Raw genomic sequence first — 243,793 nt, forward strand, 5'->3', positions numbered from 1 at the left:
ACCTACATTAAAATTGTAACGCCATCAAATAATCATCAAAACAGCAGCAGCATTCTCTTCTATATGTATTTTGTTCCTGGAGATGATGGTAGTGAGCTAGCACATTTATAGTTCATGAGACACGAGTTCCATACAATGAATGGGTGTACGGAGGCAGGGAGGAGAGGCATACATTTCTCCAGTTCCCTGCTCAGTAGACTAGATGGATTGAAAACAAATAGAAATGAATGGAGGTCGAGTTTGTCCCTGCCATACAAGTGTACATGTGCAGGTATTTTACAAACTTGCATTTGAATGTGTGGATGGCAGAGGTAGCTTAGAAAAGAGCTTTCGAAAAGAGCTTTTGATACCTTCTTTCCAGAACTGAAAAGAAGTTGAAGCCTTTAGCCTTAAACAGGATGCATACAATTCCTCTTTGTTGTTTTATTTTATTCTGTGGAAGGAAAGGACAAATAAAGGCAAATCTTCAGAGGTTGGCTCAGAGCCACTGTTTATGATGAAATTAGAAACCCATGCAAATCAGCATATAAAATAGAAAGTCTGGTGGGCTTCCTCCTGAGAGAGAGAGAGAGAGAGAGAGAGAGATGAATATGGAACTGCCCCCTATTCATTTCAGCCACAGCAACCTCCTCTGTGCCAGCTTGTGTAATTATGAGCAAAGAGCTGCTCTCCACAAGTAGCTGGGAGCAACTTCACTCTTGCTGGCTTCTGCTGCAGAGGAAAGTAATAAGTCAACAATGTTCCCGTCTCCCAGGATGAGACATTTCGCCCCCAAAACCTCAGCCCACTAAGTATTGCCGCAGGGCAGCACACAGCCACCAGGAGACAATTGGCCGCTTTCTGCCGCGTGAGCTCTGTTCCTTGATAGTGGCTATCTCTGTGTACACAAGTCAGGCACACCAAGTACTTATGATACCAAAGTCTTGCAACAAAGTCACCACGACCCAAAAGAAGAACAAAGCACTCTGTGCACCATTTCACCACGTCTGTTGCAGCTGTTCTGTTAAGATCCACAAGACTGTTCTGTGAAGATCACGAGTGAGAGGAGATTAAGACTTCATGCCTGGAAGCATCGCCAAAGAAAAACAGGCCACAGATTCGCATAGAATTTTGCCTATGCTGGTTTATTTAGATGCCATGATTTAAATGGAAACACGATGCCTCTCAAATAGTAGAGCCAAGTGTGGTGCAATGGGTCAGTGCGTCTGGCTGTTAATCAGAAGGTTGGTGGTTCAAGCCCACCCAGGGATGGCTGTGGACAGGATTCCTGCATTGCAGAGAGTTGGACTAGATGACCCTCAGGGTCTCTTCCAATTCTACAATTCTATGTCCAGACAAGATGCTCAGCTTGCTGTTGAGGGCCAACTTCAGCACTCTAGTTCTCTCTTGTTATGGGTCTTTATATTGAAACCAGGCTTGGACCAAGGACTTCTTCAACTAGAGGAAAGTAGGGCATATGGCTACCCAACTTGCCCATCTACTAAATGTCCACACTGCGTTCCTCATAACATGAGACAACCACACCCTGTGTAATGCTGTGATCCTCACAGTCAAAAGCATCTTCTAAAGTGAGATGGCCCTCGAGACATTCTTTTTTTTGGGGGGGGACACTGTGGGTTGACATGAATGTCCAATTTCTGCAATGTGAGCATGGTCCCTATCAACTGGGTCATTCTGCGTAATGCAAGATGGAACATGATGGCACAAGGGAACAAATAAGAAACTGTCTTGGTTTTAAGGAAAATCTGGTATGAAGAGGTTGTGTTGTACTTGTCCTATTGACTGAAAAAGTCCAGATGCTCAGAGGGAGCCTTCATTGTGTTTTCACACACCCACAACCCACACCCCATACACAGGGTGTAGTTGGGTGCTCCCACGAAAAAGGAGGGTGCACAGTCCCCAGAGAACTGAAAGCAGCGCAATCTGATGCATGCCTCCTCTGAAGTAATTCCCTTTGAGTTCAACAGGGCTTATTCTCAGGTAGGTTTCTATAAATAGAAAGAGCCATTGCTACTTTTGTGAGTGGAAGTCATACAGCTCAAACAAAGCAGTAAATAAAATTAAGAATGAAGATCTCCAAAATAGGTAGATATTGTATGTGTGTGCGCGCGTGTGCGTGAGAGATCAGTGCTTTATAGACACAACAGCTGCAAAGCTGTGAGTTAAAGAAATTTAATCAAAATCAAAACTCCTATAAAGCTGGATAGGACTAATTTAAAGCACAGATCAGTAGACCAGAGGAAGACATTTTGTCTTCATGAAATCACAACACCCATCTTTTTTCTCCTGGCATTTACTTCTGGTCTGGGAGCCCCACTTTAGAAAAATCAGTCAGCAGGTGGTCATCCCTCACCCGCACCATGTTTATAGCAATTGAGCAGCAACCTTCAGTCTTCCTTACAGGTCTGCATCCAATGCATCTACTTAGTAGCCCATAGTCTCTCAGTGCCATCTATACAGTCATGTCATATTACACACAGGAACTAATGTGATGGGGACTGGACTTCAATGAGAGAGGGCTGCGTTCAGATACTTGTTGAGCCTTGAGCCAAGTCCCTATATACCCAGTGAGTTCAGCTCATAGGATTGATGAAAGGAGAAAAGGGTATGGACAACTTCATGTACACCCCCTAAAAACTGTGGGATGGGTTTAATGGGTAGGAAAGGATATGTTAATTGCAAATTATACTTCTAGGCACCCATGTGTGTGGGTGGAACAGAGTTTCAAAATTCCGTCTTTGGCAGAAAAAATAAAAGCATGGGAATTAGGCTGTAAAACCTTGTTTTGAGCAAGTACAGCTAGAAAGTAAACTGGCTCTCACTTTCGTGCTCCACTTAACAAATAATCAAGCAGCAACTTGGGAAGTAATCTTGCATTGGTTCACAGCAATGGCAGCAGTAAAAACTATGTAGGCAAAATACTTGTATTTACATTATAACCAGCTTCACACATGTGTCTAAAGCTGGAACAAGTGGAGGCATGTTTGCATCCATCGCTGGTCAAAGGAAGGGGGGGTGACAGGAAGTGCTATGTGTTCCTTCCTCTCCAGGAGAGGAGGGGAAATGACATCACACAGAACCCTCTCTACCAATTCTATTTCTATGGTCTGGGTATCTGCCCATCTGTAATACGGCTCTGTGGACTTAGCCCCTTCTCATGCTAACTAGCAAGAATATGGTTCCAGTTACAGATAGGTAGCCATGTTGGTCTGCCATAGTCAAAATAAAAAAATTCCTTCCAGTAGCACCTTAAAGACCAACTAAGTTAGTTCTTGGTATGAGCTTTCATGTGCATGCACACTTCTTCAGTGTATGTGTATCTGAAGAAGTGTGCATGCACACGAAAGCTCATACCAAGAACTAACTTAGTTGGTCTTTAAGGTGCTACTGGAAGGAATTTTTTTATTTTAGCAAGAATATGAATTTGTTAGGTTTGGCTGCTAATATCCCACAAAAACACCTTAGAGGGTGGATGGATTGGCTACAGCTGTGATCAAGATAAAGCAAGCAACAGGAATGAGCCTGTTGTTAGAGTCAGAAGGAGAAGTAGCACACTTTCTCAAATTCAAAATGGATCTCTCTTAAATGCTGGGTGAATGGCAGCATCTGAGCAACAGGGCTTCCTAGAAATGGAGGATATACAGAGACACATTTTTCTGTATGCAAAAGAACTGGTTGCGTTTAAAGGCCCAGTGGCCTGGTCCTCTGCACAGTTACTTAGAGATAAGTCTCACCATATGCAGTGAGCATTTGTCCAAAGTAATCGTGCATCATGATGCAGCATAAATGTTGAGTCCTAACCACATTTCAGATTTTATTCAGAGGGATCTATTATATAGCCAGGTGGCTATTTTCAGATTGTCATAAAAGAAGGCAAAAGGTGGCAAACATCTGCGTGCATTTTTCATATGCTAATTGACAGCTATAGACTCAGATTTAGAAATTATGGCTATAATGTAAACAGAAATATAATGCTTCTCCCCATAGAGGGGAACAATGCAGTGACCGAGTGACCTGTGTCTACCTGTGGCCAACTGTTGATGGGTAACTTCAAGGCCCCTGCTCAGGCTCCCTTCTGATGGTTGTCTGTCTTTCAACCAGACTTGGAACAGACACCGCTTCAAAGAGGGGCCTCTTTCCAACAGAGGGCTGCGCTCTGAAAAGCCTGAGACATGTGACCACCCTACTTCCAAGTAAGGAAGAATTATTGCAGCTTAAGTTTTGCTTCCCTGCAGAAAGCAGATCACCAGGAGTTCTCATGAATCTATCATTCTTGCTTAACTCACCATGCTAGCTGGCAACGTTCTCTCATCCTCTCAACAGAGGAATGCCGTCTCACTGATCAGAACGACAGATATGTCCGTGGGATTCAGATAGTTAGTGGTTTCAGAAACAGATGGCAATTTATTCCCACCAGCGCAACCCCTCTCCAGGAGTCCCCTTACAGCACAGCCACCACAATGCCTGCCAGCCAAGATGTCTGTGCTAAAGCCCCTCCAAATCTTTAAAATCAGCATTAAGGTACATGGAGGAACCAGAGGTCTCGTGTGGTCAACCAGCGCCATCTTCTGGATTCTGCCTTGAAAACCCTGAGAAAAGAAAAAGAATGAATGTTTGTTCTGAAGCACTACAATGAACGCCAGATACTTTCACTTTATCTGCTCTATCAAGAGATATTCAAAAAAATTCCTTTCAGCACAACAGATTCATTTGCTATGAATTCGCATGTCAACTTAGCTTTTGTTCACACAAGCAGTCCTGACTATCCTTGAGTGCCTGCTCATTTGGTAAAGTACAATTTATTTTTTAAAATCATATCCTGCCACATAACAGTCAAGGCTCGCATAAAAAATATGCAATACTGTTAAAATAATGGAACCACAACAAAATTATATAGGCATGTACAGTAAATATAATATAAATGTATAAGAAACAGAAGAAATGTTACAAACAAAATGGGCAGCAGGGTAATTTTAAGAAATCCTAAAATAAACTATAAATCAATCCAAATTTATATATTCAACTATTGCACACTTCAAACCTGTATTTTCATCCCAAGTACACAACAAACTGAAATATAGCTGTCCTTTGAAATTTGCATTTCTCCGAATTTTGCAATGCAGTTTCTCCAGCCAAGTAATGTCACCCCAGGACTTGAAGTTGCCCCCCAGAAGCTGTCCTCTCTGACCCACCAATGAGGGACCCCAAACTTGTGGAACTTCCTCCCTGTGTGGTCTGCCATATGTCACATATTTCCCCGTTTTAAAGGGGTCTTTCGCAAGGCCTTTCATCAATACTTTCTGCTGTGTTACTATGTCTGACAATTTGACATTGTTTAACTTTTTGTGAGGGGGGGTTGCTGTCAGCTGCCTTAGAAAGATCTGTACATACCCTCCACTTTGAAGCCAAAATTTGGGATGTCATCTTCCTGTTTTTTAATGTAAGAGCACAGAGGCCATTTTGGTTGCTGTGATCTCGCGTGACTTCAGGCCATAGTTCATGAACAAGGGCGCTTTTTCAGTAACGGCACCCAAAAACATGTGTTTTGAGGTGCCACATGAGATCGTAGCCTTAAAAAAAGTGCTGGGGGGGGGCAATTGCACCACAAAATCCTGTGAGATCACAGCAACCCAAATGGCCACTGTTTTCTCATGATAAAAAAATGAGATGTCCCAGTTTACCACCTGCGGGGTATTCTGTATCCTTGCAAGGGCGGAATACATATTAGGAGATATATATATATATATATATATATATATATATATATATATATATATATATATATATATATATATGTGTGTGTGTGTAGGTTTTGGTGTCTTCGGGTGTCTTCCCGTGTAAGATTTGGGGTGTCTAGGCGACGTTTCGACGAGGTCTCACTCGTCATCTTCAGGCTGGTGCTTTCGGCTTCTTGTTACTAGAACAGAGCAGGATCTCAGTGTTTGAGTTCCTATAAATACTGTTGAGGGGGTGTGGTGTATAGCCTCCAACGTTCTGGGCAGAGAGGAAGTTCCTAGGTTAATGTGCCTTTTCTTCTTTTGTTCATTAATTACTTGAGGGATATCTTGAGTGATTACTTGAGTGATATTCTGAGTACCACTTAGGAGGGTCATTAGGTGTGGATTAGTTGCTAAAGCTTTCGTGTCTTGACCTCTTGACCTTGTAAAGAGTTTTTCTGAGAAGATGGCTGTACTGCACTTAGTTGTGCTCTGGCTTGGCTTCGTGTATAGGGGCGAGCTGTGGTTTTGTGCCCTGTGCCAGCCAGATCTGTGTAGGGATTGCAGGGGGGTGCAGCATCCGGAGGTGCCACTATGGTTTGGCTACTGGATGGTGTCTGTAATTTATCTGTGGAGAGGGTCTGGGTTTGGGTCTGGTGTGGTTGATTGGAGATGGCGTTCTGTGTGCCTCTGGTTCTGGTGTCGGTTTTTGTGGGGAGGGCTAATTTCCAGATGTCTGGCAGGCGGGACGTGTCGTCACGCTTGTTCATGTTGTGAGGGTGTTTCTCTATCTCGATGGCTTCCATGATTATTCTCTTGTGGTGATGTTCCATGTTAAAGAGCAATTTGGAATCTGCAAAATTAATTTCGTGTCCTGTTTCTTTCATGTGTTGGTAAAGAGAGGAAGTTTTTTCTTCTTTTTTGACGGCATTCTTGTGTTCTGCGATACGTGCATTTATTCGTCTGTTTGTTTGTCCAATGTACGTGGCTGGGCAGACTTTGCAGGGTATTTCATAGACCCCTTGGTTTTCTAACTGGATTTTATCTTTTGGGTTTCTGAGGATATTGGCTATTTTTTGGTTGGTGCAAAAGGCTGTTTTGATATTGTGTTTATGGAGGATTTTGCTAATTTTATCTGTAGTGCCCTTGATATAAGGAAGGAGGGCCATGCCATTGTTTTCTTCTGTGTCTTGGTTTTTGGGGGGTGTTTCTTTTTGGATTAGCTTCGTAACCCTGTTTTGCTGGTATCCGTTGGCGATTAACACATTTGAGAGATTCTGTAACTCAGTTGTCAAGTGGTCTTTGTCAGCCAGGCGTTTGGTTCTGGAGATGAGAGTCTTGGCTACGGAGTTTATTTGTGCAGGGTGGTGGTGTGATTGTGCATGTAAGTAGCGGTTGGTGTGTGTTTTTTTCCGGTAGATAGTGTGTCCTAGGGAGCCATCAGGTTTTTTGTAGATTAGGACGTCAAGGAAGGGAAGTTGGTTGTTGGCTTCTATTTCCATAGTGAATTGTATTTTGGGGTGTAGGCTGTTGAGATGTGTGAGGAAGCTATCTAGTTTTTCCTTCCCGTGTGGCCAAATTACAAAGGTGTCGTCAACATATCTGAGCCAAAGTTTGGGTTTGTGTTCTGACTTGTCTAAAGCATTGGTTTCAAAGTGTTCCATGTACAGATTTGCGATGACCGGTGAGAGGGGTGATCCCATAGGTGCTCCTTCTATCTGTTTGTATCTTTGTCCATTGTGGATGAAGTACGTGTTGGTTAGGCAGTGGTTGGTCAGGTCCAGGATGTATTCGGGGGGATTGTATTTGTTTTGAATGGCTGTCAAGGCTTCATTAATGGGCACTTGTGTGAAGAGAGATACAACATCGAAGCTCACAAGTAGGTCATCGGGATGTAGGTTTTGCTTCTTTATTGTTTCTATGAACTGGAAGGAGTTTGTAACGTGTGAAGCGATAGATTCTGCATAGGGCTGAAGTTGCTTAGCGAGAAATTTAGCGAGATTTTGTAGAGGTGAGCCTATGGAGCTGACTATTGGTCTGAGTGGTGTTCCTTCTTTGTGTATCTTGGGGAGACCGTAGAGTCTTTGTGTATCTTGGGGAGACCGTAGAAACACCCTCACAACATGAACAAGCGTGACGACACGTCCCGCCTGCCAGACATCTGGAAATTAGCCCTCCCCACAAAAACCGACACCAGAACCAGAGGCACACAGAACGCCATCTCCAATCAACCACACCAGACCCAAACCCAGACCCTCTCCACAGATAAATTACAGACACCATCCAGTAGCCAAACCATAGTGGCACCTCCGGATGCTGCACCCCCCTGCAATCCCTACACAGATCTGGCTGGCACAGGGCACAAAACCACAGCTCGCCCCTATACACGAAGCCAAGCCAGAGCACAACTAAGTGCAGTACAGCCATCTTCTCAGAAAAACTCTTTACAAGGTCAAGAGGTCAAGACACGAAAGCTTTAGCAACTAATCCACACCTAATGACCCTCCTAAGTGGTACTCAGAATATCACTCAAGTAATCACTCAAGATATCCCTCAAGTAATTAATGAACAAAAGAAGAAAAGGCACATTAACCTAGGAACTTCCTCTCTGCCCAGAACGTTGGAGGCTATACACCACACCCCCTCAACAGTATTTATAGGAACTCAAACACTGAGATCCTGCTCTGTTCTAGTAACAAGAAGCCGAAAGCACCAGCCTGAAGATGACGAGTGAGACCTCGTCGAAACGTCGCCTAGACACCCCAAATCTTACACGGGAAGACACCCGAAGACACCAAAACCTACATTCCTGTACCCGTGAAAATCTACGAAAGCATATATATATATATATAGATATATATAGATGATTTGCAATATAAGGGTGAAATGCATATACTTTACTTACAGAAAAATTCAGGTTCAGTCACTGGTATCTCTGGGTAGGGCTGGGAATATTCCTGCTTGAAACCTTGAAAAGCTATGGTCAGTCAGAAGGCAGCGAAATAAGGTGCTCCACTGACCAATGGTCTGATATGGTATGAGGCAGCTTTCTAAGTTCTTAATATTCATGTGCAGGAGGCTGTTTAAACACCAAGCAGTGTGCCGCATGAAACATTTTGCTTGATGGTTTTTTCCCTTCAGTTTCTAGAATCTTCCTTATTACAGCATTACTGCATCTGCCATTAAAAACTTGCTTTTAAAATGATTATTTTTTAAGGGAAAAGAAAGGGAAACAACAAGAAGCCAGGCTAACCTGTGCCTCCTTCATAATGATGACTGCTGTGGAAAACCTCCTTGCAATGGGGCTGTCAGTCACACCAGTCCTGCTCTTCCTTAAATTACAATATGGCATGTTTAGTCAGAGCTGCCGAGGCCAGGCATAATGTGCCCTCTGTACTACAAGAGGGCATTCAGGCTCACGTCAGCAACAGGCTGATGCAGGTGTTCAAGTTTAAGCATGTAGATTTTCAAAACCATCAGCCAAGAGAATGTTGAATTAGCTGCCACTTACAAATGGTCCCTGGAAGTGTTTTTCGCAGTAATGCTGCAGAGTTTACACATAATCCAGAGCAAAAGTGACTATAATTATGTGCACAGCTGAAAGTGAACAGCCTGGTCTTCTTGCCAATCTTTAGACCTGATATATTTTGTAATTTATTTTTTACTCTCATCATTCATGTTTTTTTACCAGAAGCTTGGTTTTATCTTTATTAATTTTAAAGACCTACTATTTCTTCTTTTTTAAAAATCTCTTCTAATGCTTTCGGAATTGACTCTATTGGTTCTTCTACAGATATTACGTCATCTGCAAATGCTTTTAATTTGTGTTGTGTCTGTCCCACCTTTATTCCTTTAATTTCTTGATTACATCTCATTCTTTGTGCCAGAACTTCTAAGACTGATATAAACAATAAAGGTGACAGCAGACAACCTTGTCTAGTACCTTTAGTTATCTTACAATTCTCAGTCAATACGGTTTTTACTATCAATATTGCTGATTGTTCTGTATATATTGCCTTAACTCCTTTTATAAAAGTGTCTCAGCAGCTCATATATTCCAAAACTTTAAACATAAAGTCCCAGGAGACATTATCAAATGCTTTCTCTGCATCTAAAAACATTAAAGCTGCTTGTTTTTCATTTCTCACTGCTTGTTTTTCATTTCTCCAGAACACGAATTAAAAACCTTCAGGCTTTTTAGAGAAGATGTGTTGCCCTTGCTGCTTCCCTGTCTCCTCACGGCAAGCAGGTTGCTCAACGTGAGCGATCACCGCCATCCACCATTGCCCATGGCAGACCAACAAAGTATTTGCTGGCGAATGTAAATATGCCATCGAATCTAATGCACACCTTAATTTTCACAACATAATTTGGCCAAAAAAGGTGAGCATTAGGTTTGAGTAAATATGGTATATCAATTGATATTCCACAACATCAGAAAACTAAAGAACCTGCCATCAACCACACCTTAATGGCTTGTGGGCATTAAAAATGGGCTGGATTATTTAACTGACTTTTTTGTCAGTATGAAAAGTCTCTCTCTTTCATGGTATGAAAGTGTCTCTCAAAGATTTTAATAATCTCCAGAGCTTGTTGAATTCTTTTGTTCTGTTGGGGAGGTTTACCATTATCTAAGATGAGGAAGCTATGAGCATTCTTCTTTCTTTCTTTCTTTCTTTCTTTCTTTCTTTCTTTCTCCCTCTCAAGAAAAAAAATATTTTCACAGCTTTGAAACAGGAAGAGCTAAGGACACAGCAGAATTCAATTCACATTTAAAGGTGAACCTACCTAATTTGTACTGTCTGCAACTGCCTGTGCCCTGGGACACAGCCATCCTTTCAAATTTGCCCTATTGCAAATTCTGCAATGCAGTTCTCCCACCAAGCGATGGGGTTAAAAATACAGTAGGGTAAAGCATGCATTAAAAATACATGGATTGGTGAAAATAACATTAAAGGGCATTCTACTGGGGAAAATTACTTTGCAAAAATGTGTATGTGAAGCAAAACTGCACTCAAAAATGTATACATGAGGAGAATTTCTCAGTAAAATGCTGGTGAATGTTCATAGGGTCTTTTTAAAAAATCACGAACTGGTGTGGAAATGTTGAGAACTGAATTTAAGATTGGGGAAAATGAGACACTGAGAGAAACTGAAACTGATGGATTCCGCCATCCCTCACAGCAGTAGGAAAAGTGCAGCCAAAGCAGTCTGGTGGCTTCTTCACATTTGCCTCAGTGAGAAGGGCACTGCGCCCACACTACCATTTCCTCTTTTTTCTGCTTGTACAGGAAAGAAAACCAATTGCCACTTCCTCTTAAATCATTGCACTCACACACATATGAAAAGAATTCAACTACAACTACCCTAGCTCTCTAAGTGACCCCAAATATCCCTCTTCCTGCATTGCAGGGGTCTAGACTAGCAAATCCTCAGGTTCCCTTCCAACTCTAGAATTCTATGATTCTATGATTCTTTAAAAATGAGTTATATAACCTGCTGCTATAAATGGTCCTTTTACTGTATCTTAAGGCTGTTTTATAATTTTGTTCTCATTTGGATTTAAGTATAATTGAAATTAGGTAGTACTTATTTTGTCCTTAAGCCACTTAGAATGTTTCTATAGAATGGCAGGATAAGCAGGTGAGTGATCAGCTTTCTTGGGCTCAGGCATGGAACTCCCTGCTGCTGGAAAAGCCTTCTTCTGATTGGCCTTTGACTGGCTGTTCTCTTCTTCCCAAGGTAAGTTTTAAACAGATGTACAGTGGTACCTTGGTTGTCAAAAGGCTTGGTTCCCAAACAAATTGGCTCCCGAACGCCGCAAACCTGGAAGCTGCGAACATTTTTTGGAAACCAAACATTTGACACAGCTTCTACAGCTTCCAATTGAGTGCAAGAAGCTCTTGCAGCCAACTGGAAGCTGATTCAATGGAGGCATCCATAAGTGGAAAGGAGGGGAGGAGACTTGGGAAATTCCCCTTTTCCTGTAGCTCCCCCACCACCCGCAAACACACACACACACACACACCACTGTTCTGAAGGATCAAATGGTCCCCAAACATTTGGTGTTGTGATGCAAGAAGGGACTACATAAGGAAAGGGGGAAATGAGCTAAAAATAATATTGCTCCCCCTTCCATTCATAGAGGTCATCACTGGATGAGAGAGCCATCCATCAGTGGAGACACATGACAGGGTACAACCTAATATGTATTAATTAAAAAAACCCCCATCATTAGCCACTTTGATTTCTTTCTGAAGGCATTATGCCTTCTATAGATTTCTTTAAATAAAGAATATCTATACATAACAATGAATTAATAACAATTAAATTGGGAGTTACCTAAGGAAGGCAATTCTTAGACTTCAGCTATAGAGTGGTAAGGGGCATTGTTTAGGTGCAGATAGCCTGCTTTTAATATGGCGTTTCTGTGCGCTGCTCTGGTTCTCCAGAAGTGGCTTAGTCATGCTGGCCACATGACCCGGAAGCTATACGCCGGCTCCCTCGGCCAATAAAGCGAGATGAGCGTCACAACCCCAGAGTCGGCCAGGACTGGACCTAATGGTCAGGGGTCCCTTTACCTAGCTTACCTAGCCTGCTTTTAAACATATAAGGCCCCAAGTTCCATTGAAAGCAGTGCTGGGAAAGATCCTCTCTCAGATTCAGGGCAACTGCAACCAGCTGTAATGGGGAGGACTGGCTGAAGCAGACTAACAGTGTGTCTCAGGATAAGGTGACTTCATTTCATCCCTAGGTATGGAGAATAAATCAGATCTTGGACCAACAGGATGAGAGGGAAGAACAATCGCATTTGTATTGCTAATGCAGCTTAGAAACTAGAGAGGAATTAACAGCAGCAGGTGATAAATGCCGGAGGAATAATTTATAAGGCAAGCTATGGAGATGTTATCATCAATGGAAGCAATTATTTCTGTTCTTTATTTCTCTCGTCTGATCATTTATCACTATAAACTTCTACCTGCGACGAAAGCATCGCCCCCCAAAGTGCTATTCTGCCTCTTTTCATTTAGTCATGGTAAGCAAATCCAGAGGAGGAAATGCTAAACAGCCAAACAATGGCTTATTAACAGACATTGATATTCCTTTCACATTGGCGCACAAAAGCACACAGGTAGTTTGGGAGCAAGTGGTTTGTTTATTAAATGCGGCACAGATCTCCTGCCGCCTCTTCTCGTTCCTTAAGAACCACTTTTCATGCGAGCCAATTCCCAGTGCCAGGAAGCCATTCAGAGAGGGGTTTTTCAGATTGACAGACACTTGTGTCTCTTGCACACTTCCTCGCCTCTGGCTGGCCTCCAAGGGCTCTGGGAACGAGGATAAGGAACGGCTTATATTTTCTGCTGGGAACAACTTGTTCCTTATCGTGTGCGTTCACAGCTATTAGTGCACCACCCCAGAAGACAAGTAAAGCACCTGTTAAGAGAGAAGGAAGGAACTATTCATTGTGTTTTTTAACACTTCCATATACTGAGGACAGAGGCAGAAAGTACACTCACAGACCATCATCATCTCCCAAATCTTATCATCCAACTTTGGAAAGTGTGAGGTTTAGAGCACTTACATCTTGATGCAATCTGTGGTTTGGCTGCAAACAATTAATAAATACTAACCCCCTCTTTAAAAGTGGGGACATATTATCTGCCAACCGCCTCTCTTCCCTCCCTCCCAAATAATATGACAACTGGATCTAGCAATGTAGCTTTTTCCAAGTTTATTTCATTGTCTTTGTATGTGCTGGTCTGCTGAAACTATGTAATTGTTTTGTTTAGTTAAGCATGAAAAAAGTGGAGGGAAATGTTTTATTTGCATATTTGTATAATTGTTTTCTTCTTTCCTCGAGTTGTTTGTGAGAACCTGGCATGGGGATTAATACACAAAAAAGTCACACTAGTCCAATGGTTCCCAAATAGCTAAGTACTGCAGACCCCCTGTTTTTCAAAAGCCAAGCCATGGGTGCCCTTCTTAGTGGGTAGAGAAATGAATGGGGAACCAGATGTAAAGCGAGGGAAAGAAACAATGAAAAAGAATGTTGTGGGCAGAGGAGTACAGGCAACAACCATGCAAATCAAGGGTTGTGGGTTACTGTGTGCAAGAGTTCATCCCGTTACGCCCCCTTTTTCTGCCACTTCTGGGTTCATGGCAATGCATGTCCATGGTCGTGCATGCTTTTAACATGCACAAAATGGTCGTTGCCTGCATACTGCCAGAGAAAAGCTGGCCTTCCCATTTAATCTATACACTTGAGTCTCGGGAGCCATATTCCCCCAGGGGTGACCTTCTGAAAGTCACATGCTACAGATGGGCAGGGTGGGAGGCAAAAAGTGGGCGGGGCAACAGAAACAACTCTTACTTCTGCACAATTGGCTACATTCCAGCCACACACATGTCTTAAGACAGTGATGTCATTCATTCATTTATTCCAGGCATTTACTTACTACATATTATTCAGAATTTCTAAGTGGTGTACTTAAAAGGTTAAAGACCATTGCTTTACTCAGAGTAGACCTACTGCAAGTCAGGAACCTAACTTAGTCATGTCTGTTGATTTAAATAGGTCTACTGTGATTAAAACATCACTAAACATTGAGGGACGCGGGTGGCGCTGTGGGTTAAACCACAGAGCCTCTTGGGCTTGCTGATCAGAAGGTTGGCAGTTCGAATCCCCGCGACGGGGTGAGCTCCGGTTGCTCAGTCCCAGCTCCTGCCCACCTAGCAGTACGAAAGCACCTCAAAGTGCAAGTAGATAAATAGGTACCGCTCCGGCAGGAAGGTAAACTGCATTTTCGTGCGCTGTTCTGGTTAGCCAGAAGCGGCTTAGTCATGCTGGCCACATGACCCGGAAGCTGTACGCCGGCTCCCTCGGCCAATAAAGCGAGATGAGTGCCGCAACCCCAGAGTTGGTCATGACTGGACCTAATGGTCAGGGGTCTCTTTACCTTTAAGCAGCACCCCATACAAAGAATAAGGCAAGTAAAGCTCATCACATCTACAATACTCCCATAATATAATTGAAGTAATCACACTGCTGTTATTGGTTTTAAAAGGAATCATCAACACTTTAAGAAATAATAATTCCAGACAGAATTCTTCAGAAATACCTATGGCAGAAGGCTTCTCTTTTTTAAACAAGCAAACACCTGCCTTGGATGATGTATGCGGCCTCATTAGCAGCAAGCACTGCCAGCCTCTCTATGCTTGAAATGATATGCTGAGTTCTAAAGGAAGACGACTTGTTCTTTCATCATTGTGACTGATCAAACCAAGTGTAAGGGATAATTCCGCTTCTCATTCAAAGGTGAAATCACTGTGGAAATGTAATACAGGAGCGTTCTCCATGAGATGTGCTATGGAATGTCGGGAGGGGCGGGAATCAAGGTGGGGCTGGCTGAGAATACAAGCGGAGAAACAGCTGATGTCTGGAAGAATATTACCAGTAATTTCCCAAAGATTCTCACACAAAGATGGAAACCAAGGAGCAGCTGCTTCCAAGCACCACAGACCTCACAAAAGTATACTGAGAAGCTGAAAGAGGTTGCATGGATACCAAGAACACCATAAAACCCATAACACCTGTGAAAATCCCTCTTGTGTCTGCCATACACTATGGTTACCAGACATCCCTGTTTCCCGGGGACAGTCCCCGGATTCACTAATCTGTCCCCGGACAAAATCTGTTCCCGGAATGTCCCCGGATTTCATTTAGTGTCCCCGGATTTATATTTTAAGTGTTGTAGATTTATTAGTAGGGAATGAATGTTGCGTGATTGGTTCAACAGCACAAGACACATGATATGGGGACTTCTGGTGAGGCAAAATGGTGGATGCCACAGCAGTGAGCAGCTCCTGAAGGCAGCCAGAGCCAACTGTGCTACTAGGCTGGCTCTGGGCTGCTGAGACTGCTGCTGCCACCGCCACTGCCAAGGGGTCACCGGGGACACCCGCCACATCAACTGGGGGAACTTCTCCCCCCGCCCCCTGACCCAAATCAAGCCGGGAGCGAGAGCACCTAGCCATCCAGCCGACTGCCCAGCAGAGCTCTGGGGGCAGGAAAACCCTGGAGCCGACAAAGTGAGAAGGAGAAGGAAGAGAGAGGAAGAGGAAGGAGAAAAAAGAGGGGAGCCCTGACCTTGCTGCACCGCTGAGGATGAGAGTTAGGAGAGCACTGGGAGGGCAAGACACACTTGAGGAAACAGCTACCTACCCTTTCCCTCACTCAAAAGAAGAAACTCACCTCAGAGTAGGCAGAGGTGGCATGGCTGCTCACAGCCAGTGGGTTGGAAGCGTCTTTCCTTTCTGGGGATCCATCACTGCCCCAAGGGGCTTTCTCTTTCGTGAGGAAAGTCCCCCACACTGGCCAGCTCCCTACCAGGATTATGGGACAGACAGGCTCAGAGCCCAGGGAGGAAAGCACCACCACGAGGTTGCCCTTTTATGCCTTGCCAAAAGAGGAAGCATTTGCATAAAGTTTTCCCGGATGCAAATGCAGAAATAATTGCTATAATTTAAGTAGAGATATAGAGTACAGTTCAGCATATCCAGGAAGACTGTGCCTGCTCCGTTTGCAGTCCAGATTCCGATTGCTGCTGGGCTTCTTCAAGCTCCCAACTCTCCCTTCAAGAGGCTTGGCTGTAATTAGAGGCTCTGAGCTTCAGTCGCGCCATATTGAAACAAACAGTTGAGCTCCATTAGTCAAAAGCAGTGTCTGCTCTTACAGGAAGCCAGAGAATACCTTTGGCTCTCCATTGTGACAGGGGCGAGGGGAGGATGAGGAAGAGCTGGCATGGGCTTGGGCTGCTCTCAGTGGGCTGTGCTCACCCTGGTCCTGCTCACAGGCATCTGAGGAAATTTTGCTTTCCTGAAATACTCATGGCAGCATCCTTAATCTCCAGAGGGTATGGGGAGCTCATCACTTGCAGCCCAAGGTAGGAGTACCTGTATTTCCTGACCTCCTCAGCCAATAGCAGCTTTAGAAGGCTGAGGGGAGGGGTGAACCAACAGAACAAAGGAGGGAAGAGTTAAGTTCACAAATACATGAAGTCCAAGTTATCCCACATTTGTCTCCATTTGACTGAACTGTTAGCCTTCATAGAATTGTGATACAGTGAGTCTGTAACCTGAAGCGTATGTAACCTGAAGCGTATGTAATCCGAGGTACCACTGTATATTACAACACTTCATCATCTGCCTATTTTTTTAAAAAATTAAAAGTAATAATTATGAATGGTGCAGGCAATTCAATCCACCCCTGTGAGCTTATATGTTTAGGCAGAGCAGTGTTACAGCTTCTAAACTGACATCCCTCTCCATTATTTGAAGAAGAGTCTCTCCAAAGCAGTTTGGATCAAATGGCTCTTTTTGCTGTTGGTGAGGCTCATACAGGTTATATCCCTTCTGCTTCTGTGGATCTGTTCTGCCTGCTCTTGGAAGAGGACACTGAAATTGCTATGAAGTATCTATGAAAATATTATGAGGAAGCACTTGTCCCACTCAGAAAGTCCAGTCTTGCTCCAAGAACCAAATCACATGGTTTTATACCCCAAAGCAGCATAAAGGCTTTTCCAACCAGACTATCTGCCTTCATATGAGGAGGACGCATCACAGGCCATCCTAGTGACAAAGACAGTGCCTTTCTCCAGACTATTTTATGGTTGTCCACTAGATGGCAATACCGCATGAACTTCAACACTAACTGAACACGGTTTATTTAAACAGCCTGACATTTCAATTATAAAGAATCATAAGCAACCTTTCCATTTTAATATCCAATTCCAGTTGTATGCATGGGTCAGTTCACTATAAGATACAGCAAGATTTAAGTTTCTAGTTATTTCAAAGACCGGAGCTTTGGAACTTCTGCTATTAATGGGAAGTGTTATTGAAATTCAGCTTTCTTCAGTAGGGAAACGTAAGTGTATGCCATGATTTGGTCTTTGCACAATAGAAAGAACTATAGTGCCTTATTCCATCTCTTGTAAAACACATTGCAACACTCTGTGGTGGGGTTTTGTTTTTGTTTTTGATGAGGTTTTTTTAACCAATCAGTCTGGGGGGAAGGCAAAACACAACATTTATTAGTGTCTCACATTTGCACTTCTGTGCCCTCTTAATCCTTCCTTATAATTACTCAGTGGATTTTCTGCTCCTGCCGGTGGCTAACTTGGATTGGTTAGGGACTTGCAGTTGAGACTCAATCTGATGTGTCCGGAAGCTGCTATAAAAGAGAGGCTCCCCCTAGCTCAGACAGTGGGTGCTGCTGAGGACAGCTCTCCAGATCTGTACAAGCGGCAGAAAAAAGGTGTCTAAGAGTGACTTAAGCAGGACCCGAAGACCCATGAGATAAGGTGAGACAACTGCCTCAGACAACAGGATCCCCCAGGCAGTGTATCCTGATGTTAATCTTTCTCTGTCCCCCACCCTGCTTGTTCTTGTATAGATCTTCCCTCACCCCTTCTTCCTGGGCATCAATCTGGGGTCCTCCTCAGGCGCCAAAATGTCTCGGTCCAGTCCTGTGCCTTGCGCACCTTCCACAGCTGTTTTTCAAGGGTCCTGGTTCCAATTCTAGATGCGATCTCACCAGCTCCTTGTGAGGCTGGCAGAGAAGCTGCCTTTCTCAGCGACAGAGGCAGTCACACTTACGCATGATCACCTGTGCAATTTCTGCCACTGCTGCTCTCACTGTTGTCTGGCCTGCTTCGTGACACATGAACCAACCTCGCTCAGCTCCAGACGCTTGGAATTGCCCGTGTTCTCGCTTGCCCTGTTCTGCACAAAATTGATTTGGCTCGTGCTCCTGTCTGAGCATGTTGGGAATATGTGTTACTAGCACCGGAGTGCCAAAGTAGAAAATGGTACCACAGCCATTTCATTGCTGATTTCATCCCAGATTTCAATGGAAAATTGAATATACGGTTCTGACTGGATTTATAGACCTACCTCACCTTGTCCTTTGATTTGCCCTTTCTTACAAAGGTTGGTTGGGGCTCCCTCCAATCACAACGGGAGATGGCTCCTCCTCAAGCTCTGCTTTGTGAAACATGATCCTTCTAACCTTTTGAAGCGAGGAGTGCCTGGCACTTGCAGGGTGAGATTATTTCAGCATAATTAAGAAAACTTGTCAGCGTGAGCCTGGCTGCTGGCTGCAGCCTGCAGCCTATGGGACTAAGCAAGCATGTCCTTGGCATCTAGGAAGTCCAGATGTCTTTATCTTCTTGGGCAATGAGTTAGATTCTGTCCAGATGGTGTCTTGATTGCTTGAAACTCAATTGATTGAATTAGTGGAGCTGCTATCTGTTCGGTAGCTTCGACGCTCAGGACTCCTATCCATTGTCATCGCATTAGACTTTGCTTGCCAAGTGCCTGGTGGGAGGGCCGATCACTAACTAACAACTCTGCAGCATTTCTAAGTGTGCGTATTTAACAACCGAGCCCTCGCCCGGAGAACGCCTTCATATGGTTCCTGCTGACCTTGATGTGGATGGGCAGATACATCTGGTGCTCGTGAAACAGGAGGCTCTCGCTGCCTGCTTTGCATTTCAGCCTCATTTAACCACATCCTCTGCACAAAACCCACAGCGCCGTGGCAGCACCTGCTATCAGGCCGCCACGCCAGGGATCCAATCGACAGCCACCAGAATATAAGGCATTTACAGCAACACTGCAGGAAGCATCTTTCAAGGATCGCAGACCAGAACTTGCCTTTTGGCCTTACAGTCAGGTTCTGTTTCTCTCAAGAGTTACAGAGCACAGAATTAAATGTCCCAGCAGTCAGATTACATTTCTTGTCGGAACAGGAGTAGTAAAGAACCGGTGGGCACAGACAAAAAGTCATTAATGCCCTCATTTCCCTTCTTACTGAAGCAGGAGGAGTTAGTGGAAAGAGCTCTCAGTCATAGACAAAGCATTAGCCACGGTCACATTGAACTGTGGCAGGCGGGGGGGGCAATACTGAGAAGAGGGGGAGGTTAAAGAAGAATTTGCACCTTGCAAGATCACACTATGAATACTTACTCCACAGATTGCTGAGAGAGATTGGGGGGAAAATAAAGAACCAGGGAGGAGAGACTATTTCTTGACCAAGCATATTGATTTTTAACAAAAGCATTCGATATAAGCCTCGGAGAAAGCTGGTGCAGCATTGGGAGAAGCAGACAAATTACCGTATTTTTCGCTCTATAACACGCACCTGACCATAACACGCACGTAGTTTTTAGAGGAGGAAAACAAGAAAAAAATATTCTAAACAAAACAGTGGATGTATGATTTTTGTGGTTCATGCTGTGGCCACAGACATGTGATCTGATGGTGAGTTTGGGGTAGCCCAATGCAAAAATCCTGAGGATCCATGTGGGTCCATGCTTTGTAACCACGTTTTTGCGCCATTGCGGCCCCATGAAACAGTGGGTGCGTGTGTGTTTTTGGTGCAGGCTGTAGCCATGGACATGCTATGTGATCTGATGGTGAATTTGGGGTGACCGAGTGCAAAAATCCTGAGGATCCATGTGGATCCGTGCTTTGTAACCACGTTTTAAGTGGGGAGGGAAGGAAAAGCACTCAAGGGACAAGGAGCACGCGTGGGGTGGGTGGAGAAGGTGCTGCTAATAATGCAGGAGAGGCTCCTCTCCAGCTTTGCTCCTTTAGAACAAGCAGGCTCTGCGTCTCTCCCTCCTCCCCAGCAAGGAAACCACGATAGTAACCACTCTGAGACAAATCAAGAAAAAGTGCGACCAACACTCTCCCCCAACAAGCGCAGTGAGGTCAAAACACACACACACAGAGAGAGAGAGAGAGAACTGGCCCTAAAGTTGCAGGGCGCTGGAAGTCGCAGGGGCGCTGGGGGAGTGAATGGGAAGCAAGAGATGGAGAACGATCCCTCACACACACAGAGAGACACAGAGTGTGGATTCCAAAGTCCGCAGGGAGAGTGAAAGGGAAGCAGAGAAGGAGAACGATCTCTCTCACACACAGAGAGACACAGAGTGTCGATTCTAAAGTCCGCAGGGAGAGTGAAAGGGAAGCAGAGAAGGAGAACGATCTCTCTCACACACACAGAGACACAGAGTGTGGATTCCAAAGTCCGCAGGGAGAGTGAAGGGGAAGCAGAGAAGGAGAACGATCTCTCTCACACACAGAGAGACACAGAGTGTGGATTCCAAAGTCCGCAGGGAGAGTGAAGGGGAAGCAGAGAAGGAGAACGATCTCTCTCACACACACAGAGACACAGAGTGTCGATTCTAAAGTCCGCAGGGAGAGTGAAAGGGAAGCAGAGAAGGAGAACGATCTCTCTCACACACACACATAGCTCAAGCACACACACACACAGCCCCTACAGTGGCTAATCCAAAATCGGACAGCAAAAAACTGCAGGCAGGGACAGAGAGCACGGGGTTGTTTTAAAGCAGCCAACTCCCGCTCTGCTTCTCTCCCTCCTTCCCGGCTCCGCTAGCTGACAGGAGCCGCTTACACCCGCTTTGCTGTTTCAAAGCGAGCCATGGACTGCTCACGACTGCAGCAGATTCCCCCGCCATCTGTAGGCATTCGCTCCATAACACGCACAGACATTTCCCCTTACTTTCTAGGAGGAAAAATCTGCGTGTTATGGAGCGAAATTTACGGTAATCTATGCAATAAGGTATTTTTTTATGATGTAAGAATATGCCCACTAGGATTAGACAGGCGCTTCGGCAAATGGTCTGATTTAGTGACTGCATCAAGGCAAGGCTATTGGCAATCCCATTCCTCGGAGTAATTGAATGGGATATGAAGTGGGCAACACAAAGCACCAAGGAGAGTGTAAAATGGGATAATGGGGGGGGGGGACTAAGAGACCTTGAACTTACTGATAAAATCACTTTGTTTTAAGTGCATCACGGGCTGAAATGAGAATATGCCCTTGCCACAAGGGGACGAACAAAAGTTGGATTGAGAACGGAAACTGCTAAAACAAAATAGGTAATCTGTAGAAGACACAGAAGGGCACCTGAGATGGGGAGGAGGGAAAAGGCATTGCAATGTACTATTTGTGTGCACGTTGAGAAAAGGAGCCCTGGTAGCTTTTGGAACAGGGGGAAATCTATGTAGGTGGCTGCACATCTTCTCACCCCTGCATATTTACAGTTCCCCATGCTATCTACATACTAAAGCTACAGCATCCTGGTTCTCCTTCACACATCAGCCCTATTCACAATATCAAAACAGTCCCAAAGGAAACAGACTTTGTGTGCAGCAGGAGCCGATTTTCTGTCTTGAGATTCACCCTGTGGAACGCCCTCCCATCAGATGTCAAGGAAATAAACTATCCGACTTTTAGAAGACACCTGAAGGCAGCCTTGTTTAGGGAAGTTTTTAATGTTTGAAGTTTTATTCTGTTTTTAACGCTCTGTTGAAAGTTGCCCAGAGTGGCTGGGGAAACCCAGCCATATGGGCAGGGTAGAAATAATAAATTTATTCTTATTCTTATTCCCTTTTCCATAAACTGCTTTGAGCTAGTCCTGTGGAAGAACATATACATCCTTGAGGTGCCCCAATACAGTTATTAGCCCAAAATCAAGTAAAAAAAGCTTGCTGTACTTAGGAAGTGGAACAAAGATGTCCTGCTCTGCTCCATGTGCCCCTCCCCCATTCCCTCTCATGAACATGAGCTTGCCCATCCATTTAGATCATTGGAAGGGTCCCTCATCCACTACCACAAGGGGCTCCATGGGCACAGCCATTTTATTTCAGTCGTACTGCCCTAATTGTGGGATACCCTGCACTGAGTGACTATTTTGGCTTCCATCTTGGCAACTTTTTGATCCCACCTGAAAACTGCTTTTAAAAAAAAATTATCAATAAGCCTATTGCCTGGATGGTGTTTGATATCATGGCTTGTTTTTGAAATTGTTGCATTCAATTGTTTTTCATAATTGAATTGTAAATCACTTTATTAGGCTGTTCATGTGAGCTGCAAAAACAGGTATAAAAGATTCAAAAGAAACACACACAAAATAAATAAATAAATAAATACAAAATAAAACCATATGCCGCAACAGTAATGGACCATGCATAGCAAGGCTTTGGCTGGGGAGGGTGGGATATAAATAAAAAAAAATATTATTATTATTATTATTATTATTATTATTATTATTATTATTATTATTATTATTGAACTGGTTGGGCAGCATTTGGTCTGGGGTTGGTTCCCAGCAGTGGGATGAGATGACAAGTCTCCTTACATTGGTACTGGAATACTCTGAGTCACTGTTTCAGCACATCATCCCCCACAGAATCAATGCTGGGCTGTTTTGGGGGTCCCTCACATAGCTGCACCCAACTTCAGATTTTTAAAAAATGGTTCTTGTGTTTAAGAAAATGTTCAGAGCCTGTGGATGCCTCCCTCCTGTGTAAGGAAGGTGCCATTTTGGCAGTGTAATCGACAGCAGTTAACCCCTAAATACTGGGGAAAGAAGAATGTTCCCAGCAAACGACACACATTTGATTTGGAAGGCTTCTGTGGCACCTAATTTGCTTCACTTGGAACGTTCCTCTGATGAAACAAGCAGGGCTGTTTTTTCAGCCAGAACTCAGTTTTGGCACCTCTCAGGTGGGCACCATTATAAGAAAACAAGGGAAGCGCTCATGGTGAGTTCTGGCGACTCTTTTTAAAAAAAGAAAATAAAAGAAAAATAGCACTGACACCAAGTTAACCTCAAAGACCAAACCCTCTTTTCACGTGCCTATTTCCTGACATTTGATGCAGAAGTGGGCAGACTGATGTTGCAAGGATTTAAGTGTGGGGCAGAAAAAAGGGAACCGAAAGGTTGGCTGCAGGGCCCATAAATGACTAGGCTTCAAGAGGAAACTTCTTTTTAGCTGTGACGGCCGTTTTGTCTCTCACATCTCCAGTTTAACAAAGCTTTCTAAACCTCCATTCTGGAAAATTATTTTTCATCTGACTTCCATTACCGCAGCTCGTCTGTGTGGAGAATCTAATAAACCCTCCTAATGGCCTGGTGCACGTTCTGCTGGGTTCTGATGGGCCTTTTAGATGTTAGCTGTGAAGTAACCAAGCCAGCAGATATGATGTGCACTGAGGTGAGTGATAACTTGTTTGTCTCTCTATTCGGGGAAAAGCGTCTTCAAGAGAGAATCAATAATTAATCTGTGGCAGTGAATACTTGCATGCTAACATCAGGCTACTTCAAAGGGCTATGAAATTTGCAGCTGGTGGGGCAAAAGTATCAGGGACAATGCTGTGCTTTCGGAGCACATTCGCTAAAACCGGCATCAGGCGGGGAAAATTTCTAGACCTCGAGGATCCTTTCTCGCTGAAAAGGGAAACAAATTAGCAGCGATAACCCTGTGCCATTTTAGTGTGGGACTTAATAAGGACAGTCCTATGCGTATCTACTTGGAAATATGTTTCTCGTTGTTTTAATGGCATTTATTCTCTTGTACTTGCAATTTTGGCCTTATAGCTATGCATTTTCACTGTGTTCAGTAGCACAGTGCTCCCTGGTGCATGGCAAGTTTATTTAGGATTCCAACCTATGAATGCAATCCTATATACAGTTCATAGAGCCAACTCCAGGGGGCCACGGGTGCTTGGGCACCCACAATAATATAATTGGGGAAGGGGGCTGGGCACCCACAAGTCAATGAGAAAAGCCGGCGTGAGGTAGCGGCACGGCCTGTGAAAGAGAAGCAGTTCGGTTCCTCCCTCAGCATCCAACAAGCGAGGCACCCTTTACGGGGGGGGGGCTGGGATGCAGAGACAGAGTAGCTCTGCCTGCAAGTCTGAGCCCCTCCCCATGGAAAAGGGTGGCTTGCTGCAGCGGCAGAGCTTCATGCTCCAGCACCGGGGATGGAGAGCAAGTGAGGGCGTGGCGCACCACCCATGGGGGTGTGGCGTGTGTCCTGGGAGCATGGCGCACTGCCTGTGGGGGCATGGTGTCCAGTGCGGGGGGGCAGCAGCAATGGCACCCCACCAGGATCGTGGTGCTGGGGGCAGTGCGCTCCCTCGCCCCTCCTCTTCCTCCGCCAGTGCCTTGCTGGCTGCAGAGAGGAGGAGGAGGAGGAAGAGAAGCTGCTGTGCCACCGCCCACCACAACTATGTGCAGGCATGTAATACCGCGTATCCACGTTGTGGGGGTGGGCACCCACAATACTGCAGGCGAGATGGCGCCCCTGACACAGTCACTGGGAGTAAGCCTCTTGCTGCCTATCGCACCAAAGATTCAGGCACATCTCCTGCAGGGAGGTCATACAGCGCAGCATATCAATAAGCGAAAGGACAAGTCTGAAAAATCTTGTCCTGAATTGTGTCTAAGAAGTTTTAAACGGACATGTAGACATGAGAGGCAATGACGGAGAACCCATTTTCGAGGTAGTGCACATATTTTGCAGACTGCACTCATATGGACATTTTACTAGGAGTTTTTTGGAACCAGAGGGGGTTGTAATGAAACAGACCACTGGTGCCTTTAATCTGTTTGCAGCAGGGCTTCTGAACAGGTGCTTTGTTTTATAAGCAGTTTAAATGTACCTAATTTCGGTAGAACTAGACCCTTTTTTTTTTTTGGCACACTTTATGCTGCAAGCAGTAACATCCTTGATAGATGTAGCAGAGGAGACAAGTCACAGTTGCACAGTAGGTAGGTTAATATTTCTTTCAGCTTTTCACCTTATCAAAGAACTACCTTTGCAAAAGCAATACTTCATTAGTGTATTTGAATGTGCTTTCAGAATTTGTTAAAAGAGGTGGCATTTTCTATACAGTAGCAGAAAAAAATGTCAGCGTCCCACTAGATAAAATAGCTACAGACTAAAAGGAGCACTAAAATTTGCATTTAACTTCCCCTTTTAATTATTCTAATGATTTTTCTCACTTTAATGTTTTAACCTGTTGCAATAGTTGTCATCTGGCACAGATCCCACTCCAGTTTCAAAGATAATAAGGAGTAACAGAACTAAGAATGGCCTCTGTATAGGGCCAAACTAGAATTTATCTTAATCACAATATTAGCATCCGCATAGGCTTTAAAAAAGAGAGAAAGAATATCAAACACTGGGAGCCTATCTGGACTAGGACTGTGGTGTTGTGGGGAGGGCTTCAAATGCTTATTCACACCATGGTCTCACTCTGAATAAGTATGTAGGTCCTTTATAGACCTAACAACAATGACAGCAGCTTTTAGCACACCAAGTTCAATACTAGAATTTGCACTTGAAGACGGCATTGTTTAGAAAAACATCCTTTCCAGGTCTGATTTGGGGAGTTTCCATTATGAGTATCATTGAGACCAGGGCAGTCCAACACATGGCCCAAGAGCCACATGTGGCCCTCAAGGCCTTTTTTGGTGCCCCTCAGAAACATTTGATGCTCCCACTTGTTGTAATCTCATTGCTAAGCAACAACATGCAGGGCTCAGTGGAGGCCAGCCAACCAGAAGGGTCTCTGAGGTGTACTTGCCTGGAGGCAGAATCAGCATCCGAAGTCAGGTTCAGTCCTAGGGTTGGGTGAACAGCAACCCATGTGGTCAGATGGTCTGGGGTCAGAAAATCCAAAGATCATGGGGTCAAGGGTCAAGACGAGCAGAAAGCAGCAATATAGGACCAGGAACTACAAGTGTTGTTAGCAGCCTCTGACTGCTGCTGGAAGCTCTGCTTAAGGTGACTGAAGCCAGCTGGTTCTCATCAGTGCCTTCTCCTCTGAGTCCTTGAAGGCTGATCAGCTGCAGGTGGAGTCACTCCACCTTCTCTCCCCTTCAGGCTGCTGTTCAATAGGTGAAGCTGGCTCCTGGCCCATGACACCATCCAGCCCTGGCACTGTGTTCCCAAAGCTGCGTAAGTGAGGTGCTGGGCTTTGGGAAGGAGGTGTGAGGGCTCTGACAGGGTCCTAACAGGGTCCTCCAGCCTCCTTCGCAAATTCTAGTTAGCACTTTTTCAGCTTTGGGAAGGTGGGAGGGCCCACCAGAGGCTCACACCTGCTTCCCAAAGCCGGGTGCCTTGCTTATCCAGCTTTGGGAAGGCAACTCAAGGGCTGGCAAATGGGTGGGGGTCAAATTTTGGCCTCACTCCTGCAATGCAACAAGGCAGTGTGTGGCCACGGGTTCTGTATCCAACTACTTTTTGTGACCAGCCTGGTTTGCCCTGATTTTGACAGTGCCAGTCACATAGCATTATATTGACTCTAATATCTTATGTCGTCTGCTGGTGTAGTCGCTTTCCCTCCCCCATATACAGAGTTTCAGAAAGAAGAGTCCAGATCAAATTAAAAGTGACACTCAAAGCACAACCCTATGCCTTTCTATTCAGGAATCCCATTGTAGCCTCAGACATTTGAAAGACCCCCTCTAACACTTTTTAAAGCCAACACAGCTGTGAAAAGATGCAGCCTGGACTGGACATTTTGGGAGAGGGTCCCTCTCATCACTTATCTGCAGGGCAGTTTTCTTACAGATATGAATAAAACCTGTATCACCTTAGATAAAATATGAGCTGGTGTGGAGGTGCCAAAAGCAGGGTCCAGAATGTGAGAAATCCCCCCAGGTTTGCCTTCCTTTTATAGTTCTCAAAATTTGTAAGTTGTCTGACCATTAAAGAAGTCACCAGCATCACCCGGACTATTGCCTTTGATTTGAGATACACACACCAGAGTTTCTGAAAACTACAAAAGGCCCTTGCTGATACTGTTACTACAATAACAAAATAATTTGTGGCACAATATTTATACACAGAAGACAGAAGTGCCTGGCGTGCTGTGCTCCATGGGGTCACGAAGAGTCGGACACGACTAAACGACTAAACAACAACAACTTATACACTTCGCCTTCCATGCAAAAATAAAAAGGAGATAGCATGTCAGATTCCCAGGCAGAGTCCATTTTTGGCATTGGTACAGATTCAGACCAATACAGAGATGGGACAATATTAGAAGTTTCAAATGAATTTTATTTATTTATTTACAAACCCCAATTACAAGAGATTGCATTCTGCCAACAGAGATGCACACATCTCTGTTGCATTAATGCATCTCTGTGCATCAATATGTGCGGATCCATAAAACTGTGTGTAATTTTTACAGCTTATTGCTAACAGAAGCTACAGTTGTGAAGATCTGGGACTGAAAGAGATTCCTGAGCAACTACCTAACATAACCCAAGTCCTTGATTTCAGCTTCAACTTCCTGTATTCCCTTCAGCAATCAACACTCAGCAAGCTGAAAGATCTGGTGTATTTAGACTTGACAAGGTATGCTAGATCTTTGTCCTCACCTCTTTTTGTGCAAATTGGGACTTTCACTTCAACTTTTCAAGCAAGTGGTACTTGTGGTTATAGCCTCAAAGCTAGAACTCTCATCTACCCAAACCTGCTCCCACAAGCCATTGCACTGTGAATCGATACTTGTTAGAAAATGTTGTAGTTGTGGTAAACTGACGCCAGCCTTTAGACAGTCACAACCTGTGCAGTGCTATTACCTAATGTTATGCCATGTGCAGCCTAGAACTGACACCTAAAACTGCTGCCTGAAGTCCTATAATGCTATGTAAAATCACATGAAAGGCAAAACCAAACCCTACCCTACCAAAGAAGACATATTACAAGACCAGAAATTCATACAACTTGCTTCATTACCCTGCAGTAGAGTATTGAAAGAAGTCCTAGATGACAAACTCTGGGTGCATATTTTGTTTCTTGAGTATATAAACTGACTGACCTATCTTGCAAGGAAAGAGGAAACAGGATAAACCGCAATAAGGCCAGTGTCGGGAAATGGCACTGGTTTCTTCTAGGGAAATAGCAGTATTACTCACTGTATATCTCCTAAATCAGGCTGAACCCTTCTCTTACATATCTGCTTGGTTTGCTTGCTGGGGTGAGAATTAAGCCCCCCCCAGCCCCCCCCGCTACACAGGCACTAATGGTTCATGCTTGAACAAACAGCAAACATACAAAACTTACTGCCCTGTACCTGCACTCAGAATTCTGTTTTTCATACAAATTGTGCTGCCAAAACCAAATGAAGAGGCAAGGAGAACAAACGCCTCAATTTCAGAGAATAGCTGAGGAGTGTGAAAAGCTGCTCTTCCAACAAAATTGCAAAAGCAAATGCTTTGGCACACTGGTATACCCTCCCCTGTATTATATGACTTACAAGGATTTATGCAAGTGGGTGCATTGGAATGTTCCTGGAACACAGTGCATGGCTACAAAAAGGTACAGCGGTTCATGCTCAGCCTGAAATTAGCAGAGACCCTCATTGATTAAAAACAGGCACACAACTTGGGTACCCATCCATGCACATCTGTTCATTGGAATTTCTCCCTCCCCAGATCTGCTCCAGAGGGTTTGGGAACCCCTAGAACAGATTTAGGACACACGGGGGGAGGAGAGGAGGAGAAAAGGTTTCATTGTGCAAAGATAAATTATTGTGCTGACTGAATGAGAGACAATGAATTGCAGTGTTAATGTTCACTGCCTATTTAGGTTGGTGCAAAATATGATCCCATTTACAGCTGTGCCAGTTGTATTGTTCTCCTCTCATTAAAAATGTAAACAAAAGCAGGAAATCCATTTTTATTGTTTCCGTAGGTGTATATTAATAAGATAAGCATATACAGTTGCAGTGTTTGAATGCTAGACTTTTGTGTGTGTGTTTTGTTTTTTAAGGTGTCAAATTAACTGGGTATATGAGGATGCCTTCGGAAACAACGCTCACCTGGAGACAATCATCTTGACTGGAAACAATCTTCTGTTTCTGGCAGACAGAGCATTCTCTGGACCTCACTCTCTGAAACACCTTGACCTGACCCAAACAGGACTCAGTAGTTTATCATCCATCCCAATGCAGGGCCTGGGTAACTTGGAGACACTGATACTAAAAGACAACTACATCCAATCACTAGAGCTCCCATCACATTTTCCAACGAGGAACCTCAAATATTTGGATTTTCAGATGAACATAATACAAAGAATATCAGCTGAAGACATAAGGGTATTAAAGCGAGTCAGCAATCTGACTCTCATTCTTGCAGACAACGATATTATGCACATTGAAACCAATGCTTTCAGTTCCATTTTTTTCTATACTTTGGATTTTGGTCATTGTGTTAATGTTTCGGTGATTCTGGAAGGGCTGCAGGATGCCAGTACTTTTGCTCTTCGACTTGGGAATTCTTTGGATAGAGATGCCCTTCCCATAACTCCCACCATGTTGCAGGGTATCTGCAACATCTCTGTTGACTACCTCTATCTGCCATATCGCCATTTCCTATACTTCTCAGCTGACACATTCCAGTGTTTGGCCAAACTCCAAAAGTTGGACATGGCCCACACAGACATCGGCGAACTACCCACTGGCCTGGTTCAGTTGAATTTCCTGAGGGAACTCAATCTCGACAAGAATAAATTTGAGCACCTTTGCAATATCAGGGCTTCTGCTTTCCCCAACCTCACCCATATTTCTCTCAGAGGGAATCTGAAAAGCTTGGATTTGGGATCTGGGTGCCTAGGGTCTTTGTCGAAACTGCAACACCTTGACTTGAGCAGATCTCAAATAGAAAGCGCCGACTGCTGCAGCAAGCCGCTCCGTGGCCTGAGCAGCTTGCAACACCTCAACATGAGCTACAATAGCAAGCTCAGGTTCCACAATGCAGCGTTCAATGAAAGCATTAACCTTAAGGTTCTGGACCTCACTTCCACACAGATTCTCATCAACGCTTCTCAAGGACCCTTCTGCAACCTGCATTTTTTGCAGATTCTGAACCTTTCTTACTCTAAAATTGATCTCAATATCCCACACATTTTACAAGGTCTGGAGAATCTTATTGTCTTGAAGCTGAATGGAAATAACTTTGAATCCAAGACCATCCTGGAAGACAACCTCTTTCAGCAGGCACCCAATTTGGAAGTGTTAACGTTATCTTCCTGCAAATTGTCGGCTATACAAACCAAGGCATTTTCTAGCCTCAAGAAGTTAAAACACATGGACTTGAGCCACAACAATCTTATTGCATTCAATTCAGATGCATTTTCCAGCCTCAGAAACATATATCTCAATTTTGCCAACAATAGGATCCATATTATCCCACGTGATATGTTGACTAACCTATCTGGCCAGAGTATAATCAATTTAAGTTACAATCCACTGGAATGCACCTGTTCCAATATTGGATTATTAACTTGGTACAAGCAAAACATAGATAAAATTGAAGACTCTGAAGAGACAGTGTGCTCAGAGCCCAAATCACTAGCAGGCTCTAAGCTCCTCTCTATAAATCTGTCCTGTGGGTTTAGCACTGCTCAAGTAGTATTGATTGCCTTTGTTACGACAGCAGTAATTGTAGTGACCTTCATTTTGATCATACGTTTTTTAAGGAGAAACTACCAACAGCTTTGAGTTCCTGGAGAAAGAAAAGATACAGAAGAGTAACAAAAGCCAACAAATTAGTAGGAAGACGCTTATAAGGGAATTTCACTTTCTAATACTAATTTTTGTTCCAGTTGTTGACTGTACAGGCAGTCATCGTTTTGCATGGGGGTTCCATTCTGAACCCATGCAATCAAAAGACCACTCTGCTCCACCCCAACCCCTTTTCATGACATCTTTATGACGTTTTGGGGCTGTTTTCAGGTTTGGTGCAGTGTGCATGTGTGTGATCGCGCATCATTCAGGTGCGCCTAAATCATAAGTTGCCTGTACTGCACTTGGTCAACTTGTTTTTGACATGAGATAACATGGCAAAGGAAATCACTGCAAAGTATGGAAATAAGAGAAAGCCAGAATTTACTGTTTGGTCTTGTATTTTCCAGGTAGAATTCATTCTCAGTGCCATATAGGAGGCTAAAATTGACCACCTCACAGTGCACCAGGTCAGGGTAAGGTTGACAGTATCTTAACCTGAAAAATGTAAGGCAGTTGTTCTTTCCTAGGTGATCATTTTACACGTGGCAAGGAAGACTCCTGCTAACTCCTGGACAAGAAAAAGCTTGAAAGTACTCAGTAGTACTTAGCCAAGGCTTCCATATTTGGAATAAAAATGCCACAATAATAAACAGCAAGGCAGTTCTCTTTTTCATTACTGTTTGTTCAATGTTTTCTCACAGGGGTTAAAGAGGGTAAATATTACACACACAAATAAGGGCTAAACTGGATGTGGTGTGGCAGCCATATGTATTTTATTCCAGGACCTACCTAGATCCATCTATTTCTTTGCTGCACAAAGGGAGTTAAACCCTCCCCATTTTACCCTGCCGAGTAGGGCCAGTACAAGAGATGGTTGTACTTGAGTTGCCACTCCATCACTCTTCCTCCCCTCCCCTGCTGGCGGTAGGGCCCCTCATGGACCTCTTTTGCTCTCTTCCTCCATTCTCTCCACCCGCCGCCCCTGCTTTGTTGCTGCTTTAGTAGAGGCCATGTTGAGTCTCTGTCTCCTCCTGCCCTGCCCTCCACCTCTCATGTCCACAGCCCTTTGTCCGATAGAGGAATTTAGTCTGCAGTCCTGCATTATCCCAGTTTGCTGTGGTTGCTATTTCATTCTTCTATATTTAGGCATACTGTGGGGGCACCACAGCAAACCGCAGCAGTTCACCCCCCCACCCCCTTGAGGGTTCAAGAATGGTTCATGAGGGCAGAGCAAAACAAGTGTCCTGATATTAAGCATTCTAGCCGATTATACACATACCGCTTTGTGTTTCAACTAAACGTTACTTCAAGCACGTACTAGGAAAGGAAACTCAGAAATGTCAAAACAATAGTGGCAATTTTTATATAGCCAAAACCATCACCTGGCATCCAAACAGGAAAAAACACCACTTTTTGTGGCCCATTGTCACTAGGTTATTTGGTCATTTATACCCTTTTCACACAAAGAAGGGGACTGTGGGGTTTCACTGCTAGCCTTGCCCCGAGGTTGTGCAGTTAGGTGTGGCTGTCTACAGGGAAAAGTCTCTGTGAGACCACTTCTACATGCACCAGTTTCCCCAAGTGTTCTGGAACCCAGAAAGTGTGGAAAGCCCAGGCATGTATGCTTTCCCCTGCTTAATGTGTGAACATGGTGGGGGGCCTGGGACTCAGGGCGCTGTTGCCCAACAGCAGCCTCTGGCTATCTGCAATGTGTTTTTATGGAGCAGTCAAGTAATTTCGTTGTCCCCGAAGGGGGCAATGACAATAAAGATATTATTATTATTATTATTATTATTATTATTATTATTATTATTATTATTATTATTATTATGTCCTCTTATGCAATTCACATGAGAAGGGAATATGTTTTATCAGTGGGACAAAAGGCTATGCTGTATGGACTCCTCCTTCCTTTTCTGCTTGTGCATTTATAGACCTATATTTGGTGAAAATTCAAGGAAGCCAGTTCAAGAAACAGACTCAATTCCCTTTCATGCTCAGTTTTATTTTAATGTTCTTCATAAGTATAAATAATTTTATTCAATACCCAAAGGTTAGGTCATCCATGTGGATTTCTTAAAGAAAATAAGACTGCAAACACTTTATTGCACAGATCCTAACTTTTTTTTTTTAATAATTTGATAATCTACAGTAGGAAGAACTACAAAGGGTCATTCTAATATACAACCAACACATAGACTGACAAAAGAGTACACACTAAAGAGGATCTCTAACAGTTCACTGTAAGGTAAACATCAAGAACAAGGAAACTACATGAATGCAAGCTTAGGTGCCACTACATTTCTAAAATAGGCGGGAAGTATTTGGCAGAAGTGATAAAGCACTATACAAAATATACATAAAAAGATACATTTGTAAACAAGAGAGCTAGGTGTGCTTTAAGGGAAACAAGTGGAAGGTTTTTTAACTTGCAAGCAAATGTAAACTATGGGATAACTCCCAGATAGAAATGTCATGATTTTGGAGTGCATTAGTGTTTAATTATTTCAACCCCCAAAGCACAGATATAGGCTATAAATGCTAGAACCACTCACTTCAAAATGTTTCCCCCCAGTTGATTTTAATAATTCATGAGCACATGGAAAGAAAAAGAATATTCCATCACTGTATGGAAAATTACAGGGACTTGCTGGTAATTTTATTTTCTTAACAAGGATTTAAAAAATGAACAAAATCCCAATTGGTTTACTCATTTTTCTCAGGAAAATGCATTTAGCATACTTGTAAATACCTTACAAGCAGCCAATTCATAATTGGGTTATGCTTGGGTAAATATAGCTAGGGAAATGGTGTGCGGGGAGCGGGGGAAATGCCCTGAAGGAGGGTCAGCATTAAATGAGCTTTTGCAAGGAAATATAGAAGAAAAAAAGCACAATTGTTTTGTGGATCCCAGTCGTTTTAGCATACTTATCTGTGATAATCTTTCTGGAGTGTTGCTGTACATGTTTCCAAAAAACCAAATACTTTCCCTCCAAATTTAATCAGACAAATTCGACATATTCCACTATACACAAAATTCAAATAAGGCTTAGCAAAAAGTAAAAAGAACACCAACATTCTAGCACCAAAAAGCTCCAACAGCCCCCCGTTTTTCTACAAAAGAATGCCTTTTTCATTAAAAAAAATACATTTACTTCTTTTGCATACAAATAAAGATCACAATATGAAATGTATAGAGCTACTTAATGTACTTCAAGAAGAATGTTAAACCTAGGATGACTTGCTAAAAACAGCAAGATTAATCTACAACATAAGGCCCCAGCTAGGTATTAAAATGTTATCAGGTGTTTGATATATCATCTAGATACAATGCTGAAAAACGCCTCCACCACTTTTGTCATAAAATAGAAAAGAAAGCTGAACTGCTAAATGCTCAAATCTTCCTATCACGACAAAGATGATTCATTTGTGTACATGAAAATTGTTTCAACACTTTATGCCATGCACATCTGTATGTTCTTCATACCAGAAAGGCCTGGACAGAAATAAATGTGAGCTGAATCAAGACAGCAGGAACTAAGCTCACAAAGGTATTTTAGTCTAAAGCCCAGGATGAGATGAAAGAACACAGGGCAATTTCATATTACCAGAAAACTATATTGTGAATGGGATGGTGTACCCATGATAATGGTGACTTCTCTTTCCCAATCATGCACATAGTCTACACAAGAGGCAGAAATTGTGTACTGAAGAGCTCCAGTTTTAACTGGCAAAGTTAGCTCACTACAATAATACCAACCTTGCTGCTCTTAAATACAATTCTAAATTCACTGAAAGTCATTAGATTTATCACTTCTTCTATTTTAGAGTTGTGCACAGCTTTTTGAACAAGGAAAGAATGGAGCATCTTTCTTCTCCCTTCAGACCAATATATATTTGTGGGTTCTGTCTAGGCCCAAGTTTTAGTAATTCTGCTTCTTCTTAAATTATGGCAAACTAGTGGCAAAGCAACTATCATTAAAAAGATACAGTAAACAATGCAATCAGCAGCAAAGTAGAGACACTACATTCTAAACGATACACACTAGTAAGTATTTACAGATAATTTGTCATCCCACCCCGCCCACAACCTGTCTCTCAAATTGTAAAAGTATTTTTGTACAAATACAATATGGTAACAGTTTAACCGGTTACATTTGGGAAGGAATTTTGAGGGGGGAAGGAAATGAGTCATTTCTTTACACACCCTGCTTAAGTGGCGCTGAATATTTTTTTCTGCAAGAAAATACTACACAGTGCTAAAGGTAAGACAAGACACTAGGTTTTCAACGAAGCAGTCCTATTTGCACATCTTGCTATTGGGAGGGTTTTTTGTGAGGGCTGCTTCGGGAGGTGTCTTTTCCTCGCCTCGGCCGGGCAGAGTCTTTGTCGGCTGAAAGTGCATTGGGAGAGTCAGCTGGAGTCCCTGACTTTGGTAAATCTTTACCTACATTCGGTTTTCTCGCGGCAGAAGACTGAGGCAGACCGGGGTCTTTCCCCTTCATGTCCACAGCAGAGTGAGACCTCTCTTGGCTTTTGTGCTTGCCCGCCAAGTCTGAAGTGGGAATGTTCTCTTCCCCAGGGGACGGAGTATAGTGCAAGCCCAACAGGGAAACACTTTTAGTCATTTCTGCCCTGCCGTCTGCTGAGGAAGAGCTGGCTTGCTTTTTCACTTCCCTGCTGCTCAGTGCAAGTGGCTCGGGGGACCCCAGGATAGCCTTTGCTGAAGGCAGAACAGGGGCTTCCGGCCTAGATTCAGGGAAGCTGGGTGGGCACTCAAGCTGCTTTGAAGCTGCGCGACATGAACTCTGCAAAGCAGGGGTGGAGGAATGTTTTGCAGCATGCTGCTTGCTCCCCTCGGATAGCTGCTTTGGATTCATGTGCCCTTTTCCTTTTGTGTCTTGAAAGTTCTTCGCACCCGTGAATGCCTTTTCCACTGCTTTTCCTCTGGCATCACAGCTAAGAAGGGAAAGGTTAGGATCTGGCTTCCCATGGTCAGTTTGAAAATAAAGTGCATCGGTGCATTTCCCCCCTTCAGGGTGCATTTCCGCAGAGGTGGCCTGAATGTTCAGGCTCTTGTCGGCCGGTTTGCTCAACGAGGAGCCCTCTTTTACAGCGGACGATGTCTTGGGAGGCGTGTTCTGCTTGGTACGCATACTGAATGGCTTTTGATCAACAAGATCGTTTAAACTTGCCATCTCTTGCCTCTGAAAATGCTTAGCGCCCTCTGGGGCTGCTGCCGCCGCCTGCTTTTTATTGGAGGATTTGAGCTGTTTTTCAGGCAAGGTGCTATTGATGTGGATTGAGGGTTCTGACCCACATTCTATGACCAGATGCCTTTCTGCCTGCATTTGCTCATTATTTAGCTTTCTCCGAGAGCTTGGAGGGTGTGAAAAAGAATCCAGTGCAGACTTACTGATGTTTTTCCCCTCCTTCACAGAGCTGGCCAAAGCATGAGGGCCAGTTTCTTTTTCTTTTACATTTGTAGCTATTTGCTTTTGTGTCTGTTTTTCAGAATGTTTCAATTTCGAGAAACAAGTGTCAAGAACTGGTCTAGATTTAACAGTGCTATTTTCCATGTATGTTGCAGGTCTCATATTATCTTTAATGCTGCAGCAACCAGGAGCATCCACTACACAGGGCCTGTTTAATAATTCTTTTGCAGCGGGAAGATCAGAATTGCTACCTTGTTGCCTAGAAGCAATGCTGGCCTCTTTGTTACCAGCTGGAGGCTCCGCATTTTTGGGCTGCTTCTGTTCTTTTCCCCCCTGGTCCGTTTGCATGGTTACACCAGCCAGAAGTGATGCTTCAGGCTTGGAACATCCACTTGCTTTCTGCAGGCCCAACTCATTTGCTGAATAGTCTCTAGTGGTGCTATCATCCTCTTTTACCGATGGCTTGAGCACATCTTTGAACTTTGTTTTCGAGCTTGCTATTTGTACTTTTGCTATTCCACGTATTTGCTGCTGAGCAGCTGAATCAAAGGAATACCTCTGAATGCGTTTTGCATCCTGATTCGGTGACACGTCTGTAACAGATTTCTTTGATGGAGAAACCTCAACTGCCTTAGGCTTCTCTGGAAGGATGCTCTCACTTGGTTGAGGCCTTGTGTGGTTGTCTGGTCCTTCTTTGTAGGTTTTCTTCTCCTTCCGTTTGGCTTTCTCGGGATTTCCCTGTGCATGGGCAGATTTGCAACTCGTCAAGGTGGAACTCTGGTTTTGGGAACTGTTGGATTTAGCCTCATGTGCTGAAAGCTGAATAACCTCTTTCTTTTGATTAATCACCTTTACAGAGGGGTCACATTTAGCACTGAAATTGGAAACTGTCTTTTCTGACTGCTGTTCAGTGGTCACAGGCATTGCTGGTGAGCTCTGAGTACTTTTATTTGGCTTTGGAGACTGGAACTTTAGCAGATTAGATTCATAAGGAGTGGACTGTTGAAAGGCTGGTGGCTGCACTTTCTGACAAGACGGCTCAACCTTTACACTGATGACTCCTTGGCAGATGAGTGGTTGGCCATCGTTTTTGGCATTTTGGCCCCCTGCAACTGCACATGAAGACACTTCTGTCTTTGAAGATTGTGGCCCAGAAATTAAAGCAATATCTAAGGTTCCTTCAATTGGCTTCAAGCAAGACACAGACCTCCCTTCTAACTTATATTCTGAAGGACTCTTTCGGACAGGTGACTCTGTGGAAATCAAGGCTGATTTCTCCACACCAGCTTCTGTTCGGCCAGTCAATCCTTTGAGAGGAATGAAAGGAACGGAGTTAATCTGAGTGGCATGAGGACTGCTAATAAATGATCGGCTTTCAGTCACCGAGGTGGAATCTTGCAGCATGTTTATAGGTCTGACTGCACTCAGCTGATGGCATTCATGTACACTTGGTGTCAGTTTGGACTTTAGCACTGGACAGGAGTTGTCATCTTTTTCTTCAAAGGACATTTTCTTCCGGAGATAATCAATATTTGCAAGCTTACTATCTAATCTTTCAAATTTGACAGGTTCTTTTGTCGGTGCAGTTTTATCTACATTTTCTCCTTTCCCATTCGGCATCTTGTCAGATGAGTGAGGCAGAACATTTTGCAATGTACATGGAGGGGGGATTCTTTTGAAGTCATAAGACAAATGACTGAGCTCATTAAGCGGAGGCCCATGACATGGTGTGTGCGCATCCAAAGCAGTACAATCATTTGATCTCATGCTTGCATTCTTCTGAAGGGTGTCTTTTAGCATGCCACCTACTGACTCTGTCTCCAGAGCTGCAATTTTAGCTTCAGAGTGGTTTGATCTTTCCAAAGCTTTCTGAAATGCTTTTTTGCCATCTCTCTCCTCTAAGCATGAGGCAACTGGGTTTTCTGATTCACCACAAATTTCATGTACGGTGCTTGCTTTCTGAAAATATTCCTGTTTCTCTGCCAGATCTTGCTTCTTCACAACTATCTTAACCTTTAATTTTTCTTTATCCAGCTCATCAACAGATTCTTGCCTGCCCAACTTCCTGGAAATGGGACGTTTCAAGCAGCCTTGTTCAGCAGGTCTCACTCGTGTGAGTGATGGCACATCAGAAACATTCTCCTCCAGGCTCTGGAGGGTTGTATCCCGTTGAGATACCTCTCTATTAACTTCTTCCTGAGTTACTTCCAGGCTGTACTTGCGAGAGCACAAGTGTTTCTTGTCAGTGCCATAAGAAGGGGCAAGTTTCTCTTCTGACTGAACCCTCTTGAGCAAAGGAGACCTTGGTGGTTCTGCACTCTTAGGCCTCACTATGTGTCTGACAATAGTGGGAGGAGAGTGCATTTTTGTAGGGAAAGCCTGAGCTATTTTTGCGTTTCCAATTGAATGCCCCAGTAAAGGTGATGGAGACCGCTGAGGAGATGTTGGTTGAGGTGTTGGAGAAGGCGTCCGTGCCAAAGGAGAGAGAGGAATGCTGCCAGCTGATTTGCGTCTTCCTGACCTGTATCTTTGCCCACCGAGCTTGGGCCCCAAACCATGAAGTGTGCTGGGCCTAATATGCCCAGAACCAGCTGGAGAATTGGGTGCACTTGAACTTGGAGAGCTACTCTGAGAAGAATTTGTACCTGGAAGAGAAACAAATAGAACTGCACTAGAACCTTCAATCAATGCTTGTCAATAAGCTATAAAAGATGTTGTTTCTATACAGGCAAGAAGAAAATAATAATCAAACCCAATATGGCTTGAAAATTACTGGCTTTCAAAGGTCAAATCTCTATAGCTTTTTCATACTCCTTGCCTGCATTTCCCCTTGAAGTTTAAATTAACTGAACTTGGCCTACTTTCTGAATTTTCTAAGAGGACTCTGCTATATGGTCTAATACTAGCCGCCTGAGCTGCTATGAATATAGAGTGAACACAAGCCACTCTCTATATATGGCTGAATAATATAAGCAGCTCTTTCAGAAACTTTTAATAGTGTGATTAGCTGGGGTTTTGGACTACTGAGGGAGAGCATCAACCCAGAGGCCATCTGAAACATGCTCTGGGAAGTGAAGCAAAAAAAGAAATACAGAATAGATGACATAATGAAAACTGCACTGCAGCAATATTTGCTGGCTTAAGAATTTTTTTAATATTTTTCCTCTAGTTCAAGATTTCACAGGAATTCTCAAAGTTGGTTGTTTTGTTTCGGCCTTTTTCTTTTGGAAGAAAAGAAGTGGCTGTGAAAGCCTGCTCGTGTGTGAGCATCTGAGTGCAGCCACAGTTGGCTCTTGGGTTTCATTAGATAATCCCGCTTTCCTTTCATTGGGTATCTATTGTCAGGCATCAGAGGAACCAACCTTAACGGCAGCTTGCCAGGAACAGATAAGACAAGGAAAAGTCCTTACCATCTGCTTTTTATTCAATATTTACAGAGAGAGGCTTGGGAATGCAGCCTCTTGGAATAATGGCGTTGTCCTGAGTGAGTCTCCACCCCTTCCCTCTCTCTCGTGCGCCATCGCTACAGGTGCTGAAAAGTGCCCTCTGCCTTTGAGCTCTTTGCTCTCCTACTTTCAATGCTCGCCGGGTTCTGGTAAGGGGGGGTTCTGAAATGCTTTCTAAAGACACTGTCTCTGTCAGCTGTCGTCCCCCCTAGTGCTTCTTCTTCTTCCTCCCTCTCCTCACCCATTATTTCCCAGCTTTTCCCCTCATCTGTCTCTGAGCTGTATTTTCCCTCAAACCCCTGTTGTTATTCTGAGCTGTCTTCTTCTTCTCTGGAAGGGTCAGGCTGGGGAGGCAGTCTCCACCATTCCTCCTCTGCCAAGTCCCTGACATCCATACTCACCTGAGGGGAAATCGGGGGTGGAGCGGAGGCTGGGTGTTGGTGAGCGGGGAGACAAGCTGTGAGTTGGAGAACCAGGTAAGCTCTCCCCTGATGAGAGAGATCGGTTCAGGCAGGAGAAGCTCCGACTAGTATGAAGGAGGGGCGAAGGCTGCTTAGCCAGCTTTTTGAAGAGAGATCTTCTCCTAATGTGAAGACAAGAGCTCTTCTGTAAAACACGCTCCCAACAACAAGGCAAAAGCAGGCTGTCATAGTACCATCTCAGTGATAACAACATTTCATTTACCCACAAGGAGTGAAAAAACATGATATGACTACCAAGGTTTTAGGCAACACTGCAGCCAAAGTTTTAGAACCGCAGTTGCGTAAACTCTACAAACTCAGATCTTGTGGTATTAGAAATGTGGAATAGAGCTCTGATTTGTACCATGTGGCTTTTAATGCAAAAATTATTTATTTAAATAATAAATTAAAAGAAAAGAAAAAAAAGTTGTCACTGTTGCAGGTGACAACAGGATTTAAAAATAAACCTAACCCCCAAATTTTAAGTTCTGAAAAACTCATCACAGTTTAATTTCATTTATGAATCACTTCCTATGAAATATCTCAGTGCAGTTTCACAATACAAACAGAACAATGTACAATTGTAAGGTTCTAATTAGAGGCGGTGTCATGTTCTCTGGCCACAACCCCACCTTCATGCCACAGGAGCCACTGGTTACGGAACAGGACTTTACATCGGGGTTGAGAACCCTTTTGACTCTGTGGGCCGGGTCCTTATCTGGCTCCACCCTATGGGTCAACTTTGAGGTGGTGGACAGGACAACCCATGTGACATGTCATTCACATGACATAATTATAATGTCTGAAAAATTATGCATCTTTCTTCTTGTTTTGACTGATCTATCCATATAATTTAAGGAAATGTATGGTTAGTTTGTTTTGTAATTTATTGATCTCTTAAATTAAAAAAGCATCCCTTGTGCAGTGATTCCCACCTGACAACTAGCTAGCTGTTGGGTGCTTGGGAACCACTGTGCAAAGTGGTAAAAAGGGTTTTCAGCCAAAGGGCTGTCAGGTAGGGAGTGCTGCACAGAAGAGATGCTTTCTGTTGGCATTGGCTACCTGAACAAGTTCCCTGCAGGCATTGGCTATACTGCCTATCAGCTGGTGGGTGGGAGACCCAAAGGCTGTTTTCTCTTGCCAGTACACAGTTGAGAAGCATACTTTAAGGCTCCCAGTTGTGCACTGACATCAGGTTTGGGACAGGTAGAGAGGAGTGCTATAGGGAAAGTGCCACATGAGATGAATCTGAATATCTGGCAGGCCAAGCTTGGCCCACTGGCTGGAGGATGCCCACCCTGCTTTGAATGAACAGACAGCTTCTCAAGGGGAAAGGCACTAACAGGAGGCATCTTGCTAATAAGACTTCAGGATGCTGCTGAGACAACAGGAGTTCTAGTCAACACTTGGAACAGGTAACTCTTCAGAATCCTGAGCAGTTTTGCCTTCCCCTCTCTTGGAACTGGCAGCACCAACCTGAACTGAACTACTGGGTTTGACTTACTACTAAACTTGATTGGACCACTGGACTTGCCTTCATATTTGAGATGAAATGACCGCTTACCCTATTCTGTGTGAGTGGGGACTGCAGTCCCTTGTGGGTCTGCCACTATCGTTGGGCAGTCAGGCGTCAGGTAGCTGTTAAAATCCACCCTGGATGGCTGCATGGCAAGGCAAGGCAGGACTGCCTGCCAAAACCCCAGTTTTGAATCAGCCAATCAGGGATCCCTAAGCAGGCAGATCCTTGCCGGTGGACCCTGAGCCAGAAGTTTCCATGCCGGTCCACCAGCGATGCATAAAAGGCAACTGCACCGGGCACATCCAGCACAGTTGGCAAACCCTCCCTCCCTCTTATGCTACTGTAATTTTCTTGTTTTGCATTCTAGGCCACTTGGTGTTACCATCAATCTAACAATATTTTGCTTTCTTGGTTGCTTGTTTTAACCACGTTTTGCCTTTTGTATTACCTGACCTTGCTATGGTTACCAATGGTTGCCATATTCAGAGCCAGGAAGGAATTTGCCTGCAAACAGATTAGCCTCATTTGCAAGTTTTGCCTCACCCACAGCAAAAACTTTCAGCAGTTAAGGCATTGGGTGGAATACTACTCATCAAGATTTAGGGTGAATTGATGCACCACCTGGATCCGAACCAGTGGCATATTCCAGGAACCCCGTTAGAGGGGTCTTGCTGGGAATCTCTGTCCAGAAGCCAAGTGTGGGGCAGACAGGCCATAGAGCTTCCAGAGGCAGCCTTAGGATGGCCTTCACGGTAGACTGGCGTCTTGCGGAGGCCATAATCCTTGGTGCAACCCTGAAAAGTTTCAGTCCTCTGGCAGGATGCTGAAGTGGATATACACACAATGCCTGAGCCAAAATCCACCTACATCCGGAATCAATAAAATTGCAGAATGTTGTCTGCCTGAGTTTGTTCATTATACACTAGCTGTAGCCATGCAAGGGGAGGGGTGGTGGTGCGACTGGTACCACAACACCTTCCTCTTAATAGCAAAGAAAACAAACTTCAATTTATTCTGTATTAAGCAACCACAACTTACCTTTCCAAACTCTCCTTCTTTTTTGTTTTCTTACTCCGTCTAACCATTCGGCCCCTATAGCTATTTCTTCTAGCTGGTCCTGTTTTTATTGAAGTATTCTCAAAGGCTGTTGTAGTAATTGACACTTTATTGCCACTCTGTCAAGTAAGAATTTTCAAGGCGTAAGTTGTTACTGAACCATATTCTTCCAAACAGAACAGCAGATCAGGAGATGTGCACCATTACATAGTTAGGAAGAAAGTTTCCTCTTACATCAATATCACCAGCAATCATTGATCTTTACTGGTCCCACCTACCCGAGTCATCCTCTTATTATACCAGTCCTTGCTTACGGGGCTTTTGGAGGGAACATTTTCATCACCCTCCACTTTGACAGCACCATGTTATAATCTGGATGATGTGGTAATATATAGTGGAGTTCATAGGTGGAAGAGTACGTCATAGGTCAACAAGCTAACTACTACTGCTTATTAATATAGCACTGAGCCCGTGATTTCACTGAGCTAGGCAATTCCAAGTCCAGATCTGTAGAGTGAGCAATTCTTCTTTCTGCTGTTATCTTCCACTAAAGTTTTACATTACAAGTGAAGTCAGCTGTAGAACTCTAAGAGATCAAGAGGGGAACTGAAAAATGGTGGCCAAGATCCAAACAACTGCACAACCAGTAACAGACAACAAAGGGAGCTTTGAACTTGTACAGCAGTCCCACTTGCTGCGTGACAAATCTCTTTTGAAACTGAGGGGGCTGGTGGTGGTGGTGAGGATCTGCTCTTCAAAGATAAAAAGTCAAATTCCACTGGGCATGGCCAAGATCTTTGTATTTTTCAAACATGCTCAACTGTTTATAATTTAGCATTTTGTTTTAGGAGGAAAGCAGTGCATGTCTTCTTCATGGACCAATCAAGCTCAAAAGGACTGAATCCTGCGATTGTGTCATTGAATGGCTACTGGCTGAAAACATTTGGCTTCAGCAGAACTCTGGCTCCAATGTCAGATGCACCACTGTGGACATGCATTGAGCTTTGTACAATTTTGCTTTCAGAGTGCTACCAGAACTGCTCAATTACATCCATGAGGTGGCAGGGTTGTATAGTTCATTTGATAATGAAAGGCCAAAATTGCTTGCATTCACCCCTGAGCTATATGCCACTTTTTAAATGAGTCAAATCAGGGTCCATTGAACAGTATAGTCTGGTTTTGTGGCTTGAGTTTCAATTGTTACAATTTAAAGATGTGGATTCACTTGTGAGCTTGATTTTTCAGGGAGGCACTGTTCAAGCTGAGTTTAAAGGTAAAGGGCATAAGTCCACTTGCGGACAACTCTAGGCTTGCGCACTCATCTCATTTTACCGGCTGAGGGAGCCGGCGTTTGTTCGCAGACAGCTTCCGGGTCATGTGGACAGCATGACTAAGCCACTTCTGGCGAACCAGAGCAGTGCACGGAAATGCCATTTACCTTCCCACTCCAGTGGTACCTATTTATCTACTTGCACTTTGACATGCTTTTGAACTGCTAGGTGGGCAGGAGCAGGGACCGAGCAACGGGAGCTCACCCTGTTGCGGGGATTTGAATCGCCAACCTTCTGATCAGCAAGCCCTAGGCTCAGTGGTTTAGACCACAGTGCAACCCACGTCCCTTCAAGCTGAGTTTAGGAGGTTATAAATGCTTTGTTAGCAAAGAATGTAGTTCTAGCCGCCTTGAAGGAAGTGGTTGTAAGACCACTTCTGAAATAAGTCTCCTTGGACCGCAAAGGATTTTATCAACACCTGGCTGGTTTCTAATGTTAAGCAAAGTGCTGGAATATAATAATAATAATAATTTATTATTTATACCCCGCCCATCTGGCTGAGTTTCCCCAGCCACTCTGGGCGGCTCCCAATCAATGTTAAAAACACTGTGGTTCTGGGTCACCTCCAAGCACAGTCAAATCAAACTGATTAACTAGATCCATGTCAATCTGGATTCTAGCCCAAATCTGGAAGTGAAACTACTTTGCTTGCCTTGATGGATGACCAGTACAAAGAAACTGACAGAAGTAAAGCAAGTGTATATTATATATGAAGAACCCTGCCTATAAGCTTAGAATCCAAGCAGTGGCAGACCCAAATATGCTGTTGTGCTTTCTGGGTAATATAGACTATACACTAGTAAGACAGCAGGACATATTCACTTATTTGGAGAACAGAGAGTTAAAATTAAAATCTCACTCCCATGTGGGTAGGGGGGAGAGAGAGAATTAGTCGCATGCTCAAGTATGTATGTAGGCCCGTTCTCTTTCACCACCTGCTGGATTGATGCTGCATCTGAGTAAACTATTTGCTGCAAGCAACTAAGACAATTACTGAAAAGAATGGCTATCAAAGTTGTACATGGTGACAAAACTGGAGAGGCCAGGTCCTCATACTACCCTTTAAAATAAAAAAATTAAAAACCCTCAGTGAATTTGTTGCAGCATGTCTAGAATCACCTAGCCTTTCTAAATGACAAAAACAGAGTGGTGCACTTGACAGAAACATGGAAAGGACTAGAGTGCAATTGAAAGGGCCAGCTGCTGAACACCCGCTTTAATACAGTAGTGACATTTGTTAGCCGTTATCAGAAAGACTGAATGAGGATGAAATAGGATTACACAGTTCAGAGAATTGATAATTGCAAGAAGTGCTTCATTTTATATCATTACACTTGTGCTATTTTTCTATTCATTGACTTGGGAATGCATCTTCACCTACACTGCATGTCCCGTCTCTGTGTGGGGAGCATTCAGGCTTCAGCTTTATTATGTTTAAGTGGTTCTATTAATCCGTAGGCTTTTAGCAATTTTCCACTTGACTAGCCAAATATATGTGGTTCAAAACCACCACTAAAGGAGGGTTGTGATAACTGAGTTATTTATAGGTTCTGAGAGCTCCTCTAGCTTCAAATAAGAGATGAATATGAAAGACATACCAAATATTGCAGTGGAATTCTTTGATGCCTTTATGCTCCATTTAAAATTACAGCCAGCTAACACAAAAATATGTTTATAAATTACTTAAATGCTAGGTTGCCTTAAATTTAGATTCATGATTTTAAGTGCTGCTGGGATATAGGATATGATAAGGTTGTGTTCAAAATATTCCAATGGGGATCTGGTCTGCACCGAACCTGTGGCTGCATCTTATTGCTCTCACTGTAGTCAACTTGGTGAGCCCTGGATAAATCAGCTTTAAGGCTGGATAAGCACGAGTTGCTAATAGCTACTAAGTTTCAGCCTCCAGAAGGAAAGACATCTATTGAATGAATGGTATGCACCAGGTTTCTTGTACAAAACTTTAAAAAATATAAATAAATAAATACTGTACCTTTAATAACAGTTCTATGACTTCAGTATGAACAAGGCCATGCACTGGTTCTCCGTTGATATGTGTGATGAGGTCACCAGCTTTCAATCCAGCATGATAAGCCGAACTTCCTTCTTCAACATTCTAGAAAGCAAAGAGAGGTATTTCTGAACCAGAAATCTTATTGGAATTATATGATTTTGTCTAAGTTAAGGATAATGTAAATTGAGTGTGTAATGGGCAGGTGTAAAAAATAAAAAAAAAATCAGAATTTCGTTTTGGTGTCCAGGTAAGATGGAAAATGGAACTTGAAAATGGATTAGAGAAGCCAATGGATGTTGGGGTAAGCAAATCAAGTGGCTCAGCTCCAAGCAGCAGACTGTGATGCAATTAACTTTTTTGGATATGGACATATATCTGAGTTAAGAGAGCACTTAACAGATGCACAGAAAATTCTAAAATTGGTCTAGGTCTAGAATGGCATATAATGAACATACTGCCCTCTACAAGGCGACCCAGATAGCTTGTTAGAATGCCAGCATGTTGGGCCATTTTCATCGGATGCAGGCTTGAAACAACAAACATAAGCCTTACCCAGACAATATGCTGTACTGTGTAGATGTCGCTGTCACCCACATACACTCTGATTGCACGGATAGTAAATCCATACTTCTTGCCTGAAGTGTGAATTATGACAGGCTGATGAGGACTTGCAGAAGCAGCTGAAGAATCACGGCTAGGCGAAGAATCTCTAGAAGACGAAGGATCTGAAGACACGGAATGGGGGGACATTGGACTTCCCAAAGGGGACACACCAAATATATCTGGAACAAATGGTCCTCTATATGAGTTTACATTCTGAATTTATGTTCATACATCCTACATATGTAGACTAGAAAACTAAGCAGATGCTTAAAAAAATAATTCTCTCCCCCGCAAATCTAGATAAATTTCCAAAACATTTACAATACAGTGGTGCCTTTGTTTACGAACTTAATCTGTTCTGGAAGTCCATTCTTAAACCAATGCGTTCTTAAACCAAGGTGTGCTTTCCCATAGCAGTGGGGGACTCAATTTACAATAGAACACACTCAATAGGAAGTGAAACATGTTCTTATTCCAAGGTAAAGTTCACAAACCAAAACACCTACTTCCAGGTTTGCAGCGTTCTTAATCCAAGTTGTTCATAAACTAAGCTGTTCTTAAACCAAGGTACCACTGTATGTATATTTTGCTGGGTTGGAATTTTTATAAACTGAATGAATGATCTAAAGGTGCATTTACATTAAAATTTCCTGTTCTTTTTCCATGGAGATCTTCCATGTATTCCTACATATACAAATTATTATTCTCCTATTTACACACAAAAAAAATTAATTATTTTAAAAATAAGACTTCAAATTAAATAGCAAAGCTGCACTAATATCACATTGCATGAAGAGGAAAGGGGTATATACAAGTATATACAAGCATCAATTTAATAGTTATAATCATAATCTCTACCTCCTGGAATCATAAGGGATAGAGCACTGGCCGAGAGGGACTTTGTGACTTTTCCAGAGATTTTCTTTTTCTCTGTTGTTTCTAATCGCTGACGAGCCATATGAGATGCTTGTTCATTGGAAGGCTTTGAGGAATTATCAGTGCTGTCCACACACTCACTTCTTCCATTTATCTGATCCAAGTGCTCTGAAAAACTTCCAACTGCACAAAAGAAAAGAACCATCAAACTGAAGGAAGGAACAAACCAAGAGGTTGGGGCAGAATCAAACAACACTGTAAAACAATCTCATTTCTAGAAGCATATGCATACACTAAAATGTTATGCCCCCTATTGACTTAATTGTTAGCCATGTCTAGGGATCAGGAGTGAGCCAAAACAATGGTCTCCTTCCCCTTCCTTGCACTAAACTCCCCATATTTGTGGAAATCTACAACTTTAGACTTTGAATAAATATACTTGATAAGGAAAGGAGTGAACAGCTAAGATGTCCTGCACAATTTATACTGTCATGTATGTGTTTATGCAACACTTATACAGTGGTGCCCCGCAAGACGAACGCCTCGCAAGACGGAAAACCCGCTAGACGAAAGGGTTTTCCGTTTTGGAGGCGCTTCGCAAAACGAATTTCCCTATGGGCTTCCTTCGCAAGACGAAAGCCCATAGGGAAATCTCCGGGACAGCGGGGAAGCGCAGCGCTTCTTCCCCACTGTCCTCGGACCTCCTCCGAAGGCTGGCGGTGGGGAGAAAAGCCCTTCTCCCCGCGCCAGCCTTCGGAAGGCTCCTCCGAAGGCTGGCGGTGGGGCGGAAAGCCCTTCTCCCCGCGCCAGCCTTCGGAAGGCTCCTCCGAAGGCTGGCGGTGGGGCGGAAAGCCCTTCTCCCCGCGCCAGCCTTCGGAAGGCTCCTCCGAAGGCTGGCGGTGGGGCGGAAAGCCCTTCTCCCCGCGCCAGCCTTCGGAAGGCTCCTCCGAAGGCTGGCGGTGGGGCGGAAAGCCCTTCTCCCTGCGCCAGCCTTCGGAAGGCTCCTCCAAAGGCTGGCGGTGGGGAGAAAAGCCCTTCTCCCCGCGCCAGCCTTCGGAAGGCTGCTCCGAAGGCTGGCGGTGGGGCGGAAAGCCCTTCTCCCCACGCCAGCCTTCGGATGGCTGTCCTGAAGACTTGCGGTGGGAGGAGGGTTTTCCTTCCCACCGCCAACATTCAGAATGCTGTTCTGAATGTTGGCGGTGGGGAGGAAAAACCCTCCTCCCACCGCAAGCCCCGGGAACAGAGGAGAAGCGCTGCGCCCCTTCCCCTCTGTTCCCGTACCTGTCCTGAAGGCTTGCGGTGGGGAGAAAAGCCCTTCTCCGCACCGCCAGCCTGGCAAGCGGTTTCCATAGGAACGCATTAATTGATTTTCAATGCATTCCTATGGGAAACCGTGCTTCACAAGACGAAAAACTCGCAAGAAGAAAAAACTTGCGGAACGAATTAATTTCGTCTTGCGAGGCACCACTGTACAACTAAAATTATAATAATTTAACAATGAACAAAATGTATCATACTCTTTTATGTGAAGTGTCTATTCCTAGGTTAGGTGATTTACGCTGTCATCGGTGACAATTGTAGCTGATGAATCAATGATCCATATATATTTTTTATAAGCAAAAAATTGATCACTAGGCAAATGAGATAGCCTGCACTGACAATGGCCATGTTCGCACATCATACTTACCAAATCATGCCTTAACATAAACATGCTAGCTCCTGAAGAGGAGATTGCATCCAATGTGCTCCTTTCAAGAGGTTTTGGCTCAATGTGGCACTTAACCCAAGGTTTGGCTTAGCATGCTTAAGGTCTATCTTTCTTGCCAACAAGCTGGAGCCAAGGTTTGTTCTATAGGCTGAAGTTTCTGAAATATCATTACTGCAGTGTGCTATAGATGGGGATGCCTTTGAAGATGGTTCAGAAACTGCAGCTGGTGCAGAATTCAGCAGCCAGGTTGCTTCCTGGAGCAAGATGTTCTGAGAACATAACACCAACCTTAGCCCAACAGCACTGGCTTCCAATTAATTTCCAGGCTTAATTAAAATGCTAGATTTGAGCTATAAAGCCTTATGTGGCTCAGGAACCCAATACAGTGGTACCTCTGGTTAAGAACTTAATTCGTTCTGGAGGTCCACTCTTAACCAGAAACTGTTCTTAACCTGAGGTACCACTTTAGCTAATGGGGCCTCCCGCTGCCGCCGCCACGCGATTTCTGTTCTCATCCTGAAGCAAAGTTCTTAACCTGAGGTACTATTTCTCGGTTAGCGGAGTCTGTAACCTGAAGCGTCTGTAACCTGAAACAACTGTAACCCGAGGTACCACTGTACTTCAAGAACTGCCACTCCTGACATAAACTGGTCCAGTCTCTGCGATTGTCATCTGAAGCTCTTTTCTGAGTGCCCCCTCCACTGAAGGTCCCGAGGGTGGCAACATGAAAACGGGCCTCTTCAGTGGTGGTTCCCTACTTGGGGAATGGTCTCCCAAAGGAAACTTCCCTGACACCATCTTTGTCTAGTTGTAAGTGTGATGCAAAAACTTTCATTTTTACCTGTGCTATTGACACTTAATTTGAAAAGTTTTTAAGTATTTGTGGCCTCTTTTGATGCGGCAGGAGTCTAGACCTTTATTTTATTTGTTTGTCTTTTAATGTTTTATTGTGTTTATTGTAAATAGTCTTAGTATTTCAATTATGTCTGTAAGACACTGAGTCATTTCTATGAGTGAAGCAATTAATTAATGATACAGTGCCCATGAAAGTCACTGCCATCCATGTATGTTGTTCATTAAAAGAAAAATCCCCAATGTTCCATTACCCATATAGATTATGCATTTTGTGTGGCATGTAGTTTGGCCCTAAAACTGAAGACATAATTTTGATCTTGGAATGTAGGAAGGAGAAGGTCAGATGAAATGTCTAACTTTATACAAAACAGATGAACAAAACATACATGCTGTAGAAAATACTTCCATCTTACCTGACAGAGTGGAGCTACTGATTGTGCTTGCTGGAGTTGTTACCTCCACTTCATCTAAAACAATTTCCTCACTAACAAATGCAACCTTTTCTTGGTCTTTGCAGGATCCAACAGAACGTGGTGATTCTTCTTCATCTCCTTCAGCTGATACTGACAATTTTGGAAGTAACCCTGAACTGTGACGTTGCCTAGAACTTTCAGTACCAGAAGACAAAGATGTAGATAGTTGCTGCCTACATTTAAAATGATATTTACACAATATAATTAAATAGGTGAACACAAATCAAAACCAGAAAAACACAAAATTTTGCAATGTTGCATTAACAGTAAAATTAATCAAACACAATGGTGTTAAGAGAGAACCAATGCCTCACTGCACACATCTCATGTTATGTTTGGTCTCTGGCATATCATTATGGTTTGGCCTAATCTGCTTCATAGGATTATTGTGAAGTTACTTTATGATAACTCTACATACTCTATTGGCAGGGGACAAATATGAAATAAATACTTACATTTCAGAATATTCTGAGCTCCAGCTTAAAGATTCTGCAGATGTTAGTACTACGTTCTTTGTTCTTTCTGTTGTATCTTCCTTCTCTGCAGTTTGATTTCGAGTTCCTCGATCTATACTGCTAAAAACCTGTGCATGGGGGAAAAAGAAATGATAGCTAACAGTTGTTTGTATCTAAAAGAACTTCAGAAAAATACATATCATGCAGAGCTCTGCATGCTCTAAATACTTATAGGCAGTATCCTGGAGTTTTAAAGGACTTCAGTAGATGAAGTTCTTAAAATGATTTTCAATTCTACTCTCCTTGGTATCTTTGCTAAGCAACAGGGTAGCTAATGGCATCTTTTCTGTCATGAATTCATCTCATTTCTTCTTCACCTTTGACTTTATGTACTATGGACATGCATGCTAAACCTATAGATGCTTCAGGATTTTTATATCATAGGATCAGTGCACATCACAAATACTTCTTAACCATAAAGTCACTGAAAAAACGAAAACAAAAATATCAGCAAGTCATATAATGGCCATCACTCAGGAATGCAAAGTGGTAGGGAGAGTGAGTTGAAATTGACTGTGAAGATGAGAATAAATTACTTGACTAAATGATTTAGAGATTTGGCGGGGGGGGGGGTGGCCATAAAAAAGCCAGTTGTTTATCTGACAACCTGCATATTGAGCTTGTTTGCGATGAAAAAAGTTGAGCTTTTAAGATATCAGTATCATACTATTCTTGTAGTATCCTATCTTACAAATGCACAGAAGCCATCCACAAAGAGAAGATTTAAATGCTTCTTGCTGTTTGAGAATTGGATTCCTGCTGCCAAGTCATGACAAAGGTTTAACATCACTAGACGGAAAGCAAGACCTTCTCTTGCTTTTCCCGCTTGCCCATTCTTAAATTGCCTCTAGAGATGAATAGGGATTATGGATTTCTACAGATAGGGAAGCATATAACTATGCACAAGAGGAACAGAAACTTTAAAATCCCTTGCATTTAATCATATTCTGCAAAATGCATTTGGAAATGGTATACAGTCACCCACCGAGTTTATTTATTTACACATATAGCCCATCACATCACAGGGGTTTAGAGAAGGTACTGCAACAGCAGACGAACTATAAAAAGCATACATATTTTAAGATGTTAAAACTGCTCCTGCCCCTCCCGTAAAAACAACAACAACAGTGTACTCAGGGTGGACAAAATTACAGTGAGGGGGGAAAGTATTTGATCCCCTGCTAAATTTGCTCTTTTGCCCTCTGACGAAGAAATGACCAGTCCATAATTTTAATGGTAGGTTTATTGTAGCTGTGAGAGACAGAATAACAACAGGAAAACCCCCAGAAACCCAGAAGACGAAAGTCAGAGATTGATGTGCATTATAATGAGTGAAATCAGTATTTGATTCCCTATCAACCAGCCAGATGTCAGGCTACCTGGTATCTTCACTGTATGTAACGAGCTGAGATTAAAAGCGCCTGCTGTAAGGGAGAGGTCTTACCTGTAATCCCAGCTCGTTACAGTACCTGTACAAAAGACACCTGTCGACAGAAGCAATCAATCCAGCAGATTCCAAAGTAGCCACCATGACCAAGACCAAAGAGCTGTCCAAGGATGTCAGGGACAAGATTGTAGATCTGTACAAGGCTGGACTGGGCTACAGAACTATTGCCAAGCAGCTTGGTGAGAAGGTGACAACAGTTGGTGCAATAATTCGCAGATGGAAGAAACACAAAATAACTGTCAACCTCCCTCGGTCTGGGGCTCCATGCAAGATCTCATCTCGTGGAGTTGCAATGATCAGGAGAATGGTGATGAAGCAGCCCAGAACTACATGGTGGGAACTTGTCAATGATCTCAGGGCAGCTGGGAACATTTGTTGTTGTTTAGTCGTTTAGTCGTGTCCGACTCTTCGTGACCCCATGGACCAGAGCACGCCAGGCACTCCTGTCTTCCACTGCCTCCCGCAGTTTGGTCAGACTCATGTTTGTAGCTTCGAGAACACTGTCCAACCATCTCGTCCTCTGTTGTCCCCTTCTCCTTGTGCCCTCCATCTTTCCCAGCTTCAGGGTCTTTTCCAGGGAGTCTTCTCTTCTCATGAGGTGGCCAAAGTATGGGAGCCTCAGCTTCAGGATCTGTCCTTCCAGTGAGCACTCAGGGCTGATTTCCTTAAGAATGGAGAGGTTTGATCTTCTTGCAGTCCATGGGACTCTCAAGAGTCTCCTCCAGCACCACAACTCAAAAGCATCAATTCTTCGGTGATCAGCCTTCTTTATGGTCCAGCTCTCACTTCCATACATCACTACTGGGAAGACCATGGCTTTAACTATACGGACCTTTGTTGGCAAGGTGATGTCTCTGCTTTTTAAGATGCTCTCTAGTTTGCCATTGCCTTTCTCCCAAGGAGCAGGCGTCTTTTAATTTCGTGACTGCTGTCACCATCTGCAGTGATCATGGAGCCCAAGAAAGTAAAATCTCTCACTGCCTCCATTTCTTCCCCTTCTATTTGCCAGGAGGTGATGGGACCAGTGGCCATGATTTTCGTTTTTTTGATGTTGAGCTTCAGACCATATTTTGCGCTCTCCTCTTTCACCCTCATTAAAAGGTTCTTTAATTCCTCCTCACTTTCTGCCATCAAGGTTGTGTCATCTGCATATCTGAGGTTGTTGATATTTCTTCTGGCGATCTTAATTCCGGCTTGGGATTCATCCAGCCCAGCCTTTCGCATGATGAATTCTGCATATAAGTTAAATAAGCAGGGAGACAGTATACAGCCTTGCCGTACTCCTTTCCCAATTTTGAACCAATCAACCTCCCTCGGCCTGGGGCTCCATGCAAGATCTCATCTCGTTCTAACTGTAGCTTCTTGTCCCACATAGAGATTTCTCAGGAGACAGATGAGGTGATCAGGCACTCCCATTTCTTTAAGAAATTGCCATAGTTTGCTGTGGTCGACACAGTCAAAGGCTTTTGCATAGTCAATGAAGCAGAAGTAGATGTCTTTCTGAAACTCTCTACCTTTCTCCATAATCCAGCGCATGTTTGCAATTTGGTCCCTGGTTCCTCTGCCTCTTCTAAATCCAGCTTGCGCTTCTGGGAGTTCTCGGTCCACATACTGCTTAAGCCTGCCTTGTAGAATTTTAAGCATAACCTTGCTAGCGTGTAAAATGAGTGCAATTGTGCGGTAGTTGGAGCATTCTTTGGCACTTCCCTTCTTTGGGATTGGGATGTAGACTGATCTTCTCCAATCCTCTGGCCACTGCTGAGTTTTCCAAATTTGCTGGCATATTGAGTGTAGCACCTTAACAGCATCATCTTTTAAAATTTTAAATAGTTCAGCTGGAATATCATCACTTCCACTGGCCTTGTTATTAGCAATGCTTTCTAAGGCCCATTTGACTTCACTCTCCAGGATGTCTGGCTCAAGGTCAGCAACCACACTACCTGGGGTATACGAGACATCCTTTTCTTTCTGGTATAGTTCCTCTGTGTATTCTTGCCACCTCTTCTTGATGTCTTCTGCTTCTGTTAGGTCCTTTCCACATTTGTGTCTTATTATGGAAATCTTTGTACGAAATGTTCCTTTCATATCTCCAATTTTCTTGAACAGATCTCTGGTTTTTCCCATTCTATTGTTTTCCTCTATTTCTTTGCATTGCTCGTTTAAGAAGGCCTTCTTGTCTCTCCTTGCTATTCTTTGGAAATCTGCATTCAGTTTCCTGTATCTTTCACTATCTCCCTTGTATTTTGCTTGCCTTCTCTCCCCTGCTATTTGTAAGGCCTCATTGGATAGCCACTTTGCTTTCTTGCATTTCCTTTTCATTGGGATGGTTTTAGTTGCTGCCTCTTGTATAATGTTACGAGCCTCCATCCATAGTTCTTCAGGCACTCTGTCCACCAAATCTAAATCCTTAAACCTGTTCCTCACTTCCACTGTGTATTCATAAGGGATTTGACTTAGATTGTATCTTACCGGCCCAGTGGTTTTTCCTACTTTCTTCAGTTTAAGCTTGAATTTTGCTATAAGAAGCTGATGATCTGAGCCACAGTCAGCTCCAGGTCTTGTTTTTGCTGACTGTATAGAGCTTCTCCATCTTTGGCTGCAGAGAATATAATCAATCTGATTTCGATGTTGCCCATCTGGTGATGTCTATGTATCGAGTCGTCTCTTGTGTTGTTGGAAAAGAGTGTTTGTGATGACCAGCTTGTTCTCTTGGCAGAACTTCTTTGCCCTGCTTCATTTTGAACTCCAAGGCCAAACTTGCCAGTTGTTCCTTTTATCTCTTGACTCCCTGCTTTAGCATTCCAATCCCCTATAATGAGAAGAACATCCTTCTTTGGTGTCATTTCTATAAGGTGTTGTAAGTCTTCATAGAATTGGTCAATTTCAGTTTCTTCAGCACCAGTGGTTGGTTCATAAACTTGGATTACTGTGATGTTAAAAGGTCTGCCTTGGATTCGTATCGAGATCATTCTATCATTTTTGAGATTGCATCCCAGTACAGCTTTCGCCACTCTTTTGTTGACTATGAGGGCCACTCCATTTCTTTTACGGGATTCTTGCCCACAGGTGTGATGGTCATCCGAACTGAATTCGCCCATTCCCATCCATTTTAGTTCACTGATGCCCAGGATGTCAATATTTATTCTTGCCATCTCATTTTTGACCACATCCAGCTTACCAAGGTTCATGGTTCTTACATTCCAGGTTCCTATGCAATATTTTTCTTTACAGCACTGGACTTTCCTTTCGCTTCCAGGCATATCCGCAACTGAGCGTCCTTTCGGCTTTGGCCCAGCCGCTTCATCAGCTCTGAATCTACTTGTACTTGTCCTCCGCTCTTCCTCAGTAGCATGTTGGACGCCTTCCGACCTGAGGGGCTCATCTTCCAGCGTCATAACTTTTATATGCCTGTTGTCTTTGTCCATGGAGTTTTCTTGGCAGGGATACTGGAGTGGTTTGCCGGTTACTGCTCCAGGTGGATCACATTTGGTCAAAACTCTCCACTATGACCTGTCCATCTTGGGTGGCCCTGCACGGCATAGCTCATAGCTTCTCTGAGTTATTCAAGCCCCTTCGCCACGGCAAGGCAGTGATCCATGAAGGGGACCATAGTCACCATGAAAACAGTTGGTAACACACTACACCGTGAAGGATTGAGATTTTGCAGAGCCTGCAAGGTCCCCTTGCTCAAGACAGCACATTTACAGGCCCATCTGCAGTTTGCCAATGCACATCTAAATGACCCAGAGGAGAACTGGGTGAAACTGTTGTGGTGAGATGAGACCAAAATTGAGCTCTTTGGCATCAACTTAACTCACAAACTCAATGGGCAAATTTAGCAGGGGATCAAATACTTATCCCCCTCACTGTATGCTTACGTACTCATTCATTCACTTTATTTGTATACCATTTTTCTATGCACAGAAATATGCTTCAAGAGGCTTGCAACCAAGAAACAGGGATACATTTCAAACACACACTACAAAACAATTTCATTATAACACAGCAAAACAATAGCATACCCACATTTACATAACAACATAACAAAACAATAGCAAACATAGTAACATAGAGAAAAACACATTCCAATACTATAAATAGAACAGCATGCAACATCCAATAGCAAAAATAACAAGGGAGCTTCACAGTTTCACCTTAGCCCTTAGTGCTATACTATGGAATAACTTAAGTTAAACCACCCAGAATATTCATCTTTATATATTCAATACTGCAATAATTATGCTCAAAACTGCTGAAACTTATTTTATAAAAGTTAAAACTGAACTAAGACCTAAATATTAGCTTTTACTAATTTTGTACGGGGTCTTTTCTTCATTACTTTCTCACTTTAAAAATCCACGAGCAATGCTTTTAGTTACTTTCCTCTTTTGATCTCACATACTCATCATATGGAAAGATGATAAACTCACAAAGGAGCAAGATACAGGTGCAGAATGGGGGGACGCTTATTATCTTTTGGCAAATCACCTGGCTGGGTACAATGGAAGAAAGCTTAGGGTTTGCTATGGAGTGTGGCCATTTTTGTATTTGTTAAAAGGAACTGAAATGCACAATGCTAATATATTTACTTATATATTTACTTAATATCCAATAATTTGGATATTTTCTCAAACAGCCCTAGTAAAGTAAACCATAATAAATTAACAGTAGTAGTATTTACAGGAAGATCATTTTTTAAAAACCCTTCAATGGACGTGCCAAAAATGCCTCTCAATAATTCACCACTATACTTTTCTTCTGTTTTCTCATGCATTACACTCACCACAAATTTGGTATATCTTATGGTACATGCAAATGCTTACTTTTGAAAATCGATGCGAACATGAGGAAAACTGCCTAATCTCCAAATTAAAATCTTCATCATTTGTATCATCCTCTTCTTCAGTTTCCATGTGGTGGTATTTCTCAGAACGAGCTATAAAATATAGGACAATCTGTCAGAATTACTGTAGTTTGAAAACTAACTGAAGGGCAGTTTTATTTTTGTTAATACAGTCAACTTCTAGGACAGTAAAACATAGAATTAAAATTATCGCTTCTGTAGAAAATGAAACATACTGTCAAAGTAGCTTGTGTCATCTTCAGATTCCAGCTGAGGAATGAATTCTGCCTTCTGTCTCAGCAAACTATTCCAGTCTAGGTTTTGGAAGAACGGGTGCTGTTTCACCTCATAAGCACCACCTGGGGGAGCAAGAGAAGCCTGCCTGGATTAATTCTACAAATAAATTATTCAGTCATATTTATTTTAACATAATAATACCATTTATTTCTAAAACGGTTGCCATGTTGTCATTTTTAAATGATTATCTTGGATTAATCTGTCTTTAGAAAACAAACTACAAAAACTTGAGACTGCTTCCCAGTCCATCTTAAGTAGGTAAAATGTACACCAGAACCGGTATTTACTTTGACACAGAAGCAAAGCATTAAACAAACCAGTAAGAATACATTAGAAACTTGAGCCATTTGTTTTAATATTGAAAAAATAGTCTGTGAATATTACCAACTGTTTAATTACTTTTGTGAACTACATTTTCATATTCTTCTTCAGGGGATAGCCTGAGCTCAGGTAAGTTAGAAGCAACACAATGTCTGTGATATCGAAAAAAATAAAAACACCCACTATGTCATATGAAATAATATTAACAACATACTGGAAGATAAACATTGGGGATCTTGCATTTTTATTTGATGTTCATTTTGTTGTCTATATTTTAAACTTTATTCCCTGTTAAAAAGGCTATCCTTTTCCTTAAAAACAATTTATTTATTTATTGGTAGTTGTACACTGATGGGACAATTTGGGCCAATATGCAATGGAGAGGGGAAAGGGAACTGAATTATATATAATGGATTGAACTGGTTAGCCAATTCTTTGGTGTTTCTGCACTCAACAGGTACAGTATTTTGCATAGTATCTAGAACAGTAGTTTGCAAACTTTTTTTCTTACAGACATGAAAATTGCTGGTGGGTAATTAATGATAAACACAATGGTTCGCCCCCCCCCCTGTTTTATCAATTTTAATGTGCTGTGCTAGATGCTGTATGTTTTTCAAATTGTACTTTATTGCTTCTTTCGTTTCTTTTTATTTTAAAAGAAGCAATAAAAATACAATTAAAAGTTATATGAATATTTTATATGGTGAAGGTGCCGACTCTTTTCTTCAATCACAAATCCAGACACTACATAACAGTTGTAGATTGACTTTCTAAGAAGACCTTGCGGGGGGGGTTATTGGTTTTTTATTCTTTTTATGCCTTTTGTGTTTTTCATCCTCTGTTTTTATATTGTGAACCTGGTCCTGATTGGCTACCTGAGTGTTTAGGGGGAGGGAAGGGGACGGTTAATGGGTTCTTGTTATTGTTTTACTTGTCAAAAATGTAATTTACAAGTACTTTGGAAACCAATGTATGCTTGTAATTTTTTTTTGGGGGGGGGCATAAATAATAACAATAAAAAGAACCAAATCCACAGATACGCTGCAGACCACCAGAAGGAATCTCATGGACTACTAGTGGGCCATGGACCAGAGTTTGAGAACCTCTCATCTAGAATAACAGTGAAGGTCAGAAGTTTACCAAAATCTGACAACTGGTTTTAGGCAAATGCCAAATGCATTAATTTCCAAAGCAATATTATTTCCCAATTTTTTAAAGTCACTTTTGCACAGCATTCCAAATGTCAAAAAATCTAGACTCACCAAAAATTGTGACTGTCAAATTTTCACCTCCAACTCAAATGCACATTCTCTAAATGCATAATACTGTCATTCAAAGAAACACTTTTCAGTCTCTCTTTATACGCACAACTTTATCACAAACCAAGGCAACCAGCACTGCTATTACCAGCACATTATCAATCTCTCTATGAAAAACTGGAGCACAAATTACAGCCAGACCACAGTACAAAAGACATAGCTGTATTCATCACCCCTTTCCTTTTATCTCCTTCAATTTCTCCTGTTTTTTGCTTCTGCAAAAGAATTGCACTGAATGAAGAGGATAAGAAAGCATTATGTGACTCAAACTCAAGCCTTTTCTTTGTATTAGTCAAAAGAAAAGTTCAGTCACTCACACTAGCATCTACTGAGATAATTGTTTTGACAGCGTTAACTGTGGCACATGAAAATGGCATTCTATATTCATTAACCATGATGTAAACTTTGATATGCTATAGAAGAGGACCCAGCCAGTCTGGGCTCTCTGCTGAAGTGCAATTACTAGACACTGCCTCTGTATAGTAGTGGGAGGTGTATGGGTTTCCTTAAAGTTTGGTACAGCTCAGTCAATGTGCTATGGGTGCCAAGATGCATTATACAGCCAGGAGAGTAATACTATGGTCCCCCTTGTGAAGAAATGGTCCCACCTGTGCCTTTTGGTTTGTATATCACTACAGAGTTCAGGCATGGGGTTATGTATGGCTTCTTCTGTATGTATGAGAGAGGTGGACGGAGTGCGTAGCCAAACGAGATACATTTTCAGTGACAGAAAAGACTTCCAGAATCCCACTGCTGATTGGCACTTCAGTTGTTTCCGCAGATCATTTATTTCAGACCCAGTAGCATGTCTTCCAATGCCTGAAGCAGAAACTTTAGTGAAATACCCACAGGGTGTATATGTGTCCACTCCATCATCACAAGCACCAGGATATTTAATAGGAGTAGTTGCTTTCATCACAAACATACAGTTTTGGGTCCGTACCCCCTTTGTTTTTCCTTCTGCATGGGTTCAGTTTCTTTTTTGTTTGCGCCTCACCATGTTTGGTGCACGTATGGTTATGAATTTTTTGAACTTTCAATTAAAATTAATAATAATTAAAAAAAACAAATATACACTTTCAGAACTGGAAGAACTGGGGATCTATTAATAGATTGTGATGAGATTGTGAAACAGCATTGTCTATACAAACCCACATTTGACTCTTTGCAGGCATTATGATCTCAGGTTGCAGAAGTGCTGTCACTGGCATTTTCCTTAAGAAAATATGTTTAGTGTGTGAAAAGCAGTCTCAGTATTCATCAAAATATGCTGAAAAAGCACAACAGGAACAGTACACTGTGGAGTCTGGTCAAATGACTGCTTCCTTAAAATATTACCAGTGAAACAAAACTAGATGTTGCCTTTGTAATAAATGTTCATAATGCATTCACTTAGTCAAAAAGAGCAAGATAAAAGGCCCAAAGCAAGCCAAGAAGATACTATTTCTATCATCTTGGTAAACATGAGTGTAAAAACCATGCTTTCTAACCTGTTCCCAATCTCTCCAAGGGGTTTTGTCTCAGAAGTAAAGTAATCAGTTCCTGGGCATCCGGAGGTGGTGCTTCATCTTTTTCTGGCCAGTTGATCTCATCTAGCAGAGAGAGATACAAATTGTCAATCTTTTTTAACATTCTATCATTCAACATTGACTTGTGACATCTATTCAGCATAACTTGGTGCAGCATAAGCGCAGCCTCAGGGATCAAGGTGGGGGTGTTGCTGTGGTTCACTGGTCTTCGGCCATGCTTACCAGGAGACATCTTCATTCGAGGGCTGGCCTTTGGTTTGACACTTGGTCTCAAACCAGAGAGAGAGAGACTGGCGATGCTGTTGCCCAGTAGTCTCCCTAACAGAGCTAATGCAAGCAGCCTCTGGTGACACATTGGAGAACACTAGGAGTATTGTCCCGGGGGATTTAAACTTACTTACTTACTTAATTTTATTTACGGCTATTAGCCCATAAAGGGGATTTAAACATCCATACGGAGGCTGCTTTTGCTGGTCTGGCTCTGGCCCTCATGGCCTCCATGACAACCATGGGGCTGTCTCAAGTGGTCACCAACCCTGACCCATAGCGCAGGACAACTTGTTTTTTTTGCCCCTGGTGACAAAGCTGATGGTCTGGAAATAGGAAGGGTTTCTGTGACGCCCTAGTCATGATCAGGCCACTTCCTGGTGGGGTTGGGATAATGGTACCAACATCCCTCTGTAGAGATGGAAGACCCACTATTATGGTTCACCCCTGGAGACTTATGGATTTCAATGGATTCCTGAATGCTCTGGGGGATTTTTTGGTGGATAGAACTGGCAATCCTGTTGAGGCCAATGAAATTGTGAGACTCAGAAGGCTGTAGATATAATCATGCCTGAGCCCCTGTGGAGCATGTTTGGCACCCTGGTATACTGGGAAGCTGTAAGTAATGAAACAGTTTAGGCGATGGCTAATGTGCAGGTGCCAGAAGTCTCACTGCAAAGATGACCAAACAGGAGCTAGAGCACATAATCCTGCCTACTATGTGGAAGCGAACGCAGCAAAGAAGACTCACTTTGCTGCTTCCATCACATCCTTGATAAATCGGTTAGCAGAGCTCTTCAGAGCGGTCCATAGCCTACTGACACCTATATTGGTAGACGGAGCCTGAGACACCTGAGGGTCCCTCTGTGCATTGCTTTGAGGACAAAGTTGGTTACCTTCACAGCAAGCTAGATGCCAGGATTGATGGTGTTCCAAGTGAGGTTTCCAATGTCCCATCAAGCCATGTTTTGTAGGCTCATCTACAGGTGATGGGTATTGGGGCCACTGTTCTGCAGTGGTTCTGGTGTCATCTCCAGGGATAGTTTCAGAACACAGCATACTTCTCAATCCCATGGCTTTTAAGCAATAGGGCACTACAGGGTATTTAACATCTACATTAAGCCACTGGGAGTTGCCATTAGGTATTTTGGAGCAAGGTGTCATCAGTATGCTGTTGATACCCAACTCTCAGTAACATCTGAATCTGGCTGAGAAGACCCTTAGCCAGTGTTTGGATGCAGTGGTGGACTGGATGAGAACTAATAAACTGAGTCTGAATCTTTGCAAAATGGAGGGTGGGTGGGACCAGGAAGTTGGTAAGTTGCCTGCCCTGGATAGAGTTGTGCTCTCTTTGAAGGGACAGAAGTGGATTTTGGGGGTGCTTCTAGATCTAGCTCTGCCACTAGACGGGTGTCCACAGTGACTAGGAGTGTCGTATGCTAACTTTGGTTGTTAAGACAACTATGGACATTCCTGTATCAGAATAGTTTGATCACAGTGGTCCATGCATTGGCAATCTCATGGCTGGATTACTGCAGTGGGGTTGATCCAGAAGCTTCAGCTGATGTAGAACTTAATTCACCTTGGACAAAGGCAGGAAATGGACTGGATGAGGACAGGAAATAGCTACATACTCCTTGGCTCTGAACATTTCCTGCCTTGGACAGTAGGTGGTGATGTTTACTTATGTAACAGCCTGACACCCAGGGGAAATAGTCATGCAACTTGCAAACTATAGTCAAGATGCAAGACTAGGTCCTATGGCAAAGGTCATAACTTAATTGCGGTATTCTCCAGAAGGGCTAGATTAAACATCACAACTATGATGGACCAGAGTGAAAAGCAAAAGAGATATTTTTCAACTTGGTTGAAGGAGATTTAAACACAAACCCAAGCCTTCTGAGGAAGCCCATATTTGGAAGACCTGATATTTGAATCCTGTCAAATATGGTTGCCTATACTGTAGATCTAAACACATGCTGAAGACATCTATCATGCAAAAAGCGATTTTGTGGTGGAATAAACCTTTGTTTTTAACTAACTTTTTTGCATTTATGTTTTGTAATGAGGTAAATCACTCCAATGCACAGGCACAGAATGTGGTATGAAAAGCAGCAGAAAAAGGAGGGAGGGGTGTTAAATAAGAAGCTATGGCAAAGACACATTCTCTGAACTCAAGAGAATCTGACAGATATAGTCTTCCTTTCCCTTAGGGAGAAACTTGTAAAGAATCTCATTGCACAGAAGAAATGCACCAGGGGGAAAAATTACTTCCTAAGCAATGCCAATTCTTTGAATTGAAACTTGTAACCAGGTATTAATTATACTTTACTACAAGTTTAAAAAAATATTTAATATTTATTTAGTATTAAAATACACAGTATGGAAAGTGTAGTATCCCTTAACCATGGTAAAACAACTGACCATTTTTTCTTCTCAGCTTCGTCTCCTCATACATTTATTTCCCCTACTGGTACAATTGTTAACTAGAGTTTGATTTCAACAAGAATTTTAACCTAGAATAAGATGCACATTTTCAGTCTCTGCAACGTCTGCTAAAATACTGAAGCGTCCAATTTCTTTTTAGTTAACTGAAGCTATTGGAATGTCCTTCTCCAGCTTATTACTTTATTACATAATATCATTTGCATGCACCCAAATGTATGAATATGAAAATATGAAAATATGAAAATTGTTGCTGCCTCGGGGATCAAAAACAACTTCTGCTTGTTTTAATTAAACATTTGATTTCCTCTTGTAACTTAGGTCCAAAAAAAACAGTATGTTTTTAAATCTATAAACAGCTAATGTATTGTATAAATACTGTATTTTTTGCCCCATAGGACGCACCGCCCCATAGGACGCACCTAGTTTTTTTGGGGGGGGGATAAAAGGGGGAAATGTATTTTTTTCCCAGGCGTGGGGGCTCGCGCGGGGGAAGCCTGAGCTTCCCCCGACCCCAGCCCCCAGAACAGGCTGCCGCCCCAAGCCCTGCTCGCCCGGCGGGACCTCCCGCCGGGCACGTGAGGCTTGCGGATAGCTTCCTGAAGCCTGGAGAGCAAGAGGGGTCGGTGCGCACCGACGCCTCTCGCTCTCCAGGCTTCAGCGAAAGCCTGCATTCGCCCCATAGGACGCACACACATTTCCCCTTCATTTTTGGAGGGGGAAAAGTGCATCCTATAGGGCGAAAAATACAGTAGGTTATTTACTGTAGGCAACCAACAAATCTATTTCATTAGATTACAAGCATGCCTAGCTGGAAGATCTAATAGAACATAGACATAATTGCAGCCTCCCCTCCCCTGTTCACTTCACTAGTGTACCTTTTCATTGTATTTTATAGAATGGATCGGGAAACAACTAGTAACAGAAATGTCATTCTAGTAAGCATTTGGCATAAACTGTGGCCATCTACATGTTTTGCATCTGGAAAATATAAGGGAACAGCAGGTAGGATAGAGATAGATACTGTTTAATTATCATTTAGTTTTGCCACAAGCTGCATAACAATACTTAGGGCCGGCCTGCAGGTTAAGATCTAAAAGGTTATTGAATTTTAAATGAAAGAAGAACAGCTGTTACAGAAATAACATTATACTGTAACGGCCACTAGTGAAATCATTAACAATCTGTGAACTGCATTTGAATCCTTCTTTTCCCCATTATTTATTATTTGGGAGACATTTGTTTTAGGGTTTTATTACATTTCTGTTAATTTATTGCATTGTGCCCTTAGGCATTTTCCCATTTATGCAAATTAAGTACATATCAAGCTTTTTTTTGCTGATTTTTAAAATTAATGGCTGAAAAGACAGTACTAGCTCCAGAAGTATTAACTATCCAGATAATAGTTCCTTTCTGATTAAAGTATTTATCCTCTTCTTTGTGACTCTCTTTTCCTTTTAAAAAACATTTCCCTCTTCCTTTTCTAGTATGATTCTTCTAATTTTTTTCCTGATCATATTCTTGCTCACCAGCACTGATACTCTTCTTTTTGTTCCTTCCTCTTTCTATTTCTTTGATCATTTTGTGCCTTAGACTGACAGACTGCTGAAGAAAATTGCTCTGAATTTTTATATACTGTAAAGTGCTTCCTACATATTAAGCATTATAGAAATATTAAATGTAAGCACTGTAGTAATATCGAATTATAATGATATTCGCTGAATTCAGTCCTGCTCTGTTTCACAAGTTCACATACCAGTATTGTAATTCTGGGGCATTATATAGACAATTACATTTTTAATTGTGGCAAATATGTTAGTAAGCAATATGGATTTAAGTGGTTCTTACACTGAAATATATGTCATTTTTCCTGAAAGCTCCCCTGTCCCACAAAGGCCTGACTGAACATTGACCCAAGTGGCAATTCTTAGAGAGGATGGTTTTAAGGATAATAATTCAACTTTTCTGATATTTACCGCTGATTACTTGTCCAAATAGCTCCTCCGGGGTATCACCAAAAAAAGGAACACACCCAACAAGAAACTCATAAAGAATAATTCCCATAGACCACCAGTCCACTGGCTTGCCATAGCCCTGTCTTAGAATTACTTCTGGAGCAATATATTCTGGTGTGCCACAGACCTAAACGTGAGAGAAGAAAAGCAAACCTGAATTATATTTCTGTGCATAAAACTGTAAGTTGATTGCAATCAATGTGTTAAAAGAAACATATGGAGAATTACAAATTTTGTCATGACTTTCTTTTTGGCTGCATATATTTCAACTTTTCTGATGAAAGTACTCAAGCAACTAAATGCAAAATTCAACTGCAATTCAGATCTCAACTGAAAGCATGAAAAAATACTTCATATATGTTGTTTGCTAATGTGAAGTCACAGTAAATTACATATATTTATACTAAGCACAATTGGCTCCTTATTATAACATGAAAACTGCAATGGATTTACCTTAAGTAACTCTTACAGTGAACAGATTGTGGGCAAATGGTAATGAGGCATGCTTAAAGGGAAATGGGCCATAGCTAGGATTTTTAGCACCCTTGATTGTGCAATGCATCATGAGTTCCACAAGTACTCTGCTGAGACTCCTGAATTCTTTATAAAAACAACTTTCCATTTGTCTCTCTTACAATCTCACTTGCTCACAGTTAGATCATTCATCTTATTAATAGACCATAATTGAAGGAGGGAAAGTCTAGAACAGTACAGGTAACTCTTACATATGGAACACTATAGAAATAAAAAAGCACCTACACAATTTGCACAACTCATCTAGTTTCTAAAGTGTTCTGCAAATACAAAAGGAATGACACATCTCTTACCTGTTTATCCAGAAATTCTCTAGCATCCTTCTCAATGTGACCCTCATAAAGATTAGTGGTCATACTCATGAGGCCAACCTTAGATAGTCCAAAATCTGTTAACTTTATATGCCCCATGGAAGTTACCAGTAAACTGCAAATGAGAATGATAGCAGATTACTATTACTTTCTACTTCACTGCTGTAACAGCATAATGTTTTCGCTGTAACACATAAATTTAAACTCACATTACAGTCACAGTATATCATGAAATTTGTTGGAATAAAGCCAGCAAATGGATATGACAACTGGCAAGGGATACAGTGTTATGTGGTGTCTTAGACTCTCTTTCCGGAGTACTGCTAGTGAGAATGTCACAGTCCCATAATAGCACAGCCAATTAGTAGGTATAAAGAATAATTCAATGGAAGTAGCAGTGTGATTGATCTCTCCAATGGGTATAATTTCAAAATCTCATTTCCTTTTCAGACAACACATCAAGATCAGGATGGCCTTGTGGCACCAACCTTAGGGCCAGAAGTACAACTTCACTCATGCTGCCACATTGAGTGCCCTATGCATGAATAAATGTGCAAATAGAGCTGGTAATTAGGCTTTATTAAATCTAATAATAAAGTTATAGGCCTCGAATCATCATAGAAGAAATTGAAGATGTCTACAAAGAGGTGAATAAATATGCATATAAACTGGGGAAGAGAGAAAGCATTTATAAAGTTATGGTAACTATAACAAAAATTAATAGGATTTGTATTTTTCCTTCATTTAGTAGTAGGAAGCAAAAAGAAATCCAAAACTATGGAAACTAAATAAAGATGTTTCTCCATAGATGGTGGCCATCATACTTCAAGAATGTGACAAAACACATTTGTGCAGGTTTTTAGACAGCTCTAAAAATGCTAACTTTGAAAATTCTGCAGTGTGTCTTCATTCAGCTCTTAACTGGACCATTATTGTCCAAAGGTGAGTCTGCAAACATTTGCATGATCTGACACATGAAGAAACTGCAATACTTAACAAGTGTCAAATGGTGGATAAAGAATATAAACCACTGTTGCCCTCAGCTACGGACTATGACTGGAATACCTCCTTGAAACGCACTGCTGCAATGAGTTAAAAATAAAAAAGGAACCAGTCAACAAATTCGCAGTTCTTTTAAAAAGAAACAAAGCAGTTAAATGATTATATTCTGAATTTATCTATCAATAAAATTTTATTACATGGACACAAGCCCATTAAAATAAAATTAAAACCCTGGAAGTCATTCAATATGTAATATGAAATGAGTAGTACACATATAAACCACGGAAAAGGAAAACCATGCAAACTACACTACACTTCATTTCACTTTGCCCAGAGGCTTCATACACGATATCATTAGTGTTTCAAGCAACTGTTAGTTACATGCTATATACTTACTTATCTGGTTTCAAATCCCTGTGTACTATTCCATAGTTGTGGAGATACTCCAATGCCAGAACAGTCTCTGCAAAATACATTCTGGCCATGTCTACGGGCAGAGGTCCCATATTTTTCATTAAAGTAGCACAATCTCCACCTGAAATATAGCGTGTATTATTAAACTTATTCCACGCTGAAGAGATGTTTCAGGATTCGGTTTGACACACAATTATAATTAAGAACAGTGTATCCATAAGACTATTCTATTACAGTCAACATGTGAGCAGACATGTTGACTATAATAGAAACTATTATAGTAATAGGACTTTTTTGCCGCTTTACATCACAAAAAGAAACTATATTTTTTTAATTGTGTTACATACATTCAAATTAGTTAAAGAAACTAATGTTGAACATTTTAGGTATGTGTATCTCTTTTTAATATTTGTCCTTTACCAAAGGATTTATGCAAATCCACTCATAGAAACACGGACAAGAAGGAAGAAAAGTTCTATTTCAGTATGAACATCTGGCACTGGCACAAGCATGAGAACACGTGGAGGGGGGGTGAGTAAGCAAGCTACCTTATCTACTTACAGTACTGATGGGTGAATGCTCCTGAGGAGCTCGATTCATAACCGAGCCCAACTAACCCAAACCAAAAAACAAGCTCAGTTATTTCTGAAGATAGTTACAAATCAATCAGACCACATAGCTTTCCAGGTAATTAGGTACAACATGGTCCAATTCCTTCACCAACCCCATAAGCCTCCCCACTCAACTACCTAAGCTGGTGGTTGCTGGTTTTCTTCTACATCTTAAAAAAAAAAGGAAAGGGGGGAAAGAACACAGAACCATCATCATAGTAAGCCAAGTGTCTCATCACCCCTAACTACCCCTAACCATTTTGCACACTCCCCGAATGACCTCTCTAGTTTGCCACAAGGAAAATATGGGAGTGATTTCAGCTCAGTCCTTATAATGCTCCCCGCCTTTTAAGAAGGTGAACATTATGAATTAGTGGGATTTATCTTCTATCACTCTTGTGATCCCTAATTTCTAGTGTGCATTGCAGACACTGAAGAATGGGAATCTGAAAGTTAAAAATATTATCATCTTCCAGTATTACACTGCGCATGCCACTGGATGTAGAACAATACAGTACCTTCTACATATTCCATGACCATGCATAAATGGCGTCTAGCTTCAAAGGAACAGTACATGCTGACTACAAATGGATTTTCTGCAAATGTCAGGATATCACGCTCAACAAAAGCCTGCTGAATCTGGTTTCGAAGAATGAGATTCTGTTTGTTAATCTTCTTCATCGCAAACCTCTGTCTGGTTTCTTTATACCGCACCAAATAAACAGCACTGACAAGAAAAGAGAGAGAAAGAATCAGGATGAGATTGTTTTTAAATCTACTACTTTTAATGCACACGATGCTAGAATTCCAGAATTCAATTTCTGACCTAAGTTGCCACTTCATGTTTTTGTCAGTACTCACTAAAAGGCTTTATGATGGGGGGAACTATTATGCGCAATATAATAATTAAACCTGAGACTGCTTACTCTGCGGGTGTGCATCATATTTATGACTCCACCTTTGACTCTTAAGGATGAAATCTTGAACACAAAGGAGGGAGGATGAGAGCTTCATGATGAGACAGCTTTTCTTTCCAAATTGTGAAAGTGGTACACCCACTATCCTAGACATTACCAATGAATAAAATTTATCACTACTAAGGCAGCTGTGCTGTGACTGAGTCAATCTAGAGTTCGCTGACATCATAGCTGCTACATAGAAGCCTTCCAACCTCTGATCAAACTCCACTCAAGTTCCAGACCCCTATATATTTCTGAATATGGGCTGAATTATGTCTATTTTTATTTGTATCCCCACAATCTTTTAAAAATAACATCAGCATTATCTTTTTCACGTAGTCAAAGTTCTGTCCCTTATTACCACTACAGGAACATTTCTTAAGATACACTTTCTCTTAATTTCTCTCACTCTGACAGCACCATTCCCCTTTCAGTGCTGGAGCAGACAAAAGAGATTGCCCCACACTGAAATCAGGACGACATAGCACCTTAGGCAAAATATGAATCATGTTACATCCTTTGTACTTCCTTTAATGAAGCCATGTGACTCAGCCCAATAACGTTTTGAAACTGGCTTCTGCTTCTCGCAAACCCCTCAGAATGTGTGTGTGTGTGTGTGTGTGTGTGTGTGTGTGTGTCCGTCCACACACTCAATCAATAAAATTCATTTCCTTGCTGCTGGCCACAGAAATTATGGCATAAACATATTTAATCCTTCCCTATAGTTTAGGTTCTTTATCCCATTTGTTTCTCTGCACTACAAACCCTCTTCTTTGAATATGACTGATTTGCCCTGTTCAGCCTTGAACTCTTCTCTTTGATTTTAATGTGGTAAGCTCTTGTTTATCATATGTACAGGAAAGTGGCCCTCATAATTTGCATAAAGTTTGTCAGCAGGCAAGAGCAATCCACCCTGATCCGCTTTGTCTGGGGGTGGGGTGGATGGGATAGAGATGTCCCTCCAGCAGCCCTGCTGGCATCACTCTGCTGGCAAGGAGCTTCCACTTCTGCCTGCCAAACATGCAGGCAAACAGGATCCTCGCTAGCAACAGCCACCAGAACACCCTCAAATGGGACTGTCCAGGGGCAGGGCTGGGTCTATCTGTGACCTGCAAGCCTGGCCCTACTGTAGTGATGTGGTGGCATCAGGTCTGAACTTGGCCCTAATACTGTGCCACTTCCAGGCTGTCAGAGCAATCTGCCTGCCAACCACCTACTGCCAACAACCATGTGTAGGAGGGCTACAAATGCTACAGTGGCCTGCTGCTCTGTAAAGTTTCCATAAACACGAAAGTTTAGGGATGGGGGGAGTTTGGACTCATCCCCAATACCCTGAAAACTAAACGGTTATTTAATCAACTGTGCATAAGAATATAAGGCTTCATACATGCTACACTTTTAAAGTACATTTTCCTCCTCAAAGAATTCTGGGCAATGGAGTTAACAGCTCATGGAATTACAATTCCCAGCACCCTTGATAATCCACAGTGCCCAGAATTCTTCGAGGGAAAGAATGAGCTTCGAATTTGCTTTAAAGATACAGGCAGCCCCCTGCTTATGCGCATTCAATATGTGTGCAATCGTGTATGTGCACATCATGCCGAACCCAGAAGTGACCCAGAAATGTCATAAAGACATAACTGAAAAGTCATTAAGAGGGCAGAACAGAGGCGGGGTGGGGGAGCAGGGCGGGGTGTTTGCAGGCTTTTTCAGTGGGTTTCAATCATACTTTATTTCACAGACACACGTGGTGCCTCAGAATGTAACCCCCACATAAACAGGGAGCTGCCTGTATAGTGTATACACACTCTAAAATGAGCCCTGCTGTATAAGACGAAAGGCCTTCCTTGTCCAAAATTCTGCTCCTATGGTGGCCAACTAGAGGTCTATGGGAACCACACAAGCAGGGCAACAGTGCAACAGCCCTCTCCTGCCCATGTACCCCAGCAACTGGTCTCAGGGGGAAGGTAGCTGCAACACTGGAGGCAATACACAATCATCATGATTCATAGCTACTTATAATTTTATACAATATTTAGTCTAAACCCGTTTTAAAGATGTTCAAGTTGTATAGAGTCTAAGCAATAACTGAAATTAGTTGTGTGAAAGAATGAATAGGCTATACACCATACACAGTATGGACCACTCTAACAAAATTTAAACATAAATGCTATATGGCATATAACCACATACTCAAGACCACAAGTACCATTAATATGGCATGAGAGAAACTGCACAGCAGATGACACTGTGGAACAAATGCATCCTGTTTAAAACCCGGTCTGCTAGAACATTCAATAACATTCAATTGAAATCTTCCTTGGCACATTGTCTATATGAAAACATAACAATGCGAATGTTATTACTTCTTTGCAGTCCTTAATATTTAATTATTGCACAGACCAACTACAGTGGTACCTCGGGTTAAGAACTTAATTTGTTCCAGAGGTCCGTTCTTAACCTGAAACTGTTCTTAACCTGAAGCACCAATTTACCTAATGGGGGCCTCCCGCTGCGCAGTCACTGCACGATTTCTGTTCTCATCCTGAAGCAAAGTTCTTAACCCGAGGTACTATTTCTGGGTTAGCGAAGTCTGTAACCTGAAGCATGTGTAAACTGAAGTGTATGTAACCCGAGGTACCACTGTACATTTGAAATCAAGTGATTCTCTTGTGAGGGTTCCACATTACAGTTAACATTACTGATTTTCCTAATCTAATTTGCTTTTTTCCATTTTTTTCCTCACCTCATTTTCATTATTACATCTTCTATTTAATTCTATAGGCTGGATCCAAATGTACTTAAGAATAGACCCATTGGACTCAATGGGACGTATTTATAGGTCTACTCTAAAGTATGCGTATGTCTGAATCCAGCCACATATTTGTTTATCCATACTGTTTTCGATAAAGTTTTGTTGTTGTTTTTAAAGTGGAATGCTATGAAAAGCTCATGCATATAGGTCAAGATTCAGCCAATGGGCATGTACACACAGCAGAAAATCACACACATCCAGAGACTGACGTCTGGTTTCCTTTGTAGTCATTCCTAGTGCTAAATAGAGACAAGCAGTTTTGCAGTAGCAGTCCAAAGTACCTCAGGTTCACTCCTTTGTTCACAAATCTGTTCTTTGGAATCTAGTCAAACTACATTGGAACGCTAATGGCCAAACATAAGGTAAGTATCTTTTAAATCTGTGCATCAGAAAGAAGAGCTGTTTATCAGCCAACTATGCCTGCACAACATATTGATAAACATAAACAAAAACACAGTGATGCTTTCCTTCTTTCACTTGACTGATTTAACCTTAGAAAAACGTATTTTTACATATAAAAGAATTATTTTCCTGCTTTCAGTCAGTTTACAGGCCAAAAAACTTCATTAAGAGCACCATATTTAGGGCAGTTCATTTATTTATTTGCATTAAAGATTTCTGTGCTCCCTTTTTAATCAAATTGTCCTCCACTGGCATTTAAATAAATTAATAATGTTAATTCATTTATTAAAAAGCACATGCCTTACACCCAAATGGAGCTCCTGTTGAGAATATATTTTCCAAAATATGCCTCAGAAAACACAGGATGAAGGGTAGTGGCCAGCTGGAGGCCCTGGGGAAGAGGAGGCAATTTTCTCAGATTCCTACTTCTGCCTGCCATCCCCTATTCCTCCCCAAAATCTATGCCACTGCTTAAGAGATTGGGATACCCTCTGGAACATGGGTAGATAAACTAAGGCCTGGGGGCCGGATCCGGCCCAATCGCCTTTTAAATCCGTCCCAGCGTGTTTTCACATGAGTAGAATGTGCCCTTTTATTTAAAATGCATCTCTGGGTTATTTGTGGGGCATAGGAATTCATTCATTATTTTTTCCCAAAATATAGTCCGGCCTCCCACAAGGTCTGAGGGACAGTGGACTGGCCCCCTGCTGAAAAAGTTTGTTGACCCCTGCTCTGGAACAATGTAAAGGGTGGGGGCTGCAGAGGAAAGGGGCAAAAATAATCCCCGCCTCCTTGTCTAGATCTAACCCATTATGGATGGCTCATTAGGATGAGAATAGGGCAGAAGTGTCCCTACACTGGCAAAGACAAGATCTGAAATATTTTCCCCACAGTGCTAATAGTAATCTCTACAAATTAGATAGTTTATTTAGAAATGCTTTCTATTCTACTAGAAAAAATGAGAATAAGCACTCTTCCTTTAATCCCAAAAGCGAAAGAGCATCACCCCTCTCAAACTTAAAGCAGCACAACTAACAATAGGTTTTGCTAATTATTTTCCGTATGTATCAGCCACATATGTTTATTTCCCTGCTGCTCACTAGCAAAGTCTTGAGAAGACCTAATTGTATTGCACAGCAACTGTATTTATGTAACCTTCAACAAAACTAGAAATAGCTATTGAACTGTTTCACCAAAGCATACCGATGAGGGATTGAACAAGTGCAACAATTGTGAATGAAACTTCTGTTCTGAGGTTAAGATAATTGGGAAGGGGGGGAGAACACATTGCATTTGCAACAATAAACAATTTATGTGCAAGAAACACAAGATTTGGCTTACGGAGGAAAGTCTAAGACAAGACAGCTTGTGAAGATATTAATGACTTGGCCTGCATCCTACATGTTTACTGATTCACAGCTTGTTTAACTTCTTGTATATTCTCAACCATTCATTCCCAATAGCCTAGTGTATCTCATGTGATATAAAGTATTTTAATTCACATGAATGAATTTATTCCCCCATACAAATGAATCTATTCCTCCAATTCTCAGCCAGCTTTTAAAAAACATACTTACTGAAACTTAGGCAAAAGGTTCACATATTTATTTGATCAAACTTAATAAATCTGATAAATTTATGCCAAATTATGCCAAAATCAAGAATTACTATTTTGAAACACATCATGTAAGCTCTCTAATGAAGGCACCTAATTCCATAACAGAACCAAACAAATAAAGAATGGCGGTTCGAATCCCCATGACAGGGTGAGCTCCCGTTGCTCGGTCCCTGCTCCTGCCAACCTAACAGTTCAAAAGCACGTCAAAGTGCAAGTAGATAAATAGGTACCGCTCCAGTGGAAAGGTAAATGGTGTTTCCGTGTGCTGCTCTGGTTTCGCCAGAAGCGGCTTAGTCATGCTGGCCACATGACCCGGAAAAACTGTCTGCGGACAAACGCTGGCTCCCTCAGCCAGTAAAGCAAGATGAGCGCCGCAACCCCAGAGTCGTCCACAACTGGACCTAATGGTCAGGGGTCCCTTTACTTTTTTATATACATACATATTTGGTTCAATCAAAATGCTTCCATTTGGAAGAAACAGCATGTTATACTATCATAATAAAAACATTAATGAACTACATCAGAAAAATATACCCGGTGACATTTCTGAAAATAAATCAATGAACCATAAGCTAGACCTCACTTATTTATGGGACTGCAGAAAATTAATGGCCTGGAAAACACCAAAAGGAAAAATGTTGTCTGACAACATTAACTTTATTTTCAGTTTATACTAGTAATAAACAGCATTAAGTGCCTGTGAAATAGTTTATTGCTTTGCATCCACAAAAGAAATAGTATACTTATTGTTTAATGGTACTAAAATGCTTAACAGCTAAGTTATTAGTAAGTGCTACCTTTTTACTTGGAAATAGTGGTCCAATTTGACTGAACACAGGGGATCAGAATTCTAACCTTTTGAACTTAGCATTAATAACCCAAACAAATAAAGAAAACCAATGAATGTGTTTTGTTAACACTAAACAATGAAAAAACAATGAAAAAGACAAATGATTTCAACATAGGCTTTATGCATGCGCTGCATATTATGAAAGGTAAAGAGACTCTATTTTAAGCAGAAGTTTTACCAAAGATAAAATAATAATAATAATAAATGGGAACCCCTTTCCCCATTTAAGAGCTATTCATTACCAAGAGAAGAATTATTTAATTACATTTTTCTATACAAACTTGTTTACCAGCCAAGAAGTAAGCAGTTTCATTTTGAATAGTATACAAACTTGCATGCAAAGCTATGAGCCTTATTTATTATAAGAGTACTCACCCATATGCTCCATTACTAATCAGCTTAATTGTCTCAAAATCACTTTCACGAGGCTTCCTTTTAAGTTTAAGGGATGCATTGGAACTCTTTAAAAGAAATAAAAAAAAGAAATAAATCCAGTTACACTAGGCATAAAAAGTTGCAATATACACTGGTATACGAAGTATATACCACAGTATATACCACTGTATACGAAGTGGGTCTATTTAGAACCAGTGTTAGAAACTGAGATGTGAAAGCTAGGAGCTAAATGGCACCTTAAACCTAGGTTATGGGCACAACAGAAGGTCTAGGTGCTGAGTCCTAGAAGTGCTCTCTTACTGGACAAATTGCTTGATTAATGAATAGAATGGCAGTGCAGATAACCATTCTCTTCTATTTTGCAAAATGCACAAATTACTTATTTTTATTTTTTATATTACTATAAAGCAAAAATAATATTGTCAAAAAAGAGTGGTCTTTGATTACAACTAAATACATGAATAAGAGAATAAAGAAAGTAACCCTCCAAACTAATTTCTCATATAATTGCTACATTTATATTGATTACTAAAGACAAATAGGATGTAGGCTGCACATTGTAAGATAATGAAATGAAACAATACAGCCAACTGTTTATTTTGAACTCACTATAAGAAAACATAGGCCAATGTAGCAAAAGACTTACACTAACTGATTCATCAGTTTCTGGAGTTGCTGCAGTTCCACTGTCATAGTTTGCTAGCTGGGCTATTTCTACAATATAAAAACAAAGTACACTATATTTTAAGAGTACAGTTTGAATATTTATTAAAATAATGGGCTAAAAGACAGAGGGTGCAATGTTTTAACTAATACAGGGAAATACAATTTACTTAAGGCATAACACTTTTGAAGTTCAACTACATCTTCATTTAAATTGGGGTAAGAACTAATAATACAAAGTCACGCTAATGAAAGTAATAGTTAAAAAATGTATTTGTAGTGCCACCTCCCTGATAAAATTTTAAGGTGGTTGGAAAAGAGGAAATGGCAAAAATCTCCACCTTGCCCCATTTGTCCAGCACTAGTGTACCTCCACTGAGCACATATCAGGATCCAATCCATAGTATATACATGTCAATATTGGGCTATTGGCCTGACCCAGCAGGCTCTTCTTCTGTTCTTAAAGAGCCCGGTGGATCAGGCCAACAGTCCATCTAGTTCAGCATCCTGTTCTCACAGTGACTAAACAGTTGCCTATGGGAAACCAACAAGCAGGATTTGAGCACAAAAGCACTCTCCCCTCCTGTGGTTTTCAGCTGCCTCCAACGGTGGAGGCTAAGTATAGCCATCCTCACATCAGCTTTAAAAAATAAAACACAAAGGAAACCATCCCATAACAGCAAAAACCAATTCATAAACTAAACACACACACACGGAAGAAATCATTAATACAATCCAAGTCAAGAATGCATGTAGGTGTTTCTTTTAAATCAAAGCCAACATGGCCACCTACAACAACAACAAAAAACTTTGTATTAGCTTTACTAGTAGGTTAGAAAATATGGGATTTTATCATGGAAGTGCTGAGAGTGAGTTTTCCCATCCGCTTTTTTTTGGCTTGCCAAGACCAAAGCCATTAATGTACTTTGACAACCTTCTCAATCCAAAAATTATATTCATAAATAAGAAAATTAAAATGGTTCCGTTTTAAACATTACTTTTGCAAAATAACCATTATCTGAGAAACACACATTATTTGTAAACAGTAGGTAGTAATGGAATGAAACCACGAGTCAGCTTTTGAAGCAGGAAGTTAAGGAACCATTTTGCAATGCCTGAAGACATTTTTTAAAACTCATCTAAATACCATTAAACATCTGCTTTTTATTCCATTGATTTAAACCATTTCTAAAGACTCATGATTCAAAAAGGTAAAGATGGTAATTTAAAAGCCATGGGGAAACATTTCTCCCCAGGGAACATTTCTGAAATACAACAACCAGGCTCCAATAAATGATGAATCTGTTGTGCTATTGCTTTCAGTACAGTATAGGTTATCTGGCATTATCTTGAAGTACTGCATGCATCATTTCACTTGAAGAAAAGATACTTTAGAAGCTATAACAAAAAGGAGGAAAAACATAAAGGCTGAAATCCTAAGCACAATTACTGAAAAACAAATTTTATTGTCGTATTAAGAGGCTCACTCGCTTACAACTGAAAATATATCCTTGTTATAAACTTGTTTTTATAAACTTAGTCATCTAGAGCTGACCTGATACTAACAATGAAGGTAAAAGGTAAAGGTAAAGGACCCCTGGATGGTTAAGTCCAGTCAAAGGCGACTATGGGGTGTGGCGCTCATCTTGCTTTCAGGAGCCAGCGTTTGTCCACAGACAGCTTTCTGGATCATATGGCCAGCATGACTAAACCACTTCTGGTGCAACAGAGCACCGTGACGGAAACCAGAGCGCACAGAAACGCTGTTTATCTTCCCGCCACAGCGGTACCTATTTATCTATTTGCACTGGCATGCTTTCTAACTGCTAGGTTGTCAGAAGCTGGGACAGAGCAACGGGAGTCTCCCCTATAGTTTCATAGGGGAACTATACTTATTGAACTTTTATTTCAATGTGTCTGAATTTACATACCACTGAAATTATTAACAAGCTTCAAAATCTGCAGATGGGATCGCATGTTTCTTTAGATAAGTTTCAGAACTATGCAACAGAAAGCACCACTGCATGCTAACGTTGTTGTAACATGCATACCGTATTTTTCGCCCTATAGGACGCACCTTTTCCCCTCCAGAAATGAAGGGGAAATGTGTGTGCATCCTATGGGGAGAATGCAGGCTTCAGGATGCTATCCACAAGCCTTGGGAGCCCGCAGGAGTTCCTGCCGGGCTCCCAAGGCTTGCGGACAGCAGCCTGCAGCCCGAAACCTGGGGAGCACGCCGGGCTCCCATAGCTTGCGGAGAGCTGCCTGTTCTGGGGGCTGGGGAAGCTTTTTTCTTTATTTTTTTTTCTTTATTTCCGCCCCCCAAAACTAGGTTCGCCCTATGGGCCGGTGCGCCCTATGGGGCGAAAAATACAGTAATTACAGTACAATCCTATTCAAAGTCCAATTTTGTTTATATGGTTTTAACATTAAAAAGGCAAGTGGGCTTAAATCACTGTTTGATTAGCTTGAAGAAATGAAACCTTGCAATAAATTAACTATGTGGCTAAATTATTTAATTAAGCAAACAGGTACTGCATGTTTTTGCGGGGAAGTCAAGCTGTCCTCAAGGGACGTGGGTGGCGCTGTGGGTAAAACCTCAGTGCCTAGGACTTGCCGATGGTATGGTCGGCGGTTCGAATCCCCGCGGTGGGGTGAGCTCCCGTCTTTCGGTCCCAGCTCCTGCCCACCTAGCAGTTCGAAAGCACCCCCAAGCGCAAGTAGATAAATAGGTACCGCTTTATAGCGGGAAGGTAAACGGCGTTTCTGTGTGTTGTGCTGGTGCTGGTGTTCCGGACAGCACTGGCTCCCGGCCTCTTAAGTGAGATGAGCGCACAACCCTAGAGTCGGACACGACTGGCCCGTAGGGCAGGGGTACCTTTACCTTTACCTTTACAAGCTGTCCTCATCCTTCAAAAATACTAAAGAATACTAAAAAAGGTCAATAAGTGGTGTATTTCCATGTTCTATCCCCATGTGCCAACCAAAGGATTGTTTTAAACCAGGGCAATTTGCTATACTGATTTAAATAGGCAAGAAGACTAACCTAACTGTTTCCCATGGGAGGTTAATACATTTCCTAGAGAGGAATGCATGCCATATTTAACGTTTTGGTATAAAACTAAGTAGTCAATAGCAACCTAGGACCATAATCCTAGGTTGGCCATGTAGTCTATATGTCTTTTGTTCTGAAGAATTGTATCTGCTTAGAGACAGATTTCTGTGTGGCTCGTTCTATATAAATACAAGGATAGAGAGTGTGATCACTTACTTAAATATAAGGCTGAAATTCTATGCACACTTACTTTATACCTCTGGACTGCCCTGAATTTTTCTTTTAAATCAGATTAACATACAAAAACCCATCTCAAAAGCGTTACTTTTATCTATGCTGCTACCCTCTTTACTACTGAGATTTGCCCAATGACTTCTTTCTGGTTCTCTGAGTGAATCATATTAAAATTATCCAGACTATCCAAGAATGTTTTGATATGCTCTAATATAACTTATATTCACATCATCCTTCGTTTATCCTGCCCTATGACTTGACCTCACCTGCAGCTGTCCCTGCTTTTCTCAAAACCACTAAACGTCGCACCACAAATTTCCACCATGAAAACATTTAATGAGGGGAGGCATTGAGAAGCTCAGTCGTATCTTCCTTTATCAGCAGTGCACCTCCTGAGATGAAAAATGAACTGGCTTTATCCTTTATCTTCCTTTTTCTTGCTAACAACTTGCTATTTTCTAACACTTGATAGATAAAATATTATATATTTTATTCCATGCTGTTTGTACATCATTATAAAGGTTGAAGTAAACTAGATAAAGAAAGTAGAACCAGCTAACATAATAAACTTGATTTAAGAGCTGTTTATTATTAGTCCATGGCATTCTCATACCTTCCAATGGATCCTTATTCAATCCCAGTTGACTGATAATATATCTAGGAATGTCAGTTTTAATGCCCTGTCCCTCTTTTGCATGTCCTTCAGCAGCTTCAAGAAGATAGTAAAATTCCTCAGGATCAAATTCCTAAAAAGAAAAGAAAAATCACTGCAGAGATCTTCTGTGTTTACTTAATTTGTTTGCAAGTCATTAAGATGCCTTTCTTATGATAACAATTTTGATGCATGGCATCCCCACACGCTACAAACACCACCACTGCCACAACCATTATGGAATGGCTTATCATTGCAATCAAAGGGAAAGAACAACAAAATCTAAACTTTAGAGAGTGTACAAATTCCTCTTATTTCAGTTTTATTCTAGCAGATTTCACATTATTTCCCTTTTGCAATTCAAATGTTTCCGTTCATATATATTTGTGTACCATGCACAGCTAGTTCTATTGTTTGGGGCAATGACTAAATGTAGACTGACTGAAGGCAGCTTTATTGATTACAGCTTGCCAGAGTTTTGCAACGATCCAAATACTGAGCAACCTGTTTGTTGGCCGACGTTGCTGCCCCTGTCACCATCCTGAGTGTAAATCTTCAGGGAGTTTTCTGACTCCTAAGCCTACTATGGCCCCTTCTGAGGGTTCTGTGAGCAACCTGGGTATGTTGTGGCCAAAAGCAGCTCTCCAACCTGGGGCCATCGTGTGACTCCCGCAAGACTTCTTATGGTGATCCTCCTCAGTCCTGCCTCTCCTCAATGCTCACAACAAACATGGTGACAAGTTAAAGTTCTATTAGCACCTATGACTGATTACTGATATGGGGAAGGCAAAATCCTTTCAGTGCCAAAGCCAGCTGTAGACACACACTCTCTCTCTCCCCCACAAACCCCCACCTAATCATTTTGTGATGGCACTGATGTATTGAAGGTGATTTATTGTTCCCCATTTTTATCAGTCTGTTTCATCAAAACCACCTCTCCCTCTCTCTTTCAAAACAGAAGACAGTCCTAAAATGGAAGTGCATACAAGACTCCTTAAAGGGATATCTGTGACAGCAGTCGGCGCTGATGTGCCCTGGGTAAGAGCCACCTAACAGCTGATGCAAAATTTCTTTGCTCCTTATACACCCCCATCATGCTCCTACTTACTTGCCTTTTTCTAAAACGTTGTAACCTTTCCTCATATGATTTAAGTCTCTTCCAGCTATACTGAACTGCTTTTTCGTTTTGTTTATTTGTATTTGTACTTCCATTATTTTTATTGCATTGCTTTGTTTGAATTACTTTGATAACAATTGTAAAATAACAACTACTAGTACTACCACTACTATTACTACTACTAGAGGCCATAATGGTTATGCAACACCTTTTTTTCTACTGCCCCCACCCCACATAAATGGGTGTGGCAGGGAAATCTCTAGGCCCCATTTCATCCCCAATTACATTGTGAGGAAAATACTCGTGCCTAATAAACTTGGAACAAATCTGATTTTATATAGTATTTGTTTGGGACATTTAGCAAACATCCATTAAAATAATCTGATTTAAATGGACCCATTCCAAACCAGACCACTAGACAATTCACCTATCACTACTAATAAGCTTTCCTCACCATGACCCTCATCCCAAACACCTATAAATACATGAAGTGATAAGCCACTTGGAGCTTAGTAAAATATGAGGCTGGCTGCAATCTTTTTCCATGGTAAGCAACTGATTTCACGGAGACCTGCAGAGTGTCTCCCAAACAGGTATATATATAATCATTACTCTAAAATGTAAGAGCATGGACTTCTGGCATACAGGTAATAATACACAGAAACCTATGCTTGTGAAGAAATAAAAACTTAACTTTGAAAATGACAAAAGATAAACAAAGGGCGTAAAAACACTACACACCTACCAGCCAAAACACTCTTTCAATAAACCAATAGAGTACGGTAGATAAAGCAGAACATATGCATTCAATCCACAGACCACATGGTTCAAACATTTGCATTCTATTTTCCTAGCTTTCACTCACTTGCTCCCAGAGATCAAGAAAGGCAAATAAAAAACAATTTCACCACTATTGAATGCTTACACAGTATCCCAATCTATGACTGCAATTCGTTGTTGGGGGGGGGGCATACTAAAAATGTTCTAAAAGCAACAATATTGAATGAAAAGCGCTCATTCATTGGAGCCCTTCCACTGACCTTCAACAGCAACCCAACTGATTAAAATAAGCATAATCTTACCAAACATTCCAGTAAGCGAGCAGGACGTGCTATGACAATAAGAATCTTTCGAACGAGCTGCTTAATAAATGCCAGTTCTCCGCTTTCTGATCGTTCTTGGGCCTAATAAAGAAAAAGAGACTTGATGTTATATACAGACATAGAGAAAGAATTAATGACAAACCAAACGTAATACAGTGAAATGAACTGTATATTCTTCCAACACAATCATTTCTTCAGTCACATGGGTTACCATCTCAACATAGCCACCATGTTGACACAAGTAATACCAATGCCTCTGTTGTTAAATGCATGACCTGGGTCTCTCTGTGTGTGTGTCCATCCATCTCCTATGTAAGCGGAGCATCTTAGTGCAAGGGCGAGAGAAAGCTTAGTAAAATAGTCATGCTGTAGAAGGAAACCCATAGTTGGTACACATATTTGGCAGATTAGTTTTAAGAGGGCTTGTAAGGAAATGGTTTTGTGAGGAGTTCTTCTTTAATTTTGTTTTGAATGTTATCATAAATTGCTCTGGATTTACTGAAAAAACAAGGATAACATTTATAGGTAAGTCATATAAATGACTTGCTAACTGTTTGGTAGCTCAGCTAACTCCAAACCATATTAATGCAGCCACCGGTGCACCCTACCACCCCAAACAATGAACTGTAATGTCAGGATTGACAGTACAAACTAGTTAGTTCTTACATTTGAATCTTGCCTTTGCTATGTGCATCTCAGGGTGAACATCTGTCCAACTGTATACATGTGGTAGAAATATGAACTCAGTTCATTAAGAATCACTGATGGAATAGCATAGGTGCTGGATTAAAGATTTTTTTTATTAAAAAAAACAAACCCCAAACACTGTATGTTTATGTGCTCACAGATTATGTTTAGCAAAGCAATCTATGGATGGAATCTTGCTTCTGCACATGGACTGCCACTGCAGGATGAGAGCAAATTTCCTTAGATATGAGCTGTGCAATCATCTGCCTTAGGAGTAAACATTTTACCTCTATCTGTGGAAGCAGCAGCAAATAAAATGTACATGGGGGAAAATAGCAGGTGAGTAATCTAAGCAGAATTACTGGGATGGCAAATTCAGTAGATGATCAGAAAAGAAATTGAAAGTATAATGTGAAAGAATGGGAACAAAAAGAGCACTTTTTTGAAGAAAAAGCTTGGGAAAGAAATTGCAAGAGGTTTTGTACTGCATTCCAAATTTCTTTCAAACTTTTTTTTGTCTAGTAACAAAGAATAGACTTTCAGAGACCTAATGAATGCAAAGAAGCCATATGTTGCTTCTCCTGTCTGAAGGATATTGACGCTCCTTTGTTCATATCGCAAAAAAGCCACTTCTTTGTCTGAATAATAGAAGCTGCAGGATAAAGTTCAAATTACATTCACAACTTATTCTCCAGTGTACTGGTAGATGTCCACGAGTGTGAATCTGAATCAATCCAAGTTAGATGGTTGATTGCATTACTAGAGACTTACTTTTCAAAATATTTTTTTACTTGTGAGTTAAAATCCCATACATGTTAACTCTTAATTAAAACAATATGAAAAATTAAGTTCAGGATAGTTTTTTTAAATACCTAGTAGTTTAAAGGCGGTATGTATAGCTTATTGCATTTTATTGTATGGCAAATTTGAGAGAAGAAACAAAACGGGAGAAATGATTTTCACTATTCCAGTCTAGCAAACATTAGTATGTTGAATGCATTACTATTTGTATCAGATGCTTAAACCTGCAATACTAGGTGAGCTTGTGAACAAAAAGATCCCAGGAAAGTAAAAGGAGGTTGCTCCAAGAAAACATTAAACTCAAATTGACCTTGACCTTAATACAAATATGTCAGCTAAATCAAGCTGCTCAGATGCCTTGTGACTTCCCTTAGCCATGCAAAGCAATAACAATGTGCCAAGCAGCAGGAGACACAGCCATCCACTGAATGTCACAGCTGGGAACTGACAACAATTGCATCATCAGAAACCCAAAGTGTGTTCCCACAATTTAGTTCCAGCAAACAGCAGGCATTCCTGCAAGGATTTATGTTGAAATGAACACTATAAAGGTAGCAAAAATTGGAGTTTTCATACTTGGGAATAAAGGACACCTATATAAAAACCATAAAAGCTCAGTTTGAGCTCAAAGATACTGTTTAAAAGTGTACTTAGGAATCAATTTTCTTATCAATAATTTATGTTACCAAACATCGTGCAAACCCAAGCCTTTTTTTAAAATTCCAAAATGTTCTTAAAAACTCCAGCATTATTCAAAAACCTTATTATTTTTGCTAACATTTTAATAGCACTTGACCATGGACAATTCAGAAATATTATTTCACGTTGTACTTGGACAGAAGGCATACCCAGGTCTGTGATACACTTAAACTACATGTAATAATTTTGCCTGTACTCATCTTCATCAAAATGTTCAATGATTTGTTAATACAGTAAACAAATTCACAGATAAGGACCAATGGTCTCTTCCCTCAAGCATGTAAACTACATCAGGTGTGATATACCTAAGCTGATTCATCTAAAATGGAGGTCTGCCTTCTGAAGTAGGAGAACATGCTATAAGACAGGGGTCAGCAACCTAAGGCCCATGGGCCACAAGCAGCCCATGGGGGTTGTTTAACCAGCCCATGGACCCCTGCCGCCCGCTCGGTTGGCTCCCGTGCACCACACTAAACGAGCGCGGAGCAGAGCGGGGACCGCCTTCCGTGACGCTAGCCGGCTTCCCATTGGCTGCAGCCAATGGGAAGCTGCGCACACCTCCTCCGCACCAGAAGGAGTGCCGGAAATAGTGTTTGCGAGTGCGTGCATGCAGCACACACACTCCAGCCCACTGCGGCATCTGCGGGACTGTGAACCAGCCCCAGCCACAAAAACTTCGCTGACCCCTTCTATAAAACATGTATCATGCATGCTGCCTTGGCCAAAGCATAAAAATCCACCTTATAAGGCTTAAAAAGATACTGGGACTAACCCATGTAGCCAACTGATTGACTTTCTGCAGAAGCACATTTAAGGAAAATGCTGCTGGAGCAGCTGCTGCTCTTGCTGAATGAGCAAAAATCTTGATGGGTGGAGGCAAATGATGCAATTATACACTTGGAGCCACCTTGCCAACATGGTGGATGGAGGAGGCTTTCTTACCCAAGGAGCAAAATATACTAAGAGGAAATCTGGCTGGTGGAAGGGCTTGGTACATGTAATGCAGATTTTCAAGTCTAATGAATTTCACATTCACATTCTTTTGTATAGCTTTTCCTTAACCACACAATTATTACTAGATTGGATAAAATTAGCCAAAATTATTAGACTGGACAAAATTAAACTTGACTATAATATTCCTTTTGTCTACGACAGAGGAGAGTATAAGACTATTTCATCTGAGGCAGAGAGGGACTGCCTAAGTTACATTCTAGGATAAAATAAAATAGCTTTCAGATACTTCATAAACCAATTATATAGAGTCATATGCTTTAAGGTCCCTTACCGCGAAGGTCACTGAACTGACCAGACCCACTTAAAGAGCTGTACGTGTCTTATGTATTTATTTTTATAGGTCAGTTGCCATAACTATCTCCAGAGCTGCATTTTCTTCAACTAACATATCTCAGCAATTTCTAAACCATATTTATGTGGTTCATACCTCTTGTAGGAGCTTATCCAATTTGTGCTGTAACTCGAAGAAGTATCGTGAGGTGATGAGGCCCTGATGAGATTTATCCAAGCAATCACGAGCCAGCTCAATGATCTGGTGGTGGGTGAAACTGAGAACTCCGTCTGCCAAGGGAAGGACGTTATCAGGAGAGTAGTTGGTGATAATCTCCTGAAGCCGCTCTTCCATCTGAGCAGTAGCCTATCAAAATAAGTTTTATGGGTTTAATCAAGAAGCTATTAAACATACTTCAGATTTAAATTAAAATCTTTGCAAGACAAAATAGAAGTTTACTGAACCTGTAAACTTGATTGATTGATTGATTGATTGATTGGATAGTTGCTTTATCTTGCCCAGGGCAACTCAAAAGCAACTTACAACCAACCAACCAACCAACCAGGCAACAACCCCCACATAGGAGAATAAAGAAATGCATCAAAAAGAGACAATGCATGTACTTTTGTAACCAAAGGAAATCTTTAATAAATTTATTTAAATATATATCCTGCCCATTTCTAAAAAGGCCACAGATGGTGATCATATAGGCCATACATACTAGCCTGGCTTTCACATTACATGAAAACATAGTTTAAAACCAACTATGGTTTAATGTGAACAAGCAATGTGCTTGTGCACGTTACTCAAAAGTTCTTGTGGCACTCCTCTCCTGTTTGTGCTGCTACCACACAGAGGGCAAAACCAGCCAGAGTCTGACTTGTCATGTAGTCCAAAGAAGGGGCTTGTGGTTTGTTTCCTCCAAACAAACCACCAGAAGTAATCACTTTAGCTTGTTTTAGCTACAGTGCAGAAGGAGTGGGGAAAGAGTATCCTGCAAACGTTTGACCAGCATACAACAGCACACTGCTCATTCACATCAAATCAGCTTCTTTTAAACTATGGTTTAATGTGGTGTGCAAACTGGGCTGCAGAAAGAGGTAAAATTTTATCCCTCTTTCAAACGACCTGGCATTTTTAAAAGAGATTTATACTCTCTTTAGAGGAAATCCTCCACAAAATGAGCTGTAGTGCATTATAAAACCTTTTAAAGCACATAGTCAAGTCAGCGAAACAAACAACATTAAAACCACTAGCATAAAGCAGTAACAACCATACTCCAGTTAAATGCAGTTAACTCACCAATGCACAAATCAAATGTTTTGAAAAAAGACAGGTTTTTAAAACTTCCTTTTTAAAATTAAGACATGGGTCTTCCTGAATGCTAGAGGAATTCCATTTCATAATTGTATAGCAACCACAAAAAGCCCTGTTACTCTGATAATTCAATACTAATAATATCTACACTAAAAATAAACATATATTTCTAAAGCACACACTTGCAAAAGTTGCTTCCACAAAGTTATACATGCTGCTTCCACCAGGATTCCATGTATTTGCAAGGAACTATCTGGGCTGTGTGTCCTGTCATTGCATCTTACACTGCCAAAGAACCTTCTAGAAAGTTATGTACCCTGTGTAACTGTTACCATAAAACCAAAGCTTTTTGGAAAGCGACGAGAACTATAATGCAACTTTGGCATGATTGTTTCTGAGACAGATCAGCTGCAGGTCAGCTGACAAATATTTTAAAGAATATTGTTGCTTTATGATAGCATTTTTGGCTTAAATTAATCTGATATACCAAATATAACAGAACACCTTTTTTTAGAACACAGATTTCTTATCAAGTCAGCTTTAGAATGCAGTGAATATTCATCTTTACCTTTGGGAATCTTTCTTTGTATACATGGTTCATCATAATGATTTCATGGTCACAGCAGGCAGGAGAACGTCCAGGGCTGCAAGTAAAGCAAAGCCAATCATCCCTTGGATCTTGTACTGAATGAACTGAAAATGAGGTCTATAATTTATGTACTCTCGTCTGTAGGCAGTCAGTATTATTATTACTACATGACAAAGGGGGCTGCAACAAAATGTGGCAGAGTGAAGAGGTCTTAGTCACTATTGTAGTCTGTCTGCCATGCCTTCCTCTGCAAGACTCCATTCTAGTCAACCCTCCAACCTGGTTTTCTGTCCTGTCCCCTGTATCTTGCCATGTCAGCCAGCTTGACCTCTGAACATGCTTTTTTGTAAACTGATAAAAACAATGTTTTCAAGAGCTGGGAGTCAGTCCACTCCCAGTTTCCAGAGGTGTAGGCATGTTAGTTTGCTGCAGCAAAATCAACAGTGTCTTGTGACATTTTAAGACTAACTTAAGACTAATTTGCTAGTCTGAGGGCACAATATTTTTGAGCTCAGTCCTAAATACTGCAGATGCAAAAGGCTGCTTCCACCTTTCCTACTTTATAAGAAAAAGGGAACGAGCGAGTATGTATTTCCTAAGGCTAGGCACCTGATATCAAAATAATTTATGTGGGTTCTGAAACTTTATAAAGCAGGTTTACATGACCTGGGAAAACAGGTTCTAGTACACACATATCACTAAATCCTCATCAACTATCTTTAAAGTAGAATCTCTGCTCTGTTTTGTTAGGCCTACGGCCAAATTCTGTAAGATGTAATATAATATAATGAAATATAATGTAATGTAGTTGCACTGCATTTTCATTGGGGGGCTGTGCAAAAGACACTGAATTTCAGGATAAGTATATATGTTGACTATTGGAGTTCCATTTTATGCAACAGAGCCTACTGACCTCTGAATAACAGGACCCAGTTGTGACTCTTGCACACCAGCTATGTCACTCTAGACAGGTTCTACTAGCTACTGTCCTCCTCCTACTTCATCCAGAATCTATTTGCTTATTGCATTTTGTCCCCTCTCAAACCTCTACATGGCTAAGGGAAATTAAGGAGTGGGGGTGGTACAAGAAGAGCCAAGTGCATATGTACATTAGACTGACTTGTTTACGCTGACACTAACACTACAACTCACTGTTTTTTCATGTGGAGATGCTGTTTCATTAAATCTAGAGAGTGACCACAGCCTCCAGGATACATGCAACACAGTTCAGAATAAAATTTATCCTTCTCAGATAACTGGGAATCAGAAGAATGTAACATTTCAATCTATGGAGCTAAGGCAGGAAATGTCTGCAAGTTGTAGTTTCTGGAGACACTAGTTTTATATTAAACTAATGCCTTAAATATTTTGATTTAGTTCTGAACAAATGGAAAGATCACCTATATTTCTTTCTCTTTGTCGACAAGCTTCACCTCTACTGAGAACAAGAGAACTTCAAACTCTTGAAAAGAGCAAACCTATCACCCTATAATTTGGTTTCTCAACAAGTAGTCTAATTCTCTACAGATTGCGAATGTAGCTTTTTTATTAATCACCATAATGTACTCAGAACTTTGGGAGAGGAATAAATTTAAACTAAATACTTTTTTGTGATAGTAGGAATTCTGAATAATTTATGTTGCCACGCAGCACATTTTCAATCATTTCAATAGATATATTGAGAACATTTTGAAGATTATTAAGCTAGGAAGCAACTGAAATGAAAATTATAAACTTAATTGTGAAGGTCATGATTTCACATTTCTAAGGGCAAGGCTAGTGGAAGACCATTTGAAAACTAATGTGCATTTTTTAAAAAAGCATAAGACACAATTAGCTCTATATTTTACTACAATTCAAACATTAGTACAAGCACACACACACAAAAAAAATACCATTTTATCCAGACTTTCCCTGACACACAATTTTGGACCCTGTTGTATATTTTGAATCTCCGTATTTATTGTATTGCCTTACTGTTTTTCATGTTTTATATTAAGAGATTTAGAAATGCTTTTAAACAAGGTAACAAAATATAAAACAATGTTATAGTAACGTGCATAAAAAGTATAGTTTCTCATGAGTTTCCACATGAAGGTATCATTTCAATTTCCTGGCAGGTCAACCCACCTCAGGCTTCTGGATCGCGGTCGCATTTGAGTGGTCCTACATCTATTATCACTGGCAATGCTTTCAGTGGCACAGAAATGTTTAGACAAAAAATGTAGTTCGTCTGGAGTTGGTTGGTATGGTAACTGGTGCAACTTCTCTTGGGAGGAACAGGATGACTGCAATAAACATGTGGAAGATAAATTCGTACCATAACCCTAAAGTCATGTTAAACATTTGTATGGATTGTACACAGAATAACTTCCTTATTCCTAAACTTTCTGAACACAGAAAATAAAAATGCAACCTTAATAGATTATAGAAGCAATAACATCATGCAAACACTTTATATGCATCTGTACAGATACAGCCTTGCAATTTCAAGACCCTTCCTGCGTATTCTCTCAGCCCTTGGATTTAAAACAGACAAAACTGCTAAGCATATGTATGAAAATAGTATAACATGATCATCCATTAACTACCACTATCCTTTTTGATTTGCTGTGCTGTAATGCAACTTTAAAGATAATTTGGTGCAGAAGGTGACTTATCAAGATGATGCGTTGGAAAGTTACAGAAGCAATTTTCAGAAGCAATTTTGAGGAAGGCTTATAGCACAGTGGTTGAGCACCTCCTTTGCATATGAAAAGTCCCAGGTTCAACCCCTGGTGTTTCCCATGTAGAGCTGGGAATAACTCCTACTGGAAACCTCCGAATGCTGCTGCCAGTGAGGGTCAACGTTACTGAGCTTGATGGACTGGCTTGGTATAAGGAAGCTTTCGATATTCCTATGTTCCAGAATCACTCCACTTAATACACTGTCCTACATGGATATTTACTTTGGTGTAGTAAAGAGGCACATTTGCTTTGCAGAAGGAACACATGATGGGGAACAACAATTAGTTTCCTTCTAACAGGTTGCTGCTGCTTCTAAATCCTGAGGCAGCAATACTTCACCTTTCTGGAGAAATGCCTTACTGAAATTTTCTATCCAGTCTCCAAGCATGTGTTCAGTCAATTATTCAGATTCACAAAGAAAACATCTGTATAAATCTTGAAGACCAAAATAGTTGATTGCTTGAATATTACTATGAATAGATTTTATTTTGAAATACTATCCTCTTTGTTTAAAATCTAGGATGAAAAAGCAATGAGCAAAGGAGTTTTCTATTAATTTTACCTTACCTATGCTTACATACAATCCTTAAGTTAAGTGATTTGTGCTGACAGCTTCAGACTGATCAGTTAAGAACAGGCATAGGCAAACTCAGCCCTCCAGATGTTTTGGGACTACAATTCCCATCATCCCTAGCTAACAGGACCAGTGGTCAGGGATGATGGGAATTGTAGTCCCAAAATATCTGGAGGGTCAAGCTTGCCTATGCCTGGTTAAAAAGTGTGAGAAGAGTCATGCTGGATCACGTTACTGGCCCTTATAGTCCAGCATCCTGTTCATGGAGTGGCCAACCACAAGGCTGTGGCAGATTTAGGAGAGTGTGACTGGTTTGGTCACACTAGGCCTGGAGCCTTGGGAATGCCACAACTATGATTTAGAATGGAATATGAGAAGTGGGGAACGCCAGTTCTGGGGGTTGTACAGGGCGCTGCTGAAATTTGAGACCCCAAGATCCTCCACTCCTTGTGGGTAGCCTAGGAGGAGGACCTGAGCGCAACAGCACTCTGCCCACCTACAATTGCCAGCAACTGGTTTTCAGAGGCATATTGCCTCTGACAGAAGAGGTAAAGCATAATCATCACGACTTATAGCCACTGACAGCCTTCTCCTCCATGAATTTATCTAATCCTCTTTTAAAGCCATCTAAGTTGATGCTCATAGGTCCACAGTTTAAATGTGCACTGTGTGAATAAACGCTTTCCTTTATCTGTCCTGAATCTCCCAATATTCAGCTTCGCTAGATGTTCATAAGTTCTGGTTTAATAAGAAGGAGGCAGAAACGTTTTTCTCTACCTATTTCCTCCATGTTATACATAATCTGATAAGCTTTTCTCATGTCACCTCCTATTTGCATTTTCTCTAAACTAAAAAGTTCCAAATGCTTCAACCTTTCCTCACAGGAGAATTGCTCCATCTCTTCAATCACTTTGGATGCCCTTTTCTGAATCTTTTCCCACTCTATAATATTCTTCTTGAGGTTTAGAGACCAGAACTGTATAAAGTATTTCAGTTGTGGTCACACTACAGATTTGTATAACAGCATTATGAGATTGTCATAATGCTTTTTCACAGCTGCCACACTCTGGAACTACATCTTTATTGAGCTGTCCACTACAACCTCAAGGTCTCATTCATGGTCAGTCACTACAAGTTCAGACTACATGAGCATATATATGTGTGTGTGAAATTAGAATGTTTTGCATCACTTTACACTTGTTTGCACTGAACTGCATTTGCCGTTTTACTGTCCATTCATTTCTGTTGGAGCATTTCACAATCTCTTTTTTGCTTTAACAAACCCGAACAATATCATCAGCATGCTTGGCTACCTCAGTGCTCACCCCTAACTTCAATTCATTTATAAACAAGTTAAAATGCACCAGTTCCAATACCAATCCTTGGGGGACTCCCCTTTCTTCATTCAGAGGACTGCACATTTATTCCTACTCTCTGTTTTCTGCTAATTACCCACAAGATGACCTCTCCTCTTAGTCAATGACTGCTAAGCTTACTCGGGAGACTTTGGTGAGGGACCTAATTGAAAGCTTTTTGAAAGCCCAAGTATGCTATGCCAACTGGATCACCCCTGTGAGCTTGTTCACAATCTCAAAGAACTCTAATAGGCTCATGAAACTGGTTTGCCCTTGCAGAAGCCATGCCAGCTCTGCTTCAGCAAGGCTTGTTCTTCTATATGCTTGGTTAGCTTATCTTTAAAAATACTTTCTGCTGGTTTTCCCAGGCCAGACGTTAAGCAAATTGGCCTGTAATTTCCAGGATCTCCCTGGATGCCTTTTTCAAAATTGGTGTTATATTGGCTGCTTTCCAGTCCTCTGGTATGAAGGCTAATCTGAGTGACAAGTTACATATTTCTGTTGGAAGATCAGCCATTTCACATTTGAGTTCTTTGAGAACTCTCTGGCGAATGCCATCTGGACCCAGTTGGCAATTTGTCAGGTTTTATTTTATCTATGTTTATTATTCAGAGCTATCTTCCCAATGACAAATAGTTCAAAGACTTTTTCTTAATTTTCTCAACATAACAGTTTACATGAAACTATTTTCCAGAAGGTTTAAAACAATAACAGAATATGACAATTTATGCTGTGATCTCTTAACAACCTACCAGTAGATTAACTGTGGTTCGTATTTTCTTATAGTTATCTAAACATCACCTAATCTTAAAAATTAGTGTGAAGAGCCAGGTTGTACCTATCAAGATATGAATATGTAATTATTCAGGCACACAAACCCATCTTGCAGTGAAAATGATAGGCTTCAATAGAACATGGATTTACTCCAAGGAAAATGGGCCCCAAACTGAGTAACGGGCAAAATAACTATTTGTATTATAGCTAAGCGATGCATGGAATCCTGCTAAATAAAAATTTCAAAGTGAAAATGAGTTATGGGAGGATACAAAGTACCTTCTGGCATATATAAAATATACTATCATGTTGTACTGTTTATTATATGAAGGAAGGGAAATCAACAGTGGTTATAACACACAGTGTGTCTGTTGAAAGAGGGACAACAACAGAAAAAGTATATTCGTTAGAAATACAGCTCTACTTGAATAGCATTCTTGGGCAGAGGATCAGTGCAAGTTCTCAATTATGTCAGTGAGGCTGCCTTAACAATTACTTATTAGCTAGCATGCCTGTAACTGTTTTCAAGCACTGCACCTAATTTTTTTCATTCAAGTTCAGCAGACAGCATCTATTGTATGAATTATGAGAAAGGAGGGGGGACTAATTGCCAGGAAAAGTTAAAATAATAAATATTTTGACAAGCATAGTGGGCAACCCAATCAAAATCCTTTAAAATGTTAATAGATGGTATTGCTGGGATAGAGCCTCCCCCTATCTACCTATAACCCTACCCCTACTGTAGATACTAGTAGAAATCTACATTATTGTTTGAAATCTTACAAGGACTGAATCTGAGAATATATTACAAGCAGAAGCTATCTATCTATCTATCTATCTATCTATCTATCTATCTATCTATCTATTGTTACTTACTGAAACAGTTGAGCTTGGAGTATTTGTACCATAGCCAGAAGAGGGGAGAGATGCCAGTGACCAACGTCGTCCATCAGTCCTGTTGGGAATTTGAGTTAAGCCACATAAGACAACTGTTAACCCTACAGTATTATACAAAAACTGTTGAAATAGAATCCATGAAATGTTGTGGTGTACCATGAGGAAATATACACAAACTCATAAGCAAGCGTTTTTACAAGGCACTTTTTTAAAAAGCACATGAAATAATCCAGCTGTGAATGGGATGTTTCAGGATATCGGATAGAGACAATGCAAAACAGGAACAGGATGGAGGAGAGACCGATGCACAACCATGATAGGCTAGAACATTGAATGTACATGGAAATGTATATAAAATGAACCAAGAATTACAGCAACGTGACTTGCAAAACTAAACATTTTCATAAAATTATAAATTTTGGTAGAACAAAACATTTACCATGTAGGACAATTTCAAATTCTGCTACATGTAGTCCACATTCAGACATAGGACTGCCAACTCAAATTTTCAGCTGGATGAGGCCTAAATACTCTGCTGATGTAACATGTGCAGTTAGTGCCTGTGTTTATAATTCCTCTGCTACAGCACTACCATCCAATGTCTAACAGGAGGCTACAACTGTTTCACAGACAAAAGTAGAAAATAACATACACATGATATGCACTGTCTGCATCCAACACAACTGATAGCTCTGTGATTGCTAATCAGTGCCGGGGGGGGGGGGGAGAGCAGGTAAGCTTGCCAGCACAATGGTGAAGAGAGCTCCTTCAATGCTATCTTCCTGGGCTCCAGTGGCCTTTTACATTTTTGTGACCCGTATATGCAACAAGGTTACACAGTGCTGCTTAACTAATAGTTAATCCCCTTTCCCCACCCCACTTTAGCAACACTGTTCTGAGAAAAATGAAAAACCCTGGCTTGGCTGGTTTGTTTCTAGGCAGTTGGCAATCCTAGTCAGAAATTTACAATCAAATTAACAAACCACAAAAACAGAGTAGTAAGTTTTCGTGACAGTTACCTCTCGTTTCGATGCCCATGACTGCATTATAATTGTGCAAAGTATATTTAAAAAACAAATGAAGAAGTAGAACAACAACTTTCTAAATATAAGAGCATGACAATCAGCATAGACAGCTTCAAAATATATGGGGACGTACCCTGCATGGCATTTTGCAAAAGATATTCCAATTTTACAACAGATGTTAAAAAAAAACCACAACTCTGGGGTGGGGGATCTGTGGTACTCCAGATTTTGTCAGGTTACAACTCACATAACCCCTGATCAATAACTATGGCAGCTGGGGCTGAAGGGAGTTGGGAGTCCAAGATAAGGAGGGCCTCGGGTTTCCCATCCCTGACATAACTGAATAATGCAACTTCGTTGTTTATTCAAGGCCCATTCTCTATCTTTTACTCAACTTTGGTCAGTGCAATGATCTGCTTCTATTTACACAAACACCCTGTTGATGATTTTTTTCATAATGCTACAACAAAGTGGTGTCAGACCAAGGTGACTTCTAAAGTGGAAATCCCATGAAGTCCTATTTCCCATGAAGAAATAGGGAGATGCCAGTCGTGCTACGTTTCCAGAGAAGGCCAGAAGAGCAACCAGTGGCATCCATTCAGTAATAGGATGTATGAACTTTTGCTTATTAGAAATTTGTTGTGTTTTAAAGAAAACTGCTGTGCTGAATAGATCAGTAGTTCCCAATTTCCCCCCCTGTGGACCACTTGGTTGCTGAGGGTCTTGGTGGACCACTTAATTATTTTTCTAGTTGTTGGAGCAATTGTAACGTGCTGTGCTAGATGTTGTAATGTTTTTAATTGTATCTTTACAAGCATGCCAAAGACATCTAAATGAAATTAATGGACAACTGATGGTCTTGTGGACTAGACAGTCACCCCTTTCATGTTACCATACTATGTTTTTTGCTCTGCCAACTTTCTCACTTGCATGGTATGAGAACTAAGTCTCATATTGTGATGTATCCTCACATGTATTTCAGGATCCTTACTATATGCACAGCAGTCAGCTAGAGTGATGACAATTTTACTCATATTGCAGAGGGATAAATAGAAGGGAGTGCTGGTATAATGGCACTTTGCCACTTCTAGCATGCTCATTAAGCTATGAAAACAAAGCAATGAAGAAAATGCATTGTGTAAGACTTGCTCTAATCTAGAAGGCGGGGGAACGAGAACCTCTTTCTAAAGAACAAATTATTTCCTCACTGAAAAATAGATTGTTGCTGAAAGTAGTAATTCAGAGAGAAACATTTCTATGAGCACAAATATATAATGTTAAATATTTAAAACACATATCCTAAACACGTAATGACAGTAGTTAGGTAGACTTTTTTCAGATTTTTGAGATGTACAGTTCTTTTAAATGAGCAAAGTTAGGATGAACCAATTACTTTTCATTCCCAAAACTCTTAGGTTGGGCTTTCAATAAAACACATGTGCATAAGATCCTCTGTTTTATTCTATGAGCAAGGCAAAACTTAGTCTTTACAATGGGAAATTCCTATATACAAATAAAAGAAGGGGTAACCTGCATTCCTGGCTTTGAATTTTGCTCATGGTAATAGTTACAACTCAGAGAATCAATGCAATTTATTATGCTACAGTTCTATTTTTTTCCTATTGGTATTTCCTCTGGTGTATAAAACTGGCACACAATGTAAATTAGTTTTCAATCAGCTATTCTGAAATACATAGTAGTGGTTTATGTTTCTGAACAAATTTGAAAAGAAGATGGGAAATAAATTGGGAAAGAATAGTATATCCTTAAAGAAAATGTTGAAAGAATAGAAACTGCAAGATAAATCAATCAGAATTTTCAAATAAATCTGTATATAATCAAGATGTAACATTTTATGCATCTGTCCTTCCCAACGTTAATACTTATATGATTTCTATAAGGCCGTGACAAATGGAATTGTATTCAGGTTTGTGGCTTTCTTCTCACTCCAATCACCAAAAAAAAGAGAAAGGATCACAGGCAAAAACTGCAGGAGACTGCAGTTATTTGGAGAAGAGGTATTTCTTATCCAGGCTACTGAATCCACTAGAGAAAGTGGGGTCATTGTCCAGCATTTGACAATTATCATGTTCAAACATTCCAGTTTTAATGTTATTTTCACATCTATTTATGGTTGCCGAGACAGGTGGGGAGGAAGGTGTAGCATTTGAACTTCATGCTACATATCAGCTACAATGGTTATCTGTGCATGCTTCAGATAACAATTTTTAGAAACCACTGGTTTCCTTTATATAGAATGGGTTCATTTTCTGATACAGCTGAGTACCCATTAACCAACCCACAATGTATTCACAAGTAAATGTAATCCTATGCTTCGGATTAGTCAAATACTTCAGGTGACCAACAGATCACTTATACTGATGCAATAGTACTATACAATCACAAATGCATCTTCCAAGAACTATACAAAAATTAATCCTCACAAAGGTGTTCCTGGGTAGACAAAACCTAGCACTCTCTTCAGGGTATTCATTGGTTCTTTTACATTCTAACCTCTGAGGTACTATGCCAGATGAGGCAGGATCCACTCTTTTTCTAACACAACTTTCACTCTGTCTTATTTTCTGGATTTTGTTCTGCTAGGGGCATCTTCATCAGTAGAGTCACCCTAATCAACAATGGCAGCTCTTCTCTGGGTGACTCACTATACAGCATTGTGGCTTAATTAATAGTTCTGCAGAATGACAATGTAGTGACAATCTCTTTTGACAGATTCCCATACTGTACTCCACCCCAGTTGGCTCCTTTCAGTGTAGTAGGAAACTGGTTTTGGAAATCACTGAGGTAGATAAACTCCTTCAGTATTTCCCATAACAACACACGTATCATTACAGCTGTGGAAGAGCTAGTTTGAAGTCAAAGGACTCTCTCTCAAGATGCCGCATTAAATAGCACATACCAATTTATGAGTGGAAGGTTTTAGAATGTACTGATACCTATCATGAGAAGTGATGGGCACTCCTTCCTTGGAGGTTTTTAAGCAGAGGTTGTATGGCCATCTGATCGAGGTGAGATTCCTGCATTGCAGAAGGTTGAACTAGATGACCCTCAAGGTCCTTTCCAACTCTACAATTCTGGGTTTCTATAATTCACTAGTACAGTTTTGCAAAGGCTGGATTACAGGCCGTTGTAAATTCTATACGTATTTTCTAGTCTTTTTAAAATTAATTAAATTAAGTTAAATTAAATTACTACGAAGGAAGGGAAAGAGGTGATAATCCTGGTTCTTATATAAATGAACTTTAGATATTGCAAGAAATTAGCAGTAGCAAGAAGCAAGTTGCGAAGACTATTATAAATTGAATTGCATTTTAAGGCAACATATATTGGTGTTTCTTACCTCCACCAGCATATTATAAATGCATAAATGCAAAGTGAAGCATGATTCCCAACTATGAATTATGACACATCAAATACACACAAACCCATCCTACCTTCGTGCAAAAGAAAAGTGGGCTGAGGCACTAGGAGAAAAATTTCTAGGGCTATCTTGAGGACTGCTCCCTGGTGAGAAACAGAAGAAAGTAAGAAAATTATGTAAAGTGTCATACAATCATAGTTAGACTCAGTGAAAATCCTCAGAAACCTATTTTGCTCTGATTATCATTTGTTTGTATAGCACTTAATGTGTATCGTGCTTAATGACAAAGTTGGTCAAATAGTGTAACCTTCAAGTTCTATTCCAGCCATATACATTGACTCACCTTGTGCTGCCCTGACTGCTTTTGTTATGGAGTGGCATATAAAGTAAATAAATAAAATATAATTATCTAAAATGTAAATAAAATGGAAACTAGACTCTTAACTTCCATCCTGCTTTCCATCTGTGGTTCTCTCAATATATTTTTTATGTGTTTATTATTTTATTCATTGAATTTGTATACCACCCTTCATCTAAATACTTAAATATAACATAAAAATGTAATATATAACATAAAAATACAAAACGAGAACACAAAAGACATAACAAAAAAACAAAAACAATTATTACATCATCTCAACCAAAATTAGTTCACCACAGCTACAGAAATATTTCTGTTTGGGGGGGGGCGGAATATTAAGACTGAAACTCTGCTTTTTTAAAAAAGTATATAAAATATGTATGTATCTGTTCTCAATATATCAGCATTTAAGGACATTTGCAATAAACACTGATATCCACAGTTTAAAAATGTTATTTCTCAACATTTTTCTTGCCGCCCCCCTTTTAAAAACCATTCTATATGCCAACAAGCAAACCATGAAAATTAGATAGAAAGTTATTCCCAGGACTGGCAGGACCAAGGCATGGGGAGGTGATCTTAAATGATATGAAGATGTGACTGCTCATTGTGAAGAGAACATTTCCTTTGGGGCCTTGTTACTTTCTCACATTAGACCACTCAACCTGCTGCTGAACACTGAGAAAGCTTGGCAGGCAGCTGTTGAGGGAAAGTTCACCACTATTCCAGCCTGCCTCTCAGCATGCATAATTAGAGCATGTGGTCTGTCTACAGGGGAAACGTAAAGGCGACACAAGTAAGAATGTTCTTTTTATGAGCAGTGGTGTCTGTCAATCATCTTTCTAGAGAAACACACAACCCACTAAGTTTTTGATAAGCACACAGTCCAATATATAGAAACAAGATTACACTGTTCAAGGGAATAAAGTTGAGTTATTGCACGCAAGGCTCGTCTTTTTCTATTTGACAACATTATTTAGTTTTAAAGGTAGCAAATAATTATCCAGTGTGTGTACTAAAGAGTAATGCACTGCAGATGCTTAAACAGTAATTAACCAGTGGTCATAATAAACACTAGAGTTCTACTAGAAAATGTTAATTATTCAACTACTGTATAATTATTGTATTATAGTCATTCCTCAAGATTAATTTTGGTCATCAAAGCAACTCTCAGAGGTGTTCCGGGCTCCATTAACCAATTTGGTGTCGACACTCTATGGTCCACCCTGAAGGGCTCTAATGGCTGATTACGCAATGAAGTAATGGAAGCAGCAAAGTTGGCCCTGCTCACTGCCCACATGGTTATGTGCTCCAACACACATTTGGTTTTCTTCATAGCAGGGCATTCACCACCTGTGTTCTACATTGTTTAGCCTGTTTCATAGCACATCTCTCCCCAGTATAGCAGGGGCAGAGAATGTGTTCCATATTCTCAGAGAGGACACTCAGGAGTGATTGTACTTATGGCCCTTTGCATCATGCCATTTCACAGCAAGATGAGGGCCTCAGAAGGATCACCAGCTTTATCCACCAGAAAAACCTCCAGAATGGTCAGGAATCCATCAGAATCCATAAGTTTTAGGGGTTTGACCATCCTAACTGGGGGTCCACCTCTGAAGGGAAAAGTTGGTAACATCAGCCCATACTTCATTAGAAAATCTTGTCTTGAACTCTTGGGGCAAATAGATCTTAAGCAGAAATCTTATGAGGAAGATGCTTGGAAGAACACACATCCCTACAGCTGAAGATTTGCTTTTGCTGAATATATTGATTTTCTTTTAAAACTTTATTGCCTTTGCCAGTCACTAAACTCAATATTTAGATGCAAAAGAGTTCACAGCATGCTGCACAGCTGACTCGTTTAAGTATTCAAATAACTCAAACAGAGGGCAAGAAAACCCAGAGACAATAGGAATAGGAATCATACTGCTGCCACAATTTAAGGCGTGGCATTTCAGAAAAGCAACTGGAGTCTCATCTGTGACCTTCATCGCTCACAGCATTTCTCTCAGTACTCATCCACCTATCTGCAAGTCAATACCTGAGAGGCTTTCAAATGACAACCAGTGCCAGTTAATTCTCTGCCCATATGTGCACTGCTTCCTTATTACTCAAATCCTGCTGTTCTCAGGGATTTTGCTGGCTGTTTCAGCTTTCACACATTTCATTTGCTGTCGAGACTACTACTGACGTTTCTGGCCAGATAAAGTAAACCTGATTGGTAGGGTCAGGCATTATATAATTAACACTACAATCTCCAGGGAGAGGCAAACACTGAGAGTGAGTAATCAGTATTTCAAAATACTGTATTTAATGGCAATATATTAGGAGCTGTGTTGCATACATATTGCATTATGTGAATATATTCAGAATGAAGAGCTTCAGAAATCCTGAAGAACTCTGAGAGAGCAACTATTGCACTGACTATAGATTATTGCTGCGCTTTAGTGCCTGGAACAAGTGTTTTGATACACAGACGGTACTAAGGGAGATTAATAATAACTGATCTTTAAGATTATACACAGGATCAGTTAGAAACCTTGTTGTTACCACTTGACAACTCTCTTTAATGCCTATCCGCATTTATCACTATAGCCATAAAATATACTAGTAACTACTCAAATTTATTAGTTTGTAGTAATCTGGCAAATTTTATAATTCAGGCAACTATCCAGGGAGCTATCGTCTCTGTTTTGACACCCTAGAATGTAACTATGCTGCAGATGGCAGAAAAATAATTTTCCAAGAAACTGCCAAATGATTTATGTCGGAAAAGGTTTCAGAATATGTTGCTGAGGACCTACAAGAGCTTGATTAAATGTAGATGATCCCAGAAGATAACAGAACTCACTACAGGAAAGTTTCCTATCTCTTATATCTGATTATCTATCAGAACATATAATTTCTGAAAGGAAAATGTTAATCTTTCACTAAGTGGCCTTGTGGTACTAGCAGCAGGCTTGCTTTGAAGAAAGCTTTCAATTCAATGTCTCCAAACAAGCCCCTGGGAAAGAGTGTTTGGGAAAATTTGAACCTACAGAAATGTTGGTGGCTGTCAGTACAGTACTACAATTTATTTCTATTACATATTTCAGTTGGTCTATATTATGTCTCCTAATTAAAAAAAAGCATAAAATCAGGACTGGAAAACGACAGTTCCCAAACTGTAAATATATTTCTGGTATATAATTTTGTTGTATAGGCATTTTGATTTGGTAAACTTTAGTAAGATTTGCAGTGAAATCAATGTGTAACTTATCAAGTATTCATGTTTCAGAGAAGTTCTGTCATAGTACAATTGCTTTAAAATTACAACCATAATGTTATTTTCTTGTCTCTCCTTCTGTCCTCATGTTTTATGTTAATGCTTAAAGACTCCATTCTTTGCTTAAATGTATTTCTATATGACACTGCTGTCTCTTGTTTCTTTCATTTGAATTGTGTGAACTGAGCATTATATGTGCATGAAGCTTTCAACCCAGAGCTGGAAAAAACAGTTCCGTTTTAGGAACCAGTATCAATTATTTAGGCACTAACTGTGAATGGAAATGAATATATATTTGTGATCAGATATTATGTGTGCGATCAGCTATGTAGACTCTTTTTTCTATACAAATGCAAATTGAAAATCACTTAAAACCAAAAGGTTTTTTGTGAAAATGTCAGCTCCACAACCTGATGATACCTTTATTTCCACCCCCACATGCTGGTGTTTTTTCCTGTGAAACACTGTTAAGACTGAGGACCTAGAGAAAGATTAGTTTACTCATCAACCTGTCTATGTACAGCAATAATCTGGAAATAATTTTCAGTGTCTCTATTTGAAATGAGGTGGGCAAGGACCAGAGGGATGGCCTTCTCTGTTGCAGCACCTTTTTTATGAAATTTGTCTGGTCTGAGCAACAGGCAAATAGCTTTTTATTTCCTCTGGACTTTGTTACCTAAGGAATTTTCTGGTGTTGCTGCTGCTAAAACTTACCATTAATGTGTTTAAACCAGCATTAAAAACTAAAATTTCAAACTTTCATTCTAGTCTGGTTCCAAAGTGATCGTTGGAAGCGCTAGGGTATCCCAACCCAGTCACGCTATGTAATTACAGACTACAATATTTCTCTCTTAAGTCTATGGAAACAGTAGAATTTACCTGCATGAGCTGAAAGTGGCGAATGGGGCCGGGGCATAGCTGGGGACTGCCCATTGCATATCAAACTTTTTCTGTTACTCGTCCGGCAACTGTAGGAAGAGAAGAGAATACTTAAAGCACAAATGTTTCAAATATGTAGCATCCCAACCCTCTATTTAACTCAGAATTACTATCTTGTGATAGGCATTCTGAATTCAGGGGAGGGGAGAAACCCTAGAATTAGACCACACACTGAATGTTAAATGAGTTATATCCCATATATCAGCAGGAGAAAATGCATTAAGGTTAATTATAACCACAATTTTAATGCAGATATTATCCCCAAAGAAATCCACCTGCCACTATGACATTACACTATTAACACTGACATTTTATCTGATACAGAACAACAGTCTTATTTATAATACATAAAAATGTCAGGAAAAAAGATGACCATTTAGAACCACCATTTGATACATGGATTTCCTAATTCCATCCAGGGCAATAATCTATCTATCTTATGATATACTAATTAAAAATCTAATTATTGAAGCAAATTTCACATCTGCGTCTTTTTGTAAATAGACCAGGCACATCCTACAAAGATAAATGTGTTCTTTCACTCATACATTTTTCATCTCAAGCACTGCAAATCACTATTTTTCTCCATTACAGATAATTATGACATGAATGGCAAATGCATACATCTACTAAAAAGCAGGACCTCTGCAACTTTAAGTGAATTCATACTCTTGTAATTATAATCAAATACACCTAAGAATATAATCTTCCACCTTGAAACACACATGTAAATTATTTCCCCTAAGATAATGAAATTGTGAATGAGCAAAAATGTGTGCATCAAATATGTTAACATTTGGAATACAAATTACTCCATTACATCTTCAGAATAAACATAGGAAACTGCCTTATACCAGGTCATACTATTTGTCAATCTAGCCTAGTACTCTGACTGACAGTGACTCTCTGGGGTATCAGGCACAGTTCTTTCCCATCATCTGCTACCTGATTCTTTTTAACTGAAGATATTGGGAACTATACCTGGGACATTCTGAAGTGAAAGTATATGCTCTGCCAGTGAGCTATGGTCTGCTTAAACTAAGGAAGGGTGAATGCATACATTGAATTCACACTGTAAGTCTTCAAACACATACATGCGCGCACACAAGCAACAAAAATACAAATAGCTCACACTTCTATAGGCAAGGAAATAAAACACTGATCAAGTTCCTGCAGAAGGGTGGTATCCAGCTAAGTCATACTCAGAGTAAACCCGTTGAAGTAAACAGACTTACAATAAATTCATCCTAAATCAATTAATTTCAATGGACCTACAAAGAGCATGACTTAGTTGGATACCACTCAATCTGTTTTTGCGGTGGCACAGTTGTGGAGTTACAACCCCATGTAAGCGAAATCCATCCCTGAAGGCCAATAATATGATTTCAATGAGAGAAGCCATCTCCCAAATAACACAAATAAAAACCAAACCGAAGTAGGATTTTATCTGCTCCGAAAACAAGTGGTAGATAGGGCTCTGAACATGAGTGTTCTACAGCAGTGGTGTCAGAACTTCAAATGCCTTTCACAAGTTTCTAGCTCCTTAAAGAAACCAAAGTATTTGAGTACTCTTGTTAAGGAACCATAGCCTACTCAGTACTCCTAGGCAAACATATACCTTCACATATATTTCCTGTAAACTACTTTCACCACTCGGGGATCCAATTTTCAATGTTCAAACCACAGTTTTTTTGTTTTTGTTTTCCAGTTCTGCTAAATGAGGACCATTTATCACATTATCGTTTTACTTTAAAACACTGCTATATTCAGAACAGCTTATATTTAAATGTCAGATGTCTATTAAAAAGAAAAGTGTGGCATGTCTGTTTCTACATGTAAAAAGACATGCTCCCCAATTTATTTAATTGCCTATTAACTGTTAAAATCAACTTAGCGCTGGTGAGAAAGGTCACATTTGAAACTGAATATTGTTACTAAGAAACCACTAGCAATTCTTATGCCCTCCCCATTTCACACTGTTTCAAACATGGGCTACAATCACTTTGATCATCATTTAGTGGCTATAGGGAAGGCTCAACTAGCTGGGGTTTTTTGCACATTGGATAAGAGGTCATCACAACTCAAACCACCAACAGCTGGGCAGCAGCCTTCTGTCAAACTCCTCATATTACGTGAATATACCAAGGGAGCAGATCAAACACATAAGGACCCATAAATCAATATTTACATACAATCATGTTGCAATGTGGTGCTACTAAGTGCAGCTTTCAAGATAAGGCAATCAGCAGCACAGATAATGGCCCTGTTAGGTATGCTACCATTAATGTTTCTTCTTCAGAGAGAGTCGTTTACTATGAATACATGGGTAAATTACTGGCAATAAAGGTTAATTGCTAAAAAGAGCTGAGTAAAAGGAATGTGCTGGCAGCAATTGCTTTTTATCACGCTTTTCACTTGAAATCTGACATCTGTTTTAATCATTTATAATAATTTCATTTTAACATCCTTAATTATTAATATTTACACTTGTAATGAAGATGGATATATGGGCTGTAAACTATTATGGCAGAACCTTTAACAGCATACACTGACTATTGTAATGTATCCCTTAATTTTGTTGTCATTGTAATGTGCTTGCTGGTTGAGCAGAAGATAAAGCTTTAAAAGAGTATGGGTCTTTGTATTTGGAAAGCACAACAAATGAAGTGCTTTCTAAACCAATTTTAAATTCCAAATGTCATGTAGGAACACAATATAAAGTGATACAGGCAAGGGTGAATGAGTAGAGGATGGAGGCTTCATGCTTTTTTACTATTAAAAATGTACAGCTAAACATCATCTCACAGAGGTAGGCTACCTCTGGCAAGATATGGTATGTGTCCACTTTGTTTACACTAGATAAGTTTATATTATATTCAACATGATGTGAAAGTTGACTTCAGATTTATTTGCTTTGCTAAGCACAGATTCCAGAGTGCCAACTCTGTTTATGGTACAGCAGCCTAAGGTGCAGATGATGATGATGATGATGATGATATTTATACCCCACCACTCTGGGTGGCTTCCAACACAATATTAAAATACAGTAACGCATCAAACATTAAAAGCTTCCCTAAACAGGGCTGCCTTCAGATGTCCTCTAAAAGTCTGGTAGTTGTTGTTGTCTTTGACATCTGGTGGGAGGGCATTCCACAGGGCAGGTGCCACTACCGAGAAGGCCCTCTGCCTGGTTCTCTGTAACTTGGCTTCTCGCAGTGAGGGAACCGCCAGAAGGCCCTCAGCACTGGACGTCAGTGTCCGGGTAGAACGATGGGGGTGGAGACACTCCTTCAGATCATCTGTTCAACATAGGCTATGAGAGTGACAAAGGACACAGCAATTTTTTTGGAACAAAGCCTCTATAAATCTATTGGCAAAAATTATGCCAACATGTTTGCACCTTTTAAAACTATTTTACTTCAGCATCCTTATTAACTTCAGACAAAAAGGCTTTTCATCTATAAAACAATCTTGAAGCCAATAGCAGTAAAAGCTATTACTAGTTATAAAAGATTAGCTTAAGTACTACTAGTTAAAGCCATTTGCTTAGATCAAACCTATGGTTACTTGTTATGAAAACACACCTTGGTGTACCTCAAAATCATGTGCTTCCCTTTGCCCTCTCCATATGCAAGGAGACTGAAACATTCTGGTTTCACTTTTTCATAAAGCACAATTTCCTCCTACACCAAAACTCTAGGAACTTTGCTTTGGTCTAACTAAAGCTAGATAAACATCGGAAGAGCAAACCACATTTTGATAGCCTGTTTTACAAACACAAACAATATATATAATTCTAAAGTTTAAATTGGAGAGAGGTGAAGACATACTTTGCCTGGGTACAATTTGGTTTAGGACTGGCTCTGCTATTTGTCATCAAGCTCATGACTGTGAGAGAAGGGTTAAATCTTCCTTTTCCATGCCTTACACACATACACAATGAAATAAAATTATATAGGAAGTCAGACTATCAGCACAGTAAATTGTTCCTAAGCCCTGCCTTAGTCTGCATCGTATTTTTAGTTTATTATCCATGTAATGCAAATATACACAAGATGAAAAAACACATAAATGTTAAAATTTAACTCCAATGGGGCATGAATGTTTAGTACCATATTCTTGTTACGCAAGGATTTACAAAGCATGGTTGGTTTCATAACTACGTTGCTACTTTCAGCAAACTTAATTTCACAGTACACAAATATTTTGCCTCGCCTCTGTCTTTAAGGGCAAAAACTGAGCATTTTTTTTTAACAGCTTAAATTTATGCCAGACCTTGGTTTTCAGTTCCAGGGCTATATCCAAAAATGTGTGAAGAAACCTGTAGCTTTGTATCTGCAGGGTGCATTTCATATATTGAGGAGAAAAGCATTAATGGCTATTTTTGTGACGTATTAAGTGGAAGTTTGTTTCAAAAGAAATAACTGACCATGCTGATAATTGGGAACACTGGTTGAGAGCTGAAATGTGCATGTTAAACTGATTCAGCCCATGAAGCTAACAGGGCAGAGCCCAGAGGGCAGGCCCATGCAGGGCTTGTCTTAGGCCTGGGGCAAGAGTCTTGTCCATGAGACGCAGCACCTAATCTGACCTAACGCTACATGCTAGTACAGTGGACGCTCGGGTTGTGAATGTGATCCATGCGGGAGGAACGTTTGCAACCTGCAGCGTTTGCAACCCGCAGCGTCTGCGCATGCGCAAAGTGTACTTCCGGTACTTCCGGGTTTCGGCGCATCCGCAACCCGAAAAAATGCAACCTGAAACATCTGTAACCCAAGGTATGTCTGTACGCAGTAACACAGGTCCAAATTTTACTACTGAAGCCTTGCAATGCAGATGGACAGGCACGGCCATTTCACCCATTAAGTCCCCAGTTGTCCCGGGACATTCTTAGCATGACAGTGCAAGTCCAGCAGGCCCCTGGCACCCCCTCCCCCAGCTTAGCCTTCCAATGCCCAGGACAAGTATACTCAGCTGCTCCCCACCCCTGTATGGGCCTGCCAGAGGGCATTTCTTCTTTTTCTGGGATCCCTTTGGGGGTGAGGGACAGAGAGAGAGAGAGAGACATCCTTTCCATCACCCTTGAAAGTTCCTACTGGACTTTTCCTCTATGAGAATCCCCAAGTCCCTTCAGTCTGTTTATTTCCCAGTTGCTTCCTCATCTGTCCTCTGCTTGCCTGCCAAGCTATACTGCCTCTTTGCCTTATGGTCTACATCCCTGGCTTTTAAAAAGCTTACTCACTTGTCTCACACACGAGGGTAATATTCTGAACAGGGTTATTTTAGAAGTGCCATGTGCTCATGAAACGTAGTTTGACCCTGGTGGTGCCTGCCATATTTTCAAGGTGGCTGGGTTCTCTGTGCCTATATGCCACTTTGATTAGTTGCAATTAAAATAATAGTAATAGCCCAAGATTCCCAATCTGCAGTCTTAAACAAATCTTAAAATTTTTATAAAGCACACATGAAAATATCAGAAATAAAGCAAAGAATGGTGCAAAATACTGCAACAGTAATATAGAAATATATATTAAATTTTATTCAACAGCTATGTGCTTCACATTTAGATCTCAACTGAGCAGAAACACCGTATGACACAAGCATTACCCCCAAGAGAATTTATAGAATGGCAAGGTTTTCAGGTCTCTGGTTATCATTTAGTTAACATCTAGTTGGCTGAATCAACATTTATTGAAATGTAAAAACTTCATGAGCTAAGAAGGTAGAACAGATGAAGGCAGGCAATGGCTATATTATTCTGTACACTGCAAAGTTTCGATGATCCAACTTATTATTACTTTATATATTTATTAACAAGAGTGCATACTGTTTTCACAATGCAGCCATCCCACCCTTCCTGGTGACTTTTGGGGCTCTGTGGGGACTTTTTCCTCAGCCTGATACTCTCACCGTGGACCTTCGGCAGCTGGGTGGTCTTTGTGGCAGGGAGGCTGAAGCTGCAAAATCTTGCACTGAACAGGCAGGTGGGAATAGATGGCCTCCCAAGGAACCTTCAAACTGTGCAAGGAAGGAAGAGGCGGCAGTTGCCCAAGGGCCTGTGGCTTTGTGCCTGGCTGTGCTTTGCTGGTAGAGTGTTTTTCTTTTCTTTTTTCCTTTTTTTAATAATATTTTATTAGGTTTTATCCATAAAAAAGTTTAGAAAAATACAAAAAATGAAAAAGATACAAAATTACTTCGCTACTTGGGGGGGCGCTTCTGGCACCCGCCGAGTCCCACGGCCGCAGGCTTCTCCCGCCTGCGGTTTTTGGACGGGTCCTCGCTGCGCCGTAGCGGTAAGACCCCAGGTTCCGCGGAGCTTCTCCTCCTGATCAGAAGGAGACCGCCATTGCCATTGGCGCCACCTCCGGAAGTCTTCTAGAGTGTTTTTCCTTCACTTTCTAAATCTCATTCATTGCATCAACGACCCAAGTTGCAGAACAAGTTCGAGTCAAGTTCAATCAGGGGTAGGTAACCTAAGACCCCGGGGCCGGATGCGGCCCAATCACCTTCTCAATCCGGCCCGCCGACGGTCCGGGAATCAGCCTGTTTTTACATGAGTAGAATGTGTCCTTTTATTTAAAATGAATCTCTGGGTTATTTGTGGGGCCTGTCTGGTGTTTTTACATGAGTAGAATGTGTCCTTTTATTTAAAATGAATCTCTGGGTTATTTGTGGGGCCTGTCTGGTGTTTTTACATAGTAGAATGTGTGCTTTTATTTAAGATGCATCTCTGGGTTGTTTGTGGGGCATAGGAGTTCGTTCATTTCCCCCCAAAAAATATAGCCCGGCCCACCACATGGTTTGAGGGATGGTGGACCGGCACACAGCTGAAAAAGGTTGCTGACCCCTGAGTTAAATGATGCTGAGAGCACTGTTTCAGTGGAATTCACTCTCACGATTCCTCACTGCAGCATGGCAATGCTAATTGGCCTTTTGATCAAAGTGAAGCTGATCAGATCTCTCCCTAAAAGGTTTAAGGTGGATGTCCACATAACCCCTGGAACACATGCATCAGAGCATGCAGTAAACCAGCAACTGACTGACAAAGAGAGAGTGGCGGCTGCCTTGGAAAACAACCACCTGTTGGAAATGGTGAATCAGTGTTTATGTAGTTTACTTTGGGAGGTGGGAAAGATACCCAAATTGCTTGTTCCTTGCATCAACTGGACATATTTCCCTAGCAAATTCTAATATTTATTCTTCTTTCTGTATCTTTTGTCTTGATTTCATGCTGGAGAAATCAAGCAAACCAAAACAATAATTCCATGCCGAATCGCAAGACTAGGACAAGTTATCCCAAAGAAGCATGATTTTAATTACAGCAGTCAGTTCCTTAGCAGTTTTCATCTCTAGGCTTTCAATATTTACTGTATGTTAATCCTTTATTTGCAAATATGGAAAAATCTGTCCCTAAAGAGGTATTAAGCCTTGCATACATAGCTCCCCTTCTCCTCTGCAATTGTCAACACATGCCATGGAGAACATCATCTACAGCATCCACAATTATAGGTTTACATTTTGTTGTATAGTTTCCAAAGATGTTGTGATTCATAACAGTCTCTAAGTTGCAATGCTGTGTCAGCTTTCAGGCAACAATCGCCTTATTTTATACAAGCTCATTTCATATTTCTCACAGGTACCTCACATAAGCCTATTTGGACATTTCTTCATAGTTTAGAACCCTCTGTGAGTTTGAGGGCAAAGTTTGAAGTGGGGAGCAACTTCTATCTGATTCCACGGAGACTCCATGCCTGATTTAAAATCCTGGCTGTGCAGGGTTCTAAATTGTGCAGGGAACGGCCACACAAGAAGAGGGCACTCCCCACTCAGTGCTCCATCATGAAACTCATGAAGGGCTCTAAAGAGTGTACACTGTACAGGTGATGTGCTGGAGAGAGCAGAGTTTGACTGTGCACCCCCACTTCTCGCTTGTTTGCTCATCTTTAAGTATTCAGCAAAGTAGGTTGGCATGTTTTGATTTTTGAAAATGGGTTTTAAAAAAAGAAAACAAAAAATGCAGCAAAAAGACAAACTGATTAGAGGGAGAATTGAAGAGAGAGCTCCAAAGGCATTGCTGAGATTGCTCTATTAGCAGAGGAGAAAATGACATGCAGTACAAAAATTTGCATTCCACTATATATTCTTAAAATGGAACAAAACACAATTTGTCAGCAAATAACTAAACTTCTGTAACATGCTTTTAAAATCCCACAAGCTACTTTTCATTGTACCCTCTATTAATGCATCTTATTGAAAGTTTACATTTACAATTTCATCAAAATGCTGCACTGGTCCATTAAATATAAATTACTAGCGTAATATTGATTAATTTTTATACTGACGAACACTGAGAGTTCTACCTCCCCAAAGTCACGCATCTTGTCACACTGACAGAATTAACCTTAATTATTTCACAGCAAAAGACCTAGCATCACAGCACATATGCAAATCTAAACAGTTAGGGAACTGCCCTTTGATTCAAATGTTACCTTTCAAGCTAGATAAGGCCCAAGTGAGAAACATATGAAAAATTAGTGCAGTCAAATTTTAATGATGTGGAAATAATCCTGAAACATCTTATGAGCACTTAAATCTGCCACCAAGTACCTGCTTTGCACATTAACACATTTCCACTTTTGGACAGGAAAGGGGGGATTTGATTGCAAAGAAGAGGTCTATGGAATGGGTTATATGCATAAACAAAGGAAACAAACTTTTTAAAAAGCTTTCCTCATATCCCATCATAAATTTAACCTATTTTTGTTTGTAACATTATTAGAAGTGTTTCTAGAAGACTATGGCTTATGCTGCTCCTGTACAATTTTTTTGTGTTGTCATTTTATATTATGTCAACATGACATTTCAGTGAGAATGATACATTTCCTTGGATTTTTAAATATCCTGTTACATAATCTGGAGTACTGCTTGATATAGACTTCAGCTGAATATGTGACTAGTAAAATATATGGTGTTATATGATTAGCTGCTATATAAGCCAATTTACTATGTGACAGGGTACACTTGACAGAATTAAGCAACCAGCCAATTTTGTACATTGATGCCTTTATGAATAGACAGTTTTCAACAGTATTTCCACCACATACCTCCTTGAGTCGATATCATATTCTTATACTTTCTATGGATCCATTAAATGACATCCAGCTTCTGCTCTTAGGAGGTGGCCAAAACAGTCCAAAGCTAAAGTTATTTATTCTAAAATATTTATTAAGGCCATTTTAACAAAAGGAAGCTAAATGGTTAATAATTAATAGCCTAGGAACATTTATTATCACAAAGAGGGTTTTAACAGTTCACTGTTTCTCAGCCCATTCAATTTATTTAGTATATTTCTAGGCTGTTCATTGGTAAAATTCTTCGGATGCTTCAGAAAATATCAACAGCATACAATAATACTATCATATTCAATTCACTGCCTCTACTGATATTACCAATTATGCTCAAATCTTATCATTTTTATGGTGGGGACAGCTGGCTGTCTGGAGTATCCACAAATGTACCTATTAAGAAAGAATACTTTCATCTTGATATTAAAGAACCTTATCAGGCCATTCTATATCTTGATATAAACCAGATTAGACACTTATAGCAGAACAAGAATATGTTACTATAAGATTATATGATCTATTATGATTTCCAAGTTGGGCTACAGAGTGAGATTTTAAAATTTTATTGTCTGAACATCTTGATGGTATCAAACAATTTAGCTTGGGTGTATATTCTTTTATATCTCTGCTTTATAGTGAACTAACAGGAAAAGACAAAACATGGAAGATTATTTGTAATTAATAAATATATTTATTTATGGAATAAATGTATAGACCAACCTCATCCCTGAACATAAAGACTGGGTGGTAGCATGGGGAGCAAGAGATCTTAAAGATAACATGGTCCTAAGTTTTTCATGGTTTATAAACAATAAGTAAGCATTAAACCTAGCCCAATAGTGTATAGAAAAGGCCAACTCTTTCAGCAATAGTGATATACTCTGACAAAAGGTCATCGTGCAAAGGAACCAACTGCTGCATTTAGCACTGGCTGTAGTTTCTGGAAAGAAACATCCCCAACACAGTGTGTGTTGCAAGCAATCTGATGTTTATTACTAAGACATGCACCACTGTGGCCAAGTTATCCTTTTCCTGGAAAGTCCAGAGCTGATATACCAGCTAAAGCTGGCAGAAGATGCAGACACTTGGTCCTCCAGCAACAAAGCGGAATCTAGGAGCACTCACAAGCTGCAAGCCTGTTCTGTTAAGAGTAAAAGCAACCCAATCCAGAACATGTAACTGACCAGCTCCCAGATGTGAGAACCAACCATCCAAATAGTTTCTGACTCAGACGTTACAGAAAAAGAGAGCTGTGTGTCATCAGTGTGTCAATGACATCAAGCCAGAAATCACCTAATGATCTATCCCAGTGGCTTCATACAGCTATTAAATAGTACCGGAGATAATTGATAGCCCTGCAACATCCACAGCATGATTGCCAAGGGTCCAAAAGGCTGTTCCCCAGTGCTACAGTTTGGGGAAAACTTTCCGCAAAAACTTACTGTTTATTTTGAGGACCTGCCCTTGCATTTATATTCCAAGGCAATATATTTATATGTCACCCTATCATTCTCCTAAACAGAAACAGTTTTGAAAGCTCAGTTACTTTTACATCTTGATACTGGTAAGAGTCTTTTTCTTTGGATCTCTCAATTATTTCTATACCATGGAAAACACTACACTTTGGCTTTATAATTTGCCATTATTTTTAGGGTGTAATGTGGGCAAACACTTATGAGTCCTAAATAAACAAACCAGTGAAATCCAATCAACAAAAGCCAGTTCCTGGAAACTTGCCCATCACCAAGGAAAACATGGATTCAGCTTCCCTGTGACCCAATAAAACTATTGTGTTTTATGCATAGGCTCTGTCTTATGTATTCTCTTTGTTCATAAATGTTTGCAATAAGTTATATATGGAAAGGCGTTGATGTCTTCCCCAATTACAACATTTATTTCATTTCCCCTCTTAAATCAAACATTTAAAATAGTATTATGTAAGAAAAATCAAACTTTAATTAGAGCTGCCAAGAACAGTCCGAAATGTGCCAGGAAAGAAACATATGTGACTGCAAATAAGATTACTAAATATAGACAAGCAACAAATGCTAATGAAGTGTAAAGCAGCGGTACAACAAGGATGTCACAATAACAAAAGATGTGATATATTGATGTTGGTTGAAACACACAAGGCACAAGTAAAGCCATCTCTTAACATTATGTCCAAAATAAATTGAATCTTCATTCAAACGTTGTTTCCTTTTACTGAGAATTTATCGAACTGAAATGTATCAGGTAACAATGAGTTAGGGTTCACACAGGTGACAGGATCTGAGTTCAACCATACCATTCTCATGAGAAAAATTATATCTGACCTGGTGCTGTGTGAAATCCCAACATTTAATTTTGGTTCAATTAAATTGCAAAAACCTTCTCATCCCCAACACTGTTTCAAGAATCTAACAATGGAAATAGAATGATACAGTTAAGGAATGATGCAATTAAGGATCCCTATAACATCTTTGCTGTCAGAATTCACCACAGCTGAAGCATTTGCAGGCTTCCACCCACACACTTTCATAACAGCCATATACTGCGTCTGCTTTGTTTTGTTCCTTTTAAAATGACAGCTTAAGTTATTAAGATATGAAACAATCTGACTGGTATCTGATTGGGTAGATAGGATGGAGGGAATAGGACTGTAAAAACTTCCTTACATTAAAAACAAAGTTAAATGCAAATGCAAAACCAAATGTCCCATACTGCAGTTGTCCTGTGCCATATACTGTACAGTGGTACCTCAGATTAAGAGCTTAATTCGTTCTGGAGGTCTGTTCTTAAACCGGAAACTGTTCTTAACCTGAGGTACCACTTTAGCTAATGGGGCCTCCTGCTGGCACCGCTGCGCAATTTCTGTTCTCATCCTGAAGCAAAGTTCTTAACCCGAGGTACAATTTCTGGGTTAGCTGAAGCTTCTATAACCTGAAGCGTCTGTAACCCGAGGTACCACTTTACACCAATCTATCTTAGGTATATACTGAGAAAATTCCTGCATGCAAGTAATTACTGTCCCTAACTGAAATAGTAGCACAACACCTTTTAAGTTCAAGGAGCTCCTTCTACATATTTAGAAGGCTCCTTGGCATAGACTGTGTTTACACAATTACCATTCTTCTCCTGACCATTTTTAAACATTCACGGGCCATTGTGTTTTTCTGCTGTCTTGTGAACTATCAAATATAGCAATCCTTTTGTTTACTTTTCATGATCACTTATCATGAAGAAAAGAGATGAGTTAAGGTTCCTTGTTCTAGCTAGGGATTCTTTCTAGACACTCTACTCACTTCAAGCTTTGAGTCATACTTTGTGTACACAAGCCACAGGATAACTGAGTTCAGAGACTGTTAACCTAGAGAAATTTGGTAAACAGCAGCTTTCATGATGTATCTTTCACAACTTCTGCCATACAGAATGACAAATTCATTCACATGTTTTATTTTAATATATATTTTGGTCAGCATTTTTACAATCAAGAATTTTCCACCTAAACACTCTATTAATTTTATCCAACACACTGTTTAGCAACTGTTAGACATAGTGTTTACTCTAATTTAACAACATCCATGAGAGAAAATATGACTGTAAACCATGCTCAAGGAGCAGTTCAAAGCACAACACAAGGACAACAACCCAGTTCATGGTATCAACTGATGTGTTGTGTGTCTTGTGATAACACGTTTAATGGAACTTTTTTTGTTTCGGCATTGCATGTCATTCACCGCTCTCGTTACTCCCCCTGTTATGTATTAAACCTTAGAAGTATATGAACTGCCACACAGCTTGCCATGACAATGCATAACCTAGCCAAAACATCCAGTCTCACAAAATTGTGTGAAAACTGTCTGGGTTTTCTTGCAGAATGATATCCTGACACTTCTTTCTTGGAAAAGGAGCAATATTAGCAAGAGATCAAAGGGTTGTGTTTTTCTTTTCATTTCATTATAGCAACAGTGAAAACAGGATATGTTGAAAACTCTCTGGAGCATGGGGATGGCACAGAGGGAAAGGGTGAGGGGGAAGTCCCATTGTGCTATTTTGTTGTATATTGCCCACAGATAGAAAATGGCAATTAAGTTGGTTCTAAATGAACCTTTTCCTATTACTAAAAGGACTCTGATGTTCATATTATACCAACCTTTTTATAAAAAAACACCAAAAAAAAAAACACCACATGAATGTTCATATAAGATCTTGGTTTTTTAATTCAAGCCAGTATGTAATGTTGCAACTTTTTTCTAGCAGACCTTAAACTACTTTCCTTTAAAGAAGACTTCAAATTCATAATGGTGGGGTCCTAGCTCTTTAATAGTTGCTTAACACAAATTTAATGGTAAGGGCATTTGTCAATTAACATAAGAAGTTTCACAGCTTGAATATCTGCTTGCCACCAACCCTAGCAACAAAAAACTCTGGAGAGAGAAAAGAACAAAAAAACTTCTACCACACAGGCCTCTCCCAGTTTTCTAGTTTACTGAAGCTACCTGATTTAGTACAGATGACTAGTACTCTTAAGTCCTCTGCTGAATGTACAAATAGGAAATAGAAGATGGTATAAATGGAAAAATTCAGTTCAGCTCTGAAACTACCTCACAGATTATATGACAAGACAATTACATCATGCTATGCTCATTTTAACATGAGGAAGTAGCAGGGGGAAAGCAGTGAGTAATCCTGCCTGAAGTCAGAAGAAACTTTTGTAAAAACTCTCCTGCTTTCTACATGTCCCTTCTTGTGCCCTCAGCAAAGGAAGGCATGGCCTATTCATTAATAATCTTTGGGTGGCACAGCACCAGTCATGTGCTTTGGCATAAGCCTTCTAAGTGAAAACCAGACAGCCACAAAACTTGCTTAACTACTTTTCCTTCTCTTTCAAGCAGCAAGTGCTTATGGCATCAAAATTATATGCGAGAAATTATGTTGCTAATGTCATTTTATTTAAGTTGAAAAATAAAAAGCTGCAGAATCAGAGACATGGTCACAAAGGTTTCTTTAAAAAGTTGAAACACCATATTTAGATAGATGAGAAAGAAATAGAACTCTGTGATGCTCATTTGCTTTCCATTGGACAACATAAGGTACTCCTAGTCAACATTAAAAATAATCATTATCTATAATGTTGGACTTTACTCCAAACGAAACGGGTGTTTCTGAAGTAGGTAGATTTCTTTTGATACGAAGTTTCTAATGTGCCAAAAATACTCGGCAGAAAACATTTCTCTAGGAGACAACCTTATACTAGATGAAACACCCTTTACTCACTGTTACACAGTTTAAATGCAGGCTTCTTCATTGCAAAACAGATATTGGGAGGAATAAGGCATTAGGAAACAAAGTAAAAGGAAGAAGCATGACTCCAGCTCATAAGGTTATGAGTCACCAAACTGACTTTACTACAAAAACATTTAAATATAGTCGTCATTGTTTGGAGAGAAGAGTTAAGACCTATTGCACACCAAGCACGGGGGAGGCAGGCAAGTGTGAGCAAGAACCAAACAAAGGCAGGATATGGGCGAAAAACGAGGCCACAGCTTTATTGGTTACCAGCACTGTGGGGTTTGGGCATGGCATAAAGGCAAGGATCCATTCTTCCAGGCAGTCCACCAGCTGGCCCAATCTCTCATCCAGCCTGCCTCCTTGGGCAACCTGACGAGATTCCAGCAGGTGGTTTTCCACCACATAGTGGATCAGTTTCAACCATAGATAAAGTTGCTTCCCAGCCCTATCAACCAACAGCTGTTTGATACCCCCACCCCAATGTATTTCACTGAGAGTAGGTGGGTCAGTTGGTGGTGGCTTCAGAAGCTTCAGGGCTGCTGCAGTCCCAGGTTTTATAGCCCAGGTGCACATAAAGGCCAGCACAGGCTTCACCCTGGTCCACACCCAGATCCCAGATCTGGCTGCAGGGCTCACCAGTCTGGCTATGGATTAGAATCAGGTCTATGCCCTTGTTTGCTTCTTCAGTACTGCTTTGCTTCTATTTCTAGCTCAGTAACAGTAGAAGACAAGCCACCCCCAGGTATGAGCTGTATACATAGTTTATTGCACACTAAGAACTGCAGAGTCATAATTTCTACCTCAAGCTTGTGACATGTTTGCCAAATATGGTGGCCATCACTATTTTAAGAATGGGAAGTAATAAGAAATTGATCTGTGTTTTATACTCAACATACTTTTTGACATGCTCATGGAAACTCATGCTCATTCAAACAACTGCTTTAGTATTACTGTACAGCCTAGTACTACTTTGCATAAATACTTTTTTTAAATTCAGACTTCTTAGTGTTTAAAATCCATTTAGCTTACTTGCTAAAAAGTATGATTGACTCTTGGTGATCAGGTAGCCATTCCACCAGTACTAATAAGAACTAAGTTGTGTTATGTGATCCCCAAGGAAGTGCTCTATTGGGAGCTGGCTTCAGGCACTGGGCCATTAGCAGACCAACTCTGTGTCACAAAGATGTATGCAAATGTGACATGAAGGCTGACAACATTAACCCCGCGATGTAGGAATCCCTTGCAGAAAACTGCAGTGCCTGAAAACAAGTTCTGTATCCAGAGCAGTGACCAAAGGAGGAATGACCACAGGAAAGAACACAGAAAGAAGAAATGCCATGGTACACCTGCATCAGGACAACCGGACACCTTCATTTGCTCCAAGTGCAACAAAACATGTCTCTCCTGTATTGGTGTTTACAGCCAGTGCAGGCCCTGTAACTTTCCGAAAGTTTGACATCACCCCCAAAGGTGTATTCTTTCACTGTCTCTCAAAACAAACGGATGCCAACCAACCATAGATTCTCACATACCTTTTCATTTCACATTTAGTTCCAAGCCTATGTGTGTTTACTTAGGTGTAAGCCTATGAATGGCCACTGAGGGGTAACTGTGGAACTTGTTTTAAGGTACTTGTACTGCAGTCTTGGGTAAAATTAACCAGTAAAGTGATTTTGTAGTACAGTAATCAATGTACATTGCAACATTTTAAACAACTGAGCATTTAGACACATGAACTAGTGAAAAGGGAAGTAATTTATTTTAATTACAGAGGGTTAAATCCAACATTGCCTTCCCTTCACACAATTTAGTATCCTCTCCTCCCCCTACAATCCCCTTCCCAGCCTTCCAGTACATTTTTTGGGGGGAGGGGATGCTGCAGTGGAGAAGTGAGGAAGTCCAAGTCCTTTTGCAGTAACAAGACATCTGTTCCCACTTGTGTGCAAACACAATTAGATACAACCTAGAATAATTAATTCAGAACTGTGTTGAAATGAATATGGATTATAAAATTTTAGGAATAATATGCATTGGGGAAAAATTGTGTAGGGACAATTAAGGAAGAAAATGAACTATGGCATTTTTACTGACACCAGACCTGATGAAATAACACCTTCAGACAATAACAGCTAGTACAGATAAACTGCAGTACAGTTTGCTTTTTTGAACCTTCTCCAATGGGCAAATCGATATGGAAGTAATCTTAGTGTCCCAAACTTCTGAAACTTGTTTCTATCTATTGGGACCAGTGCCTATCTTCAAACTGCTACTATTCTACATCTGCTGTTTCTCTGCTGGATCATTTTCAACAGAATCACAAGTCTCTTTTCCCCTGATGATTAAGATTTCACCACAAGCTGTTTTGCCCTTCCGTTTTATTCAGGTTTGAAACAAAGTGTTCTACCACAGCAGGTCTAAGTAATCATAAAGGATGTGAATGTTAATTACACTCAATGGTTCTGAAAAGTAGTATCAATGAATACCAGCATCTGGAGCAGCTTGTAATTACTTAATTTGAAAATGTGAAGCTTGTGGTTTCTGAGAAAATGAATAATATTAGGAACTGGTGTACGGGAATAAACTTATTCCTTATCAAATCTTGATTTCCATTTCCATATATCCAAATTTGTTTAAAACAAATGTCCTGCTAATACAAATAATAGACTGACTTAAAGTGCAAACTGTTGTATGAAAGCAGAGGCCACACCTAAGAATTATTCTAGATGTGAGATTAAATCCACTTGATGAACACAGGCAAGTCAAGACTAGATTAACCATTGGTCTGATTGTACATGGAATAGCCTGGCATCTATTGTATTTTAATTTTTTTTAAAGCCAGCAAGTTAGGATATGTAATATACAAAAACAAAAAAGCTATAAATAAAGCCAACACCTTAAAGATTCATGAGGAAAGAAATTAAAAATAAAGATAAAAGCAGAGTCTTTAACAATCACTCTAAAATCTCATATAAAACCTACAATCCCAAAAGGAACTCTTTGGCAAATAAACATGGGTTACTTCAAATATACTGAACAACCAAATTTGTCCTCAGTGATATACCAATGTTGTTAATAACCTCAGCTCTCATATAATCACAAAAAAATGATGTTCTGCTTTTCAGACCAACTGCCAAATGCAACAACCCAACACAATTATATGGTGATGTCACAAAATAAACAAAAAGTAAATTATTTAAAGTTCTTAAAAGTTATACAAATCTGTGCAATTCCTCCCTCAACCCCCCCCCCACCAAATTCACCACTTGAGAAATAATGTCCCCATTCACACTTAACATTAAGTCAAACCATGGCTTAGCATAGCTGAGCAGATGCGACTGCCTTCAGTCTCAGTTCCTGCAGCTGCCATGCTACCTGGGGCTGAGCCATGGATTGACTATATGTTACAGCTCAACCAAGGTTTACATTTTTGTCTTTCTGAGCCGTAAGCTGTGCTACTTAGAGGTGCCAGAACTCACCAGGAACACCTCCCTTGTTCTCATATAATGGCAGTGGCACCCACCTGAGAGGTGCCGAAACTGAGTTCCAATGAGTTCTGGCTGAAAAAAAGCTCTGGCCAAAATAAAGTTTGATTACAGCTTGTGCTTTATCTGCAGCAAGACAAACCAAGGTTCAAAGGTATTGCTAAGCCAAACCATGGCTTAGCCCCCAATAGCACAGCCAAAGCCAGCCTTGGGGAGAACCACTGCAGCCAAGATCTTTACATCAGGAAGTCACACATTTGCATAAAATCATAGTTTGGCTTAGCAATATATGCAAAATGGATCAATGCACTACCATACCAAGGACAAAACTAACAAGCAAACAGAAAGCTTTTCATTGCTTGTTTGTTTATTAGTGACATTTTAAATGAAAAGTAATTCAAAGCAACTTACAAAAAACAGCACATGCATTTAAACAAGCATAAAACTAAAACGGAATAAAAACTAAAAACATATTCATATTTATGAAGTGGCAGGGCTAACATATCCCATCCACTGAAGGAGGCCATTTCATATCAACAGTTTGCACGGCACACTTTAGAGATAGAAGGGAAAGAAAAGCACCCCAGTTTACTGATTCATCTGTAGTACAGTCACGTGTGGTCTTCCCACAAACACTGCATTTGGTGTTCTTTTTATAGTCTCAAGCTCCTATCCTGTATCTGGAAGAAGCATCACTCATGCCAAGCACCCATGACTCCATAGTATGTCACCAATGTGGTGCCTCAAGAGACTGGAAGAGGTAACTGTACCATTGGGAAGGGGGAGCTTAGGCCCTATCAAGCTTTCTGAGGTCTGGGGTTCTGAATCTTCAAAGGGAAACAGCCCACTGGGCAGTGGAGGATCAGGACGTAGAAAAACTGTGCAAGCGGAAAGAACTATCCTTAGCAAAGTAGAAAATAGGTGTGCATATGCCCAATAATTATTTTCACTGGCTGAGCCAATGGTGGATTATACAGAACCAATACAAAAATTAAATACTAAAGTTAGACTGGAACACAAAAGAAAATAATCTGTTACTTATATGTGGCATGTGACATTAAAACACTGGATTAATATCATACACAGTTGCCATTTAACACTTCCAACTTTGTGTTTCCAAGCCAACCTGCTATGTGCCATACTGAAGCAGCCCTACTTGGGAAAGGCACACCCTTTTGGTCTCTAAGCACACTAATCAATTGTGGGCTCCCATGCAGTGAAGTTGTGGGTGGATGAGCAGGCAGCAAAGAATGACACAGAGACGTGTGGATTAAAATTATGCCACAACTTTACTGATTACAGAAGTATAGGTTTAACATAAGCATTAGGCATGGATCCATTACTCAACCAGTCCACTTGCTGGCTGATATGCTGTCAGCCAACAGGTGGGGATTGGTTCACGATGTGACCTACTTCTAGTAGACCTGATTTGGCCACTGGCAGGGATACTATGGCCCATCAGCCCCTGAGCTGGGCTTCAGGATGAAAAGCACCACCTCCACAATCCCTTCCCTATCTCTCCCAACTAAGGCTCCAGCCAAATGTCTCTCCCGCCATCAAAGGTTGTGACGATTGCTATGAGGTAGGCTAAAGCCACAAGCCAAAGCAAATTTTCTCGTGAGCAAAATTTCTCCCCAGCCCTGAAACCAGCAGTCCATAGGAAAGTCATTGGTCAGCAAACCCATTCCTGCAAAGAAGAGGTAAATTAAACAGGGGGTGGGAGGCTGAAAAAAAGCCCAGTGCAACTGGTTAGGCAAGCAAACAAGGCATGCCTTCTATAGGCCAGGAGCGGACCAAGTGGAACAAAGTCTTCTGTCTGGTCTGCTCCATGGCTCAGCGCCCTCAGGACACCCAACTAGCTCCTTGAAGTCCCATCCAGCCCCCATTTTCCCACAACGAGCCTGAGACACTGGCCACTCCCCTCACCATGTCAGGCCACAAATGGCACTCCTCAAGTAAATCAGGAAAGATGATATTCTTTTTTCAGCCAGTGCAATAGCAAAATATTTTGTAATCTGACATGATAATCAGAATGAATGTTTCTATAGGTTTAAGCCTTGGATTTAGCCAAGCTTATTAGTCATGCGGAAGTGTCTACAGACAGCGCTGGCTCCCGGCCTCTAGAGTGAGATGAACGCACAACCCTAGAGTCTGTCAAGACTGTCCCGTACGGGCAGGGGTACCTTTACCTTTACCTTATTAGTCATGCACATTAAGGGGCCTATGTAAAACACAAGGCTGGATTCAGACTTGCTCTTGTGCAAATGAAAAGGCTTCCTGCTGGAGGAAAGGGCAATGAAGCTATTTCCATGGATTTCTCTATCCCTATGCAACTCACAAAGGGACGCGGGTGGCGCTGTGGGTTAAACCACAGAGCCTAGGATCTAGAAGTTCGAAAGCACCTCAAAGTGCAAGTAGATCCGGCGGGAAGATAAATGGCATTTCTGTGCTCTGCTCTGGTTCGCCAGAAGCGGCTTAGTCATGCTGGCCACATGACCCGGAAGCTGTATGCCAGCTCCCTCAACCAATAAAGCAAGATGAGTGCCGCAACCCCAGAGTTGATCACGATTGGGCCTAATGGTCAGGGGTCCCTTTATCTTTATGCAACTCACAACTGTCTTTGTGGTTCCAGAGGGTTCCCTCCCCCAAGTAGCCATAAGACATTATCCAGCCCCAAAACATTTTAGTTTAGAAAAAAAACACATACAAGAAATGTATGGGACAGGAAAATTATGAATGGTATGAAGAAAGTGAATTAAGTTTTCCACCCTCTCATATACACTAGAACCTGGGGTAATCCAAAGCTGAACAGTGTGAGATTCAGGACAGATAAAAAGAAGTATTACTTTGTATAGCTAATAGTTAAGCTACAAGCTACCACAAGATGTACTGATAGCCACCAATTTGGAAAATATTAAAAAAAATTAGAAAGTTTCATGGAGAAAAAGGCTGTTAATGGCTGCTAGTCATGATAGCTATATATACTGCCTCTATCAGAAGTATGTGCCTCTGAATACCAATTGCTGGCAAACTATTGGAAGAGTGTTATTACGATCATGACTGCTTCTGGGCTTCCCACAGATCGGCCATTCTGATAACAGAAAGCTGGACTAAGTAGACCCTGGTCGAGTTCACCGCAGCTTTAGTTATGCTCATAACAAGAGTTTAGCAATGTGTCCACATCCATGCTAACTATGGTTCAGTTTAAACGGGGTAGCATTTAATTGACTCAAAAACTTCCGCTGGTTCAAAATACAACAGCCAGATTCCTGCCTAGGGTTCCATTTATTGCTATTGTTATCTCTGCTTTATAACAGCTGTACTGGTTTGCCAGTTGGTTTCTAGGCCTAATTCAAGGTGATCACATTCATGTTTAATTCCCAAATGACTTAGTCCTCAAATATATGAAAGACCATCTTCACTATACACCTTTAGGTGCCAAGCAAAAATGTCCCTCTTTAACCAGGCCTTTGGCTGACTGATATTCAATGCCCTTTTAAAATGTGTTGGGGAGGGGGTGGGTACTGGTTGCTGTTTTTTATTATGTATTTTTGTGGGACATTATGGTGAAGGGCAGGTAATAAAGTGATTTATTATTAATGATGATGATGATGATGATGATGATGTATCCATAAACAGATGCAGACTGTACCCAAAGTTTCCAAGAGTCAATAGACTATTTACACAACAGTAAACCATGAGTTACACTAGCCTAAGTACTAAAATGGGTCTTCTCTGTTGTGGTGCCCTGGATGTGGAATTACCTCTCTATGGATGTGCACCTGTCTCCTTCACTGGTGGTCTTCTGGTCCCAGCTGAAGATCTATGGTTTCCCTTCAAACTTTGGAAGTTGTGCATTAACTGAATTCCAAAAGTGGATGAGTTGTTACTGCTATATTATTATTTTTTATTGTAATTTGTTTTATATAATGTTTATATATTTTAATATGATTGTATGATGTGTATCTTTTATTTGATTGCTTTCAAACCCACCCTGGGATTCTAGCTAAAGGCAGTCTAAAAATACATAAATAACTACATGTGAGGCATAGTGTAAAAAATACTTGTTAGCTCATTTCTAATCAGTTTTTTGTTTCTTCTAACATAGCTCTAGTTTCTAGTTTCTATCAAATTCACTAGTTATGTACTTCAGATTAGATCTTGTCATTATTCTGTTATTGCTTCTGACTGAAGTGAGAAAAGCTGTAGTTACAGAAATGTATCTTAATACTTGACACACAAGTAGTATCAAAACATAGACCAATGAAAACATCCTGCCAAAATTCAGAAAAAAAAACTGATTAAATACTAATCAAGCTGTCACTCAACAAAAAAGGAGCCCATTATCACAGGTTAAGCAAAAGCACCAGATTAATGCAATCATTTCAAAAATAATAATCCAAACTTTATTTACATGCCACATTTCTCTAGTTATTTTAATTGTCTTCCAGAAAAACATTTTCTGATAAACAGAAAAATCACAGTATTAACAAGTGGCACCACCCCACCCCACCCCACCTCCCCGTTAAAGAACTCCTTTCTGGGAAAAAGTGAATTAGATACAGAACATTAATTTGAAACTGAACTTTCTCTACAAAAGAGTTATTTACTAACCTTGAAACAATAAAAGGTTCAGTGATTAGATTTCATTGATGCACAAATCCAAATACTGAAACTTTTTTCCCTCTACCTATAGTTAAGGTAGCCATAAGTCTACAAACTAATTATAGCCTACTGAGTGTTAAAAGTAGCATGAAACCTCAAAACAAAGAAGGCGGAAGTGCTGAAGCAGTATTTACCTGCATTACAAGCTATTCGGCAATTGTATGCGGCCAAAATTTATTTACATTTTGAAAACTTTATAAGAACGGCAACAAACAACTAGAAGCATAAGCTTCCTGAACTCAGTTTTTACCTTTGTGTTCGGCGGAGTCTGTTTCCACTTCTCAAATGAGGCATTGTAAAACTTGAGAACACAGTCCAAAAATGTGGATCAGACATATCCATATTCCTTCCTTAAACACACAAGTTGTGTTTTTCCCCTTTAAAAAAGGAGGGATATATACAAAAAGAAAAAAAGGGAAATGATCCCGATTTGATTATCCTCTCCCCACTGAAAATGTAAACATTAGCTCCACTCAAGGCAACTTTAAAGCACAGCAAAGCAGCTGGATACTATAGGCTTCCTCAGTAGCGAACAACTTTCTGTTCTCAATTATAAATAAATAAAAAACTTTTCCTTTTCTGGTTAAATGATCTGATGCGTATGCTGCCAAGCTTTAAATAAAAATTACAATAGTTTTAGCCCTCCCATTCTGCTGAAAACCCTGTCCTTGTACGTGTGATTCAGCCAAAGGTACTTTGTCATCTGTTTGGAAGATACCATTCAGGTTCATTCAAAGGGGGGAAGGTTATAATCTTTGTTTTTTTCTGTAGCTTTCTTGGTGGTCATAATTTCAACGTGGAATTTTGTTTTAAAAGTCTAATTAAATAAACAACATAGCCAGTTTTAATTCCTTTAGTATTAATAAAGAATAAATCTAAAAGTTCACATAGTTGTTCCCCCCATGCTACTTCAGAAATGAGATAATCTTTCAGAGACTTTTCCAAGACTTAAACCTATCACTTTTGATACTATCTTCCTGATTATTGAGAGGCTGTGAACAAAATCAGGGTCTCCTTTACTGCAGAAGAAAGAAAAAAATCTTCCTACTTTAATCTTTCCACTGCAAATACACATTTCTTCCAGAATTCTAGCAGTCACTGATATAAAAAGGAGAGGATTTCAGTAAGAGGCTTGCAAAAAGCTTTCTTTCCCCCCAACCAGAGGGTACTCGAAGCACCTTTTCTACGTAAAATGGATGCCTTATTCATCGTGTGATCACCACTCATGTTCAAAGCAGAAAAAATAAGTCATTCACCCCAGAAGTGTTATTGTATGAAACATATAATAGGCAAAATAGGAATTCTATTCATACCTAAAACCAGTAAATTTGTATGTTTGTCTTAAAGAAAAGTGACACCAGGGAGTTCCATGTTAAATCTGTAATTGTTAAATAACAGATGTAACTCTACTTGCTGGGCTGGGAACTTATTAATAATTGGCAAAGCTGCAATACCTGTACCATGGGTGAGGTGAGCAGACCAAGAGTAGGAGGAGAAGTATCCTGCCACCCATCTGAAAACTAAAACTCATTGCCCATTCATTCCAGCACTGAAAACAAAAAGAAAAGAAAAAAGAAAAGCCAGAATACAGGGTGTGGCAGGAGAAACTATTTAATAACTACAGCTACACCTCATACTTTCTTCCACTTGGAGGCATCTTGAGCACCTACTCATTAGTCCCAATACTAATTCTTGCAGCTTTGCAGTTTTATACCCTTAGCCACATTTGGATTCATATGCCAGAATCATCTCTCATTCTCACTTTGTTCCTTTAACTTCAGTTCATGCTCTATCACCTTTCTCCAGTTTTCCATTCTTGTGTTACCCTAGTTCTAATGCTGCCCTAGTTTCCTCCTGTACAAAGACGTACGCCTGGCTATTTTCAAAAGCAGTAAATTGGATACAGTCTTAGACATGCTTGCAACAGAAATTATTTCTAAGCATGACAAATGTTATAATCCTAACTTCACTGAGAGTCAGCACTTATCTTCATTGCTATTGGAAATGTAAAGGCATTTTCTCATGGCTACCACACACGATGAAGTAAGAGATGCAAAGCAAATCCTATCTCCCTTGTGAAATGGCATGTAAACAATTTCCCTTTTTTTAATTTCAGCTCTGGCTGCTTCACCAGCTATAGCCCCTTTTGGACAGAGATGACTTGTCCTTCATGCTCTGGTAGATTATGTGCTCTACATGTGGTTGCCCTTGAAGGCAACTCAGAAACTTCAAAGGATCCAAAATGCACCAGCCAGATTGCTGGATGGGGTTCTGTTTAGATCTCAAACAGCCCCTGCTCTAAAACAGCTCCAATGTTCATTTCTGGGTGCAATTCAGGATTCTCATGTTAGTATTTAAAGCCCTAAATGACCTGTGCCCAAAATACCTGAAAGGCTGCCTCTTTTCCCACAGACTCTTTCAGATGCTAAGATCAGCAGAAGGGGTCCTCTTGTTTGTTCCACTACCTGCAGAAGTTTGGGGACAGGAGAGGGTGTCTTCCCTGTTAGCCCCTAAGTTGCGTATCTCCTGCCCCACAGAGATGCTTCTGGCATCTTCTTTATACGGGTTTTGGGAAATGCTGAAGATGCACCACTTAACCCTGGGCTTTTCAGATGGATATTTTAAGAACCCACCTTATTTCTAGATTCAAGTAGGTAGCCGGATTGGTCTGCCGCAATAGAACTATACTAAAAAAATAAACAAAATTGTACAGTAACACCTTAGAGACCAACTAAGTTTGTTCTCGGTCTCTAAGGTGCTACGGGACATTTTTAAATTTATTTTTATATATGTCCACCTTAATTCTGTGATTTTAAGTTATTTTAAACTGTTTTCAATATTGTTGTTTTATTTGCTGCCCTGGACCCTTAGGGTGAAAGGCAGATAAACAACAACATGCTTAGGTTCAAAACAATGTAAAGCTAACTTCTTGGGGGGGGGGTTGCTTCATCCTTACAGAGCCATTGCTTTAGTAAGCAGCGGCTAAAATTGGCTAAGCATTTGTACAACGCTTTTAAGCATTAAAATTGTACAGTATTCTTTTCCCAACATTTTGCAGATGAGGGAACTGAAGCTGAGAGAGAGTGGCTTGCCTAATTCTACAAATTCAAAGTAATATGAGCTTCCTGGAGAATTTTTATTGGACCACAATACCTCAAGGACCATCTCCCCATATGAACTGATCTTTATTACGCATTTTATTTTTTCATTTTTTATTTTTATGTTGCGATCTTTGGGTGAAGTGAAGGGTAGTATACAAATGTAATAAAATACATACATACATACCACCACCCCTGATATCTAAGACAATTTTAAGATCTGACTGAGCATGTTTGGCATATTTAGTAACCACAGTGCTGTTGTGAGGGTTAGCAAAGCCATGTACTGTGTCAGATTGTGTTCCACCACTTCCGGCTAAACCTTACTGAGATTACAATACAAGCACCTCAAACAAGTGCCAGAAGAGTAGGAAATTGTGCAGGTAACCTGGAGAGAAAGGGCCTCACACTCCTCATTCTCCCCAAAAGCTTAACCTTTTAACGGCAGCTTAAAATTTGTCAGAAAACTATACAACTCATTTACAATTACACCTTTACAAACTCTATAGGAAGGAAAGGAAATGGTGCAGTGATGAGGCTCTGAATGTTAAAAGGGGGCTGAGCCCAACAAGCTGGAAATCTCCAAAGGGGCAGAATCCTCCCAAGATTCACTGTAGTTGGTGATACTAGGCTCCAAGAGTAAATAAGTACTTCAGATGTAAGGACCAAAATGCTCAGGGTGATCTTGAGATGGAGAATGAAATCAATGAGACATCCAAAAAAGAAAATGCTGTAGTAATAGGTGACTCCAATCACCGCCACACAGAATGAGGACATTTGTCTTCCAGGCAAGAGAAAGAGGTAAAAACTCTAAATGACTATGTCCTGGAACAGCTGGTTGTGAAACTGACCAGAAGGATAGCAACCCTGGACTTAATCTTTCACATACAGAGATACAGTGGTACCTCGGGTTAAGTACTTAATTCGTTCTGGACGTCCGTTCTTAACCTGAAACTGTTCTTAACCTGAAGCACCACTTTAGCTAATGGGGCCTCCTGCTGCCGCCGCGCTGCCGATTTCTGTTCTTATCCTGAAGCAAAGTTCTTAACCTGAAGCACTATTTCTGGATTAGCGGAGTCTGTAACCTGAAGCGTATGTAACCTGAAGCGTATGTAACCCAAGGTACCACTGTACACAATTTCTATATGAAAAATCTTATGAAGTTTACCATTTCATATTCAAATATGTGGCAGGAAATATATAGCAAAACATAGCAAAGCTCAAACTAGAGCTTCACTACTGAAGACTACTTATAGACAACCAACGTTATGAGAGGAAAATATAATGAAGATAGAATGCTTTCTGTTTTACCCTAATCACAATGATTGACCCTTCACTCCCTCTAGTGGTTACAGTTAATTAACTGCTACCTTTTTCAAGATTTCTACAACATTCACTGCATTTCTTCTCTGAAGAGTGAGAGAACTATAATCTGGAGAACATGAATTCCAAGTTATACATCACATGTGTTCAACCTATATTTATGCATGAGTTGAACCATTTATATTCAATCCATAGCAAACAATTTGGAGTTCAAATCAAACTTCCACTGTTCTACTAGCTTAATAAAAAGCAAATGGGTTAGGAAAATAGAAGATAGTTTTGTGGTAACCTGTTTATCTCTCCTGTCATCTAAAGGATTAAAAGGATCTTACACCTTAACCTAGAAGAATATCAGGGAAACATTGATTTTATGAGGCTGCATCTATAGACATTCTTGCCACCAACATCTCAGCTAAAAAGCAAAATAGAGTGAAAATTAAGAAAAAGCACACTAGCAGCTGGAGATATGCTGATATTATACATCTTCTGTCCATTCATTATTTTGGTTTCTGCGTGAACCAAATGGTCCGTAGTTGAATTACCAGTCTATCCTCAGTCTGATGGTATAATGTCCAAAATAACAGTCTTCATGCATTATTTGATTGTAAATGAATGGGCTGATCTGGCCAGAATTACCAAGACTTTGGTGGATGATTTGGATTAAGTCTGTCCTAGCTGTCTCTCAGCTTCCAGATACTGTATTCTGTTCAGCCCCAGCAAAGAATTGGGAGTAAGGGAAAGAAAATTACTGTGGTCAACAGGAATTTCATCTTGTTATCAAGGCTATCTGTTTGAGTGTCACTCTTGAATATTTATATTGTGTGTTGGGCACTCAGATTAGGGATTCTGCAAGTATAATGCCTATCCAATTGTCTCATCAGTTTCCCTTCCTAAAATGACAGAGATGGACTTGGATTTGATGAGGATTCCTAGGATGGCTGTCCTGAGGTATCATCATCCAAGTTATGATCACCTAATCTGCGATGGCATAGGACTTCATGACTGCTATGGGCTGCCCAAAGCTCTATCTTGTCCAGTATTTTTTGGATGACTTTCAGTCTGAAGTCTTGGTCAAGTGTATGCTGATTACCACACTCTCCTTTTAATATCCAGCAGAGATGGAATGTATACCTAGGTACAGGAGGTGGCAACTTCTTCTTGCAGAGTGGGACTAGCCCGAGCTGCCTTGAAATATGTTGTGGCATGGCCGTTCCTGCACAAACCCACCTTTAATCCTAAAGACATAAATTATTAGCTAGTGGCCAACACTTATTTCCTACACAAAGTGTCCCAGTTAGTAGATGTCAGCCAACTCCAAGCACTCAAGGACATGAAACCACTGAGTGAGGTCATCCAGAGGTTTGGAATTAAGTGTCATCAATATCCAGATGACACTCAACTCTACCTTTCCTTCTATCTAATGCAAATGAAGCAGTGGGAGTGCTACATCAATGCCTGTCACTTAAAAAGGCAAAATATATTCCTCACATGTGTATAAAACAATTATTGATTAAATATTGATCTTCCTCTTAGGCTTTGGCACTCACAACAGGCCTTTTTCATTTTCCACCCCATCTCCTTATGATCTTTTTGTCCTTCAGCAAGGCAGGGCAAAGGCTTCTTGTTGCTCAATCTATATAGCAGGGTGTCTGTGTCACAGTTGCTCGAGGGGAGAGGTGAAAAGGTTCGCCAGAAAAGATGAACCAGTTCAAAAGGACAGCAGAAGCAAGATATTTGCTTTAAACTAAACCAAAGGTCACCAGAAGAAGGCAAGTAGCAATTACCAAGCAACAAAGGCTCTCTATAGTCATCTCATGAAGACTGCAGCACAACTAGGTTTAGACATGTACCTAAGATTTGAGCGTTGTATCACAGAATTCTAGATCAGTCTTCACCAACAATAGATTTTGCTAAGACTGATGGGATATGCTGTTCAAAACACCTGGAGGGCACCAAGCTGGAAGATTGTCTTACATTAAAAATCAATCAATCAAAGCAATTCAATGTAAATGAGAAAATATTTCATGGGAAGTTTTTTCTTCAAATTTTCTTTTCCATTTCTCAAAAGCAAGAGCAATGTTGCTCTGGACCTGGGATAGTTAAGTTGGTAAAGCATGAGATTCTTAATCTTAGGGTTGTGGCTTCGAACTCAACGTTGGGCTAAAGATCCCTGCATTGCAGGGGATTGGATTAGATGACCCTCAGGGTCCCTTTCCAACTCTACAATTCTATGATTCTGTATGTCCCCCTCCCAATATTCACACTCTACATGGCAACTCAGATAAAACAATGTTTGCTTTCTGGAAGTGTTGCTAGTCTGCCATTCAACTAAGGGTTACAGGGCAGCACAAAGTGGACATTAAAATTAACACTAAAAATCTGAAACAAAATAAATCAAACACCATAATTAAATTAATAACAATCTTACATAAAACATGCAGAAGAATTGGAAATGAAGTATCACTGTAAACTCATCGCTCCACAAAGCCTGTTCTGTGAGAAACCAGTAGGAGAACACTTCAATCTCCCAGGACATTCTATACAAGATCTCAAAGTAGCTGTTTTACTACAAAGGAATTTCAGAAATAGACTGGAAAGAGAAGCTGCTGAATTACAACTCATTACCAAACTTAAAACCATGAAAAGACCTGGGCTGAACAAAGACATTGGATTCTTATTTCACTATACATGACTAAACCATTTCTCACCTTCCCACCCCTTGCCTTTTCCTGTAAGACCTATTACAGTCGTTAAGAGTCGTCAAGAGGCTCTCTCAGCTATCTGCCTATCTCCCATTCCCACCACCCTTCTGAGTAACACCCCTCCCCACCTTCTCACTATATAGAAGGATCTGGCAACTTCTGTTTCAGTGTATCTGAAGAAGTGTGCATGCACACGAAAGCTCATACCAAGAACTAACTTAGTTGGTCTTTAAGGTGCTACTGGAAGGAATTTTTTTATTTTGACTATGGCAGACCAACACGGCTACCTATCTACTCTTTTAAAGTTGGTAGTGTTCCGCTATATTTGCCACAGCAAAAGATGACACCTGAGAAGGAAATGTATGTTACTAAACAAACATGGACACGTATCATGGAATCACAGCCAATTCCAGCTCTTCTGTGGGCATCCAGATATTTCTGGATGTTTATTTCCCCCTTCATATGCTTATTATAACACAAGCCAGTAGAACATTAGGGTATCCTGCCTGTCTAGAGTTTGAAGTAAATCAACCTACTTTGATGCAAATGCCAGTCACGGTACTTCCATATGGGTTTTTATTGTGGGAGCAGTGCTCCTCATGCACTCAGGTGCTTTGTAGTGCCCATACAATGTCACTGACATCAAAATGCTAGTCCATAACCACCACCACCCGTCTAATCCAGATTTACCCTTTCTGGAGGAAATCCAACAAGTTTTAAAGGCCCTGTTGCCAATGGGCCATTTGTGATATCTCAACGACTCTTCTGCAAATTTAGCCCCAATCTAGAAGCTTATTGAACTGAGATTGTCTTTTCTTTAATAACTAGCCATAGAACTTAAGATAAGAAGCACTGGATAGACTCCATATTGCCTGCACAAGAATCGGGACACATTACTAAACTGGAGATTAAACATAGAAAGATGAAGAAGGAAAAGAGCTGGGTAAACTTGTTGCCGTATTTAAACACTGTCCTCTAAGTGGTTTTCATTTCATAAAATCCAACTAATCAGCCACACCACATACACCTCCAAAATAAAATAGAAGAGAACCACAGATAGATAGATGATAGATAGATGATAGACAGATGAGAATAGCTGTTATATAACCAATAATTCCCTTTCAGCCCTCACCAACTCCGGGCCCTTGAAATGGAACAGTGCAGCTGCAAGACAAAGATAAAACTTTAAAAGAAACATTAATTCATTCACAGGTATACAAAAGAATAATAAGATACAGCTTACAAGGCAACAACAGGCTTACAAAGACATGTTTTATGCGCTACATTTAATTATTTCCTAATGACAGCTCTATTTAACATTGTAACACTCAGTCACCAACACGTAGATCACATTCATAAGATAGTATTCAACAGACAAATACATGTTAATGATTTGTCAGGTATAACCCAAAAGCTAACAAATAGAGGGAAGCTGAATAAATGCAGGGTCACGGTAAGGAAGAGATTCCCTGAGCATTTCAGTTTGAAAAAGGAAACTTTAATATAGGCCAGCAGAACTTGTGGCCCATCAAGCCCAGCACAGGCCACCGCAGCTTTCAAAGTCTCCTGTTTTTCCTTGCATGTCTAGAACTGCACATAGGATGGATGGGATGTCAAGTACTTAACAGGTGAGCCTTTTTGATGAGCTTGTTGTGTAACAGGTTTCTTAGTAATGTTTTTAGTAATATTGTCATCCAGGCTAAAGCATCATCTGATAATCTAGATTAATTCAACATGTAGACTAGAAATACACCCATATTTTATTATTTCAAATATTAATACCCCACCTACTACTGAACAATCAAGTTAACTTACAATATATTTAAAATACAATATGATCAGAATGATGAAATCACTCAGTGGGTGGAGTTTCCTCATCCAGGCTGTTGCTGCTATCTTCTGCAGCTCCTGCCTCTCAGCAGCAGACACAAGGTAATTGGAGGACAGGTACAAAGCTGAACACAAGCCTACTTGTGTCAGTACCACCCCTGTGACAGTACAAAGCTGTCAGTACCACCCCTGATGATGATGATGATATATTTGTATACCGCCCTATACCAGCAGGTTTCGGGGCAGTTGCAACATAAAATCACAATAAAAACAAAAAAATGCATAATAAAAACAACCCAATAAACCCCCTCCTCATACATGTTAAAGGGGCCTTGTATTTGCTTGTTGCTGGTAGCTTACATTAAACAAATTGATGGTCTAAGTCCATCACAGTGAAAACCATGCCCCGTTTCCAATTAGTATGTCGACGGTCATATCCAATGTTTATACAGTCATTATATCCAATGTAAACAGTCATTATACTTATAAATCTACTTCAATGCCTACATATTTTCACAGTATTGATATAGTTTACACTGTCAACTACCTTCTAATATTCTTGCAAAGCTTAAAGGCCCAAAGGCTGTTAAAAGTACCCAACACAGCCAGAATTCAAACCTATATCATGCTTACGTCCCACATACATATACTAAGAGCTTACTGGGGGGGAAGGATATCTGCAAAAAACAAACATGCTCCTACCTGATGAAGCCTACCAGGCAACAGACTAATATACAGTCTTACCAAATCATATTAAGAAACCACCTGCCAAAGTTCTTTTCTGCACTTCAAAACTACTTACAACACTCATCTGACCTTCATTACCACAATGTGCCAGTACTTTGCTCCCATTCTCCCACTGCCAACGTCCTAACTTGCAGCAGCATTCAGGCAAGTTTCCAAGGAAAAGGAAAAGATGGGAGGATGGAAGTAATTGATCTCCTTTTCTATTGACTGCTTGCAATTGGAACTTTGTGCCAGCAGAAGCAAGAAGTGTTGGCATAAAGGGGGGGATTACAAGAACAGCATGTGTGTTGATCTGATGACTGCACAAGGGAGAACTCACCCGGGCCAGAACTACTACCAACCCATGACGATTTTTAGCCTCTTATCATTTCAAAAATGCACTTTCATTAGACAGCAATGTAGAAAAGTGAAGCAGTAGAGCACAGAGGTGGTGCTAGGGAAAGTAGTAGGCAACTGATATGATGGATGACAAGAGGGTAAAGGGAAACTGTTTTCACACAAAACTGAACCAACATTTCAATGGGGATCTGTCTAGAAACCACCACTCTGCTTCAGTGACAACAGCTGCTATTTTGCATCAGGAGAAATTGTAGTTTGATTTGTGAGTTGGCAATGATTAGCAGAGATCAATTAGAAAACTGATCCATTAATTTTGTTCAAAACTCCCTGACTTTACACAATGATCCAAAAGTAGGTCACAATTTACAGCAAAGCAGAATTGTATATGCAGCTTGGTTAAATATATAAAACATCATTTGAATGCATCTGCTTTTAAAAAACTGCTCATCCATTTTTATTTACTATTAAATATAAAAATGTGCATCCATCTCTTAATTCAGCAAACACTATAAATCTATTGATTCAGCAAAGTATTTCTTACCCTGCCAAACTATATGCATATAAAATTCAACTAAAATAAAGGCAGAAAAATGCAGATGAGTTCTGTTGGGTAATGTAAAAAAATGTGTGCTCATCTCTTGGTACCGGTAATTGCAGCACCATAACAATTTAGTGCATCTTGTGGGGATCTGTTCTCCTAGCATTAAGAGCTGGACTACAGAAAGGCTGAACAGTTGAGTCCTAACTCATACCCCCAGAACTTTACTCCAGAGTTCTGGTAGACTCTCATTGTGAAGTGTCTGAGGACAGAAAGGGGGGAAAATCTTTACCCACATAAGTCCTAAAATATGGGTTCCATTCATAGCAGTTTCCAGTTAACTGGACACTCCAGACCTTGTGTGATTGTTTATAATTTAAAGTTCATGAACCAACCAGCAGCTGAGACAACCATCCATTCTGTCCAAGGTGGGAATGCAACAGTTTGGTGGACAATGATAATACCTGCTCCATATACTATACACTTGGTTTTTAAGATTTTGCTTGAGGTTCAGATCAATTCACCTCTATTATTACTGCCCGCAAAGCACCCAACAAGGACAGTCCTGAAAGATAATTCAGTAACTTTGGTTTTTTCTCCTCGTCTTCTTCTTTAATATTAACCCTGTGCTCAATTAATATTGTTGTTTATTAAGTATTTGTTCAATCATTGTGTTGTGTTAAACTTAGAGCTGAACCAATACTCCCATCACTCCATATTATATGACATGCTGAATGGGACTGGTAGAAGTTGGAGTCCAACAACATCTGGAAGACCACAAATTAGCGACTCTCGTTGCAGAGAGTGGGAGGCACAGATATAAGAACTACTGCACAACCTGTGCAAAGCAAATACATTAAGTCTATCTGATTTTGAAAAATTACTCCAAAACATGACAGACAAATACAACATTTCAGAATACAAAAATATTCTTAACAGAGCTATGAAGTACTAAACTTTTGAGCTGGCAATCGTAATCATGAATGACCAGAAGAATAACTGAATTTTAGGCAACCACAAGTGGTCAAATAATTTCTGGAAAAAAGTTGAACTAACTGATAAAATCAGATGGTGTGAATTGACAGTATTCTGAACAGCAGAGTACAGTAAATGCAAAGCTACCAGGTACTGAAACAAGCCATGGCAAGCCTTCAGTTTGTATGTTGCTCATTTTGCCACGGGATTGAAAATTTTGCTTCTGTTCGAGACTATCTGCATCTTGCTGTTTTGTCTGAATATGACAAACTCTGGTTAATTTTAAGAGTTTGTTTAAAACAAGTCAACTTCAAACCATGGTTTATGAAAATGTAAGATCTCCTCTGGTGCTGGAGGAGGGGAAACAAGAAACGTGTGAACCCAAGGCTCACTACAGATCATTTCTGAAAAGATAAATCACATGTTATCATGATGGCCAAACTGGTGCATTAGTAAGGCTATTCACAAACCTTGAATCTTCAGAAATCCAAAGACTGCCACCACCTCTAACTCTACCAGTATTATCTTACCACACATGTAAATTAATTTACTTTGGGGAAACATTTTTAAAGCTACCAATATTTGCTTGACTATGCATGCATACATACATACATACATACATACATACAGGCTTCAATTATCTACTCCCCCTCTTCAATGTGGAAGGCAGAGAACTGCAACAATGGAAGTTTAGTTGCTTACCTCCAAAAATGAAAAGCGTACAGAGGACTGCATGGACTGCAAGGGCTTGTTGGGGTTGGGCTCAGGCTTCTTGGGGTGAGACTGAAAGTTAAAATAATGTCATCTCTAGTAAACAGAAGTTGAGTAAAAATCCTATAGTATGACTGAATTAAGGGAGTATGGCCTCAAGCACAATCAGTAGACAGGAAACTGATTTTCTCTAAATTGAGGAAAGCCAAACAAAAAAAATCATGTCGAAAGACCCCTATCTTTTCTGTATCTTCCTAATTAAATAGGGGGTGGGATTAACCATGCAAATGTTTTCATTATAAGAAAGTGTTCAAACACACGGAGCAAATTTTTTTAAAAAAACAAATCTTGTTATAAAAATTGCTTGTAAAAATGAAATTAGCACAAATTTGAGTACACAAATTGATGCACAAAAGAAAGATTCTGCTAACTTTCAGGAGAACTGATTGCCCTCAATTCTGAATTGCCATGCAGTGGGGCGGGGGGAATCAATTAACAATGATCATGCCTCAGATGAACCTTATTGGCTACAATATTGCACTGAGCAAACGCTGAATGAAAATTGGCTGAAAGAAGTATTGAAAACTTATTTCAGTACTTTAAATGCGACACTAACACATACACATAAGAAAAATTACAAAATAAAAAATGCAACAGGCCTAAAGGAAAATACAAGTAAAATAAATAATAATGAAAATATTAGTATTCATTTTTAGTTTTGAGAATGCCATTTGTGAAAATATGGTACAGTCACTGACAACAGCAGTGTCTAAACATTGAATTATGAATACCTGATATCTTAAATACTTGTTCCAGAAAGACATCTGTAAAAATTTAACATGACTGTGCTTGAATCTAACGCAAACATCAAATCTGTATTATTGTGCCTAATTCCAGCCTATGTTTATTTGTGTTAATAAACTTGGCACAAATTGTTTGTAGTGAGAATTTTCTTAAAATACTACTAATATAACTCCACCAGTCATAACACCAACAATAATGGCAACAGGCCAACTACCAATATTAAAACTCCATGTCATCCAAATTATTCTGAACAATGGCAAACATCATAGTTAACTGGGCAGAACTGAGGTACACAGGCCAGAGACAGTATGGAAACAGAAGATATAACTATGCCTACTGGAGTCCATGGCTCCCTTCAGGAATACTGTTATTTTGATTATTAATAAAATGTTTGCAAAATGGAGTTAAAGACTATAATTTTTTCAAATTCTCTAGTCTATCAAAGGAAAATATCCAGCCCAAACTTTGAATACCCGATTCTTAAGATGAAGTCCATTAATGCACCAATTTTAGTGGAAAATAAAAATAAAATTAGTAACAAAAAATACAAAGTTTGCCAGCTGTCATTGTGTCTAAAATTGACCAAAATAATAGTTAAGAGTTAGAATTTTATCAAGTTGCCAATGCAACGTAATGGATCATTTTTACCTTAGAAACTTTGTAAATGAAATATGTCAAACATTAAGTCAGACATAAAAGCTATATAACAGAAAATAATAAAATGTTGAGACTAAAAACAATCACATCCCAATACTTTACAAAATCAAGAATTTTTTACTATTATTTATTACTTTTATATATGGTTAAGTTACAATCAAGCAAAACTCCAAGTATAAACACTGGACTCCATCTTTTTAAAGGAAGGTATGCTCAAATAAAATAAGCAATAAGCAAACCATTATCAGTGAATTTAAGTAATTCTTTCAGGGTACTATCTACACATCACATACAATAAATGAAACACAGAAACTACTACCTTTATTAATGTCAGTGTTTCTGTAATCTAGTTATCAAAGGTGGTCAAAGATACCAGAATGCCATTTTTACTAACAGAATTAATATTTTGTATCAGTTACAACTCACTAGAAGTGGCACTACATGCATAAATGCAAACGTATATCAAATAACATATCTATTTTGTAGATGGGTAAAATGGTTCACAGCTAAGTAACCTGACCTTACAGATGACCTATTCTCTTTAGGAAAGCAGAACAACTGGCACATTAAATCTATTCAATACCTACAAAAATAACATCTTGAGAGAATACTGCATGTGTGTGTGTGTACTGATACACATCTATATCTATGCAGCAAATTGTGGTGGGACACAAAAATAAACACATTTTGCACTGGCTGATTTATTCAGAATCAATGGACTGGCACTTTAAAATTCAGACATTATGGTCAACATGTTCACTGTAAATCAAATACGTATGTTTTTATGCAGCTGTTTCCTAAATGCAAACTGGAATCATTCAAATGAGTCCATCAGTCCTAAAACATCACTAAGTAAACAAAGCCCTTACCCACACAAACACATTTAATGCAAAGACTAGAATACCAAGCAGAAATGTCAGAATGCAATACAGTTCACCAGTACTCTACACAGTAAAACATGGATCATACGCAATGAATTTTCACAAATAGCATTCCTCTTATGCCCTAATCTCTTGCAGAGCTCTCTATTATTCAGCAGAGAAAGAGGCCTTTCAAAAAGGCAGCACTGGGATAAACAAACAGAAACAGAAAGGGTGTGAGAGAGAAACGAACACCGTGGCCTACCGAAGCATTATTTCACAGTATGCTTTTAGGATGCTCACATTCATGCATTCAGTGATTTTAAGTATGCAGTATATTTTAATCTGAAATATACTGCAATATCCTTGCTTTAGGCTCACACATTTGCGAACAGCAACTGAAATGCATTCTGAAAATGTTCCTGCGACCTAAAGCTGCAGTGCTCTGAGCCTGTCAGCACAAACGCATGTTAAATAACTACAGCTCGCACAAAAGCTAGTGCCATGCAGAAAGCATTAAAATATTAAAAGGCAGACAATACTTACTCCAAGGTCAGCCCTGGAATTTGCAGCCTTTCGCGTTGGGCTTTCATGGCTGTTACGTTACCACATTCTACTGTAACCATGACACACATTCAGTGGCAGCATCCTGGTGATGACAGAGAGCCCAAATGAGCCACTATAAAGGAATGGACTAACAATCTCTTGGGGGAGGGAGCACTGCAAGTTTGGGTCCTTCCACTTCTAGCTGTCACGAAGAAATGTCAGCAGCTTTCTTCCAGGTTAACCGCAAGCGTACTGCACTGACTTTGCTAGCAGAAAGAAGGCTTCAGGACTGTACTGTATCTCAATCGACTCATGTCTAATATTCTAAGAAGCAGTTTCCTTCCTAAAATGCAGACTTTTCTCTTCAGAGGAATGAAAATCTGCCCGCCCCTTGCCACAGAGACTGTCAGATTTCGGAACAGAACAAAAAATTAAGAAGTGCAACAAAATATGCTTAAAATGCTATTCTTCAACACACATCCAGGATACAAACAAGCTTTATGACCCTATAAAAATGATTTATCTATCTTGTTTAGGTTGTCCCATTATTGTTTTACAGATGAGCAAAATTCTGTTTCTGCATAAAATCACAGGAAGTTAAGTTCCTTCCCTTTGCGTCCAGAAAATTATTCCAAGCTTAGGAAGGAACACATGACACTGAAGCACAGCTGTTCCTTAATTCATGATCAAAAGTTAATCATCTTATTTGAAGGAGCTTGTACTAAAAAAAGAAAAAGTTAAAAATATTTTATTAAAGCACAATATGAACAAGAAAGGGAATCCGAAAGAAAACCCATTAATCTCATAGGGTAATTATATGGCATGCACACAGCAGTGATTCTTAGCTTGTTAATTTTTTTTTTAAGTTTCCTGGATATTTTTAAACCTTAAATGATTAGACAACCAGAGAAATAGTGAGAATACTGCTCTTTTGCAACCATGGGCGTACCCAGGGGGGTGCTGGGTGGGGGCAGCTGCCCCACCTAAATCAACCAAATAAATAAAAATACTTAACTGACCAATTGCATCACAGATAACTCAGTTCTGTCCCCCTAACATAAAGCCTGTCCCCCTAAAATAAATTCTGTCTATGCCCATGTTCACAGCCATCATGTATCAGCAAATAAGCTTAACTAACAAAGACTCATCATTACCAATTCTGAACACAAATGGAAACAAAACTCAAGATGGCCTGAGGGTGTCTAGTAAGGGGTAGCATGTCTCCCATCTTTCCAGGTGATACAAAGGCCCATATGCCAACATGGGAAGGCAAAAGATAGAATGCATTTCCTAAGCCTGGCCTGTTAGTAACTGATGGAACCACCAATGGCCTGAAAGAATTCTGCTCTCGTATTATTTTGACCTGTGTTTTTGTGCATGTTTGCTTCATTCAACATTTTAGGGTTTTCACTGCCTTGGGCATATTACCATAAAGTTATATAAATGCAGTAAGTAAATCAATTAAAGTTCTAAGAATTTGTCCAAGTCCTATGAAACCTCCCCTATGACTACCTTTGTGACAAAATAAGAAAAGAATGAGCCACTGTGGCTCAGAAGGCCAAATAATGAACATTGTCTGGGCTCAGCTTTCACCTTAGCCCCAGACTCAGTGGCTAAAACTTGAGTATCACTCTCTTGTGCCTCAGTTTCTCTTCCACACACACACAAAAGAAATAGTAACATATTTTGCAGTTTGTTACAAGGAAATGCAAATTATAGATAATACAGAACGGTGCATCCAACACCTAAACAACCTGCATTTCAGAACTTTTTCCATCAATTGTGTTTTATGGATTTCCAATTAATCCCCAGAGCTTTCTCTCAGCTCTTCTCTTAGGAGACCAAAGTGTTTCTCCAAAATTTCAAACTTCAACTCTTACCTCTTCTAATCATTCCCAATAGGGTTCATTCACAGGCCCAAAATCTGACTGCAGATCTATCAAACGCACGACTCTTTTTTCTGAGGAAGAATCTACATAAAGGAACTGCCTGCTAAATGTCAACATGGACATCATTTAACACTCGGTGAACTCCTCAGGCCATCTCTGACTCAGAAACTAGGACATACAAGTCACATTATTGATTCAAATCAAGGATGCAACCATGTATTAGGGCTTTGAAATACCTGTTATACCTCTGTGAAGTCCAGAGGAGATGCTGAAATATCTCCAATAGGATTTAAACACACAGGGGTATCTAATTTGTTTTCGCAGTGCTGTTGCACCAGCAGAGGCGTCTACTACCCCCTCATAAAAAAGGAGAAGGAAGTGTTTTTCCCATACCCTGACAGCACCATGCCCAAGCGCCACAGCAAATATGTTCCTCCCACAAACCAATCCCCCACTGCCAGTCAAAACCCTTATGCTCATGCAAGGGTACCAACTGGCTCTGACCCAACTGATATCACCTATTTGGCAGGGAAGAGCTATAACTCAGCTGTCTATGCAGAAGATCTCAACTCTTAAGTTCAATCACCAGCATCTCCAGGTAGGACTGGGAGAGAACCCTGTCTAAAATCCTGTCATGCAGGCAATGCATAGCTAGATAGACTAATGGTCTGACTCAGTAAAAGGTAGCTTTGTATGTTCCTACCTACATTTCCAACATGAATCCCAAACTTTGCTTTCAGAAACTCTTGCGGCCCAATCCAACACCATACGCAAATAGGACATTTGCAATACTGCTGTGGGGAATTGCATCACTAATGCAAAACTCCCATGTTAGGTCCTATTTTGTCTCACCTGGTACAGCAAAGAGAAACGAGGTGCGAACTGAAATAATGGCCATAGTTTGCACCAGAGTGGTGGTGAACAAGGGTACTATAAAACACCAGATGCAAGGTATTTCTTACACAACTTATTCAACCTTCTAAAAAAGATGAAAATCACAAATAGGGTGTGCCACACTTCAGAACCTTAAGTGAAATGTAAAAAAAAAAGCCTGTGATTATTTTTGATTGCATAGTGTACGATTTCCACACAGCTTCTGTACACAATATTACTTAAACACAGTTTACAAACTCTCCGCATCCTTTGTGCCTACTTAGCTGCCTGCTTACACAATCTAGGCTCCAAAGAATCTCTTAGGGTTTCTAAACAAGCGCTCTATATTCCAGGGTATACTACCAACACCTCCCTTCAGTACTGAACATCTCAGGTGAATACTTCTAGGAATTTGGCATAAAAAAGAACAAGTCTTACTGCTCACCTGATGCTTGTGAATTCTTACCTTATGGGAGCAAAATGGCTGCCATATCCAAAACAGAAGAGACCTAGGTTGCAAATCCCAGGTTTTCCCAGGACAGAGATTCTCTTTCACATCATTTCAGCTTTTGATTAATATTATGAATGCATAAACAAATCAAAGACTGGCAGTGAATCAAAGGATTCTTATCCCAAAATAAATATGAACAGAACTGAGTCTTTTCCCCATCCCGTGCCATTTAAAATATTGTTAACAAACACATTTTAGTCTAGTTGGTTTAGCTCACTGTCTCATCAACTTTTCCTGTTTGTGCACAATTTTAGGCATTATATTGCCGAGCTGGAACATGTGCAGAAGAGGACAACCAAGATGATAAAGAGTGAGGAAACCAAGCCTTGTGAGGGAGTTGGGTATGTTTGGTGTTGAGAAGACTGAAAGGTGATATGATGGGCATCTCCAGATATCTGAAGGGCCATCACATGGAAGATGGAGAAATATGTTTTCTCCATTATTCTTAAATCCCATAACAATTGATTTAAATTACAAGAAAGGCGATTCCAATTAAACCTTAGGAAGAACTTTCTGATAGCAAGAGCTGCATGCTAGGGGAATGGACTACCTCAAAAAGTGGTGGACTCTCCTTCAGTGGAGGTTTTTAGACGGAGGCCATCTCCCAGGGAGTCTTTAGCTGTGATTTCTGCATTGCAGGGGTATGCCTAGATATATGGTATATAGTACCTACTCAAAAGTTGAGAGCATGAAAAATTTAGTGCTCGCTTAGGGCACCATATTACCAAAGTCCACCCCTGCTTGGGATCCCTTCCAATTCTGCAGCTCTATGATGCCATGAAAACAGGAGATTTGTCCATTTCCCGACTTAGTAAGCCTAAGGTATTATTTACGGACATTGTCTCACAAGATATGTAAGTCTTAGAACATGAAAGCATATACAAACAAGTATGAGACTCTATTAGTGCACAAAAATGTATGCTTGTGAAGGAAAATTTTGTCCATATGAATTCATCTTCATATACAGTAGCCCACAGCTTTGCTGGATAGAATAATATTTCACATCTCATAATGGTTGCAGAAAATAGCATGGGGCTTTGCACAAAGCAGAACACTTCTAAAACTGTTCTGAATAGAAAGTACAGTATGGTTTATGGCTTTCACAACAAGAAAAAGATCAACATTTATATCAAACTCATAATTTAGATCAAACATGTAGCATAAAATGCCACCTAACATTTGGAACTCACTGTGAAAGATTTTATATGTTAGATCTACTGCAATTTTAAGGAATCTTTAAAATCAAGTGTTATTTATACTATTAAGTTGTTTAAAATAAATAATGGTGTTAAGGACAGAAACGTTTTCTTACTGTGAATTTGTTTTGCAGTTGTCACATAGAGAGAAATCCTGTCTCTTGGGATGACACGTTCTGCTTGCTGATAGAGGCAGAACATGGATTCTTCTAGCCATCTTATCAGAGGGAGGATTTACCCCACCCTCCAGACCAACTGCCAAAGGAAGGAAAACTCCTCAAACCGCATCAATGATTTCACAGACATCCATGGAAAGAAAACCTTGATACAGGCCACTAAGCCACCCGCTTAAAATTAAACTTGGTGAGAAATGAAACATGGGGGGGGGGGAGCGCGGAGAGAGATACAGTGCAGAACCAACAGCAGAAAGGAGCCACTGATCAGGACACTCTAACACCAAGCATGCAAAGTGCACACAGAAAGCACTAACATAATACGATCATGCTAATCCCATAAAAGAAGGGCAAGTAGAAAGCATTTCATGAGATAACTGGAAACAGAAAATAATGGTAAGAAAATGTCCATTCCACCCCACCCCCACGCCATGTTGTATCGAGAGCATTTCTGTCTCTTGGAATGTATTAGTCATAGGATCCAAGGGGGGTGTCTGGGATCAAGCAGCCCTTCTGCAGAACCTTCCATTTTATCATGTTTGGCAAAAATATGCAGGAAACCCAAGTGGCTGCCCAACAGATATCCACAATGGTGAAATTTTTCTTAAAGGCAGCTGCTGAAGAAGACTACTTTCGCCCCAAGAGAATGGGTGGGCTAATCCTGCCTCCTGCCCCAGTGGCATTTTCCCCAATGTTTGTAAATCAGTTTATTTCTTGCAAAATACTTAGGGGTTTTGTTATGAACAAGTGGTATGGAAATTTTATTAAAAATAAATAAATTCTATGTACCCTTAAATGGAGACCTCCTGTCAGGGAACTGCCATCGGAGCATCAGGCGGTGGAGGGTCTCAGGGAGGAAGAAAGAGACTCAACAGCTGAGGCAGGAACCAGCAGGGGGAGGAGTGGATCTCTGAGGGAATGCGAGCAGGAGGGAGGGCTCAGAGACGCTTCCAGCGAGAACAGTGGGGAGGTATCTGAGTCTCCCATAGGGAGACCCACACCTCGCCGGAAACTGTCACGCCGTGAGTCCAGGAGACGCGTTTCCGTTAAGGAGCTTCTTTGCTGGAAACGCTTCCGCAGACAGCCACTGTCAGACTCTACGAGTGACTAAGAGCAGACATGTTTGTGGAGCTCTGTCACACACAGAGGTTTGTGGAGTCGCACAAACTCTGAGGGAGCACGATTTTACGCACAAGCAGCTAATCATCCCATTACAGCAGTCTGACAGTCTCTGTACGCTGCCTGTGCAGGAGAAAGCATCATGAGCGAACCAGCCGGAACCGGAGGAGCAGGAGTTGGCGCTGGTCCAAGCTTGGAAGAAAGGTACCGAGCGTTGGAAGTCCAACTTGCGCTGCAGACGGCGAGGCTTGAGGAGAGAAGGGCTCAGGATGCAGACAAGAAGGGGAGAGCCACTCAGTTCCCCAGAAAGGTACCAGGATTGGTGCAGAAGTTTGGGGGGGACCCCAAGGATTACCATGCCTTTAGGACAGAGATGCAATATGCCATTAATGTGCAGTTCGATGAGTTCCCTGATGAGGAATCGCGAGTTGCTTTCGTAATTGGGCATCTTGAGAAAGGGGCGCGGGACTGGGTTCGACCCCTAATGGCAACGCACAATGACGTCCTAAAGGACACGATGAAGTTCTTTAGAGCAATGGATATCATGTTTTCCAGCGATATTGAGGAAGGGGTGGTGCGCAGACAGCTAATGGCTTGCAAGCAGGGAAGCCGATCTGTCCGTGAGTACTGGACTGAGTTTACCATGCTGATTCACAGACTGGGTTGGGATTTATCGGCGGCACCTATTCAGATGCTATTTGAAGAAGGTCTTTCTTCGGCTGTGAAAGACGAGCTGTCCCGGAGCCCCAGGGCGGTGTCTATGGATCAGCTGACCAAATCTGCGCTGACCATAGGAGCGCGTCAGGAGGCAAGAGCCTTGGAGAGGCGGGAAGGGAGAGGGGAACGTTGGAAGGAGTTCCGCATTCCAGACATTCCTGAGCCAGCTTTCCCGCCGGCAGAGCCGATGGAAATCGGAACAGCGCGCGCGCGCGCATTTTCAAAACCCAGTGAGGGGGTTAAGAAGGAGGGAAAAGGCGCCCGGAAATGCTATCTCTGCCAACAGCCAGGCCACTTTGCCAGAGTCTGCCCCCAGAGGAAGGAATGGCAAGGGATGGTGGGAGCTGTTGAGGGAGGAGAGCAGGGAGAAACGGAGCAGGTAAAAGCCAACGCCTGGTTGCCACAGTCGGGGCACTGCAGCCAGGCCAAAGAGCAGTGAAAGTGCCCATGCCAGAAGCTCCTCAACCTGCTCTAGTTATTGATGTGTCGCTAGAGCTGCAAAATGGACACCCCCTAAAAATAAAGGCGCTGTTGGACTCAGGCAGCTCCTGCAATTTTATGAGCAAGGAGTTTGCTGCTGAACACCAGATACAGACGATCCCTTTAAGCAACCCCCTGCAGGTGACCACGATCGATGGCAGGGAGTTGTTGGGAGGAGGAGTCAGCTTGCAGACCGTCCCAATGATAATGAGGGTGGCAAGGCACACAGAACTGATAGCGTTTAATGTGGCCACCTTGGGAGGCGCTCCCATTATTTTGGGAATGAGCTGGCTAGCGCTACATGATCCGCTGGTGGGCTGGCATCAAAGAGTGGTTTCCTTTGGTTCAGCACATTGCTTAGAACACTGCAAAGGGGAAAAGGGTTCAGCAGGGGCCCAAGCCACCCTAGCAGGGACAGAAGTAATGGAGATGGTGAAGGTACCACCACAGTATGCAGATCTCAGCGACGTGTTCAGCGAGAAGGAAGCTGATCAACTACCCCCTCATAGGCCCTTTGATTGCCAGATCAATCTACTCCCTGGAGCACAGCTTCCTGTGGGCAAGTTGTATGCCATGTCAGACAGAGAAATGCAGGAGTTGCGAGAATTTATTGACAAGAACCTGAAGAGGGGCTTCATCAGAGAGTCCAAAGCAGCGGGGGGTAGCCCAGTGTTTTTTGTGGATAAAAAGCACACGGACAAGCCGAGACTTGTATGTGATTTTAGGAGGTTAAATGCAGTGACTGAACCAGTGACTTTCCCTATGCCCAGGATTGATGATATTTTGACCAGGGTGAGGAAGGGAAAGATTTTTACAAAGCTGGATCTAAGGGGGGCGTACAACCTGATACGTATAAGGAAAGGGGATGAATGGAAAACCACCATGTTTACCCCTTTGGGGGCATTTGAATATCTCGTTATGCCTTTTGGATTACAAGCAGGCTCAGCGTGCTTTCAATCTTTTATGAACCACGTACTGGGTCCTTTGCTCTACAAGAATTGCGTTGCCTTCCTAGATGATGTGTTGGTGTATTCGGAGAATGAGGAGCAACATGTGAGAGACGTCAGAGAAGTGTTGAGCAGGCTGCAAGCCAACAGGCTGTGGGTGAAACTGGAGAAGTGTCAGTTTCATACCAAGGAGGTGGAATTCCTGGGGTACCGCCTGTCAGACAAGGGATTGGCCATGGATCCCGGTAAGGTGCAGGCAGTGCTGGACTGGAAAACACCCAAAACCAAGAAGGATGTGCAGAGGTTCCTAGGGTTTGGAAACTTTTATCGTAAGTTCATCCGAAACTTCGCCCACCTGACGGCGCCCATTACGGACTGTCTCAGCAGTAAAAAGAAGTTTGTATGGACGGCGGAGGCGGAGCGAGCGTTTGAGGAACTGAAGAGGGCCTTCGCCTCGGAAGAACAACTTCTGCATGTGGACTTACAAAAGAAGCTGAGGGTCGAAACAGACGCATCTGACAGAGCCATAGGGGCGGTGCTTCTTCTGCAGTCGGGGAAGGAGGAGTCAGAGTGGCGACCGTGTGCCTTCTTTTCGCGAAAGCTGAACAAATCCGAGAGGAACTACACGGTGTACGACCGGGAACTTCTTGCTATTCATGAGGCTTTCCGGAAATGGAGGCACCTGCTAATTGGTGCACAACATAAGGTGCAAGTGTGCACGGACCATAAGAATCTAGAGTATTGGAGAACTGCGCGAGTGCTCAACCAACGGCAGTTGAGATGGGCCCAGGAGTTCTCCAAATTTAACTTTGAGATTTGTTACGTGCCAGGCCCAGAGAACGTTAGGGCGGACGCTCTCTCACGCAAACCTGAATATTTGGAGGGGGAGGGAGCACCCGAAGAGACCCATGTCATTCCAGAGGACCGCTGGGTGTGTGGGGCGGCATTGGTGGGGCAAAGGGAGTTGGTAGAGGGCACGGTGCATGATGAATACGCCCAGGACAAACTCAGGGGTCTCAGGAGGGAGGGAGACAAACCCGGGGGTTTTGAGGAGAGAAACGGGGCATTGTACTACAAGGGAGCGTTATATATACCCGAAGGGGAATTGAGGGAGAAGGTACTCAAGCAACTGCACGATAGCCCCACAGCAGGGCATTTTGGGCAACACAAAACCATGTGGCTGGTTACCAGGGAATTTTGGTGGCCCAAGGTCAGGGAAGATGTGCGGGAGTATGTGAGAGGGTGTGAACAATGCCAACGAGCCAAGGGGGAGAGGCGGGCACCGGCAGGTTTATTAGAACCACTACCCACACCTGAAAGACCGTGGGAAGCAGTGGCCATAGATTTTATGACTGATCTGCCAAGGTCTAGAGGGAAAACAGCCATCATGGTTGTGGTAGACCTGTTAACTAAAATGGCCCACTTTATAGCCTGCTCACATGCGGTCACAGCAGAAGAAACAGCCAAATTGTTTGTAGAAAATGTGTTTAGGTTGCATGGCGCCCCCTTGAGGGTGGTTTCAGACCGAGGGAAGCAATTTACTTCCAGGTTCTGGAGGAAGCTCATGAGCTTACTGCATGTTGAGGTTAATTTCTCAACGGCCCGTCATCCAGAAACCAACGGGCAGGCGGAAAGAGCTAATGGTGTCCTCCAGCAATATTTGAGGTGTTATGTGAATGACAGAGAGAATGATTGGGTGGAGAAGCTGGCGTTGGCAGAATTTGCCTACAACAATGCAGAGAACGTGTCCACGGGGATGAGCCCCTTTTTGGCTAATCACGGGTGCCATCCCAGAGCCTTCCCAGGGGGGGAAGGGGAGAACTGGAGCGTTCCAGCTGCAGAACAGTTCGTTGAAGAAATGGAAGCGATCCATCGCCAGCTCCAACTCAACTTAAACAGGGCTAAGGAGGAATATAAGAGGCAGGCAGACAAAAACAGAAGGGAAGGTGAAAGCATCAGGGTGGGGGACCAGGTGTGGCTGTCAACCCAAGGGTTGCCATTCAAAGGGGGTTGTAAGAAGTTAAGACCCAAAAGGCTGGGACCATTTGAAGTCATGCAGCAGGTCAACCCAGTGGCTTTCAGACTCCGGTTACCGAACCACATGAAGCTGCACCCAGTTTTCCACAGGTCATTGCTGTCACCGTATAAAGGGGACAGTGAAGGGAGGGTCACTAGGGGACCAGCAATGGAGGAGAAGGAACACAGCTACCATGTAGCGGAGATCCTCGATTCCAGGTGGAAGGGAGATCAAGTTGAGTATTTGGTAATGTGGGAAGGGGAACCGGAGTCGGAAAACACCTGGGTTAGGGCAGAGGATGTCAATGACGAATTTTTAATAGAAACTTTTCATCAGAGGTTCCCACGCAAACCTCAGCCTGTAGCGAGGTTCCGAAGGAAATACTTTGCCACCACCGACGAGGAAGAGGAGTTGGAGGGGTTCACAGATTCCGAAGAGGAGGAGGATTCAGCGAGCCAGGACGGCGATCGATGGAGGGAATTGTTCGAGGTTTTAACCCTTCACCTCCCAGGGAAGAGGAAATGGGAGGGGGTGAGGGGGGCCCTGGAGGGGAGGTGGATGTCAGGGAACTGCCATCGGAGCATCAGGCGGTGGAGGGTCTCAGGGAGGAAGAAAGAGACTCAACAGCTGAGGCAGGAACCAGCAGGGGGAGGAGTGGATCTCTGAGGGAATGCGAGCAGGAGGGAGGGCTCAGAGACGCTTCCAGCGAGAACAGTGGGGAGGTATCTGAGTCTCCCATAGGGAGACCCACACCTCGCCGGAAACTGTCACGCCGTGAGTCCAGGAGACGCGTTTCCGTTAAGGAGCTTCTTTGCTGGAAACGCTTCCGCAGACAGCCACTGTCAGACTCTACGAGTGACTAAGAGCAGACATGTTTGTGGAGCTCTGTCACACACAGAGGTTTGTGGAGTCGCACAAACTCTGAGGGAGCACGATTTTACGCACAAGCAGCTAATCATCCCATTACACCTCCTTAAAATCATAAAGAGATACGAGACAGAGCCACTTTCTTCCCTAAGGAAAAGAGATGGAAAGACTTCCCTAAATTCAGCAGTTCCATCCAAAGAGAAGCAGAGAACACCACAGACATCTAGCATGTTGCATACCCTTTTACTGGACTTGCAATGGGTTTGGAGAAAATGTGGGCAGAAGAACCTCCTGTGACCTGTGAAATACTGAATTAATCCTAGGAACAAAAGATGGATCTGAGCACCACTACTTCCTGATGTAAAATATGTAACAGGGGATCGCAGGAGTTTGGAAACCCTTCACATAGATTTAACAGCCAGCATGAATACCAATTTTAAAGTCAGGAACTTGAGGGCACATGTGGCCATAGGCCTGAAAGGCCATGGATGCTTTTAGCACCCAGTTCAGATTCTATTTAGGGAACTGTGAACCATGGGTAGTTTCTGCTGCCCCATCCCCTTGAGGAAGTGCTAAAATAGTGGGGTAGCAGAACAGTGCATTCCTTCCAATGGTGTCAAAAATGCTGCGGTGATTTTGGTCATCCCCTATTGTTAATACTACTGAAAGAGTAGAATTTACTACTCTGTGGATACCACAATGGTTCCAACAGAAGGAGGAAATTTTCTTGTAGGTGGGAGAGGAAAGAGGGGGGGAGGGGAAGTTTGGAGTTTGTTCACCATTCAGCTGTTAAACTATTGAAAGTTGTCAACAATTGCCTTTTAGATATAATGTTTTCCACGCGCTCCTATAACGTACTAATCATCCTGGAGCAATTATGGATAATTTAAAAATAATCACATGGAATATTAATGGACTGGGGTCACCCATAAAAAGGAGACGGGTTTGGAAGGAATTAAGAAAAGGGAGACTGGACTTGATTCTGGTCCAGGAGACTCACCAGAGGAGGAGGGGGACTACAATGAGTACGTCTCCCCTCCCCTCCTCTGGGGGACAGTGGTTTGCCTCTCAAGGAACATCTAAGGCTCGTGGGATAGCAACATGGGTTGTGGATAAATCAGAATTTAAACCTGAACAAACCCTTAGTGATCCTGATGGACGTTACTTGTTTATCAGGGGCACATTGCAGGACCAATGGCTGACTATAGGTAATCTTTATGCACCAAACAACCAACAGGAAGAATTTTTGGAAAAACCTTGACGGAGCCAGAAAATTTTTAAAATAGGTCAAACAATCCTGGGGGGAGAGTTTAATTTAGTCCTAAATGAACATTTTGACAGAAATTGTTCAAGTCAGGAAAAAAAAAGGTCAATAGAGACTCCCCATCAACAAAACCCCTCTGCATAGAATTCTTAAAAAAAAACAATTTATATGATATCTGGTGAATGGCAAACTCTGATTTAAGGGACTATAGTGATTACTAAAGTGAGATACAAACTATTCTAGAATTGATTATTTATTGACATCAGATGGATGGATCCATCGGATCCACTCATCAGAGATCAAAGCAGGAGAAGTCTCTGACCATGCTATGGTTATTGCTGAACTGCTGAGAGAAGGATACCCAAGGAACCCAGTATGGAGACTTGACCCATGGCTACTGCAAGATCAGCTGGTTCTCAAACGGTTGCAAAAAGAGATACCAGAATTTTTTAAGATCAATGATACAGGATTATATAACCCATCTTTAATTTGGGATACAGTAATTAGAGGAACATTAATCAGTGAGAGGAGTAGAATCAAAAAAAGGAAATCAAGTATTCATCTCCAATTAGAAAAAAATAAAAGAATTAGAAGAAAAACATAAAATAACATGCAGTAACAGAGTGTATCTCAAATTAATTTGGAAAAGGAAAGAATTAGACATGTTAGAAATACCAAAAATAATAACATCCCTTCAATATTTAAATCAACAATACTACGAATTTAATAAACCAACTAAAGTAACGTAAATTAAACAGAACAATCCACTCAATAAAAACAGGCAAAGGCGAAATAATACATGATAAACTTAAAATTAACCAAGCCTTTCATGCATTCTATAAGACCTTAGACACTTCTGGAACACCATCGCTAAATGCCATTCAGGAATTTCTGACCACAGTTAACATTCCAAAATTAACAGAAGAGCATGCAACTTACTTAAATCAAACCTTCTCACTTGAAGAAATATTAGGTAAAGGTAAAGGTACCCCTGCCCGTACAGGCCAGTGTTGACAGACTCTAGGGTTGTGCGCTCATCTCACTCTAGAGGCCGGGAGCCAGCGCTGTCCACAGACACTTCCGGGTCACGTGGCCAGCGTGACGAAGCTGCTCTGGCGAGCCAGAGCAGCACACGGAAACGCCGTTTACCTTCCCACTAGTAAGCGGTCCCTATTTATCTACTTGCACCCGGGGGTGCTTTCGAACTGCTAGGTTGGCAGGCGCTGGGACCGAGCAACAGGAGCGCACCCCGCCGTGGGGATTCGAACCGCGATTGGCAAGTCCTAGGCGCTGAGGTTTTACCCACAATGCCACCCGCGTCCCTATCGAGGAAATATTAGCTAGTATAAAAAAGACAAAATCATTTAAGGCACCTGAACCAGATGGGTTTACTAGCTATTTTTATAAAACCTTTTCTGAACTTGTGGCCCCATTTTTGCTGGAATTATTTAGAGATACAGTGGTGCCCCGCAAGATGAATGCCTCGCAAGACGAAAAACCCGCTAGACGAAAGGGTTTTCCATTTTTCGATGCGCTTCGCAAGACGAATTTCCCTATGGGCTTGCTTCGCAAGACGAAAATGTCTTGCGAGTCTTGCGATTTTTTCTGCTTCCTCCCCTTTTTCTAAGCCGCTAAGCTGCTAATAGCCTTTTAGCTGCTAAGCCGCTAAGCCTTTAATAGCCGCTAAACCGCTAATAGCGCTAATCCGCTAAGCCGCTAATAGGGTTGCTTCGCAAGACGAAAAAAACGCTAGACGAAGAGAATCGCGGAACGGATTATTTTCGTCTTGCGAGGCACCACTGTATAGAGGATCATGGCCTGATACCTGGAACTTGGAAAAACACACACATCGTAGTGCTACCAAAACCAAATAAAGACCTGGAGTCGGTTGAATCCTATAGGCCTATCTCATTAATAAATGTTGATTTAAAATTACTTACAAACATTATTACACACAGGTTAGCGACGATTGTAACGAATTATATACATTCGGATCAGACAGGTTTTATTAGGCAAAGGTCAATAACTACCCCAGTTAGGAGGATCCTCAATGCAATATACTGGGGATCAAACCAACTGGCACCGACAGCCATCCTTATGTTGGATGCAATGAAGGCATTTGACCGTCTTGAATGGAATTTTCTTTTTGAAACCTTGTGAGGTTTTGGCATGGGAGCCCCATTTACTGCACTGCTGACTACCTTATATCAGGATTGCACCACAAATATTTTGATAAGTGGTATACACTCAGAGCCTATATTGATGGGCCAGGGCACGAAGCAGGGCTGCCCATTGTCGCTCCTTCTTTTTGCCCTGGCCATGGAACCCTTGGCTCTAGCACTTAGGGGAGACCCTAGGTGTCTGGAATACAAATTAATGGGCAGAGTAGTCTGGTCTCGCCCTGGAACAAGCCTCCCAGCTGTAATGAAAATTCCTGTTGCTTACAGAAAGGTCTCTGGTTTTTGTGTTAACTATAGCAAATCAGACCTGCTATGCATTCATATGCCACCTGAAGTATAACTACAACTTCAGCGCTCCACTGGAATAAAACTTTGTCAGAAATATTTTAAATATTTAGGAGTTATTATCCCCAGGAACCTTCAAAATTTGGAAAAGCTTAATTTTAGACAAAAATTGAAAACTTGGAGCAAGGGTTCACTGTCATGGTTGGGCCGAATCGTCACTATAAAAATGATGGTGCTGCTGCACCTCCTCTATCTCTTTGGAGTCTTACCAATAGCTACCAGAAGACAAAAAATTTACAAAATTGGCAAAACATGCTTCTAAAATTTATACACCAGAATAAAAGGCCAAGGTTACCATATCATTATATCAACCAGCCAAAGGAGCAGCCCATCTACCGTATTTTTCGCTCCATAAGGTGCACCAGACTATAAGGCGCACCTAGTTATTAGAGGGGAAAATCAAGAAAAAAAATATTATTCCCCCCCCCCAGCCCCAAAGAGCAAAGAAGCCAAGACAGCGTCTTGGCTTCCTCTTTAGCCACGCGCAACCTCTCCTGGCTGGAGGGGCTGCGCGCGGCTATGGCTGTATTTGATTGCTTGTATTTGATTATATGTTGTTCTTATATTCAACTAATAAAATATTCACACACAAAAAAGTTTGCAGCAGTACAAAAGAATAATCATTTTTTTTAAAGGAGTGGGGTGCAAAGAAGAGATAGGGCTCCAAAGACAGTCCAAGTGAACACTGAACATGCTTAGTGGGCATGGAATGCTGACTGTCTGAAGTCAATAACATTGGGGGGGGGACCCACATCAGGAACAATAACGTTATTCTTTCCTTAACTCTGGGGGGGGGGGGAATGCTTTTCCAGAATGTGTCCTGACATTTAAAGGTATAAGTGTATCGCAAAACTAGGAGAGGGACCTATACAAGAACAGATATTCCCTGAGATAATCATAGTCAAACGGTTTAGAAGTCAAAACCAGCAACATGAATTGGGTCCAGAAACAACAGCCTGATGATGACCCCCCCCCCCCTGCCTCCGAAGATAGCAATACATCAGAAATGTCGTGTCCCAAGTAAACTAATAATCTGGGTACTCTGAACTCCTGCTATCTAAGTCCAGTCTATCACATTTCCTCTTCAAAATAAAAAAATTCCTTCCAGTAGCACCTTAAAGACCAACTAAGTTTGTTCTTGGTATGAGCTTTCGTGTGCATGCACACTTCTTCAGATACACTGCTAAGTATCCAGTGTATCTGAAGAAGTGTGCATGCACACGAAAGCTCATACCAAGAACAAACTTAGTTGGTCTTTAAGGTGCTACTGGAAGGAATTTTTTTATTTTGACTATGGCAGACCAACACGGCTACCTATCTACTACATTTCCTCTTAAAATTGACTTCTTTGAGACAATATACAGAGGAGAATAAACTTAAGTTCTAGTTACTAAAGATGTAAAAAATCAAAGTAATCTAGAACTACCTGCATATGGTAGGTCTGGTGTCAAATGGACACCAAATACGTTTAAAATATTCATGGAAAAGGCTCAAGAAGAAATTTAGTTTTCCATTTTGCTAGAAGCACTTCATTCTTATTTGTACATAGAAATTTCAGGTGATGTCATTTACCGAAATGCTTTAGAGTACATTCTGTTTTATTCTCTAGTGTAATGTCAGATTCAGCAAGTTTGCAATCAAAGTTTTTAGTCCCTGGCAGCCAGCTAGAATTGGCAGGCTCTCAATTGACAGGCTCCTACTGAGGTGCCATTGAACCATTAAAGAATAGTGCTGAAATGAAGCTGCTGGGATCTGATTATTTTTAAAGGAATGGCAAATGCTTAAAAAGATCTGTGTGGTTTCAAGTTAGACTTTTAACTTTTCAATGAGACAACTAACGTCAACTTTGAAAGCAATGAAAGAACCTATATTTAAATAATGTGAGATAGGACTGTGAAATTTCCAGTTATATTCACAGCTAAACTTATGGCTTTCAAACAAGCATAAAAGAACAGGAAATCCAAGAAAAGAGTAAGAAATACACAATGCATACCTAAAGACATTTTAACCTTACTAACTCATGGGGTATCAAAGTTGTTAGTGTAAAGTTCTACATGAACCAGAAATCTGAAATTTTGCACACGTGTCATCCAAGACAATAAAAATGTGTCACATTCCAATATGAGGAGATATACTGCAAATGTTTAAGGTAAAGAAACATTATCTAGAAATTGGAATTCCAGCACAGAGGAAGCCAAGCCAGGAGTAGATTCAAAGGCTCAAACCGCTTGGCTTTGCTTACTAGTCAAACCAACCATTTATGGTTTCCATGGACCAGTATCTTCTCTCACCTTAACTCTTATCCAGGTTGCTACAGAATCAGGCTCGAAAGCAATTATATGTGGCCACAGTAGAGGCATTAGAGCAGCACAGACCAATTGTTTAGAAGGCAAAGGATGTTTCTGCTCAATAGTTGTCAAAAAGCTACAACAGTAATTATTCTAAATTTAGTAGCTTAAACTAACTTGCTTCTATCAATGTTTGAGAAGAGGTTAGGGAGGAGCAGAGGCACAAATCAGAAGGAAGCTGTGAATGGAGATGAGAAGGCTAGTCAATATTTGTTAGCCCTAACAGGAACTATCATTGTTGCACAGTGTCAAAGCTTTTTGCCCTGGGTGTAACCTTTTCCATGTTTAGGGCTGCCTCTACATTCAATTATTTCATTTGCCTTACAGATTTATACAAAAATAACATAATGACATTTCCCTCAAAACTGCTTCAGTCCTTAATACTAGATATTACCAAAGTCTTTCAGCAGCAATTAAAAAAAATGAAGACAGATAAACAAGAAGTTTTAACTATAGTAACTTTTGCAAATGCTTGTATACACAAAAAGTATATTGCTTTTAAATCGACACTCTCAAAGAGTTCCAAAGGGTCTGATGAGTCTGACCTTCCCTTTGCGGAAGTCATGATGCTTCAGGCAAGGCTTGTTCCTCTACAGATCTTATAATTCCAAAATTAGTAACACTGAATATTCCTATCCACAAAATGCTACTCCTACATCCCTACATTTCTTTACATTTTAAACTCTGCATCCCACTTTTCTACCACAAACAATCCAAACCATAAAAGGTGATTAATCAAAACAATGAAAATAGTAAATAAAAATACAACAGAATATGGAAATAACATAGGAAGAGAACTCCCTTTGCTACAACCTCCTACAAATCACATAGATGTGTAATGCATGTTACCAACTAACTACTGGTAGTTAGTGAGAGGGAACCCTGAATTACCAAAGCCTCAGATACTGGGGTTCTCTCATATAATTAAGATAGCCAGAAGTGAGAAGGATGATGACAGGAGAGTGTTATTTCAACTATAGCACCCCATCAGTTGAACATCTCCACAGAAAAGCTCACCTGGTGCCTAACATGTCATATTGTCAATGCTAGGTCCTACAGATTTTTGCTCTCCTGCACCCTGCCAATCTTCTGAATTTTCTTTAGTGTTTTAGTTTTATAATTATGGGTGCAGTTTTACCTGTTTGATTTAACCATACAGGAACTTGTGCTTCTATAAAATCCATGTACAACAGATGAGAATTATGAGCTGGATCTTGGAAAGGTCAAGGGTACATAAATATTTGTTCCTTACAAAAAAATAATTCTGCATATAGTAAAGCATGTTTTATTATACCAAATTCAGTTTACCTATGACGTGTAATCGCATTCATCATGAAAACAATTAAACCCACTTAAAATGTTCTTTGATTTAGGGCAATTTCTTCTCTATCATTTTCTCCTATCTAAATCTCCACAGGCTCTTGCTCCATTGTTCCCTATTTCTGAGCCAAAGAATGAAAAGACTAACATTTAAAAAATGCAGGATCAACAGGTCAGGGCATAGGACAAGACAAAAACTATATGAAGAGAAGCAGTCTACCAGATATACAAAGAGACTGAAAAAAACATCACTGAAGCAACACATAAAATAAGATTGGCAGGTGGTCCGCTTTATTTCTTTCTGACTTCTTCCTGCTTGCTGTTTCCGCCCAATTTTGTCAGGTTCATCTATTGGGTCTTGTTAGTGATTGCTAGAGACCTTTTACCTGCAGGGTATTCTTTTCTTTTAATAATGATACGCTTCTCCAGGAACACATATGCTGCACAAAGGAAGAGGTGAAGTGAGAAATATAGAATGTGCACTAAAAATCCACTGTGTTCTTTCTTTGGCTTCTCAGCTGCCCTTTTCAGGTTGATAGGAATTTCTGACATGTTGATTTGCATTCCCTAGATCATATCCTGTTACTCTAAAGAACAATTTATTTCCAGACAATAGTGCTCAAAAGCAGGCACAATTTTTGACACATTGTGTTTCATGCTAAGAGGTAGTACTGCTATTGCAGCAAGAAATATTCCCATTATTCATTCAGGTGTCCACATAATCCACAACCAAAAAATGCTGCAATAGAAACAACCAGGGCAGGCTCCATCTCCAAACAAGCGCCTGCTGGAAGCAGCAAATTAGGAATGTCAAAATTAGGAATGAGAGGGTCAAGCATGTATAGGACTTGTCAGCACACCAGTCTCCTAAGAGAAGAACTGTGTGCCAAAGGAACACAGAGAGAGTAGGTAAGCAGAGGATGGGGAAGATGGCTGAGGGGCTTCTTAATCACACACCAAACAGAATTCACATTCTTCCTTTTTTCTCCTTCACTAATACTGTAGCAGGAAGGTCATCTGGTACAGAAGCTCTCTTCTGGTATTTCTGATGCTACATTTTAGCATTACATGATTGAAAGGAGCTCTGCAATATGATGTTGATACTGACAGAATCAACAAAGCTTTTTAAGTGACAAAGGCCCCTTCCAGTCTGGTAATCCTATTCTGTCTTCCTCTCCAAAGACTTCTGCATTCACTACTATTACATTCCTTCCTGTAGCACCTTAAAGACCTTAAAGACCAACTAAGTTAGTTCTTGGTATAAGCTTTCGTGTGCATGCACACTAAGAAGTGTGCATGCACACGAAAGCTTATACCAAGAACTAACTTAGTTGGTCTTTAAGGTGCTACAGGAAGGAATTTTTTTATTTTGACTATGGCAGACCAACACGGCTACCTATCTGTTACTATTACATTGCCACCCTCTTTCATTCTCTTCTCCTTTAACTGGCCACTCTCCTCAGTTTGTGTCCTACTCAGGCTTTATCCCTATTTCATGCTCCCCATCCTCCATCCTTCCACTCGCTGGGGCATGATTTCAAGTTTATTTTCCCCTACTTCCTCTCAAAATCCAATCAAGGACTTTGCATAAGAAGCTCGCTGAAAGTGAAACTGATGTTATCCTTTACTATCCCCAACGTATTACAAATTAAAAGTGCTTGCCAAAGGGCTGGCCTCATCTCGTTAAAGACTAAGAGTAGTGAAGCTTCTGTGCAAAATTGCATGGACTTAAGAACAGTCAATCAACTGTAAGAGATGTTAGGTAAAGGTAAAGGGACCCCATTAGGTCCCTTTAGGTCTAGTCACGGACGACTCTGAGGTTGTGGCGCTCATCTCGCTTTATTGGCCGAGGGAGCTGGCATACAGCTTCTGGGTGACTAAGCCACTACTGGCGAACCAGAGCAGTGCATGGAAACGCCGTTTACCTTCCCACCGGAGCAGTACCTATTCATCTACTTGGACTATGACATGCTTTCGAACTGCTAGGTTGGCAGGAGCAGGGACCGAGCAACGGGAGCTCACCCTGACCTTCTGATCGGCAAGCCCTAGGCTCTGTGGTTTAGACCACAACGCCACCCATGTCCCACGTAAGAGATGTTACTGGCTGCCTAATCTCTAAAAGAAAAGGCAAATTCTATGTTACACAGCTGATGATTCTGAAAACAGTACTTGCTGCTTTTGCTACTTCCTTACTATTTGTAAAGCAAGCAGTACAGTTACATGCAGGTAAAGGTAAAGGTGACGCGGGTGGTACAGTGGGTAAAACCTCAGCGCCTAGGACTTGCCGATCGCATGGTCGGCGGTTCGAATCCTCACGGCGGGGTGCGCTCCCGTCGTTCGGTCCCTGCCAACCTAGCAGTTCGAAAGCACCCCCGGGTGCAAGTAGATAAATAGGGACCGCTTACCAGCGGGAAGGTAAACAACGTTCCGTGTGCTGCACTGGCTCGCCAGATACAGCTTGTCACGCTGGCCACATGACCCGGAAGTGTCTGCGGACAGCGCTGGCTCCCGGCCAATAGAGTGAGATGAGCGCACAACCCTAGAGTCTGGCAAGACTGGCCCGTACGGGCAGGGGTACCTTTACCTTTAAAGGTAAAGGTAAAGGGACCCCTGACCATTAGGTCCAGTCGTGACTGGCTCTGGGGTTGCGGCGCTCATCTCGCTTTATTGGCCGAGGGAGCCGGCGTTTGTCCACAGACAGCTTCCGGGTCATGTGGCCATCATGACTAAGCTGCTTCTGGAAAACCAGAGCAGCGCACGGAAACGCCGTTTACCTTCCTGCCAGAGCAGTACCTGCCGGAGCAATACCTATCTACTTGCACTTTGATGTGCTTTTGAACTGCTAGGTTGGCAGGAGCAGGGACCGAGCAACGGGCGCTCACCCCATCACGGGGATTCGAACCGCTGACCTTCTGATCGGCAAGTCCTAGGCTCTGTGGTTTAACCCACAGCGCCACATGCAGGTACTCCCTGCTAATGACTAATTCTCCTAGACTATTATCACAAACCTATTCAACACTGTTGGGCCAATATTGCAATTTCAAACAGGCATGCAATGCAGTTTGGGCAATTGTCTCTAACCACATTTTTTCCACTGTGACACAAATCTAAAATCAGATATTAAATCTGTAGAGTTGAACAAAGTTAACAATAGAAAAATACAGACTTCTGCATAAAAAATGTAATACTGTCCCATTGTTCTTTTATTGTTTGGCTGTAGTGGGAGGATTTCATTCTATTTCCTACCTTTATCTCTTCTTCCCCAAGGTAATCCAATAATCCACACTCAAAATCACTGATAAACAGGCCAATTACAAACCCTTATCAACTTCTGGGAAACCTGTCAGAATGAGCCTCAAGCAAAAAGAAGCTTAACAATTCCTATTAAGTTGTATGCATTTGGAGTCTTCTGTTCAGCACCTCATCTGATGGTATCAGCTGCTTTCCATCCAACACATAATGAGGTTTATGATCATTATGTGGAAAACCTGCAACAGCCTGATTTTTCTATGTGTGAAAACTGATTGAGATAATAGAATAAAATGGTCTCATGCAAAATTTTCACAGATTATGGTTTGCCATATTTCATTAAAATGAGATTCAGTAAAAGATAAATAAGTCTGATAATATGTTGAAACCAAAAAAACCCAAAAAACACTGGTACAATTCTATTCCAAAACCCTCTACCATATTTGTTAAGTAAACTCTACTATTCCCACAATAGTTTTTACCCAGATGCACAGAAGAGCTTCCAACATATAAAAGTAAACTCATTGCAAGGATAGTATCAAAGTTACGTCTTCAGTTAATAAATGTGATGTTACAATGTTCCAAAGCCATAATATTGGCTTTCCATCCAACACATAATGAGGTTTATGATCATTATGTGGAAAACCTGCAACAGCCTGATTTTTCTATGTGTGAAAACTGATTGAGATAATAGAATAAAATGGTCTCATGCAAAATTTTCACAGATTATGGTTTGCCATATTTCATTAAAATGAGATTCAGTAAAAGATAAATAAGTCTGATAATATGTTGAAACCAAAAAAACCCAAAAAACACTGGTACAATTCTATTCCAAAACCCTCTACCATATTTGTTAAGTAAACTCTACTATTCCCACAATAGTTTTTACCCAGATGCACAGAAGAGCTTCCAACATATAAAAGTAAACTCATTGCAAGGATAGTATCAAAGTTACGTCTTCAGTTAATAAATGTGATGTTACAATGTTCCAAAGCCATAATATTGAAAAGGATTTCCTTGTCAGAAATTATTTTGTTCCCACACTCATAACATTCAACTTCAAATGTTAATTACAGCAACAGCTTGGTTCTGCTTCTATTTCTGAAAAGTACATGCAGTTCTCAACCTTTTTAGTCCAATGCAAGATATGTGGCACTTAAAGCAAAAACAAAAAATATGAAGACTACATGTTCTCATTATTAATACAATAAATAGTGGGTAAAGTTGTCTGTTTCAAAACAAAAATAGACAACTATTAATGGTGGTCCTCAACTTTTTTTTAAAGAGAACATACCCATCATAACTTGAGAAATTATGTATAATGCACAAGGAGGCAATATACATCAGAGCTAAGCTGACAAGCAATTTTAGTTTTGTTTTCACTTGCATTTTCTGACCTCCAGTTTTCTGTGAACACTTTTGACTGCACCTTCAAATATGCCCTCTATTTATATGGTAAAAAATTCACCAAAACCTGGCTTTTAAGGCTCCTGAGAACTGTATATATTGCTGAGGTTGCCTACATGAGACCAGAGCCAGTTCTGCCATTTAGGCACCAGTCCCCAAGGCAACCACCCCACGGGTTACCTGGTCTAGCAGCATGGAAGTGGTGCCAGCATCAGTGCTGATTTTGGCTAAAATTTTGCCAGAAATCATGTGAAATCTTGCTGGTGCTGCTTCTCCGCCAGTAGCGAAGGAGGTAGTGAGGGAGAAGAAGCAGTTCCAGTGGCAGCAAGGCAAGGCGGCACTTCCTGCTTTGCCTCAAGTGGCAGAACGGGATACACTGCACAGTGTGCCCCTGCACAGGACAATACAAAGAAACACCAAAGCCTTGGGGACAGGAGTGCTCAACGAGACCTGTGTGTTTTAGAACAAGCTGTCAGAAGTTCCTGAAAAACTGATCTAAACCTGAATCCAACATCATTTATATGTTTTAAAACAAGGAAATCATGAAAGTACATTGAAGATTTGTGGAATTTCTCATAAGTCCCTCTTTATATTCTCTGGAACCCTTCAAGTCAGCTGCTGGCTGTCATTTTCTTTAAAAACCACCAGTACCTCCTAGGTGGAGCTTGGGGCAGGAAACAGCAGGCACCAGTGGGGGGGAGGTGCTATTCCCCCTCATCACTACATTTGAGGAACTAGGGGAAAAGAAAATTTGCAGCCTCTAGCTTCCCAAAGAAGATTCACTACTGGCTTAAAAACAGCAACAAAAATCAAAATTAAAAATAGAGAGACCCATTCAGACCACAGTCATCCATTTTATCCAAGCATTGTAAAGAAAAATATACAACTTAAAAGCACAAAAAGTAACACAGGCCTTAAAAATTAACTGCTTAAAATGTACTTTGACTGCAATTCTATGCACTTACATGGCATTTAACAAAGTGTGGCTTACTGAACTTTTTGAACAAAGTGGGACTTACTTCTGAATAAACATGCCTAGACTTGTGCAGTTAGACAAATAAAGTCAAGACACACAAATTTACCCAATGCAATTCTTAACCATGAGGTGTCTGTATATTTAACTCATTAATTTTCCAAACCAATACAAATAAATGCTTACAAGGCTCTAACAATCCATACCTTGATTCTTTAAATATTATATTAGCTAGCCTCGCTTGGCATTAATTTAATTTTTAAGCTACTTTATTTTTGGCATCAATATTAAAGTAAAATTGAATCCATCTATGTACATGTATCTCTCTCAGCTATTTTTCGAAATTCCAAACATAACGAGTCCAAAGGAACATATCCTATACTTGATTTATTTCTAATGTATTTTTAATTGATAGCCTTATTGATACCCAGAATTCTTTCATAATGATTTCCTACTATAAACTATTAACCAATACCAGAAGAAACATTCAGTGAAGTACAAGGACATGGCACATTGGTTTACAATGTTAGCTTTTTTGTGCACAATCAAGTGCCACACTTAACCTTCATTTCACTGGCCACTGAGAGAAGGAAGACATATTGAAAAACTGTCAAGCCCTATGCAGAGCGCATTGAACAAAATAAAAAGAAGAAATTTCAACTACTTACAAACTTCCCCTTCTTGGAAGGCTCAGTTCCTTCTGCAAATGAAGAAAAAGGTAATTATAAAATGAATTCTAAGCATACAATAAGAATATTTTTCAATCATTTACCTAAAATGCCACATATGAATGGTTCAGACATCTTATTCTAGACTAAGATTTATGTTTTTAAAAATACATTAGTTCTTTGTGCACTATTTAATATTTCAAAGTTGAAAATTGCCTGAAGTGATTGCCTCTTATTTTGTTATACAGTATATGAAACTCTAGTACTTAATTCTGCAATCAGAAATCCCACTCAATGCCAAATCTTTGGGGGGAGCAGCAACTGCATAGTTAACTTGAAAATTATTGGCATCTAATTACCAGGAAACAGGCAGTTTTCTGTTAATAATAAAATAGAGCCCAGGCAGTTTTCAGTCAGACTCACCTTTATGGCATGTAAAATGGGTCCTTACAAAACATTATATACTTTATTTAAACCCTTAATGCAGGACTGAAGCCCAACTAAACTGTCCATGGCAGAAAAGTTCTTTCCACCCAATCCAGAGGAGGGAAGAAGAGTTGGGGTAATTTTCATCTATTTCCCCCTGTATCTGTTCCACAGTACTCCACAGCGGCTTCTAACTCTTCAGAGGAGATTTCTGGAGGTTGCAAGGGACTGCAGGGGAGAGGGTGAATTGGCAAAGTATGATCCCCCCCCCCACCAGCAGGAGCATCACCCGGATGGAACTCCAATCCAGGGATGCTCACACTAGCAAAAGCAAAAGGCCAGGATCTAAGACTATATATTTAACATTCACGCAATATAAGCTTGTAGCACAGTGAGAGAAAATGTATAGCTCTTCTTGTTGCTGAAGCCACATTTTAAGTATATTTGCTCATCTTTGTTGAATCTCAAAACCTGAATTCAACATCAAATGTATCATTTAAAACAAGAGTGTCATCATGATACATTGGCAATTTGTGGCAGTTCTAAAAAGTAAGTTTTCTCACCTTAAAGTTATTATGCACAAACATACACCTCATTTGAATTCCAGCACAGCAAATGCTACTTAAACATAAACTAAAATAAAACACGTCAGAAAGAGCAAACTAACAATACACTGGTAAAGTTTCTTTCTAAGTTCTATTTTTAATTCTATTTCTTCATATTTTTCATTTATGCATTATAGTTCAGAATATCAAAAATAAATGCTGAGTTATTGTACGCTTGAAAGCATTCAATACACTCAAACAGCAACAAATGTCAATTTCCTTCCCTCTTTTCATACTCTACTGTATATAAATGAAGGATTCCCAGTTCCCATCTTATAAAGAATTAATGCCTGAATTTATTTATTTTCCTGCAAACCACCACCATCCAATTCTTTTTTCTTTTGCATTGCACTATTTACTTTTAAGTGCATGCTGATGGTCTATGGGTTGTTGCTTTTAACCTAGAAATGTTGGAACTTACCGTAATAAACTTTTACCCGTGTTCTGAGAAACACAAGGATTTCCTACAAAGGGATTTTGCACAAATGTAACATTTCTTGTGGTGCCACATACTAATGAGGTCTGTTTTGGGGTTAGTCAGAAGAGAATGTTCTCCCCTCTCCTCACCCTGATTTGTTCAGCCTCATATTTCTCTTCCACCTCCACTGTCATGTTATTTAACATATGTCCACCAAGGAAAACTCATCTACCCTCAAATCTAAATTGAAACAAGATAACCAGTGAGGAGAAGCAGGAGAACAAAGGTATATGGATGAGTGTTAGTATCAAGGGTTTGGGAAGGTGGTCCAGAGAAAGAAACGATTTGGTATGATCCCGAGAGAAAGAATTAGTTTTGAGCTAGTCCCAATGAAGTTTTAAAGCAGGTTATAGTTAGAATAATGTTTTTCTTAGGCTTCTTCCAAAATTAAGCAAATAAAACAAATTATAGGATTTTATCATACTTTTCATTTCATATTTCAACACACCTATCATTTAGAGGTCTACATCACCAGTGAACACTGAGAGTTCATACAAAGGAACTATTTACTTCCATATACAATAAAGTTCCCTCTACTTAATCGCTTATTTGTAAATACAATATTAGAAGAAATTTAATATATTATGATGTGTAGCTCTACACCGGGGTGGGAAAATGTTTCGCCCTAGTAGGCCAGATCTTCATCTCATCCCCACCCTATGGGCTGACTTTGACATGATCCACTTGCATCATGATGACATGAATCATACGTGAATAATCCAATTCTGTGCTAAACTATTATTTCCCATCTAAGTACTCATATATTGTTCCCTGTATTATGGCTGAACCAACTGGAGTTTCTTCCTGTATAGGCATCTTTCACACATGAAGAAGGGAATAATAACCAAGGTGCATAAATTTAAACAAAACTAAACATATATTTTATTTTTCATATTTATTTTTAATTATATTTTAAAAAGTATACCTATTCAGTAAAAAGCATATAGTGCTAATAAAGAGGATATGGGAAAGCTGCAAGAATTTTTCACAATTGTTACATTATTTCATCACAGTTGTACAGTCTAATCTGAGTACGACTTAGTTGAATGCCACCCATTATGCCATGGGGGGAGGCAGACCTCAAGTACCTTGATCTGATTAAATGTTTATTCAGCACCATAATTAAAAATCAGGTTTATTTAATGTTAAGAAGTTCAAAAGGAAGCAACTTTCTGATTGTCACAAAGGCCAGTCATCCAGCACAGGGCATATATTCCTGTTAGCTACAAAACAGGATTAATATGTTTCCTCCCAAGCTCAATCTGATGGGATAAAATTGTACTTCTGTTCAAAGCACTAGAAATACATTTCACAGTAGGCTCACTGCTAACAATTTTTATGCCTGGCCACACCCAAATTTCCTCTTAGTGTTGCATGACATAATCTTTGGGTAACAAAAGTACAGAAATGTTACCACAATCTGGCTCTCTGAATGCAACATCATTTTTTATCTTGCTATCCAAGTTTTTCCTCTCATTATATGTAAATAATTTCATGTAATATTAAGAGGATTTTTAAAAACCTTGATGTAGCGGAGGGAAATATGCATAACTGTTTCAGTAGTTCTTCGCTGCATTAACCATTTAAAAAGCCTTGTTAGCAATGAACTGTGGAGTTTGTGCCTGCTTACAATTACAAACTTAGTGAATAGATTGGCAGACCAACCTACTGAAGAGAACTATAGAAATCATGTTGTAATTGTAGAGCCCTCCTGAAATTTTGAACACTCTCCTATTTATGTAATTTGCTTTTCTGTATTGATTTGAATGTCACTATATACTAGAGGGGTGCATGGGGTGTGAGGGGAGGGGCTCTACGTCTGGTGTGGGACACATTGTGCTCCTTCTGGGGTGGTTTGTCCACTTTTGGTCTCCACCCTGCACTCAGTTCTCACTTGTGGCTCCTAGAAGCTGTCGGCATGCAACAGTGGCCACACTCTAGGAAACGGTTTTGACTGGTAAGATAAACCAAGTAAGGGTAGTTGATGAGTTTCAACCCTTTGTTGAGTAAGGTACTTCCCCTGTATGCGAAGACAGGCTCTGGTGGATTGAGCAGATGAGACCAATAGTGGGTCAAATAGCTAAGAAGGCAGTTTCTGCGTGTGCTGTGGAGGGAAGTTAGGGGCAAATGGGGCTAATCAACCTGGCAAGGTAGCCTCTGATCCTAAACCTCGGATATCTTCAGAAGAAGAAAAGGCTGAGGAGTAAACCCTACACAAATCCAGAGTGGAGTTTCTAAGATGGTTGGATGGGGTCTTGTATGCCTCAACCTGGCAACTCCTGCAGCCAAGCTGGTGCCAAACATATTGCTCTGCTTTCCTTTGGACCACGTCAGGGAGGTCAAGAGTGGTGTCTTGTCATCTGCGCAGCCCAGGACCTCCATACACACTGCCCAGGCTTGCGCCCAAGAGAGGTCACTTCAGTGCTGCTAATGCACTGGTCTGACTTCACCCCCTGAGGCACACTCCCATGTCTCCCAAGACAGATGCCAACAACAGTATACTAGAGATGTTGGAGAATTCCAAGAAATGGAAGTAGAAACTGCCAATGTTCACTTATTCATCCCATAAAAAAAATTCCTTCCAGTAGCACCTTAAAGACCAACTAAGTTAGTTCTTGGTATGAGCTTTCGTGTGCATGCACACTTCTTCACGAAAGCTCATACCAAGAACTAACTTAGTTGGTCTTTAAGGTGCTACTGGAAGGATTTTTTTTATTTTGACTATGGCAGACCAACACGGCTACCTATCTGCAACTTATTCATCCCATGTCTGTAATGGAAATCAACCCAGTAAATATGATCAGTATTCACTTTTGTTGCTGTCTGCAAACAAAACATAAATTAATCCTTCCCCCTCCCCATTTGCATTATTTCCTTTTCATTGAAATGAATGAAATGAAATAACATAATGACAACATAATTCACATAAGTTACATAATTACTTTCATAAATTACTTGAGGTGTGTAATTTCACCACAGCAGTCAATGAGACACACAAAATAGTTTTGGGTGGAAGACAAACTGCACTGTAATGGAAACAGTGCTGCATATGATTAATATAGGGCAGAATAGGGTAGAACTGTACACATGAAGCATATCAGCATTCATTATCAAAAGTTTCTCATTTATTTTTACCAGTTCCACACTATTTTCTTTTCCCCACCTTTGTGTGTGTGTGTGTGTGTGTGTGAGAGAGAGAGAGAGAGAGAGAGAGAGAGAGAGAGAGAGAGAGAGAGACCGCTATATAGAGGGAAATCCTTGAGGTCTGAAAGCCAGGCAGCTTGACAAATGTACACCAAAAGAACAAGCAAAACTCTGAACGGTATTAAAAGCACAAGTAGTTTTTTGGTTTTAAACAGCCTTGAACACTCAATACATTCTATAATAAATGAAACCTGTTCAGTGTTCCTTAACATATGACACATTTCAGAACATCATGGATATGCACATAATTTCAGTATCCAGCTGCATTTCCAGCTGCAGGAACAAAGACTTTGACCTACAACAGAGTATAGATGAAAAGAACATATGCCTAGCCATACCCACAATACAGAAATTTTGTCCATTTGTTTACCCATTACCAGTAAATTACTGTAAATTCAAAATATTGATCTGGACACCTCTATATGGAAGCAAAGAGGTGCCATCGACTTTTGTTGTTTGTTGCTGGGTCCTATTCCCTGAAATCAATAAAAGCTACAATGTTCATAAACTGCTAAAGAGTTGGCTAATGTTGTAGATATGGGGAAGCTTTTAGAATAAATCTACTTTCAGATTTTGTGGCAGTGTTTTCAAATATTGAAGTAATCCTAATGCATTTTCACAGTTACCTAAATATACTCCAGGAAATTTCTCACATGTCACATTTGTGAAATAATTAGGGCTTTATAAAAAGTAAAACAAAAGCTATTCTACTTTCAGGTCCTTATTCTACCACACACATCACCGTAACAAAAGTAATCTGCTGCTCATGGGCAATCTACAGAACATCATGGCCATGTTTATTTCCCAACAAAGAGCAACAAGTAGGTGAGAATGTATCTTTTGTGAGAACAACTCTACTGGTAAAAATGTATAGGCTTTCAAGCTCTACAATTCCTCAAACAACTAAAGGAAGAAAAGTTACTCTGTACTCAAATTAATGCATGTGTAAACAACCCAGCTTTAAGTAAGGATTTCAGTTTTTCCAGGCAAGTTTACTCAGTTGCAGAGACTTATTTATCCACCTGGGGCATCTTGAGTTTTTTGTCTCACCTGAGGTGTGTCTGTATGCTTGCCTATGTGTCCTATGAGAAGCAAAAGCCTAGGAGGCTAGGAAAGCCTCAAAGCCCTAGACCCCGGAAACCAGTCAATCCACAGTAGTGACTGATCTCTAACACACTGGGTTAAAAAAAAATGAAGCAATTAATAATGCAAGTACAAAACTGCTAAGTATCCAATGCAATTGCTGTGACGAGTCTCTATATATTTTTAATTGTTATAAAGAACCTCAATTGTGTTTGACATTTTTGTATGCTACTAATAATAAATTCAATTCAGAATCATGGGTTGAATCCAACACAGTCACTGCAGAAGCAGAACAATTCATGTAAAATAACTTTCTCTCTCTCTTTTGTCTCCCATGTGTGCATGCGCGCACACACACACACACACACACACACCCTGCAAATCTGCTCCAGGGCGTTTGGGGAAAATTCAGAGCAGAATTGGAGGGAGGAGGAGAGAAGAAGGAATGTTCAATACATACAACTCATGTGTTTGTATTTCACAAAGTGGTCATTATTACAGTGAAGATACATTTGCAGCATACTCAGGTCCCTGTCAATGACATTTATTTCCAGGTCAGCATGTATAGCAGGGAGGGAGAAGCTTATGGACTCCAGCTCCTATCCAGTCCCATTCACCATGGCCAACAGTGAGGAATGATGGAAACTATAGTATAAAAGCTACACTTCGCCATCCTTGATGGATAGGACTGCAGCCTTTAGATATCTTCATTTTTAAGCATGAACCATACAGCCATGTTTTTCAGCCATGGTTGTTGTTTTTTCATTCTATGTTTAGGCTGAACAAAAAATTTTGGAAACCTTTCTAGCCACAGTAATGAACTAAAGTGGCAGTGCACACATTCTTAAGAGCATTAGAGTTTTCTGGGCCAGGCCAAGGGCTCATGTAGTTCAGCATCCTCCAAGAGCAAACTCCCTTACCTGTGGTTTCTAGCAACTGGTATTCATTTTTTATTTTTTATTTATTCAGAAGCAAACTGTCTCTGACCATGGAGACAAAGCATAGCCAGCTTCCTCTGTCACAGGAGAAGGTGGCAGAAAGCCTTGCTTCACTGAGTGTACAATAATTAAATGGATAGGGGATCCACGGGTGCAAATTGCCCTCCATATATGCCACCCAATAAAACAGCCTCATTCTGCCACATTACTGGGCCAGACCTAGCTGGGCTAATTGGTTTGTCGGGACTGTAGCCAAGATATTGTTCTGTAAATCATTGTCCCATTTTTCAGACATTCTAGTCAATCACAGTTTTATTAAGAGTAAGCGGTTAGAGTAATTAACTTCTGTGCATGTGCCAAAAAATGGCTGCTGATTTTGAGCATCTAGCATGAGGAATGCAAATTGCAGAGAGATTAAAATCATCACAAAACCTCATATTATTGATTTGATAATGAGCAGAGGATGCACTTCAGTTCAAGGTAGTTTTTCTCTGAATACCTTTGGACATGACAAACTGGGAAAATTCATTTTCCTACTTGTTATTTTTGAGCTTTTTGTGGTATCACTAATTATACCTTTATCAATTACAGAGGCACAAACAAAAGCAAAAACCCTGGAATTGACAAAGGCCAAAGTACAGACTATTGCATTCAATCTGACTTACTTGGCACTTCAAAACAAACATTTTCTAGTCTGCTTTATCCAAAATCAAAATATTGTTCTTGTATTATAACCAAAGAATACTAAAGAGAAAAAGGAGGCTGTAGTAACAACAACAACAACAAAAACACTTGTCCCTTTAACTTGAAACATAAATTAGATATACAAGGGGCGTTCATTAAATATTTCCCCTGACCCACTTCCAGTTATCGTAGGAGGATGAAACTGCACATGTATAATGATACATCTCTCCATAGGTAACGTAGTAATTTGTAGCTCTGCACTCCTAACAGTTTCTCTATTACGGGTGCTAACATGGAGTAACGTCTGATAATGGAACCAGTTGAATGCAGAGCTGCCATCAGGTTCTCGTACTTGTACTTGTGCACACCACAAGAGATGTTCGATGCGATGAAAGGGACTTATGGGGAGGATGCCCCATCGTATGACATAGTCAAGCACTGGTATCGTCAGTTCAGGTGTGGTTGAACTTTGGTGGAATGGCTCCCATTCCTGGGAGACCACACCCCTCCATTGATGAAGACACCATTCGGAAAGTGGAGGTTGCCATTTTGGAGGATCGCCTCATAACCATTCGCTAACTAGCCGCGGATGTCAAGATCAGTGTGGGCTCTGTAGAAAAAATAATCTGTGACCATTTGCACATGGGAAAGGTGTCCGCATGGTGGGTTCCCCGGCTGCTGACGCCTTTTCAGAAGCAGGAATGAGTCACATGCTCACGGGCTCTTTTGGCCATGTGTCACAAAAACCATGAAGACTTCTTCGCCAGACTAATTACTCAGAACGAAACATGGGTCCATCATTATGACCCAGAGACTAAATCCCAGTCCAAACAATGGAAGCACTCTGCCTCACCACCTCCAAAGTAGACACATGTCCAACTGTCAGCGGGCAAGGTCATGCTCACGGTCTTTTGGGACCAGCGTGGAGTAGTGATGATGGATATCCTGGCAAAGGGTACCACAAGGGTACTGGGACATACTACAGAAATTGCGGAAGGCCATCAAAATCGAGAGGCATGGTATGCTAAACAAAGGTGTCCTTCTCCTGCAGGTTTAATGCCCTGGTTCACAACTCGAATGTTGCTCAGAAGGAAGTACAGTCCTGTGACTATGAAATCCTTCCTCACCCCCCTTATTCTCCAGACCTCGCACCATCGGACTTCCACTTCTTTCCAACCATGAAGTTATTTTTGAAGGGCAAGCTTTTTCCAAACGATGAATGCTGATTTCTGAGGTCAAGTCGTGGTTTCTGACACAAAATGCTGACTACTACAGACAAGGTCTCCACAGCTGCATAAAGTGATGGGAGCAGTGTTTGACTCTTGCTGGTAGCTATGTAGAGCAGGACTAATAACTGTGCCCAGTTTGTCTCAGTCCACGGAAAGTATGTCAGGGGAAATCTTTAATGAATGCTCCTCGTAATATGCACACCATGCCATTAATTAAAACATTTTAACACACCCAAAAAAAATGAGCTCCACAATAATAGCGTGGAGCCTTTCATAACTTGATATCTCTTGAAGGTCGATCAAATGAAATTCTCAGCAACAAGAATATACCTTACAAAATACTCTTCCAAAATCAGTTTGGTTAGCTAAAAATCTCAAGCTAAACAAGAAACAGTGAATTTCTAAATACCAATTTAGTACATATGCAAACTTTATAAGGTAGCAACTTACAATTAAATAGCAAAAATCCTCAGCTAACAAAAACCTGAGTTGCCCCAAGCAGCCAACCAAGAACACAACCAAGCCAGGAAATTTGTAGATTTGTATTATTCAATAATTGCTTCAACATCTGTGCAGCTGAAAGGAAGGATACTAATACTGAACTAATAGAAGAACAATCCATTATTACTCATGCCAGATGGAGACTGCAATCTAGGAGATACTATGGGTCATTCTTGGTGTGATCAGATCCATAGAGGCATAGTAACCAACACTTCTCTATAACCTTATAATGCCCTTCCATGACAGCAGAAATACAGAGCAGTGAAAATCTTCTTAAAACTAATCCCATTTATCCACTCAAGATATTCTTCAAATGTATGCTCTGCCTTCAAGAAAGGATATCAAGGAAACATCTTGCAGTTGTAAATTGCTGCCAGGTCAGATTCCCTAGCAAAGATTTCTATTTGAAACGTGATTTGGGATATAACAATCTAGATAGCCTCCTGCTGAGTTCTGAGATAGGAAAAGCCAAACAAAACCAATAAAATAATAAGGAAAAAAGAAAAGAAAATATTTCCATAATGTCATTTTTGCCCTAATACATTTATCTGGTTTCCTTGTTTCTGGCTAATTAGGGAAGTAATCATAGAACTTGTTTCCATGTTTGTCTGCACTGGGGGGGGGGGGGTTGAAATTATTTTTGCACACACACACACACACACACACACACTGCAAATGCTTTGTCAGAATTGGTCATATATGTGGATTTTCAAGAAAGAGGCAATAAAACGGATACTGTGATTCCAGCCAGGTGCTTTCATAGCACTTCCAAAACACTTCATTAGAATATCTCTTTATCACTATTTTCTATAGTGACCTTTCTGTGGGTGTCTGCTATAGAACTCCAGGACAAAATGAGGACATGGGTGGTGCCTTCCTAGAGGAGATTACCAAACATTCAAAAAGGAGATAGTCATGGGAGACTTCCAGCTATCCCAATATCTGTTGGAACAAGTGTTAGAAACTGAAATATGAAAGCTAAGAGCTAAATGGCACCTTAAACCTAGATTATAGGTGCAAAAATCGAATGTCTAGGCACACTTTTTATAACCAGAATACAAAGCTGAAAACAAATGAACTGCAGCTAAAATCTTATATTTATTTTTCACATGGTCTAGTCCTCATCTGAAAACTGTAAAAAAAAAAAACCCCAAAGCCATGCTTCCACTGCCTACCTCCCTAATATTCTCAAGAGGATCTCTTCTCCAGTCTTCAGAGAGTGGCTGAAAGTGGGAAGGCAGAAAAAGGTCCTCCTTTCCTTCCACTCTGCAGCTTTCAGTGGAAATCTTAGGCACAGTACTGCGCCCAGAGCTCAGAAACTGCTTGCGCTGATGAAATTCCTTGTCACAAAACGCATCTAGAATGGGAGTTTCGAAGGCTGGTTGGGACTCAAATTCTGCAAGAACATAAGGTCCAACAAATTCCTATTGCCTCACTGCCAATTGCATTTGCCAGAAGGTGGAAGAAGCAACAAGGGGTTCACCTCTCTTAGACCTGGTCCTCCCCAACAAGGAGGAACTGATCAACCAAGTGGAAGTACTGGAGAACCTTGGAAGGAAGTGATTGTGTTCTCTTGGGTTTCATTTTATACAGGAAAAGGAAAGCTGAGTATAGTCTGACATGCACTCTGGACTTTAAGAAGGGTGATTCAAAAAGCTTAGGAAACTAACGGGAGAAGTCCCATGGTCAGAAATTCTCAAAGAGAAGGGAGTCCAAGATGGATGGGAGCTTCTTAAAGGTGAAATATTGAAGTTGCAAAGGCAGGGAATTCTAACAAGAAAGAAAAATGGGAGGTGTCTAAAGAAACCAGTGTGGCTACATAAGGAGCTTACAGATAAGCAGAGATGTAAGAAGGGAATGTATTAGAAATGGAAGAAAGGAGAAATCACAAAAGAAGAGTATACACAACTAGCCAACAGTTGCAGGGAGAAGGTCAGGCAGGCCAAAGCTCAGGTTTGCAAAAGAGTTTAAAAATAAATTGAAAAGGTTTATTTGGCAATGTTTAAAGCAAGAGGAAGAACAAGTGGTATTCCCCTTGTATGGCAAGGACTGAGAAATACTACTGAGTGACAGCGGGAAGGTGGAACTGCTCAATGCCTACTTTGTCCCTGTCTTCGTCCAAAAGGAAAACAGCGTCCAACCTGGTGATAACTGAATAAACAATGCAAGCAAGGAGCTGCACCTCAAGATACGAAAAGAGGTGGTAAGGAAACAACTAGCTCCTTTAAAAGAATTCAAATCTCCAGGGCCTGATGCACCCAAGGATGCTAAAGGAGTTTGCAGATGAAATCTCAGGGCATCTATCTATAACCTTTGAGAATTATTCAAAAACTGGTGAGATCCCCGAGGACTGCAGGCAGGCAAATGTTTTCCCCATCTTCAAAAAGAGGAAAAAAGAAGACCCAGTTAACTACTGACCAATGAGCTTGAAATTAATGCCAGAAAACACTTGGTCTGTGAGCACTTAGAAATGGATGCTGTGGTTACTAAGATATAGTGTGGGTTTTTCAAAAAATAAGTCATGCCAGACAAATCTCTCTCTCTCTCTCTCTCATTTTGCTAATTTAAGTTCTCCAATCTGTTAAGGTCATCTTGAATTCAGATTCTGTATTCTGCTGCATTGGCTTCCCCTCCCATTTTGGGGTCATCTACAAATTTGATGAGCATCTCGATAACTTCATCCAAGTCATTGGCTAAAGGTGTTGAACAACAATGGGCCTAGGACAGAATCCTGTGCCCATTCGTCACTTTTTCCCAGACGACAAGGAGCCATTAGTGAGCACTCATTCAGTCAGACAACCAGCTATAAATCCACCTAACAGACATCTCGTCCAACCCACATGTTATCCAGCTTCTCTGCAAGAATATCATGGGGGATTCTGTCAAAAGCTTTACTGAAATCAAGATATACTATGTCCATAGCATTCCCCTAATCCACCAAGGTAATGTTCATGAAAGCTTTGAAATATTTCCCTTGTTTAGCACATTTAAGTTCCACTTAAGTTAACTCACTTTTGTAGTGGCTGGTTCCACTAGTCTCTGGCGATGTCTTGTTGAGCTGAAATGGCTCTTCTGAGGTGTCCCTTCCTGACAGTGAATAAAAGGTGGCAAAGGGAGGGAGGGACAAAAAGGGGAAAGATGGATCATGGGAAGGGATGGAATGGAAAATGACCAGGGAAGGGAGAAGGAGACTATTTAACTAAAGTGTACTTTCACTCTGTTTCTAAAAAATCAATAAACAATTGCAACATTAATGTAAAGATAGAGAGAGTCAGTAATAACACAATGTGATAACTTTGGATGGATCACATCCATAGTAAAGTGATAGTTCTATTAGTTTCATTGGGAGACATTTAAGCACTTGCTTAACTCACTGAATTCAACAGATTTTCTCAGTGCTCAATGTTGGATTATATCCTATATGTTTAATAAATACCGTTATTTTAAAAATGCACCTGCTGTCCATATTAATTTTATTATAGGTAGCCCTGAACCAAATCTTTATTATACCCTTGGCATTAACAACTACTCTCAAAAGCACAAGATAAAAATAATGTACTAAGAATTTAATATATAAAAATTTCATTTTTAATATCAAAAATAACTTTTAACATCAACATCATTCAAAACAACTGCTTTTAATAATTAAATTAGTTATTTCCTAAACAATACACCTTTTAAATATTAAATTAATGGGTTAAACCCATTTGCACTTACACACTTGTGCTGTTGGTAAGTAAATTTTGTTTATAAGAGAAACCATGGCACCTTGTAATGTTTAGAAAATTGGGGTGCTAGAAAGTTCTTTTTTATATCAAGTGACATTTTAAATGTGAAGTTTAAGGCTGCAATGGTCTAGGGCAGAGATGGGGAACCTGCAGTCCTCCAGATTTGGGGGAGACTACAACTCCCAACAGCCTTGATCATTGGCCATATTGGTTGAACCTGATGGAACATGGAGTTCAATAGAATCAGGAAGGCCACAGGTTTCCATCTCTGATCTAAATTGGTATCATCCTGCTTGGTATCTCCATAATATTCTACCTATGGTATACATGCAAAATGCTCTATCTCCACCTTCACACACCAACCCACTCATGACATCCAAGAGATTTTAAAAATCAGCATGATGTGGATACGGAAATGATAAGAAAGCAAGTTAAAACTACTGTAATATCACATCAGCACTTTAAATGCATGCAGATAGGGTCTCATACATACAGGATTCACAGGGAATCAAGGAATCATGATCAATCAAGTACTTAACACATGAGATTTAAGGTATCTTAATTCCTACTTTGTATCTTTCATTTAACTTCTTAAAATAAACCTAGCATTCAGAGCGTAACACAGAGCATGCGTTTTTAAAACACATATGCACAATATATCTTGTGTGTCCTCATTATATCACAGTAGTTCTGTATTTATTTATTCCAGTTTATTAAAATGGGGGCCTGCCTTCCATCCCTTCCAAGGCTCCTCCTCTCCCAGATGTTTCCCAAGCAGTCTCAAACTGTGTCTGCACCCTTCTGGTCTCTGTTCTGCCCTCTTCATTATTCTGAGCATTCTTAGGGTAGGAGAGCTTGCTACAACAGGAGAGGGAGATCCCCTGGATTCTTCGGCAGCCTCTTGACCCTGCTTCCTCTGCTTCAGCCTTGAGTCTGAACTGCTGCTTGTCACGGGTCCTTTCTGCTCAGTAAACCCTGTTGCCCCTTCAGCATTCAGCTCCTCCTCCCAATCTTCTCCCTCTGACCTCTCCTACATGTCCTACCACCAATCCCCTGGCTCTGAGCCTTCCTCCTCTGGGGTTCCCCGGCTGGTGCTTCCCATCACTCTTCTTCATCCAGCCAGTCCCTGATCTGACACAGCTCTGAACACCTGGGTTCTCAGTATAACACTTAACCAGACTAGAGGCATTATCAAAATTCATAGGAGTACATACTACACTTGGGAGCTGGCTAGGAGGGCCGGATTCTGGCATGAGGTCCTGAAAACAGGTTGACAATACGCTTGGTATACTGGCCAGCTTGCTACCCAATGGCCTCCATCACTGAGCTGGCTGAGTTGTCTCACAGGAGTCCAGGCCTGTGATCCGAGACAACTTCAACAGCCCAGCCAAGGATCAACGTAAAGTTATGTAGCAGTGTCTAGCATCTTGCCAATGTTATCTGTCCACTTGCTGTTAGACAAGGTCTTCCCATAAAGTGTTGTGATCAAGTGTCATAGGGGTAACTCATTGATGTGGAAGACACAAACCAACCAAATCAGCTTACGACCAATCTTGACCTCTACCCAATGCATGATACCACCATTCCAGCCAGTGTCAACATTTGTAGAATCAAGTCCAGTGGCCTACAGCCTCTTACCAATCCCCTTATTCATGAGATCTACAAGATTATGAACAATAACTTCAGTTAGTTTTTCTCTCTTTGGGCCTTTCTCCAGAGTGCAGAGGTGGAGATATCTTTCACCTGGCTCACTGCACACAGAATAATGCTGTTCTCTGATGATGTTGGGGGAACTGCTGATCCGCACTGTCTGCTTTCAGAATAACTTTAGTTGTATTTTCATGGCCGTCAAAAAAGATGCAGTCCTATTCACCCTTCTGGCAAAGATTGTCAAATTCTTGATCCAGGGATTTCATAACGTTTTCTTGGGCCCTCTTGACTTTATTATGATCAACGTCCTCTTCAGTGATCAAGCCAGCATCCATAAAGGTGGCAGCAGTGATGGCAGCTGTAGCACACAGGCCAACACCGTGTCTGATGCTCTGCAGAACAACATTATGTATTTCTAATGTGATGTAATCTGTCTTTTTATTAGAATTGGAAGGTGTACTTGGTTTTCCTAATGTCAATTCTTAACTTCCCATATTTCCATCTTGGGCATCAGCCATTTTTTATTCATTTTCATCAGCAGAGAAAATATTTCATTTGATGATATTGAAGCATCCTGCTTACTGTTCTGCTTATATTGAGTGAGACTTCTTCTCTCGCCTTCTTGCCACCTCCTCTTTTTGACTTGTCTGTTATGCTCAGGCAGATCTGGCAAGCCAATCAGATGTGGTCCAGTAGAACCAGTCCTCTCTCTCTCTGACTTTTAATGAAAACAATTTCCTTCACAGGGATCTTCACCTCAATAAGGTATATACAGTTAATGTGAGCTTCCTTTTTGCAACTTTTTGCATACATATAAAATATGTATAATATAAAAATAATAAGAAAAATATTGGTATATAACATTAACTGCGAGAACTTGGCATCATTTTTAATTATTTTATGCAATTTTACACACATTCTCCACAATTTTTTTTAATAAGACCAGTTTGAAGTTACTGGCACTTCCACAAAAACATAAAAATGTCAATATTTTTATGTAGTTATTTACCCTGCAAAACTAACCAAAATATGTTCTGAATTCCCAAGTCATGTTACAACATTTTAGCACCCCTCATTTTGGAATTTGAAAGTGGAAAAATTCAACACACCCTATGTTATATATAACTATCAAGTTACTGATAAACATACAGTCTCTTCACCATCAAAAGTTTACAGAAAAATGTTTTCTATGCAGTAATTCATTTGATGCGTTAACAAAGCTGTCTGGAGAGATAATAGCTCAAAAGAAATTATCTTTCAATAAGTGCATTTCCCAAAGGTCATTTTATTACTAAGACAGATAATTGGCACTGCCACAATCTGACAAACTATAGTTCTATGCAGTGGGAAGTGGCATGAACATGACATATCATATGAGTAGAAACTTTCCTTAATTTATGCAAGAAACAAGTGTTTATATCAATGTTAAAATGTATCTGAAAATTTGGTGGTCAAATATCTCAGATTAGGTCATAATCTTAATGAAAATAAATAGTATTGTTAAGAAAAAATATCAAAGGAGGCAGAAGGACAATTATTCTTAGAAACATATTCATGCAATTAGATGAGAGATATACTTTTACCATATGGTCAAACAGTAATAAAGTAATAGTCTTGTCTGGAAGGTAGGAACAGAAGCAATTACTTTTAAATTTGTCCAATTCAATTTGAGAACCTGCCACGCACAATTTAGGTAACTTCTATTAAAAATAATAAGAATGAATATTGGTCCATATCCAAATACAGAAAACATCAAATATTGATAATTCTAAGGAACAGGTTGGCTGATTTGGAAAGTACAGCTAACTAGCATTCAGAGGACCGTGAAAATGGTGCTTGGTACAGGTCCAAAAATGCAATGGAATTGGATTCAAACCATCCTTGGATACCTCTATAGAGACATATTGCTTGCTAAAGGATTTGACATGAAGGAACATTAAGTTTATGGTTTTCCTTTCAAACAGAACACCAAACAGTCAGCTTTGTAACATATTGTACACATTATCAAGAAATGTTGGTGCAATTATCAAAAGGCATTAATGAGAAGTACGATACAAGCTGTAGACATTTAGTTTGGCCAAATGCCAAACGCTCCAGCTATTAATGTAGCAGCTCTTTTTTCTGCTACACGAGGCCACTAGACTACAGAAGGAGTGAACCCATGGGAAACAGTGTTAACTCTTTTGTGAAGCTTAATATAGCTTTAATAATAGTACAATTGACTGTTACAAATAAAGAGCCTTTGAGATAGCTTGGCAAACACATAATGATAGATAAATGGCTTGAAAACATCAGACAAAGCAAGCAAATACACTGCTCTCTGTTATGCCAATAGAAGCATCACCTAATCAGAAAATAATTTGAGCAGTGAGCCCAGTATAGAAACACAATCATAGTGTTTTGTTCTGATGTACAAGCTTCTGATAAGGATCACGTTCTCAAGAAATACATTCTTCCTGTTTGCAGCTGAACCTGGCTGTGCAGAGAGCTAGTTCGCTGGTTCCCTGCAACTCATTTCCACTTGCCTCTTCAGAGCAGTTTAAGGATGGGGTTAAAGTGAGAAATGTCCATGAGCATACATGCAGCATTTTTAATTTTAAGCTCCCCCATAAAGCATGTGTGGCAGGATAGGCAAAAGAATATACTGGTTTTGTGCTTTTATATTGTTGCAGTATATTTTTATGATACAGCATTGTATAAATATTTTTTTAAATAAATAGAAAGGTAAATAAATAGATAAATAGTGAGCTGATGTTTAATTCACTAATACACCTGTCAATGGCATTCCAAACAAGGGAGGAAGCTACATTCACCTCACTGGGGAAATATGCATTTTGACTCCTGTTTGCCAAAACTGTGGATTTAAATTGTGTGGAGCTGAAAATGAGGTCAAAAGGTATGTCATCTGAAAGCCACTGCATTATTCTGCTTTAGAAATGTGCACAACAGCTAATGATGGGCATCATTTAAGCATTATAAGAACAATGCAGAAGTTTCCTATTGTTATGAAAGAATAAAGATGTTTAGCATCCAGAACAGTACTCAACTAAACCTGTAAAATGCATCTAAAAACTACAAAACAGTGAAAACTGAACTTCTGACCTACTATAAAAATATTAGATTACATGCAGCTATGGTTTCAGAGTGTGCAATCAAACTTTTGTATGCTCAAGTGCATAACTGAGAATATTAAGAGTATTAATGGTGTATAGCCCATTATAAGAACAACAACAAAAATCCATGTGGAATATATGAAACAAGACCTCTGTCCCTAGGGGGAAACAGTGTTTAGCTCCATTCTGATCCATTTAGTATATACTAAAAATGCTCTTTATTCTTTTTTTAAAAAAATGGTCTAATGAGCAGGTTTTCTTTTCTGTACCATTATTGTTTTCATTACCATGCAATTACTGTGGTAAATACTGATTAGGACGTCTAATTTCTCAATAATCAATTAAATCAACAAAAGGAACAATCCCACACAAAGTCTCTGGAATTTTCTACTATCTCACTTCCTCATATATAAAGCATTGTTTTTCATTAATACATATAGTAATGCTTCAAGTCATTTGTGTACTTCAAGTCATTTGTGTACTTCCATTTCACTATGAGCAACAGGATGCAGAGCTTCCTTTCCCACCAGAACATCTAATTACCCTAGATTTCTGAGACCAGGAATGCTAAAAATTAGGTCAGAACTCAATCTAGACTATTGTTTATATTTTTTTGTACTTGTTATGAGTTTCTTTCGATAAGCAATTTTGTAAGCAATCTTTATTTGATTTCACTGACACTTTGAGTACTTATTTTCTCTCTGTTTCACACACAGGGGCTGGTGGGGCAGGGGGACTGGATTACAATGAAAAGGAACTATCTGTGTACACCTAGGGAAACTCCACATACCATGCAATTTCCTCTGAGTTTTCAAACAGCTTGTCTTGTTGGCTGTTGGGAGTTCCAGCTCCTTACATGGTTCCCTCACCCACTCAAATGATTCATTTGATTACAACCTGAATCTGCAGTTTGATCATACTTTCTGTGAGAGCAGAAATATGCCCAAACGTACTATAAATGATTAAATCCCCTAATGGTTCCTTCACCTGGAAAAGTTCTTTGGAAGAACAAAAGTAAAAGGCCTAGATTGCTTCCCTTTGAACTTCATCCAGAAGAAGAGCTTGCCCTCTCCAAACCAAGAAAGCACTGTCTCAGAGATGCATCTGTGCAGCAGCCAGTGCCAGGCAGCAGCACCCTCTTCTGCTGGCCTCCTTCACTGGGCTGGCTTGCTCTCGTGATGAGAGATCAGTAGGCCAAACGGCCTTGGCTTCCCCTGTATTGAACTGCCTTGACTGGGGAATTTGCCACTGTAACTACAACTATCACAATTCTAACTGCAATAGCATATAAATTTCTGCTGAGGCTGTCAGGAACACGGGCAGTGGTGGGTGCTGCTTTTGCTTGCACAGACCTTCTGTCTTTTCCTAACTTTCTCTAACTGAAGACAATGTTTGTGGCTTGTCAATATAAAAATTAGTTGCAACCCAACTGATTCACTCAGTAATTGAGTGAGGATTGGAATTTTTGCATAAACCCTGATTTGAAGTCTCCATATTTATTTATGGTGTGCACAAGGACTATTCCTTATTGGGATTTCACTGGAGTTTCTATAGTGGCATTAAGGCTGCCCCCACAGGTATTTTGTACCACACAGATTCTGAAAGAGGTGAGACGGAAGCTTTCTGCCTTTAGGAGCTACACAACATAGGCAGAGGAGAAGAGCTTTCAAGGGCTGGCTGGAAAAATGGGCTGCACACCTAGTAACCAACACCGCAGAGGGCTTACACTGCTTAGCAACTCTGCAGCACTATCACCATCATGGAGTAGCTGAGGGCCTCCTCTTCTGGACAGCTATTACTATCTCTGTTGCTCTCACTGCTTTGCAGCAGTGGGTTCTATAGCCACCGTCTCCTGTTCCAGACAAAGAGGCAGGCAGTCACTGACAGACTTGACATTGCTTTGGTGTTAGCCACCTTGTGATTTAGTAAGGTTGGGAGCATGCAATGCAATATCCTGGTGCCCTGTCTTCTTGAACTGGTTGTGGGGGAAAGCCCTGCCACAGAGGCTGACAAACATTTTAGGCTGAAATTGGTCTTCAACAGAACCACTGGTCCTCTCAAAATGAAAATTATGTTCCTTGATGTAGAAGGTATACCCTGAAACTGAAAGGTTCAATTGACAGACCTTTGAATACTTTTTAAGGACATATTAAGCTGTCCACTAACTAAATTTACATAAAATTATAAGCAATTTACAATCCCTTTTCCGAAATCTTTGTATTTATCACATCCTTTATGCTGTCATCGTTTTCTTCTCTTTCACTGCTCTCCTCTCCATTCTACAGTTGTCTGCAATTTAATTTTTTCCCACACTCCCAATGCACCATGGGTGATATACACTGAACCCTGAACCCCAGTAGCACAGTGGGTCTGGCTGTTAACCAGTAAGTTGATAGTTCCAGCCCACCCAGGGACAGTGAAGGGGGTTGGGATAAATGACCCTCAGGATCCCTTCCAGTTCTACAGTTCTATGATTCTATAAGATCTCTAAGTTTACCAGAACCACACCTTATGATCAACCATTCCCCCTTATGCCTCTGTCTATATTGCGGTTTCTATAAATGAACTGGAACACTTCTACAGTTCAACTACTAGTAAGTCCTAAAACTGTAATCTCAGTCTTTCTAGAATCCTGTACAATGGGAGCTTCCTCTGACTTCATGATAAGGGTCATATTTTGTGATTGTTCCAGCGCAAATAATGTTTAAAAATATTTGGCACCTTAGATTTAAAAAGTTTTAAATTCTGTATCCAATGTCATTATCTCAAAGACTTCCACCATTACAATGGGTCTTCTCCTCCCTTTCTTCTTCCTGTATGCTCCCACCACCAACTACAAATCTGTTTTCGAGTTCGCCCAACAAAGCAGATTTGGGAGGCTCGGTAAGAGAAGAAGTCATTTTGCACAGGCAGAAGTCCTTGTGCTGACAGGATGGCCTTGTGGGATAGAATGTATATTTGTGGGATAGAATGTATATTTAAAAAATTGTTTTAAAAATCACAATAAAATTCTAATAATTTAAGAAAAAGCACAGAACTTGACAAAACACAACCAGATATACCCAATCACAATAGACGGAGTAAAAATCACAGCCAGTTGCACCTTAGAAGACAATGAGATGTGGAACAAGGTTTCAGAAGGTGAATGAAACTCCATTTTATGATGTGGTCTTGAGTTAAAGTTTGTAAGTCAACCCAGTACATTTCACTGCAAGACAAGGTATAAACAAATAAATGTATTAACAAGATAAAATTGGGAGGCAGATTATGTGAAAACAAACATAAGAACATAAGAAAAGTTCTGCTGGATCAGACAAAAAGCCTACCAAGTCCAATATCCTGTTTTCTACATTAGACAATGAGATACCTATGGAAAGGCCATAAGAAGATGAGGACAATAGCCCACTTCTGCTGCTGTTCCATATTCAAATAACCCACTTCTGCTGCTGTTCCATCCAGCAACCATTATTCAAAGCCATCATGATTCCTAGTCACTGAGAACATGCATTTTTCTAATTCCCTTTTAAAACTCTCCAAGACGTGGTAACAGCCACCAATTTGAGGAACTGAATTCCATAATATACTTATGCACTGTGTGAAGAAGTACTTCCTTTTGTCTGCCATGAATGTCCCACCATTCATCTTCCCTAGATGCCTTGGCCACTGTACTCCATGTTCTAGTAACTTCCAGATTGGATTATTATAATGCATTCTATGTGTGGCTACCCTTAAAGATGGCTGAGAAACATTTTGTTCCAAAATGCAGCAAGCAGATTACTGGCTGGGGTTCCTTTCATATCTCATATAACAGCTGCACCAGTTGCCAGTTCACTTCCGACCCAAATTCAAGGTGCTCAAGTTATTGTTTAAAGCTCTAAATGACTCGTGCCCCCAAATACCTGAAAGATCGCCTCCTTCCCTAAAGACCCTCTCTTGTGCCAAGATTGGCAGAAGCAGCACTCTTAGTTGTTCTATTGCTCTTAGAAGCTTGGGGGGGTGATGGTCCAGGAGGGGGCATTCTCTGTGGCAGCCCCTAACTGTAGAACTCCCCACATCATCTGTCTCTGTCAACAGTGCCATATTTTATGCCATCCAGAGTCTTATGGGAAGTTCTAATAGGAGGGCATAACAGCATAAATGATGATAATAGCTATATCAGAATTAATCAGATACTGTTTCCTATGAAAAGCATTCCAAGTCACTGTCCCTTGAAGATCTATGCTAGATGATAAAAGAGACAAGTATCAGTTCTACAAACTATATAAAATGTTTGGGCCTCCTCATGACTCAAGGTGTATTTAACCAACAAGCTATAAAAGGATGCCTCAATATCACACTCCCACATCAAAGGCTAATGCATATAAAATACTCTGATCACAGTATCTCCCCTGCCAGGTAAGTAGCATATAACAAATATACTCTGGTTTCTCTTCAGATCACATACAAAATATTATGATGTTGAGGATATACCTCGCACCAGGAGTTGAGATCAGCTGAAACAATCAAGTCTACAGGGCCATTTATCAGACATGACAGTTCCACTAGGCAGCACCATACACAGATGCACCAGCAAAACAAGGGTAGGTGGGTGTGTTTTGCCACCTACATTGCTATGAAATTCTGTTCTTTAAAAAAGATGCTGCCACAGATTGTCTGCTACATATAGGTACAATATGTGTCCCTCAACTGCCTCTCTGCTGAATAGTTTGAAATGCACTGTATGCCAGATACATACATTAGGAAGTCTCTGTCCCTCAGCCAATCCCCGCCCCAAAATTCATGTTCCTTCACACATCAGGAGAGGAAAAATGTACCCATGTCTTCTAAGTTAACACACATATCAATATCTGCAATAATTTTATACTGAATCAGATATATTCTTAAGAAAGCTTTTATGGAGTGTTAAGAACCCTCACAGAGGAGAATATAGTAACTGATACACCTCAGTGTAGAGGTGCTCTTTAATGAAAGAGACCATAAGGCACAGTGACATCAGCAAACCTAGCCACGTGTCAACAATGCTAATTGATGCTTTAAGGACTCATATTTTTCATACAAGAACATGGTAGAAAGACAGAGTGCAATGCATAAAGAAAAGGTGAGTACAATAAAATATTGTGCTTTAGCAAGTACTAAATGCATACTGGTAAAGTAGAGGATAGGTCTTCCCTCTAGGCATGATAATTGCTAGATTTTGACACCTTAATTTTCAAAAAAAGAGGGGGGGAGTGCACGGATTATTTAAAACTTTTTGAAAGTATACTACAGAAGTTAATAGCAGAAGAGTGTGGTGGTGTATTTTTTGAGAAATTGCTTGATTTTTATTGAAGACAGAAATGTCCTTTACAATAAAAAAAAAACCTGATTGGTTTTATGCAAGCACTATATTTACTAAAAATGTAACAACTTTGGCTTTTTAAATCCTATAGTCAAGAAATTTGTTTATACTTGCAGCAACAATAATAAGCATGGTTCACTTTAGCCACAGTCATTCCAATGTTTTAGGATACATGAGTTCAACATTATAAACTATGATTTCTCCAATAGTATCAATAAAAACAAAGGAAACTATATTATTTTTTTAAAGGCTCCGGAGTCCAGAAAGCAATTTTCTCAAAATGCCTCAACCAGCTCATGTTATCTAGCATTGATAGTTTGTACTGTAATATGGTATTGTTGGTACATGAAAACCACTACACTTCATAACACTGAGCAGTTAACAAAGCATCTTTCAGTAAGGACTTGCAGTTAAGAGCTGAAGAGTTTACAAAACTCCCAGCACTCTAAAAATATACAAAGCTGCAATTTAAAGCCCCTCTGTACTACATACTGAAACAATGGGGTTGTATAGCAAACATGAGGAAGGAAGTTTAGTCAAAGATGAATGACCAAAGCATATTCATTCCTAAACAATAGACTGCAACAATGAAGTTTAAAAGTATTGGTACACCCACCTTCAGTTGTAAAAATTATATTACTTTGTTTAAAATTCATATATCAAATGTTGGTTCATATAAAATATTGAAGTGCTTGTGCTTAATCCATTAATGTGTTCTTTAAAAAATACTTTTAAAAGACAACAAAATACTTTTAAAATACAACAAAAACGAAAACACATCCACCTATGAACTTGAAATCAATCACACTCTAGCATAACTTTGTGCCTTATTCCTAAAACATAATCCTACAAGTTTCAAACTTGCAATGAAAAAAAACCTCAGTACCCATGTATGCTATTTAATTCTGAGAATAAACCTTTAATAATTACCAACATTTATTTGAATGCTAAATGGTCCACACTTAAGGTTATTTTTGCACATGTCAGTCATCATAATGTTACTAAATATCACATTTGTAGCTCTTTAGTGTCAGCTTATATTAAAAATCAAACTTCATTCCTCAAGGAAATGTTACTAGAGAGAATTACAGTATTTTTCACCCCTCCTGGGGAAGGAAGGCAGGCAGTTTTCTGACAAGGAATTCTTTGATGAGCCATCTATCATGCTGTACTTGTGGCATGACACCCAACACTATAAAATTATCCCTAGGTTTTTGCATAATACATGAATGCAAATCAAACTTTTGCAACACAATTCCTCACTGAGAAAGCATAACTCATGAACTAGGTAACCTACCTGAAGCCCTCGTCTCCTCAGAATGCTGGACTCGTCCATTGCTTCCCTCATTCCTTCCACAACAATATAGCCATGCTGTACTATCTCAGACTTCAGCACACTTAATTCAGATCCTAGCAGCTGCTAAACACTTACATCACAGCTTATCTGATTGGAGAGGAAAAGTCAGCTGACTACAGCCAGTTATTCTCTCAGTAACTTCTGAGCTCATGAATGCTTGCAGTACTGTGTTACAAAGCAGCAAGTGGGCTCCAGACACCTAGCACGTTTATCTAGGCAGGAGCAGCTATTCAGCAGAGGAAATCCTGCAAGAGCACTGCTACGCTCCGAAAACAATAACCCCGGCATCCTGTGCTAACAGCAAACTGTTTTGAGCACAGACTATAGGTCAAGCTTTTGAGAGGAAGTGTGAGGTCAAAATGTCTGAGTTAATCAGCAGTGACACCTCAAGAGAAGGCAAAAGCCGATAGAGGAAAAAACGAAGCATAGCTGGTCACTCAAGCAGCACAACAAAGTCTGGCTCTCATCGTTTCAATGACATCAAAGGTGTGGGGAGGGGGGAAGGCAGAACACGAGAGATCTATGGCAGCTTTCCAATCAACACTGGTGTTTATTCTAAAAACATTAATGCAAAATTGTTTAGCTTGCTAGAATGTATGCTCTACCTATATATTTCAAAGCTTTTAAAATATTAATATTCATAGTATTAATACCTCATAAAATACAGTCATCGGTTAAACAGTTAACCTATGCTAAGGAGATGAAGTAGTAGATACAAATATTATTTCTCCCCCTCATCATGCATAATTTCACACTCTGTTTCCACTTGTTTACTCTGATCATTTCCATTTTATTCCAGTTCAAGACTGCAAGGAGCTGAATATTAAGTTTTTATTGCTTGAATATTGCCACAGTAATAGTGATACCACAATGCCAGATTATAAGAAATCATCTTTCCCCATTTTCAGATTCCTGTATTTAGGCAATGTGGACTAAGTATCAAAGAAGAGAAAGAGGAACCAACTTGCCCCTTAACCATAGTCACACATCTTTATCAGAGTTCATGATTTCTGGTCAAATGAATTTCAAAAGGAAAAAGAGAAAGCTATTTGATTTGCCTTATCAGTACAGCTGAGGTTAAAGCAATGATTGATTTTTTTTGAAGCTGTCATCAGGCTATTAGGCTTGATATCAATTGATTAGAGTGTGTCATTAAAAATTGCTTAGGGATTTAACAGTCTATCCACCAACTAAATCAATTGCATTTCATGCTTCAAAAATGGGCTCTGCATCTCTCTTTAGGTTTACAGGACAAACTCTTGTGAACAAGTATTTAATTCCTAACTCAAGAGAGGATTCTTTCAAATATACTAATGAGTTGTCGTGAAGATTATTCTTCTGATACCATTTCAAGAGCTGCTTCACATACTACTTCCATTATATGAGTGTTCATACTTGGGCTGGAAAGAACACCCACCATAATCAGATAGGAATGGCTATCATGAGAATGGTTTTCAGTCTGGTGTGCACACATCAAGATGACTCCAAAAGTATTTGGTTCACAATATACATACACTGATAAAGTCATAAGCATTTTTACAAAAATTAAGCATGTGAATATCCTGAAGCAAAGGCACTAAGAATACACATTTATACTGGAATTATAAAGTAAATACACCAACATTCCATCAACAGTTATGTGGACAAACCCAGGAAACCCTTCGGATACTAAGCAAAGTCAAATTTTGTTAAAGAGACTGAATAAAACCTGGAGACAAATTTCTTCCATTTTCTTTACCACTGCCTCCCCCACAGCAATGATAGGTTGAATTTAAGACATGCCCATCAATTTCCCTTCAGATGGGTCTAGATCCAAATTATAGTAAACAAAACTTAATTACAGTCATAAAAGGTAAAGGTAAAGGGACCCCTGACCATTAGGTCCAGTCGTGACTGACTCTGGGGTTGCGGCGCTCATCTCGCTTTATTGGCCAAGGGAGCCAGCGTACAGCTTCCGGGTCATGTGGTCAGCATGACTAAGCCGCTTCTGGCGAACCAGAGCAGCCCACGGAAACGCCATTTACCTTCCCGCCAGAGCGGTACCTATTTATCTACTTGCACTTTGACGTGCTTTCGAACTGCTAGGTTGGCAGGAGAAGGGACCAAGCAACAGGAGCTCATCCCGTTGCAGGGATTCGAACCGCCAACCTTCTGATCGGCAAGTCCCAGGCTCTGTAGTTTAACCCACAGCGCCACCCGCATCCCTTAATTACAGTCGTACCTCGGGTTGAAGTAGCTTCGGGATGAATATTTTCGGGTTGAGCTCCGCGGCAACCCAGAAGTAACAGAGCACGTTACTTCTGGGTTTCGCCGCTCACACAGATGCTCAAAATGACGTCACACACCTGCGCGGAAGCGGCAAAACGCGATGAGCAGACGCGCCATCGCATCTTACATTTACTTCAGGATGCAAACAGGGCTCCGGAACGGATCCCGTTCGTATCCACATTAGGGATTGGATCTAAACATGTCCATCCACAATTTCAATTCTCCCTTCTACCTGCAGCTTCCCGGGCCACCTGCATACTGCCCTGGAAGGTCCCCTGATGGGTTCTAACATGTACCTCTCATTCACAGAAAAACCTGTGACAGTATCTAACACAATCAATTTTATATATCTAATGCAACTTTTGGAAGAGGTTACCGAACTGCTACCTTATATTCTTTCTAGAAGTCTGTAGCCAAAGATATTGTAGGTTGGCCAAAATCAGTATGGCTTCTCCATTACTCATCTCCATTTATCCCCTACTGCTTTCCTGTTTTTCAATCTGTCACTTTACCAAGCATCTTGAGCAGTTTCCCTAGTCCTCCTGTCTTCCCACAGCCTACACTGTACAAGCATTCTGAACCTTAAGCAGTGCAAGCACCTTTTCCTTACTGCTAACCTGCGATGCTAAAAAAAGTTGCTAAACTCCTATTATCCCTGATCACGGGAAATGCTGGAGGAAGCTCATGAGAGATGGAGTCCAAAAATATCTGGAGAGGCCCAGTTTGACCACATCCTCCATTTGCTTCTTCTTGCCTTGGATCATCATTTTCCAAATGACCTTCCTCAATCTCCTCTTTCACTTACGGTCTATCCCTCAGATCCCTTTTTCTTGGCTTACTCTAGAGCTTGGGAAACCCTGCTCTACATCTTTCCTCAGCAGAATTTATTCGGGGCTTCTGGCTCTTAATTATCTGCCCTGCTGGGCCACTTTACAATACTCAGTTTTAATATCTATGCTTTTTGGATTACAATTCTCTTCAGTCCCAACATGGCTAATGTTCATGACAAATGGGAATTGTCATCCAAAATTCTGGAAGGGACCAGGTTGAAAGAAAACTATCCTAAAGCCTATGTAAGGATTAAAATTCCCAGCAATGCATTTTTGTAAAGCTGAGCAAAATGGTGTTGTACTGCTCCAGAGAGGAGGGTGGGCTTAGTTTTCCCAGACATGCATTGGGTGCAAATGGAGCTTTCATCTAAGAACCCCTCCACATGCGGTCTCCCCTTTTCTCCCACAATCGTGGCAGTCAATTCACCAGGCCCATAAAAATATGAAATGAAGACACAACCTTCCCAGAAGAGTGCCCATTTTCTTGCCCAGCCCAGGGAACAGTCCCGCTTGCTGCACTAAGTTGTGTCCACTCATAACAGGATCACAGGAGGCACGTCTCTTGTTCAATCAATGTCTTTGTAAAGTAGAGCATCATGGGAGAGGCCTGCTTTCGCCAGAAGGTAGAGCCTAACCCAACCTACCATCCCTACTGGCTAAAGGGAAATACCACAGCCTTTGTTCAAGTTCTACCTCCAGTAGAAGCCAGGACATTAATAAGAACAGATAGTTGTATTTTTTTGCTTTTTTTGTGGTAATGTATTCTATCACAGTTCCTGTGTTTGAAGGATTTGCTTTTTTTTTTTGTTATATTCTGTATGCTTTATTTATACCATTCTTTCTACAATATGTATGCCAAGTGCTATTCAGTTATTATTTTTAATGATTAAATTTCTGCCAAATAAATAACTATCCTTTATTTGCTAGTTTACAAAGCATGAGGTCTATTGTCAAAAATACTGTCTCTCCGGCTTTGTTTACAGAGGCATGATAGTGAGATGACAGGCTACCCAGAAATATTGAAGGAAGGGAAATCACATTTCTGAGACACATCTACCTAAAATAGGAAACCAGTTCAGAAGGCAAAAGTCTAAGCAAAGGACTAAGCTAGAACCTCTCTCCCCCATTTACTAGTTTTCAATTTCCAGAGAGCTTTATTGATGAAAAAGGTAGACTGAAGTTAATTCCCTCCACTTCAGTGCTCTGGCACCCAAATTCAGTCTGTAGCAGTTGAGAACTAGATCTTGTGATGGTGACATCAATGCAGGCCTATTTGTAAGGCTTCCTCAACAAACAGATGGGGTATAAGTGCATACGGAAATAAATTGAAACTGAACCTGTTATTTTCCCCTTTCTATGGAGGTTATTAAGTAGCACCCATCTCTCTAAAACAACTACTGGCATTTTAAATTCTTGGTTCCAGCACTCCTTTTTCAAAATCTCTGCAAACATTTGCGAAGTGAGGAATGAAGAGGGACATTTTTGCAGTAGAGGTGAAAGGTACATTTCTTACCAAAGGCCAATGTGAAAGATAAAAATACAGGCTAGTATTTAGCCATTAACAAAGTCTACGAGGAGGATTATGACAATCGCACCCTCAAATCTAGCTTGAAAAAATATTGATTTCCTGTCAGAAAGCATCACTTTGAGAAGCAGGCACACATACATAAAAAATTATATTACATGCTGGAGGCAAAAACTTGTGAGACAAAATAAAGTGTTGAAAGAATGGCTCTGGGCAATAATATAGATATTGAAGAACCAGTAAGATAAAATGACTGTCTTTGCTACATATTTGTGTATTTTGACCAGGTGTGGGATGCTAGTCTTAGATTTGGAAAGTTTGTTGTGTCAATTTGTTGAATGTTGTAAGTGGAATTTGACTATTTTTTTCAGATATAACATACGCAAACTGTCAGATACTAGAATCAGATGTCCATCAAGCAACAGAAATATCATTATAAATAATTCTTAATAGACACACAAGTTCATAATGAGACATGTGGTCCCCAAGCGCTTTAAAATGCTAAAACCAACACACTTAATTGAGCCTAGAAGACAACTGGCAGCCAGTGCAGTTGTTTCAGTATCAGAGTAACAATATCCCAGTGCTAACTGCCACATTTTACACAATAGCCAGTTCCAGAGCTTGCATGTGAGTTTGTAGCCTTCTTCCCACGAATGCTCCTTGGGCTATAATCAAGGATGTGAATTTTTAATTGGTAAATGTAATTTTTAGTCAGTTTTGTAAAACCACAAATATTTACAAAGAAAATTATGAAAAAATGAAAAAACTACAGTAATAACAAACTAAATAGAATACCATCTCAAATAAAAATTTTGGATCATGTGAAGTATGTGCTTCGTTACACCAGAATTCAGTAAGCACTATTCACCTCTGTCTCAATATATTACATTTCTGCTTTTGACTCTTAAATAATTAGTAAACTTTACCATGGGTAGTGTAATTGTACAATTTTGCTTCCTACAGTTATGAAAAGTATTCCATTCCTGCACCGCATTGTGACTTGGGATAGACCCTGTCAGTGAGTGACTGCAATCTGTTGAGAACTACATGGGCTAAGACTTTCTCCACAGCACTCAGCAGGGCGATTCCACAGTAGTCATTACAGTCATAGTGGTCACCTTTGTTCTTGGAACAATGCTGGAGTTTCGCATGTCTGGTGGCACATGTTCTGTTTCCCAACACTGCAAGAGAAGGCTATGGAGGTGTGTTATGAGGGAGCAATGGAGGCTGGCTTTCAGCACTTCAGTTGGGATTGCGTCCTGTCCTGATGCTTTATCACATGTCTGAGCTGATGACATTCTTCAGCTCATCAGTGGAGGAAGGAACATCCAGCTCTTCCAAGACAAGCTGTGTCTGGATGCTGTCAATTGCTGTGTCAGAGACCACGTTTTCCTGCGAGTACAGTTCTTGATGGTGCTCTGCCCATCGTTTCATCTGCTTGCTGCAGTCCGTGATGATTCTCTCCAGACAAGGTTTTCAGTAGTGCAGTTTCCTTGCCTTTTGGTCCAAAGGCTTTCTTCACACCTTCCATACATTTTGCGAGTGTTACCTCTGTCAGCAGCAAGTTCAATCCTCTGGCACAGCTTTTACCAGTAGCCATTGGCACATCGTCTGGCAATCCACTGGACATCACTCCTTGCCTTACTCAGTGCCACAAGCGTCTTCTCGCAGGGTGTACACTTGTAGTTCACAAGAGCCTCATGCTTTGTAGTGACAACAGGCTCCATGTCCTTAATGCTGACCTCAAACCAGTCCAGTATCTGCTGCTCTCTTTTGCCAAAAGAGGGCATAGCTGTGTTGTAGGTTGCCTTTTTGATGTAGTTCCACCTTGCTTCAACACTGTCTCTGGGGCAGTTCAGTAGAGCTCTCACAAAACTCAGGTTGAGGCCACACTTTCTGCTTTGCACTATGCATCCTCTTTGGCTGGAGAAGGATCTTGCTCACCACCAGGGAGCGATCCATGTTGCAGTCGGCACTGTGGTAGCTCTATGTGATAGGAACACAGTTCAGTAAAGGCGTGACAATCAAGTCCAGCTGGTGCCAGTGGCCCAACCTTGAATGTCTCTGGGACACTCAGTGCTTTGCCTTGGTAGAGAATAACGTGATCATGATGCAGAGGCCTTGATATGAGCACAGTAAAAGCAGCCTTTGTCTGTTCTTGTTCATGCTGCTAATACCAAAGTGGCCTTAGAATTTGTTCCACGTGTGATGAGCATCCCCAATTCTGGCATTAAAATCTCCCAGCAGAAATATGTGTTCACGGGCTGGGATCCTCATGACTACCCAGCTGAATAATGCTTTAGTGCATTGTATCATATAAAATCAGGGGTAAGATTTGCCAAAGACTGCACACACTATTCAAATATTTTGTCTGATGGATAAGTAGAGTGCTGGTACCAGGTGTTGGCAGAACCTCAGGCAAGACGTCTTAAAATGTTAGAGGAACATCAATGGAAAGGTTTTTTTCTAAGTCTCATAGATACCAGGTAGTGGGCAGTTGGTAAGGAGAGAGTTAAACCTTTCCTTGCTATGTGTTGTAGTGCCAATGATCTCTCCCCCACCCCCATAAGCACTCCTATAAAATTCCAGACACAGTTGCTAGCTACGTATTTAATGTTACTGTGTAGCATAACTAAGAAAAAACAGGACAAATACATTTCATTACCAATAATTCAAATTATTATACCACTCTATAATAACAGTACTCCTATGTTTCCTCATACACTAAAAACAACATAATAGACTATAATACATTAGAAACAGCATCTTTCTGCTTGATAGTGACACTTAGGAAGACAATATTCTATTGGATAATTTCTCTTACTACTTCCCTTCTTCCAGATCCTCCTTCACCAAGTTTAATTTCTGTTGTAGTGACCTCCAGCAATTTAAATTCTAGCTTTTTATTTAATCGGTCACCATCTCATGGTTTATCATGAATCAGAAATGCCACAAAAGGCTTTATCACTATGACTAAATGCTCCAGGGCTGCAGACAGCTGTCCACAATGCACCTGTTGATTAAGATAGAGATTTGCTAGCTGTTGCTTGTGTCACATCACCCCCAATACCAGTCAGCAGCAACAAAGCTCCTATAAGATTCCATGGCCACTTTTAAGTCACTGCTTCTATACAATTGTGTGTGTGTGCCTTTTTTGAAAATCAGCAACTAAAGAATGGCTTAAAATTTAAGTGATGACTGCCCTTGAACAGCAAATTTGAATCAGTTTTTTAAAAAGTTCCCGCCCTCTACTACGACACCCACTTTAAATTTAAAAATATGCTTTTAAATGAACATATTTATCATCAAGTAAAGAAGAGATAAATGTGAGCAATATGATCTATGCTGCCATTTAAAGTTTACTGTTTTGGTTATAGGGCTTTATAATATATACAGTTTAGGTCTGAAAGCATCATAATCTCTTCCTGTCAACTAGAGGGTTGACTATCTTCCTGGACTTATTATTTTTGTCATATTGCCCATCACAACCTGATACAGTTAAGAATAGCAGAAATTAGGGTACTGAAAATTTACATTTCAAAAAGAAAATCATAAATGTTAAGCTATGAGTTTGGACAGCTTAACAAAAACATCCTAGTATACTTTTGATATATACCAAACTGTCTCCATACATATCACCTCATCAATCAAACAGAAAGATGTTCTACTTTGGCTCCACATGCACCAAGTATTTGCAAATTTGTTTTATTAGGAAGTACAATTCATTTTCTTCCCTTATCAGTAGGAACAAGATATTTTAGTAGTATCTTATCTAAAATGTCTGAACTGCTCCTGAAATATATTTTCCTTTTGAAATGGAGCACAATTTGAGCACGCATTTGGTATTCTTCTTCTTCATCATCATCATCATCATCATCATCATCATCATTATTATTACAGTGGTGCCCCGCAAGACGAATGCCTCGCAAGACGGAAAACTCACTAGACGAAAGAGTTTTCCATTTTGGAGGTGCAAAACGAATCTCCTATGGGCTTGCTTCGCAAGACGAAAATGTATTGCGAGTTCCTGCGGTTTTTTTTTCCTCCCCCCCCTTTTTCTAAGCCGCTAAGCCGCTTATCAGCTGATCCGAGAAGCCGAGAAGCCGCTAAAAGCCGCTAAAAGCCGCTAATAGCACTAATCCGCTAATCCGTCAATGGGCTTGCTTCGCAAGAAGAAAAAACCGCTAGACGAAGAGAATCACAGAAGGGATTCTTTTCGTCTTGCGAGGCACCACTGTATTTCCAGTTACCTAATCAAAACCTGGGGACAAGGAGGAAGGAAGAAACATTCCACACTGCCTGGAATTCTGCAAAGTTAACCAACATCATATCATACATTAGAAAGTAAAAGGTTTCATCAACTGTAACAGTTGACTTAACAATACAGAGACTGCCTGTGCACTGTAGCAATGAGTGGGAACTGTGTGCAGATTATAAATACACTCTTATTCCCTTTCTCCACTAGGCACTTCCGTCTGCTTCAATGGATTGTAGCATTGCAGCAGACATGGGAAGCCAGCAGCCTGCAGGCCAATCTTGAGTCCAATTTTGTTCACCAGGCTGTTTTCCCCAACAGCAAAGTAAAAGGCAGCATTTCTCACCACTCCCACTCCAGTACTGGGGTGACTGTGGGTGGAAATGCTACCTTATTGAAAGAGCAGGCAGAGAGCTTTAGCTTAGTGCCAAGATCCAAGATAGAGGATTCCCTCTGCTTGCTCATCTCTGTTGTTTTTCCCCCCCCTCCTAATATTTTATTAAGGATTTTCTTGTTTTACAGAAGTAAGTGTAATGCCTCATCTCTAAAGCACAGGCAGATATTCCTCCCCCATCTTGTTTGCCCTTTAGAGCTCACTCTCTGAAGAGCAAGCAAAACACTACCTCTTCATCAGAAAGCTAAGGTTAAGTGGTCCACTTCCTGTTGCTTGGGAGGATAAATCCCAACATAAACAACATGCTTTCTTTGAAGTACATTTCATAATAAAGAGTAATCAGAAGTCAATAATGAAAAAGGATAAAAACATGAACTGAGTGCGTAAGAACCCTGCTTCTCATTTAGCCAAATGCATTTAAATCTACAAGCTGAATTTCAACAACAGATGTCTTAAAAGTCCAGCACTATTTTAATTTCACAGTACATCTAGACAAATAAGAGCAAATCTTTAGTTATCATATTTGTATGCAAGGGTGAGCGGAGTCAGTTTATCTATTTTCAGAATCCCAGTATGGGTAGCTTTTATATGCATTTTGAAATAAGAGCTGTTGCACCTGTGTAGTCATTGTATCTTGATTGGCAGTTGAGTTTGACTATAACAAATGAACATTGAAAACAAAAGGGAAGGACAGGGTACATATTAGTTACAGCACATATGATATAGACTGCACACGGCTCTTGTGCCACCTAGTGGACATCACTTGCACAAACTACTACATTCGTACTTTCAAAGCAGTCTGCTAAATCCATTGCAAAAATCACCTCACCCATCTCACAGGCCAACACTCATTGCTTTGCATACACCAGATTGATGGAAACCAGTATGAAAACTAATATAAAATCTTTATTTCAATAATGTAGCATCTTACATATAAAATTATTTCCTTTAAAAAAACTTATTTTTCTTAGTCAATGAAATCTCAACATTCATTTTGTGAAGGAGTAACCTTCTACAAACTTTAAAATGTCGGAAGTTTCTAGTTTTCTATTTCAGTTCCAATCTGGAATGGCAGGTGTAAGAATCTGTAAGGCAGTTAGAAAATGAAGATCTGCATGAAATTTTCCAGTTTGGAATGGTTCTGTTCCCTTTTGTGGTCAATCAGGCATACTCTCCTCTGGTATATTCCATTCCTGCACCAATCCAGTTTTCCCATTATCCCCAACAGTTAGTATTCCATCACTACTGAGCATGTTTTTTGGGACCTCCTTTTACAGATTTTTATTTATTTCTGCAAACTACAGAACTCCTCAAGCCTGATGATACCTCACTCTTGTGCATGGGTAGTATAAAACAACTGGAAACCATGCTTGAATATCAGATATAGGAATGGTGGTGAACTGAGAGACATTCTTTTGGCTTTTTCTAGGTTTTTTTCAGGTAACAAAGTTGATGTAGTGTTTTAAGCCTCTGCTGTAATATATTAAAATATGGAAAAGCTTATTTACTGTGGAGGGTCTTACCATTGCCACCATGTCCATTGTTTTATACTTTTATTTATCCATTATTCCTGATTCCTTCAGATGGGGAAGTTACAGCTAGCTACTTTTAATTAATGCTTTTTAACTAATGCTTGAGACTAGAGATACAAAAAGGGCAGTGGGCGCTTCCCCTAGAGACTATGTTACTTCTGTGATCCAGTATTACTTTACATTTCTTATACCACATTTTAATATGGTTGTTTAATCCTTCCAAGTTCTTTGTCTTCTTCCCCCTCAAGTGGCAGAAAGCAAAGAAAATCCCCCAAAAATTCTTTTATTTATTACTTGCCTTTATTTCTTGCTCGCCTGCCAGGCAGGAGCATGACCCCGAAGGTTGCTTTTGGGAAGAATATACTATTTTTAGATAGTTTGAAGATGTATGCTTTTAAAGCCCTCTTGAGGTCATGGGGACTCTAGATATTAACAGACAAGAAAAGCAACAGTCTTTCCCCAAGACTGTGCCACAACTGGCACTACTCCTTGTGAAATAAAATATAAAAAACTGAGTCAGAAAGCTTCTACCAGACCAAATCAGCATGAACTTTAACCAGAAGAGCTAACCTTCTAATGAAATTTTGCATCTGACTCCAGTATTAAAGGACTTTGCAAAGTCTGTGCCCTTCCTTGCTAGGAGGGATAGAACAGGATATGCTTCGAGGGAAGGGCGCACATTTGCACCTATTTATTTATAAAATTTACACCCTTCCATTCTGCTTTATATGAAACACATGAATAAGCATACATAAGCTCACAGTGACTCTGAGAACAGCAGGTATACATTCAGTTATTTTGCCTGCCACATCCCAAGAACACAGAGGTGCTCACAAAATAGAATATGAAAAAAGGCCAGAGTAATAACTTTAAAGCCTGATACAGGTCAGTTTTTAACTCTGGCCATACATACGTGACGGACACAACAGCTTCTGCCAGTGATGGGAGGAAAAAGAGCTATCGGGGGGTTGCACCCCTCCCTCCCATGAAAACCTTTATGGCAAGGCATTTAACTTGGGCATAGCCATGATTTGTTCATTCTTTTTAATGCTCTTTTGTGGGCTGAGAAAATCTTATTTTAGGGAGAAGAGTGGAGAAGCAGAGCGGTCTCTCTGGGGTATGGATCAAAAAATGTGCAACTGAGGCAGTGAGCAGGAAGAGCATTCCGTGAAGTATCTCCATTGCTTGCCTGTGAATTTCCTGTTGCCTGTCCACTTCATGACCTCTCCCTTGTCCTGAGCCTTTTCTGTCTTGCACAAAGAAGTAGAGTTGTCCTGCTTGCTACCTTGCTTCCAGCCAACTCTCCTCAGTGTCCAGTTGGTCCCTGACATCCCATTAGTCAGCCACATTAGTCAGTGGCTTTAAAGCTTTTACCTGGCTTGCCATATCCCCTGCTTCTCTAGTCCTGGGGAAGATGGAGGGGGGGGGATCTAAGAGCCATCCAGTAATCTGCCATCTGCCTCATGGGTGGGCCAGCCCTCTCAATTAGTGTTGCTCAGTTATCAGGAAGCTCTTTGACCCACTTCAATACTCTTAAACAACCCATTTTAACAGAACAGTGATTTCAACATTACTGCTAAAAAGCAAGCCAGCACTATATTTGACATTCAAATATATTTCCAATTAATGCTTCTGAAGGCGCACTTGTTTATTCTTGCATTATGTACATAAGGTATTTTATAACCTCTCAGGTAGGCAATTGAACCATTTTATTTGAGGAAGTAAAGCATAAAATAGTACTGAAGTACTCTTGAAATACATACAAATACCAAGTTATAATCTAATTAACATAATTATATCTGAAACCATTTTTACAAAAGGCATATGACAATTTAGTAGGAGTTATCATTTTCAATTAAGTGTTTGTTATTTGTTCTCTCCTAAACAAATACAGCAAACTCCCCAGGAAGAAAGGCCATTCCTTTCCATACAGTTATTTTCAGCTGTGGAAATAACAGAGTACAGAGGAATTCTTCTACAAAGCAAGAGAGGAATATTTCAGAAATGAATGTTCTGCTCTTTTCCAACAGCAAATATGTAATAAGGTCAAATAAGCAGCATTTATTTAGAAAATGCTGACTGAGTGAAGCAAAACAGCACATCACTGGTCAAGTATCAGCGTTAAAATGTAATGCAGAAAAATTGAAGGGTATGTTAATTTAGATAACTTCCAATGCTGCATACCATCATTACATGAAAAGCCATTATTTAATAGAACAACCACAATTCCATGTTTCAAGAGAAGTCACATCTAAAAATTGAAATTAGAATCTATGGTACTTCTTTATAAGTGTGTAGACTTTATAAACTCATTCTCTACTACCTCAGACTCTGTACCATGAAAATGGACAAAAATATTGCTATATGTTTCATTTCCATACCTTTCATACTGAAACACTCTGTACATGTGTGAAGGGACTAGAATTTGAGTGTAGAAAGAAATGTTATGTTCATGTCTTTTTGCGGTTTTCCTGTACTCACTGTGGGAATAGAGTGCTAGACTAGAAAGGTCTTTGGTGTGGTCCAACCTGGCTGTTTTATTTTCTTATTTGTTACTTGACTGAACACTCCACATTGCAATGTTTTGCTTCAGATACTACTTGATGCTATAGTTCTAAGTGTATGAAGTTTTTTAATGTGATGTTTTACACATAAAGCTCACTATCCCCATGTTTTCTCATACATAATTACATACGCTAAAATATTTTCAATCCTACATTTATAGTGCACATTCCTGAACTCAACAAAAAAGTTCTATCTTTCAGCAAAGTCAGCATTCTTAGCCTGCCTACCTTCCTTTTATTAATTATTATTATTATTATTATTATTATTATTATTATTATTATTATTATTATTATTATTATTATGACTAGCTCTGTCAGCTTGTCCATTATAGGCAATTCTGTACATTTCATCAGCATCCCCACTCTGTTGGGGCCTGCTGGCATTTCCATTTTCTTGCCCATATGATTTTGGCAATACTGACAAGTGATTTCAGAGACCTACACGGGGCTAGGTCTCAATATATGCTCTATTATATCTGAGATATTTTGAGTTATTTGCCACCAATAATTTGTGACAATTGGGCATTTCCATCACATTATGTTATAAATGGACATTTCCCACAAAACATTCCCAACATTCAGAGCCATTAACTTGGTGGATTTCATTTAACCTTGCAGGTGTTAGATACCACCTCAGTAATAAGTTATATTATGCATCCCCAACTGGCAGACTGGATGAGATTTTATCTACCTGTCTCCAAATCTGATTCCATTGAGTAACTATTCCATCTCCATCCTTTCATAACTAAATATATCTATCAGTTTAAATATATATTTTGAAATAAGCACAAGTACTTAGTACTTTCTTATTATCTATAATGAAGTGTCAGGCCCAAGCTTCTCCTTTGGTTTTGGAGAGGTGGGGTGAAAAAATTAACACTAAGATTAAAATAGTCTTCAGGGCCACACCAAGACTGAATACTTTTTGAGGACAGCCTTACCGTTCCATTGACCTGCAAGATGACTTTCAAAAACATATCCCCCTCCCCCTATAAAATAGTGGTGGTGCAAAAGTTGATTCTATTGTTAACATTCCTCTAACTTAGAGATTTAGTACTAGCTGCAACCTGAAGCTCCATCACTCAATTTAAAAAGTCCTACACAGTATGCCAATCTATGTTTTACTCATTATCGTGATGAGCTTCAAATACACACACCAATATACACATTCCTTTAGTAAGCTACTTGCATGCACATAATAGAACAAAATAATAGAATGTCTTTTTAAAAAAACAAACACACCCCAGTATTTGAAACTAGTGTATTATTAAAAAAATGTGACTGCTTCTTTTTCTTAAATAGACTACTTAAATGGAAAAACTATACTAAAATGTGCTCCCAGCTGAGGTTTTATAGGAAAGCAAGTAAGGCAATTCAAAATTACAGCTCCCTCAGTAAACATAATTCAGATAAACTGTACATGTTTAGTACTATTATATACAGTAACCGACAACAGTTATGTGAAAGGCCCTGAATTACTGTATCTTTTGAAAACAATTTTGGATTATTTGACTGTAGTGCAAATAAACTCCTTGCAGCAATGTTACATAAACATTAGTTTCTTGAATAAACAAATATTTGAAAATATAACTCACCAAGCTAGCTGTCAGAGAAGGTGCTGACTGCCCAAGAGCTTGACTGCGCATTCGGACAAGATTGGAAGTTTCTCCAGTTTGCCATGACTGTTGTGTAACAGCATTTGGCAGCAAGTACCTACCTGTCAAAAGTTTAGGTGGAAAAAAAGTTGTCAGTACACAGCCTCTTGCACAGTTAATGGTCTGCAATATTAGTCCATGCAACTCACTGTAAATGGACAAATTTGGTCTGACTTAGCAAGATTTAAACCTCGAATGCTCCTCATAAGCTTCTGAAATAGATACTCAGCTAGCCTTAGATATATGCACATACTCCAGGTAATAAATCTTACTGTGCAAATACAAATATAAATACAAACTTATCCCATTCTGAGAATTAAGTAACTGATGAACAAAAGAAGAAATGAGAGACTTGTGAATAGGAGGAATTTTTAGTTTATTTATGATTTGACCCATTGTTCCTAATGCCTTCTCTTTTTTTAACTTGCACTAAGAATTAATTTTGATCCCTTGGGTGTTCTTTCTCTCTACTTACTTCCTTTCTCCTGTTTCTTGCCTTTTTAGAAAAAAAGACTTGCTTTACTCATTTGGGACCTATCTAGTACATTTCTTACCCAGGGTAGATATACACACAGAAACCCCCCCACCACCACCATAAATAAGTCAGAAATTAAATTGTTATAACAAAAGGGGGCTGGAGCGATGTAAAAATCGCTTTTGCTCTCTGGCGCCATCTGATGTTGCATGTTTATAACAAATTCAAAACATGTTTTTTTGACTAATGTAGCTGAGTCCCCAGACTCTGGCACAAGGAGCCTTCATCAAGAAGCTGTTTCCGGAGAAGTGCTGTGAGGGGCGAAAGACTCAATATTGACCATTGGGGGGGTTCTACTTACTTTACTTCATCTTCTAGCCCTCGGAGCCTTCAAAAGTAAACACTGATCCTGTTGGGTCTACATACAAAAGAGGGGTTGCTCTTCTGTTTTAATCTACTGTAAATCACTTAGAGATCTATTATTATTACAACATGTTTCTTTATTAATGTATTTATGGTAACACCATCAGATTTGGACTACCTTGGGATGTGAATGTATTGAATATTGCTAACTGATCTGCTGGTAAGTTTTATGTTCACTTTGATATATTTTAAGTGAATTGTTAATTTCTGCAGTCATGTTATAACTTTAATGTCAGGAAATTGGAGGCTGCAAAAGAGCTGAGGGGGGAGGGAGACAAGTATAGAGAGCCCAAGTCGGTAATCAGTAGTTTCTCTTCCACGTCAGAGGAGGAAGCTGGTAGGAGGGAGCCGATGCCAGGACCCAGCCACTCACAGAGCAGAGGTAAGAGGAGGCGTGAACTAAGGAGATGGGTCTGCTGGAGACGTCACAAAAAGACGCCAGATGACTCATCTGACTCCTAAGAGATCGATGTGCTTTTTGAAACTCTTGTAACTGTTTGAAGTTTTGCAATAAATCCGTTATACTGAGATGGCTGAATGCCTGGAGCTTTATCTCAGCTAGCTTGTCAGCTCATAAATCCTCACATTTAATAAGTATTATACCTGTGTATTATTATTGTAGACTTATTTTCTGTGAACCACCAATTATTCGTGGCGAATGCATTATATAAGTAAACTGATTGACTTAAAGAAATATATAGAGCAGCTGTTTTTAAGTAAACAAGAAGATTGCCTGGTGCATACATATGCCTATATGTTTATGAACACATATGTGATATTAGGGCAGTTGGCTAGAAGTCTGTAAGAAAAAATGTACATTCTAGGTAAATCACCACATTTTCAAAAATAACATTAAAACTGAACTGTTCTTGTGACATAAAGACATGCTTGGCTGCTGAATCCTAATGGGAATTATCCCCCTTTCTTTCCAGAGACATGGAAATGGCTTTAAAAAGAACTATTATCACAATAGCACAGAATCTAGACACTATCTAACCAGAACTAAAGGCCCATTAATTTAATTACTGATTTATTATTTTTATTAATTTTTTAAAAAGAGTAAAAGCTTAAGGTTACAATCCTATGCACCATTACCTGGATTAAGTCCTACTGACCTCTGAGTAGACATGCCTAGGAAAGCACAGTAATTCTCCCATTGATATGAGTCTTAGAAATACTTAACTTTGACTGTATCATGCTATGTATTTAAGTTCAGTAATGCAGGAAGTAAATGTTAAGATAATCTGCATCAAACAATGATTTCTTCAAATGACTGTATTTAACTTGAAGGGTAGGAGCAGTAAGAGGATAAATCCCTTCTCAATCTGATCACCAGAGACCCTAGCAACTAAGACTCTAAGACATCACTTTTATTAGTACAAACTGCTGCAGCGCCAGCAGGGTGAAAAAAGAAATATGTAAATGTTAGTGTTTGTTTTTACAATAATGTATGCAGAATTAATGCAACCATCCCCATTAGACTTAATAGAAAAATAAAACAATTGATTAATTTTAAAACCATTGTTATGAAACCCTTCATTATTGTTATCTTGGTTCCTTGTAGTTACATCAAGAAACTTTATTTAAATCCAGTTTGGGAGGAATACCAGCAGGCATTTAAAAAGCATGTTGCTGTTTAATTCATGCATCATTTGCTGCTTACAACTTAAGGAAATTAGCATCTGTCAAGTGTATTACTTAGCTGCATATGGTTAAAATTAACGGACAATGCTTCTTTCCCTGCCAGATTTAAAAGAGAGATAAAACATTTCCCCCCAATCTGTCCATTAAAGCTGATATAATTCAATCAAAGCTAGAAGTACAGATGACTTAATTGTGTTGTCCTTGGCCACTGCATTGTACAGAACCCCCATTAACAAAAATCAGCACTTTCATGCCCCTTCCTCCACACAGTAATAAAACCTATCTAGCTCATATTATTGAGGTGCTAAAATATCCTCAATAGTTTGGAATAATTGCCCAGTTAACATTTACAATTTTAATTCTTTGCTCTTTCAGAATGACTACTGCTATTTCACTATGATCTGTAATAAAGGAAGAAATGAGTTTCAGCTGAACCTTAAGCCACAATTAATGCCATAAACGTCCATCAATGAAAACTCTTCAGAAATGGCTTAGAGAGTGGCAGAAGCATGCTACTTTGGACAAAGCGGCCTGTTTCTTAAACAAAAGTTTTTCAAGTTTCATGCATTTATTCTTCCATTTTAGAGCACATGTACTGAAACTGCCTTAAATTAAATGCAAGCTGGGGAATCTTTAGCCCCCAGATGTTGCTGTACTAGAACTCCCATCAGGCCCAGCAAGCACAGCCAATGGCTAGGAAGAAGGGAGCTGTAGCTCAGCAACATCTAGAGAACCACAGGTTCCCCACCTCTGAGTTACACAAACACCAAAGCAACTTTCACAAATTTCAGTTAAAACAAGAAGCATTGGGGAAAATAACACTCTGCCCCAACACCACAAGAACACAGGAATAGTTCTTCTGCTGCATCACTCCAAGGATCTATCTAGTCCAGGATCCTGCTGTCAACACACACTACCCAGTCAGAAGCCTGCAAGCAGGGCATGAACACAACAGGCATTGAATGCTTGTTCTCAGTACATGAGATTCAGCGTCTGCCTCTGAACACGGCTGTTACATTATTCTGCTATCACAGCTAATTGTTCAATTCTTCTATAGAGTCATCAAATAACATCTTATTTGCAGCAAACATCATAATTTAAATATGTGTTGTGTAAAAAGCTACTTTCATTTATCCATCCTAAACCTAATGTTAAAGTTAATTATACTGGATTCCAGTGCTATCTGGGGATCAGCTGGAGGTCAGGGAGTGGTATTCCCCATCACTCGCTCTGTACCACTCAGTTTTGTATTTTCATGGTTTGTTCTTGGCTAGACAAACCAAAAACCCGGATTCAGACACAACACTAAACCAAACCATGGCTTAGCTCAGGATAGCACAGGATGAAGGGAGACGCGAAGCAGCCACAATGTTTGCTCCATGCATTCATATAAACGTTCACTCACACTTAGCCATGGTTTGGCTTAGCATTACATACAAACTGAGCCACTGACTTAAACAGCATAGAATTAGTTAGACTGCATTTTATTGCCTGAAATAACTGCCTGAAATTGCTACTCAGCATAGTAACCAAATTAAAGGCATTTCACCTTTATTTTTATTTATTATATATAAATAAGGTAAAGTCAATTTCAGCATCCTAAAACTTCTTAGCATAATGAACAAAAACATTTAAGTTACTACAATGCAATACTGCTCTGTAATAAGTAATAGAAAGGAAATAAAGTCACACATTTTAGTTCACTTTGAACCTAGTTAGACACAGCACTCTTCACCTCCAGCCCATTTAGAAAGCCATTATTTTCTATCTTGAATTCCACTTTCAGCATAGCCTACTAAGCCTGTGGAGCATTCTCAATTCTGACAATTTAAGCCCGAGCCCAAGTGATTGTATAAAGCCCTTTGATGTTACTTCAGCTCATGAAACCCATTCACTGCAGCAAAGGAGCTTTGCAGTTAACCAGTTTTCCTGCTCCATGACAGGAATAAATCACACAGCTTTGTTTTCTGCATTTAATATTTTAATAAAGGGAAATCAAGAGCCTTGACTCAGTTCGGCAGTGAATTATAACCAATTAGTTTGAACATATAAATTGCTGTTGATATATTTAATTTAAATAGAGAATTTGTTATTAAAATATATGGTGGTAATTCAGAAACTAACAGCAAAATGGCTACCCACGCTGTACATTAAAAATTGTCGACAGTCTCCTAATACACTTAAATTTAGAATTCATGAATAATTTTATGAAGTGACATGATTGACAAGCTTCTCTCTTGAGATCTATAGCAGCTTCCAGAAAGGCAAGTAGCTAAGAATGTGAAAGTGGCAGGGAGAATCTAGTGAAAAAGTATATAGTTAATTTGACTGCAGAATTCTTCCTTCTCCACCATCAACAGACTTATTGGAAAATGGACAAGTCTCCAACTGACAAAGTTGAGGGGAAATAACTAAAGGTGGAGTACAGAAGGATCAAGTTGTCTATTTGTGGTAACTGATAATTTTGACTGTAAAGAATTTGCAAAAATGAACATGTTATCCATGGGAAACTAGAGTTTTACTCTAACAACAACAAAAAGGTGTTTATAACACACACAAAATCACATTATACGCATCACTCTCCAAATAGATAGCTGTCACTTCTGCTGGGCATGTTGACATTTTCTGCAGGACATTTTAAGATTCCACTGCTTGGTTTCTGAGTGGCACAACACAGCTCACTCTCAGCATGTATCTTCTATAGGCATCTGACACTGGAAATGGAGTTCTGATTCCTGAGACACACCCACCCCCCAGGAGCCACAGCAGTACATTCTTAGTGGAATTAAAGGTCCATTGAGTAACTTCTACTTTATGTAAGTAAAAAAAAGAGCAACCCAAAAGCTACCATGGTAGTAAATTAGCCTTGCATGTAAGGCCACAAAAGTTACTAACATGCTTTTTTCTTTTTACTAGCCTGCTGGGGCTGGCAGAAAAAGGACAGGGCTTCATCATTTTGCAAGAGCCAGCTGCAGTTCTATACTAGGTACATATGACACACGAAGTGTTCTGCCATTCTTCTACCAGCCTGCTCACTTGCCTGCATACAATTCCTTCTCGCCTATGACTAAGAAGCTAGTGCATATATCAGTGACAGGGGCCAAATGTGCCCTTCCACACAGTCTACCTGGCCCTTGGGACTCTTGCCACATCACCCCCCTCACTGGCCCTGCTCTGCACTTTCCTTGAGTAATTCTGCCTGGCTGGGGTGTGTCATTGATTTCTTATAATGATTCCCTGCTTGCTTGGATGGGAGGGAGGGGTAGAGAGTTGTGTGTAGAAACTAACCTTCTGATCAAAGGCAAAATTTACATTCGTTGCTCTGCAGACTTTTGTCTCTAGTCCCACCCACCACTGACATACGGTCTCAGGAAGTTACCCAGAAAGGAATGCAGGCTTCACTAAATAATGGGCTGCAATAACCAGTACAATGGATTTTGGTGGGGAGCAGGAGTAATTGCTAATCTTACTTTACAGAGACAGTATCGTGGAGATTCATTAAAATGACTCAGGGCGATATCTGTCTCTGTTATCCTCTCTAAGTCATCTGTCTATAATCAGTACACAAAACTCTGAGCTTGACCGGTGTCTGTTCATATAAATTTTTAAGATCAGGCGTGTTTTCTATAGCAGAGCATTTTTTTTCCCCTACTTAGTATGTATGGGAATATATCCATCCTTGGCTATATGGACATGCCATTTTTCTTACCAGTCAGAGCTCCTCCAAGACTTCCTCTTCTAAATGGTCTCCCATCTTCACTGAGTTGCCTTTTAAATTTCAGTGGCTTGCTGGGGCCAGAAGAAACTTCAGGGTTGCTGGATTTCCGAAATGGCATAGATGGAGGTGACAATATACTATCAAGCTGTAAAAAAAAGCAAGGATGCTGGAGTTAAAATCCATTCTCAACTTGAAATACAGGCAACCTCCATTTACATGAGGATTATGTTTGTGGCTTCCACACATGTTGGTGGAATGTGTATAAGCTCACTCCGGCCACTTCCGGGTTGTGGCGATGTGCACGTGCACGATTGTGCATGCACTGAGGAAGCATAAAATGGTAGTTGTAAAAGATAGGCCATTTGTATGTGTAAAAAAAAGAATGCTTGCTAGCTTCAGAGAACACCACATTGCCTTAAGCTATTTAAACAAGGAGAGAGATGGAATGCTAGCAAACCTTCATCTGCCCACAGGCGATATGTTCCCCATACGCACACACACACTTACACATGAAATTGAAAGCAATTTGAAGGAGGACTATCTGGTCATTGTTCACATCTCATTTTTGCACTTGGAAAGGGCAAGATAAAATACAATTAAATATAGTAAGTTTACATCATATCAAAAACCTACAAAACCTATTTGAATTGAGATGACAAAATAAATGGCTGTGTAATGTGGAGAGATGCAACTCTCACACCACTTTCAATTATTTAAAAAATATTGTCTGTCAGCTTTTGTTTGCGCTACCTCTGTCACGAATCTGGGTACCAGTACATTGGCAGCTTTATGTTTTCCAAATGTTTCTCATTATTATTTGCCAATGATAATCAAAAACTGTTCTGAACATACAATTAGTACAGTACTGTTGTTATTTCAGGATGAAAGCATAGACTGGCTATACTTAAGCCTTGTTCATGGAATTTTAACTGGTAGCTATAAATGCAGAAAAGTTCAAAATACAGGTGACCATGCAATAAAGTCTCATTGGTCCTTTGCTGCAGCAGGCTTCTCTACATGGGAATTGGAACTTTGAATGGGAGAGGGAGGGAGGGAGGGAGAGGGAGAGAGAGAGAGAGAGAGAGAGAGAGAGAGAGAGAGAGAGAGGAGTCGATAGAGGGAGAGATGTAATAATTATTATTCATAAAGGATAAAAACAATACCAAGGCAGGTTTGCAAGCAAGTACTTGCCTGCTAGCCTCAGGCAGAGTAAAAAAAGATTCCTAACAGGCGGTGTCTGCTGCCTTAGAGCACCCAATTTGCAACAAATATATAGTATGAGAATGTAGATATTTTATTTTTATTTTTTTAAACTAAAATCCATTGAACATCCTCAGTATAAGCCTACTTTTTCTCAGTGGAGTATTTTTCCACCAGAAGTCTCCTGGTTTGTTTTATGAAGTAAAAGGTGATCACACCAAATTGAAACTAGTTAGGCTACATGACCTTATCTTTTGTGTAACATTTCTTGTCCCTGGACCAAGTCATTGTCAAGTGTGAAGTCGCCTGGAAGGTTAGCAATTACGTAACGTTCAGAGTACAATCCTGTGCATCAAACTTAACAAAGCTTACAAAGTAAACATGCATAGGGCCATATGTTATCTGACTATATGTTGTTTCCTTCACTAAGGGGGAGAAAATGGTATGGGAAACTTCTTTTCATACAACTCTTTAAGCTTTACTATTGTTGCATACCACCCCACTCTCCAAGTGGTGCAAGATTCCAGGAGTTGCAAGCACGTACCCAGAGTTTGTGTTTGCTTTTGGAATGAGGTACAGTGGAGACTGTTGTGTCTTTGTAATATATGGTTTATTTATGTGACGCGGGTGGCGCTGTGGGTAAAACCTCAGTGCCTAGGACTTGCCGATCGTATGGTCGGCAGTTCGAATCCCCGCGGCGGGGTGAGCTCCCGTCTTTCGGTCCCAGCTCCTGCCCACCTAGCAGTTCGAAAGCACCCCTAAGTGCAAGTAGATAAATAGGGACCGCTTTATAGTGGGAAGGTAAACGGCGTTTCTGTGTGCTGCGCTGGTGCAGGCTCGCCAGAGCAGCTTCATCATGCTGGCCACGTGACCCGGAAGTGTCTCCGGACAGCGCTGGCCCCCAGCCTCTTAAGTGAGATGGGCGCACAACCCTAGAATCGGACACGACTGGCCCGTACGGGCAGGGGTACCTTTACCTTTACTTTTACAGTGAAGACTGTTGTGTCTTTGTAATATATGGTTTATTTACACATATATACAACCTGAGCCTCAGTATTAAGACCCCAAGAGGTCCTTGCCACAACATTGGAGTCAGAGAGAAATCAAACATTGTTTCCTCTCTCCAGCTTGCTGCTTTTCTTCTAACTTCTGTGTTGGGCTTGACTGCCTATAGAGCTATCAGATAGAATGCTACCAATAGGTTTTACATATATTTGGGGCCTATTGCTCCAGCCTAAAATATTAACCACATTACTTGTGGATACAGAAAGCTCGCCCAATTAAGCTCAACAAAATGGAACTTTCAATTCTACCTGAAAAAGGTACACACAGGGATTTCCTCTGTGTATTCTGTAGTACAGTGGTACCTTGGTTTACAAACTTAATCCGTTCTGGAAGTCCGTCCTTAAACCGAAACCATTCTTAAACCAAGGTGTGCTTTTCCTCATTAGTTAATGAGACCTCCCGCCACCAGTGCCCTTCCACCGTTCCGCTTCCATTCTTAGACCAAGGTAAAGTTCGCAAACCAGGACGCTACTTCTGGTTTTGCAGAGTTTGTAAACCGAATTGTTTGTAAACAGGACTGTTCTTAAACCAAGGTACCACTGTATTTATGAATCTCATGACATAAACTCTTGCAATATATGCATAACCACCTATAGATGAAATTAGAATGAACTGGTCTCCATCCAGCAAAGTATAAAAACGTGTTTACATTATGTACAGACAAACATATTAAGCTGGGAGGAATAACATCATGAAAACACACCACTGAATTTTCATATTCTGTTTTAAGCTCCATTTTAACTATATTGCAGCAAGAGATGGAAAAGCCACCAGATGGCACTACATAATTAACAAAATAGAAACAATTCTGTGTGTCTCAAAACTTACTGTACCTTAAACTAACACCAAGTGTATTTAAAAGACACACAAAATAAAGACTACACCCTCAGGGAGAAGAATTTGCATTGGCTATTTTGAATATTTGTAATAAAACAAAAATCTATTTAATTTTCCTCTTATACCATCTATTTCTCCATGAAATCAGTCTGTTTCCATCAACATAGCAGCGCTATTTTTCTAGAAAAAAAGGGTGCCGGAACTCATCTTGAGCATCTCCCTTGTTCTCTTATAGTAACAGATTTGCCTGAAGAGAGTTTTTAAACCTCTTTTGTTGACCTCTTTTGCGCTTTCCATTTTTAAGTTCGGAATAGAGTACAGTGGTACCTCTAGCTACAAACTTAATTTGTTCCAGAGGTCTGTTCTTAACCTGGAACTGTTCTTAACTAGAGGCGTGCTTTCGCTAATAGGGCCTCTTGCTGCCACTGCACCACCGGCACATGATTTCCATTCTCATCTTGGGGCAAAGTTCTCAACTCAAGGTAACTCTTCCAGGTTAGCGGAGTTTGTAACCTGAAGCGTTTGTAACTCGAGGTACTGCTTTGGAAGACAATAATCAGGCATCAGAACCACATGACCAGTCCAACGAAGTTGTTGTTGAAAAAGCATTGCTTCAACACTGGTGATCTTTGCTTCTTCCAGTACAATGGCGTAAGTTTGCCTATCTTCCCGAGTGATGTGTAAAAATTTTCAGAGACACCGTTGATGGAATCTTTCAAGGAGCTGGAGATGAAGTTTATACGTGGTCCATGTTTCACAATCATATAGTAAGGTTGGTAGTACAATAGCTTTGTAAACAAGCATTTTGGTTTCCCTGCGAATGTCTCAGTCCTCAAACACTCTGCACTTCAATCAGGAGAAAGCTGCACTCATAGAGCTCAGGCAATGCTGGATTTTGGCATCGATGTCAGCCCTTGTGGAAAGATAACTGCCCAGGTATTTGTGGTGCTGCAGAGAGGTTGTTTTGTGCTTGTTGGTGTACCACTTTGGTTTTTTGGATTTTGGGTGATAGGCCAAACTTTTTGTAAACTTCTGCAAAGATATTTAGGATGGTTTGAAGGTCATCCTCTGAGTGTGCACACACTATGTTGTCATCAACATAATGAAGCTCTATGGTGGAAGTTATGGTAGCCTCACTCTTTGCTTTCAGCCTACTCAGATTAAAGAGCTTTCCATCTATTCAATATATGATTTCTATTCTGGCGGGGGGTTTCCCTTCAACAAAGTGTAGGATCTTGGGAATGAAAATAATAAATAGAGTTGGGGTGATAACACAACCGTTTAATACTGCTTCGCAGTCTCCTGAGCTGACTGAGGTCTTGTCAGAGACAGTGTTGATGACTCCCAGACTGCTCATCCATGCTGAAGTGACTGGCTCTGGGGTAAAACCACTCCTCAAGAAACCCTCCCTGTATTTTGAAAATCTAAGTAAAGCCAGTTGCTAATCTCCCCTTCTTGGGCAAGGTTCTTGAGTGGGTGGTTGCAGACCAGATCCAGGCACTCATAGAAGAAACTGATTTTCTAGCTCCATTTCAACTGGGATTTAGTCTCAGTTTCAGCACATATACTGCTTTGGTCACCCTGAATGATGACTTCTGTCAGGAGAGAGATAAGGGAAATGTGTCCCTGTTAATTCTCCTCAACCTCTCAACAGCTGGCTGGGGAGGAGACTTAGGGTGAAGTGGAAGGCCCAAATTGACAGCTTTACCAGAGCCAGTCTTGCCTATAGGTTTCTCTGTTTTGTATTCTGTTTCCTCAAATAAAGCATCAACCTTACTGCTCATCTCTGAGCTTCCGTACTGACCTGTAGCTGAGCCAACCCTGATAACAACTTGGGGGTCTTTCTGGATCCATTGCTGTCACTTGAGACTCAGGTGGCTTCGGTGGCACAGCTTTGGCTGATAGCCCAGCTGTACCCCTACCTGGACAAAGATAACCCAACTTCTGTTGTCTATGCTCTGGCAATCTCTAAACATTATTGCAACACGTTACAAGGGGCTGTCTCTGAACATGGTTCAAAAACGCCAATCCTGGCCCAACTGCACTCGCTGCCAATTAGCTTCTGAGCTCAATTTGAAGTGCTCAAGGACTGCAATACCTCAAGGACTGCTTCCCGCCGTCCGTCCCCCCCCCCATATCAACGAACCTGGGCCCTGTGATCATCATTTGAGTCCTTTTTTCATGGCCACACTTTCATGATCTCCTATCAGTCCCACCAGGTCCAAAGCCCACCAGCCACCACTGTCTTGGAACCTTCATATAATACCTTTCATACCACCCTGTAATCCTATGGGAGAAGACTTCCTTTGGGAAAGCTACTCTATTTCTTAAGAATTCTCTTCCTTAGCCTGGTTAAATACCAGGAAAAAATAGAAAGGTTCCCTAACACAGAAAAAGTTAAGCACAATTTTTCAGTGCTCTCAGAAAAATATTGAAAATGTAACTAATATTTATATTCCATAGAAATTATTTTTTAAACTGTTGAATGTCTTATGATAAACCAAACATATATAATTAGACAAATACTAATTTTAAATCAGCCATAATATATTTAGAATACTTTGCAACTATTAACATATTTTATATGCATCACCATTGATTTAAACACTGGCTTATTTAAAAAGACAAAAAAATGTGACAGTTTCACAGCCACAGGGTAAAACCAGCAAGCTTGCTTTCAAAGTCACTTTCAATCTTAAGGAAAAGAAATTAAGCACATATTAAAGAGGCATTCATATTCATGGTTTGTTGACACCACCATCATTTGGTTAGTGAAAAATGCTTTAATCTACAAAAGAGAATATGTATTCTTGGGAAGGAGATATTGTATTTACCAGGAATACTAATGAAGTCACCTCAGTTTAGTTCATTTACAAAATCCATTTCTACTCTGTCACCAACACATTTCAAAGCTACCTAAAATGGCTTAATTCGATCAGATACTATGTAGGCTTCAGAAAGCTAATTGTTCATTCAGGTCTATGCACTTCGACCCAGGCTCAATTAGATCTCATTTTCTCCTCTGTTACATTAAAGTATAAAAATACAAATACAAGCTAGCACATTTCTAATCCCAGAGTAAAAAATCTTGAGCTGGAAAACAATGGCTGTGTGCCTGTTCTTCTAGGACTTTTTCTTATCCTCTAGTTTTTCCCATTCCATCCGAGGGAGCTGGTGTTTGGCAACAGACAGATTTGCAGGTCATGTAGCCAGCAGGACTAAACCACTTCTGGCGCAACGGGACACTGTGATGAGTGCCAGAGCGCATGGAAATGCTGTTTACCTTCCTACTGCACCAGTATCTATTTATTCTCTTGCACTGCTATGCTTTTGAACTGCTAGGTGGACAGAAGCTGGGACAGAGCAACAGGAGCTCACCCTGTCATACGGATTTGAACTGCTGACCATCAAGAGGCTCAGTGGTTTAGAGCACAGTGCCACCTATGTCCCTCTAGGGCTTCTAGTGCATCACAGCGGCTTTGCTTTTCCAGAGGATCTATTTGTTTCTGGATAATTATTTCTTGTAGAGATTTGTTTCCTTTTGTTAGAAAAAGTTGCATCTAATATAACCTCTTGCTATAGTTTTAAAGGACTACTATTCATACCCTACACTAGATCACATCATTCTCACAGCTTCCAAATGCACATATTTAATAGATATCATACCTTTTCACTTACTTTCTCTGCAAGCTGTAGGCATGGGTAGTGTCCCATTTCACCCCTTGAGGCGGAACAGGAACATGGTGCCCCACTGCCCCTGAAGCATCTCTTACCTCTCTTAACCTGGGTTGTGCAACAGCGCCTGTGAAATGGTAGTGGCGGGTTCTGCTAAGATCTTACTGAAATATCAGGAGATCTTGTGTGCTTCATTGAAATCTCAAAGGATTACAGTAAAATCTCTCAAGAACTTAGCAGAATACATTGCCAGCCCTGGTTTTAGGCATGCACTAAAATTTGGTGCCATGCTGGAGTTACCTAGCAAATGTACCTATGTTGCTAGCTTGCAGAAGTCTACCCAAAACAAATAAGACTTTGCAAGTGTTGCCTGACCCTCAATGGGATGATCACAGTTGCTCAGTGCTATATAATAAACGTATCTAATTAACCCCAACACCTATTTCCTTTTATAGAATACTAGATGTATCACCTATATATCATATCATAACATATATATAAACCATTCCTGGGGCAGATGGGGCTCATCAACCTGGGAAGGTAGCCCACCTAGGAGATGGAAAACTCTGATCCTAAATCTCCACTGCCCTGCGGGATATCTTTGGGGAAAGAAAACACTAAGGAGAAAACACTACACAAATCTGGAGCCCCTAATACAGCTGGATGCCAAACGTATCGCCCTGTTTTTTTGGGGGGGGGGCTGCATCAGTGAGGCCAAGAGGTGGGTCTGGCCACTTTGATGCTGCTAATGCAGAAGTTTGTCTTAACCCCCAGAGGCACACTTCATTGTCTCTCGACAGGTGGATGCCAACAACAATTACATAAATATAAAATACTGGTCAAGCTCTTAATATAATAAAATTGTGTGATCCAAACTCTGCAGCATTCCTATATATTTAAATAAATATATTAATTATTTAGGATGTTAAGACAAAGAATAGGAAAAACAAAGCACATGCAGCAGTAAGTGTTGTACTATTAATTTCCTCATAACAGCAGCACAGCCTAAGGCTATGCCTCCAATGCTTATGCCCGTGTGAAAAAGCTAGGCAGAAGAGCAGGGAGGGAGTGACTGGACAGGTTTTAGAAGAAGATGCATCCTGGATGATACAGCTCTCTTCATGTAGATTGTATACACCAAGGGGTTTCACTCTTCCTTATAAAAGATGCCATGTGATTGAGGCAAAAATATTCACTTTATTTATAAGGATGTGCATGCCTCTGGGAGTGTAGCTATCAAGTCATGGGAATAGACAAAGAGGACGGGGTGGGGGGAGTTAGGCATAGAAAAAGCAAGTTTTCAATACTTTGAGGGACAGAATCATTTTAGTCAAGAAGATGCCAAGTAGAAGACTGTCAGGGAACTAACATCGGAGCTAGAGGCGGAGGGAAGGCTCTCAAATGATGCTGGAGAAGGGCCCAGCAGGGAGAGAGGCAGCTCCGCAAATGGGGAAGCAAATCAGCGCAACACCAGGGATATAGAGGGGCTGATGGGGGAATCGTCGAGAGGGCTCCAGGACTCTTCACCGGACACCAGCGGGGAGAGCACGGGTCCTCTGCTACCCACGCCCACCCTGCGCAGAAGACTTCCTCGCAGAGAGAGTAGGAGGAGACTGGGTGTCAAACAACTTTTATGTTGGAAAAGATTTAAGAAACACCCACTGACGGATTCTGCTAGCGACTGAAGCAGCCACGAAGTGAAGGGCTGCCCAGACTGAAAGGTTTAGCAAGGCAACAAAGCCTGGAGAGGCGGCAACTTACGCACGAGCAACCCATACACATTACAAAGACCTTTCCAGTTGTATCGAGCAGCAAGAGAAAATGGAGAGATTACGGAAAGATTTTAGGTTTGACCAAAAAAACACAAAACGGCAGGTGAAATAAGAGGACAAATACAAACAAAGGTAGTTAAGTAATATGCAGTGAATGTAGTGGCCTTCCCTGTACATGTTTTGGACCTCAGTTCCCATCAGTCTTAGCTACCACTAAAACAAACATAATAACTGAAGGCCAGAGGTAAGAGGCCTTAGAGCCACCCATGTTGCATGACACAATGGAATAAGCAGCATACATTGTGTTATATCATTTGTTGTTGTTGTTTAGTCGTTTAGTCGTGTCCGACTCTTCGTGACCCCATGGACGAAAGCACGCCAGGAACTTCTGTCTTCCACTGCCTGCCGCAATTTGGTCAAACTCATGCTGGTAGCTTCGAGAACACTATCCAACCATCTCGGCCTCTGTCGTCCCCTTCTCCTTGTGCCCTCCATCTTTCCCAACATCAGGGTCTTTTCCAGGGAGTCTTCTCCTCTCATGAGGTGGCCAAAGTATTGGAGCCTCAGCTTCATGATCTGTCCTTCCAGTGAGCACTCAGGGCTGATTTCCTTCAGAATAGATCGGTTTGATCTTCTTGCAGTCCATGGGACTCTCAAAAGTCTCCTCCAGCACCATAATTCAAAAGCATCAATTCTTCGGTGATCAGCCTTCTTTATGGTCCAGCTCTCATTTCCATACATCACTATGGAGAGGTTTGATCTTCTTGCAGTCCATATCATTGCATTAATAGTGACCATAGTTATAGTATAATGCGGTCAGAGTTGTATTCCACAAGAGTTAATTAAAAAAAAGGGAAGGTGATGTTCATGAAAAGTGGCAAGTAACATGAAAATATCCTCCCAGTACTACCGCAATTTCCTACCAAACATACAACTCACATCCCCTAAGTCAGCATCTGCCAAATCATGTTTAGTTTTTAAAAACATCAAACTATACAAATCGCTATGTTATCATGGATTTATTTTCAGGAAGCAGTTTGTTTACTTAAGGTGCTTGCATAAGGAGCGAGTTTCCTTGGTAAAATTAGTGATGTTTTCTGTTGATTCTTACCTTTATTTCTCTTAAAGGAAAGACGTCATTTGATTTCCTCACTACAGCTACAACACACTAAAAACAAATCTACAAAAAAATCTACTATAAATTACAATGAATGAAAAAATAACCAACATGTAGAAGTACTTCATAATTTACTGTTAATACTATGTAATGCCAAGCATCAAGCTAGCAATAAAATAAAATAAATGATAAAGGCATCTGAATAATGTATCATTTTCATATCCACATTTTTATCAAGTCATAAAAAAATAGTATTTTGCCTAGCTTATCAAGAGTTCTACCATAATCCTAGGACTCTCAAGAAACTGCACTTCCTTTCCAAATGAGAAAAAAAAGAAATAATTTCAAGCCCTACAACTGTAGCTTGAAATAACAATAAAAAAACTTAAGTGAGTGAAGATTATGTACCAAGTGAAAGAAAAGAACATTTCCTATTCCTGATGCTCTCTGGGGAAGCCCAAACTCCTCTCGAATCATGAAGCAGAACAAGCATTTCCACAATTACAGCAACAGCAAAGCCTGCCTGATCCCATCCCTAAACCATAAAAACACAAACCTGTAACATACTACCATCCTAGAAAACTATTTCAGAGAAAAACAGGACAGTCACATACTATACACCAGGGGTAAGCAAACTTTTTCAGCAGGGGGCCAGTCCACTGTCCCTCAGACCTTTTGGGGGGGGCTGGACTATATTTTGGGGAAAAAAATATGAACGAGTTCCTATGCCCCACAAATAACCCAGAGATAAAAGCACACAATCACGCTGATTCCTAGACCGTCTGCAGGCCGGATTTAGAAGGCAATTGGGCTGGATCCAACCCCTGGGCCTTAGTTTGCCTACCCATGCTATACATCCATTCATCCTAGAAATCCTTAGCACAGTATGAACTAATCTTACATTTCCAGTGTGTGAAATACTTCCATGAAACCACTAGAAACGTCATTTACAAGTTCCCTAGTACAACAGTGATGACCATTCCTGGACTGAGAGCTTAACTACGATAGTTCAGGCAATGGTGACTTTAAAGTTGGATTACTGCTATGCACTCTATGTGGAGTTTCCCTTGCACTTGATCCAGAAGCTGCATTCAGTGCATAATGCTAAAGGTACCTTGGGTTAAGAACTTAATTTGTTCTGGAGATCCGTTCTTAACCTGAAACTGTTCTTCACCTGAGGTACCACTTTAGCTAATGGGGCCTGCCGCCGCCCCACAATTTCTGTTCTCATCCTGAAGCAAAGTTCTTAACCCGAGTTACTATTTCTGAGTTAACGGAGTCTGTAACCTGAAGCGTCTGTAACCTGAAGCTTCTGTAACCCGAGGTACCACTGTATTAGATACTAGCATTTTAAAGTTTCCCGCAATCCATTTAAGTATGATACCCCTGCTTTAATATGGAATAGAACACTCAACCTGTGAAATGATTTTAGATTAACATCGATTTACTATTTCACAGCTCAAATGATTATATTCAAAAAAATTTGCATAACTATTGTGCCCTTGAAGTATTGAAGGAAGTGCAAGCTATGATCACTTCAGAAACAAAAGTTACAACTCTTGTTGGAAATATCATTTTAAACTATTTTCCCCCATTCTGCATATTACAGTAACAGAAGAATAAAGTAGGCTAAAGAAGCAAGTTTGCCCTTAATTCCCAGTGCCACTAACTTAAAGCTGGAATTTTGCAAACAAATAATCAAGCTTTAAAATTGAAAATCTACTGATTAAGCCATTTAAAACTTTCAGCTCTACTTATAGCACACTCATTAAAAGCCTGTTTACAGTAAATTGAAGTTATTACAGGATATATACCCTTGTACCCAACTTTCTTCAGTAATCTTTATTATTCTGCCATTTCAATAACCACATTACTTATTTATCTTAGATGGTGGGTAGTCGCGGACCAATTCCAGGCATGGCTGGAGGATGCAGAGCATTTGAACCCCTTCCAATTGGGTTTCAGGCCCCATCATGGGACTGAAACCACATCGGTCACGCTGGTTGATGATCTCCAGCAGGCTAGGAACAGAGGTGAAAGCTGTTCCCTGGTTCTGCTGGATTGCTCAGCAGCTTTCCATACTGTCGACCACTAGGCCTGGGCAATGTATCAATACGTTGCCCAGAACCAGTATGAGGATCCGACCATGATGGCTGCTTCACCCAGTGGTATATCACAAGTGAAACCGCCGCCACCTCTGCCACCAGCGCCCCTAAGGAGAAACGAACTGCAGCCAGGCACTGGTGGCAGAGAGACTAAGGAGTAGCAGCAGTTTCACTAGCAATATACTGCTAGGTAAAAATGCCATCGCGCTCCGGCCATCATTCAACTGAGGGAGGAACAAGCTACACTGACCTCTGGCAATGGCATTACATCCAAACTATGGACTGCACAAACTTGATCATGAACAAAACTTCCCTTCCAATTGTGGTTTGTTTGAAGTGAAAGAAACCACAATCCCCAATTCAGATATGATGCTAAGCAAAGAATAATGGGTTGTTGTTCTCACTCATGCTAAGCAGGAGCCGTCTAAGATCAACTACTATCATAATGTGCCAAAGTTAAGAGAATTGTGTAAATGTACAAGTGTGCAAGAGCACAATCCTACAAATTCACTCCACACACTATAAGAGTGAAATTAGCACAGTGCTAATAGCAGCTTCAGGACCAGGATTTTCATTAGGACCACAGCAGGGGAGAAAAGGGTAAGTTCTTTCGCCCTTCTTGAGGCAGCCTCAATTCTGATCAGGCTGCCTACACCTACTGTTTTGACTTTTTAAAAATGAAGATGTAATGTAACATGTACTTTAGCCCTAAATTAGAACCACATCAATTGCAGCTTTACACGGTTTATTCTCAGCAAGGCACATTTCCACAGCAAAACACACACATTAAGCAGTTGGAATTATCTCTGTGCAAAGTAAGATTTTAGATTCCCCAGAGCAGTTTTGAGGAACACAAAAAGAACAAACATTGGAAATTTTTAACTCTACCGAATGTTACAAGCTTTGGAAGAAATAAGTTTTACAAAATGCTTTAAACTATTGCAATAACCACTGCAATAAGTAGCAACAAAATGTGTTTCCAGTATAATGAAACCTCTTCAACCTCAATGTATGTCATGCCAGACTTTATAAATTCTATGTAAACAAAACAAAACACAACCAGAAGCTTATATAGTACTACAAGCAAGATCAATCAGTTTAAATTCCAGCTGTAGGTGAACTGTAATGCTATAGAATTCACCATGTCTCTTTTTTATATATTCACGTTTTAGAAGAGGCCAGTTATTTTGTACTCTGGTATCTCTACTCAAGTACAAAATATAAAGTGATGATTGGCCCTTAGTATTCTAGACAAAAGCCTTGCCATGAAGCAGGCTTGTTTTCTAGCTTCCTGGTGACTTCCAACAACCATTCAACATGAAAGCATTTATTTCTGTAGTGCTGTTAATCCCTTCAAGGTATAAAACAAACATTCCAGATTTATGCATTGCTATTATGTTATGTCAAACATTATGTTAAAAAGATCAGTTCCATTTATAAAACATGTCAGCTGTGGCTTCATTAACATTAAGGAGCTGTTTTAATGACTCAGGATTGGATTGTAAAGATTAAAAACATAAAGATTAAAAATTAAAAATTTATGAAATTTAGAATTAGAGCTCATCTACTCCTTCCTCCACAACAAAGAACTCAACTTTTAAAAAAATAAGTTCTATTAAAAATCAATTTGGTCTGTCTTATCACTCAAAGTATAACTTCTTCCCATGTTGTCACGTCTGCTAACCACAAGAAGCCAAGCAACTCAAACTTTAGATCAGCATAGTTGACCATATAATCTGTAAATAATTTAGAGCACAGGACAGCTATTTAAGGCCTTTTCTGAACTTTGACAATTGAGAAAGTTCTCACTTTAGGATATTTAAGGAGACCTGGACATTTATGTCCCAGTGCTCATACCAGTGACATTTGCTGAATTTTTTTAATTTATTTTTTTGTTACAACTGCGCCCCAAGTTCATTGTTGTGATTTCCCCCCTCTTACTAGACAATGAATGTGTATCTGGCAATTTTGTACAGGAGCACTGACCAAACCACAGTATAAAGGAACATAAAAGGTCTTCCAGCCTAATTTTAGAAGCAAAACATGCATATATGCTAGTAAAAATTAATTAAGAGTTAGTACCTTTTGGAGCTATATACCCAACTGTATATATCCAAAAGCTTACACATTACCCCATCATAAAATTGGCAATGTTCCTCCACTATAAAAGGACCTACTTACAGTCTGCTATCTATTTATTGTGCCTATAGTTCCTCTTTTGTCAGAGAGGTTTGCTGCTAGCATGTCATCACTTTCTTAGATGTCACATGAGAGTCATAGTCCACAAAGCTCTTGACTATTGCTATTGCTGCCATTCTACTTAGCAATGCAGCTAAATGGGATACTTAGAAATATGGCATCTATTAAATATCATCTGCCTTGCTGAGGGGCTAAACATTCAGACTTCACTGAGCGCACTGAACCAGGGGACGCTTACAATATAACAAGAATTATTGAAAACGGACAAAGCTGGAGGCACTCACACATAGGAAATATCGTAGCTATCTAGGAACTATCACAACAGTAAATCATATGGCCTCTAGCAAGCAAAGACTCCCAGAAATCCATGTGAAAGGGCTTAGAGGTAGAAACAATTAAATGACTCTTCCATTACTTTTAAGCACAATTAAGTGTTGCATACCAAGACACAATAATAAATTGTACTGGCTTTTCATCGCAGAACATGGGCTCTTATTTTATCTTTTAATTGTCTTTATTGACAGTGACAGCAATAGAAATGATAAATTAATATTCCTGTTTTTTTGTTTCACCCACCGATCCCTCAAGCTACTTCCAGATGATTAGCCTTTAGCACTACCCAATCATTACACTTCCACTGTAAGCCAATTTTGCTGCATTTGCAGCACCATAATGACCTCCATGGGGCGCAAGCCTGGGCGGTGTGTATGGAGGTCCTGGACCCAAATGACAAGACCCCACTCTCAGCCCCACTGATGTGGTACAAAGGAAAGGAAAGGAAAGCTTGGTTGCAGGAGTTGCCAGGAGGCATACAAGATGCCATCCACGAAAGATGCATGCACACGAAAGCTTATAGCCAGAACAAACTTAGTTTGTCTCTATGGTGCTACTGGACATTTTTTTAAATTTTTCAAATTTATTTTATCAGAATATATGTACATCACATTATGTTCTAGCCACACTAATCAACATGACACAGCTGCTGTAGATGGAGCCATCTGAAGCTCAGCACATTCAATATAATGACCAATGCCATATTATGATTACTTTATATATATAAAAATTAATTATTACCTAAAACAGTTTTCCCAAATATATATTGTTATTAGCTATGCCTATGAAATTGTGTATTGCATGTTTTAAAGTTTTAGGTGTTTTTATTCATTTTATATATATTTTAGATTTACCGTATTTTTCGCCCCATAGGACGCACTTTTTCCCCTCCAAAAATGAAGGGGAAATGTGTGTGCATCCTATGGGGCGAATGCAGGCTTTCGCTGAAGCCTGGAGAGCGGTCGGTGCGCACCGACCCCTCTCACTCTCCAGGCTTCCCGCAGATCTCCATAAGCCGCGGGAGCCCTGCGCTGGGCTCCCGCGGCTTGCGGAAAGTTGCCTGCATCCCGAAGGCTGGGCGCGCTGAGCTCAGCACGCCCAGACTTCGCGCAGCTCTCCGCAAGGCACGGGAGCCCTGCGTGGGCTCCCACGGCTTGCGGAGAGTTGCCTGTTCTGGGGGCTGGGGGGGGAATAATTTTTTTCCCTTTATTTCCCCCCCCAAAAAAAACTAGGTGCGCCTTATGGGACGGTGTATCCTATAGGGCGAAAAATACGGTATTTTTAATTGTATCATTTTATCACTTTGGTTTGCCACCCTGGGATCCTCTGGGAGAAGGGTAGGATAATAATTTAATAAATGAATGTTCAACATTTTCCTCCTACACTATTTCCCTCAAAACTGGCATTATAGGACGTATATGTTCCCTTGCAAATCAAATGAAAACTTTGCAGGGATTTATAGATCACTTTATTCTCTCTATAGCTTTTTTTGGAGGGGGAGGGAGACACTCCACTGAAAAATATTGTGGCCTGAAAAAATGAAATAGTGCCCAGATTGTGTAATATCTGATCCTTTTTAAGACAATCTTGATTTCAATTTGCCCTTTAAAATGGCAAGACCAGTGGGATTTCAGAACCACTGCACACTGCCACTGAATACTAATGGCAACCTGCCATTGACTTTCAATTACAGCTGAAATCACAAACTAAGTAATGCTTGTTTATAAGAGAAAACTAAAAAGTCTGTTACAGAGATTTTGGAGGAAAATGAAGTAGGTCACAAAACAAAGATTTCAAACATATTTATACCATAGTGAAGCAGTTTGTGTCATAAGAGAAACTGAGTATTAACCTCAGACACTGTTTCTCAATGAAGTCCTACTCACAGTTAGACCGATTGAAATCAATGAGCTTAAAGTTACTTAAGTCTACTGAATTTAATGGAGCTCTTCCAAGTATGACTAATGTTGGCTATCACTCAAAATGTGTAAGGTTTTTAAAGTCCCTATCAGACTTGCTTCTCTAAAGCCAACAGAATAACCTAGGAACATGGGAAGCTACACTATACTTAAACCATAGGTTCATCTAGATCAGTATTGTCTGCACTGCACTTCCAGGTTTTCAGATAGGTGTCCCTCCTTGCCTCATCTAGAGATGCAGGAGATTAAACCTAGGACCTGCATTGCTCTACCAATGAAATATGGCCCTTCTCCCAAGTTGTTGTGTTTTTTGGGGGGGGCAGGGGGGAGAAGCCAAACAATAAAACCTGCCGAAGTATTTTCTAAAACATGGAATCTTGAAAAAGGATGCATAAAGTGTTTGTCTCACTCTGCCATTAAGTTCACAGGGTGATGCTGATACAGTCACAATTTCTCATTCTAATTTACTTCACAGTATTGCTGAGAGGATTAAATGATGAAAGAGGAACCGTGTGTGCTGCCCTGATGCCATGATTTTAAAAAACCCTCTGTAAATGTTATCAATGTGTCTTACCCACCAGTTATACTTGCTTATTTACCCCTGAATACCAATTTGCCCCCAAGTTTGACAAATAAATAATTTGTCACAGAATAAGGCTGGCTACCAAACTCTGGTCCTAGCACCAGTTTTTAAAAGACCAATTAGATGCCAAAAACTGATCTGGAAATCAGAAAGAGCTGTCAAAAAAACAAATCAGTGTATGAATAAAACAAGTAGAAGACAACACATAACTAATGCACACAGCTGTCACAGGCTCAAATTATTGGGCAAATACCTACAGAAAGAAGTATAACGAAGAGAACAGTAAACTTCCACTAAAATAAATGATTACAATATAGTTTTCTTCATTTATGCCAAGTGTCCATAACTGCAAATATTAGATGGTGGGGGTGGGGTGGGATTTTCTTATGGGAACAGAATGACTGATGACCCAGCAGATGGGAAAGAGATATTCTAGTCTAACATTTGGCTCAGAACAATCCTCTGCTGTGTTGTCTGCTGTCAGTGCTCTACATTTTATAAAACAACACATTAGTTAGCATTTTTTCAAATGCAATTCTGCCCTCAACACCACTTACATCTTTCTTGGCTGGGCAGGGGAATTGAGTCAGTATGTCAATTCTGCCAAAGTTTCTCTTCTGCTTCCTCCTCATTACCACACCAACACAATGGTTTTTTAAATGGAAGAAGGTGTTACATGGTACTACATCAAGAGATGAGTGTCTAAAGGGCTGCATAAACTTCTCAAACTTATTAAATGTTGTCACCCAATAACTGAGACAACACTGCAGAATAAACTGTGAAGTCTCCACTATACTGTAACTGGTTTCAGGTGGCAAGTATGGTCACTTATAAATTTTAGAAGCGCAATTGCTCTGGACTAAAACCGTGTATGAATCATACTGCTCTAAATCAGGTAAAAGGTAAAAAAGGTAAAGGACCCCTGGACGGTTAAGCCCAGTCAAAGGCAACTATGGGGTATGGTGCTCATTTCGCTTCAGGCCAAAGGAACCAGCATTTGTCCAGGAAGCTTTCTGGGTCATGTGATCAGCATGGCTAAACCGCTTCTGGCGCAACGGAACACCATGACGGAAGCCAGAACGCACAGAAATGCCATTTACCTTCGCACCGCAGCGGTACCTATTTATCTACTTGCACTGGCGTGCTTTTGAACTGCTAGGTTGGCAGAAGCTGGGTCAGAGCAACGGGAGCTCACCACCACCACACGAATTTGAACTGCTGACCTTCCAATCAGCAAGCCCAAGAGACTCAGTGGTTTACCCCAACTTGAAGGTGATGGCCTCTTCCATGATTGAGAATTCCATGAACAATACAGAACAGCAGCAGCTAGTCTGCGAGTAAGCAGTGGCGTAGCCTGGGGGTGCAGGGGGGGCCGGCCGCACCGGGCGCAACATCTGGGGGTTAGGGTTAGGGGGCGCAAATCCACGGGTTAGGGGGTGCAAATCCACGGGTTAGGGGGCGCAAATTACTTGCCTTGCCCCGGGTGCTGACAACCCACGCTACGCCACTGCGAGTAAGACCTGGACCTCACTTAAAATGACCTCTACCAAGATGCAGGAAGTTACTGTACTCTGGAATCACTACTGGCTGGTAACTGGTGTACTCTGATAATGTTGAAGTTTGCCTTCCTTATGCTGGAAAGTCTGGGGGAACAGAGCACATGCACATGTAGTGGGGTTGCCCTACACTTTCTGTATTTTGGTCAGAGATATTTCACAAAGTTTTTGACATCACTGATCAGAACTTAGAAACTGGATCCAGCAGTAATAAATTTGTCTTTGGACATTGATCTCGGTAGTGTATACAATTTTAGAGTTCTTTCTCCTTGTTGCAGTGTGACCAATTTGATATACTGAATGAACCTTGGTGTTTTGCTACCTTAACTAGCTATTTAATTTGTCCTGTCTGACTAGTGGGCTTTCCCTTCTGCTCTGTCAGTCTTATTTTGCTGTAATTTATCTCCATCCTCACTCACCAAATCCTTACTCACCAAAACAGTGACAAACCAAGATGTGTGTGTTGCTTTTCTCTAACAATCTTTCTGAATTTCCTTATAGTTTCAAAATTTAACAATGTCTTAAACCAGTCTCAAGAATTATTACATTTCTCAATTTCTGTTGCATTTTTTTCTTTTGTACTATGCAGTCATTATTCAAACATTAGATTCAATTCCTTCAGTTTTTGTAGCATCAATGTCTATTTTGTTAAAATGCTGCTAATGTAGTTGTTTGGTACTCAGATTACAAGAGAACAAGCAAAGGAGCACTGATAACATTGAAGTATATTTATGAAGTCGTTTGACATAGCAATTTATTTCTACCCAGGTGTTCTTATCTCAAGTAGCACACCACCATAAAACTTGAGAATGTCACTATTATACTCAACTATGCATGCACACATTGTTAGTTTTTACAAGATGCACTGTGAAAATGAACTTGAGATGAACATTTTTAAGTAGGAGCTACATACATCTTCAACGATCATAAAGCGCTGTAATAAACATGGAACTATAAACATCAGTTAACTATGGACTTTAAAAACAATGCAGTATTTTAAAAGTGATATGACATTTTAAAATGTCAGAGCATGCCATGTGGAAAAGTACAAGGAAACTTTCATGAGTGTAATTTTATAAAACTCTTTCATGAGTGTGGTTTTATAAAATCCTTTTTTATAAAATACCAAAAGTTAGAGCATTTATACCAGGACTGGGGAACTAGCGGTGCTCAAAATACTGCTGGTGTACAGCACCAGCATCCCTGACAATTGGCCATAATGACAGAAACTGGTGTTAGTTAGAAGGAAATATCATCTGGAGGGTCAGAACTTCCTCATCTCTCATTTATATAACTGTCACTAAGATATTTGTAGGAGAGACTATGTATTCCCCCCAGTGGCTGCTTGATAGAATAAATACCACTTCAGTCTACTGGGTGCTATGTACAATTGTATGAGCTATTACTGATAACTACTAGAAGTTCACACAGGCTTCATGTTCACTTAAAATAGCAGAAAAGGTTATTTACTTGCAATGCAATTCCATTCATGTCTATTCAGAAGTAAGTTACAGAAGTAAGGTCAATGGGATTTACTCCCTGATAAAAGTTTATAAGACTGTAACCCAAAGCATTCCATTGCTACCAAACATTCAAGTTGGCCACTTATGAAAAAAATCTAAAGCAACACTGATGGCGTTGTTACTTTGGTCCCTTTTCTTTTCTATATCTTGTAAGGTAGAGAATAAGCTGTGTTTATTTAAACACATGGGCTTATTTTTCTGTAATCTTTGTTTAGAACTAATTATATTATATTTGTATCCCATCAATCCTCCAAGGATCTAAGGATGGTATACATGAGGTTATCCTATTGTATCCTTATAGAAAGGTGAAAGTTAGAAACTGGATTTCACAACGACCATCCAAAGCAAGCTTCATCGCTCAAAGGGATATTAGGGCCAAGCTCTCGCAGTCCCAGTCCATCTACTATACTATACTATACTATACTATACTATACTATACTATACTATACTATACTATACTATACTATACTATACTTCAGTGTAACAAAAACAGAAGTCGCCCCTCAGGAAGCTTGTGGTCAAACATTTGACACAGAAGCAAGCATGAAATAGGCAACAAATAGAATGAAGGAGTTTGGAGTAACATTGTTGGGGAAATAAATATATGGATACAAATTCCGTACATTTGCTAAGTTAAGGAATGTGCCTTAATCAGCCCAATATGAATTTGCTATTCTGATGTTGAGCACTATCTACCACCAAACTCTACCAACAATTAGAGCAACCTGCCTGAAGTTCTGTCTAATTGCTCTTCTCCTTACAGATAACAAAACAGAGCGGAACATGGAAACGCATCACTTTAAATAAATTTTCAGTCTCTAACGTTGCAGAAATGCAGTGTTTGAGCAGGTAATTAGATCTAATAGATTGAAATCATGCCAACGCCTGCAGTTAGAGCTCCAAAGAAAAAGTATTTCAGCTGTCACAGTATTAGTGATCCTTCTAACTAACTAGTGACAGCTCTAGAAATAAGGCAGCTTTGTAGTTTTCAGTGTGGTTTAAAAAAAATATGCAGTTGGGTTTTCTTTCCAGTGTGTAGTAATAAATGAGATATGGGTTGGCAACAGATAAAAGAAAACCGTTAACAAATATAGAATGCAATTACAATCAAATTCAATATTAAGGGAAATAGATGAAGTTCATCAGAGTTTGTAGGGCAGCGGCGCGCGCCTAGCGGCGCGCACAGTTATATCCATCTTTTAGATTTAGGGGAGCTAGTCTCAAACGTTTGTTGGGGGAGACCTAGGGTTTTTTTTTTGTGGGCGAAGTTATTTGTCCTGTCTTCAAGCTTCTTATGATGGAGGACCTCTGTAGCCACCCCCAACAACACGATCTCAAGATGGAAGGGGAGGGAACAGCTGCAGTCGCCTGCGATTCCTGCGCAATGTTTGCCATCTTGCCAAAGGTTGCAGGCAGCTTCACCTGCAGCAATTGCATGTTGATTGCCCTTTTAAAAGACAAAGTCCAGCAACTGGAGGAACGTGTAGCTACGCTCCAAAGAATTAGAGAGCTGGAGCTCTTCTTGGAAGCAACAGAGCACACCGTCCCCACCAAGGAGGAGACAGGGGACTCCCCTGAGAAGGAGGCTAGTTCATCAACACAGGAGCCAGATATATGGAGAAACGTGACTCAAAGAAGTAGGAGGCCCAGGGTTCACTCTGATTGTTTAGAAATACACAATCGCTTTGAGGTCCTCTCCCCTAGCATGGAAGACGAAGAGCAGACTCCATTTGAGGATCTCTCCCTCATTACAGTCGATCAGGTATATGAAGACGAGCAGCAAAGTCAGTCCTCAGGGAATGTGCAGGCGACCTTGGAACGGACAGCTCACGGAAGAACCCCGACCAAACCCAAGAGGAGGCGTGTAGTGGTGATAGGGGATTCCCTACTGAGGGGAACAGAAGCAGTGATCTGTGGGCCTGACAAGATGTCTCGGGAAGTGTGCTGTCTCCCCGGGGCTAAGATCCAAGATGTAACTGAACGACTGCAAGGAATCATAAAACCCACTGACAAATACCCCTTCCTCTTGGTTCATGTGGGAACCAATGACACTGCAAGCAATAGCCTCCAGAAGATCAAAAGAGACTACGAGGCTCTCGGCAGGAAATTGAAGCAACTAAATGCACAAATTGTCATCTCGTCTGTCCTCCCAGTTGAACGACGTGGCCCAGGGAGAGAGGGGAAAATAGTGGAAGTGAACAGCTGGCTTCGCAAATGGTGTAAACAGGAACGGTTTGGATTCTTAGATCACGGACTGCAGTTTCTTGAAGATGGACTTCTGGCAAGTGATGGGCTGCACCTCACAACGGTTGGGAGGAATGTTTTTGCCAAAAATCTCAGAAACCTCATCAGGAGGGCTTTAAACTGACTAATGTGGGGGAGGGAGACAGTGCTCCTGAAGGTAGGAGTCTATCAATTAATGAAGATGATCATCCAAATGTCATAGACCAAATGGAGCAAACAGCACGCGGACCTAGTGGTGGGAGGAAAAAATCCTTAAATAAGAGACACGGGGGAATGATTAATGGACTTCAATGTCTGTACACTAATGCGCAAAGCATGGGAAATAAACAAGATGAGCTTGAGCTCTTGGTACAGCAAACTAAATATGACATAATAGGCATCACTGAAACCTGGTGGGATAAGTCCCACGATTGGAATGTAATAATGGGGGGATACAATCTATTTCAGAGAAACAGACCAGACAAGAAAGGAGGAGGAGTGGCGTTATATGTCAGGGATGTGTATACCTGTGAAGAGATCCAAGATTTAGAACCTCAAAGCCAATGTGAGAGCATTTGGGTCAAAATTAAGGGAGAGAAGAATAACAGAGACCTCATTGTGGGAGTTTACTATAGATCCCCAAGCCAAACGGAGGACATAGATGATGCCTTCCTGGAACAGATGGCCAAGCATGCAAAAGGAAGGGAGATAGTAGTAATGGGGGACTTCAATTACCCGGATATTTGTTGGACGTCAAACTCAGCCAAGAGCATAAGGTCAAACAGATTCCTCACTGGCCTTGCAGACAACTTCATTGTCCAGAAAGTGGGAGAAGCAACAAGAGGAACAGCCATTTTAGATCTGGTCCTAACCAATGTTGATGACCTGGTTAGTGGGGTAGAAGTGGAAGGATCATTAGGCGCGAGTGATCATGCTCTTCTGAAGTTTACTATACAGCGGAAAGGAGCAGCCAAGCATACTAGGACTCAATTTCTTGACTTTAAGAAAGCCGACTTCATAAAACTTAGGGAAGTGCTGGGTGAGATCCCATGGACAGCAATACTAAAAGGAAAGGGAGTTCATGATGGCTGGGAGTTTGTTAAGAGGGAGATAGTAAAAGCACAACGTCAGGCAATACCAATGAGACGGAAACATGGAAGGTGCCTAAAGAAGCCAGGGTGGCTATCTAAAGAACTTTTAACTGAATTAAGATTAAAAAAGGATGTGTACAAAAAATGGAAAAGGGGGGAAACCACCAAAGAGGAATTCAAACAAATAGCCAGCACATGTAGACACAAAGTCAGAAAAGCTAAAGCACAGAATGAACTCAGGCTTGCTAGAGGTTAAAAGCAACAAAAAAGGCTTTTATGGGTATGTTCGTAGCAAAAGGAAGAACAAAGAAACAGTGGGGTCACTCAGAGGAGAAGATGGTGAAATGCAAACAGGGGACACAGAAAGGGCTGAACTCCTCAATGCCTTCTTTGCCTCAGTCTTCTCCGATAAAGAAAACAATGCCCGACCTGAAGAATTTGGAGCAAATGATTCAGCAAAGGAAACACAGCCCAGAATAACTAAGGAGACAGTACAAGAATATTTGGCTAGTTTAGATGTATTCAAGTCTCCAGGGCCAGATGAACTGCATCCAAGAGTATTAAAAGAACTGGCAGATGTGATCTCAGAACCACTGGCAGTCATCTTCGAGAAATCCTGGAGAACAGGCGAAGTCCCGGCAGCCTGGAGGAGGGCAAATGTTGTCCCTATTTTCAAAAAGGGGAAAAGAGAGGACCCAAATAATTACCGCCCAGTCAGTCTGACATCAATAGCAGGGAAGATTCTGGAGCAGATCATTAAGCAAACAGTCTGTGAGCACCTAGAAAGGAATGCTGTGATCACCAATAGTCAGCATGGATTTCTGAAAAATAAGTCATGTCAGACTAACCTGATCTCATTTTTTGACAGAATTACAAGCCTGGTAGATGAAGGGAACTCAGTGGATATAGCCTACCTTGATTTCAGTAAGGCATTTGACAAGGTGCCCCATGATATTCTTGTAAAGAAGCTGGTAAAATGCGGTCTTGACTCTGCTACCACTCAGTGGATTTGTAACTGGCTGACTGACCGAACCCAAAGGGTGCTCATCAATGGTTCCTCTTCATCCTGGAGAAGAATGACTAGTGGGGTGCCACAGGGTTCTGTCTTGGGCCCGGTCTTATTTAACATCTTTATCAACGACTTGGATGATGGACTCAAGGGCATCCTGATCAAATTTGCAGATGACACCAAACTGGGAGGGGTGGCTAACACCCCAGAGGACAGGATCACACTTCAAAACGACCTTGACAGATTAGAGAACTGGGCAAAAACAAACAAAATGAATTTTAACAGGGAGAAATGTAAAGTATTGCACTTGGGCAAAAAAAATGAGAGGCACAAATACAAGATGGGTGACACCTGGCTTGAGAGCAGTACATGTGAAAAGGATCTAGGAGTCTTGGTTGACCACAAACTTGACATGAGCCAACAGTGTGACGCGGCAGCTAAAAAAGCCAATGCAATTCTGGGCTGCATCAATAGGAGTATAGCATCTAGATCAAGGGAAGTAATAGTGCCACTGTATTCTGCTCTGGTCAGACCACACCTGGAGTACTGTGTCCAGTTCTGGGCACCACAATTCAAGAAGGACACTGACAAACTGGAACGTGTCCAGAGGAGGGCAACCAAAATGGTCAAAGGCCTGGAAACGATGCCTTATGAGGAACGGCTAAGGCAGCTGGGCATGTTTAGCCTGAAGAAGAGGAGGTTAAGGGGTGATATGATAGCCATGTTCAAATATATAAAAGGATGTCACATAGAGGAGGGAGAAAGGTTGTTTTCTGCTGCTCCAGAGAAGCGGACACGGAGCAATGGATCCAAACTACAAGAAAGAAGATTCCACCTAAACATTAGGAAGAACTTCCTGACAGTAAGAGCTGTTCGACAGTGGAATTTGCTGCCAAGGAGTGTGGTGGAGTCTCCTACTTTGGAGGTCTTTAAGCAGAGGCTTGACAACCATATGTCAGGAGTGCTCTGATGGTGTTTCCTGCTTGGCAGGGGGTTGGACTCGATGGCCCTTGTGGTCTCTTCCAACTCTATGATTCTATGATTCTATGATTCTATAAGTTTCACACACAAAAATAAGCAAACATGCAAAAAAAAACCCACCACCAACTGTTAATTTCCTAAAGGATGCATTTTATGAAATAACATCTAGAAATACCAGTTAGTGTACTACATCAAAAGGCAACACTTTTTGGTGATCACAGACATTAAGTGACAGATCACTGTGTTACTTGGTAATGCCAGGGTCCTATGTGTTAGGTCCTCCCTTCCTATAGAGCATACATACAACCCAAAGCTACACAAGTGGGAAACCGCACACTGCTTTTCTTTTGATCTTCCTAGATACAAGGTGCCTCTTGAGTTCTCACTATCATTGGTCTTCCCATGTCTCATTGAGACATTTTCAAAGCTATAGTGAGGACCACATAGGGGTGGGGGAAGTTTGCCACCCTGCTCAAGCTGGTAGCCACCAATATTAAAAACAGGGAACAAGTTTTGCCCCACTTCAAGAGAATAACTACTGAAACTGCAACTAATCCAGAATGTGGCAGCTAGACTGGTGACTGGGAGTGGCCACCAAGACCACATAACAACGGTATTGAAAGACCTACATTGGCTCCCAGTACGTTTCCGAGCACAATTCAAAGTGTTAGTGCTGACCTTTAAAGCCCTAAACGACCTCGGCCCAGTATACCTGAAGGAGCGTCTCCACCCCCATTGTTCAGCCCAGACACTAAGGTCCAGCGCCGAGGGCCTTCTGATGGTTCCCTCCCTGTGAGAAGTGAGGTTACAGGGAACCAGGCAGAGGGCCTTCTTGGTGGTGGCACCCACCCTGTGGAATGCCCTCCCATCAGATATCAAAGAAATAAACAACTATCTCACGTTTAGAAGACATCTGAAGGCAGCCCTGTTTAAGGAAGTTTTTAATGACTGATGTCAGTGTATTTTTAATCTTTTGTTGGAAGCTGCCCAGTGGCTGGGGAAACCCAGCCAGATGGACGGGGTATAAATAATAAATTATTATTATTATTATTATTATTATTATTATTATTATTATTACTGCTTTATAAATGCTTACAAATTCATTTTTCACATACAGAGCAAGCATTTTTTCAGACACTTGCTGATATGCTGAACCACACATAGCATGTGATTTTTCAAAGGGAAACTGTGTCACCAAAAACCACCTCTGGCTCTGAGAGCCAGTGGGGTGTAGTGGTTAAGAGCGGTAGTCTCGTAATCTGGGGAACCGGGTTCGATTCCCCACTCCTCCACCTGCAGCTGCTGGGTGACCTTGGGCCAGTCACACTTCTCTGAAGTCTCTCAGCCTCACTCACCTCACAGAGTGTTTGTTGTGGGGGAGGAAGGGAAAGGAGAATGTTAGCCGCTTTGAGACTCCTTCGGGTAGTGATAAAGCGGGATATCAAATCCAAACTCTTCTTCTTCTTCTTCTTCTTCTTCTTCTTCTTCTACCTCAGAGGAAAGAGGACTACTTTTCCAACCACACCACCAAACATCTCTGTCACCCAATCACCTGTACTCAGTATGTTGGGCACTGCTGGTACCAACATTAGTCCAATGAAAAAGCACACACCACAAGGTGATGAAGAGGAAGAGGCAGCACTGGATGCACAGTGGCAGAGAAGCCAGCCTGAAGATAGGCAGAGGATCACTCATGGTCTCCAGATTACTGTTTGAGGAAACACTGGCTGACACTATTATAGCAACTTATACAGTACTCATCTATCTAGTGTTGCCCCATTTCTCTGAGAGTTGTGTTGCTATTTGTGGATGCCGTGACTTTTCAAAGACCTTATGTTCAAACCCAGGGCTCACCTTTAGCCCAAACATGAATTATGGGACCAATTTTTAACTTTTTCCCACTCTGTATATGATATGGTTGTGATGCTCTTGGTGCTAACCCACCTTAGGTCAGACTGCAAGCCAACAGTTAAAGATTCATGTTTTAATGCACTCTTCTATTACAGATTCCTTTCTTAACAACACAGTCCTTGCCACTTAAAGGCAGCAGAAGCATCATAGCAATTTTAAATGAAATATGCGCCACAGCAGATATAAAGACAAATGGCTTCTATGTATACTGGCAAACTGAGATTTATAGAAATGTTATGAGTCTGGTTTTAATTTATGAGACTTATGAGCAAATAATTCTCATTATGTGTTCTTCCACTTTTAGTATGGGCCCCTAGTACTGGGATTTGATCACTGCATTTGGACATAACAACTCAGACTCCCCACCTCTCCCCTGGCACTGCCACATGGCATTGAACACAAGCTTCTGCTTCCATTTTACATTAGCTGTAATTTAGTATGTTGCCCATAGTCTAAAGTGCAGTTATTCTTAATTATGCTTAATGAAAACAAGCCTGGATCATAAACAATATTTGAAGTTGGCTGGCTTCCATTAAACTAAGTTAAGATTAAACACAGTTTATCCAGGTGAGGAAAACACAGCAAACGACAGTTAATCAAAAAGAAACACTAACTCCTTTTCACTGCCACATCTTACAGGAGGGGAAGAGCACAAACATAGGAGAAAGCTAGACTTGTTCTCATGTCAAACTATGACTAAGAACCAATCCAGACAACGCCTTACTTTTTTCACAGACTTCCTACTAATATTGGGCAGGCCCAACAGTTTTTCCTTAACTATAAAAAGTTTGAGAGCTCCATTTAAAGTCAGAAATAGCTCTGTTCTACCTGAGTAGATATCCATTTGTTTATCCACTGCATATCATAGGCCAAGCATAGCATACGCTTAAGGTTCAATTTCAACCATGAGCAAATTTGCTGACTGCAACAAAGCTGTGGAACAATACATGATAGCAATGTACACCAGAAGCCTAACTGCAAAGTGACCTGGAATAATTAGTGAAGATAGTATAAAATTATATACCTTTTTTTTAAAAAAAAAAAAACTGCTAATGTACAAAATGAAGCAGTGAAGTATGGCATCAGCAGTCACTTTCTCAAAAATAAAGCCAGATTCTATTGCTGTCCCATTATTTTATTCATTCTAAGCTTCATGCTTGACATGGTTAACATTCATTGGCCATTCTGAAAATTAGAGAGTGTAAACTACAAAAGGAATCTGAAAGTATACATCATGTAGGACACTTGTCACTAAAAAGTATTACCAGTAGTTGTGAAAGTGCTCACACTTCACCTTAAGCTACACTTTCTCATACGCATGCTATTGACACATGCTAATTTTATTAATTTGGACATATCATTTTTCAAAATTCAGATAGGAATGCATGTAGACTGAAGTATGTGAGCACTTATACCCAATAGATCACTTGCAAAATCACCCATTATTCCATAAAACTATGCTGTTTAGTTCTTCCAAGATTACTGTCAACCATAAGCAAAGTATATAATGAATGCTTGACATCAAGTTCACACCCTAGCAGCTATAATATCCAGAAGCAAAATACACAGGAAAAGAAGTTTTTCTACTCTGGTGTAGACTTAAGTTACTAGCACTGTTTGAAACTCCCATTGTTCTAGATGCATTTTGCGACAGGAAACTTCATTAGTGCAAGCAATTTCTGAGCTCTGGATGCAGTACTGCACCTAAGATTTCAGATTAAAACTGCAGAGTAGAAGGAAAGGAGGACCTTTTTCTTCCTTCCCACTTCAGCTACTCTCTGAAGACTGGAGAAGAGACCCTCTTGAGAATATTAAGGGGGTGGACAGGGGAAGAACTAGACGATATGAAAAATGAACATAATATTTCAGCTGCAGTGCCATCCGTTTTCAGCTTGTTATTAAAAAGTGCTCCTAGACATTCCGTTAGGTTTAAGGTGCCATTTAGCTCCTAGCTTTCATATCTCAGTTTCTAACACTGGTTACTAGGAACAGATATTGGGGCTACCTGTCTGCAAACACTACCTATCTACCCACCCTAGCACTATGCACCTGCTCAGGACCATTTCCTAGTGTTTCCGGCTTTGAGGCCCTAGCATTTGAGAACAGATGCCAAGAAGGAGCACTGGCATAAACTAAATCCTGTTTCCCTACAATGTCAGCCCTTCTCTAGAACAGAGGGAAGCTTGAAATAGAGTTGTGTAACCTTGCAACCTAGTTCAGCCACTCAGGCAAACAGATTCTTTATTCACAGAGGGCAGCCGCCAAGTTTGTGAACACAGAAGCAGCTTTCTTTGCCTAACCAGAGTTTTAAAAAGGATACAAGGCCTCTGCACATCTGTAACTCTTAATTACAGGCCCCGTCTTCAAGAGCAGCCACCCATACACACATTCGCCCAAAATTCCGCAAGTTTCAGAACTCTCCAGTTAAAGGTACTGCTTCCTCACCAAAACCAAAGTAGTATTTAAATAAAGACACTCGTGGGCAATGCTGACTTCACAGGAATTCCTCTGGAATTTGTCTCCTCTTCACAAAGATTTCTGCCCCCAGTGAAAAGAAGCACGAGGCACGCTTATGTTCCACAGCCAATTAATAATAATAATAATAATAATAATAATAATAATAATAATAATAATTTATTTATACCCCGCCCATCTGGCTGGGTTTCCCCAGCCACTCTGGACGGCTTCCAACAAAACACTAAAATACAATAACCTATTAAACATTAAAACATTGCCAAGCTACGGAAGGCTTCGATAACGAGCGCTCGGGCTATAAAAGCACGAGCCCCCTGCTGGGAAAAAAAAAGATTTCAACTCTGCTGCTCTCGGGACAGTTTGCTCCTTGGCTGTGCCATTTCAAGCGGCCACCGTGCATCCCCACGTGCAAGCACGTCGCTGGTGGCTCGCCGGCACCCACAATACAAGCACGCGCTGGCTGCGCATGAAAGGGACTCCGAGGCGCAACCCGAAGGGGCGGGGAAGGAAGCAAGCTCCGGGAGCCTCAATTGCGGCAAGCCGCAGGGAACGCGGAGGAGAGACATAAACACAGCCCTCAAAGTCAACCTGGGAGGGGCAGGCCCGCCTGTCAACACCGGGCAGGGAGCCCGGCCCTGGGCGAGCCCGAGGGTGGGGGGAAGAGGCAGCGCGGCGGGCCACGTCCAGCAGCCACCCCACTTCCCGCCACAATTGGCCGGGGCTCGCCCCGTGGGCGGCAACCGGGAGGCGGAGGAGCCTGCGGGCGCCGTCTTCGCCGCCCCTTCGCACACGTCTGGGCTCCCCCAGTCGGCGGGGAATGAGGTCTCCCTCCCCACACAATATCCTCGCACCTCCTCGTCCTGCTCCTCCAGCGAGGCGTCGCTCTCGGGACGAAAGTGGCCGCCTCCGCCACTGGCCGAGTCCTCTTCCTCCTCGCTCCGCCGACGGCGCTGCCCCTCGCCCAACACATGGTCCCCCTTGTCCCCGGCGAGGGGGAAAGAAGAAGCCGTCGCCACCTGCCGCTCGGGGGCGCTGCGGCTGAGGGGGGCAGCGAAGCCCGTCCCGCCGAGCTGCCCGGCTGAGGCATCGCCGTCGCCCTCCTCGGAGAGAGTTTGCGAGCCTGACGAGCTGGAAGAAGAGGACGAGACCCTCCGGCCGCCGCCGTAATCTTGCCGCTGCTGCTGCTCGGCGGAAACTTTCTCGCCCATCGCCGCCGCTAAGTCCTGAGGGGAGACAACCGCCGCCGCCGCCGCCGCCGCCTGGGCGGGTCGGGGAAGAAAGTCAGCCGCCCGCCTCTTCTTCCAGCAACGGCAGCATCCTCCGCCGGGAAGGGGAAAGGGGAACACCGAGCCCAGGCACCGCCTAGCGGCTTGCTGCTACCCGCATCGCTTTCCGCTGTCCCAAGCGCGGAAACGCCGCCGGCTGGGAAGCCGCTCCTGGGAGGCGGCAGCAGCGGGGAGCCTGAGCTGTGGGGCTCCGGGAGAGCAGCCCGCTGCCTCCGCCGGCCCCTGAGAGGGCTGCCGCCTTCCGCGGACCTTCCTCCGGGCCATGGGCGGGGGGGAGACGGGCAGCCCGCCGAGCCAATGGCGGAGGCGGTGGGTGGGCCCTGCCGAGGGAGGGCTCGCGAGCCCGACGCGAGTGAGCTGCAGGTAAGGGGAGGAAGGCGGGGGGAAAGCCGCCGCAAAAACAGAGCGCGAGGCGTGGATCCTGCGCGCGCCCCGACTTGGGAACACGCCCTTTGGACGCGGCGCCGGCGGCGGGACTTCAGCTTTTCAGGATAAGGTTATCAATCAGTGCCTGGTATTGCGCTGCCCCGCTGCAGATTTTATTTTATTTTTTGCAGGCGTAACCTGACAGCTAGTCCCTGCTGAGCCCATTGGGACTTTTATTTATTCATTCACGCGCCGCCTTTCTACCAAAAGGTATGCAAGGTGCTTTGCAAATATTTGTAGTAACAACCCCTAAGAAGTCTCGAGGTAGCCGCCACAAAACTTACTAGGGACTGGCGTGTTAGGCGGTAAAGCTACACCTACAAATAAACCCCATTGAAGTAAGAGGGGCTCGCTTCCCGCGGCGCTTGGTTGGGACCGGGCAATAGAAACGGATGGGGGTGGGGGAGGCGGTGTAAGGGAGTTGCGGCTGTACAACAACCGTTTTGCGGGCCGTGTGTGCGCATAACCGGGAGCACGATTTCGGGAATCAGCAGCTCGTGCCAGGTGGGCTCTCAGATTCCCCCCCCCCCAGCTGTGGAGCTTGGCTGAGTTGCCTTGGGCGCCTCTGTCTCAACCTCACCTACCACAACTGGCTCGATGCAGAGTCTCAAATGCTATTTGGAACTTCTTGGGGAAAAGAGGGGATGAAAATGATACGCATTAATAAATAACCCGTCTGGTTAGCAGGTTATTTATTTATTTATTTATTTATAAGTCACAATATTCTTTTGGAGATCGTTTTCACTATTTCAAAGGCAGAGGTGGGGAACCCTTGCAGCCGAAGTGAATCTTCTCTCATGAGCAATCTCCCAGGGACCACTTTATTTATTTATATGCGGCTTATATGCCTAAATGTCTGTAGCAGGCAGAGACAGATGCAAAAGTGAACAGAGTTAAAGGCAAAAAACTGGTTGAAGTAAGGAATATGACTCTTACCTTTCTACAGGTGCTTATGTTCCAACCATGCAAAATCTGGAGGGTTCTACTCATGCCTGTCCATCCAAGAAGCATTATCACAATAAGGGCAAAAAGGACTCACAGGAGGTGCAGTCCAGAGCCACTGGCCTGGCATAGGGACGCATAGCCTGAGGACAGTCCCAAGTGCTTGCCTGGGTGTCTGCAGAAATAATTCAGGCAGTGTGGGCGCATGTGTGTGACTTGTACCTGCAGGTTGCTGTCTTACAAGTGAAGCCCGAGTATTGTACCTCATGGTGCTGAAGAGAAGCTGTGGTGATTTAATGTATTGTATGGGATTATATATTTCAGAACTTCTAACAAATTGCTTTATTTGTCCATTTAACAATAACAAAGTAAGGCACTTGAAAGACATACAGTTTTGATTTGTCCATAGAACACTGTAG

The 243,793-nt window shown here is 40.8% G+C and overlaps 2 protein-coding genes across 11 annotated transcripts; one reads left to right on the top strand and one right to left on the bottom strand.

The window, feature by feature from the left end:
* Positions 1-23,534: 23,534 nt before the first annotated feature.
* Positions 23,535-31,792, top strand: CD180 (CD180 molecule). Its single transcript, XM_081213411.1, has 3 exons — positions 23,535-23,807; positions 27,799-27,965; positions 29,385-31,792. Exons 1-3 carry the CDS (start codon positions 23,718-23,720, stop codon positions 31,111-31,113), a joined length of 1,986 nt encoding a protein of 661 aa, XP_081069537.1. The 5' UTR covers positions 23,535-23,717; the 3' UTR covers positions 31,114-31,792.
* A 1,311-nt stretch (positions 31,793-33,103) lies between these two features.
* On the bottom strand, positions 33,104-242,082 carry MAST4 (microtubule associated serine/threonine kinase family member 4; the record flags this gene model as incomplete). 10 transcript variants are annotated; one of them, XM_081212589.1, is made up of 31 exons in its annotated part: positions 33,104-39,199; positions 40,402-40,583; positions 43,019-43,155; positions 46,361-46,483; positions 46,934-47,163; positions 47,843-48,043; positions 50,837-51,030; positions 51,352-51,479; positions 57,682-57,794; positions 57,938-58,060; positions 61,129-61,230; positions 65,856-66,021; positions 66,722-66,854; positions 68,138-68,276; positions 69,285-69,493; positions 75,786-75,871; positions 76,453-76,520; positions 80,372-80,504; positions 82,610-82,711; positions 86,259-86,468; positions 87,988-88,063; positions 90,139-90,296; positions 94,315-94,393; positions 95,355-95,375; positions 98,816-98,885; positions 103,248-103,336; positions 165,527-165,558; positions 177,687-177,761; positions 204,827-204,948; positions 211,138-211,291; positions 241,572-242,082. In XM_081212589.1, 31 exons carry the CDS (start codon positions 241,926-241,928, stop codon positions 35,436-35,438), a joined length of 7,776 nt encoding a protein of 2,591 aa, XP_081068715.1. In that variant the 3' UTR covers positions 33,104-35,435. The 10 variants fall into 10 exon arrangements, with proteins under 10 accessions (XP_081068715.1, XP_081068712.1, XP_081068716.1 ...); XM_081212586.1 differs by having other exon boundaries at positions 50,837-51,069; XM_081212590.1 differs by lacking the exon at positions 177,687-177,761 and having other exon boundaries at positions 50,837-51,069.
* Between the last annotated feature and the right edge of the window lie 1,711 nt (positions 242,083-243,793).

This window comes from Podarcis bocagei, assembly GCF_964188305.1.
Source record: "Podarcis bocagei genome assembly, chromosome: 11".
Taxonomy (NCBI): domain Eukaryota; kingdom Metazoa; phylum Chordata; class Lepidosauria; order Squamata; family Lacertidae; genus Podarcis; species Podarcis bocagei.

Coding starts and splice junctions, on each gene's coding strand:
- CD180 (XM_081213411.1), top strand. CDS start 23,718: ATGGCCTGGTGCACGTTCTGCTGGGTTCTGATGGGCCTTTTAGATGTT. Junction 23,808..27,798: donor CAGATATGATGTGCACTGAG/GTGAGTGATAAC, acceptor TAATTTTTACAG/CTTATTGCTAACAGAAGCTA. Junction 27,966..29,384: donor GTGTATTTAGACTTGACAAG/GTATGCTAGATC, acceptor TTGTTTTTTAAG/GTGTCAAATTAACTGGGTAT.